The 288,358-nt window shown below is 49.6% G+C and overlaps 3 protein-coding genes and 1 non-coding gene across 8 annotated transcripts in view; 1 reads left to right on the top strand and 3 right to left on the bottom strand.

Moving 5' to 3' along the window:
* The window catches only part of GRIPAP1 (GRIP1 associated protein 1), a 127,174-nt gene extending 22,654 nt beyond the window's left edge, over positions 1–104,520 (bottom strand). The window contains exons 1-27 of one of the 2 annotated variants that reach the window (XM_063936083.1): positions 104,356–104,520; positions 101,827–101,893; positions 100,425–100,486; positions 97,996–98,022; positions 97,618–97,725; positions 97,392–97,536; positions 97,004–97,149; positions 95,132–95,180; positions 94,044–94,114; positions 90,470–90,505; positions 90,170–90,201; positions 89,542–89,589; positions 89,356–89,455; positions 82,364–82,441; positions 82,109–82,201; positions 80,127–80,261; positions 79,175–79,270; positions 78,885–79,097; positions 64,183–64,296; positions 64,017–64,094; positions 63,842–63,937; positions 63,566–63,622; positions 62,062–62,161; positions 34,754–34,881; positions 31,002–31,124; positions 30,516–30,609; positions 17,952–18,106 (exon numbers count right to left, since the gene is read on the bottom strand). In XM_063936083.1, coding sequence (XP_063792153.1) covers positions 17,952–18,106; positions 30,516–30,609; positions 31,002–31,124; positions 34,754–34,881; positions 62,062–62,161; positions 63,566–63,622; positions 63,842–63,937; positions 64,017–64,094; positions 64,183–64,296; positions 78,885–79,097; positions 79,175–79,270; positions 80,127–80,261; positions 82,109–82,201; positions 82,364–82,441; positions 89,356–89,455; positions 89,542–89,589; positions 90,170–90,201; positions 90,470–90,505; positions 94,044–94,114; positions 95,132–95,180; positions 97,004–97,149; positions 97,392–97,536; positions 97,618–97,725; positions 97,996–98,022; positions 100,425–100,486; positions 101,827–101,893; positions 104,356–104,397 — 2,493 coding nt within the window. In that variant the 5' untranslated portion in view covers positions 104,398–104,520. The remainder of the gene's footprint in view (positions 1–17,951; positions 18,107–30,515; positions 30,610–31,001; positions 31,125–34,753; positions 34,882–62,061; positions 62,162–63,565; positions 63,623–63,841; positions 63,938–64,016; positions 64,095–64,182; positions 64,297–78,884; positions 79,098–79,174; positions 79,271–80,126; positions 80,262–82,108; positions 82,202–82,363; positions 82,442–89,355; positions 89,456–89,541; positions 89,590–90,169; positions 90,202–90,469; positions 90,506–94,043; positions 94,115–95,131; positions 95,181–97,003; positions 97,150–97,391; positions 97,537–97,617; positions 97,726–97,995; positions 98,023–100,424; positions 100,487–101,826; positions 101,894–104,355) is intronic. The other variant, XM_063936084.1, reaches the window with a different exon arrangement.
* LOC134953873 (small nucleolar RNA snoR83) lies at positions 94,857–94,994 on the bottom strand. Its single transcript, XR_010185837.1, has one exon. It is a non-coding gene; the product is annotated as a small nucleolar RNA snoR83 (small nucleolar RNA).
* Positions 104,521–127,444: 22,924 nt separating the features above from the next.
* Positions 127,445–160,811, bottom strand: TFE3 (transcription factor binding to IGHM enhancer 3). The gene is made up of 10 exons (XM_063936082.1): positions 160,428–160,811; positions 148,926–149,039; positions 145,716–145,950; positions 144,521–144,769; positions 142,680–142,772; positions 139,327–139,444; positions 139,158–139,214; positions 136,902–136,977; positions 133,371–133,518; positions 127,445–129,178 (listed from the first exon to the last, which is right to left on the bottom strand). Exons 1-10 carry the CDS (start codon positions 160,532–160,534, stop codon positions 128,810–128,812), a joined length of 1,566 nt encoding a protein of 521 aa, XP_063792152.1. The 5' UTR covers positions 160,535–160,811; the 3' UTR covers positions 127,445–128,809.
* Positions 157,054–261,593, top strand: CCDC120 (coiled-coil domain containing 120). 4 transcript variants are annotated; one of them, XM_063936079.1, is made up of 11 exons: positions 157,054–157,140; positions 230,109–230,160; positions 234,605–234,677; positions 246,672–246,805; positions 247,869–247,985; positions 250,877–251,117; positions 251,912–251,962; positions 252,088–252,250; positions 258,516–258,617; positions 258,731–259,609; positions 260,565–261,593. In XM_063936079.1, exons 3-11 carry the CDS (start codon positions 234,641–234,643, stop codon positions 260,671–260,673), a joined length of 1,833 nt encoding a protein of 610 aa, XP_063792149.1. In that variant the 5' UTR covers positions 157,054–157,140; positions 230,109–230,160; positions 234,605–234,640; the 3' UTR covers positions 260,674–261,593. The 4 variants fall into 4 exon arrangements, with proteins under 4 accessions (XP_063792149.1, XP_063792151.1, XP_063792148.1 ...); XM_063936081.1 differs by lacking the exon at positions 157,054–157,140 and adding an exon at positions 203,115–203,138; XM_063936078.1 differs by lacking the exon at positions 157,054–157,140 and adding an exon at positions 208,250–208,334.
* Positions 261,594–288,358: the final 26,765 nt, after the last annotated feature.

Genomic DNA, 288,358 nt, shown 5'->3' with positions numbered 1-288,358 from the left:
CTCTCCCATCTCCCCCAGCACATGCGTACTCTCCTCATCTCCCCCAGCACACTGGTACTCTCCCATCTTCCCCAGCACATGAGTACTCTCCCATCTCCCCCAGCACATGCGTACTCTCCCATCTCCCCCAGCATGAGTACTCTCCTCATCTCCCCCAGCACATGCGTACTCTCCCATCTCCCCCAGCACATGAGTACTCTCCTCATCTCCCCCAGCACATGCGTACTCTCCCATCTCCCCCAGCACATGCGTACTCTCCCATCTCCCCCAGCACATGCGTACTCTCCTATCTCCCCCAGCACATGCGTACTCTCCCATCTCCCCCAGCATACTGGTACTCTCCCATCTCCCCCAGCACACTGGTACTCTCCCATCTCCCCCAGCACATGAGTACTCTCCCATCTCCCCCAGCACATGCATACTCTCCCATCTCCCCCAGCACATGAGTACTCTCCTCATCTCCTCCAGCACATGCGTACTCTCCCATCTCCCCCAGCACACTGGTACTCTCCCATCTCCCCCAGCACACTGATACTCTCCCATCTCCCCCAGCATACTGGTACTCTCCCATCTCCCCCAGCACATGCATTCTCTCCTCATCTCCCCCAGCGCATGCGTACTCTCATCATCTCCCCCAGCACATGAGTACTCTCCTCATCTCCCCCAGCACATGCGTACTCTCCTCATTTCCCCCAGCACATGCGTACTCTCCTCATTTCCCCCAGCACATGCTTACTCTCCTCATTTCCCCCAGCACATGTGTACTCTCCCATCTCCCCCAGCACACTGGTACTCTCCCATCTCCCCCAGCACGAGTACTCTCCTCATCTCCCCCAGCACATGCGTACTCTCCCATCTTCCCCAGCACATGAGTACTCTCCCATCTCCCCCAGCACATGAGTACTCTCCTCATCTCCCCCCAGCACATGCGTACTCTCCCATCTCCCCCATCACACTGGTACTCTCCCATCTCCCCCATCGCAGTACTCTCCCATCTCCCCAGCACACTGGTACTCTCCCATCTCCCCCAGCACATGCATACTCTCCCATCTCCCCCAGCACATGCGTACTCTCCCATCTCCCCCAGCACATGCGTACTCTCCCATCTCCCCCAGCACATGCGTACTCTCCCATCTCCCCCAGTACACTGGAACTCTCCTCATATCCCCCAGCACATGAGTACACTCCTCATCTCCCCCAGCACATGCGTACTCTCCCATCTCCCCCAGCACATGCGTACTCTCCCATCTCCCCAGCACATGCGCACTCTCCCCCAGCACATGCGTACTCTCCCCATCTCCCCCAGCACATGAGTACTCTCCCCATATCCCCCAGCACATGCGTACTATCCCATCTCCCCCCGCACATGCGTACTCTCCTCATCTCCCCCAGCACATGAGTACTCTCCTCATCTCCCCCAGCACATGCGTACTCTCCTCATCTCCCCCAGCACATGAGTATTCTCCTCATCTCCCCCAGCACAGAGAATACTCATCTCCCCCAGCACATCCGTACTCTCATCATCTCCCCCAGCCAGAACATGCGTACTCTCCCATTTCCCCCAGCATATGCGTACTCTCCTCATCTCCCCCAGCACATGCATACTCTCCCATCTTCCCCAGCACATGCATACTCTCCTCATCTCCCCCAGCACATGCGTACTCTCATCATCTCCCCCAGCACGAGTACTCTCATCTCCCCCAGCACATGCGTACTCTCCTCATTTCCCCCAGCACATGCGTACTCTCCTAATTTCCCCAAGCACATGCTTACTCTCCTCATTTCCCCCAGCACATGCGTACTCTCCCATCTCCCCCAGCACATGCGTACTCTCCTCATCTCCCCCAGCACATGCGTACTCTCCCATCTCCCCCAGCACATGCGTACTGTCCTCATCTCCCCCAGCACATGCGTACTCTCCTCATCTCCCCCAGCACATGCGTACTCTCCCCATCTCCCCCAGCACATGCGTACTCTCCCATCTCCCCCAGCACATGTGTACTCTCCCATCTCCCCCACCAGCACATGTGTACTCTCCCATCTCCCCCAGCACACTGGTACTCTCCCATCTCCCCCAGCACGAGTACTCTCCTCATCTCCCCCAGCACATGCGTACTCTCCCATCTCCCCCAGCACATGCGTACTCTCCTCATCTCCCCAAGCACGAGTACTCTCCTCATCTCCCCCAGCACATGCGTACTCTCCCATCTCCCCCAGCACATGAGTACTCTCCCATCTCCCCCAGCACATGAGTACTCTCCTCATCTCCCCCAGCACATGCGTATTCTCCTCATCTCCCCCCAGTACATGCGTACTCTCCCATCTCCCCCATCACACTGGTACTCTCCCATCTCCCCCATCACATGAGTACTCTCCCATCTCCCCCAGCACATGAGTACTCTCCCATCTCCCCCAGCACGAGTACTCTCCCATCTCCCCCAGCACATGCGTACGCTCCCATCTCCCCCAGCACATGAGTACTCTCCTCATCTCCCCCAGCACATGCGTACTCTCCCATCTCCCCCAGCGCATGCATACTCTCATCATCTCCCCCAGCACATGCGTACTCGCCTCATCTCCCCCAGCACATGCGTACTCTCCCATCTCCCCCAGCACATGCGTACTCTCCTCATCTCCCCCAGCACATGCGTACTCTCCTCATCTCCCCCAGCACATGCGTACTCTCCTCATCTCCCCCAGCACATGCGTACTCTCCCCATCTCTCCCAGCACATGCGTACTCTCCCATCTCCCCCAGCACATGTGTACTCTCCCATCTCCCCCAGCACACTGGTACTCTCCCATCTCCCCCAGCACGAGTACTCTCCTCATCTCCCCCAGCACATGCGTACTCTCCCATCTTCCCCAGCACATGAGTACTCTCCCATCTCCCCCATCACACTGGTACTCTCCCATCTCCCCCATCACATGAGTACTCTCCCATCTCCCCAGCACACTGGTACTCTCCCATCTCCCCCAGCACATGCATACTCTCCCATCTCCCCCAGCACATGCATACTCTCCCATCTCCCCCAGCACATGAGTACTCTCATCTCCCCCAGCACATGCGTACTCTCCTCATCTCCCCCAGCACATGCGTACTCTCCTCATCTCCCCCAGCATATGCATACTCTCCTCATCTCCCCCAGCACACTGGTACTCTCCCATCTTCCCCAGCACATGAGTACTCTCCCATCTCCCCCAGCACATGCGTACTCTCCCATCTCCCCCAGCATGAGTACTCTCCTCATCTCCCCCAGCACATGCATACTCTCCCATCTCCCCCAGCACATGCGTACTCTCCTCATCTCCCCCAGCACACTGGTACTCTCCCATCTTCCCCAGCACATGAGTACTCTCCCATCTCCCCCAGCACATGCGTACTCTCCTCATCTCCCCCAGCACACTGGTACTCTCCCATCTTCCCCAGCACATGAGTACTCTCCCATCTCCCCCAGCACATGCGTACTCTCCCATCTCCCCCAGCATGAGTACTCTCCTCATCTCCCCCAGCACATGCGTACTCTCCCATCTCCCCCAGCACATGAGTACTCTCCTCATCTCCCCCAGCACATGCGTACTCTCCCATCTCCCCCAGCACATGCGTACTCTCCCATCTCCCCCAGCACATGCGTACTCTCCTATCTCCCCCAGCACATGCGTACTCTCCCATCTCCCCCAGCATACTGGTACTCTCCCATCTCCCCCAGCACACTGGTACTCTCCCATCTCCCCCAGCACATGAGTACTCTCCCATCTCCCCCAGCACATGCATACTCTCCCATCTCCCCCAGCACATGAGTACTCTCCTCATCTCCTCCAGCACATGCGTACTCTCCCATCTCCCCCAGCACACTGGTACTCTCCCATCTCCCCCAGCACACTGATACTCTCCCATCTCCCCCAGCATACTGGTACTCTCCCATCTCCCCCAGCACATGCATTCTCTCCTCATCTCCCCCAGCGCATGCGTACTCTCATCATCTCCCCCAGCACATGAGTACTCTCCTCATCTCCCCCAGCACATGCGTACTCTCCTCATTTCCCCCAGCACATGCGTACTCTCCTCATTTCCCCCAGCACATGCTTACTCTCCTCATTTCCCCCAGCACATGTGTACTCTCCCATCTCCCCCAGCACACTGGTACTCTCCCATCTCCCCCAGCACGAGTACTCTCCTCATCTCCCCCAGCACATGCGTACTCTCCCATCTTCCCCAGCACATGAGTACTCTCCCATCTCCCCCAGCACATGAGTACTCTCCTCATCTCCCCCCAGCACATGCGTACTCTCCCATCTCCCCCATCACACTGGTACTCTCCCATCTCCCCCATCGCAGTACTCTCCCATCTCCCCAGCACACTGGTACTCTCCCATCTCCCCCAGCACATGCATACTCTCCCATCTCCCCCAGCACATGCGTACTCTCCCATCTCCCCCAGCACATGCGTACTCTCCCATCTCCCCCAGCACATGCGTACTCTCCCATCTCCCCCAGTACACTGGAACTCTCCTCATATCCCCCAGCACATGAGTACACTCCTCATCTCCCCCAGCACATGCGTACTCTCCCATCTCCCCCAGCACATGCGTACTCTCCCATCTCCCCAGCACATGCGCACTCTCCCCCAGCACATGCGTACTCTCCCCATCTCCCCCAGCACATGAGTACTCTCCCCATATCCCCCAGCACATGCGTACTATCCCATCTCCCCCCGCACATGCGTACTCTCCTCATCTCCCCCAGCACATGAGTACTCTCCTCATCTCCCCCAGCACATGCGTACTCTCCTCATCTCCCCCAGCACATGAGTATTCTCCTCATCTCCCCCAGCACAGAGAATACTCATCTCCCCCAGCACATCCGTACTCTCATCATCTCCCCCAGCCAGAACATGCGTACTCTCCCATTTCCCCCAGCATATGCGTACTCTCCTCATCTCCCCCAGCACATGCATACTCTCCCATCTTCCCCAGCACATGCATACTCTCCTCATCTCCCCCAGCACATGCGTACTCTCATCATCTCCCCCAGCACGAGTACTCTCATCTCCCCCAGCACATGCGTACTCTCCTCATTTCCCCCAGCACATGCGTACTCTCCTAATTTCCCCAAGCACATGCTTACTCTCCTCATTTCCCCCAGCACATGCGTACTCTCCCATCTCCCCCAGCACATGCGTACTCTCCTCATCTCCCCCAGCACATGCGTACTCTCCCATCTCCCCCAGCACATGCGTACTCTCCCCATCTCCCCCAGCACATGCGTACTCTCCTCATCTCCCCCAGCACATGCGTACTCTCCCCATCTCCCCCAGCACATGCGTACTCTCCCATCTCCCCCAGCACATGTGTACTCTCCCATCTCCCCCACCAGCACATGTGTACTCTCCCATCTCCCCCAGCACACTGGTACTCTCCCATCTCCCCCAGCACGAGTACTCTCCTCATCTCCCCCAGCACATGCGTACTCTCCCATCTTCCCCAGCACATGAGTACTCTCCCATCTCCCCCAGCACATGAGTACTCTCCTCATCTCCCCCAGCACATGCGTACTCTCTATCTCCTCCAGCACATGCGTACTCTCTATCTCCCCCAGCACATGCGTACTCTCCCCATCTCCCCCAGCACATGCGTACTCTAACATCTCCCCCCGCACATGAGTACTCTCCTCATCTCCCCCAGCACATGCATACTCTCCCATCTCCCCCAGCACACTGGTACTCTCCCATCTCCCCCAGCACATGCGTACTCTCCTCATCTCCCCCAGCACATGCGTACTCTCCTCATCTCCCCCAGCACATGCGTACTCTCCTCATCTCCCCCAGCACATGCGTACTCTCCTCATCTCCCCCAGCACATGCATACTCTCCTCATATCCCCCAGCACATGCGTACTCTCCTCATCTCCCCCAGCACATGCGTACTCTCCCCATCTCCCCCAGCACATGCGTACTCTCCCAACTCCCCCACCACATTGGTACTCTCCTCATCTCCACCAGCACATGCGTACTCTCCCTGCTTCCCGCAGCACATTGGTACTCTCCCATCTCCCCCAGCACATGCGTACTCTCCCATCTCCCCCATCACATGCGTACTCTCCCATCTCCCCCAGCACATGCGTACTCTCCCATCTCCCCCAGCACATGCGTACTCTCCCCATCTCCCCCAGCACATGATTACTCCCCCATCTCCCCCAGCACATGCGTGCTCACCCATCTTGGTAGTCTCCCTGTATCACCCAGCACATTGGTAGTCTCCCTGTATGATCCAGCATATTGGTAGTCTCCCTGTATCACCCAGCACATTGGTAGTCTACACCAGCACATTGGTGGCCTCCACCAGCACATTGGTAGTCTCCCATCTCCCCCAGCACATTGGTAGTCTCCCTGTATCACCCAGCATATTGGTAGTCTCCCTGTATCACCCAGCATATTGGTAGTCTCCCTGTATCACCCAGCATATTGGTAGTCTCCCTGTATCACCCAGCATATTTGTAGTCTCCCTGTATCACCCAGCATATTGGTAGTCTCCCAGTCTCCACCAGCACATTGGTAGCCTCCACCAGCATATTGGTAGTCTCCACCAGCATACTGGTAGTCTCCCAGTCTCCACCAGCATATTGGTAGTCCACCCATCTCCCCAAGCACATTAGTAGTCTCCCTGTATCACCTAGCATATTGGTGGTCTCCCTGTATCACCCAGCACATTGGTAGTTTCCGAGTCTCCAGCAGCACATTGGTAGTCTCCACCAGCATACTGATAGTCCACCCATCACCCCAAGCACATTGGTAGTCTCCTTGTATCACCCAGCATATTGGTAGTCTCCCTGTATCACCCAGCACATTGGTAGTCTCCACCAGCACATTGGTAGCCTCTCCACCAGCACATTGGTAGTCTCCCATCTCCCCCAGCATATTGGTAGTCTCCCTGTATCACCCAGCATATTGGTAGTCTCCCTGTATCACCCATCATATTGGTAGTCTCCCTGTATCACCCAGCATATTTGTAGTCTCCCTGTATCACCCAGCACATTGGTAGTCTCCCAGTCTCCACCAGCACATTGGTAGCCTCCACCAGCATATTGGTAGTCTCCACCAGCATACTTGTAGTCTCTCAGTCTCCACCAGAACATTGGTAGTCTCCACCAGCATATTGGTAGTCTCCCAGTCTCCACCAGCACATTGGTAGTCTCCACCAGCATATTGGTAGTCCACCCATCTCCCCAAGCATATTGGTAGTCTTCCTGTATCACACAGCATATTGGTAGTCTCCCAGTGTCCAACAGCACATTTGTAGTCTCCACCAGCATATTGGTAGTCTCCCTATATCACCCAGCACATTGGTAGTCTCCACCAGCATATTGGTAGTCTCCCAGTCTTCATCCAACATATTGGTAGTCTCCCTGTATCACCCAGCGTATTTGTAGTCTCCCTGTATCACCCAGCACATTGGTAGTCTCCCAGTCTCCACCAGCACATTGGTAGCCTCCACCAGCATATTGGTAGTCTCCCAGTCTCCACCAGCACATTGGTAGTCTCCACCAGCATATTGGTAGTCTCCACCAGCATATTGGTTGTCCACCCATCTCCCCAAGCACATTAGAAGTCTTCCTGTATTACCTAGCATATTGGTAGTCTCCCTGTATCATCCAGCACATTGGTAGTTTCCGAGTCTCCACCAGCACACGGGTAGTCTCCAGCAGCACATTGGTAGTCTCCACCAGCATATTGATAGTCCACCCATCATCCCAAGCACATTGGTAGTCTCCTTGTATCACCCGGCATATTGGTAATCTCCCTGTATCAGCCAGCACATTGGTATTCTCCATCAGCATATTGGTAGTCTCCCAGTCTCCACCAGCACATTGGTAGTCTCCACCAGCATATTGGTAGTCTCCACCAGCACATTGGTAGTCTCCACCAGCACATTGGTAGTCTCCACCAGCACATTGGTAGTCTCCCAGTATCCACCAGCACATTGGTAGTCTCCACCAGCATATTGGTAGTCCACCCATCTCCCCAAGCACATTAGTAGTCTCCCTGTATCACCTAGCATATTGGTAGTCTCCGTGTATCACCCAGCATATTGGTAGTCTCCCTGTATCACCTAGCATATTGGTAGTCTCCCAGTCTCCACCAGCACATTGGTAGTCTCCCAGTGTCCAAAAGCACATTTGTAAGTCTCCAGCAGCACATTGGTAGTCTCCACCTGGTAGTCCACCCATCTCCCCAAGCATATTGGTAGTCTCCCTATATCACCCAGCACATTGGTAGTCTCCACCAGCATATTGGTAGTCTCTCATTATCCACCAGCACATTGGTAGTCTCCACCAGCACATTGGTAGTCTCCACCAGCACATTGGTAGCCTCCCAGTCTCCACCAGCACATTGGTAGTCTCCCAGTCTCCACCAGCACATTGGTAGTCTCCCAGTCTCCACCAGCACATTGGTAGTCTCCCAGTCTCCACCAGCACATTGGTAGTCTCCCAGTCTCCACCAGCACATTGGTAGTCTCCCAGACTCCACCAGCACATTGGTAGTCTCCCTGTATCACCCAGCACAGTGGTAGTCTCCCTGTATCACCCAGCACAATGGTAGTCTCCCTGTATCACCCAGCACAGTGGTAGTCTCCCTGTATCACCCAGCACAGTGGTAGTCTCCCTGTATCACCCATCATATTGGTAGTCTCTCTGTATCACCCAGCACATTGGTAGTCTCCCTGTATCACCCAGCACATTGGTAGTCTCCCTGTATCACCCAGCACATTGGTAGTCTCCCTGTATCACCCAGCACATTGGTAGTCTCCCTGTATCACCCAGCACATTGGTAGTCTCCCTGTATCAACAAGCATATTTGAAGTCTCCCTGTATCACCCAGCACAGTGGTAGGCTCCCTGTATCACCCAGCATATTGGTAGTCTCCCATTATCCACCAGCACATTGGTAGTCTCCACCAGCATATTGGTAGTCTCCCTGTATCACCCAGCACAGTGGTAGTCTCCCTGTATCACCCAGCACATTGGTAGTCTCCCTGTATCACCCAGCATATTGGAAGTCTCCCTGTATCACCCAGCACAGTGGTAGGCTCCCTGTATCACCCAGCATATTGGTAGTCTCCCTGTATCACCCAGCACAGTGGTAGTCTCCCTGTATCACCCAGCATATTGGTAGTCTCCCATTATCCACCAGCACATTGGTAGTCTCCACCAGCATATTGGTAGTCTCCACCAGCACATTGGTAGCCTCCCAGTCTCCACCAGCACATTGGTAGTCTCCCAGTCTCCACCAGCACATTGGTAGTCTCCCAGTCTCCACCAGCACATTGGTAGTCTCCCTCTATCACCCAGCACATTGGTAGTCTCTCAGTCTCCACCAGCACATTGGTAGTCTCCCTGTATCACCCAGCACAATGGTAGTCTCCCAGTCTCCACCAGCACATTGGTAGTCTCCCAGTCTCCACCAGCACATTGGAAGTCTCCCAGTCTCCACCAGCACATTGGTAGTCTCCCAGTCTCCACCAGCACATTGGTAGTCTCCCTGTATCACCCAGCACAGTGGTAGTCTCCCTGTATCACCCAGCACAATGGTAGTCTCCCTGTATCACCCAGCACAGTGGTAGTCTCCCTGTATCACCCAGCACAGTGGTAGTCTCCCTGTATCACCCAGCACATTGGTAGTCTCCCTGTATCACCCAGCACATTGGTAGTCTCCCTGTATCACCCAGCACATTGGTAGTCTCCCTGTATCACCCAGCACATTGGTAGTCTCCCTGTATCAACAAGCATATTGGAAGTCTCCCTGTATCACCCAGCACAGTGGTAGGCTCCCTGTATCACCCATCATATTAGTAATCTCTCTGTATCACCCAGCACATTGGTAGTCTCCCTGTATCACCCAGCACATTGGTAGACTACCTGTATCACCCAGCACATTGGTAGTCTCCCTGTATCACCCAGCATATTGGAAGTCTCCCTGTATCACCCAGCACAGTGGTAGTCTCCCTGTATCACCCAGCATATTGGTAGTCTCCCTGTATCACCCAGCACAGTGGTAGGCTCCCTGTATCACGCAGCATATTGGTAGTCTCCCATTATCCACCAGCACATTGGTAGTCTCCACCAGCATATTGGTAGTCTCCACCAGCACATTGGTAGCCTCCCAGTCTCCACCAGCACATTGGTAGTCTCCCAGTCTCCACCAGCACATTGGTAGTCTCCCAGTCTCCACCAGCATATTGGTAGTCTCCCTGTATCACCCAGCACAATGGTAGTCTCCCAGTCTCCACCAGCACATTGGTATTCTCCCAGTCTCCACCAGCACATTGGTAGTCTCCCAGTCTCCACCAGCACATTGGTAGTCTACCTGTATCACCCATCGTATTGGTAGTCTCCCTTTATCACCCAGCACATTGGTAGTCTCCCTGTATCACCCAGCACATTGGTAGTCTCCCTTTATCACCCAGCCATTGGTAGTCTTCCTGTATCACCCAGCACAGTGGTAGTCTCCCTGTATCACCCAGCATATTGGTTAAATAAATAAAGAAAATGTTGAGAAAAGTTGCTATTTATAATGTTAGGACCTGGTAAGGACTAGATGATATTAATCAGGTCAGGAAATGTAAAAATATACATGTGAAATAGGATGTACTCTGGGTCATCTCACATTATAGAAAATTTGGAACCCACTTATAGTACATTTCTGTATGTTTCAACACTAGCACTCTAACTTTTTTATTTTTAAAGAAATATTTTCTCTTAATACATAACTTGTAAACGTGGAAGCTCTAAGTCCCGGGGTTTAATCAGGACATGCGAGACCTTGGGGCTCCTTTCACCCAGAGACGCACCAACGATACAATCACCAGGCAGGGCAGTTCTGAGCCCACACCCATTAATAATTCAGTGGCCCTGTATCGTTCCGTCCCAGCAGATTGTCCCGGCTTCACCTGCCTGGAAAATCAGTTTCCTGCTCGGAGAATAGCTAAAAGAGCACGAGGCACGAGTGACCAGCTACAGACACTGATTCCTATATAGCTGCAGGAAAATGCGCTGTGACCAGCAGTAATCAGTCATCGACTTCCATCAGCTACAATGCAATTTACTGCAACAGAGTCTGTGAGGCTGCAATGGGTTACACTTCTGTTTCTGCAGTAATCTGTAGAACGGTTTTCAGAAATATCCTTTTTATGCACTCAAGCAATGGGCAGATGCTTGTGCACACAATTACCATACAAATGGTGTTATACCTTGTCTTCTCAATGCGCAATGTACTACCTGGCGGCCACAGATCTTGTACGGGCGGTACCTGGTACCCACTCGTCTTCTGGTAATATCCCTAGCATCCTATAATTACTGCTAGAGAGAATGCCGACAGGATGACACCCTGTTCTGTAGTAGGTGGAACTTCACTAAGATAATGGGCCTGGGTGGTCATTCCGAGTTGTTCGCTAGCTGCATTCGTCGCTGTGCAGAGTTGAGGCAAAAAAAGTCACTTATGCGTATGCGGCTCAATGCGCACACGCGGCGTACTATTACAACGAGCAATGTTGTTTTAAACAGGGTCTAGCGATGCTTTTCAGTCGCACAGGCAGCCGCAGAGTGATTGACAGGAAGAGGGCGTTTCTGGGTGTCAACTGGCCGTTTTCAGTGAGTGTTCGGAAAAACGCAGGCGTGCCAGGAAAAACGCAGGGCGTGTTTGTGACGTCAAATCAGGAACTGAATGGTCTAAAGTGATCGCAAGCACTGAGTAGGTCTGAAACTACACAAAATTATTTTGTAGCCGCTCTGCGATCCTTTCGTTCGCACTTCTGCTAAGCTAAAATACACTCCCAGTGGGCGGCGGCCTAGCGTTTGCACGGCTGCTAAAAACTGCTAGCGAGCGAACAACTCGGAATGACCCCCATAATTCAGACCTGTTCGCTAGGGTGCGTTTTTTGCATCCCTGCGATCAGGTAGTCGTCGCCTACAGGGGGAGGGGGAAATCGCTGTGCAGGTGTGCGATCGCATGTGCAGGAGAGCTGCACAAACAGAAGATTGTGTAGTCTCTGCACAGCCCAGGACTCTTCCAGTGCGATGCTCGGGGCCGGAGCTGACGTCAGAAACCTTCCCTCAAAAACTCCTGGTCCCTCCTGCGTTTCTCCGGACACTCCTCAAAAACGGTCAGTTGCCACCCACAAACGCCCTCTTCCTGTCAGTCACCTTGTGATCGCCCGTGAGATCGCTTTTCTCGCACCATCCGGTCGCTGCGGGTCGACGAGCCTGCGCATTGCGGTGCAGTTCAGATCTGATCGCAGGCTGTACGAAAACTCAGCCTAGCGATAAGGTCTGAATTAGGCCCAATGTACATTACCTTGCTCACTCTATAACAGGCATTCATCTCCCCGCCTGCCCATATTATGCATTACTCCCACACACTATCCCCGAGATACCAAAGAGCACTGAAAAACCCATAAGACCAAGGGTTCTATCTATGTACTAAGACTTGTGGGTAAATTTACTAAGATGGGAGTTCGAATTAAGATGGGATGTTGCCCATAGCAACCAATCAGATTCTACTTCTCATTTATCTAGCACCTTCTAAAATACAATACCTGAAATCTGATTGGTTGCTATGGGCAACATCACTTCTTAAACAGAACTCCCATCTTAGTAAATTTACCCCTCGGAGAGAGATAAAGTGTGTGGAGATAAAGTACCAGCCAATCAGCTCCTAACTGCCATGTTACAGGCTGGAGTTTGAAGAATGACAGTTAGGAGATGGTTGGCTACTTTATCTCCATCCACTTTACCTCTCTCCAAATCTTAGTACATTGGCCCTCATTCCGAGTTGATCGCTCGCTAGCTACTTTTTGCAGCCGTGCAAACGTCTAGTCGCCACCCACGGGGGAGTGTATTTTTTCGCTTTGCAAGTGTGCCATCACATGTGCAGCCGAGCGGGACGTAAAAGTTTTTGTGCAGTTTCTGAGTAGCCCAGAACTTTACTCAGCCGCTGCGATCACTTCAGCCTGTCCCGGAATTGACGTCAGACACCCGCCCTGCAAATGCCTGGACACGCCTGCGTTTTCCCTACCACTCCCAGAAAACGGTCAGTTGACACCCATAAACGCCCTCTTCCTGTCATTCTCCTTGCGATCGGTTGTGCGAATGGATTTGTCGCTAGAAGCATTGCACAGCAACAATGCTGTTTGTACCCGTACGACGCTCGTGCGCATTGCGGTGCATGCGCAGTAGTAACCTGATCGCTACGCTGTGAAAATCGGCAGCGTGCGATCAACTCGGAATGACCCCCATAGACCTCAAGTTTGCTGCATCCAGATAAAGGAGTATTTGATCTACTCACAACAGTCGCCGATAAACCCTGGGACACAACGAGGGAGGGATGTATCAAATCTTGGAGAGTGATAAAGAGGAGAAAGATAAAGTACCAACCAATCAGCTCCTAATTGTCATTTTTCATGGAAGTTAGGAGCTGATTGGCTGGTTCTTAATCTCTCGTCAAAGTTTGATTCATCTACTCCATACTGTGATTTCTCCACGGCGGTTCCACAGTACTGGACGTCCTGGACCGAAAACAATTAGATGAGACCTATGTAGAAGCATCAGCTCGGACGTCCTTCTTTCTATCCATCCCTCTCCTCTGCAGGGCACTCACGTAGACCGTGGCTTGTTCAAGCACGGTGAACACCGGAAAGATTGCTAATACAAGTCTCATCTCAGTACGAACATTGATAAACGTCACCTGCATATAAAATGGGGGCTAAAACAACAAGTACGCCAAACCCCTCCCCTCCCCCTATTTTCTTTATGTAACCCCTCTATCCCTAGAATAAAACAGAGATCTATCTATGCAATATTTATAAAAAATAAAACGCTGCTTCTACTGCGCTCCGTCCACTTCAGTTTCACGCCTGGCGCCGAGGGTCGGTATCCATGCGCCTCCGCTTGCAGTGATCACTGCTGCCCGCCCCTGCAGAACCTTTCCTGCACCCCCAGAGTGGCACAGCCTGCAGAGCGGTATATGTTTCCAGCCTGCCCTGCGGTAGAGTGATGATGATAATGACAGACTGTAATTAGAGCAGAACAGCGTGCAGGGCGGAATGCCTCGCTTGCTCCTGCGGAGGGAGAACCCCTGAGTGCTTCTGTATCAGCACATTGCTACAACGGTTATTTCCTACTATTGATTTCCAGTGTTGCATAATGATAAGACTATTATTGCTGTGTGGCTTATCTGCCACTGAGCCCAGAGATTCCCCAAGCGATTCGCTGCTGCTGCTGGTCTTTCACCTGAGCTGCGGGAGCATAGCGGAGGAAGAAGACAAGACACCATATGCTACAGGGACAGTAGGTAGGGGACAGCCAAGGAGGCAATGCACCAGAACGGGGCAGTGAGTACAGAGACCGTGCCAGGGACAGAAGGAGAAAGGTAGAGAGAACATCAAGCACACAATTACCAAAATATAATGCTCCACCAGTGTGGCCGGAGAGCCCCAGCCACGAGGCAAATGGCCGCCCTGGCACTGAAGGGGTTAATCCCTAGTGCCCGGCGCCATTTGCAAGGACAAAGGGGCTCTTGGCGCCAAATTTGAATTATATTGTGGGCGCTAGGCGCCGTGTTTTATTAATGTATGAAAATGTATTTTCCTATGCGCCGTGGTCCCGGACCCCTCCGGAGACCACGGCAGGGAGGACAGCTCCCCGGCGCGCTCAGCAGAGTGTGCGCGCCGGGGGAGAGGAGGCAGCCGCTGACCGCCGGAGTCCGGGAGCTCCGCTCCCGGCAGCGGTCAGTGTAGCCCCGGGCGCCCTGGAGTGTGCGCGCCGGGGAGAAGGGTGAGCGCTGCGGCTGGGAGCTCGGCTCCCGCTGCAGTGCTCTATGTGAGAGCCGCCGCTGGGGGCCGGGAGCTCTGCTCCCAGCGCCTCAGCACAGCACGGGTGGCCAGCCGCAGCAGCCGGGACGGACGTCCCGGGCTGCTAGGCGGCGAGGGGGGTGCGCTGCAGCCCGGCTCCCCGCCGGACGCTGCAGCGAGGCCAACAGACAGGCGCCGCTCATGGGGGACCGGGCTAGCCGGCTCCCTAGCGGCGTGGGCACATTAGGCGGGCCAGCAGGATGGTGAGCGCTGGGGTCCGGGAGCTACGCTCCCGGCGCCTCAGCGCTGAAACAAGCCAGGGTCACGGCGGCCGGGACAAGTGTCCCGGTCCGCCGGGCTTATGGTACAGGGGGGTGCGCCGCTGCGTGCGGCGAGGCCACTGATTAGTGCCACCCTGGGGGGACAGGGAGAGCCAGCTCCCTGGAACCCCAGAGGCAGAAAAGCAGGCTGGAGGATGGGGGAAGCCAGCCCCATACCTCCAGCACACAGAGAGCCCTCGCAGCCAGGCTGCAGGGCTAGGGAAGGCACTGCAGTGCCTGAGTATGTAGAGCCTGTGCAGGGCACAGGCTCAGTGTATATTTAACAAAGGGAAATGTACAGTGTGATTCAAAAATGTAATGTATTTAAAGATAAAATGCACTTACTTGATTGTGTGTCCCAGGAGGGGGGAATCCATAGCTGTGCAGGCTGATGGATTCTCCCAGACCTTTTCCCTAAAAACGGAATGCATTCCCATCCAGCCTCACAGTTCCAATAGGGACAGGGAGAAAGAGAAGCAGCTCAGCTATAGAACAAGCTGAGGGGTTTCTTGGAGCTCCATGGAGATCAGCCGTAGTGAACCAGAGACCTGGACCGGGGAGCCAGGCTGCCCAGCTCTGGAGCCCAAATCCAGGCTGCAGGCAGTGAGAGGGGTCCCGGGCAGGTTTCTGGAAGTCAGTTTAGGAGGGAAAAACTTCCCCCCAGCCAGACTGAACGGCACCGTGGGAGTAGCCTGCTCTCCCAGATGGGAGAGACAAAGGAGACCGGCCACTCCCCACTGTCCATTGGGGACAATGTTAGGTGTGCATGAGTCCAGAGCATGCACAGCTCATGGGTAAACATTGATTGGTTGTACACCACAGGGCGGGCTTACCCCCTGTGGTAGAGGGTCTTGGAGAGGGATAAAAGGAGGGCAGTTGGCCCATAGGATTGTGTATTGTAACATCTTCTTCTGCTGAAACATCTTAATTGTATGCTGTTGCCCCTAGCAATAGGGAGGAGCCTTTTTAAAGGTTTTTGAGCAATAAAACACCTTTGCCTCAAGAAGACTGCTTCATCTTGTGACCAACAGGGTTAGGCCAAACCTAGCCCCGTTCTCCGGCTGTCCAGGGAAGCACCTGACGTCTCCAAGCTCCGCCTTCCGCCAGCTACCGGTAGAGGCCTAGCAAGTGGCTAGTGGGGATTCGTCGACACCACACAGGTGTGGTAAAGCAGTGCGTCGGCACATACAGAGCAGAACCGTGGTTCCAAACGCCACGGCAGGTTAGGAGTTTGGTGGTGGCAGCGAGAACCCGCCCACAGCGCAGTGGGTGGAGTCAGTAACAGGCGGTTACTGACGGTAAGCAGGGAATCCCCTATGTGGTCAGGCCTCGTGCGGCTTGACCTTCCAATCTGTGCGCAGGCCACGGGACGCGGCAAGCGGTGAGTGCTTCCGTACGGTACCGTCCTGTCACAACCAGGTATACACATCAGCCGGCCGGGGTAGTATCCCTGCCTCTATCAGCAGGCCGGGGTAGTCTCCCTGCCTCTATCAGCAGGCCGGGGTAGTCTCCCTGTCTCTATCAGCAGGCCGATAGTCTCCCTGCTTCTATCAGCAGGCCGGGGTAGTCTCCCTGCCTCTATCAGCAGGCCGAGGTAGTCTCCCTGCCTCTATCAGCAGGCCGGGGTAGTCTCCCTGTCTCTATCAGCAGGCCGGGGTAGTCTCCCTGCCTCTATCAGCAGGCCGGGGTAGTCTCCCTGCCTCTATCAGCAGGCCGGGGTAGTCTCCCTGCCTCTATCAGCAGGCCGGGGTAGTCTCCCTGCCTCTATCAGCCGGCCGGGGTAGTCTCCCTGCCTCTATCAGCAGGCCGGGGTAGTCTCCCTGCCTCTATCAGCAGGCCGGGGTAGTCTCCCTGCCTCTATCAGAAGGCCGGGGTAGTCTCCCTGCCTCTATCAGCAGGCCGGGGTAGTCTCCCTGCCTCTATCAGCAGGCCGGGGTAGTCTCCCTGCCTCTATCAGCAGACCAGGGTAGTCTCCCTGCCTCTATCAGCAGGCCGGGGTAGTCTCCCTGCCTCTATCAGCAGGCCGGGGTAGTCTCCCTGTCTCTATCAGCAGGCCGATAGTCTCCCTGCCTCTATCAGCAGGCCGATAGTCTCCATGCTTCTATCAGCAGGCTGGTAGTCTCCCTGCTTCTATCAGCAGGCCGGGGTAGTCTCCCTGCCTCTATCAGCAGGCCGATAGTCTCCCTGCCTCTATCAGCAGGCCGGGGTAGTCTCCCTGCCTCTATCAGCAGGCCGGTAGTCTCCCTGCTTCTATCAGCAGGCCGGGGTAGTCTCCCTGCCACTATCAGCAGGCCGGGGAAGTCTCCCTGCCTCTATCAGCAGGCAAGGGTAGTCTCCCTGCCTCTATCAGCAGGCCGAGGTAGTCTCCCTGTCTCTATCAGCAGGCCGATAATCTCCCTGCCTCTATCAGCAGGCCGATAATCTCCCTGCCTCTATCAGCAGGCCGGGGTAGTCTCCCTGCCTCTATCAGCAGGCCGGGGTAGTCTCCCTGCCTCTATCAGCAGGCCGGGGTAGTCTCCCTGCCTCTATCAGCAGGCCGGGGTAGTCCCCCTGCCTCTATCAGCAGGCCGGGGTAGACTCCCTGCCTCTCTCAGCAGGCCGGGGTAGTCTCCGTGCCTCTATCAGCAGGCCGAGGTAGACTCCCTGCCTCTATCAGCAGGCTGGTAGTCTCCCTACCTCTATCAGCAGGCCGGGGTAGTCTCCCTGCCTCTATCAGCAGGCTGTCATCTTCCCCGCTCCTGCCGTCACATTATGAGCATTGCGGTATCCCCTTCCCCCCGAGGCACTCACCTTCTGGAGGTGCATGTTTTTGGTCAGCTGTTCCTCCAACATGTTCTGTAGTTTTTTGTTCATCTCCCTCAGGTTTTCATCACCAGGTTTCACCAGGTCCCTGAGAACACTACCAAGGCTGCTGCGGTCTACTTGCCCGTGGGTGGCGGACACATCTGAAGGGGAGAGAAAGCCATTGGTTAATCCACAAGACAGAATCAATGCTATCATTTAGCAAAGTTTTAGAAAGAAATAGACAAAGCATCAGAATCAAAGAGAAGACGACGCAATCTCTACCACAAGCGAAAACATTCATATTATATAATGATAAAATCAGGATTATTTCGTCGTCTTTCAAAAGAATAATCTGTAAAGCGATGAACACGAGTTCAGAGAATTTTTGGGTGCATGAGAGGGGTCCAGGGCATGTGAGGCGTTCGTATAGTATAACCTGGGAGGAGTCAGAATAATGTGATACGATGAGTGGAAGTGTTGCGAATAGCAACCAATGAGATTTTAGCATTTTCTAGAAAGCAATAGAAAAATGACAGCTAGAACATGACGGGTCGCTAGGGGCAACACCACCAATTTTTCATGGTGGCAATTTGCACCGTGCCACCTGATAAAGGTGCTGCCAGGCCCCCAGCACCAAGCGTGCCCCCCTCAGCCTCATGCCCGTTAGATAGAATTAAGCAATGGTCTATTGATCGAGGTGTAAATAATTCAGGTTTTTATAAACCAAATCTCTTTTCTCAGACCATTCAGCACTCAGCAGATTGAGAATCCAGCAGAACTCCCCCACACGGCTCAGCCCGCTCCGTCCTGCTCGCGACACCCCCCCCTCACCTCTCCATTTTATGCCTTAGTAAATAAAACATAGGCCAATCTTCCTGCAGCTAAATTATTCACACCTTACAGCCCCCCACTTGCTGACAGCCTCAAAATCCACAGTGCGTGTCAGGTCCTGTTAGTCTCAGATCAGGCTGACGGGGTCGGGGCCGGGCATTATTGTGTGATATATGATTGGAGGGGAAAAGCGAACAGCATTAGGGTAAAGCGGCGTCCCCAGGCAGGCTGGTGTAGTTACAGGGGGATCAGGAGGCCTGCCAGCCATGTGCAGACTATAGGGCAGACACAGAGACACCAGGGGGGCAGCGGCGGCAAATCAGGCGCTTCCCCCTGGCACATATTAATGGCACTGAGAACACCGAAGTGACAGAGGCAGCCGCAATACACAGAATGTGAAACCTGCAGCAGACGGTCACACAGTGTCACTGAGGATGGAATCTCTTGTATCATGGACTGCCCGGGACTACCAGCATGGGAGCAGATAGAGAGATTACTAACATGTGCGGCGATAGGGTAGAGATTACTAACATGGGCAGGGATAAGGAAGAGATTACTAACATGGGCAGCGATAGGATAGAGATTACTAACATGAGCAGGGATAGGGTAGAGGTTACTAACATGGGCAGGGATAAGGAAGAGATTACTAACATGGGCAGTGACAGGGTAGAGATTACTAACATGGGCAGGGATAAGGAAGAGATTACTAACCTGTGCGGCGATAGGGTAGAGGTTACTAACATGGGCGGCGATAGGGTAGAGATTACTAACATGGGCAGCGATAGGGTAGAGGTTACTAACATGGGCGGCGATAGGGTAGAGATTACTAACATGGGCAGGGATAAGGAAGAGATTACTAACATGGGCAGGGATAGGATAGAGATTACTAACATGAGCAGGGATAGGGTAGAGATTACTAACATGGGCAGTGATATGGTAGAGATGACTAACATGGGCAGTGATAGGGAAGATATTACTAACATGGGAAGGGATAGGGAAGAGATTACTAACATGGGCAACGATAGGGTAGAGATTACGAACATGGGCAGCAATAAAGAAGAGATTACGAACATGGGCAGCAATAGGGGAGAGATTACTAACATGGGCAGCGATAGGGGAGAGATTACTAACATGGGCAGCGATAGGGGAGAGATTACTAACATGGGCAGGGATAGGGTAGAGATTACTAACATGGGCAGTGATATGGTAGAGATGACTAACATGGGCAGTGATAGGGAAGATATTACTAACATGGGAAGGGATAGGGAAGAGATTACTAACATGGGCAGCAATAGGGGAGAGATTACTAACATGGGCAGCGATAGGGGAGAGATTACTAACATGGGCAGCGATAGGGGAGAGATTACTAACATGGGCAGGGATAGGGTAGAGATTACTAACATGGGCAGCAACAGGGTAGAGATTACTAACATGGGCAGCGATAGGGGAGAGATTACTAACATGGAGGCGAAAGGGTAGAGGTTACTAACATGGGCAGCGATAGGGTCGAGATTACTATCATGGGCAGCAATAAAGAAGAGATTACTAACATGGGCGGCAAACAGCGATAGGGTAGAGATTACTAACATGGGCGGCGATAGGGTAGAGATTACTAACATGGGCAGGGATAGGGTAGAGATTACTAACATGGGCAGGGATAGGGTAGAGATTACTAACATGGGCAGGGATAGGGTAGAGATTACTAACATGGGCAGCGATAGGGTAGAGATTACTAACATGGGCAGCGATAGGGGAGAGATTACTAACATGGGCAGGGATAGGGTAGAGATTACTAACATGGGCGGCGATAGGGTAGAGATTACTAACATGGGCAGGGATAGGGTAGAGATTACTAACATGGGCAGGGATAGGGTAGAGATTACTAACATGGGCAGGGATAGTGTAGAGATTACTAACATGGGCAGGGATATGGTAGAGATTACTAACATGGGCAGCGATAGGGAAGAGATTACTAACATGGGCGGCGATAGGGAAGAGATTACTAACATGGCCAGCGATAGGTAAGAGATTACTAACATGGGCAGTGATAGGGAAGAGATTACTAACATGGGCAGGGATAAGGAAGAGATTACTAATATGGGCAGCGATAGGGAAGAGATTACTAACATGTGCGGCGATAGGGTAGAGGTTACTAACATGGGCGGCGATAGGGTAGAGGTTACTAACATAAGCAGGGATAGGGAAGAGATTACTCACATGGGCAGCGATAGGGTAGAGATTACTAACATGGGCAGCCATAGGGGAGAGAATACTAACATGGGCAGCGATAGGGTAGAGATTACTAACATGGGCAGCAATAAAGAAGAGATTACGAACATGGGCAGCAATAAGGTAGAGATTACTAACATGGGCAGTGATAGGGAAGAGATTACTAACATGGGCAGCGATGGGGAGAGATTACTAACATGGGCAGTGATAGGGTAGAGATTACTAACATGGGCAGCGATAGGGTAGAGGTTACTAACATGGGCGGCGATAGGGTAGAGATTACTAACATGAGCAGGGATAGGGTAGAGGTTACTAACATGGGTGGCGATAGGGTAGAGATTACTAACATAAGCAGGGATAGGGTAGAGGTTACTAACATGGGTGGCGATAGGGTAGAGATTACTAACATGGGCAGCGATAGGGTAGCGATTACTAACATGGGCAGCGATAGGGAAGAGATTACTAACATGGGCAGTGATAGGGTAGAGATTACTAACATGGGCGGCGATAGGGTAGAGATTACTAACATGCGCAGGGATAGGGTAGAGATCACTAACATGGGCAGCAATAGGGTAGAGATTACTAACATGAGCAGCGATAAAGTAGAGGTTACTAACATGGGCGGCGATAGGGTAGAGATTACTAACATGCGCAGGGATAGGTTACGGATTACTAACATGGGCAGCGATAGGGTAGAGATTACTAACATGGGCAGCAATAGGGTAGAGATTACTAACATGGGCAGCGATAGGGGAGAGATTACTAACATGGGCAGCAATAAAGAAGAGATTACGAACATGGGCAGCGATAGGGTAGAGATTACTATCATGGGCAGCGATAGGGTAGAGATTACTAACATGGGCAGAGATAGGGTAGAGATTACTAACATGGGCAGCGATAGGGGAGAGATTACTAACATGGGCAGCGATAGGGGAGATTACTAACATGGGCAGCAATAGGGTAGAGATTACTAACATGGGCAGCGATAGGGGAGAGATTACTAACATGGGCAGCAATAAAGAAGAGATTACGAACATGGGCAGCGATAGGGTAGAGATTACTAACATGGGCAGCGATAGGGTAGAGATTACTAACATGGGCAGCGATAGGGGAGAGAATACTAACATGGGCAGCGATAGGGTAGAGATTACTAACATGGGCAGTGATAGGGAAGAGATTACTAACATGGGCAGTGATAGGGAAGAGATTACTAACATGGGCAGCGATAGGGAAGAGATTACTAACATGGGCAGTGATAGGGAAGAGATTACTAACATGGGCAGCGATAGGGAAGAGATTACTAACACGGGCAGCGACAGGGTAGAGATTACTAACATGGGCAGTGATAGGGAAGATATTACTAACATGGGAAGGGATAGGGAAGAAGATGACTAACACGGGCAGTGATATAGAAGAGATTACTAACATGGGAAGGGATAGGGAAGAGATGACTAACACGGGCAATGATATAGAAGAGACTACTAACATGGGAAGGGATAGGGAAGAGATGACTAACACGGGCAGTGATATAGAAGAATCTAGTACATAGACCGGAGTACGGAGACCAATAACTTGGCACCGTTAGGATGTAAGAACTGGAGTAATCTAGATCAAGACTAATCAACACCGCTGGCTCAACAGAAACAGCAGGATTCACATTGAGCTGCGGAGCTGGCATATGTCAGACTGGCAGGGAAAGAATAAGTCTTACACTAACAGAGCAGGCAGCACAATCAGCATGATCCAGACACATTATAAAAGAACTGTGTTACCTAATCTGCGCTAGACTGTATTAAATCCCTGGTGACAATCACCTACCACACAAATTATTGGCAGACAGCCGTGCTGCAATATTTAACTCTTCTCCTGCCACAGCCTGCGCAGCATCCCCCTCTCCTGCCACAGCCTGCGCAGCATCCCCCTCTCCTGCCACAGCCTGCGCAGCATCCCCCTCTCCCGCCACAGCCTGCGCAGCATCCCCCTCTCCTGCCACAGCCTGCGCAGCATCCCCCTCTCCCGCCACAGCCTGCTGCGCAGCATCTCCCTCTCCCGCCACAGCCTGCGCAGCATCCCCCTCTCCCGCCACAGCCTGCGCAGCATCCCCCTCTCCCGCCACAGCCTGCGCAGCATCCCCCTCTCCCGCCACAGCCTGCGCAGCATCCCCCTCTCCCGCCACAGCCTGCGCAGCATCCCCCTCTCCTACCACAGCCTGCGCAGCATCCCCCTCTCCTGCCACAGCCTGCGCAGCATCCCCCTCTACTGCCACAGCCTGCGCAACATCCCCTTCTCCTGCCACAGTCTGCGCAGCATCCCCCTCTCCTGCCACAGCCTGCGCAACATCCCCTTCTCCTGCCACAGCCTGCGCAGCATCCCCCTCTCCTGCCACAGCCTGCGCAGCACCCCCCTCTCCCGCCACAGCCTGCGCAGCATCCCCCTCTCCCGCCACAGCCTGCGCAGCATCCCCCTCTCCTGCCACAGCCTGCGCAGCACCCCCCTCTCCCGCCACAGCCTGCGCAGCATCCCCCTCTCCCGCCACAGCCTGCGCAGCATCCCCCTCTCCTGCCACAGCCTGCGCAGCATCCCCCTCTCCCGCCACAGCCTGCGCAGCATCCCCCTCTCCCGCCACAGCCTGCGCAGCATCCCCCTCTCCCGCCACAGCCTGCGCAGCATCCCCCTCTCCCGCCACAGCCTGCGCAGCATCCCCCTCTCCCGCCACAGCCTGCGCAGCATCCCCCTATCCTGCCACAGCCTGTGCAGCATCCCCCTCTCCTGCCACAGCCTGCGCAGCATCCCCTTCTCCTGCCACAGCCTGCGCAGCATCACCCTTCTCCTGCCACAGCCTGTGCAGCATCCCCCTCTCCTGCCACAGCCTGCGCAGCATCCCCTTCTCCTGCCACAGCCTGCGCAGCATCACCCTTCTCCTGCCACAGCCTGCGCAGCATCCCCCTCTCCCGCCACAGCCTGCGCAGCATCCCCCTCTCCCGCCACAGCCTGCGCAGCATCCCCCTTTCCTACCACAGCCTGCGCAGCATCCCCCTCTCCTGCCACAGCCTGCGCAGCATCCCCCTCTCCTGCCACAGCCTGCGCAGCATCCCCCTCTCCTGCCACAGCCTGCGCAGCATCCCCCTCTCCTGCCACAGCCTGCGCAGCATCCCCCTATCCTGCCACAGCCTGCGCAGCATCCCCCTCTCCTACCACAGCCTGCGCAGCATCCCCCTCTCCTGCCACAGCCTGCGCAGCATCCCCCTCTCCTACCACAGCCTGCGCAGCATCCCCCTTCTCCCGCCACAGCCTGCGCAGCATCCCCCTCTCCTACCACAGCCTGCGCAGCATCCCCCTCTCCCGCCACAGCCTGCGCAGCATCCCCCTCTCCCGCCACAGCCTGCGCAGCATCCCCCTCTCCCGCCACAGCCTGCGCAGCATCCCCCTCTCCCGCCACAGCCTGCGCAGCATCCCCCTCTCCTACCACAGCCTGCGCAGCATCCCCCTCTCCCGCCACAGCCTGCGCAGCATCCCCCTCTCCTACCACAGCCTGCGCAGCATCCCCCTCTCTTGCCACAGCCTGCGCAGCATCCCCCTCTACCGCCACAGCCTGCGCAACATCCCCTTCTCCTGCCACAGTCTGCGCAGCATCCCCCTCTCCTGCCACAGCCTGCGCAACATCCCCTTCTCCTGCCACAGCCTGCGCAGCATCCCCCTCTCCTGCCACAGCCTGCGCAGCACCCCCCTCTCCCGCCACAGCCTGCGCAGCATCCCCCTCTCCCGCCACAGCCTGCGCAGCATCCCCCTCTCCTGCCACAGCCTGCGCAGCACCCCCCTCTCCCACCACAGCCTGCGCAGCATCCCCCTCTCCCGCCACAGCCTGCGCAGCATCCCCCTCTCCTGCCACAGCCTGCGCAGCATCCCCCTCTCCCGCCACAGCCTGCGCAGCATCCCCCTCTCCCGCCACAACCTGCGCAGCATCCCCCTCTCCCGCCACAGCCTGCGCAGCATCCCCCTCTCCCGCCACAGCCTGCGCAGCATCCCCCTCTCCCGCCACAGCCTGCGCAGCATCCCCCTCTCCCGCCACAGCCTGCGCAGCATCCCCCTCTCCTGCCACAGCCTGCGCAGCATCCCCCTCTCCTGCCACAGCCTGCGCAGCATCCCCTTCTCCTGCCACAGCCTGCGCAGCATCACCCTTCTCCTGCCACAGCCTGCGCAGCATCCCCCTCTCCCGCCACAGCCTGCGCAGCATCCCCCTCTCCCGCCACAGCCTGCGCAGCATCCCCCTCTCCCGCCACAGCCTGCGCAGCATCCCCCTTTCCTACCACAGCCTGCGCAGCATCCCCCTCTCCTGCCACAGCCTGCGCAGCATCCCCCTCTCCTGCCACAGCCTGCGCAGCATCCCCCTCTCCTGCCACAGCCTGCGCAGCATCCCCCTTTCCTGCCACAGCCTGCGCAGCATCCCCCTATCCTGCCACAGCCTGTACCACATTATTTAACCCCTCTCCTGCCACAGCCTATACAGGGTTATTTAACCCCTCTCCTGCCACAGTCTCCTGATCCTGTACAGCATCCTTCCCTGACACAGACACAGAGCACCGATGCAGGGCGAGTCCCTCCCATATTACACCACCAGCGTATACCACAAGCACACAAGCTAGCACACCGCAGTAGGGCAGGCAGAGCATTATTAGATGGCTTCACGGGACATTTAAATAGCTAATTTAGGCAAACTCCAGTTATTCTCTAAATAGCCTATAAACTGGGTGTAGGGGCATAAGTTAATGACAATTAGAGTCACTGTGGCTTAGAAAATAAATATATTATGATGAATGGATAGAAGTGTAGAGGATTAATTGATATAGCACAAATCACAATCCGCTCATCATTTCTCTGTCCATTAATTCTCTAATATTGCACGGCATTGCTATGCTTGTAACGGGGATGGTACAACGGTCATTTCATGCAACACATACGATAAAGGGGATTTGTGTATCCGGCTCCTAGATTACTGCTCTAACCTATGCTCCAGTAATTCCAGGACTAATTCCAAAAATGCGCGGATTATCCATCAAATACACAGTTTGGTGACAACATCCATTCTGCCTCAGTCCTGCAAATATCAATTATCCCCTGCATGACCCCCTCACGCCACCACCGAGCACCCCTCTGCCTGCACAGTGCAGAAATGCATTCTCCACGCTGCATCATATCTAATTTCATCTGTGCAAGTAGCAAACCGCTTTACCCTGCCAAGTGCAACTCCAAATTTCCCCAGATATTAATTAGGTCTGGAAAACGTCAGCTGTAGTTCCTGTACTGACTGCAGGTGTAGGCGTTTGTCGTTCCACCACACTATATGGGTCATTTACTGCAGGAATAATTATTGCAATCCTATCGCAGTAATTCCGGCTAGAGTAACGGAGGGCACCGTTTATTTTCTAGTTACCCCCAACACCCGGGAGGGAAGAGAAGGAAAGAGTAAGAGGTGAAAATGGCACATTGGGTGTTTAATCCCAGCACAGATATAGGGGCTCATTTATCAACGAGTGATAAAACTTGCCGTGAATGATTAAACTCGTTGCATATGATAAATGGTTCTCCAGCCAATCAGCTCCTAGATGCCATGTGCATGAAAAATGACAGTTGGGAACGGATTGGCTGGAGCACCATTTATCATACACAGCGAGTTTTATCACTTGTTGATAAATTGGCCCTATAGTCTTCTCTTGTCTATGGGGCTAATTCAGACCTGATCGCTGCTGTGTGTTTTCACTCAGCGGGCGATCAGGTCTGAACTGCGCGTGCGTAGGCGCCGCAGTGTGCCGGCACATGCCAAAGATGCGATCGACATCTCAGCTCAGCGATCGCCTCTGTCTGATTGACAGGCAGAGGCTTTCGCTGGGCGGGAGGGCAGCGTTGGGCCGCCGTTTTGGGGGTGCGGTCCGGCGCAATGCAGGCGTGCCCGGACCATGCCACGGCGGCTGCGTGATGTCACACGCAGCCGCCGCGACCCGGAGGGCGACGGGTAGCTCCCTGCCAGCACGTAGGGGCTGCGCTGGTAGGGAGATACACTACAGGTACAAAAGCACTGCCGCCGTGCGATGCTTTTGTATCTGTGCGGGGGGGGGGGGACAGTGCCAGACATGCGGTGCGGACTAGCTCTGTGCTAGGCGTCCCCCCGCATGTCTGTGAAAGTGTGCTTGATATGCTAAATTTATCACATCTACGATCAAGTGTAAATTACCCCCTATGTCACAAGATGTAAACCTGCAGCAGATTCTTAAGTGCCCCATACACTAGAACGATAATGTCCGATTTCATACAATTTCGGGCACTCGGGCCGATATATCGGGTGAAATCGGGCATTTTGGATGTGTTTCTGATCCGATGCGTGTTCCCGTGAGGGTCGGATCGGCTCCCCTAGATTGTTAGTGCTGCACTCGTGATATATCGCATGCAATATGTACCAAATCGTATGGAATCGTATGGAACCAGTCCCGGGAAGCTCCCGGGAAAGTTCAAGGGAAATCACCTCCGACTTCAGCCTCAGACATATCGCTGTAGTGTATGGGGTTCTTTACATATGAACTATGACTGCACAACACAGTGTTAAGCTGACATCCACCTTAAAAAGTTAAATAATGTACGATCCCCTGCCCTATTTACTATTATTCCCTACCCTATTACAGATAGCTGGAGCTACTATAAGATCTATAATATAGTGTCTTGATAAGATCTGACGCAGGAAGCACACTGGGATTAGGTGGTATATTTACTAAAGTGCGGGTTTATAGAAGTGGAGTTGTTGCCTGTAGCAACCAATCGGATTCTACTTCTAATTTATCTAGCGCTTTATAAAATATAGCAGCTAGAATCTGATTGGTTGCTATGGGAAACAGCTGCACTTCTTTAAACCCACACTTTAGTAAACATACCCTTAGTATATGAACTACAACGTAAGTGGTCCTCTCTCTCTCTGTCTAACACTCCGTTAACTATATAGGGGGTCATTCCGAGTTGTTCGCTCGCTAGCAGTTTTTAGCAGCCGTGCAAACGCTATGCCGCCGCCCACTGGGAGTGTATGTTAGCTTGGCAGAAGTGCGAACGAAAGGATCGCAAAGCGGCGGCAAAGTTTTTTGTGTGCAGTTTTAGAGTAGCTCAATACCTACTCAGCGCTTGCGATCACTCCAGACTATTCAGATCCTGTTTTGACGTCACGAATACGCCCTGCGTTCGCCCAGCCACGCCTGCGTTTTTCCTGGCACGCCTGCGATTTTCGAACACTCCCTGAAAACGGTCAGTTGACACCCAGAAACGCCCACTTCATGTCAATCACTCTGCGGCTGCCATGTGCGACTGAAAAGCATTGCTAGACCCTGTGTAAAACTACATCGTTCGTTGTTAAAGTACGCCACACGTGCGCACTGCGCCGCATGCGCAGAAGTGACGATTTTTTGCATCATGGCTGCACAGCGAACGAATGCAGCTAGCGATCAACTCGGAATGACCCCCCCCTGTATCCCCAGAAGCAATCCTATTTCTCACACCGACACATTCGTGAAGCCCATAGACCATAATTCTATTGTAGCCAGAACATTCTATATACAGTACATAGCTGTGTGCGCGTACTGCACATACCCACACGGGAGGAATGGAAGTAAGGAACATGAATGACTTTGCTAAGTCTTCAGGTGGAGGAGAGGAGGGCACAGGAGTGGAGAGAAGAGGTAACAAGATCCACACACAGCCGAAGGACAGAGAGAGAGAGAGAAAGGGCAGCCAACGTGAGAGAGCTGGGGAGGGAGGGAGAAGGCGGACCATGCCAACACAGACTGGCAAACAGGTGGTGAGAGGAACGCCAAGGCCTGGCAATCTCACCCGCATCCGCTCAAGCACCCACAATGCTTGGCAATAGCCGAATATAAAGCGCGAACTGTTAAAATCTCAGCAAGAAAATGTTTATTATAGCAATCAAACCTGATCACTTATACGTGTAAATAACGGTGCGAAAATCCTTTCCGTTTAGTAAAAATACTTTTACGTCCATGTTACTGTATATTCTATAGAACGGACGTCACTTAGCCTATGCTTGGCGCTATAGCAGTCCATTGGAGATTTACTAAGCCTTGGAGAGAGAGAACATTGAGAGAAAGTATCAGAGAGACCACCATCCCGGGGCAGAAATCCTGACCACTGGGATCCCGAAAGAGCGTGGTGGGAGGGTTAGGATTAGGCTGCGGGGAAGGGAGGATTAGGGTTAGACTGTGAGGGGGGGGTTAGGCACCACCGGGGAGGATTGCGGTTAGGCTGCAGGAGGAGGGTTAGGGTTAGACTGCAGGGAGCATGGCCAGATCTAGGGGGGGGGCGAAGGGGGCGACCGCCCCCCCCCCCCCCCCCCCCTAACAGTCATAGCCACGCCCACTTTTGAGCAGAAGAGAGCTCTCCGGTGAGAGCCTAAGGCAGAACGATGTGCTGCAGCTTATACCACAGCAGCACAGAGGAGCCAGGACAGCAAGGGTTATAGAGCATGTGCCCCTCACTTGCTGGTGTGTGGGTACTAGGGCTAATAAATACATTTACCCCATAGCACAGTCACATGTACATAGAACAATCACAAAGCTCCATCTCAGTCTCACTCAAAAAGTTCAGTCAGAATTGAGAGAGGAGGAGTTAGGATTGCAGATGGGAGGAGTTGAGACTGTAGAGGGAGGAGTCAAGATTAAACAGTAAACCGCCACACCTAAAGAAAAGTCTAGATCTGTCCCTGGCTGGGAGGGGGGTAGGTTTAGGCACCACCGGGGAGGGTTGGGGTTAGGCTGAAGGAGGAGGGTTAGGGTTAGACTGCGGGGAAGGGGGTAGGTTTATGCACCACCGGGCAGGGTTGGGGTTGGGCTGCGGGGGAGGAAGGGTTAGAACATGATTTACACAGGTACACATGCGCAAATGACGAACAACGGAACCTGCCCCGAGGAAAAGCCGCGCCCGCTACCCTGATGCCCATTCTACGAAGATTTAGACTCAGTCGTACACAGATGTATAAATGTCGCACACCCCGGTGGTAGTGCAGGCTAGCAATGCAGTTATGTTGCTTCTAATTATTTTAATTATGCAAATAAGACGCACATTTTGAGGGAAAAAGACATTCGGCGTCGCTGTGTGGCACGGGGCCTGGTGTGCGTAGAGGGGCGATTTGGTGCGACTGAAGCAACAGTAAAAAAAGTGTGTCGACCATTATCACATCGACCTTCTGTAGCTGTCGATCTTAAGCGCTGTCTACCTTTTACCTGTCGACCGTTTGAACCTGCCGACCATATACTGTCAACTTATATACTACCTACGTAAACACCGTCTAGCTATGCACTGGAACCCATACAATGTACATAATACACATCTAGGAGAGGTGATCTATCTACACAAGAATAATAAATACAATGACTCGACAGCCAATGTGCCACCACAAGCCCCAGCATGCCTTGCAAGCCTCAGCCAGACTTAAGCAACAAATATGGTATGAGCCTCACGCACCTATCCTGCTGTCCATGACATAGGTCTCGATAATGGCGCTCTTACTACGCAGATCCTCCGCCATGGAAGCGCTGCTCACTTCTAAGTGTTTCACCTGCAGAAGAGAAGACGAGACATTAAACCGTCATTTACAGCCGCTGCAGAATTACATTAAGCATGAAATGAATGGGCTCTGCGGCAAGCACATGTCCATATATATTATAATACACGCTGTATAAACATTATGTGCATTAGAAGCCTTCATATAACAGGAGGCATCCATGTGTAATAATGTTATATAGAGCAATCACCTGTACCAAACTCACCCAGAGAGTGAGGGATTCAAACCTCCCCCATGGAATTGTGGGTAGAGATATGCAGATTGCTCCGAATGATATACAGGAGCTGTGTGCAGGCAGGACGCCATACTAACAGCAGCGATACAGAGAGCCATAGTGAGAGCTCAGCAGTGCAGTTTAGGGACAAGGTAGAACGAGGATGTGTTACCTTCTCTTCTAGCAGCCATTTTTCCTGCTGAATTTCGGCAAGTCTCTGGAACAATTCAGACACCTCCTCATCAGACAGCTCCACCGGTCTCTGTGGCTGGGACTGGGGGCTTCCACTATTAGACTAGAATGCAGAGATATAAATGTCCATCCCATAATATCTCCCCATGTCCCCTCTTCTCACCCAGCGATATGAATGTCCATCCCATCATATCTACCAAAGTCCCCCTTCCCACCCAGTGATATAAAGGTCCATCTCATCATATCTCTCTATGTCCCTTCTTTACTCCCAGTGGTATAAAGGTCCATCTCATCATATCTCTCTATGTCCCTTCTTTACTCCCAGTGGTATAAAGGTCGATCTCATTATATATTCCCATCCAGTGATATAAAGGTCTATCCCATCATATCTCCCAATGTCCCATCTTCCCTCCCAGTGATATAAAGGTCTATCCCATCATATCTACCAATGTCCCATCTTCCCTCCCAGTGATATAAAGGTCCATCCCATCATATCTCCCAATGTCCCATCTTCCCTCCCAGTGGTATAAAGGTCCATCCCATCATATCTCCCCATGTCCCCTCTTCCCATACAGTGGTATAAAGGTCCATCCCATCATATCTCCCCATGTCCCCTCTTCCCATACAGTGGTATAAAGGTCCATTCCTTCATATCTCCCCATGTCCCCTCTACCCTCCCAGTGATATAAAGGTCCATCCCATCAAATCTCCCAATGTCCCATCTTCCCTCCCAGTGGTATAAAGGTCTATCCCATCATATCTCCCCATGACCCCTCTTCCCATACAGTGGTATAAAGGTCCATCCCATCTCCCCATGTCCCCTCTTCCCTCCCAGTGGTATAAAGGTCCATCCCATTATATATTCCAATCCAGTGATACAAAGGTCCATCCCATCATATCTACCAATGGTGGTCATTCCGAGTTGTTCGCTCGTTGCCAATTTTCTCTATATTGCGATTAGTCGCTTACTGCGCATGCGCTTAGTTATTTTACTCAAAAGTTAGGTATTTTACTCACGGCATAACGAGGATTTTTCATCGTTCTGGTGATCGGAGTGTGATTGACAGGAAGTGGGTGTTTCTGGGCGGAAACTGGCCGTTTTATGGGAGTGTGCGAAAAAACGCTGCCGTTTCTGGGAAAAACGCGGGAGTGTCTGAAGAAACGGGGGAGTGTCTGGGCGAACGCTGGGTGTGTTTGTGACGTCAAACCAGGAACGAAACTGACTGAACTGATCGCAGTGGCAGAGTAAGTCTGGAGCTACTCAGAAACTGCAAAGAAATTTCTATTCGCAATTATGCAAATCTTTCGTTCGCAATTCTGCAAAGCTAAGATTCACTCCCAGTAGGCGGCGGCTTAGCGCGTGCAAAGCTGCTAAAAGCATCTAGCGAGCGAACAACTCGGAATGAGGGCCAATGTCCCATCTTCCCTCCCAGTATATAAAGGTCTATCCCATCATATCTCCCCATGTCACCTCTTCCCATCCAGTGATATAAAGGTCCATTCAACCATATCTCCCCATGTCCCCTCTTCTCACCCAGTGGTATAAAGGTATATCCCATCATATTTCCCCCTGTCCCCTCTTCCCTCCCTGTGGTATAAAGGTCCATCCCATCATATCCCCCCATGGGATGGTTGGAATCCCAGTGGTCGGAATCCCGACGGTCAAAATACAGACGCCGGAATCCCGACCACCAGAATGCAGGCAGCGCTGCCACAGCTATTCCCACACCTGGGTGCCCACGACACCCATGGAGTAGGAATAGAACCTGTGGCGAGTGAAGCGAGCCACTGAGCCCGCAAGGGGCTTCGTTCTGCTCTCCCCCCTGCCGGCAATATGACGATCGGGATTCCAGTGTTGGGATTTTGACCGCCGGGATTCCGTCCGCCAGGAACCCGTACCCAACCCCTTCCCATGTCCACTCTTCCCTCCCAGTGGTATAAAGGTCCATCCCATCATACAGTATCTCCCCATGTCCTCTCTTCCCACCCAGTGAAATAAAGGGTCATCCCATCCTATCTCCCCACTTCCCCCCCAGTGGTATAAAGGTCCATCCCATCACATCTCCCTATGTCCCCTCTTCCCATCCAGTGGTATAAAGGTCCATCCCCATCTCCCCATGTCCCCTCTTCCCACCCACTGTTATAAAGGTCCATCCCATCATATGTCCCCATGTCCTCTCTTCCCACCCAGTGAAATAAAGGTTCATCCCATCACATCTCCCCATGTCCCCTCTTCCCATCCAGTGGTATAAAGGTCCATCCCATCTCCCCATGTCCCCTCTTCCCACCCAGTGATATAAAGGTCCATCCCATCATATCTCCCCATGTCCCCTCTTCCCATCCAGTGATATAAAGGTCTATCCCATCATATCTCCCCATGTCCCCTCTTCCCATCCAGTGATATAAAGGTCTATCCCATCATATCTCCCCATGTCCCCTCTTCCCATCCAGTGATATAAAGGTCCATCCCATCATATCTCCCCATGTCCCCTCTTCCCATCTAGTGATATAAAGGTCTATCCCATCATATCTCCCCATGTCCCCTCTTCCCACCCAGTGATATAAAGGTCCATCCCATCATATCTCCCCATGTCCCCTCTTCCCACCCAGTGATATAAAGGTCCATCCCATCATATCTCCCCATGTCCCCTCTTCCCATCCAGTGATATAAAGGTCCATCCCATCATATCTCCCCATGTCCCCTCTTCCCATCCAGTGATATAAAGGTCCATCCCATCATATCTCCCCATGTCCCCTCTTCCCATCTAGTGATATAGAGGTCCATCCCATCATATCTCCCCATGTCCCCTCTTCCCATCCAGTGATATAAAGGTCCATCCCATCATATCTCCCCATGTCCCCTCTTCCCACCCAGTGATATAAAGGTCCATCCCATCATATCTCCCCATGTCCCCTCTTCCCATCTAGTGATATAAAGGTCTATCCCATCATATCTCCCCATGTCCCCTCTTCCCACCCAGTGATATAAAGGTCCATCCCATCATATCTCCCCATGTCCCCTCTTCCCACCCAGTGATATAAAGGTCCATCCCATCATATCTCCCCATGTCCCCTCTTCCCATCCAGTGATATAAAGGTCCATCCCATCATATCTCCCCATGTCCCCTCTTCCCATCTAGTGATATAAAGGTCTATCCCATCATATCTCCCCATGTCCCCTCTTCCCACCCAGTGATATAAAGGTCCATCCCATCATATCTCCCCATGTCCCCTCTTCCCACCCAGTGATATAAAGGTCCATCCCATCATATCTCCCCATGTCCCCTCTTCCCATCCAGTGATATAAAGGTCCATCCCATCATATCTCCCCATGTCCCCTCTTCCCACCCAGTGATATAAAGATCCATCCCATCATATCTCCCCATGTCCCCTCTTCCCATCCAGTGATATAAAGGTCCATCCCATCATATCTCCCCATGTCCCCTCTTCCCATCTAGTGATATAAAGGTCTATCCCATCATATCTCCCCATGTCCCCTCTTCCCACCCAGTGATATAAAGGTCCATCCCATCATATCTCCCCATGTCCCCTCTTCCCATCCAGTGATATAAAAGGTCCATCCCATGATATCTCCCCATGTCCCCTCTTAACATTTCTGTATCTCATTACATAGGTCTCCTAACTCAAAACTTCGCCAAAGTCTTCCTTCATCATAAAACTGTTGAGTCCAAAGCTATGGGAAGACTTATAACACCCACATCATGTCCTTACCTTATTGCTGCTGGGAGTTGCGTTCTCCTTCATTATTTCCCTGTAGCTGAAGGAGGAGACACTGCTGCTATCTCCAGTCTGTGTCCGGCTGGGAGAACTAATCTCAGCCAACACCAAATCCTCCAAGCCTAGAGAAGAGACTGTGAATGAGTGACCAGCAACACAGCATTGTTTCAGCGCCAGGGCTGTCAGCTATTAGCCCTTAGAAGCGCGCCTGCTATTTTAGAAAATAACTATAATTAACAGCATAATGAAACCACATTTGCTAATTGTTGACATTACTAGAGAAAAAAAAGCTTATTTAAAGGGTAATGCCATTCAAACTCAATGTAACCTAATTCAAATAATTATGATTCGTACTATAATTTACTGGAGTTTCTGCTGATGCTTGTGATAGAAAATTTACCTGAAATCACCAGGTGAAGACTCAGAAACACACCTTTACTGTTCTCTAACATACAGGTTTATAAATAAGTGACTTACTTTACCAACATCTGTAACTACTGAAATAACAATGGTAGTGGCCAAACTGTTTACACGTGTTGCTATGTCAATCACTGTCTGTCTGTCACATGGCAGTAGCAGTGTGTCTGAGTTTACAACAGAAAATTTCGGGTATAAGTTAGAGCTTAAAGATCAGAAGTTATTCATGTAAACTGTAGTACCCATAGCAACTGTGGTGCAATGTATGGGAACCAAAAGCAACCAATCAGCTTCTAAGTGAAATTTTTCTACAGAAAAAAAGAAAAGAAAAAGTGAAAGCAAGCAGCCGTTCGCTTATTCATGACGTTAGCCGTGAGTGCTCCTCCGAGGTCTCTTCTACATCCTTATTGTACATTAAATATAGACTTACAGTTTGTTTGTTAGGATGAAATGGAAATTTATTATCCTAACAAAGCACTACTGATAAGGAAGGAGTACAGTGTTAATGTGCAGCTTGTATGTGAGTTATCCAGGAGAAGTTCATGCTTTCCAATATTATGTTGTTTCAATGACTGAGTGTATGTATCCTATATAATAAAAGGCTTACGCTGCTCCTCTCCTCTATGGGGGAGAAAACAAGTGTTTTCTGTGCTGGTGGCCACTAGATAGTGCCTGAGAGAGCAATTCACAGTGTGTACTATACACAGTGTCACATGACTCTAATCACAGCCTGCACCATACACAGAGCCACAGGATTCCAGTTACAGCCTGCACCATACAGAGAGCCACAGGATTCCAGTCACAGCCTGTACCATACACAGTGTCATATGACTCTAATCACAGCCTGTACCATACACAGTGTCACAGAACCCCAGTCACAGCCTGTATTGTACACAGTGTCACAGGACCCCAGTCACAGCCTGTACCATACACAGAGCCACAGGATTCCAGTCACAGCCTGTACCATACACAGTGTCACAGGACCCCAGTCACAGCCTGTACCATACACAGTGTCACAGGACCCCAGTCACAGCCTGTACCATGCACAGTGTCATATGACTCTAATCACAGCCTGTACCATACACAGTGTCACAGAAACCCAGTCACAGCCTGTATTGTACACAGTGTCACAGGACCACAGTCACAGCCTGTACCATACACAGAGCCACAGGACCCCAGTCACAGCCTGTACCATACACAGTGTCACAGGACCCCAGTCACAGCCTGTACCGTACACAGTGTCACAGGACCCCAGTCACAGCCTGTATTGTACACAGTGTCACAGGACCACAGTCACAGCCTGTACCATACACAGAGCCACAGGATTCCAGTCACAGCCTGTACCATACACAGAGCCACAGGACCCCAGTCACAGCCTGTACCATACACAGTGTCACAGGACCCCAGTCACAGCCTGTACCGTACACAGTGTCACAGGACCCCAGTCACAGCCTGTACCGTACACAGTGTCACAGGACCCCAGTCACAGCTGTATTGTACACAGTGTCACAGGACCACAGTCACAGCCTGTACCATACACAGAGCCACAGGATTCCAGTTACAGCCTGCACCATACAGAGAGCCACAGGATTCCAGTTACAGCCTGCACCATACAGAGAGTCACAGGACCCCAGTCACAGCCTGTACCGTACACAGTGTCACCGGACCCCAGTCACAGCCTGTACCATACACAGTGGCACAGGACTCCAGTCACAGCCTGTATTGTACAGTCTCACAGGACCCCAGTCACAGCCAGCATTGTACACAGTGTCACAGGACCCCAGTCACAGCCTGTATTGTACACAGTGTCACAGGACCCCAGTCACAGCCTGCATTGTACACAGTGTCACAGGACCCCAGTCACAGCCTGTATTGTACACAGTGTCACAGAACACCAGTCACAGCCTGTACCATACACAGTGGCACAGGACTCCAGTCACAGCCTGTATTGTACAGTCTCACAGGACCCCAGTCACAGCCAGCATTGTACACAGTGTCACAGGACCCCAGTCACAGCCTGTATTGTACACAGTGTCACAGGACCCCAGTCACAGCCTGCATTGTACACAGTGTCACAGGACCCCAGTCACAGCCTGTATTGTACACAGTCTCACAGGACCCCAGTCACAGCCAGCATTGTACACAGTGTCACAGGACCCCAGTCACAGCCTGTATTGTACACAGTGTCACAGGACCCCAGTCACAGCCTGTATTGTACAGTGTCACAGGACCCCAGTCACAGCCAGCATTGTACACAGTGTCACAGGACCCCAGTCACAGCCTGTATTGTACAGTCTCACAGGACCCCAGTCACAGCCAGCATTGTACACAGTGTCACAGGACCCCAGTCACAGCCTGTATTGTACAGTGTCACAGGACCCCAGTCACAGCCAGCATTGTACACAGTGTCACAGGACCCCAGTCACAGCCTGTATTGTACAGTCTCACAGGACCCCAGTCACAGCCAGCATTGTACACAGTGTCACAGGACCCCAGTCACAGCCTGTATTGTACACAGTGTCACAGGACCCCAGTCACAGCCAGCATTGTACACAGTGTCACAGGACCCCAGTCACAGCCTGTATTGTACACAGTGTCACAGGACCCCAGTCACAGCCTGTATTGTACACAGTCTCACAGGACACCAGTCACAGCCTGTATTGTAGACAGTCTCACAGGACTCCAGCTGTCAGAAGAATCCACAGAGCATTTATTATCCTTGATGTGACACTTAGCTGCATGCACACTTATCTCCTCTGTGTCAGGCAGAGGTGACAGCAGCCCACCCATCCTTGCAGGAGAGTGAAGTAAGCACAGGACGTCATTACCTCAGCTCAGCACTTTCCACCCTTAGTTTTGAGGTAGGGTTTGGCTGTTCCTGCCTCCCACCTCCTGACTCATCACAGCCATAAAATATTAATGCCCTGCTGAAAGTCTTAATGCTTCCAGTGGGATCTAGAGGAAGGAGGGAGTGGGTGTACAGCCCAAGCAGCCAGCACTCATCTCAAGGAAAGGAGAACAAGTGGAATAGGGGGCGGTGTGTGAGGAGCTGAAATCCCCCCTACACAAACCCTGAATAAAGGCTGGCTGGTTACAGCGGCACGCAGCCCATCCATATACAGAGACAGAGCATTGATTCCGGGCTCTGATAACACATTCATGCAATTTGTGCCACCAGATTAATCAGAGTACAGAAATAGCAACACCACGTTCCTTATACATAGGAGATTAGAAAGTGATGGTCCGTCTGGAACCCGCATGCGTATAGGGGCTCATTTACGGATTGCAAAATAGGTGGATGTGCGGAGTATTTATATAGGCGTAAATGCGTCAGTCGACGTAGCGCACACATGAAAATAAACGGTTACAAGCGCGGGTGAAACCGCATGACGTATGCCTGGCATCAGTTGGGCGCATAGGCTACTGGTGCCAACCTGCGGATATCCTTGCATGCATCTGAAATTGCGTCTTTTTTTAGCAAATGTAAAATGCGCCTGCATCTTGGGGCACATTTGCAGCAAACAGTGAGTGCAGTAGCCCACAAGCATGGCGGAATCCATTAAAACATAACTTGTGTTAAGGTGACCAATGAGCAGATACGGAGAAACCGCGAGTTTGCAGACAACATAAAATCTTCAAAGCTGGGTCCATGTTATATGGCACAGTGCGGTGAGCAATTCCCCAGGATGAAGCCACAGTGTCTACTTGCTACTGCGGGAATACAATCTGAGCAGTGCGCAGTGGATGTGCTATAGATCGTCACATAAAAAAGCATGGGAGATTACAGCAATGATTCTTTCAACTAAATCTGTAATAGAATATTATCTGCGTATAATAAAATCCTTTGGCCCACGGATCGGGTTTTCCCTGAATTGTACCATAAGTGAAAAATCCATCCTTTTTTTAATCTTTCATTAACCTCACACAGTCGCAGAATAGATGTTTTCAAAAGCAATTTAAGGCATTAGCTCTGCAGCCAAAAGGTACAGCTCCAAAGCCACCTTGAGAATTAGAACACGGTAAGAAATTGTATACGTGCTGTAACCGATAACCAGACACACCGTCCCACTGAGCTACCGTGCAACATCTGATTGGATACTTCGCACATGTTATTAAATAAGACAATACGGCTAGCCCCTTTCAGGTGACCCCTTAAAGCAGAGCTTTGGCCCTCCAGCTGTTGTTGAACTACACATCCCAGCATGCCCTGGCTCAGTTTTAGCATGCCGTAATTCCAAAACTGTGGCAGGGCATGCTGGGATGTGTAGTTCCACAGCAGCGGGAGGGCCGCAGGTTGAAGACCCACGCAGCATGTGACCTTTGCTCATTCAAAAGCTGCATTGTCACTGCCAGAACGAAAAGCTTTCTCCTCCCAGCTGTCAGGAGAGGGCTACAATCCGGTAACGGCCGAGGCACCCCGAGAACAGATTCAAGGGGTTGGTAGCCCCCAAACAGCAAATGTTGTTTAATGCAGACACAAAGGTGCGGATGTATTTATTAGGACCCAGGCGCCAAACCTCAGAATCTGTTTGCAATTTGGCAGGGCACGCTGCATCTTGCAGTTCCACAAAAGCCGGCGTGCTGCAAATTGCCCTAATTATTTATTTATTTTATGATTGGACAATGCTGTTTAGACGACACATTAGGGGTTAATGTTAAATCAATGGACAGAAGTCAGGGTACAGCTATTTCTACTATCGATTTACATTTACGTCTAGCGAGCAAAGGCCGGTCTCCTGCATTGTGTTTAAATGAAAGGAAATACACATTGTACTGTGAGCAACGTTTATATCTGACAGTTTCCAATACACATTAACTAAAATAAATGGGCATAAATGAATCTATTTATTTTCGGCGCTGACAGAAATACTCACTTGGGCGATTATATTGTTACTTCTTATGACAATAATTTCAGGGAACACTGAAGGATACTTTAGTTTAATGTTAAATAATGATTTCCGCACTAAGTATCTCTCCAACATGAAAAAAAAACGTTTCCGTCAGTATTGCGTCTCTCTTAAAATATTGCAGATTATACAACATCCGTTCAACTTTTTATTTTGTTGGTTTTACCCGACTGTTGCCCAGATGATTTGTGAACTTTTTAATTCTTTTACAACTTTTTCGGGGTTGAAAAACATTAGGTCTTGTGCGTACCGGATTTATTTTAATTACCCATGGGTATGTATCCGTAGACGCAAAACACTAGAGAGATTACTAATCCCCCTTTGGTCGACAAACCGCTCAGGCACTTACTAACCACGGGCACTTGTAACCAAGAGCTCAGACTTCCGTCTTTTCAAACTCACTTGATACGTGTCACCCAGGAACTGTACGGGAGAAGGGCATTCAAGTCAGTTCAAAGCGATTGGATTTCAGATTCCGGATAAGGTTGATCAAGACTTCTAAAGAGGACAAGCGTGGCCCATGGCAACCAATCAGAGTACAGCTATCATTTATCTAGTATATATTCTAAAATGATAGCTAGAATCTGACAAGTGTTTACCAAGGTATAAAACGGGTGGAGGGGCACCGATTGCTAACGAAATGGCTTGCTGGAAGGCGCTAACAGAGTTTGAAAAAGGCGATCATCGTAAGCTGCGCGATGTCATGTTTCCAGGGCGCCGCTGGACTGGTATACAGAAAATTTTGTAACCGGATGGACTGGCCGGCTCAGAGGGCCTAAATCAGACCTGACCGCTGCTGTGCGTTTTCGAACAGCAGCCGATCAGGTCTGAACTGCGCATGCGCCCGCCCCTCAGTGCGCCGGCGCAAGCCAGATAGCCGACGGCCATCTCAGCCCAGTGATCGCTGGGTGGGAGGGGGCGGTCCGGCGGCGTTTGGCCACCGATATTGGGGAGCTGTCCGGGCAACGCAGGCGTGCCCAGACTGTGCGGGGGGGAAGGGGCAGGACGCGGCGGCTGCATGGCGCCACACGCAGACGCTGCGACTCGGACAGCGACGGGTAGCTCGCTGCAAGCGCGCAGGAAGGGAGCTACTCCTCAGGTACAAAAGCATCACCGCTGTGCGATGCTTTTGTACTTGTGCGGCGGGGTCGGGCCTGACATGCGGGGTGGACTAGCCCTGTGCTGGGCGTCCTCCCGCATGTCTGAGTAACTGACCGTCATGTCTGAGTAACTGACCGTCATGTCTGAGTAACTGACCGTCATGTCTGAGTAACTGACCGTCATGTCTGAGTAACTGACCGTAGCTGTGCAAAATTTTGCATGGCTGCGATCAGGTCTGATCGTAACCCCATTGAGAGCCTCTGGGACGAATTGAAGTGACAGGTGCGTTCTAGGCCGACTCAACACAGTATATGTACTATGAATGATGCTGCGATACCCGGAGTAACACAGTATATGTACTATGAATGATCCTGCAGTACCTGGAGTAACACAGTATATGTACTATGAATGATCCTGCAGTACCTGGAGTAACACAGTATATGTACTATGAATGATCCTGCAGTACCTGGAGTAACACAGTATATGTACTATGAATGATCCTGCAGTACCTGGAGTAACACAGTATATGTACTATGAATGATCCTGCAGTACCTGGAGTAACACAGTATATGTACTATGAATGATGCTGCAGTACCTGGAGTAACGCAGTATATGTACTATGTATGATGCTGCAGTACCTGGAGTAACGCAGTATATGTACTATGAATGACGCTGCAGTAACATAGAGTAACACAGTATATGTGCTATGAATGATCCTGCAGTACCACAGAGTAACGCAGTATATGTACTATGAATGACGCTGCAGTAACATAGAGTAACACAGTATATGTACTACGAATGACGCTGCAGTAACATAGAGTAACACAGTATATGTGCTATGAATGATCCTGCAGTACCCAGAGTAACAGTATATGTACTATGTATGATGCTGCAGTACACGGAGTAACACAGTATATGTACTACGAATGATGCTGCAGTACCTGGAGTAACGCAGTATATGTACTATGAATGATGCTGCAGTACCTGGAGTAACACAGTATATGTACTATGAATGATCCTGCAGTACCCAGAGTAACACAGTATATGTACTATGAATGACGCTGCAGTACACGGAGTAACACAGTATATGTACTATGAATGACGCTGCAGTACACGGAGTAACACAGTATATGTACTACGAATGATCCTGCAGTACCCAGAGTAACACAGTATATGTACTATGAATGATGCTGCAGTACCTGGAGTAACACAGTATATGTACTATGAATGATCCTGCAGTACCCAGAGTAACACAGTATATGTACTATGAATGACGCTGCAGTACACGGAGTAACACAGTATATGTACTACGAATGATGCTGCAGTACCTGGAGTAACGCAGTATATGTACTATGAATGATCCTGCAGTACCTGGAGTTCTTCACAACTATGAAAAATAAAGCGCAACAGAGTATGCTGCCGCTATGTAAGAAATATTAATAAATCAATATATGCACTGGGGGTTTCCCTAGACAGTCTGAAGATAAAAGATCGTATTATAGGCAATGTAACGGAAAGGAAATGAGGAGAATTGCGTTGTCAGGTGTGTAGAAGGCACGCTGGACCATCAGAGTTCTCCGGGCATGGTCAATATACTAAGTCTACCACATTTTGTGTGTGCAAATCAATGGAAAAAATGAAAAGATCATTTGTAAAAAGAATTGATTTGAAGTCAATAGGACATTTGCATGTGTGTACCCTGTGGGAAATACACAACTGTAGCAACAAAACTATTTGTACGCGGCGGCAGTGCGACAATGGGGGTGATTCCGAGTTGTTCGCTCGCTAGCTACTTCTAAGCAGCATTGCACACGCTAAGCAGCCGCCCTCTGGGAGTGTATCTTAGCTTAGCAGAATTGCGAATAGAAATTTCTTAGCAGTTTCTGAGTAGCTCGAGACTTAAGGTCCATACACACTTGACGATGCACACATCGTTAACGACCGTCGTTAACGACTTCCCTTGAACTTCCCTTGAACAGCTGAGCAAACGACATGAGCATACACACTACCAACGACCAAAGACGAAAGACCAAAGACGAAAGACGAAAGACCAAAGACCATAGACCATTCATCGTTGAAGCATCCAAGCTGAACAGTTTATTAAAATAATGAGCTGGGAACAGGGCTGGTGAACAGTGGCTTGGTCGTTGGTCTTTCACACCATACACATTCAACGACGTCTCTGGTCGGTAACGACCATAGTGGAAATTGAGCATACATGCTCCACAGATAAGCGAGGGTCGTTAACGTCCCGCGGGGCCGCGCATCGGTGGTCGTCGGATGCATACACACTTGACGATATAATGAGCGACGTCGTTGATGAGGGCTGAAATGAACGACGTCGTTCATTTTATCGTCAAGTGTGTATGGGCCTTTACTCCTAACACTGCGATCAGTTCAGTCAGTTTCGTTCCTGGTTTGACGTCACACACACGCCCTGCATTCGCCCAGACACTCCCCCGTTTCTCCAGGCACTCCTGTGTTTTTCCCTGAAACGCCTGCGTTTTTACGCACACTCCCAGAAAACGGTCAGTTTCCGCCCAGAAACACCCACTTCCTGTAAATCACACTACGATCAGCAGAACGATGAAAAAACTTTGTTAGGCCGTGAGTAAAATACCAAACTTTTGAGCTAATTTACTTGGTGCAGTCGCACTGCGTAAATTGCGCATGCGCAGTTTGCGACTAATCGCTCCGTAGCGGGGAAAAAATAACGAGCGAACAACTCGGAATGACCCCCAATATGCAAAAGCCGCAGGAGATATTGTTATAAGCACTTAATGTGAATCTCTATTTTCTTGACTTTGTACTAGAAGAATCGTTGGTTCAGCCTATTGACCACCTACTTAAGGTGGTCCCGGTGAAGGGTTTTGCCCAGATTTAGGTTATTAGTTATTCATTTTCTCCACATCTCCTGAAAGATTCATTATAATTTCACGGCAAAGATGTGGATAATGTATTAGAAATAGGAAATGGATTTGTGTCCTGGGTAGTGTAATGATCTCATTAGCTGTTGTAATAATACATTCTGTGGTCCGGATAAACAGTTGTATGAAAAGCATCAGTAGCGCTTCGGAGTCTCTCTGAGTAAGTGTAGTCATTGTAGGCCTGAGTATTCGCATATGAGTGCAGCTGAACTGCTGCCTGTCCCCACACTCTCTAAGACGACAAAAATGACAGGGCTTCTATAGTGTAAGAACAGGACAGCATAATCATATGCAAGGAAAAATAATATGAGGGGGACTAGGCTGAGGGGGTGGGGAAACAAGAGGAAGGAAAGGGGTCAGAAACCTAGAGGATAGCAAGAAAGTTAAGAGGTAGAAGACCAGGAAGATGAAGAAGTAAAAGATAGTAGATGGCAAGCTGAGAAGAAGGAGACCCTGGGACTGGAGTGATATGAAGAAGACCCAGAGGATGGCATGGTAAAAGGAAGGAGATCTGGAGGAAGGCCAGATGAGGGAAAAAAGGACCCAAGATGATGGCCTCATGAGGGGAAGGAAACCAGTCGAATGATGGCCAAATGAGGGGTATGAGAATTGGAGGATGACTAGATGAGGAGATTTAAAGGATGACAAGATGAAAGGAGACCAGGAGAGAGGAAGGAACCAGGAGATATCCAGATAAGTTAAGATAGGCAGACCCAGAGGATCGCAGATGAGGACACCCAAAGGAAGGCCAGATGATGGGGAGGATGACCAGATGAGAAGACCCAGAGGATGGTCAGATGAGGGGACCCAGTGGGTGGCTAGATGAGGAGACCCAAAAGATGGCCAGGTGAAGGGAAGGAGACCTGAAGGATGGTCAGATGAGGGGAAGGTGACTTGAAGGATGGTCAGATGAGGAGAAGACCCGCCAGAGAATGGCACGATGAGGAGAAGGAGACCTGGATGATGGAAAGATGAGGGGAAGGAAACCTGGGGGATGGCCTGGTGAGGAGGTGGTAACCTGGAGGATAGTCGGATGAGGGGAAGGTGATCTGGAGGATGGCCAGATAAGGGGAAGGAGGCCTGGAGGAGGGCCAGGTGAGGGGAAGGAGATTTGCTGAAGGATGGCCAGATGAGGGGAAGGAGACCCAGAACATGGCAAAATGAGGTTAAAATGCATGAGTGTGGGAAGAGAAAAGAAAAATTAGACTAGGAAGATGAAGACATTGGGAAGAGGATAAAAGAAATTGCTGAAATAGTATCTGCAATACTCCTGTGGCTATCACTGTTTCATATTAAGGAGTCCTCTCTGATACTACTGATTTTTAAGTTTCTTGTCTATTACCACTGCTTCTCACACTTCTGCTCTTCTGGACTCAAACCCTGTAGCCACTTCTACTTATTACTCTGTGCCACACAACTACTTCGGCTTTATAAACTGTTGTCCCTCCTCTACTTCTGCCTCTCAAACTCCATGTCTTTGTACTATGCCTCAGGTAACCCGTCCCAAAGCACTCTGCTCCCCCCGGGTACACCTGTCGCACCGTGCTTCTCCCTTCAGGTACATCTGTCCCACACTGCACTGCTCCCCCCGGGTACACCTGTCGCACCGTGCTTCTCCCTTCAGGTACATCTGTCCCACACTGCACTGCGCCCCCCGGTACACCTGTCGCACCGTGCTTCTCCCTTCAGGTACATCTGTCCCACACTGCACTGCTCCCCCCGGGTACACCTGTCACACCGTGCTTCTCCCTTCAGGTACATCTGTCCCACACTGCACTGCTCACCCCGGGTACACCTGTCACACCGTGCTTCTCCCTTCAGGTACATCTGTCCCACACTGCACTGCGCCCCCCGGTACACCTGCCCCACACCGCTGTGCACCCCCCGGGTACACCTGCCCCACACCGCTCTGCTCCCCCCAGCGACACCTGTCCCACACCATGCTGCTCCCCCCCGGGTACACCTGTCCCACTCCACTCTGTTCCCCCCGGGTACACCTGTCCCACACCGCTCTGCTCCCCCAGGGTACACCTGTCCCACACAACTCTGCGCCCCCCATGGACACCTGTCCCACACCGCTCAGCTCCCTCCAGTGACACCTGTCCCGCACCACGCTGCTCCCCCCAGATACACCTGTCCCACACCGTGCTGCTTCCCCGGGTACACTTGTCCCACACCTCGCTGCTTCCCCGGGAACACGTGTCCCACACCACTCTGTTCTCCTGGGCACACCTGTCCCACACTGCGCTGCACCCCCTGGGTACACCTATCCCACACCGCTCTGCTCACCCCGGGTGCACCTTTCCCACAACACTCTGCCCCCCCCCCCCCATTCCCTGTCGTAAAACCGGCCCACACTGCTCTGCTCCCCCCCAGGAATACCCGTCCCACAACACTCTGCTCGCCCCGTGTACACCTGTCTCACGCCGCTCTGCTCCCTCCAGGTACACCTGTCCCACTCTGCGCTGCTCCCCCTGAGTACACCTGTCCCACACCATGCTGCTCCTTACACTGCAGTTGGCACTGGTGATACTGCTACACAGATTATCATCCACTGTTCTATACCTGCTTTGTATTCTGCAGAAACCTCCACCACTCCTATGCATTCCCTGGCTACACTCTACTGCTTCTACATCTCACACTACAGCTATATCCCCTGCTACTTCTCCTCTTGGACCACCTTCTCAGTATCACGGCTTCTACATCTCACACTACAGCTATATCTCCTGCTACTTCTCCTCCTGGACCACCTTCCCAGTATCACTGATTCAACATCTCACACTACAGCTATATCTCCTGCTACTTCTCCTCCTGGACCACCTTCCCAGTATTGCTGCTTCTACTTCACACACTACAGCTATATCTCCTGCTATTTCTCCTGGACCACCTTCCCAGTATCACTGCTTCTACATCTCACACTACAGCTATATCTCCTGCTACTTCTCCTCCTGGACCACCTTCCCAGTATTACTGCTTCTACATCTCACACTACAGCTCTATCTCCTGCTACTTCTCCTCCTGGACCACCTTCCCAGTATCACTGCTTCTACATCTCGCACTACAGCTATATCCCCTGCTACTTCTCCTCCTGGACCACCTTCCCAATATCACTGTTTCTACATCTCACACTACAGCTATATCTCCTGCTACTTCTCCTGGACCACCTTCCCAGTATCACTGTTTCTACATCTCACACTACAGCTATATCTCCTGCTACTTCTCCTCCTGGACCACCTTCCCAGTATCGCTGCTTCTACTTCACACACTACAGCTATATCTCCTGCTACTTCTCCTCCTGGACCACCTTCCCAGTATCACTGCTTCTACATTTCACACTACAGCTATATCTCCTGCTACTTCTCCTGGACCACCTTCCCAGTATCACTGCTTCTACATCTCACACTACAGCTATATCTCCAGCTACTTATCCTCCTGGACCACCTGCCCAGTATCACTGCTTCTACATCACACACTACAGCTATATCTCCTGCTACTTCTCCTCCTTGACCACCTTCCCAGTATCACTGCTTCTACATTTCACACTACAGCTATATCTCCAGCTACTTCTCCTCCTGGACCACCTTCCCAGTATCACTGCTTCTACATCTCACACTACAGCTATGTCTCCAGCTACTTCTCCTCCTGGACCACCTGCCCAGTATCACTGCTTCTACATCTCACACTACAGCTATATCTCCAGCTACTTCTCCTCCTGGACCACCTGCCCAGTATCACTGCTTCTACATCTCACACTACAGCTCTCCTGCTACTTCTCCTCCTGGACCACCTTCCCAGTATCACTGCTTCTACATCACACACTATAGCTATATCTCCTACTACTTCTCCTCCTGGACCACCTTCCCAGTATCACTGTTTCTACATCTCACACTACAGCTATATCTCCAGCTACTTCTCCTCCTGGACCACCTGCCCAGTATCACTGCTTCTACATCTCACACTACAGCTATATCTCCTGCTACTTCTCCTCCTGGACCACCTGCCCAGTATCACTGCTTCTACATCTCACACTACAGCTATATCTCCTGCTACTTCTCCTCCTGGACCACCTTCCCAGTATCACTGCTTCTACATCTCACACTACAGCTACATCTCCAGCTACTTCTCCTCCTGGACCACCTGCCCAGTATCACTGCTTCCACATCTCACACTACAGCTACATCTCCAGCTACTTCTCCTCCTGGACCACCTGCCCAGTATCACTGCTTCTACATCTCACACTACAGCTATATCTCCTGCTACTTCTCCTCCTGGACCACCTTCCCAGTATCACTGCTTCTACATCTCACACTACAGCTATATCCCCTGCTACTTCTCCTCCTGGACCACCTTCCCAGTATCACTGCTTCTACATCTCACACTACAGCTATATCCCCTGCTACTTCTCCTCCTGGACCACCTTCCCAGTATCACTGCTTCTACATCTCACACTACAGCTATATCTCCTGCTACTTCTCCTCCTGGACCACCTTCCCAGTATCACTGCTTCTACATCACACACTACAGCTATATCCCCTGCTACTTCTCCTCCTGGACCACCGTCCCAGTATCACTGCTTCTACATCTCACACTACAGCTATATCTCCAGCTACTTCTCCTCCTGGACCACCTTCCCAGTATCACTGCTTCTACATCTCACACTACAGCTATATCTCCTGCTACTTCTCCTCCTGGACCACCTTCCCAGTATCACTGCTTCTACATCACACACTACAGCTATATCTCCTGCTACTTCTCCTCCTGGACTTCCTTCCCAGTATCACTGCTTCTACATCTCACACTACAGCTATATCTCCTGCTACTTCTCCTCCTGGACCTCCTTCCCAGTATCACTGCTTCTACATCTCACACTGCAGCTATATCTCCTGCTACTTCTCCTCCTGGACCACCTTCCCAGTATCACTGCTTCTACATCTCACACTACAGCTATATCCCCTGCTACTTCTCCTCCTGGACCACCTTCCCAGTATCACTGCTTCTACATTTCACACTACAGCTATATCTCCTGCTACTTCTCCTCCTGGACCACCTTCCCAGTATCACTGCTTCTACATCTCACACTACAGCTATATCTCCTGCTACTTCTCCTGGACCACCTTCCCAGTATCACTGCTTCTACATCTCACACTACAGCTATATCTCCAGCTACTTCTCCTCCTGGACCACCTTCCCAGTATCACTGCTTCTACATCTCACACTACAGCTATATCTCCTGCTACTTCTCCTCCTGGACCACCTTCCCAGTATCACTGCTTCTACATCACACACTACAGCTATATCTCCTGCTACTTCTCCTCCTGGACCACCTTCCCAGTATCACTGCTTCTACATCTCACACTACAGCTATATCTCCTGCTACTTCTCCTCTTGGACCACCTTCCCAGTATCACTGATTCAACATCTCACACTACAGCTATATCTCCTGCTACTTCTCCTCCTGGACCACCTTCCCAGTATTGCTGCTTCTACTTCACACACTACAGCTATATCTCCTGCTACTTCTCCTCCTGGACCACCTTCCCAGTATCACTGCTTCTACATTTCACACTACAGCTATATCTCCTGCTACTTCTCCTCCTGGAACACCTTCCCAGTATCACTGTTTCTACATCTCACACTACAGCTATATCGCCTGCTACTTCTCCTCTTGGACCACCTTCCCAGTCTCACGGCTTCTACATCCCACACTACAGCTATATCTCCTGCTATTTCTCCTGGACCACCTTCCCAGTATCACTGCTTCTACATCTCACACTACAGCTATATCTCCTGCTACTTCTCCTCCTGGACCACCTTCCCAGTATTACTGCTTCTACATCTCACACTACAGCTCTATCTCCTGCTACTTCTCCTCCTGGACCACCTTCCCAGTATCACTGCTTCTACATCTCGCACTACAGCTATCTCCTACTACTTCTCCTCCTGGACCACCTTCCCAATATCACTGTTTCTACATCTCACACTACAGCTATATCTCCTGCTACTTCTCCTGGACCACCTTCCCAGTATCACTGTTTCTACATCTCACACTACAGCTATATCTCCTGCTACTTCTCCTCCTGGACCACCTTCCCAGTATCGCTGCTTCTACTTCACACACTACAGCTATATCTCCTGCTACTTCTCCTCCTGGACCACCTTCCCAGTATCACTGCTTCTACATTTCACACTACAGCTATATCTCCAGCTACTTCTCCTCCTGGACCACCTTCCCAGTATCACTGCTTCTACATCTCACACTACAGCTATGTCTCCAGCTACTTCTCCTCCTGGACCACCTGCCCAGTATCACTGCTTCTACATCTCACACTACAGCTATATCTCCTGCTACTTCTCCTCCTGGACCACCTTCCCAGTATCACTGCTTCTACATCACACACTATAGCTATATCTCCTACTACTTCTCCTCCTGGACCACCTTCCCAGTATCACTGTTTCTACATCTCACACTACAGCTATATCTCCAGCTACTTCTCCTCCTGGACCACCTGCCCAGTATCACTGCTTCCACATCTCACACTACAGCTATATCTCCTGCTACTTCTCCTCCTGGACTTCCTTCCCAGTATCACTGCTTCTACATCTCACACTACAGCTATATCTCCTGCTACTTCTCCTCCTGGACCACCTTCCCAGTATCACTGCTTCTACATCACACACTACAGCTATATCTCCTGCTACTTCTCCTCCTGGACCACCTTCCCAGTATCACTGCTTCTACATCTCACACTACAGCTATATCTCCTGCTACTTCTCCTCCTTGACCACCTTCCCAGTATCACTGCTTCTACATTTCACACTACAGCTATATCTCCAGCTACTTCTCCTCCTGGACCACCTTCCCAGTATCACTGCTTCTACATCTCACACTACAGCTATATCTCCAGCTACTTCTCCTCCTGGACCACCTGCCCAGTATCACTGCTTCTACATCTCACACTACAGCTATATCTCCAGCTACTTCTCCTCCTGGACCACCTGCCCAGTATCACTGCTTCTACATCTCACACTACAGCTATATCTCCTGCTACTTCTCCTCCTGGACCACCTTCCCAGTATCACTGCTTCTACATCACACACTATAGCTATATCTCCTACTACTTCTCCTCCTGGACCACCTTCCCAGTATCACTGTTTCTACATCTCACACTACAGCTATATCTCCAGCTACTTCTCCTCCTGGACCACCTTCCCAGTATCACTGCTTCTACATCTCACACTACAGCTATATCTCCTGCTACTTCTCCTCCTGGACCACCTTTCCAGTATCACTGCTTCTACATCTCACACTACAGCTATATCTCCTGCTACTTCTCCTCCTGGACCACCTTCCCAGTATCACTGCTTCTACATCACACACTACAGCTATATCTCCTGCTACTTCTCCTCCTGGACCTCCTTCCCAGTATCACTGCTTCTACATCTCACACTACAGCTATATCTCCTGCTACTTCTCCTCCTGGACCACCTTCCCAGTATCACTGCTTCTACATCGCACACACTACAGCTATATCTCCTGCTACTTCTCCTCCTGGACCACCTTCCCAGTATCACTGCTTCTACATTTCACACTACAGCTATATCTCCTGCTACTTCTCCTGGACCACCTTCCCAGTATCACTGCTTCTACATCTCACACTACAGCTATATCCCCTGCTACTTCTCCTCCTGGACCACCTTCCCAGTATCACTGCTTCTACATCTCACACTACAGCTATATCCCCTGCTACTTCTCCTCCTGGACCACCTTCCCAGTATCACTGCTTCTACATCTCACACTACATCTATATCTCCTGCTACTTCTCCTCCTGGACCACCTTCCCAGTATCACTGCTTCTACATCACACACTACAGCTATATCCCCTGCTACTTCTCCTCCTGGACCACCGTCCCAGTATCACTGCTTCTACATCTCACACTACAGCTATATCTCCAGCTACTTCTCCTCCTGGACCACCTTCCCAGTATCACTGCTTCTACATCTCACACTACAGCTATATCTCCTGCTACTTCTCCTCCTGGACCACCTTCCCAGTATCACTGCTTCTACATCACACACTACAGCTATATCTCCTGCTACTTCTCCTCCTGGACTTCCTTACCAGTATCACTGCTTCTACATCTCACACTACAGCTATATCTCCTGCTACTTCTCCTCCTGGACCTCCTTCCCAGTATCACTGCTTCTACATCTCACACTGCAGCTATATCTCCTGCTACTTCTCCTCCTGGACCACCTTCCCAGTATCACTGCTTCTACATCTCACACTACAGCTATATCCCCTGCTACTTCTCCTCCTGGACCACCTTCCCTGTATCACTGCTTCTACATTTCACACTACAGCTATATCTCCTGCTACTTCTCCTCCTGGACCACCTTCCCAGTATCACTGCTTCTACATCTCACACTACAGCTAAATCTCCTGCTACTTCTCCTGGACCACCTTCCCAGTATCACTGCTTCTACATCTCACACTACAGCTATATCTCCAGCTACTTCTCCTCCTGGACCACCTTCCCAGTATCACTGCTTCTACATCTCACACTACAGCTATATCTCCTGCTACTTCTCCTCCTGGACCACCTTCCCAGTATCACTGCTTCTACATCACACACTACAGCTATATCTCCTGCTACTTCTCCTCCTGGACCACCTTCCCAGTATCACTGCTTCTACATCTCACACTACAGCTATATCTCCTGCTACTTCTCCTCCTGGACCACATTCCCAGTATCACTGCTTCTACATTTCACACTACAGCTATATCTCCTGCTACTTCTCCTCCTGGACCACCTTCCCAGTATCACTGCTTCTACATCACACACTACAGCTATATCCCCTGCTACTTCTCCTCCTGGACCACCTTCCCAGTATCACTGCTTCTACATCTCACACTACAGCTATATCTCCTGCTACTTCTCCTCCTGGACCACCTTCCCAGTATTACTGCTTCTACATCTCACACACTACAGCTATATCTCCTGCTACTTCTCCTCCTGGACCACCTTCCCAGTATCACTACTTCTACATCACACACTACAGCTATCTCCTGCTACTTCTCCTCCTGGACCACCTTCCCAGTATCACTGCTTCTACATTTCACACTACAGCTATATCTCCTGCTACTTCTCCTCCTGGACCACCTTCCCAGTATCACTGCTTCTACATCTCACACTACAGCTATATCCCCTGCTACGTCTCCTCCTGGACCACCTTCCCAGTATCACTGCTTCTACATCTCACACTACAGCTATATCTCCTGGAGCACCTTCCCAGTATCACTGCTTCTACATCTCACACTACAGCTATATCTCCTGCTACTTCTCCTCCTGGACCACCTTCCCAGTATCACTGCTTCTACATCTCACACACTACAGCTATATCTCCTGCTACTTCTCCTCCTGGACCACCTTCCCAGTATCACTGTTTCTACATCTCACACTACAGCTATATCTCCTGCTACTTCTCCTCCTGGACCACCTTCCCAGTATCACTGCTTCTGTGAATTCTTACGGCTGCCCACTTTGCCATCCCTGCTTCTCAAACAATTAGTTTCAGTCTGATGCCATTCTGCTTCCTCCTCCTTCCCACACTGTTGCTTTCTCAGCTATTCATTAACCCTTTCACTGCTACTTCTATATTCCAGTCATTCTTCCTCCTCCTTCCTCGCTCCATTCTTCAACACCTCTTACTGTGCTACCCATCCACTATGACTGATGTCACCTGCTGATCATTCTTACTGCCACATCCATTGCTGCAGCTACCTCTGCTCACACAAATGTATTTATCCCCCATTTTCGCCTCCTACATTGTCTATTGTCTTCAACCCTAGTAGAGCAGCGCGTCTGCATCATCTCTGCTATTCCAACATCCCCCCTATTATTCCTCTTCTACTACAGCTGCTCGCATTTCCACCTGTGTAGGAGTTAATGTATCTGGAATTGTCTAATGAGATGTCCAGAGTTAATTATTCTAGCGTTTAGAGTTTAATTTGCCAGGAATCCAGCAAATCAATCAGGAATGACTTCGAAAAATAGATTAAAGCAAATAAAATGATTTCTGTAGCTAATGGAGCTCAAAAAAAGAGAGGTAGAGACTAGAGAGGGGGATAAAAAGATAGAGCGGGGGGAGAGAGGGAGAAGGGGGAGAAGGAGAGAGGGAGACAGCGAGAAAAAGGGAGACGGGTGGAGATTGGGAGAGGAGGAAGAGAGTGGGGGGTGAGGGAGGGAGAAGTGCTGGAGGAAGAGAAGAAGACAGAGGGAAACAGAAAGGGAGAAAGAGGGGGAGCAAGAGAGGGGTGACAGAGGGAGCAAGAGAGAGGGGATAGAGGAAGGGAGAGAGGGATGAAGGGAGTCAGGAGAGAAAGGAAGAGAAACGGAGAGAGGAGAGAGAGAGAGAGAAATATTGGGGGGGGGGGGGAGAGGGAGGGAGGAAAGAGGAGGGAAAGGGATGGAGAGTGGGAGAGGAGGAAGAGAGTACAGGAGTAAGAAGACAGAGGGGGGAAAAAGAGAGGGAGATAGAGGGGGAGTGAGAGGGGGGGGGGATACAAAGGAGTGTGAGAGGGATGATGGGAGTAGAAGAAGGAAGCGAGAGAGGTGGAGAAGGAGAATAATACTGGGGGAGAGAGAGAGGGGTAGGGAAATGGTAGAGGGGTGTAGTTCTAACACTAATCTAACAGACAAAAGCCTCTGCATTTTAAGAAGGGTGAGGCTATAAAAGACTGACAGAGAATAACGGTTATCTTTTAAAGCACATATCTTACAATAGATCACGCTAAAGGACTCGTTAGGGGGTATTTATTTCAGATTGACACTAAATAGCCTGGTCTTTTAATTTTTTAGGTTACACCTGGTGGTGGAAAAAAAAAAAAAGGAGCAATGCGTGGAAGAAGCAGTGTAATTATATGAATTAAGAAGCCGAGGAACAGCGCCAAACGAGGAATTGGTGGAGAAGAAGAGAAGCACCTTAGATTACATTGTGGCAGGTGTGTATCAGGTGTCTCCACCATCATTGACGGCCATACATTTTCCCAGTCCTCGGCAACCGGGCAGAATAACCAGGCCCAACGCGGCACAACTACGCTTCCGTGCCCTGATTGTGTCATCACTGTCCTGACTTGCATCCTATCAGTTTGACTGGACACAGCGTAAATAGACATTAGGCTGACCATTAATGCTTAATTAGGACTAAATGATCAGATACTGCCAGTGAGATGCGGGCCAGGGTAAAATATTGAATGTAATGCGGCAGATCAGTGTTAAGCAGACTTTATCAGCGCCAGCATTCAATATACAGTAACCTACGGATTGCTCCGAAGTAATCAATGTCAAATAAGCAACGACTGAAAGCATACTGACCACAGCGGCACAGCCCTCATTACTCGCCCATTACATACTCTGCCAACAACCGTCTCACGTTCCCAGCTTTCTTCTGTCATTATGCAGCTACTGGCGATGCGTCCATAGCGTGTAACAGCAGAAACTAAACGACACATCGCCATGGCGACAGAAAACTCTTTAAACTCAGCCGTGAGTATTGGCAGCAACAGATTAGGATGTGTTATGACGTAACAGAGTATTTTTAGTAATTAACAGTTATTGATATAGCGCACGCATATTCCACGCCGCTGTACAGAGGAATATCGCGGTCACTCACATCAGTCCCTGCCCCAGTGGAGCTTACACTCTAAGGGCTCGGATTCAGATTTACGCAATGTCCACATGGGACGTAGTGGAGCGATTGTTGTGCTGCTGCACGTGTGCCAAAGCTGCACTGCACACGCGCGATGACGGAGTCAGAAAATCGCAGCTGAATCAGGCCCTATATTCCCTACCATATGAGTATACACTAGGGTTAGTTCTGTACAGTTACCTACCAGTATGTTCTTGGAGTGTGGGAGGAAACCAGAGTACCTGGAGAAAGGTCACACAAATGGGAAGAACATACAAACTCCACACATATAGACAGGAATTTAATGTGTGACCTCAGTGATGTGAGACAGTACATCTAACCACTACGCCATCCGTGCAGTCCATATAGGACATCACCAAAATAAAGGACTGACCAAGGGGAAGATATAATTAGCTGCCCAGCTCCTTCCATACGGACACACATTTAGCTGCACGCTCTTCCAGGTATCACTACATAAATAGGAAATATATGACAACTCCTTAGAAAGAGCTCACAAAGAAATCACTCAAAAGAAGAATAGAATTCTGGGTAATTCCATTTAAAGGACTACTCACTGAGATAATGGGTTTGGCGTATTCCCATATTGGTACCCCAACTTGATGCTCAAGGCACCCTAACCGTCCAGGTTTTACGGATATCCTATATGAGCACGAAGTGGTTTAATTAGCACCAGCCATCTGTGCTCAAGCATGGATTCTACTTCAAACCTGGAGTACTAGGGTGCCTTAAGGACTGAGGCCTACATTATTATTATTACCAGTTATTTATATAGCGCACACATATTCCGCAGCGCTTTACAGAGAATATTTGCTCATTCACATCAGTCCCTGCCCCAGTGGAGCTTACACTCTATATTCCCCATCACATGTACACACACATTCACGCTAGGGTTAATTTTTTGTTAGGAGACAATTAACCTACCAGTATATTTTTGGTTTGTGGGAGGAAACCGGAGTACCCGGAGGAAACCCACGCAAGTACGGGGAGAATATACAAACTCCACACAGTTAGGGCAATGTATTAAGCCTTAAAAAGTGATAAAGTGGAGAATGATAAAGAATACTAAAAGTACCAACCAACCAGCTCCTGTCATTTTTCAAACACAGCCTGTCACATGGCAGTTAGGAGCTGATTGGCTGGTACTTTATCACCGTGCAATTTATCTCCATCCACGGCTTAATAAATAGACCCCATTATCACTCTCCACTTTTTAAGGCTTAATACATTGTTTGAGTGAGTTTTGGAATCACTGATTTAGGGAAAACCACAACTGTTCCTAATGTATTAAGGAAACCACTACTAGGCAAATCTCCAACCAAATCATAATACTGTACTACACAAAGATAAACTAAGGGTAAACAAAGAAACAAAGGGGGTCATTCCGAGTTGATCGCTAGCTGCAGTCGTTCGCTGTGCAGCGATGAGGCAAAATAACGGCACTTCTGCGCATGTGTATGCGGTGCAATGCGCACGCGCGACGTACTATTACAACGAACGATGTAGTTTCACACAGGGTCTAGCAAAGCTTTTCAGTCGCACTGCTGGTCGCAGAGTGATTGACAGGAAGTGGGCGTTTCTGGGTGTCAGCTGCCCGTTTTCAGGGTGTGTACGAAAAAACGCTGGCGTGCCAGGAAAAACGCAGGCGTGGCTGGGCGAATGCAGGGCGTGTTCGTGACGTCAGAACAGGAACTGAACAGTCTGAAGTCATCGCAAGCGCTGAGTAGGTATTGAGCTACTCTAAAACTTCACAAAAAAAAATTGCCACCGCTCCGTGATCCTTTCGTTCGCACTTCTGCTAAGCTAAAATACACTCCCAGTGGGAGGCGCCATAGCGTTTGCACGGCTGCTAAAAACTGCTAGCGAGCGAACAACTCGGAATGACCCCCAAAGTTATTATCGTCGCCAAAACAAAGTTATTATCGTCGTCACTTATCTGAAACTTTGGAGAGTCCCGCTGGTTAATGAGGTATAAAAAAGCACACAGAAGGGTTAAACACAATACAGATTTCTGCCTTCACCGGTAATGAGTAACTCGGACGGCCTGTTTTTAATTTCCCATTCAAATGGAATTATAATGCTAGTGTTTCTTCAACTGTATTATTCCGCCATTTTGTCCATTTCTAAACGAATAGGAATTATCTAAATGTGGCCATTAGGGTAATTGGATTTTTATGCGCATTTATAAGCCGTTCACTTTACTGCCGGCTGTTTATGTGGATCCTGGCTCCGCATTCTGTGAAGTAGGTAATTTGTCTCTCCCGTTTGTCCGCGTGGGGTTTGACACTTCCCATATTCCCAGAGAAGCAATTTTCCCTCCCCGCAGTAGTTGGTTAGATTTGTTTTAGAGATTGTTACCATTCCAGAACGCCTTGCATTTATCACAGTCATTTCAGTATTGTATCTTACACGGTGTACGCTGTTTTACCGTTACAGCCGATGTTAAAGTGACCCCCATCACATCAATATTAATGAGAGTGCAGCCAATCAATAAACTGGGAGCTTTTTACTCGGTGATGTCACCAGCTCTTGGTGGATGGATATTATATTGGCTGCATTCAAGTATTGGGTCAGACGACAAAATGGCTGCTCCCACCGTGTGTCTGGTGATAGGTCTCAGGGATTCCGAGTAAACACTTGGCCTATTGGCTGGTTCCTCAGACCAAGATAAAATGAATGCCATAAGCCTCAGTACTCCACCAGCAATCTGTCATTTTCCCGCTAAGGTACGGTGCAGCCACTTTAAAGGATTGTGGTCGGTCACCACAATAACAGTGCTTAAAAAACTGGGGCTGACTTTTCTTCACAGCCCACCACTCTCAGAACGCTCTTAGGCCTCTCCTGGTCAAATACTGCTCCAAGCCCAGACGTGGGCATGTTAGTCTGTACAATAAAAGTATTTATTATAGTTTGGTGCTCCTAGTATTGAAACACTCCCCAGAACTCTTTGCAATGACGGGAATGCCAAAACACTTGCAGGTGTCCACAATTTAGGGAGTCTCCTCCCAATACTGTACGCCAATGCTACTAAGGGGAGTGTATGTACTGGTTGCCCAAAGCACTTAAAGATTTAAAACTTAGAGACACTGTAGGGAGCAAATATTTTCTGTGTGACTCTGCAGATTAACAGGGATTTCATGGGCAACTGGTAAGAGTGGAACCACCCATTGTATATGCTCCAGGAGTAGCACCTTCCGTGCGTTACACTAACCACTACTGGAGCTGGCTCCTCTCTGATCAATTCAACAATATTGAGCTAAATGCAAACATAATTTTCCAAGCTATAGAGGTCGTCTCTCCAAGGGCGTGGTATCTTTTTCTGGTTGTCCTTCTATAGGACTTTATCCGGGCTTCACGCACTCTGTGGAATGCCCTCCCACGCACAATAAGACTCGCCTCTAGTCTCCAAACCTTTAAACGTTCCCTCAAAACTCACCTCTTCAGACAAGCCTATCAAATTCCAGACCCACGCACATAACCTTCAGTGATTACCTATCTAATTACATCTTCTCTGTACAGTACACATAACATCACATATCTTGTATTTCTTTACTCTCACACTCTCCTGACACTTGGCCAACATTACGGGGTGATCATATCATACAACCCATTAAGAACCTAGCAATCTGGTGGACCATTATGCAATAGGTAGCATCTATCCTTGTGTATCTATGCCTCTTTCCCTATAGATTGTAAGCTTGCGAGCAGGGCCTTCCTACCTCTATGTCTGTCTGTTTTTACCCAGTTTTGTTCTATTACTGTTGTTCTAATTGTAAAGCGCAACGGAATATGCTTCGCTATATAAGAAACTTAAATAAATAAAGCCTGAAGTCTGGAACTGGACTCCTGGTTACGGGAAGTAAACCAACACAGTCCCTTGTCTAAATTCATCTCAGGACTACATCTACAAGGATGTTGCCCAAGACTGCCACATTCTGACATTCTGGACATCTAAGGCAAGAAATACTGTAGCCTATGCCATATGTCTTAGTCATGTTCCACGCAAAGGTCTAGGCAACCCCACATACTTTGCGGCAGTCACTCTCCTACACGCTCTTCATTAGGCTGTACCTCAGGATGCCAGAATTTGGTTAGTAGCAGTGGGAACAGCTCGATGACAGGACGTAGCTCCCTTCCCTTCCGTCATATGTCCAAAGCCACCTGCTGCGGGTATATGCCACTTTCTGTTTTCTTCGCCGCTCACTAGCTCCGTCCTCTCCTCATATTTCCTTATTAAATAGGAAGGAGCCTGAGGCCTTTTTTCCTGGCACACGGAGCAGCGTACGACTCCCTGTGCTGCAGGTACTCCTATGCTCAGCTGTGGCCTTCAGGCAGCCACCTGGATTTATCCCACTTCTGCCACCAGCTAAAGCGGTGATGGGGATAAGTCTACGCTGGAGGTTGTAGTGAAGAGTCGGCTTTAATCTGCAGGTCGCAGGACGAAAGCAGTGCCAGGACAGGAGAACAAGCAGCGTCCATGATAATGTAGCCATTTACTGGCCCTGCTTTAATCCTGTCTGACACCCCGTTCTGGGGGTAGGAGGTCAGCCACTAAACACACGGGTGTAATAAATGCAAAAACTGAAAAATACATGCAAGTTCCCTGACTCAAACACTCTACTGGAGACTTGCTGCTGGTATCAGACAAAGGTCATTCTAAGACAGGGAGTAATCAGCGCTTCCTTCACAATGACGCGAGACAATTCAATCAGAACACAGAGGTAATGTAATGTAGTTTCACAATTATTCAAAATGATCAACATTAAACATAATAAATATTAAAACATTCCGGATAATATTCAAACATTGCTATAAACAATTCATAAACTGAATCAACTCCGATACATTTAGGTTTAAATGGCAGTCATTAATGGAGGTAATATAACATCTATGAAATCCTGCTGTCTTTCTTCTAACAGGTAGGTGCATTTATCATGTACAAAGATCTACACAGAAGGTGCAATAAAGTAAACTCTGACGGGACCTTTGCTGGCATGAAAAAATATAGTCCAGCACAATATGCATTATCGTCCCCCCAGCAGCTGGTGCATGCAATAATCACAGGAAGGCTCCGCTTATTGTAATGAAACAACTGGCGGGCTTACAGGACTCCTGCTGGCACGAAGAGAGGAAATCAGCCCAATGGACCTAATTCAGACCTGATCGTAGCAGCAAATTTGTTAGCAGTTGGGCAAAACCATGTGCGCTGCAGGTGGGGGCAGATGTAACATGTGCAGAGAGAGTTAGATTTGGGTGGGTTATATTGTTTCTGTGCAGGGTAAATACTGCCTGCTTTATTTTTACACTGCAATTTAGATTTCAGTTTGAACACACCCCACCCAAATCTAAGCCACTCTGCACGTTACATCTGCCCCCCCCTTTCCCCCCCTGCAGAGCACATGGTTTTACCCAACTGCTCACAAATTTGCTCCTATGATCAGGTCTGAATTACCCCCAATATGCATTAACATCCCTCCGGTAAGTATGTAGCACCGACCAGACTACAGTATATTTGCTGCCAACGCTCCAAGACTTTCCAGGATTTGCCGAGTCCCCTCTAGGTTGCAGTACTGGCTGATGGCCGTCATATGCGTGCCTTAGTCAGCAGCCCATAGCGGCCAGCATTAGGCCGCCGGCAACTCAGCAGAGAATGCTGCGGAGGATGGGGGACACCACTGAACCTTGCCGGACAGATAAGTTATGGTAAATATCAGTGGAAAATTCGTTAGTATCACCATGGTACTAAACAAATTATGCGGCAGGAATAAAGTGCCAGTATTAACACCAGGAGATGTGTATATGGATGAATATAGATATTAAAAACTTATGTTCCGCTTTACCCCTTCGACTCTTCTTCTTTTCCTCTTTTTCTATTCCCCTTTCTCTTTCTCTCCTGCTACTCCCTCAGGGGCAGATTTATTAAGCTCGGTGAGTGATAAATTGGAAGGTGATAAAGTACCGCATCAACCATTGTAATCAGGTTGGTGTACGTGAGACCTAACGTACACATCGCTTGCCCGTCTGCTTGCTAACCAGTATTGTGCCCGTTTGGTTGATAAATGTAAGTTTTATCACCACTTCGCTTTATTATATACATTTGTATTCTGAAGCAACGGATATACAAAGTTACCTAGGAAAGACTCTACTAAGAGGCCCCGTAAGCTCTTACAGGAAGACACAGCAGAGCCATAGAATCACACGCATGTAACGGACATGTCAGAGCACGGGAACTCCTACACTCACCTGTCCGTGTTTTACTGTTGGTGAGAATCTCTTGCAGACGTTCCTGTAACTTATCCGCCCTCTTCCTCTCCAGATGCAGTTGTCTTTTCAGGTCTTTTAGCTGCGGGTGATAGGGAAACAATGCTGTATATTAGTATTAGTATGTGTCCTGATGTCTGTGTATTAGGAGGAGGGGAGAGGTCAGCGTGTCCTGATGTCTGTGTATTAGGAGGAGGAGAGAGGTCAGTGTGTCCTGATGTCTGTGTATTAGGAGGTGGGGAGAGGTCAGTGCGTCCTAATGTCTGTGTATTAGGAGGAGGGGAGAGGTCAGCGTGTCCTGATGTCTGTGTATTAGGAGGAGGAGAGAGGTCAGTGTGTCCTGATGTCTGTGTATTAGGAGGTGGGGAGAGGTCAGTGCGTCCTGATGTCTGTGTATTAGGAGGAGGGGAGAGGTCAGTGTGTCCTGATGTCTGTGTATTAGGAGGAGGGGAGAGGTCAGTGTCCTGATGTCTGTGTATTAGGAGGAGGGGAGAGGTCAGTGTGTCCTGATGTCTGTGTATTAGGAGGAGGGGAGAGGTCAGTGTGTCCTGATGTCTGTGTATTAGGAGGAGGGGAGAGGTCAGTGTGTCCTGATGTCTGTGTATTAGGAGGAGAGGAGAGGTCAGTGTGTCCTGATGTCTGTGTATTAGGAGGAGGGGAGAGGTCAGTGTGTCCTGATGTCTGTGTATTAGGAGGAGGAGGAGGAGGAGAGGTCAGTATCCTGATGTCTGTGTATTAGGAGGAGGGGAGAGGTCAGTGTCCTGATGTCTGTGTATTAGGAGGAGTGGAGAGGTCAGTGTCCCCTGGTGTCTGTGTATTAGGAGGAGAGGAGAGGTCAGTGTGCCCTGATGTCTGTGTATTAGGAGGAGAGGAGAGGTCAGTGTGTCCTGATGTCTGTGTATTAGGAGGAGGGGAGAGGTCAGTGTGTCCTGATGTCTGTGTATTAGGAGGAGGGGAGAGGTCAGTGCCCCCTGATGTCTGTGTATTAGGAGGAGAGGAGAGGTCAGTGTGTCCTGATGTCTGTGTATTAGGAGGAGGGGAGAGGTCAGTGTGTCCCGATGTCTGTGTATTAGGAGGAGGGGAGAGGTCCGTGTCCCCTGATGTCTGTGTATTAGGAGGGGAGAGGTCAGTGTGTCCTGATGTCTGTGTATTAGGAGGAGGGGAGAGGTCAGCGTGTCCTGATGTCTGTGTATTAGGAGGAGGGGAGAGGTCAGTGTGTCCTGATGTCTGTGTATTAGGAGGAGGGGAGAGGTCAGTGTGTCCTGATGTCTGTGAATTAGGAGGAGAGGAGAGGTCAGTGTGTCCTGATGTCTGTGTATTAGGAGGAGGGGAGAGGTCAGTGCCCCCTGATGTCTGTGTATTAGGAGGAGCGGAGAGGTCAGTGTGTCCTGATATCTGTGTATTAGGAGGAGGGGAGATGTGGGATGTCCTGATACCAGTGTATAAGGAGGAGGGATCTGTGTATTAGGATAGGCTATATACTCACAGCTGCACTCCCTCTCTTCTCCAAGATTCTCTGTCCATCCGCTGTATCTTTTACCTCCTGGTAAGTAAAACAAATCTATATTACTAATCACCACCGCTGACAGCCACGTGTGACATCCCCCATCCCCAGACAGGAGATCCCTGTATAATAGTACATTTAGTAAGGTTACCAGTAAGAGACATAGTAGTTATGAACACCACAAGCCCCGGGCTGGGCACAGAGAAGGTAACGTGGGCGGAGAACGTAGGAGAGTTGGGTGCATGGCGGAGGTCTCACCTGTCTCAGCTGCTCTATTGTCTCATTAAAACTCTCTCTCTCTTTCTCAAAAGCCTTTATTTGCCCCATGAGTGTCTCCAGCTCGTGTTGTTTCACCTGCAGGAGATAACATGAATGGCATAAACCAACTGTATGACTGTCACATGAACCCCGCCATATCAAGTCCCAAACTTACCTGCAGCTCCGCAGAATGTTCATCCCGCCGTTTGGCCAAGTCCTCCAGGTGCTGCAGCTGGTTCCGCTCAACTGTCTCCTGCAACAAGTACAACAGATTGATAAACAGGACACATACTGTACATAGAGACCTAGATACTAAAACTCAGACCATTTCCCCCACTCACCTCCGCATCCTTCAACCGTCGCTCAAACCACCCTTTGGTTCCCTCTAGTGACTGAATCTGTAAGCGCAGCTCCTCTGTAGTTTGCTGCAATCCTTCCAGTTCTCTGCAGCGGGCCTAAAAACAAAACCAAGATTATATATACACACACACTGTACTGACCACCCATTGTTCTTAAAGCTAAGTTTGAATTCCTATCCTATCACGTTAGTTTTATATGAAAAAACTTTTTCTCGTATTTTTAAAAAATTATCTTTCTTGAAACTGTTTTTACTCTCGTATATATTAAAAACTTATTTTTATAATTTTATAACATCTTTTTGGCCTTCTTAAAGCATATAAAAACATTGTTTTTAGCCACACTTGTCGCCGGTACCCCTATCCCCCCATTTCTTATATTATATTATATATATATATATATATATATATATATATCGTGGGTGCGGCACTCACGGAGATAACAAGGATACACCATGCGGTTTATCAACGTTTCGGTTGTACTACCGTTTTCAAGATATAAAAACACACACATAAACATATATATATATATATATATATATATATATATATATATGTTTAAGACAGCACTCGGTGAAACATATAACAAACAAAACAAATGGTGGTGCAAGATCAAAAAAGGGTTAAAACGGACACTCACTTTTTCCAGGGAATGAATAAAGAAAAACCAGCACTCACTTTTACAGATAAAAAAAAACCCTGATTATTTATTCTTCATAAAGATTCCATTGCATATAGTCAGCAGCTGTCGGTCTACATGCAATGGAATATTTATGAAGAATAAATAATTGTTTTTTTTTTATCTCTCTAAAAGTGAGTGCTGGTTTTTCTTTCATCATTCCCTGGGAAAGGCAAGTGTCAAAAATGTTGTAAGAAATATTATATATACAGTGTATGTAACTGATCCACAACATTAGTCTTTAAACTCACAGTACAGTACACAAAAGCTACGGGGGATACAGCTTCAAGAGCCCCATGTAAACGGCACGGCCTTGAGTCTAAGAGCTTTACTCATTAGTTCACCTTGTTTATGAGAATACCTCCTCAACCAGAGCTGGACTGAAAGCTCCATGCTGGTAACTGGAGGAAGCTATATGGATTCCTATGAGCTCATACCAAGGAGGAAGCCTTCAGAACTGAGGGAGGATTATCAGATCTGAAAGCCCCTACCTCCAAGGCCACGCTGGAGCCATGAGAACTGTCTGAACACATTCTCGATGGATATTCATGACGACACCAGGTAATACCAGAAGGGAAGATAAGATACACGTATACTGAAAGAGCAAGGGATCAGCAGAGCTTCCATAAATGCAGCTTATAGGTTGGAGGACTCTTGACCTTTATAGACTATAAAGGTTTGTGACTGGAAGCCATCAGACTTAGGGCCTAATTCAGACCTGAAAGCTGTTGTGCGAAATCAAACAACGGCTGATTAGCGAATGACTGCGCATGTGTACAGATCATAATGCGCAGACGTGAGGCCAAACTGCAAAAAAATCCTGCGTCTTTTTGATCGCTAGGTGAACGCAGGCTGAGTGACAGGAAGCGGACGTTTGGGGGTGGTAACTGCTCGTTTTCTGGGAGTGTCAGGAAAAAATAAGAATTTACTTACCGATAATTCTATTTCTCGTAGTCCGTAGTGGATGCTGGGGACTCCGTAAGGACCATGGGGATTAGCGGCTCTGCAGGAGACTGGGCACAAAAGTAAAAGCTTTAAGAGTACCTGGTGTGCACTGGCTCCTCCCCCCATGACCCTCCTCCAAGCCTCAGTTAGGATACTGTGCCCGGACGAGCGTACACAATAAGGAAGGATTTTGAATCCCGGGTAAGACTCATACCAGCCACACCAATCACACCATATAACTTGTGATCTAAACCCAGTTAACAGCATGATAACAGAGGAGCCTCTAGAAAAGATGGCTCACTACAGCAATAACCCGATTTTTTGGTAACAATAACTATGTACCAGTATTGCAGACAATCCGCACTTGGGATGGGCGCCCAGCATCCACTACGGACTACGAGAAATAGAATTATCGGTAAGTAAATTCTTATTTTCTCTGACGTCCTAGTGGATGCTGGGGACTCCGTAAGGACCATGGGGATTATACCAAAGCTCCCAAACGGGCGGGAGAGTGCGGATGACTCTGCAGCACCAAATGAGAGAACTCCAGGTCCTCCTCAGCCAGGGTATCAAATTTGTAGAATTTTACAAACGTATTTGCTCCTGACCAAGTAGCTGCTCGGCAAAGTTGTAAAGCCGAGACCCCTCGGGCAGCCGCCCAAGATGAGCCCACCTTCCTTGTGGAATGGGCTTTTACAGATTTTGGCTGTGGCAGGCCTGCCACAGAATGTGCAAGCTGAATTGTACTACAAATCCAACGAGCAATAGTCTGCTTAGAAGCAGGAGCACCCAGCTTGTTGGGTGCATACAGAATAAACGAGTCAGATTTTCTGACTCCAGCCGTCCTGGAAACCTATATTTCCAGGGCCCTGACAACGTCTAGCAACTTGGAGTCCTCCAAGTCCCTAGTAGCCGCAGGCACCACAATAGGTTGATTCAGGTGAAACGCTGAAAACCACCTTAGGGAGAAACTGAGGACGAGTCCTCAATTCCGCCCTGTCCGAATGGAAAATCAGATGAGGGCTTTTACAGGATAAAGCCGCCAATTCTGACACGCACCTGGCCCAGGCCAGGGCCAACAGCATGACCACTTTCCATGTGAGATATTTTAACTCCACATATTTAAGTGGTTCAAACCAATGTGACTTTTGGAACCCAAAAACTACATTGAGATCCCAAGGTGCCACTGGAGGCACAAAAGGAGGCTGTATATACAGTACCCCTTTTCTTTTTGGAAGAAAATTGACAGGGCCGAAATTTGAACCTTAATGGACCCCAATTTCAGGCCCATAGACACTCCTGTTTGCAGGAAATGTAGGAATCGACCTAGTTGAAAATTCCTCCGTCGGGGCCTTACTGGCCTCGCACCACGCAACGTATTTTCACCAAATGCGGAGATAATGTTTTGCGGTTATATCCTTCCTGGCTTTGATCAGGATAGGAATGACTTCATCCGGAATGCCTTTCTCCTTCAGGATCCGGCGTTCAACCGCCATGCCGTCAAACGCAGCCGCGGTAAGTCTTGGAACAGACAGGGTCCTTGCTGGAGCAGGTCCCTTCTTAGAGGTAGAGGCCACGGATCCTCCGTGAGCATCTCTTGAAGTTCCGGTTACCAAGTCCTTCTTGGCCAATCCGGAGCCACGAATATAGTGCTTACTCCTCTCCATCTTATGATTCTCAGTACCTTGGGTATGAGAGGCAGAGGAGGGAACACATACACTGACTGGTACACCCACTGTGTTACCAGAGCGTCTACAGCTATTGCCTGAGGGTCCCTTGACCTGGCGCAATGCTTGTCGAGTTTTATAAACATGTGGAAGACTTCTGGGTGAAGTCCCCACTCTCCCGGGTGGAGGTCGTGTCTGCTGAGGAAGTCTGCTTCCCAGTTGTCCACTCCCGGAATGAATACTGCTGACAGTGCTATCACATGATTTTCCGCCCAGCGAAGAATCCTTGCAGCTTCTGCCATTGCCCTCCTGCTTCTTGTGTCACCCTGTCTGTTTACGTGGGTGACTGCCGTGATGTTGTCCGAATGGATCAACTCCGGGTGACCTTGAAGCAGAGGTCTTGCTGAGCTTAGAGCATTGTAAATGGCCCTTAGCTTCAGGATATTTATGTGAAGTGATGTCTCCAGGCTTGACCATAAGCCCTGGAAATCCCTTCCCTGTGTGACTGCTCCCCAGCCTCGCAGGCAGGCATCCGTGGTCACCAGGACCCAGTCCTGAAAGTCGAATCTACGGCCCTCTAGAAGATGAGCACTCTGCAACCACCACAGGAGAGACACCCTTGTGCTTGGTGACAGGGTTATCCGCTGATGCATCTGAAGATGCGACCCGGACCATTTGTCCAGCAGGTCCCACTGGAAAGTTCTTGCGTGGAATCTGCCGAATGGGATTGCTTCGTAGGAAGCCACCATTTTTCCCAGAACCCTTTCATTGATGTACTGAGACTTGGCTCGGTTATAGGAGGTTCCCGACTAGCTCGGATAACTCCCTGACTTTCTCCTCCGGGAGAAACACCTTTTTCTGGACTGTGTCCAGGATCATCCCTAGGAACAGAAGACGAGTCGTCGGAATCAGCTGCGATTTTGGAATATTGAGAATCCAATCGTGCTGCCGCAACACTACCTGAGATAGTGCTACACCAACCTCCAACTGTTCCCTGGATCTTACCCTTATCAGGGAATCGTCCAAGTAAGGGATAACTAAAATTCCCTTCCTTCGAAGGAGTATCATCATTTCGGCCATTACCTTGGTAAAGACCCGGGGTGCCGTGGACCATCCATACGGCAGCGTCTGAAACTGATAGTGACAGTTCTGTACCACAAACCTGAGGTACCCTTGGTGAGAAGGGTAAATTGGGACATGAAGGTAAGCATCCTTGATGTCCCGAGACATCATGTAGTCCCCTTCTTCCAGGTTCGCAATCACTGCTCTGAGTGACTCAATCTTGAATTTGAACCTCCGTATGTAAGTGTTCAAGATTTTAGATTTAGAATCGGTCTCACCGAGCCGTCCGGCTTCGGTACCACAACAGTGTGGAATAATACCCCGTTCCCTGTTGCAGGAGGGGTACCTTGATTATCACCTGCTGGGAATACAGCTTGTGAATGGCTTCCAAAACTGCCTCCCTGTCAGAGGGAGACATCGGTAAAGCCGACTTTAGGAAACGGCGAGGGGGAGACGTCTCGAATTCCAATTTGTACCCCTGAGATATCACCTGAAGGATCCAGGGGTCTACTTGCGAGTGAGCCCACTGCGCGCTGAAATTCATTGAGACGGGCCCCCACCGTGCCTGATTCTGCTTGTAAAGCCCCAGCGTCATACTGAGGGCTTGGCAGAGGCGGGAAAGGGCTTCTGTTCCTGGGAACTGGCTGATTTCTGCAGCCTTTTTCCTCTCCCTCTGTCACAGGGCAGAAATGAGGAACCTTTTGTCCGCTTGCCCACGAAAGGACTGCGCCTGATAATACGGCGTCTTCTTATGTTGAGAGGCGACCTGGGGTACAAACGTGGATTTCCCAGCTGTTGCCGTGGCCACCAGGTCTGAAAGACCGACCCCAAATAACTCCTCCCCTTAATAAGGTAATACTTCCAAATGCCGTTTGGAATCCGCATCACCTGACCACTGTCGTGTCCATAACCCTCTACTGGCAGAAAAGGACAACGCACTTAGACTTGATGCCAGTCGGCAAATATTCCGCTGTGCATCACGCATACATAGAAATGCATCTTTTAAATGCTCTATAGGCAATAATATACTGTCCCTATCTAGGGTATCAATATTTTCAGTCAGGGAATCCGACCACGCCAACCCAGCACTGCACATCCAGGCTGAGGCGATTGCTGGTCGCAGTATAACACCAGTATGTGTGTAAATACATTTTAGGATACCCTCCTGCTTTCTATCAGCAGGATCCTTAAGGGCGGCCATCTCAGGAGAGGGTAGAGCCCTTGTTCTTACAAGCGTGTGAGCGCTTTATCCACCCTAGGGGGTGTTTCCCAACGCACCCTAACCTCTGGCGGGAAAGGATATAATGCCAATAACATTTTAGAAATTATCAGTTGTTATCGGGGGAAACCCACGCATCATCACACACCTCATTTAATTTCTCAGATTCAGGAAAACTACAGGTAGTTTTTCCTCACCGAACATAATACCCCTTTTTGGTGGTACTCGTATTATCAGAAATGTGTAAAACATTTTTCATTGCCTCAATCATGTAACGTGTGGCCCTACTGGAAGTCACATTTGTCTCTTCACCGTCGACACTGGAGTCAGTATCCGTGTCGGCGTCTATATCTGCCATCTGAGGTAACGGGCGCTTTAGAGCCCCTGACGGCCTATGAGACGTCTGGACAGGCACAAGCTGAGTAGCCGGCTGTCTCATGTCAACCACTGTCTTTTATACAGAGCTGACACTGTCACGTAATTCCTTCCAACAGTTCATCCACTCAGGTGTCGACCCCCTAGGGGGTGACATCACTATTACAGGCAATCTGCTCTGTCTCCACATCATTTTTCTCCTCATACATGTCGACACAAACGTACCGACACACAGCACACACACAGGGAATGCTCTGATAGAGGACAGGACCCCACTAGCCCTTTGGGGAGACAGAGGGAGAGTTTGCCAGCACACACCAGAGCGCTATATATATATATACAGGGATAACCTTATATAAGTGTTTTTCCCCTTATAGCTGCTGTATTATTTAATACTGCGCGTAATTAGTGCCCCCCTCTCTTTTTTAACCCTTTCTGTAGTGTAGTGACTGCAGGGGAGAGCCAGGGAGCTTCCCTCCAACGGAGCTGTGAGGGAAAATGGCGCCAGTGTGCTGAGGAGATAGGCTCCGCCCCCTTCTCGGCGGCCTTATCTCCCGTTTTTCTGTGTATTCTGGCAGGGGTTAAATTCATCCATATAGCCCAGGAGCTATATGTGATGCATTTTTTTTGCCATCCAAGGTGTTTTTATTGCGTCTCAGGGCGCCCCCCCCCCAGCGCCCTGCACCCTCAGTGACCGGAGTGTGAAGTGTGCTGAGAGGAATGGCGCACAGCTGCAGTGCTGTGCGCTACCTTGTTGAAGACAGGACGTCTTCTGCCGCCGATTTTCCGGACCTCTTCTGTCTTCGGGCTCTGTAAGGGGGCCGGCGGCGCGGCTCTGGGACCTATCCATGGCTGGGCCTGTGATCGGTCCCTCTGGAGCTAATGTCCAGTAGCCTAAGAAGCCCAATCCACTCTGCACGCAGGTGAGATCGTTTCTTCTCCCCTTAGTCCCTCGATGCAGTGAGCCTGTTGCCAGCAGGACTCACTGAAAATAAAAAACCTAAACTTAAACTTTTCACTAAGCAGCTCAGGAGAGCCACCTAGTGTGCACCCTTCTCGTTCGGGCACAAAAATCTAACGGAGGCTTGGAGGAGTGTCATGGGGGGAGGAGCCAGTGCACACCAGGTAGTCTTAAAGCTTTTACTTTTGTGCCCAGTCTCCTGCGGAGCCGCTAATCCCCATGGTCCTTACGGAGTCCCCAGCATCCACTAGGACGTCAGAGAAACACAGGCGTTCCCAAGCGTTATCAGGGCGGGTGTGTGACGTCAGCTCCGGCCCGATCAGCCTGTTTGTTTCGCACTGTAGGTGTAAGTCCTGGGCTGCGCACAGACTGGAAAAATCATTCCATGGTGAGTTGCGAACGGATTTGCAGATGTTCGCTGTCTGGCGAGGTTTTCGCGCGGCGTACACATGCATTCGCACACTTGCACGGGGCGGGTTTTCACTCTCTATGGGCAGCGGCTATCTGATCGCAACCCTCTGCAAAATCGCACCGCAGCGATCAGGTCTGAATTAGGCCCTTATTTCTAGAGTAACCCAGCAGCTTATTGACAGGCATCTAGAGGAGGAGACCATTGAGCGGGGGTTTGTTCTGGAGAATGGAGATTTCTGACCACACGGGCAATGTCAGCACAGAGGTTCCTGGAACGGGTTTGGTACGGAACGTCTACAGTCACAATGCAGACAGTGACTCTGTAGATACCAGAAACCCCTGTGACGGCATCACGCCATGGTTTAAACGCTACTTACAGCACTGTAACCATGCGGACATTAGCCATGCTCCTACAGCGGCATGAATAACGTTATAATGTCCACTCAGCTAAAATGCAATAAGTAGCATTTCTACCTTGTCGGGATGCTGGCGCGCATGCCGGTGTCAGCAGTCGGCATTCAGACTGCACTCCTCTGGAAGGAACAGAACTCCGGGAGTCATTCGGACCCGGTCGCTCGCTGCTTTTTGTCGCAGCCGAGCGAACGGGTCCCTACTGCGCATGCGCCGGCTCCGTAGTGCGCCGGAGCATGCTAGACAGCCGAAGACCGTAGCAGGGCTGTGATTGCCTCTGCCTGATTGACAGGCAAAGGGGATCACTGGGCGGGAGGGGACAAAACGGCGGCGTTTGGCCGCCATTTCGTGGGAGCGGTCCGGCCAACGCAGGCGTGGCCAGACCAAACGGGGGGTGGACCGCAGCGGCCGGGCCGGGGAGCGATAAGTAGCTCCCGGCCAGCACGCTAAAGCTGCACTGGCCGGGAGCTACTCTTGAAGTGCAAAGGCATCGCCGCTGTGCGCTGCCTATGCACTTCTGCGAGGGGGGGGGGGCGGCACTGACATGTGGGCGGACTAGCCCCGTGCTGGGCGTCCCCCCGCATGTCAGTGTGAATGATCGTAGCTGTGCTAAATTTAGCACAGCTACAATCAACTCTAAAACAGCAAATACTTATTATTCTAATCCGAAGACCGAGGCAAGTCACAGATTTACCAGCTATCCCAGGAGACATCTTTAGATGTCTTCCGTGACTTTTTGTGATAGGTAGAAGCTTTATTCGGGTACTGCCTGGATACAGTGGCGTTGCACTGTTCTCTCGCTGCGTTGCACTGTTCTCTCGCTGCGTTGCACTGTTCTCTCGCTGCGTTGCACTGTTCTCTCGCTGCGTTGCACTGTTCTCCTCGCTAATTTTATAATTAGCGAGGAGATTGGGATAGAAACTGAGAATGATGTGTTCCCTTTAAACTGGGCATGTGGAGGAGGCCTCTCCAGATTAATCACTGGCATGAACATTCAGTAGGTTTCCCCAATTGTAACCCATTGAACGTTTACGTATTACAGTTACAGGTTGAGTCTCCGATATCCAAACTTCCAAAACACGGAAAATATTCCGAAATACAGAATTTTTTGAGTGAGACTGATAGAGTGACACCTTTGTTGTTTCATGGTTCAATGTACACAAACTTTGTTTAATGCACAAAAGTATTAAAAATATTATATTAAATGACCTTCAGGCTGTGTGTATAAGGTGTATATGTAACATAAATGCATTCTGTGCTTAGACTTAGGTCCCATCACCATGATATCTCATTATGGTATGCAGATATTCCAAACTACGGACGATGGGCCTAATTCAGACCTGATCGCAGCAGCAAAGTTCTTCTCTAATGGGCAAAACCATGTGCAGTGCAGGTGGGGCAGATGTAACATGTGCAGAGAGAGTTAGATTTGGGTGGGGTGTGTACAAACTGAAATCTCAATTGAAGTGTAAAAATAAAGCAGCCAGTATTTACCCTGCACAGAAACAATATAACCCACCCAAATCTAACTCTCTCTGCACATGTTACCTCTGCCCCACCTGCACTGCACATGGTTTTGCCCATTAGAGAACAATTTTGCGGCTGCCATCAGGTCTGAATGAGGCCCAATATGATATCCAAACACTTCTGGTCCCAAGCATTTCGGATATGGGAGACCAAAACCTGGGTACATAACTTTATGCTTATAAGGTGAAGGAAGTCCCTCTTATTTATGTCCCCCTGCAATAACCGTGTCACAATCTGGGCTGCGCAGATGTCTGCCTGTAGGCGGAGCCTGACCTTGGACGCTGCATCGCACAACCACTGCCCAGTCATAACACAGAGTAACAGTAGATTCATCTAATAGACTTCACGGAAACAGCACTCAAGTAGGATAAAGGTAAAGACAGTCTTCACACCTGATACAATGTGATCCACTGATGTAATCGTGTCAAAACCTTGGGCCTAATTCAGACCTGATCGCACCTCTGCAAATTTGCAGACGTTTGCGAACGGATAGTCGCCGCCCAGAGTGAATAACCGTCCCGTGCACGTCTGCGTACGCCGTGCAAAAAGCTTTGCAAACGTCGTTCAGCTGCAAATCCGTTCACAACTCACCATCGAATGATTTTTCCAATCTGTGCAGTATGTGCGTAGCCCAGGACCTACTCCTACAGTGCGATACAAACAGACTGATCACTGCCTGGTCCACTTGCTCCCCCGCCTATATGCAACGACTGAGATCCGCAAAGCCAGTGAGGAGGTCCAGTGGTCAAGTCTGTGAGGAGGAGGTCCAGTGGTCAAGTCTGTGAGGAGGAGGTCCAGTGGTCAAGTCTGTGAGGAGGAGGTCCAGTGGTCAAGTCTGTGAGGAGGAGGTCCAGTGGTCAAGTCTGTGAGGAGGAGGTCCAGTGGTCAAGTCTGTGAGGAGGAGGTCCAGTGGTCAAGTCTGTGAGGAAGAGGTCCAGTGGTCAAGTCTGTGAGGAGGAGGTCCAGTGGTCAAGTCTGTGAGGAGGAGGTCCAGTGGTCAAGTCTGTGAGGAGGAGGTCCAGTGATCAAGATTGTGAGGAGGAGGTTCTGTGGTCAAGTCTGTGAGGAGGTGGTCCAGCGAACCTGAACTGAAACTACAGGCATGCTTTGAATGCACTGACTGGAACGTTTTTGAGACTGCTGCAAATTACTTTAATGATCTTGCCAACACGGTCACGTCGTATGTTAATTTCTGTGAGGACTTATGTGTGCTGTCAAGATCTGTCTGCATCTATGCAAACAACAAGCCTTGGTTTTCCGCTAGCCTAAGGTAGCTACGCCTTGCCGAGGAGTAGGCACACAGGAGTGGGGACAAAATCAGGTATAGACAGGCTAGGAACACCCTATCTAGGGAGATCAGGGCAGCGGAAAAACGGTATGCGGACAAGCTTGTGTCCAATTTCGATGCGAATGACCCTCGGTCGGTGTGGAAGGGCCTGAAGGCTGCCACCAACTACAGGAGCTCCACCCCCTGCGCTGGCTCTAGCCAACAGCTGGCAGAGGACCTGAATCGTTTCTACTGTAGGTTTGAGAAGCTCCTACGACGCAAGCGATACCTCGCCTCATTCTGCTGAAGTGCCGGCTGCTACGGCGGGAATTCTTCTCGCTCCCAGGGCACCATGTCTACTCTTCATGCGGAGGTTGTGGAGGTAACTAAGCTATTCAGGAGACTGAAGCCAAGGAAGGCTCCAGGGCCAGACGGCGTATCTCCATCCGCCGTAAAAACATGTACTGAACAGCTGGCAACAGCCTTCACTGCCATCTTCAACAAGTCGCTCGGAACTGGTGTGGTCCCAGCTTGCTTCAAGCGCTCGCTTATCATTCCAGTGCCGAAGAAACCCTCCTCCTCCGGTAACCTGAACAACTACAGGCCAGAAGCACTAACATCGGTGGTGATGAAGACGATGGAGCGTCTAGTACTGACTCATTTAAAGTCCACGGTAGGTCCCCTACTTGACCCTCTGCAGTTCACATACAGGGCTAATAGATCGGCGGAGGACGCGGTGAATCTGGGTCTGCACTTCATCTTGCACACATGGATTGGCCAGGAGGCTATGCGAGGGTCCTGTTCGTGGACTTCAGCTCTGCATTCAATACCATCATCCCTGGCCTGCTGCAATCGAAAATGCACGGCTTAGATGTCACCTAAAACGTTATGCTCCTGGGTGGTGAACTTCTTATTGGATATCGAGCAGTGAGTCAGGATGTGGAAATTCATGTCTGGGGTTAGGACAACTAGTACGGGTGCACCCCAGGGGTGTGTTCGTTCTCTCTTCCTCTTCTCTCTTTACACCACCGACTGCTCTTCTGAAGACACATCCGTGAAACCCCTTAAATTTGCGGACGACACCACGCTAATTGGTCACCTGGTGCGGCACAAACAGTCTACAGCTAAATTCATCAAAAACGGTTGCGATGATTGTTGACTTCAGGAAGCACACCCTAACACCCCCCCACCCCTCTCCCCACTAATAATGGTGGACAATACAATAACAGGGGTAGAATCCTTCAGATTTCTAGGCTCCACGATCGCCAACGGAATTGTGGGAAAAGTGAGGCTGTACTTCTTACGCTAACTTAGGAAGTTCAAACTGCCGCAGGAACTTCTGATCCTCTTTTACTCTGCAATCATTCAATCTGTTCTCTGCACCTCGATGATAGTGTGGTTTGGCTCGGCCTCAACTCATGATAGGAACACACTACAGCGAATCGTAAGGGTAGCGGAAAAAAATCATAGGGACAAATCTCCCGGCAATTGAGGCTATCTATCGGGCAAGGGTCATGAAGCGGGTGGAAAGGATCATTGACGACCACTCCCACCCTGCTCACGTCCTGTTTCGACGGCTGCCGTCTGGCAGACAGTACAGCTTGCAGCTGGTGAGAACTGCTAGACACAGGAACAGTTTCTTTCCCCAAGCAACTATCTCGGTTAATTCGACAATCGCCTAGCCCATTTCATGTTCATATACCCTTTTAGATTGTAAGCTCGCAAGAGCAGGGACTTCTTTCCTCATGTGCCTTTCCTTTTCTTACTTACACTGTCTTATACTTCATACTCCCTTTGATGGCACCTAAGCCCGGGATTTCTATACCTGTCTTATATTGTCTTGTACTGTAAGTGCTGTTTTCTTGTTTGCTCATTTTATTATGTACTGTTTAATGGGCGCTGCAGATCCCTTGTGGCACCATATTGTCAGCGTCCGGAGTCTTACCGGTACGCTGGGGCCGCGGAACTGGCTTCCTTGGCATTATGCGGGCAGCGGCGGAGGTGGGCTGCTGCGCCAGATCCGTGGGCAGCAGTAGCGGCGGTGAGGTGGTCCGCTTGTGGCGGCGGGACGCCGCTACAGCGGGTCGCTCTTGCTGAACCGTTGCTTGGAGACCAGGGGCAGTGAGCAATGTGGCTTTGCAAAAAGGTCTGCATTACTGGGCGCCGCCATGTTGGAGACCAAGTTTTAAGCATAGTTCCTGTTTCCTGTTTCTTCCAGCCACTTCAGGGGAAGCTCTCCCTATAAAAGGGGGCTGGTTTAGGACAGGGATGCCAGTGCTTCAAGATACAACCCTGTTGTAGGTGCTTTAGCCTGTGCTTCCAGGATTCCTGCTGTATCTTGGTTCCTCCTGATCCTGCTTGGTCGGTTCTCTGTTGCTGCTGAAACCGCCGTTTCTTGCCTGCTACTGCCTGTGGAAGCGCTCCTGGAAAACCTGGTCCAGTAAGACTCTTTGGGCACAGTCGGCCCTGGGTCTTCTGCCTCGTCTTTCAAGCCACACTCCACAGATCTCCTTCACCAGCCACGCCTTTGTACCACTGACCACAGCCTGCAGATTATTATCTTCAAGCCTCGTTTTCCAAACCACAGTCCACAGTCCTTGTCTCCAGCCACGTTTTCAACTACCAGCCACAGTTCCACAGTTCATCATCTACAGTCTCGTCTTTCGAATCACAGTCCGCAGTTCTTCACCTCCAGCCACGTCTTTAACCATTGTGCTTCAGCCTCGGTTCTCTACCTCAGCCCTGTACATAATAAATACTTTCCATTGACTCTCAAACCTCGCCTACGTTCTTCATTGCTCCGTGTCCCATGCGAAGGAACTATATCCAGCCCCCTCATCTGGTTCATTCACAGCCTGCTACCTCCTTGGGCAAATCTCAGCTGCCGGATCCTCAAACCCTGCCAGACGTGACACATATAAATAAAGGATAATAATAATAATACACGTAACATGTACTCAAGTATGCGTCATGCGTCTCTTCTCTATGTTATGTTATGTGCTGTATTTTGTCTGAGAGCTGTGGTTATTGGAAACAAATACCTTGTGTATTATGTACGGATATACAGATGGGTCCATGTTTATCAGTGACCTTTAATAGGATTAACTGAGACTGGGCAGTCGGACTTAATCCCCTGCTGTATTGTTCTCTGTATTGTATTGCAGCTGAGAACAATAGATGAAGGGTTTATGATAATAAACCATGTTGTGCCTAGGTGCAGCAAACTAGCCAAGATAACAGTGGACCCATCTGTACTCGGCAATAAACCCATTCTGATCGGGGCCGGAGCCGACGTCACACACCTGCCCTGAAAACGCTTGGGACCGCCTGCATTTTTCTTGACACTCCCAGAAAACGCCCAGTTACCACCCACAAACGTCCACTTCCTGTCAATCAGCCTGCGTTCGCCTAGCGATCAAAAAAGCTCCCAGATTTTTTGCAGTTTGGCCTAGCGCCTGCGCATCACCATCCATACGCATGCGCAGTAATTGATAATTGGCAATCAGGTCTGAATTAGGCCATTTGTTCACTACCATCATCACTGGTTCACATCACAGTACAGTGAAGGTAAGTGAACCTGCCGGCAGGAATGGAGGGATCGGAGCAGGTATTGGAGATACCTCCTACGTACATTGGCTGTATGACTTTTCAGCAACTTAGACACATGCGCAGTTGATAAACATCAACCATCTGCAGAAATACCAGCATTGCGTGCGGCTGAGAATCAGTTTCCTGGCTATAATCCGCACGTCCCCTTCAGATACCTTCTCTTCTATCCTCTATCCGTTTAGTTTACTATACGTTATAATTGTTGCAATTGACAACGGATACGGCGAATCATTATAAGCTCCTCTGAGGGGAGTTGGTCCAAGGATTTCGTCATCTTTCTTTCTTAACTAAACAGTATAAGACTAGATTCAAAGTCGGACGCGCTTCACGAGCAATACAGGTTTTCAGGATCTACCAGACAAAGCCTTGTAACGGAAATACAGACTGAGCCACATAGGAACATTTAAAGCTATCTTGAAAACATGCCCTGCTCGCTTATAGAACCAACGATCAGAATGCAGGAGGAGCTTGGCGGCTACAAACACTTGTGAGCAGGGCATGTTTTCTGTGTGATCCTGTGTGTGTGTTTATAGGTCATTCTCTGCCAGGTATACCTTCTCGTCCCTCAGCTGGACCCGCAGGTCTTCCTCCCCGCGGTTCTTCCCTTCGTGAAGCTCCCTCAGCTCCTTCTCATATTTGGCGCGGATGCTCAGCACCTCTTTCTCGTGCTGGAGCTTAATGTTGCCCACCTCCTCCTTGTGCCGTGCCTTCTCCTGCTGCATCTCGATGGCCATCTCGTCCAGCATGACTTTTCTCTTGTCTGCGCTCTGCGGGGAACGGGAGCAGGTGTCACCAACCGGGCAGGAGCAGGTCAGAGTATGGACAACACGAGGGGAGACTCTACCTTGCGGGCCTCGTCCAGGTCCTGCTGTAACTGCTGCATCTCCTGCTTCTGCTCCAGCAGTTGCTCCGCCAGGCGGCTATTCGCACGGCTGGACTCCTATCGGGAGAGAGAGGAAACATATCAGATGCTTCTGCAGCTCATAAGGGGTTTCCGCTTCGTCCACTAGGGGGCACAAGGACACTGGGTATAGCCTGGAGTGGCGAGATACTTACCTGTCTGTACATTCATTTTGTGTACAGTAACTTTCCATTCCTAGTTAGGCTATGTTACTATATATTGGGGGCAGAGACAGTGTGCAAGGGAGGACCAATCACAAACCAGAGCCACAGAGACTGCAGCTTCTGATTGGTTCCTCCCTCTGCAGCCAATGGTTAGATGGTAAAACCCCTCCCTTCCATTACAAACATATGAAGCTCCTCACTCATCTTTTAAACAGTATCATGATTGGATCCCATACAGGTCAAAAAGCAGATACAGCAGTCATCTGATCTACTTAGACATCGCTGGCTCTAGACAAGACCTCACTGTGTGTGCCGTATTAGAGAAGCTCCTCCCCCTCCCTGATACGGTGGTGCTGAAATAGAGAAGCTCCTCCCCCTCCCTGATACGGTGGTGCTGAAATAGAGAAGCTCCTCCCCCGAACATGGTGGTGCTGTATTACAGAAGCCCTTCCTCCACTCCCCTCCCACATGGCGGCATGCGGCAGCGGAGTGACAGAGAGCATGAGGGTCTTATGTGATTTACTCCATCGGACGCACCATTCATATTTATTAAATTTAAAGAATAATAATAACACTCCATAATCTGTACCTCCACCACTGGGCCTGATGATAGGCTGACATTTCAGGACACATTGCAAAGGCCTTTAATAAGTAAAAATGTGTGGATAAACTATTAAACACACACATACCCCCGTGCCCTGCCTACCTCCGACTCCCCAACCCTGCCCCACCTGGAGTTGAGTCTTCAGGTCCTCTCTGAGCGCCAGGAGCCCCTCCCTCTCAGTCTGCTGCTGCTGCAGTTCCGCCGTCAGCGCTGAAGTTTGGTCCCGCAGTAAACTGAGCTCCTGGGTTCTAGAGGTTTGAATCTGCAGGTAAAGAATAATGGTCTCCAGTAACCACAAACGAACACATGGCAAAGCGGCAGAGAACCGTGGGGCACAGATGTGAGAGCATGACAGGGCCACGTATCTGCAGATCTGGGGACTGGACGGTACAAGGACTGGGAAATAGAAACAGAACGAGCCTCTGTAATGGATCAGGGAGGCTGCGCACTGTTCTATAGGAGAGATCCAGGCAGCGCACCGCTTACTGCGCCATGTTATCGCCGCTCGCTACGGCTGCAGGCAACACCGGGAAAAGACGGAGAAGTGGGTGCTGTTCAAAAGGGCTTTAAAACTGCAACACTAAGATCACCAACTCTCAGTGGTGTTTCTGGGGAATAGAAAGCATATATAAATGGCACACCAAGAAAATCTGCCATGGCAAAAGCGGGTGATGGCTCATACAGCCGTACAATATTGGGGTGTGATGAGATGGATGCTGGATGACCCTAAATACACGGTTCCTAATTCAGAGCTTAAAGTGCCGATACTCGCCAATATATAGCACTTGGTTATATGTGTACTGTCACCAGTCTCCCAGTGTAACGCATGAACCTGGGAGACCTCCTACTGACACTAGTAACATGAACCTCAGAGCCGGCCCTAGGCATAGGCAAACTAGGCAAATGCCTAGGGCACAAGCAGCATCTGCTGATTAAAATGATATGCGGCATGACTATATTCTGTGTGTGACTGCGGCTGTATCTGCATACAAAATGATTACTAATGTGCGGCATTATGTGTATAAGGTGTACTACAGTAGTTGGTGGTGAAACGTACAGAAAGGGCACTACTGTGTGGTCTAATGTGAATAAAGAGCAATATGGTGTGATGTAATGTGTATAAGGGGCACTACTGTGAGGAGTAACGTGGTACTACTGTGTGATGTAACACGAATAAGAGACAACTATTGCATGATATAATGTGAATAAAGTTGGAGTACTGGGTGGCGTAATTTCAACTGGGGGTATTATTGTGTGGCCATGCCCCTTCCCAGCAAGAACGCGCCCCGTTTTGGGCTGCGCACTGAATGTGCGCACTGTTCCTATTTAAAATATAGGGGGTAGGAGCACCAAAATGAGGTCTGCTATGGGTGAGGGGTGATGGTGCTGGGAAAGTGGTGCAGGGTCAGAGGCGGAACTAGCGTCTGTGCAAGGGGGCACCAGCCAAAATCTTGCCTAGGGCATCATGTTGGTTAGAGCCTTCTCTGCTGAACCTCACCTGTGTAGTGGGAACCTTCCCTTTAATAAGGATATTACAAATGTCATATTTGATACTGTTCATATAACATAAGCAAGGTGTCAGTAAAAATTGGTGGCCATCAGTAAAATGTTTCTAAATTATTGCCCTGGTAGAACACTGGGGCATGAGGCACTTCCTGACTCTTGCTCCTGCCCACAAAATGGGAGACTCCACTGTGCTAAGGTGAGGGGTGTGGTATGAGCAGTCAACATTCAGAATGCCGACAGGTTCTGATTGACATCAACATGGATGCGGTCAGCATGTAAAATGTCAAAATTAGGAAAATGTCGACATGTTCATAATGTTGACACCAGACTGTTGATCTACAGTTTTTTGCTTATTTTAGGCTAAACCCTAAAAAATCTAACACAAAAACGTGATGCCGACATTCTGGCGTCGACGTGTTAAATGTCGTCCTTTTGACGCTCTTGACATGTGAACGATGATTATTTTACACGTCGACCTCATGACCGCACACTGTTTATATTCAGAATCTGTTGACATTCTGATGTCGGCATTCTGACTGGAACGTTAGTTGATAAGCGGCCATTAAAAAGCCAGAATTTTGAGGAATGGGATTGGCGGCGTACCTGCTCCAAGGCCGCTAGATTGGTGCGCAAGGCATCGTTCTCTGACAGAATGTTGTCAACCTGCTCCTGGCTCTCCGCACTCTGCCAGGCTACCTGCACTCAGGGAGGAAGGCGGCACACAGAGCAGGGGCGAGCAGAAGGCAAGCAGCAGGAGGAAAGGAGGAGGAGGAGAGAGGACAGTTTAGTGATAGAAACAACAGCCAGAGAGTAAGCACACAGCACAGCGGGCACACGGGCCACCGGCGGATTCCATACCTGCTCCTGCAGACCATGAAGAGCCTTATCGTGGTCCTGCTTCAGGTTCTGAATCTGCTCCTTCAGCTCGGCACAATTCTGCAGACAGATAACGTCACATAAACCACAAGCAGTGACTTCACGACCTCCAAACCTTCCTGACTGACCGCACTCAGCTTATTATTTATCCAGGTTTACGGCAAGGTGCTCTAGAACCTTGCAGGGAAGTCCATACAATATTGGGTAAAAGTACTAGATCCCCAGCAAAGAGTGTATGGGTTCTAGAGTCCTACTGTAAGTGTATACAGTATTTGAGCGATTTTATTTCTGCGCCTGTCTATGGCGCGCTGCGCATACATCCAGGGAGCGTACGCACACAATCGGAGGTGCGGCTTAGGCTCCCGGTAGACGCATGGTCTCAGAAATGTGGGAACAGGGGGGAGGCTTGGCACATGCACAGGGATGGTACGTCTTATGGGCATATTATAGTAACACTGCGGGTGTGCAAATTTGTGGGGTAGGGGTACAGGGAGGACCGGAGCACTGGTGTCTTAGACAAATCAGTGGTCATTTAATTAAAAAAAGTAAAGTAGGTATATCCACTCATAAGGTGTATGTAGATACCTGGTAAGCGTATAGTGTGTAGTTATTAGTTATGGAGGTACGCCCTAGAGAGTGTAGGAGTCTAAATGACTGAAACACCAGGAAGAAAAAAGTACTCTCTTGGCGGGGGATTCACCTACCTGATTTCCGAATTCATTGCTATTAAAATGTAACGTTTATTGGTAATTGTTAAAATGATTTAGAAATGAAGGACAAGACAGACACAAGACAACCAACATATAAATGGGAATAGGGGCTAATTCAGACCTGATCGGTGCTGTGCGTTTTCGGTGCATGCCAGAGATGCGATCGGCATCTCAGCCCTGATGGACAGGCAGAGGCGGTCGCTGGGCGGTAGAGAGCTGACCGGCGGCGCTGGCGGCTGTGTGCGCGACGGGTACCTCCCTGCCAGTGCGCAGGAGCTGCGCTGGTAGGGAGCTAGTCTTCAGGTACAAAAGCTTCGCCGCTGTGCGATGCTTTTGTACCTGTGCGGGGGTAGGGGGAGCAGAGCCAGACATGTGGGGCAGACTAGCCCTGTGCTTGGCGTCCCCCCGCATGTCAGGGTAGCTGATCGTAGGCTACGATCAGGTCTAAATTAGCCCCATAATTCTTAGGTAGTCCGTGTGAGTTCACAAAGTGCCCCGTTTCACACTTCCTATGACATTTATACAGTTGGCGAGTGAATACATAGGATTCTGAATTCCACGTGATCTTATGAAATATTTGACATGTTCCATAGGCAACTGGACAGTTGTATTATCTGTGTGATAGAGTGAAAAGCAGTTTATCTAATCGCCTTGCCTGCTGCCTGTAAAGTGTAATGACTGACTGCGGTTTTCAGATTGCAGCACTGGTACTGTTCGGGTTTGTCAGATAGCACAGGTGTACGGTCAGTGGTAACCGTGTATTCTGCAATAGTTACTGGCCGGCGGACGCTGCCTAATACGTAACAAGTTACCAAGTAAGATTACATTCTGCCACGTTTGTAACAAACCCTCAAGTAAAGGCAGTTTTGCCTACATATTTCTTATACTGGCCATACATTAGTACGACTTGCACTAGATGCGAGTCGTGCTACGATCCCCCCGCCAGCTGCCGGGCATGCGATAGATTGTACGGTGCTTTAGCACCATATGATCTATCGTACCTCGGCAATTGCCGGCGGCTGGGATCGACTGATCATATGTGCAGCACATATGATCAGTTGATGCGATGTATGACCCGCAGGGGACGCGCATCGCATGGTATTCGCACCCAAAGCATGTACGATGTGCATGAGATGGGTCGTATGACAGGTCGATAACGTGTATTCGTACACGATATCGACGTAGTGTATGGCCAGCATAAGAACGCTTATTTCGCAATGGTATAGTTGCTACAACCGTATTAATAGAGTTCAAACAGATCCATCAGAATCTTGCTGTATTGGCAGGATGTACCTAGAACGTCTCATGGTATAGGATGTAGCAGTGTTGCCTGAGGGTCTGTGAAAGGTAATCACGATTTTTACAGAATACATTGTGACTACATAACCTGCTGTTATAACAACTGTACTATCCGTGAAATAACTCTCTCTCTCACAGACCCTCAGGCAGAAGTGCTACATGCTATATACCATGAGACGAATCCAGGTATATCCTGCCAATACAGTAAGATTCTGATGTGGCCCAATTTGTGAACTCACACGAAGAATTATGCCCATTCATATGTGGTTTGTCCTGTCCCTGCTTTGTCCTTCATTTCTAAATCAGGATTTTGGTACTTACCGATAAATCCCTTTCTCCGACTCCACAGGGGACACTGGAGAGCAGTCACAATGGGGATATAGTAGGTAGTAACTGGGAGCTGGCACTTTAAAACTCTTAACACTGTGACTAGCTCCTCCCCATCTAAGTGAAAAACTAAAGCCAGGCTAAGTGAAAAACTGAAGGAGAAAACTCTTGACGTTCACACCAGGCCACATAAGCCTTCCAAATGCGGTAGCAGTGAGACGATGTGACTGACTTTCGAGCCTGGAGCATAGTAGGTATAACCGTATGAGGAATCCCCTTCCTTTTCAAGATGGCCTTCTCAAAAGCCACGCCGTCAAACGTAGCCTGCGTAAGTTTGGATAAAAAAAAGGACCCTGTTATACCAGATCGTCTCGCAGTGGCTGGGGCCAAGGTTCCGCTACTGACAACAGGTGTAGGGCGGAGTACCAAGTCCTGCGCGGCCAATCTGGAGCCACCAGGAGGACCAGCGCGTCTTCTCTCTTGATGCGTTGCAGAACCCGAGGCAACAACGGGAAAGGAGGAAAGAGGTAAACGAACCGGAAATTCCAAGGAGCAGTGAGGGCATCCACGGCCGCCGCCGGGTCCCGCGTCTGAGAGTAATAAAGAGGTAGTTGACGGTTCAGGCGGGACGCCATGAGGTCGATCTGTGGTCTTCCCCACCAGCGGACCAGCTGACAAAACACCTGGGGATGGAGTGACCACTCCCCCGGGTGCATGTCTTGGCAGCTGAGATAATCGGCTTCCCAATTGTCCACTCCTGGAATGAATATTGCCGACAAGGACAGAGCATGTTCCTCCCAGAGGAGGATGTTGGTGACCTCCCTCATTGCCGCACGGCTGCGAGTGCCGCCCTGACGGTTGATGTACGCTACCGTCGTGGCATTGTCGGACTGAACTCTGACTGCTCAACCGCGCAGTAGGTGATGTGCCTGAAGTAGGGCGTTGTACACTGCCCGTACCTCGAGAATGTTTATGGGGAGAGCGGATTCGTGAATCGACCAGCGCCCCTGAAACTAATGTTCGAGGGTAGCCGCCCCCCAGCCTCGCAGACTTGCGTCTGTGGTGAGGAGAGTCCAATCCCAAACGCCGAACCGCCTTCCTTCCAACAGATGTGTCGAATTAAGCCACCAGAGGAGAGACGACTGTGCTTTTGGAGACAGCGTCACCCGCTGATGAAGAAATAGATGAGACCCTGACCACTGATGTAGAAGACACAATTGGAAAGGTCGAGAGTGGAAGCGTCCGTATGGAAGAGCTTTGAACACCGCTACCATCTTCCCCAGAAGGCGAATGCACAGATACACTGATAACCGACGGTGTCCAAGTACCGACCTCACCAACGTCTGAAGAGAGAGGATCTTGTCCCGAGGAAGAAAAACCTTCTGACGGACCGTGTTGAGAATCATTCCCAAGAACAGCAACCGTTGTGAGGGCTATAAGTGAGACTTCGGGAAGTTCAGGATCCACTCGTGCCGAATCAGAAGGTCCTGGGTTATCCGGATATTCTGAAGTAATGGGTCTGCAGAGTGCACCTTCAGCAGCAGATCGTCCAGATAGGGGACAATCGTCACACCCTGCTTCTGAAGTAGGGCCATCATGACTGCCATAATCTTTGTGAACACTCTGGGAGCAGAAGAGAGAGACGGAACGGAAGGGCCTGGAACTGGAAATAAGCGTCCTGTATCGCGAACTGGCGAAAAGCCTGATGAGGAGGCCAAATGGGAACATGTAAGTATGCATCTTTGATGTCTAAGGACGCCAGAAACTCGTTTTGCTCCAACCCAGCAATAACAGACTGAAGGGACTCCATCTTGAACCTGAATATCCTCAAAAACGGATTGAGATCCTTCAAGTTCAGGATTGGCCTGACCGAGCCGTCCGGCTTCGGTACGAGAAACAGGCTTGAGTAATAGCCCTGTTTCCGATGGTGAGAGGGAACAGGGATCAGTACCTTTACGGAAAGAAGCTTCTGGACTGCTGCCTGCAAGGCAACTCTTCTGTCGTCGGAAACTGGCAAACCCGTGGTGAAGAAACGCTGAGGCGGTCAGGTTTGAAAATCGAGCTTGTTTGCGCAAATGATGAGATCCATGACCCAAGTATCTGGACAGGATTGTACCCAGGCTTCCCTGAAATCCCACAGATGAGCTCCCACCCTGTGGTCCCCCAGGTGGGAGGGAAGCCCGTCATGCGGTGGGAGTGGTGGAGGACTTAACATCTGGCTGGGCGGAGGCTGTGGAACCTCTGCCTCTGCCCCTACCTCTATGGCCAGAGACGGAAGCTCCGCCCCTGGCTTGGCCTCGAAACCTGGAAGGGGCACGAAAGGACCGAAAGGAAGGACCCGTATAGGGCCTCCGAGAGGATGGAGCAGCAGAGGAAAGATAAGTGGACTTACCTCCAGTGGCCTGAGAAATCCAAGCATCCACATCCTTTCCAAATAGGACCTCTCCCGTAAAGGGGAACGCTTCTACTGCCCTCTTGGTTTCAGCATCCGCCTGCCACTGTCGCAGCCAGAGAGCTCTGCAGGCCGAAATTACCAAAGCGGAAATCCTAGCTCCGAGGATACAGACGTCCTTGGAAGTCCTCCAAAGATAAAGAGCTGATTTGCGAATGTGTTCCGCCAACGGTATCAGCTGATCCGGAGGCAAATCGTCACGTAGTCCTGAGGACAATTGTTCCGCCCAAGCTTCCATAGCTTTATTGACCCAACAACCGACCTGCGCCGGGCGATGTAAAACCCCCGCCGCCGAGTAAATAGTCTTCAAGGTGGTTTCCAACTTCCTATCAGACGCTTCCTTCAGCGAAGTCGCTCCAGGAACCGGCAGAACCGTCTTCTTGGACAGACGAGACACCGAAGGATCCACAATCGGAGAGGTCTCATAACGTTTCCTGCTATCTGCGGGAAAAGGATAGGAAGACAACATTTTCTTTGATACTTGAAATTTTGCATCCGGATGTTTCCAAGCTGCCGTCATGAGCGCATCCAGGAAAGGTCACCGGCAGTGTTTGGTTGGTGCCAAACCTTGAAGGACGCAAGGTATCCTGTTCCATCTCCTCCACCTGTAATACTGAGCGAATAGCTGTAATAAGCGCCTCGATACCCTGAGCTACTGGTTCAGAGTCCTCATAAACCTGATTGTCATCAGTATCCTGTACATCTACCACTGCCTCATCTAATAGAGGCAAATCATCGTCAAATTTGTGTAACACTGAGGCTAGCAATCTCTTTTTTGAAATCTGGGGAGGGGAAGTTAAGGACGGGGCCTGGGAAGGGAGCACTGCCTTAGAGAGCCCTTCCACTGACTTTGCCACGGACCGAGCCCATGCCGGTTCCAGCTCAGGCATCGGGACAATACGATACTTATCGCTGCCTTGCTGCCGGATTCTTCTGCTGATGGAGTGGCCCCGACACGCACCGCAGGCATCGGTGTCCAGCCGGTCTCCAGAGAGTCAGCGTCTCCTTCAGCCGGGGATCCATCCCAAGCCGCACGCAGCTGCGATGGGACCCCGCCGGCAGCTCCCGCGGTGCAGACTGGCAGAGGCAGAGCTGCCAGTCTGTGAAGAAAGAAGAATGAAAAGAAAAAAAAATATTAAATTAAATCTTCAGGAGCAATCAAAAGAGTGACCAGCTTCCTTGGGCACAAAATAAAGACTGGCTTGGGGGAGGGGGGGGGGGACATAGTAGGGGAGGAGCTAGCCACAGTGTTAGAGTTTTAAAGTGCCAGCTCACAGTTACTGCCTACTATATCCCCATTGTGACTGCTCTCCAGTGTCCCCTAGTGGATGAAGGAGAAATCATTTTAACAATTACAATAAACGTTAAACTTTAATTGCAATTCATTTAGAAATCAGGTAGGTGAATGCCTAGCTAAGACAGTACTTTTTTCTTCCTGGTGTTTCAGTAATACTGCGTCTGTGTCAGCGACAGTGGCTGCATATACAGATGCTCAGCCACTCACATAGGAGGTAGTGTTCATTCTAGCACCCTGCACCTTTCAAAATACATGCAGTTCCTCGTTCCTGCCTGGGGTGTCACTCTCTGCTATGGTGCTTCTCAGCATACTCTGATCTGTTACTCAGTGCTGTGATACAGACCTGTGTGTGTTGAGAAGCACCAGAGCAGAGAGCGACACCTCAGGCAGGAAAGAGAAACTGCACATGATTTAAAAGGTGCAGGGTGCTAGAATGAACACTAGGAGGTCATGCTGGGACGGAGAAACTGCACCTGCCAGAGGGCTGGCACTAGTGCCCATGGTGCGACCAGTGGTGGTGTCTAAAGACGCACCAATCGGTATTACAGCATGTACGGACGCCGACAGTGGGCGTATCAGTCCTTGAACATTCAGCTGCACTGATGCAAGGTAAAAGTTTTACAGCGGCATCTGCATAAACAGTCGCAGACGGGCGAACACCAACAGACACTGGCGCTACTGCTTTCCGACTAAGACTCAGCACCACAGAGAGGTACTGAGAATGTCACTGCAGCGTTTATACAATGGGAAACTCTGCAAGTGTGTTCTAGAACTTCTTATTGCACACCGGCATGAAACAAGGAATCCCACAACAGAGGAATCCCACAACAGAGGGCCACAGACACTCAGGACAGGTGCGCTGAGGGAGCCGATTGTGGACCTCACTTACCTGCTGAGCCGCTTGCAACTCCTGCTGCATCTTCTGGTTGCGTGAGGTCAGAGCCTTCAGCTCCTCCTCTTTCCTCTGCTGGATCTCCTCGATCTTCGTCCTTGTATGGAGAGAATAGAGTCAGAAGAGGAGAGAGGCGGTGAGTAAGCGCCCCCAGCGGGGTACGAGGCGGGATTACAGACTCACCTGCTGTCATTGTACAGAGCTTCCTTGTCCGTTTGGAGACGCAAATAACTGTCAGGGTGAGAGGGAATAATGTCATGTAAGCAATAGAGTAGATGTGTCTATACAAGTCCATACTCCAATCAGAATTGGTGGGTGACTGCTGTGTGGCTAGTAGTGCCGGTCTTCTTTCCTGGCCGTCAATCTTTCTTCACCTACTATATGTGCATTTTTCCATAGAGATCAGTATACGAGTCCCTGCTTCCTTAGTATCCAGCCTTTAGGACTGGAACTGGGCACAACCCCCTCCCATGTGAACAAAACCCAAGTAAGACAGCAAACGTCGCATTAGAGACGTTCCCAGGGCTACTGGATAATGTCAATGTTGTATAGTCAATACCCTGACAATACCTCTGAGGTCTCCTGAGATAAGCAGTAAAGTCACAATTTTAGGACTGTCCTGCCAAAAGTTGCTAGGTACGGCCCGTGCAGCTCTGCACACCTGTGATTGGTGCATATGGAAATGGATGGTGTTTTGAGAGTAGTAGCGGGGTGATAAGAGGCAGCCTAGCGCTCCACTGCCCTGGAGACTACAATATTGGGAGGTCTGCTCTCATGCACGGACCTACCCCTACATTCAGCGCTCACTTACCTGTCATGCTTCTTCTTTAATTTTTCAGATATCTGTCAGTGGAAGAATAGGGAGTCAGGATTTGGGGGGAATGGTCAAAAAGTGTATATACCCTTAAGGCAAGAGATACAAAATATGTAATTCAAAAATAATATGTCTGCGTTTCACTTTTAGAGAGGGGTAAATTATCCCCTGCTCCTTTTCAGACTAAGTTGTTGGAATCCCTCCCCTGGGACCGCACTGTTGGGGGCCGTAAGTGCTGCAGGATAGTTCTAGGAGGCCTGTATTAGAGCCACCACATTGTAATAGGTCACCTCTCACCTTTGTGTTCTCCTCTTGTACCTTGGAGATCTCCCCCTGCACAGAAACACATGTAGTTAGACACAGAGTACAGATAATGATCTCTGACCACCGCCGTACAGCAGTGATACCTCCCCCCATCACCGCCGTACAGCAGTGCCACCTCCCCCATCACCACCATACAGCAGTGCCACCTCCCCCATCACCACCATACAGCAGTGCCACCTCCCCCATCACCACCGTACAGCAGTGACACCTCCCCCATCACCACCATACAGCAGTGCCACCTCCCCCATCACCACCGTACAGCAGTGACACCTCCCCCACCACCGTACAGCAGTGACACCCCCCCCACCGTACAGCAGTGACACCTCCCCCATCACCGCCGTACAGCAGAGACACCTCCCCCATCATCGCCGTACAGCAGCGACACCTCCCCCATCACCACCATACAGCAGTGCCACCTCCCCCATCACCACCGTACAGCAGTGACACCTCCCCCACCACCGTACAGCAGTGACACCCCCCCCACCGTACAGCAGTGACACCTCCCCCATCACCGCCGTACAGCAGAGACACCTCCTCCATCATCGCCGTACAGCAGCGACACCTCCCCCATCACCACCGTACAGCAGCGACAACTCCCCCATCACCGCCGTACAGCAGCGACACCTTCCTCATCACCACCGTACAGCAGCGACACCTCCCCCATCACCCCCGTACAGCAGCGACACCTCCCCCATCACCACCATACAGCAGTGCCACCTCCCCCATCACCACCATACAGCAGTGCCACCTCCCCCATCACCACCGTACAGCAGTGACACCTCCCCCATCACCACCATACAGCAGTGCCACCTCCCCCATCACCACCGTACAGCAGTACCACCTCCCCCACCACCGTACAGCAGTGACACCCCCCCCCACCGTACAACAGTGACACCTCCCCCATCACCACCGTACAGCAGCGACACCTCCCCCATCATCGCCGTACAGCAGCGACACCTCCCCCATCACCACCGTACAGCAGCGACACCTCCCCCATCACCGCCGTACAGCAGCGACACCTTCCTCATCACCGCCGTACAGCAGCGACACCTCCCCCATCACCCCCGTACAGCAGCGACACCTCCCCCATCACCGCCGTACAGCAGCGACACCTCCCCCATCACCGCCGTACAGCAGCGACACCTCCCCCATCACCGTACAGCAGTGACACCCCCCCCACCGTACAGCAGCGACACCTCCCCCATCACCACCGTACAGCAGTGACACCTCCCCCACCACCGTACAGCAGTGACACCCCCCCCACCGTACAGCAGTGACACCTCCCCCATCACCGCCGTACAGCAGAGACACCTCCCCCATCACCGCCGTACAGCAGAGACACCTCCCCCATCACCGCCGTACAGCAGAGACACCTCCCCCATCACCACCGTACAGCAGTGCCACCTCCCCCATCACCACCGTACAGCAGTGACACCTCCCCCATCACCACCGTACAGCAGTGCCACCTCCCCCATCACCACCGTACAGCAGTACCACCTCCCCCACCACCGTACAGCAGTGACACCCCCCCCCACCGTACAACAGTGACACCTCCCCCATCACCGCCGTACAGCAGCGACACCTTCCTCATCACCGCCGTACAGCAGCGACACCTCCCCCATCACCCCCGTACAGCAGCGACACCTCCCCCATCACCACCGTACAGCAGCGACACCTCCCCCATCACCACCGTACAGCAGCGACACCTCCCCCATCACCACCGTACAGCAGCGACACCTCCCCCATCACCACCGTACAGCAGCGACACCTCCCCCATCACCACCGTACAGCAGCGACACCTCCCCCTTCACCACCGTACAGCAATGACAGCTCCCCCATCATCGCCGCACAGCAGAGACACCTCCCCCATCATCGCCGTACAGCAGCGACACCTCCCCCATCACCGCCGTACAGCAGCGACACCTCCCCCATCACCACCGTACAGCAGTGACACCTCCCCCATCACCACCGTACAGCAGTGACACCTCCCCCATCACCACCGTACAGCAGTGACACCTCCCCCATCACCACCGTACAGCAGCGACACTTCCCCTATCACCACCATACAGCAGTGACACTTCCCCCATCACCACCGTACAGCAGTGACACTTCCCCCATCACCACCGCACAGCAGTGACACCTCCCCCATCACCACTGTACAGCAGTGACACCTCCCCCATCACCACCGTACAGCAGTGACACCTCCCCCATCACCACTGTACAGCAGTGACACCTCCCCCATCACCACCGTACAGCAGCGACACTTCCCCTATCACCACCGTACAGCAGCGACACTTCCCCTATCACCACCGTACAGCAGTGACACCTCCCCCATCACCACCGTACAGCAGTGACACCTCCCCCATCACCACCGTACAGCAGTGACACCTCCCCCATCACCACCGTACAGCAGTGACACCTCCCCCATCACCACCGTACAGCAGTGACACCTTCCCCACCCAGTCACTGGCTGGTTCATAGTCACTGCGCCTCCGATGCTTTGCATTAAGTTACTGACTACAGAAATTATACATAAACACATGACACACTCACAGCAATGGTGCAGTGGGTAAGAGCTCATAATCAGGACATCTGCCAGTGGCTGTAGAGGCCAGCTGAGAAGTAGACTACATGGAGCTCTTTATTCCTTACTTTTCTCCAACCACTGCACCCACTAAGCCCTCCCTCTTCACCCAGTGCATCTCTGCGTCACAGTGTTTCTCCAACCACAGCTCCCCCTCCCCAAGCCCTCTCTCTTCCCTCAGTACATCTCTGCATCACGGTGATCTGTCTCCCAATTTCTCGATAATTTCTACGCCTGGCTCCCCCACTTTCTCCACAACCTCAACGTGGGATGATCTCGCTGAAGCTGCTTTTTCCACACTCCTGCCGCCTCTCCTTGGCCTGGTCTTTTCCCACTGCTGTAATATCCATCACTTCACCAGCTCCCCATTCCCTTACTCTGACCATCATCTGCTCTCCTTCTGCCTTTTCCTATCCTTGTCTCCTTGATTCCTAGGCTCCTTTACCAATGGTAATCTGGACACCCTAGACCACGATACTTTCTCCTCCTCACTTGAGCCACCGCTCTCAGACTGTGTCCCTTTTACAACATTCCCCTCATCTCCCATCTCCACCATGGAATCCACAATCCCGGCTGTCACTCTTAGCCTTCACTTTCCTTCACAACCCTGGCATTCCAAACACAGACTCTCATGGGCTCACTTGTCTCCCTCCGGGACTACTGCAACCTCTCTCTGTCTGTCTTTCCTCTCACCTGCCTCTCCCTCTCATCACTGGCCTCCCCAACATGGAAGACCCATATAGTATGTACTAATCAAGAAGGCTGACATCACGCGCCGGATGTAATGGCTTGCGAGACGGCCGGAGCTCCGAGACTCTGACCGTACGTACTCGTACGTTTTTTTAAAGCAGCAAACGTTTACAAGGCTAAACCAACCAGGAGCATTACATCCGGCTCCACGTATGAGAAGCACTGATCTGAAGAGCTGACACCCAAAAGCCTCTGTCACTCCCCATCACTGACCTGTAGAGTCTCTATCTGGTCTCTCAGCAGCTTGTTCTCTTCTGTCTGTGTTGCTAACTTGAGTGTTATACCTATGAAGATAAAGAAAGATATTTTGTCCTTATATTGAATAAATAATAAACATACAGAGGAACAATAATGCATACTATCTTTGCAGACAAGTTGCTGCAGCTAGCAACCACTCAGATTCCAGCAGGCATTTTTCTTCTGCCCTTCAGAAAATAGAAGCACGTGTCTGATTGGCTATTACAGGAAACGCCATCTCTCCTACATGTACCTGTACAGCACCTGAGAGGACTCATCCACCAATGTATTTAACGAGAGACTGTAGCTTTCTGTGCAATAGGTGGTAACCAGTGGAAAAATTGGGGCACTTGCCTGTGATAGGGGTACATGAAAAATTTCTATAATGGAGAGGCTAGAGGCTTGGGGGTGGCGAAACGCGTGTTTGGGTGCACTAGGGAATTTAGGCATTGAGTTTCAATGAGGCAAGGACTGACATGAATTCTCTCTACAGCGTTATGCAAATCGGTAGCGCTATATAAATACATTTTTCCGATGTTCGTGCGTCTGGGACCCACGTCTCCCTGGCTAAGCTATTCTCTACAAAGTTTCAGCATGGTAATGTATTCTCTCTCTCCATAGCACTGGCTGTCTCTAGCAGCCACAGAAAGCAGAACGTGACAGAGTGGTTACATCTACCCACCAGGAACTGGAATCTGAATACTAGATGAAGAAAAGTGTGATGCGGAATTTTGAACACATAAAAGAAAGAAAAAAAAAAGTTATCACACAGCGCTATGGGGGGTATTCAATTGTTTGAAAAGTCAGTTGGGTGTCTGTTTTTTCCTATCTAATAGACAGGAAAAAACAGACACCCAACCGACTTTTCAAACATTTGAATTCCCCCCCTATGAATCCAATAAGCCGACCATTAAAGTTATTTAGAAGCAGGAATATTTCTCTATATACACCAGCAACCCATCACTGCAGCGGGGTCTCAACAGCAGCGCTGACCCATTTGGGTAACTTCTCCGTACTGCAGGGAGAGTAAAGAGAAAGGAATTCAGCACTCGCTGCATACTCACCTTGGAGGTTGTTCTCTCTCGGTTCCCAGGTATTGGATTGTTCTCCATCCTGCAAAATAAGACAATTAGTAACCTCCACTGGTCACCAGGAACCACCCCGATAGATTACTGTATGGCCTTTCACTAACATCAATAAATGATTAAGTTGTAATCAAATAAAATGTACACTAGTTAAAAACATTTTGTAGACTACCTATCCACAGCAACAAACAGGGAGTGGCTGTAAACTGGCACGTTTCAGCTGTCGTAATAGCTTTCTTCAGGGACACTCTCTCAGCCAATCAAACTCTACTACCTAATTTTGGGTACCAGCGACTCTTGCCTTAGCTGCAGATCTTAAGTACTCTACAGCTAATATACAACAATCAGCAACTTATATTATTAAGAGGACACTGCAGTCATTATGTTATGAAGAGATACATTGTGTATGATATTAAATACATGTTAAGGACTAGTGGGACTTATGTAACACGTGTTGTTTCCTCTTTTTGATGTAAAACCAGTGCACTGTTTTCACCTTGATGAATACAAATCACACAGTTTCTGCTAAACACATCCTTTTTGACCTATTGCTATTTTCAGACAAGCGCCAAAGCAGAGGGCTGAGAAATCTCATGTCTACTGGTTTCTACTAGCTACAGCACTTATCTGTAGAGGCCAGGCATTACTGTCAGAGCAGCTTGTCCGTCCCAGGTCGCAAATTTCCAACCATTTAATTATTAAATGACCTCTATGAATATTGCTAAGCAAATTACATGTGATTGATAAAGTTGACAATTTGTGGATTTTAATTTCTCAATAGATTATCTTATATTAATATAAATCTTATATTAATATTTCATGTTGTTTTGCAGAAATTGATATCGCTCTCCTATGGTCTATATTGGTTACCATACGGACCCTAGCACGATTCGTTGCACGGATATTTCCTGTTCAGGACAGATCACGGAAACCTGATTGGGTAAATCCCAATGACGCAGCTATCTTTGCATAATAGAAGTTTCTATACAATGCACACAGCCATAAGTGAGCAGTAGGGATGGCCATCGGTGGGTTATCCATCGATAGTCACCATCGATGGATAACCTCGATGGTGTAAAACCATCTGGAAGGGATCCCATCGATGGTCACCCCTGCATTACAGTACAATGAAATGCGGGTCAATCAGAGCCCATGGGCGTGGCTTCACGGGTGTCAGGGGGTGGGGCTAACCTGAGTGCCCTGACACTGTGTGATAAAAAAAAAATTTGGTTGCACTGAACCCTCGATGGGGGGAAACCATCTGGTTCTCCTCCATTGATGGTAAAATTATTCGACATCAGTCATAGACCATCGATGAATTTGAATCATCAGTGGTCGATGGCCATCCCTAGTGGGCAGCCACTTCTCCTCTACATCCTGCCAGGCTCCCCTCTAAACAAATGCCATGTAAGAAATGAAAGTGCTTGACCCTGCACGATAGGAAGGTAAGTGCCAAGGTAGGTGGTTGGGAAGTTTTGCATATATACATCGTCATCTGAGAACACAACAAGAATAATGGAAGTGTTGGAGGATTATGGGCCTAATTCAGACCTGATTGCAGCAGCAAATTTGTTCTCTAATGGGCAAAACCTTGTGCACTGCAGGTGGGGCAGATGTAACACGTGCAGAGAGAGTTAGATTTGGGCGGGGTGTGTTCAAACTGAAATCTGAATTGCAGTGTAAAAATAAAGCAGCCAGTACTTACCCTGCACAGAACAATATGACCCACCCAAATCTAACTCGCTCTGCACATGTTACATCTGCCCCCCCTGCAGTGCACATGGTTTTGCCCATTAGAGAACAAATGTGCTGCTGCGATCAGGTCTGAATTAGGCCCAGTGAGTAAATCACCTGCCCCTGCGGAGCCTGTCCATCAGCTTGTGTATCCGAGGTCTCGCTCTCCCCCCCAGGACCTGTGTGTGAGGTGCGGAGCCCGTTGGCCTGAGGTTCCTGGCTCCTGAGTGCTGCGATCTCCTTCTCGTGCTGGTCCTGAAGTGCTGGAAGGATTAAAGCCCAAAACACGGAGGTTATTATAGGAATAAACAGAAGAAGCTGGGTAATAAGAGACGGGGCTGGCGGCACACAGGGCATAACGAGGCAAACACGAGGAGCCCAAATAATACTAAGAGGCACTAAACCATTACACAAGCAGCAACAACTGGGTGCCCAGTTTACAGACGGTGCCATAGTGGGGAACACTGCACAAACTACAACATTCATAGAGGAAAAAGTGTTATACAGCCAATTGTCCTCTGCAGCGCGGTGTTCTCAGCCTGGAGGCGCCTCATCTCGCCCTCCGTCGCCCCGGGGACGCCGTCCGGAGGTGAGCCGCCCCGCTTCAGCTGCTGGTTTTCTGCTTCCAGCTGTTCAATTTGGGAACACAGCTGTGGACGAGAGGTGGGGGTGAGTGACAGCACGCAGGATGAGGCCCACAGCCCCGCCCCCTCCGGCCACTGTCTGGTTACCTTGGACAGCTCCTGCATCAACGTGCTGTTCTGCAGCCGGAAATCGTCCTCCTGACTGTGCAGCTTTCCCTGCAGCATCTCATTCTCCCCCAGCAACGCGTCCACCTCCTGCAGGGACAGCAAACATCTACCGCCACCTTCTCAATCAACTACCCCACAGCCATCTCCCAGAGCCCAATCTGCACGCAATATGTACTAATCCACAGCCGTGCAGAGGGGATGTGTGACACATAGAGGAGCTGGAATTCCCACCTCCACCCAACAAGGCAGCGGAGCTGGGAGAATCTAAGGCCTGATCACAACAGAGCTTTACAATGGGGTATAGATAGAGCACAGAATACTCAGCGCTGAACGGGAGGTCCCACATCTCCGTCTTACCTGGGCCTTCTTGCTTTTACTGAGTGCCTGTGAAAAAAATCAATGACATCAGTCAAGAGTTGTATATACACTGCTTCAATGCCACGTAGAGAGGAGACAGACACCACAACATGACAGAAACACAGCATCCTGACACATGAGGAGGAGAAACGCAGCATCCTGACAGCGCATGAGAAGGTGAAACGCAGCATCCTGACACCGTATAAGGAGGAGAAACACAGCATCCTGACACCGTATAAGGAGGAGAAACACAGCATCCTGACACCGCATGAGAAGGTGAAACGCAGCATCCTGACACCGCATAAAGAGGTGAAACGCAGCATCCTGACACCGCATAAAGAGGTGAAACGCAGCACCCTGATACCGCATGAGAAGGTGAAACGCAGCACCCTGACACCGCATAAAGAGGTGAAACGCAGCACCCTGATACCGCATGAGGAGGTGAAAGGCAGCATCCTGACACCGCAATGAGGAGGTGAAAGGCAGCATCCTGACACCGCAATGAGGAGGTGAAAGGCAGCATCCTGACACCGCAATGAGGAGGTGAAAGGCAGCATCCTGACACCGCAATGAGGAGGTGAAACGCATCATCCTGACAGCGCATGAGGAGGTGAAACGCATCATCCTGACAGCGCATGAGGAGGTGAAACGCATCATCCTGACAGCGCATGAGGAGGAGAAACGCAGCATCCCGACAGCGCATGAGGAGGTGAAACGCAGCATCCCGACAGCGCATGAGGAGGTGAAACGCAGCATCCCGACAGCGCATGAGGAGGTGAAACGCAGCATCCCGACAGCGCATGAGGAGGTGAAACGCAGCATCCCGACAGCGCATGAGGAGGTGAAACGCAGCATCCCGACAGCGCATGAGGAGGTGAAACGCAGCATCCTGACAGCGCATGAGGAGGTGAAACGCAGCATCCCGACAGCGCATGAGGAGGTGAAACGCAGCATCCTGACAGCGCATGAGGAGTTGAAACGCAGCATCCTGACAGCGCATGAGGAGGTGAAACGCAGCATCCTGACAGCGCATGAGGAGGTGAAACGCAGCATCCTGACAGCGCATGAGGAGGTGAAACGCAGCATCCTGACAGCGCATGAGGAGGTGAAACGCAGCATCCTGACAGCGCATGAGGAGGTGAAACGCAGCATCCTGACAGAGCATGAGGAGGTGAAACGCAGCATCCTGACAGCGCATGAGGAGGTGAAACGCAGCATCCTGACAGCGCATGAGGAGGTGAAACGCAGCATCCTGACAGCGCATGAGGAGTTGAAACGCAGCATCCTGACACCGCATGAGGTGAAACGCAGCATCCTGACAGCGCATGAGGTGAAATGCAGCATCGTGACAGCGCATGAGGTGAAACGCAGCATCGTGACAGCGCATGAGGTGAAACGCAGCATCGTGACAGCGCATGAGGAGGTGAAACGCAGCATCCAGACAACGCATGAGGAGGTGAAACGCAGCATCCAGACAACGCATGAGGAGGTGAAACGCAGCATCCAGACAACGCATGAGGAGGTGAAACGTAGCGTCCCGACACCGCATAAGGAGGTGAAACGCAGCATCCTGACACCGCATGTGGAGGTGAAACGTAGCGTCCTGACACCGCATGAAGTGAAACGCAGCATCCAGACACCGCATGAGGAGGTGAAACGCAGCATCCTGACACCGCATAAGGAGGTGAAACGCAGCATCCTGACACCGCATGAGGTGAAACGCAGCATCCTGACACCGCATGAGGTGAAACGCAGCATCCTGACACCGCATGAGGAGGTGAAATACAGCATCCTGACAGCGCATGAGGAGGTGAAACGCAGCATCCTGACACCGCATGAGGAGGTGAAACGTAGCATCCTGACACCGCATTAGGAGATGCACAGCATCCTGACACTACATGAGGAAGCAAAAAGCTGCATCCTGACACTGCATGGAGACGAAATGCAGTATCTTGACACCTCATGAGGAGGCGAAATGCAGAATCTTTACAACAGGAGGCACAGGCAAACACGGACACTCGGGTGGGTGGTACAACAATTTGCAAAGCTGTGGATTGGCCCAGGGGTGTTGCACAATTTCTCCACGCAAACAAATTGGACTGAAGGCAGTTCAGTGGTCAGTGGATTCGGCTGGATCCCAGCCAACCGTCTGCCCAGGAAATCCTCTATCCTGCTGGGTGGGTTTTGTTCTAGCTGTGAAAGCTGCTCCCCCCGAGCTTCTCAGGAGCTTTGACATCCCTGAACAAGGAGGATCTCCTGCACGGATTGCCATTGCGCGCTGGGACACTTAAAGAAACGTTCTAATTCCCCAAGCCCAGTGACTAAGTACTTTATGTTAGGACACCTAATTCAACACAAAACGGTCTGGTTTTGCCTTTAATGATTAGTCTGTTCTAGCATTACAGATCTACAACAAGCACATACTGTACCTTCTGAGCTTTGAAAAACTCTTTCTCCAGAGACGCCTGTTTCTGACGAAGAGACGTGAGTTCTGACAATTAAATGGAAGAAAAACAATTATCATTCAAGCACAGATCCTGTGACGGACCACTAGATGGAGCCATTCAGGGCATTCTGGTAGGTTAACTGGTCTGACTGAAACCCCCCCCCCCCCCCGTACCACATTCCCAGCACGGGAGATGTGTCTATCCTGCTGGGGCAGTGTGTGCCTGGCATGTTTTGGATTGCTGCTCTTTGACTGCCCAATTGGAGACCTGAGCATCAGCAAAACTCAGAGCCGGACGGGATCTACTACAGCTGAATTCAGCTTGGGGGTTGTCACCAGACACCAGGGGTAAAGTGCTGGAAGCCAGTTTAATCAGAAGTAAAATCTCCCTGCCTAGCTTTAGTGGAGCCAGGGCTGTAGGGTCTGAGCCGCCTGGTTCTGGTTCCATGCGGACATGCCACTCTATTAAACGTAAAATCAGATTGCATGATCTAGGTTGAGTACAGATAAGAGAACCAACCTGGACTGGCTAAGGTAGATCTATTCCTGGTCTAATCCCATACCAGCACTGGGAGTCTGTATTTCATACATGCAGTCCATATAAAAGTGTATAAGAGCCGTACAATTTTATACTAGGACTCTGCTGGGTTCCTGCGTCCTACAGACTGGCGTGCCCCCTTTAATCTATCCCCTGGCTGATCTGCGATCATGAGCCATATTCTGCCAGCACCCCGGACCTGCAGTAAGAGATAAGGAGGATTTAGTCAGCAAAGAGGTGCTGCAGCAGCTACAAGCTATCCAGAAGCAGTCAAGAAGTCTGGCAGCGATACCCTCCTATAACTGTAGGTACCACATTGCTGACATTTGCTGGTGTGGAGAACTGGCGCCAGAAGGAGAGGTCAGTAACGGAAACTTCGTAACCCGCGCCGGGCGGGCAACACCGTGACAGATGTCACTTTTCACGTCTGCAGTACAGTTTTTGTCTGCGCCCGCCATGGGGAAATTATACTGTGAGCTAAATGTGCTTAAAAACGACTTCTCACTGTACAGCGCTACAGACTATGTCAGCACCACACAACTAAACAGATGCTGACAATACATACTGTATATTCAGAATAGATTGTCTGTCCTACATGCCATGACCATATTCCAAATTCCAATAAAGACTTGTTGTTGTTTTTTTTAACATTTTGTTATAATGACAATACTTAATTCGCTGCCAAGCGAGAACTTATCCCTCTGTTGTGTTTTTGCCTGTATGAAAGATAACCAGTCGGGAGAAGTCACACAACATACTGCACAGAGGAGGGTTAGGTATGACGATGGGGGGAGGATAGGGCATCGGTCAGGGGGCGCCAGGAAGGAATAATGAGGGTTGCGCTCACCCTGGTTGTTTTTCCGCAAGCTGTCTGATAGTTGGTAGTTTTGGGTTCGGAGCTCCAGCAGCTGGGCCTAGAACAAAAGTAACAGAGTAACTATGGGGTAAATGTACTAAGCAGTGGTAAGAGTGGAGAAGTTGCCCATGGCAACCAATCAGCTGCTCTGTATAACTTTATAGCTTGCAAATTATAAATGTTACTTCAATGCTGATTGGTTGCCATGGACAACTTCTCCACAGGCTCACTTCTCCACACATTGACCCCTATATATCATATATAAACTATATATGCAGAGAACACTCCCTCCCTGACCTCACACAGAGAGCTACACCAGTCACACTCCGCTTCTTCCCCATCGGCTGCTGTTACACTAACAACCCTGAGTTACAGAGATGGGGGCGCGAGGGGGCAGTGGGTATATGATAACTGCTATAACCCGGAGCAATCGATTGATTTCATTTCATAAATGCGACTACGGAAGTTGCAGAATCTGATTGGTTGCTAAGGGTTACCACGCATATTTCCTCTGCTCCGGATTTCAGAGATATCGCAATTACACCTTAACAAGGAAAGAGGACATTATATTGTCTACACTCCACAACCTCAATCTCTATACAAACCACTAACATAATACAGTATAACCAATAGGTATCACACGTGACCTAAAACAGACCCATGTCCTGGGTCTGTCACAGGGTCACATGATAGCTCCGATACCCAGCAGAGCAACCTCCCATGGTACTCAGCGGAGCAACCTGCCATGGTACCCAGCAGAGCAACATGCCATGGTACCCAGCAGAGCAACCTGCCATGGTACCCAGCAGAGCAACCTCCCATGGTACCCAGCAGAGCAACCTGCCATGGTACCCAGCAGAGCAACCTGCCATGGTACCCAGCGGAGCAACCTGCCATGGTACCCAGCGGAGCAACCTGCCATGGTACCCAGCGGAGCAACCTCCCATGGTACCCAGCAGAGCAACCTCCCATGGTACCCACCAGCAGAGCAACCTCCCATGGTACCCAGCTGAGCAATGGTACCCAGCAGAGCAACCTCCCACGGTATCCAGCGGAGCAACCTCCCACAGTACCCAGCGGAGCAACCTCCCACGGTACCCAGCGGAGCAACCTCCCACGGTACCCAGCGGAGCAACCTCCCACGGTACCCAGCGGAGCAACCTCCCACGGTACCCAGCAGGGCAACCTCCCACGGTACCCAGCAGGGCAACCTCCCATGGTACCCAGCAGAGCAACCTACCATGGTACACAGCAGAGCAACCTCCCATGGTACACAGCAGAGCAACCTCCCATGCTACACAGCAGAGCCACCTCCCATGGTACCCAGAGTAAACAGAAAATAGGGATATACCAGCGCTGGCTGTATAAGGTAATGCAAGACCATGAGAGCAACCTCCCATGGTACCCAGCAGAGCAACATTCCTGGTACCACACAAAGCGACCAGAGAAATCCCTGTCACACAACTTAGCAACCAGTTACATCCCTGGCACAAAACACAGTGACTGGAGTCCTCTCCAGCACCCAGCGCAGCCACCAGATAAAATCCGGTACTCAGCAGAGCAACGGGTGGCATCTACGGTACACAGTAGAGACATCTATGGTACACAGGAGAATGATATGTTTAATTTTTTTAATGTAGAACCTGGACATTACAGGATCTGGTGTGAGCACATGATAACCCAAGGATATGGTATGACATCAGAAGTACCTGCCAGGGACATGGTATGACATCACAGGGACCTGACAGGGACAAAGTATGACATCATAGGGACCCTTACAGGGCAACATTACATCACAGATTTATGGTACGAAAACACAGGGATATGGTATGACATCACATGGTCCTGACAGGAAAACATGACATCACAGGGACCTGGCATGGGGCATATGACATCACAGGGACATGGTATGACATAACAGGGCCCTAGCAGGCACATAACATCATATGGACATGGTATGACATCACAGGGACCTTGTAGGTACACATGACATCACATGAACATGGTATGACATCATGGAGACAGAATATGACATCACTGGTACCTGGCATGGTCACATGACATCACAGGGACATAGCTAGACATAATAGGGACCTTACAGGGGTACATGACATTACACGGATATGGTATGACATCACGGTTTCCTGACAGGAGCACATGACATCATAGGGACCTGATTGGGGCATATAACAACATAGAGACCTGATAGGGGCATTACACAGCACAGGGACCTGTCAGGGTCACATGACATCACATGGAGTCACATGACATCACGGGGACATGGTATGACATCACAGGGACCGGGCAGGAGCATATGAAGTCACAGGGACCGGACAGTGGGGTATCTGCCACACACAGACATGAGAATACCCCCGTTAGAGAACACTTGGGCAACAGCAGCTCCCATCAGCCATGCATGGCAGGCAGGTGACTGCTGACACTGGGGGCTGCAGGTATGACATGACGTCACCGCTGCAGCGTAGAATGATGTCACCGGAGCCGGCCCCGGGACCCTGTTACCTGCATCCGCTGGAACTCATCCTCTGACAGAGCCTGCGCCATCTTCCTGTCACAGCCCCGGCACCGGCACTGCACCCCCGCCGCTCAGCTCAATGGTACAGTCCAGCTGCCACCATAGAGACCCGCCGCGACCAGACGGGCGCTCCACTCTACCAACGACTACAGCTGCGGGGATAGAAAGGCGGACGAACGAGCGCTCGCCACCTGCTGGCCACACACATTATTACACTGGCTAATTATTTCACTACAGTAAGGGGGCGCTCAAAGGCCCTCATTCCGAGTCGTTCGCTCGGTAATTTTCATCGCATCGCAGTGAAATTCCGCTTAGTACGCATGCGCAATAATCGCACTGCGACTGCGCCAAGTAATTTTACAATGAAGATAGTATTTTTACTCACGGCTTTTTCCTCGCTCCGGCGATCGTAGTGTGATTGACAGGAAATGGGTGTTACTGGGCGGAAACACGGCGTTTTCGGGGCGTGTGGATAAAAACGCTACCGTTTCCGGAAAAAAACGCAGGAGTGGCCGGAGAAACGGGGGAGTGTCTGGGCGAACGCAGGGTGTGTTTATGACGTCAAACCAGGAACGACAAGCACTGAACTGATCGCAGATGCCGAGTAAGTCTGAACCTACTCTGAAACTGCTAAGTAGTTTGTAATCGCAATATTGCGAATACATCGGTCGCAATTTTAAGAAGCTAAGATACACTCCCAGTAGGCGTAGGCTTAGCCTGAGCAACTCTGCTAAATTCGCCTTGTGAGCGATCAACTCGGAATGAGGGCCAAAGTCTTTATTTCAGTGACAGATTAAGGAAAATAACTTTGGGGCTGATTCAGAGAGTGGAAGCTGCTTCAATTTTCACACAGTGTTGCGATGGTCAAAGCACTGCGCAGTGCGTATGTGCCTCCATGCAGCTGCGACATCGATCCCTACCCGTAAGCTGCAGCATGATTGACGTGTTGCAGTGCTGCCATTTGTGAGCAGCGACCGGGAGCATTGCAGAAAATGCGGGCACGTTTGCCCCATTTTCTGGGCGTGCCGAAGCCAGTGGCGCAGTTTGGCTCCGACTGCGCAGTTTTGGTGGGGAATCCTGAGTAACCTGAGGGTTACTCGGGTATTGGAGGTCATTCCGAGTTGTTCGCTCGTTGCCGTTTTTTCGCAACGGAGCGATTAATGCGAAAATGCGCATGGTACGCAGCGCGCATGCCCTAAGTGTTTTAGCTCAAAACTTAGTAGATTTACTCACGGCAGAACGAAGAATTTTCATTGTTGAAGTGATCGGAGTGTGATTGACAGGAAGTGGGTGTTTCTGGGCGGAAACTGACCATTTTCTGGGATGTGCGGAAAAATGCAGGCGTGCCAGGATAAAACGCAGGAGTGGCTGGAGAAACGGGGGAGTGGCTGTCCGAACGCAGGGCGTGTTTGTGACGTCAAACCAGGAACGAAACGGCCTGAGCTGATCGCAGTGTAGGAGTAAGTCTCGAGCTACTCAGAAACTGCTAAGAATTTTCTATTCGCAATTCTGCTAATCTTTCGTTCGCAATTCTGCAAAGCGAAGATACACTCCCAGAGAGCGGCGGCCTAGCGTGTGCAATGCTGCTAAAAGCAGCTAGCGAGCGAACAACTCGGAATCACCCCATTATGTTTACGATGTGGATCCAATGCTGCATCCTCGGACGCAGGCAGCGGATCTGAGAAGCCGGTAGTGGGCGTCTTTGTACATAAGAGGCCTCCTGTGGCTTTTTCGCATATTTTCACACAGCTGCTGCATACAAAGATGCAGACGCGGTAACATTTGCGCTATCCTCTGGATCCGCCCCTTTGAATGGAGGACCACAGTCTCTCACACATAGGGCTCATTTAGTATCGCTGTGATACGTACGAATATGCCGCCAGCATTCAACATGACCTACCTGTCCGGCGGTGTCTCCCGCCACAACATCATGTGCTGAGTCGCTGGCGGCCTACGATTGGGTTGCTGACTAAGGTGCATGGACGACATTTATCTGCGCAAGGACTGAGAGGGACATTTACTAAGCAGTGATAAGAGCGTAGAAGTGAGCCAGTGGAGAAGTTGCCCATGGAAAGCAATCAGCACTGAAGTAACATCTAAAATTTGAATACTATAAAATGATACAGAGCTGCTGATTGGTTGATGGGGCAACTTCTCCACTGGCTCACTTCTCCACTCTTATCACTGCTTAGCAGTGTCGGATTGGGGCATGATGGGCCCACCGGGGAAATGCAGTGATAGGGGCCCATTCTTAGGGGTGTGGCCAGCCTACAAAGGGGGTGTGGCCAGCCTCCACTGAGGCTTGAAATACACAATAGTTTAGTGCAGTGTAATGCAACATATCTACCATGTATAATACAAGTGCACAGTCTGGAACCTGATCCCTAGAGGAAGAAGTGGACCCTCAGGCAGTGGGGCCTACCGGTGGTTCCCCTGGTACCCCTGTGGGCCAGTCCGACCCTGCTGCTTAGTAACTGTCCCCCATAGTGCTTAAAACCCAGCAGGGACTCAGCAAAGCCTGGATGGCTTCACTGAGGTCGGAAAGGCTTTGCTTGGCCCCATTGCCTGTACTGATAACACATCTACGGATGGTGTAAGCGGTACAGTCATTGCAAAGTACTGAATGGATGTTACAACCCATTATAGCATAAAAGCAAGTGCTACAGGGCTTATAACTCGTTCTTAAATGGAGTCATTAACCGCCCAGCAATTAGATACGGTCCTTTGCTGAGTAAATCTTATTCCACAAAACACTAAAACAGTTAAAAACATCTTTAAATAAATTGGACACACATAGAGCAGGGGCATTTTAACATAAGAGGGGGCCCCTGTACAGACTCCAGGTGGGCCCCATCCCATCCCATGCGCCGTGCAGTAGTCTCCGGCATTGACATCTACTGCACATGCGCATATCTCCGGAAACATGGGGCCCACCATGCTCTGGAGACCAATTTCAGTACTGCACATGTGTGGCGGCCATTTTGGAAGATATTTTCGCCACGGCTGCAGCTCCTGACGTGGGACTCCAGAAAGGTAGGTATTAAAATATGGGCGCAATGTGTGCGGTATGGGCTCCTCCCCTGGACCCAGAGGCCCATGTGCACAACTCACATTGCACCCATTATAAAAACGCCAATGACACAGAGCAGGCTTTTTCAATCAGTGTGCCGTGGCCCACTAGTGTGCCGCGACCAGTTGCAAGGTGTGCCGCAGAGCCAGAGCAGCTTCCTGTACCTTCAGAGTGAACTGTTGGCCCGGGCTCTTCTTAGAGGATCAGTCATGCTCCGGCCGTGACCTATGCCTTGATGACGCGGCAGTGTGATATCATAGGTCACGGCCGCCGCGTCTCACCACCCAGCGAGCCCACCCTCCTGTATACACATCTTCCAGTTCCCGCCTGCATCCACAGCTTTCCTTGCCCACCCACATCCACACCTGCCCGACTGCCCGCTGCTCAGTAGTAGCAGCACTCCACTATGAACAACCCCCGCCACTGAGGGACAGGGAGGAGGACAGCTGACCAGTAGGGGCTAATATTTGTTATGTTATTTCTCCTGTGGGCAGCAATAGGATTTATGGATTTATGGGGGGAACAATGTGAATAATTCATGTGGGGAGCAATAGGATTTATGTGGGGAGAAATGTGATTCATTTATGTGTGAGCAACATGATTTATGTGGGGAGCAATGTCATTGTTTTTCCTGTGTAGGCCAATGTATGTGTGGATTTTTTTTTTACCGTGAGGGCCAATGTGTGGGTTTTTGTTTTCCTGTTGGGAACTGATGTTGTGCATTGGCAATTTTAAATATTGTTTGGTGTGCCGCGAGTAAAAAAAGGTTGAAAATCACTGTCATAGAGGATGATTCCATACCTGAATGATATTACTAAAGATGATAATTTTTCCCAGTTCTCCGATATCCAGACAAATACACCAATTTCCTCTAAAAAAGTTTCCAATTTTTGCAATGAAGACATTATCATTCCATAGTGAAACCTTTTCTATTGCATAGACCTCTTACAACCTTTGAAGTTGTGTGACTGAGACGCTCCTCCACCAAAGGTTTAATCTCTCTTATTATATTCACTCTGTAACGAAGATCCCTTTTCACCACGGGATTCTCATGAAATTGTTTGGGAGGCTGACCAGAGGCGTCACTCACCTCTGCAACACCCGGTGCAGCAGCGAGGGGAAAGGGGTGGGGCTTCACGGGAATGGGTGGGGCTTGAATAGAGGGGAGGGGCTTCACGGGCGGCACCCGTGTTTAGTCCATTGAAGGCATGAAAAGGGGTGGGGCTTTGCAGAGGGGGCGGGGCTTCGCATCCCGACACCCTTTTTTTTGTCACTGGGGGGGGTGTGGGAGGTGAGGGCTGACTCCCAGGGGTGCTGTCCCTGCAGTGCTGGCTGCTACACAGTGACAGGAGCTGAGTGCGGCACATAATATAACAGTGCAGCACTTGGCTCCTGTCACTGTGCAGGAGCCGGCATTTTGGCGTCACCCCTCGGCGGGTGACACCCGGGAGTGGGTCACACACCCCTTGTGACGCCACTGAGACTGACCTAGGTGATACTTTTGATAACGAAGACTGGTCTAATATTTGAGGCAATGCAGCATCTAGCTCTATTTCTGTCAAAATGAAAGAAAATGTAGAGCTTGTACTACGTGCCCTCCCGACTTAGGGCCTAATTCATATCTGAGCGCTGCTGTGCGAAATGGCACAGTGAGCAATTATCGATCGACTGCGCATGCGTATGGATCGTAATTCGCAGGTACAAGGCCAAACAGCAAAAAAATCCTATGTTTTCTTTTATCGAGGGGGCAAACGCAGGTTGAGTGACAGGAAGCGGACTTTTGGGGGTGGTATCTGATCATTTTCTGGGAGTGCCCAAGTGTTTTTCAGGGAGGGTGTGTGACGCAGCTCCGGCCCCGCCCCGATCAGCCTGTTTCTTGCGCACTGTAGGAGTAAGTTTTGGGCTGCGCACAAACTGGAAAATCATTGGTGAGTGAGTTGCGAATGGATTTGCAGCTATCCGGTGTTTGCAAAGCTTTTCACACGGCGTACGCAGACTTGCCGGGGCGGATTTTCACTCTGTCTGGGCGGCGACTATCCGATCGCAGACCTCTGCAAATTTGCAGAGGTGCGATCATGTCTGAATTAGGTTCTTAGCAAAATGTTTCCCAATACACCAAACAGTTGATGGAGAGTTTACGCCTCTGAAGGCACTTTCCTCCATATATGGTGGTTGTGCCCAAAACTCTCGAACCTTTGGCAGCAGGTCATTAACCTCAATTCCCAGATGCTTCAGGTACCTACCCTACATGACCCTAAATATCTCCTCTTATCTTTGGACTTCCCTACATTATCTAGACATCAAAATAAATTATTACGCCATATAGCTACTGCTACCACTTGTCAAATAGCCACCGATTGGTATATATATCGTATAGAGTATCTTGATTAGTCTTATCAACCACATGTCAGATGAGAGTCCCTGGTTTATATTCTCACATACACTGTCTGGTCCTTTTTATGTTATCATCCTAGTTCCTGTTCTGCTCAAATAATGACTGTGGCTTGTATTATGCCAGGTTATGGTCCTGGCAACGTTCCTCCTCAGATATTGCCCTTGCTTCATATTTTCCTCAGATAATGAAACTGGTCCCTGTTTTCCCTCAAAGAATGGTCCTGGTCCCTATCCTCTTCAGATGACAATGGTCCCTATTTTCATCAAAGAATGGTCCTGGTCCCTATCCTCTTCAGTAGACAGTAGCCTGGTCCCTATTCTCATATGATGACTCTGGTCCCTATTTTCCTCTGATAACAGTCCTGGTCCCTATTCTCCGCAGATAATGACCATGGTGCCTATTGTCCTCAGATAATGGCACTGGTCCTTATTCTACTCATATAATGTCCTGTTTACTATTCTCCTAAAATAATGGGCTGGTCCATTTTCTCCTCAGATAATGACCCTGGTGCCTATTCTCCTCAGATTATGCCCCTGGTCCCTATTCTCCTCTTTACTGACCTTGGTCCCTATTTTTCTCAGATAATGGCCCTGGTCCCTATTCTCCTCAATAATCTCTCGAATCAGATGAAGACTTTGGTCTCTATGCTTCTTACTTTATAGTCCAGAGCCATATCCTTCTCAGATAATGAGCCTGGTCCCTATTCTCCTCATATAATGACTCTGAGCCTTATCTTCCCAAAAGTATTGGCTTGACATCTATCCTTAGATAGATAATGGCCCTGGGTCTTTATTCTCCACAGAAAACTGCCCTTCCCTTATTCTCTCCTCCTTAGATTATGCCTTCAGACACCATCCTCCAGAATTCCTCCTCATATACAGTCTCAATGCCTATTCTCCCTTAGATAATGTCCCCAATCACTAATCCCAACAAACTCTACCCTCGGTCCCTATCCCGTCAGTCACTGCCATGGTGTCTATTCTCCTCAAATTTTGCCTTCGGTTGATCGTTCAATGGGGGTAATTCCAAGTTGATCGCAGCAGGACATTTTTTAGCAGTTGGGCAAAACCATGTGCACTGCAGGGGGGGCAGATATAACATTTGCAGAGAGAGTTAGATTTGGGTGGGTTATTTTATTTCTGTGCAGGGTAAATACTGGCTGCTTTATTTTTACACTGCAATTTAGATTGCAGATTGAACTCACCACACCCAAATATCTCTCTCTCTGCACGTTATATCTGCCTACCCTGCAGTGCACATGGTTTTGCCCAACTGCTAACAAAATTCCTGCTGCGATCAACTCAGAATTACCCCTAATGTCTCAGACGCATAGATCGTATGGCTTACGATGATGTCATTGTGGACGTTTGGTTCAAGTTCACAAAGGAATGATGCATATACTGATGTGCAGGACTCTCAGACAAGTCAAAAAAAGGAACATGCTTGTACCTCGCTCAATCTAGCATCATGTTCCACGTGACTGTGGTTGCCATGCATACTCCTCAACTATACAGATTTCAGAGGGATAGTCCCACTTTTTTAGGCACTGTTCCAAACACGGACTGCAGTGTCCCGCCGACAGGGGGTGAGGCATAGCAGAGCAGTGGTGTCTCGATTTGGGATTTTCACATGTCTGGAGCTATGGCCATGACACTGCAAAAATATCAATTATTCACCGTAGCCTGGAGAAACAAAGCAAGGAAATATAGGAAGGACCAAACGTATTCTTATAATCACAGTGGGGGTCATTCAGACCTGATCACACGCTAGTTTTTTTTCGCAGTGCTGCGATCAGGTCAGAACTGCACATGCGTATGCACCGCAATGCGCAGGCGCGTCGCACGGGAACAAAGCGGATCGTTGCTGAGCGATGGATTTAACGAAGAATCCATTCGCACAGCCGATCGCTAGGAGATTGACAGGAAGAGGGCGTTTGTGGGTGGCAACTGACCGTTTTCTGGGAGTGTTTGGAAAAATGCAGGCGTGTCCAAGCGTTTGCAGGGCGGGTGTCTGACGTCAATTCTGGACCCGAACAGGCTGAAGTGATCACAGCGGCTGAGTAAGTTCTAGGCAACTCAAAAACTGCACAAAACTTTTTTGTACCGCTCGACTGCGCGAGCGTTCGCACACTTGCAAAGCAAAAATACACTCCCCTATGGGCGGCGACTATCTGATCGCAGCGCTGCAAAAAGTAGCTAGCGAGCGATCAGGTCTGAATTAGGCCCCGTGAGTGACAGGTCAAGACTAAGCCACTTTGGCCTTGTCACTTCATAAAGAGTAAAACCCTATCCTCAGTTTTGTGGCAGAGGCTCCTTTCACTGGCAGCCAAGTCTATGACTTCTCCAGTAAGGACAGGAACAGGTGAGCCTGGAAGGTCAGACAACAGCCTGTTATTTGGAGGACAGATAAGGTAATCTGGAGTCAGGAACATGATTGCTGAACAGGTAACCTGGTGCTCAGGTTCAGCATATTGCAGATAAGGTAGACCGGCTGCTGGGCGGGGCTGGGTAGGTAGGGCCAGGTAAGTCTGTGTACTAACTGTGCCCACTGCAGTACCTGGAAGGCAGCTGGTGCTTAGGCAGATTGATTAGTGTCTCAGCAGTTGATGTGGGAAGAAAGATTTGGGGAGGCGATGCAAATTGTGGAGATGGGTGTATATAAATTAAATAATTTGCTGAGAAATGTGTCATCATGTGTGTGGGATGCGGACGGGAGTGACCTTCAACCCCTGAGAGTCTGCGGGAACTCTCCAGACATTCAAAGAGTCTCTCAGATATTATGCAAGAGCAGGAAAGAATAATAACACATAACGGGGGGAGGGATGTGGGTTCATGGCTGTAGCATATGGGATGTAGAGTCAATAACTGGAACTGCAGCGCCATAAGGGCTAAGTCCCTGGCAAAATTTGGGGATCAGTCACCCCCTCTCCATGGCCCACGCTATGATCTCCTGAACATCAGTGAAGTCCAAAACACTGGGCACATGGCAGCTCCATTTGGGTGGTCCAACGTCGCCAGACCCCTCTCTGCACAGTGATGGGATTCAAATAAATTAACAACAGGTTCTATTACAGGCATACAGCTCCTGTACATTAGGTATTGACTTCCGATGTACTGTTCCTGGGCCCTCTTTGGACATCTCCTTGACCAGCCTAACATTCCATCTCAAGACAAAAAACTAGTGACGCTTCTCTCGGCCGTGGGACGGAAATCCATACTTCAGCAATGGATACATGACCCCCCCCCCCCTTACACATGGCGACCTCTAGATTACTTTTCCTCCTTACAATGGACTGGTTAGAGACTTCTCTTGATAAGGAAACTTTGACTCCCGCATTATTCCAATGCTGGGGAAAGTTTATCCACACTTCCCACGTCCACAAAACTTGCTATTCAACAAAGCTTCCACTGCGCCACATGGTACTGTCACCAACTCCTAGATCATAGACCTCCTGTTTCCCTCACGTAAATTTCCACTCTCTCTAATCTCCTCCTCCTCCCCTTTTCTTCCTTCTCCTCTTCTTCTTCTCCATTCCCACCCTACACCTTCTTAGAACTCCATCTTTAGTATTTTTTCTTGCTTTGATGGTCCCCTGGCTCTGGCGGATACTATTTTTTTTTTGTTTATTGTTTATGTTACGCGTCCCTCACGTAGATGGACGCCATCGTATGTTTAGATTCCTATGGTTGTGATAATAAGATTTTACTCACCGGTAAATCTGTTTCTCGTAGTCCGTAGTGGATGCTGGGACTCCGTAAGGGGAATAGCGGCTCCGCAGGAGACTGGGCACAACTAAAGAAAGCTTTAGGACTACCTGGTGTGCACTGGCTCCTCCCTCTATGACCCTCCTCCAGACCCCAGTTAGGATACTGTGCCCGGAACAGCTGACACAATAAGGAAGGATTTTGAATCCCGGGTAAGACTCATACCAGCCACACCAATCACACCGTATAACTCGTGATACTATACCCAGTTAACAGTATGAAATATAACTGAGCCTCTCAACAGATGGCTCAACAATAACCCTTTAGTTAAACAATAACTATATACAAGTATTGCAGACAATCCGCACTTGGGATGGGCGCCCAGCATCCACTACGGACTATGAGAAATAGATTTACCGGTGAGTAAAATCTTATTTTCTCTGACGTCCTAAGTGGATGCTGGGACTCCGTAAGGACCATGGGGATTATACCAAAGCTCCCAAACGGGCGGGAGAGTGCGGATGACTCTGCAGCACCGAATGGGCAAACTCTAGGTCCTCCTCAGCCAGGGTGTCAAACTTGTAGAAATTAGCAAATGTGTTTGACCCCGACCAAGTAGCTGCTCGGCAAAGTTGTAGAGCCGAGACCCCTCGGGCAGCCGCCCAAGAAGAGCCCACCTTCCTCGTGGAATGGGCTTTCACTGATTTAGGATGCGACAGTCCAGCCGCAGAATGTGCAAGCTGAATCGTACTACAGATCCAGCGAGCAATAGTCTGCTTTGAAGCAGGAGCACCCAGCTTGTTGGGTGCATACAGGATAAACAACGAGTCAGTTCTCCTGACACTAGCTGTCCTGGAAACATAAATTCTCAGGGCCCTGACTACGTCCAACAACTTGGAAGCCTCCAAGTCTTTAGTAGCCGCAGGCACCACGATAGGTTGGTTCAAATGAAAAGCTGATTCCACCTTAGGGAGAAACTGGGGACAAGTCCTCAATTCTGCCCTATCCATATGAAAATCAGATAAGGGCTTTTACATGACAAAGCCGCCAATTCTGACACACGCCTGGCCGAAGCCAAGGCCAACAGCATGACCACTTTCCACGTGAGATATTTTAATTCCACGGTTTTAAGTGGCTCAAACCAATGTGACTTTAGGAAATCCAACACCACGTTGAGATCCCAAGGTGCCACTGGAGGCACAAAAGGGGGCTGAATATGCAGCACTCCCTTAACAAAAGTCTGAACTTCAGGTAGTGAAGCCAGTTCTCTCTGGAAGAAAATCGATAGAGCCGAAATCTGGACCTTAATGGAACCCAATTTTAGGCCCATAGTCACCCCTGACTGTAGGAAGTGCAGAAAACGGCCCAGCTGAAATTCCTCCGTTGGGGCCTTCCTGGCCTCACACCACGCAACATATTTTCGCCAAATGCGGTGATAATGGTTTGCGGTCACTTCTTTCCTAGCTTTAATCAGCGTAGGAATGACTTCCTCCGGAATGCCCTTTTTCTTCAGGATCCGGTGTTCAACCGCCATGCCGTCAACGCAGCCGCAGTAAGTCTTGGAACAGACAGGGCCCCTGCTGCAGCAGGTCCTGTCTGAGCGGCAGAGGCCATGGGTCCTCTGAGATCATTTCTTGAAGTTCCGGGTACCAAGCTCTTCTTGGCCAATCCGGAACAATGAGTATAGTTCTTACTCCTCTTTTTCTTATTATCCTTAGTACCTTGGGTATGAGAGGAAGAGGAGGGAACACATAAACCGACTGGTACACCCACGGTGTCACCAGAGCGTCCACAGCTATCGCCTGAGGGTCCCTTGACCTGGCGCAATATCTTTTTAGCTTTTTGTTGAGGCGGGACGCCATCATGTCCACCTGTGGCCTTTCCCAATGGTGTACAATCATTTGGAAGACTTCTGGATGAAATCCCCACTCTCCCGGGTGGAAGTTGTGCCAGCTGAGAAAGTCTGCTTCCCAGTTGTCCACTCCGGGAATGAACACTGCTGACAGTGCTAACACATGATTTTCCGCCCATCGGAAAATCCTTGTGGCTTCTGCCATCACCATCCTGCTTCTTGTGCCGCCCTGCTGGTTTACATGGGCGAACGCCGTGATGTTGTCTGACTGGATCAGCACCGGCTGGTGTTGAAGCAGGGTCTAGCCTGACTTAGGGCATTGTGAATGGCCCTTAGTCCCAGAATATCTATGTGTAGGGAAGTCTCCTGACTTGACCACAGTCCCTGGAAGTTTCTTCCCTGTGTGACTGCCCCCCAGCCTCGAAGGCTGGCATCCGTGGTCACCAGGACCCAGTCCTGTATGCCGAATCTGCGGCCCTCTAGAAGATGAGCACTCTGCAGCCACCACAACAGCGACACCCTGGCCCTTGGAGACAGGGTTATTAGCCGATGCATCTGAAGATGCGACCCGGACCACTTGTCCAACAGATCCCACTGGAAGATCCTTGCATGGAACCTGCCGAATGGAATTTCTTCGTAAGAAGCTACCATCTTTCCCAGGACTCGCGTGCATTGATTCACCGACACCTGTATTTGTATTAGAAGGTCTCTGACTAGAGATGACAACTCCTTGGCCTTCTCCTCCGAGAGAAACCCTTTTTCCTGTTCTGTGTCCAGAACCATACCCAGGAACAGTAGACGCGTCGTAGGAACCAGCTGCGACTTTGTATTATTCAGAATCCAGCCGTGCTGTTGTAGCACTTCCCGAGATAGTGCTACTCCGACGAACAACTGCTCCCTGGACCTCGTTTTATAAGGAGATCGTCCAAGTACGGTATAATTATAACTCCCTTTTTTCGAAGGAGTATCATCATTTCGGCCATTACCTTGGTAAATACCCTCGGTGCCGGGGACAGACCAACGGCAACGGCTGGAAATGGTAATGACAGTCCTGTACCACAATTTTGAGGTACTCCTGGTGAGGAGGGTAAATGGGGACATGCAGGTAAGCATCCTTGATGTCCAGTGATACCATGTAATCCCCTTCGTCCAGGCTTGCAATAACCGCCCTGAGCGATTCCATTTTGAACTTGAACCTTTGTATATAAGTGTTCAATTTTAGAATGGGTCTCACCGAACCGTCTGGTTTCGGTACCACAAACATTGTGGAATAGTAACCCCGGTTGAAGGAGGGGTACCTTGATTATCACCTGCTGGAAGTACAGCTTGTGAATTGCCGCCAGTACTACCTCTCCTTGAGGGCAGCAGGCAAGGCTGATTTGAGGTAACGGCGAGGGGGAGTCGCCTCGAACTCCAGCTTGTATCCCTGTGATACTACTTGCAGAACCCAGGGATCCACCTGTGAGCGAGCCCACTGGTCGCTGAAGTTCCAGAGACGTGCCCCCACCGCACCGGGCTCCACCTGTGGAGCCCCAGCGTCATGCGGTGGACTCAGAGGAAGCGGAGGAAGATTTTTGATCCTGGGAACTGGCTGTCTGGTGCAGCTTTTTCCCTCTTCCCTTGTCTCTGTGCAGAAAGGAAGCGCCTTTGACCCGCTTGCTTTTCTGAAGCCGAAAGGACTGTACCTTATAATACGGTGCTTTCTTAGGCTGTGAGGAAACTTGAGGTAAATTTTTTCCTTCCCAGCAGTTGCTGTGGATACGAGGTCCCAGAGACCATCCCCAAACAATTCCTCACCCTTATAAGGCAGAATCTTCATGTGCCTTCTAAAGTCAGCATCGCCTGTCCACTGCCGGGTCCCTAATACCCTCCTGGCAGAATGGACATTGCATTAATTCTGGATGCCAGCCGGTAAATATCCCTCTGTGCATCCCTCATATATAAGACGACGTCTTTAATATGCTGTATGGTTAGCAAATAGTATCCCTGTCCTGACAGGGTAATAGACCACGCTGCAGCAGCACTATTCATGCTGAGGCAATTGCAGGTCTCAGTATAGTACCTGAGTGTGTATATACAGACTTCAGGATAGCCTCCTGCTTTTTATCAGCAGGCTCCTTCAAAGTGGCCGTATTCTAAGACGGCAGTGCCACCTTTTTTGACAAACGTGTGAGCGCCTTATCCACCCTAGGGGATATCTCCCAACGTGACCTATCCTCTGGCGGGAAAGGGTACGCCATCAGTAACTTTTTAGAAATTAACAGTTTCTTATCGGAGGAACCCACGCTTCTTCACACACTTCATTCACTCATCTGATGGGTGAACAAAACACTGTCTGCTTTTTCTCCCCAAACATAAAACCCTTTTATTGTGGTACCTGGGTTAATGTCAGAAATGTGTAACACATTTTTCATTGCCGAGATCATGCAACGGATGTTCCTAGTGGATTGTGTATATGTCTCAACCTCGTCGACACTGGAGCCATACTCCGTGTCGACATCCGTGCCTGCCATCTGAGGTAGCGGGCGTTTTTGAGCCCCTGATGGCCTTTGAGACGCCTGGGCAGGCGCGGGCTGAGAAGCCGGCTGTCCCACAGCTGTTACGTTATCCAGCCTTTTATGTAAGGAGTTGACACTGTCGGTTAATACCTTCCACCTATCCATCCACTCTGGTGTCGGCCCCCCAGGGGGCGACATCACATTTATCGGCATCTGCTCCGCCTCCACATAACCTTCCTCCTCAAACATGTCGACACAGCCGTACCGACACACCGCACACACACAGGGAATGCTCTGACTGAGGACAGGACCCCACAAAGTCCTTTGGGGAGACAGAGAGAGAGAGAGAGAGTATGCCAGCACACACCAGAGCTATATATAATGCAGGGATTAACACTATAACTGAGTGATTTTTTCCCAATAGCTGCTTGTATACACAATATTGCGCCTAAATTTAGTGCCCCCCTCTCTTTTTAACCCTTTGAGCCTGAAAACTACAGGGGAGAGCCTGGGGAGCTGTCATCCAGCTGCACTGTGAAGAAAAAATGGCGCCAGTGTGCTGAGGGAGATAGCCCCGCCCCTGTTTCGGCGGACTTCTCCCGCTTTTTTATGGATCTCTGGCAGGGGTATTTTACACATATAAAGCCTATATGACTATATATTGTGTAGATTTGCCAGCCAAGGTGTTTAATATTGCTGCTCAGGGCGCCCCCCCCCAGCGCCCTGCACCCATCAGTGACCGGAGTGTGAGGTGTGCATGAGGAGCAATGGCGCACAGCTGCAGTGCTGTGCGCTACCTTGTTGAAGACCGAAGTCTTCTGCCGCCGATTTTCAGGACCATCTTCATGCTTCTGGCTCTGTAAGGGGGACGGCGGCGCGGCTCCGGGACCGAACGATCAAGGTCGGGTCCTGTGTTCGATCCCTCTGGAGCTAATGGTGTCCAGTAGCCTAAGAAGCCCAAACTATCTCCAGTCAGGTAGGTTCGCTTCTTCTCCCCTTAGTCCCTCGTAGCAGTGAGTCTGTTGCCAGCAGATCTCACTGAAAATAAAAAAAAACTAAAATATACTTTCTTTTCTAGGAGCTCAGGAGAGCCCCTAGTGTGCATCCAGCTCAGCCGGGCACAAGATTCTAACTGAGGTCTGGAGGAGGGTCATAGAGGGAGGAGCCAGTGTACACCAGGTAGTCCTAAAGCTTTCTTTAGTTGTGCCCAGTCTCCTGCGGAGCCGCTATTCCCCATGGTCCTTACGGAGTCCCAGCATCTACTTAGGACGTCAGAGAAAGACCTGTTATTATGACTTTTTAGAATTTTTTTCTTATTATTTTTTTAATTTTACTGTGCTCTACAATGGTCAACTCTTTAATTTTTATGTTTTTTATGTTAGAAAATGGCAAAATAAGATTTTAAACCTACCGGTAAATCTTTTTCTCCTAGTCCGTAGAGGATGCTGGGGACTCCGTAAGGACCATGGGGTATAGACGGGCTCCGCAGGAGACATGGGCACTACAAAGAACTAGGTGTGCACTGGCTCCTCCCTCTATGTCCCTCCTCCAGACCTCAGTTAGAGAACTGTGCCCAGAGGAGATGGACAATACGAGGAAAGGATTTTGTTAATCTAAGGGCAAGATTCATACCAGCCCACACCAAGCATACCATATAACCTGGAAATATGCAACCAGTTAACAGTATGAACAAAAAACAGTATCAGTCAAAGACCGATTCCCACTGTAACATAACCCTTATGTAAGCAACAACTATATACAAGTCTTGCAGAGTAAGTCCGCACTGGGACGGGCGCCCAGCATCCTCTACGGACTAGGAGAAAAAGATTTACCGGTAGGTTTAAAATCTTAATTTTCTCTTACGTCCTAGAGGATGCTGGGGACTCCGTAAGGGCCATGGGGTTCATACCAAAGCTCCAAACCGGGCGGGAGAGTGCGGATGACTCTGTAGCACCGATTGAGCAAACATGAGGTCCTCATCAGCCAGGGTATCAAACTTGTGGAATTTTGCAAACTTGTTTGAACCCGACCAAGTAACCGCTCGGCATAACTGCAAAGCCGAGACGCCTCGGGCAGCCGCCCAAGAAGAGCCCACCTTCCTAGTGGAATGGGCCTTTACCGAATTTGGTAACGGCAATCCAGCCGTAGAATAAGCCTGCTGAATCGTGTTACAGATCCAGCAAGCAATAGTCTGCTTCGACGCAGGCGCGCCAATCTTGTTGGCCGCATACAGGACAAACAGGGCCTCTGTTTTCCTAACCCTAGCCGTCCTGGCTACATAAATCTTTAAAGCCCTGACTACATCCAGGGACTTGGAGTCCTCCAAGTCACTTGTAGCTACAGGCACCACGATAGGTTGGTTCATATGAAATGAAGACACCACCTTAGGTAAAAATTGAGGACGAGTCCTCAATTCTGCTCTATCCACATGAAAAATCAAGTAGGGGCTCTTGTTAGACAAGGCCGCCAATTCCGACACCCGCCTTGCCGAAGCCAAGGCCAATAACATGACCACCTTCCAGGTGAGAAATTTCTATTCAACCGTTTGAAGGGGTTCAAACCAGTGTGATTTAAGGAACTGTAACACCACGTTCAGGTCCCATGGTGCCACTGGGGGCACAAAAGGAGGCTGGATGTGCAGCACTCCCTTCACAAAAGTTTGGACTTCTGGGGGAGAAGCCAATTCCTTCTGAAAGAATATAGACAGGGCTGAAATCTGTACCTTAATGGAGCCTAACTTCAGGCCCATATCCACTCCTGTCTGTAGGAAGTGGAGAAAACGGCCCAGATGGAAATCTTCCGTAGAAGCATTCTTGGTTTCACACCAAGAGACATATTTCCGCCAGATACGGTGATAATGTTTCGCCGCCACCTCCTTCCTAGCCTTTATTAGAGTAGATATGACCCTCCTCCGGAATACCTTTCCCAGCTAGGATCCGGCGTTCAACCGCCATGCCGTCAAACGTAACTGCGGTAAGTCTTGGAACACGCAGGGCCCCTGCTGCAACAGGTCCTCCCTGAGAGGAAGAGGCCAAGGATCTTCTGTGAGCATTTCCCGAAGATCTGAGTACCAGGCCCTTCGAGGCCAATCTGGAACAATGAGTATTGTCTGTACTCTTTTTCGTCTTACGATCCTCAAAATTTTTCGATGAGAGGAAGAGGAGGAAACACATAGACCAACTGAAACACCCATGGTGTTACCAGGGCATCTACTGCTATTGCCTGAGGGTCCCAGGACCTGGCATAATACCTACGAAGCTTCTTGTTGAGGCGTGACGCCATCATGTCTATTTGAGGAATTCCCCAGAGACCCGTTATCTCTGCAAAGACTTCTTGATGAAGTCCCCACTCTCCTGGATGGAGATCGTGCCTGCTGAGGATGTCCGCTTCCCAGTTGTCCACTCCCGGAATGAAGACAGCTGACAGAGCGCTTACGTGATTTTCCGCCCAGCGAAGAATCCTGGTGGCTTCCGCCATCGCGACTCTGCTCCTTGTCCCGCCTTGGCGGTTCACATGAGCCATGGCTGTGACATTGTCTGATTGAATCAGAACCGGTAGGTTGCGAAGAAGACTCTGTTTGTCGAAGGCCGTTGTATATGGCCCTTAATTCTAGCACGTTGATCTGCAGACAAGACTCCTGGCTTGACCATAGTCCCTGAAAATTTCTTCCTTGGGTGACTGCTCCCCATCCTCGGAGGCTCGAGTCCGTGGTCACCAGAACCTAGTCCTGAATGCCGAACCTGCGACCCTCTAGAAGGGGAGCACTTTGCAGCCACCATTGAAGAGACACCCTGGCCCTGGGGGACAGTGTTATTTTCTGATGTATTTGTAGGTGGGACCCGGACCACTTGTCCAGAAGGCCCCACTGAAACGTCAACGTCCTTCCATGAAACCTGCTGAAGGGAATGGCCTCGTAGGAGGCCACCATTTTTCCCAGAACTCGAGTGCATTGATGAACTGACACCCTATTTGGCTTTAGCAGGTCTCTGACCATGTTCTGGAGGTCCTGGGCTTTTTCCAACGGGAGAAAAACCCTCTTTCGTTCCGTGTCCAGTATCATGCCTAGGAACGATAGTCGAGTTGTCGGAACCAATTGCGACTTTGGCAGATTGAGAATCCAACCGTGCTGTTGGAGCACTCTCAGGGAGAGCGACACGTTCTGCAGCAATCGATCCCTTGATCTCGCCTTTATCAGGAGATCGTCCAAGAATGGGATAATTGTGACTCCTTGTTTGCGCAGGATCACCATCATTTCTGCCATTACCTTGGTGAAAATCCTCGGGGCTGTGGAGCGATTGCATCTTGAATTTGAACCGTCTCAAGTACAGGTTTAGGGATTTTAGATTTAAAATGGGTCTGACCGAACCATCCGGCTTCGGGACCACAAACAGGGTCGAATAATATCCTTTTCCCTGTTGGAGCAGGGGAACCCTGACAATCACTTGCTGTTGACACAGCGTTTGAATTGCAGATAACACTACTTCCCTCTCTGGGGAAGAAGCTGGTAAGGCCGACTTGAAAAACCGGCGCGGGGGCACCTCCTCGAATTCCAGCTTGTAGCCCTGGGAAACAATTTCTATCGCCCAAGGATCCACATCTGACCGAACCCAGACTTGGCTGAAGAGTCGAAGGCGTGCCCCCACCGGTGCGGACTCCCGTAGGGGAGCCCCAGCGTCATGCGGTGGACTTAGTAGAAGCCGGTGAGGACTTCTGCTCCTGGGAACCAGCCGAAGCAGGTGTTCTTTTCCCTCTACCCTTACCTCTGGCAAGGAAGGAGGAGCCCCAACCTCTTCTGGACTTATGCGACCAAAAGGACTGCATCTGATACTGTGGAGTTTTCTTTTGCTGTTGGGGAACTGTCACAATCCTGACTGTAGGTTTCATATTTGGTGACTTACCCCTGCCATCTGTCCCGGATCCTGTGTCTTTTTACTCACTGAGTTAAACAGCTTGTCAGCACTATGAGTTTTGCTGAGTTCTCTGCCTGAAAGGTAATAGTTAATTAGCTCCACCTGTGGCGATCTCCTGTGTGAGGCTGAATTCAGTAATCTGAAGTTTAGGCCTAAAAGCCAGCATCCTATGTTTTGCAGAAGTTCAGGCTTCAGTGTTCTCTCGGCCTGCTAGGCCTCATTCTACATCACAGCCTAGTCTAGAGTAGTCACATGAAAGTGACTGTTCACCTGACCCAGAGTTGTCCAATCCTCTGCCAGCCTGAGACTCTCTGCATCACCTAATCCTGCTCACCAATCACCAAGGACCAGGAAGTATAAGTCGGGAGGCTGAGTTAGAAACTGGGCCAGTTCCTCGTGTCACACTCAGCTCTGTGTGAGCCTTAAAGCTGAGCTCCCTAAAGGTAACCTTTGTACTTAAGTTCCTGTGGAAACTCTGTTCCCTTGTTACCCTGTTTGGTTTACTTTTGTGTTGCCACTGATATTCACTATTTCCAGGAGTCTCAATGTAAAAGGCACAGCTGCAGTGGTTCATCTTAAAGGCACAGTACTGTATTCCATAGTCTCAACTGAAACCACAGCTGCCGTGTTTCATCTTTACTGCTGTTGTAGTTGTGATCTCCAGAGCTCCCGTATCCCTGTGGCTTCCGTGCCTCCAAGAACCTCCGTGCCTCAGCACTTCCGTGCCTCAGCACCTCCGTGCCTCAGCACCACCGTGCCTCAGCACCACCGTGCCTCAGCACCTCCGTGCCTCAGCACCTCCGAGCCTCCAAGCACCTCCGAGCCTCCAAGCACCTCCGAGCCTCCAAGCACCTCCGCACCTCCAAGCACCTCAGTGCCTCCAGGCACTTCTGCACCTCAGTGCCTCCAAACACCTCAGTGCCTCCAAGCACTTCTGCACCTCAGTGCCTCCAAGCACCTCAGCGCCTCCAAGCACCTCAGCGCCTCCAAGCATCTCAGTGCCTCCAGGCACTTCTGCACCTCAGTGCCTCCAAGCACCTCAGTGCCTCCAAGCACCTCAGTGCCTCCTAGCACCTCAGTGCCTCCAAACACCCAGTGCTCACAAGCGTAGCTGGTGTCTCCAGCATCCGGTACTCCTTAATTCTTTCCTCAGCACCTTTTCAAGTTCTGTCTTTCAGGAGACCTCCAGCATCCATACCTGCTTCCTGTCTGCCGACCAAATCCTGCATGAGGAAAACCTAGATTCGGTCATCTCTGCTGCGGTTCCTCTTCCCGATCACCGGAAGAAACCCCAAGCCCACAACACTCCCAAACCAGGTCAGTGAAAGTATTCACATAGTCCTCCAGTCGCCCGCACAGACTTCACTAACACCGGGTTCACAAAACCACAGTCATGACAGGAACAAAAGGTAAAAAGGTAGATTTACCCGCTGTAGCTGTGGAAACCAGGTCCGCGAGACCGTCCCCAAACAACACGTCACCCTTGTAAGGTAAAACCTCCATATGCTTTTTTGAGTCCGCATCACCCGTCCATTGGCAGGTCCATAAGGATCTTCTCGCAGAAATAGCCATGGCATTGGCTCTGGAACCCAGCAATCCAATGTCTCTTTGAGTGTCTCTCATATATAAGACTGCGTCTTTAATATGGGCTAAAGTTAACAAAATGGTATCCCTATCTAGGGTATCAAGGTCAGCTGACAGGGTATCTGTCCAAGCTGCAACTGCGCTACATACCCATGCCGACGCAATTGCCGGTCTGAGCAAAGTACCAGTATGTGTATAAATAGACTTTAATGTAGTCTCCTGCCTACGGTCCGCAGGATCCTTGAGGGCCGCCGTGTCAGGAGACGACAGCGCCACCTTCTTGGACAGGCGTGTTAAAGCCTTGTCCACGCTGGGAGAGGATTCCCAACGTACCCTGTCCTGCATAGGGAAAGGTTACGCCATAAGAACCCTTTTGGGAATCTGCAGTTTCTTATCTGGAGTTTCCCAAGCTTTTTCAAATAACTCGTTAAGTTCATGAGATGGGGGAAAGTTTACTACTTGCTTCTTTCCCTTAAACATGTGTACCCTCGTGTCGGGAACAGGGGGTTCATCAGTGATATGCAAAACATCCTTTATTGCAATAATCCTACACTGAATACTTTTTGTTACCCTAGGGTGCAATCTTGCTTCCTCATAGTCGACACTGGAGTCAGAGTCCGTGTCGGTATCCGTGTCTACTATTTGTGACAATGGACGTTTCTGAGACCTCGAAGGGCCCTGTGAGTCGGTCCAATCCGTGGATTGACCCCCTGTTGTCTCCCTGGACTCTGCTTTGTCCAGTCTCTTATGTAAGGACGCTACACTTGCATTTAACATATGCCACATATCCATCCATTCCTGAGTCGGCACTACCGACGGGGACTCAGTACTCATTTGCTCCACCTCCTCCTTGGACGAGCCTTCCGCTTCAAACATGCCGACACGCACGTACCGACACCCCACACACACCAGGATATAACTATAAGGGGACAATTCCCCAACCAGGCCCTTTGGAGAGACAGAGAGAGAGAGTATGCCCACACACACCCAGCGCCAAACTGACACTGGACTAACCCAGATAGCGCTTTTATATTATAACAATAATTTTCCCACTCACTGCGCCAATATTGTGCCCCCCTCTTCTTTTTTCAGCCCTCTGATCCGTGTTCAGCAGGGGAGAGTCCGGGGAGCCAGCGTTTCTGCAGCTTCTGTGAAGAAAATGGCGCTGGTTAGTGCTGAGGGATCAAGCTCCGCCCCCTCCAGCGGCGGGCTTCGGTCCCGCTCTGATTTTCAAAATATGGTGGGGGTTTATCTATTTACTGCCTCCGCAGCCTAACAGACCCTATTATGCCAGCCTTGAGGTTTATTGCTGCCCAGGGCGCCCCCCCTGCGCCCTGCACCCATCTGTGCCTGCTCTGTGTGTGTTGTGTGGGAGCAATGGCGCGCAGCGTTATTGCCGCGCGCTTACCTCTGAAGATCTGAAGTCTTCTGCCGCCTTGAAGTCTTCTTTTCTTCTCATACTCACCCGGCTTCTATCTTCCCACGATGCAGGGAGCCTGTTGCCAGCAGTGCTCCCTGAAAATAAAAAACCTAACAAAATTCTTTAAACAGAGAAACTCAGGAGAGCTCCTCTGCAATGCACCCAGTCTCCTCTGGGCACAAGATCTAACTGAGGTCTGGAGGAGGGGCATAGAGGGAGGAGCCAGTGCACACCCATACTAAAAGTTCTTTGTAGTGCCCATGTCTCCTGCGGAGCCCGTCTATACCCCATGGTCCTTACGGAGTCCCCAGCATCCTCTAGGACGTAAGAGAAATTTGAGGTATAATTTAAGACTATGACGTTGTCGCTTTATATTAGTCTAGCAATATGTTTTATCTCATCTGTATGCGGCTCGGTTTTTCTTCTTTATGTTACATACTGTTTGTTCAAATCCTCAATAAAATATATTAACCATTTTAAGTATACCAAAAGATCGTTTAATAACTCATGCATTTAATACTCAAATAAGAACAATAAAAGAGGTACACAAAACTAGATGAAAAGAGGGGCTACATATATACCCACAGCCAGTCCGCCTGCCCCAGGACAGGGCCTGCACTTGACCCCTTGATGCAGCTGCACGCTGGTGGTGGGTGAGTGACCGCTCCGCTGCGGTCTGCTCCCGAAAATGGCGCCTGATAAGAATGTGCGTTCCGGAACCAGTGGCGAAGCCCTCTGTCACCCCTGCAGGGGTACACAAACAGAGATACTCGGCCCTGTTGCGGTCACCGGTCTGTGCTGGTGGGCGGGTGGCAGCTCAGGCTATGACAGAGGCCTCCGCCACTGGTTCCGGAACGCCGTTCAGGCGCACATACAGCCCTGGCGGCGCTCATTAGCAAACGGTTCGCAGAACCATACCTAACATTAGGTATCGGTTCTGCGGAACCGGTGCGAAGCGGCTGAATCCCACCACTGCCCTCGCACCTCTGGCCCTTGCTGCCGCCGCACCTCGTCAGTGGTGGTATTTCCGCCACTGAATATTGGAATATATTTACACGGCTGGATAACTGGCTCAGTGATGGGAAGCACAATGGATTCTGACTGGAATTTATTCAGATGAGTTCAGGTTATTAGCGGTATCAGTAGTGGACCCCATTTGCATTGTTTTATGTGGCCCACCTCTGCAGTATCGCCTGTGAGTACGGCTGAGGTATATCAGTTGGTACGCGGCACCATGTTAGTCCCAAACAGAATCTGCCAGGGTTACAGCTAATGGGCCATCCCAGCTCACCTATGGCCCCAGTGCGCCTGAGATCTGTAGATGTTCCTGCATTGGAACCCCCTTGTCCCCCTGTTCCAGCACCTATGGTTGTGCCTGGTCCATCATATTCACACAGGAATCCCGGGACCCTTTTTGCCTGATCCATGCAATATAAGGGGGAAGATTTATCAGACCTTCTACAGAGGAAAAGTAGGAGGTGTTGGCAATAGCGACCAATCAGGCTGAAGCTCTCATTCATCTGGTACCTTCTGTAAAATGACAGCTACAATGTCATTGGTCGCTATGACCAACCAGCTTCCTTGAGAAGGTCTGAAACGTCCAGAATGTTCCGCCGTCCCCTCAGAACAGACTCCCGCACAGCTTGTAGAGTGTAAAATATTTTAATGAAAGTACATAGTTATGCTTAGTAGTTTGTATGATATAAAACACATGAGATAATATCTATGTAAAAACACATTCTCAGTGAGGAAATAGGGCGAGACCTGCACCCCCTAATACCCTCACCGCCCGTTACCTGTACCCTTTTGTCCCCTGCCTTGAAACCCCAGTACATTCATTCACCCATGCGATGCATAGTCTGTCCGGAATATACACAGCGAACTCGCGGCCCGTCCCACTCTCTAACCAACAATCATACTGTACAACAGTCTCACCGCGAGCCTCCGCTCAGACACAAACTACCACCTGTGTTCCTGTATACACAGAGCCATAAGTACTGCTTTCGTCTCACACCCCTAGTATATCCATAGCAACATCCACATATGCCGTCACCGTAGCCTCTTATCAATCTCCTTTTCCCACCCGTCTTTTAATGCATTACACCGTGCAGACTCATTAAATGCTGGCTCGGGCCTACTGAAGCGTGGATAAGAGCACAGAGCTGTTAGTGTGACGGGACTATATACAACCGTCCAGACTCACCGACTAGCAGCAGGTCTACAAACCCTACATGAACTCGCCTGTGGACATCTATATCATGCAAGGGTCTGAGATTGTACTACAATCCTTATATATTATAGTTTGGAGTATTATCATGAAAAGTCCAATAAGTCCTGTCAGCTTTTTTGGACTACCTCATCCACCCTTGTCTCCTGTTCTACCTGGCCCTCATTCAATTCGTCACTTCACACAGCCAGACACAATCTTGCCCTTCGTTCACTTTCAGATACCATCCTGTGTATGTCTTCACTTCGCTTGCTACCAGGTGCCATCTTGTTTTTCCACACAACACTTGATACCAGATGCCATTTTGCATTTCCTGTCCTCAGCTACCAAGTGCCATTTTGAATTTCATGCAATCTGTTTGCTACCAGGCGCCATTTTTAGCGTATCATTCCCTCTGACCGTTACCTGACACAGTCACGTATTTCGCGCTCCCACCTCACTCTCCGACATGCTTAATGATCCACAGATGATATTCTGCTCATAGGCCTATCCTGGGGGTTGACATAAACTGGCTTTCCTCAGTATGAAAGACTTAAGAAATGGTGTTCGCAATCGATTAAAAGCTCTACTACAGGTCTAAGAGAGAAACGAAACTCTGCCCATCTGTAGGTGATGTTGGGAAATGAGAAGGAATCGATCAGGCACTCAGTCCAATTCTGCGAGCAAACCTTCATCATCGGGATTCTCTTGGGCACACGGAATACGTCAGAGAATACAAAGTCAGATTTCTCAGTATGCTTTGAAGGAGTTGCTCTCAGAAGTCCATTTTGTTGCGGTCGAATCAGGAGTCTTCCTCCATACTGAAGCTACTGTGGCGACTGCTGGTCTTGGATGCTCCGGGAGAGACGGAAGAAAGTAGAGGGTCAGCTTCCCCTAGCGGAGACAGTGTATCATCCATGAGAATGTCTGCGATGGCTGAGTCCCCAGTCAGGCTCAGGTCAAAACTCAGGCCGTGATCCACTAAGTCACTCAGGTGGTCTGAGAAATGGAGAGTGCCAAGGTCTAAGGTGGACGGGTCCAGGGACTGCAGAGCTTGAATACCAAAATCTGAAACCACTCCCGATAATGGCTCTGCCTTGGGGATTCCCAACAGCATCGATGGTGGTGGATTGGCTGTATTTCCATGCATCTGAGATTGCATCTCCAACTCCTGGAAGACAACATAAAGTAGTAAGAACAGAGATCAATTAACCCAGCGATGGAGGTTGGCGTTATAATCTTTATAACACCATATCATAATATATGTTCTTCACAGGTCTCTAAGGGGACTCTATAAAGATGCGCTAAATGTATAATTATATTCCTGTTGCAGCAGTATTTTCCAGACATCTATAATCATGTTATTAAGTTGGCCTTCTGCTGAGTGCAGATCCCCAACAGAGAGCCATTATCTACGTCCGTGTCCCATAATCCCTCTATCTCCGCCCAAAGCTTTCTTTATGCTTGTTTGATAATTCTCTCACAAAGCAGCTTGGGGGCAAAGTCAGATATCAAGGAGGGCCTTGCCTGACCTCACTGGGTGCATGACCGAAAGCGTTTCAGAATGATTAAGAACTAGTATTATGGCCCTGTCATGCATGAAAAGGTGAAATGCGTGAGTACCTGTAACTGGAAAAGTAATTACAGAAGTGTTTGCTGAAGACGAATGAAGTGTCCACCAGTCAGAAGCTGGCCCACCGGGCCAATCCGCGGTGGGCCCTACTGCCTGAAGGCCCATCCCCTCCTCTGAGGGTCAGGATCCAGGCCAATTATACATTGATCCTCTATTAGAGGGACAGTTACCTGGTGGAGGAGGACCACCGATAAATATGGGTGCTTGGTTCACTTCTATAAAAACTACACCAAGATGGTTATATCTGTGGTGGGTGGCCACAACCCCTCTGGTGGGTGTTCACACCTCCTTAAGAATGGACCCCTACCACTGCATTCCCCTGGTGGGCCCTTCATGTCCCAGTCCGACACTGGTGTCCACCCTCGGCAGGGCGTGTATAACCCCTTCCGTGTGTTGCCCAACAGTGTTTGTTAACCAAAGCAAGCCCGGTAAATTCGCTAAAGCCACCGATGTTTGGAGATGTTGAGTTACTGAGTAAAGATATATTAGACATTTTTAGTAATTACTCATCTGTGTTCATCAGTTGGTAAAACTTTAACTTGCTGGAAGGATTTTGCTCAGGAGTAAGGAACATAGAGTTGTCCATAACTAAATCCCGGAGATGGAAAATAAAGTCTAAAGTTTGACCTTGGCTTCTATTTTTGGCCATTGCAAAAAAAACAAGTCTGATGGGAAACTGTTTCTGTTTTATGTAAAGGGTAAGTCGTTGGTGCCAGGGCAATTCTAGGTGCAAATACCCTTTTACCCTATAAAGATAATATAATGACTTCAAAGACAAACAATGTTGGCATAATTTCCCTGACAACCAATCGAGTGCCATTACACAGGACTTGGCCAAGATTTCGGAGTAGAAGGACTATTGTTCCAACTTTTAAATGAAGTTTATGAAGTGGCATCCGTCCAAGGGTATGGGGCCTATTTATTAATCAATTCTGGCCTTAGAATACGCGGAAACATGTTTAAGGGCAGATTTAGGTGTCGCTGGTATGTACAAACATGTCGGATATATCTACTGCTTTATGGGGGGAATTCAGACCTGATCGCTAGGCTGCGTTTTCGCACAGCGGGTGATCAGATCTAAACTGCGCATGCACCGCAATGTGCAGGCCCATCGCACGGGTACAAAGCGGATCGCCGCTCAGCAATGGGTTTGTGTGGAGAATCCATTCGCACGAGCGAAAGCAAGGAGATTGACAGGAAGAGGGCGTTTGTGGGTGGCAACTGACCGTTTTCAGGGAGTGGTTGGAAAAACGCAGGCGTGTCCAAGCGTTTGCAGGGCGGGTGTCTGACGTCAATTCCGGTCCCGGACAGGCTGAAGTGTTCGTAGCGGCTGAGTAAGTCCTGGGCTGCGCAGAGACTGCACAAAATCTGTTTGTACAGCTCTGCTACACATGCGTTCGCACACTCGCACAGCGAAAACACACTCCCCTATGGGCGGCGACTATCTGATCGCAGCAGTGCAAAAAAACCCTAGCGAGCGATCAGATCTGAATTAGGCCCTATGTCCGTCATCTCCCGCAACAGCTGCCCCCGGACGGTACTTAACAAGATCTTGCCTGGGTGGGATAACTTCATTTTCAGATGCTATTAACCCATTAACTGCAATGTGATCCCTCTCCGGTGGGCTGTGGGAGATCCCGTTGTGCATCGTGGTCTCATCCGCAGTGTAAACACACATCTGGAACACCAGGCATGCAGAGTAGCCGCCCATTGGGGGTCATTCCGAGTTGATCGCTCGCTTTAGCAGCCGTGCAAACGCTATGCCGCCGCCCACTGGGAGTGTATTTTAGATTAGCAGAAGTGCGAACGAAAGAATCGCAGAGCGACTACAAAACATTTTTGTGCAGTTTCAGAGCAGCTTCAAACCTACTCAGCGCTTGCGATCACTTAAAACCATTCGGTTCCTGATTTGACGTCACGAACACGCCCTGCGTTCGCCCAGCCATGCCTGCGTTTTTTTCCTGGCACGCCTGCGTTTTTCGATCACTCCCTGAAAACGGTCAGTTGACACACCCAGAAACACCCACTTCATTTCAATCACTCTGCGGCCAGCAGTGCGACTGAAAAGCTTCGCTAGACCTTGTGTGAAACTACATCGGCAGTTGTAATAGTACGCCGCGCGCGCGCATTGCGCCGCATGCGCAGAAGTGCCTTTTTTTGCCTCATCGCTGCACAGCGAACAAATGCAGCTAGCGAACAACTCGGAATGACCACCATTGTCTGTAGGTAGAAGAAAAGTGATTATATATGCGATCACTTTATTTCTTCCTTATCACCAGGGTGGACTCTTTACCAGAGCCTGTGTCCCAATGGTTTTAACTGAATACAGTGAAGCTGAATTTTTATTTTATTGCTGCGACATGAGACGAGAAGAGTTCTTACTATTTGGGGGCCGGATGCACATTATAATAAATACGCCGTTAAGACTGTTCAAAACTAAAGTGGGTAGTTGTTACTTTCCCCAGCATTTGCTCTGTCCTTCAGTTAATACGCTGTTTTCTGTCTGTTACAATGAAAGTAGTTATTCCTTTACTATCTCTCGATGTTTTTATTCTCTCTCTTTTAGTTCCAGTCTGGTTCTCCTGGTCAGGTTGCCTTAATGTTTTTCTTCATTTGTCAGAACGGCCACAACGCGTTTCGTTACACAGACGCTATTTTATAAACCCAGTGACAATAAGAATAACTCTACACCACAATAGGGGCCCAATTCAGCGGGTCATTCCGAGTTGATCGCTCGCGTCCGTTTTTCGCAGCGCAGCGATCAGGTTACTACTGCGTATGCACCGCAATGCGCAGGCGCGTCGTACGGGTACACAGTGGATCATTGCTGAGCGACGGATTCAACGAAGAATCCATTCGTACAGCCGATCGCAAGGAGATTGACAGGAAGAAGGCGTTTGCGGGTGGCAACTGAACGTTTTCTGGGAGTGTTTGGAAAAACGCAGGTGTGCCCAAGCGTTTGCAGGGCGGGTGTCTGACGTCAATTCCGGGACCGGACAGGCTGAAGTGATCGCAGCGGCTGAGTAACTCCAGAGCTACTCAGAAACTGCACAAAACTGTTTCATACTGCTCAGCTGCAAAAGCGTTCGCACATTTGCACAGCGAAAATACACTCCCCTCTAGGCGGCGACTATCTGATCGCAGCGCTGCAAAAAATAGCTAGCGAGCGATCAACTCGGAATGAGGGCCTCAGACCTGATCGCTCCTCTGTGTTTTTGCAGCGGTCTGTGATAAGACAGCCGCTGCCCATAGAGAGTGAAAACCCGTCCCGTGCAAGTGTGTGAATGCATGCGTACGCCGTGCGAAAACTTCGCCAGACAGCGGACATCTGTAAATCCATTCACAACTCACTCACCATCGAATGATGTTTCCAGTCTGTGCGCAGCCCAGGACTTACTCCTACAGTGCGATACAGACAGGCTGATCGGGGCCGGAGCTGACGTCACACACCCTCCCTGATAACACTTGGGAACGCCTGCGTTTTTCCCGACACTCCCAGAAAATGGTCAGTTGACACCCATAAACGTCCTTCCTGTCAAACACCTTGCGAACGCCTTGCAATTGAAAATTTTCGCGCCATCCTGTCGCTGTTTGGCGAAGAATTGCGGTGCATACGCAGTCATTCGATAATCGCCCGCTGAGCGATGTCGCACAACAGCGATTAGGTCTGAATTGGGCCCTAGATATACTGTAAGTACAATCAATGTGCATTATGCAGCGCACGCATTACCTGGACACGCAGCAGAAGACTCTGGTTCATGTGCTCCAGTTTCCGCTGTCTGCCCTCCAGATCTCGCACCCTCTGCTGCTCTTTCTGCAGTTTCCGGATGTACTCTACAGAGGCCTTCAAGATGGTGCCTTTATTCCAACGCAGCTCCCTGTTAGCGGGAACCATACAGAACACATGATGCAGAACAGTGCAATAAGGGAACACCGTGATCAGCACAGAAGACATTAGTGAACTCATAAGAGGTAACAGAGAGGAAGTATGGGGAGGTGGGGGTATAGTGTAGAGTAATAAGGAGGAGGTATGGAGAGCTGACGGTATGGTGTAGAGCAGAGGTTCTCAAACTCGGTCCTCAGGACCCCACACGGTGCATGTTTTGCAGGTAACCCAGCAGGTGCACAGGTGTATTAATTACTCACTGACACATTGTAAAAGGTCCACAGGTGGAGCTAATTATTTCACTTGTGATTCTGTGAGGAGACCTGCAAAACATGCACTGTGTGGGGTCCTGAGGACCGAGTTTGAGAACCTGTGGTGTAGGGTAATGAGGAGGTATGGAGAGCTGGCGGTATGGTAGAGAGCACTAGAGATGGTGGTTTGGTATAGAGCAGGAGAGGTGGCGGTATGGTAGAGAGCAGGAAAGGTGGCGGTATGTTAGAGAGTAGGAGAGGTAGCGGTATGGTAGAGAATAGGAGAGGTAGCGGTATGATAGACAGCTGTAGAGATGGCGGTATGGTATAGAGTAGGAGAGATGGCGGCATTGGTATAGAGTAGGAGAGATGGCGGCATGGTATAGGGTAGGAGGTAGGGCAGTACAGTAAAGAGTAGGAGAGCTGGCGGTATGGTATGATGAAGAAGTGATGTCGGTGCGGTAGAGAGTAGGCGAGGTGGCGGTATGGTAGTACGCAGTAGAGATGGCGGTATGGTAGAGAGTAGGAGAGATGGTGGTACGGTAGAGAGTAGGATAGGTAACAGTATGGTAGAGATCAAGAGAGGTGGCGATGGTGGTATGGTAGAGAGTAGGAGATATGGCGGCATGGTAGAGAGCAGGAGAGGTGGCGGTATGGTAGAGAGCAGTAGAGGTGGCGGTATGGTAGAGAATAGGAGAGATGATGGTATGGTAGAGAGTAGGAGAGATGATGGTATGGAATAGAGTAGGAGAGATGATGGTATAGTAGAGAGTAGGAGAGGTGGCGGCATGGAATAGAGTAGGAGAGATGATGGTATAGTAGAGAGTAGGAGAGGTGGCGGTATGGAATAGAGTAGGAGAGAGGACGGTGTGGTAGAGAGTAGGAGAGGTGGCGGTATGGTAGAGAGCAGGAGAAGTGGCGGTATGGTAGAGACCAGTAAAGATGGCAGTATGGAATAGAGTAGGAGAGATAACGGTATGGTAGAGAGTAGGAGAGATAACGGTATGGAATAGAGTAGGAGAGATGACGGTATGGTAGAGAGTAGGAGAGATGGCGGTATGGAATAGAGTAGGAGAGATGACAGTGTGGTAGAGAGTAGGAGAGGTGGCGGTATGGTAGAGAGCAGTAGTGGTGGCGGTATGGTATAGAGTAGGAGAGGTGGCAGTATGGTAGAGAGCAGTAAAGATGGCGGTATGGAATAGAGTAGGAGAGATGATGGTATGGTAGAGAGTAGGAGAGATGACGGTATGGTAGAGAGTAGGAGATGTGGCGGTATGGTAGAGATGGCAGTATGGTAGAGAGTAGGAGAGATGGCTGTATGGTAGAGATTAGGAGAGATAGCTGTATGGTAGAGAGTAGGAGAGATGGCAGTATGGTAGAGAGCAGTAGAGATGGCGGTATGGTAGAGAGCAGTAGAGATGGCGGTATGGTAGAGAGCAGTAGAGATGGCGGTATGGTAGAGAGCAGTAGAGATGGCGGTATGGTAGAGAGCAGTAGAGATGGCGGTATGGTATAGAGTAGAAGAGATGGTGGTTTGGTAGAGAGTAGGAGAAATGGCGTATGGTAGAGAGTAGGAGAGATGGCATATGGTAGAGAGTAGGAGAGGTGGCGGTATGGTAGAAAGCAGGAGAGATGGCGGTATGGTAGAGAGTAGGAGAGATGGCGGTATGGTATAGAGTAGAAGAGATGGTGGTATGGTAGAAAGCAGGAGAGATGGCGGTATGGTAGAGAGCAGTAGAGATGGCGGTATGGTAGAGAGTAGAAGAGATGGTGGTATGGTAGAGAGTAGGAGAAATGGCGTATGGTAGAGAGTAGGAGAGATGGCATATGGTAGAGAGTAGGAGAGGTGGCGGTATGGTAGAAAGCAGGAGAGATGGCGGTATGGTAGAGAGTAGGAGAGATGGCGGTATGGTAGAGAGTAGGAGAGATGGCGGTATGGTAGAGAGTAGGAGAGATGGCGGTTTGGTAGAGAGCAGTAGAGATGGCGGTATGGTAGAGAGTAGAAGAGATGGCGGTATGGTATAGAGTAGAAGAGATGGCGGTATGGTAGAGAGTAGGAGAAATGGCGTATGGTAGAGAGTAGGAGAGATGGCATATGGTAGAGAGTAGGAGAGGTGGCGGTATGGTAGAAAGCAGGAGAGATGGCGGTATGGTAGAGAGTAGGAGAGATGGCGGTATGGTAGAGAGCAGTAGAGATGGTGGTATGGTATAGAGAAGGAGAGATGGCGGTACAGTATAGAGTAGGAGAGTTGGCGGTATGGTATAGGGTAGGAGCTATGGTGGCACAGTACAGAGTAGAGATGTGGTATGGTATAGGGTAGGAGAGATGGCAGTACAGTATAGAGTAGGAGAGACGGCGGTATGGTATAGGGTAGGAGCTATGGTGGTACAGTACAGAGTAGGAGAGATGGCAGTATGGTATAGGGTAGGAGAGATGGCAGTACAGTACAGAGTAGGAGAGACGGCGGTATGGTATAGGGTAGGAGCTATGGTGGTACAGTACAGAGTAGGAGAGATGGTGGTACAGTATAGGGTAGGAGCTATGGTGGTACGGTACAGGGGAGAGATGGCGGTATGGTATAGGGTAGGAGCTATGGTGGTACAGTACAGAGTAGGAGAGAGGGTGGTACAGTATAGGGTAGGAGCTATGGTGGTACGGTACAGGGGAGAGATGGCGGTATGGTATAGGGTAGGAGCTATGGTGGTACAGTACAGAGTAGGAGAGATGGCGGTATGGTATAGGGTAGGAGAGATGGCAGTACAGTACAGAGTAGGAGAGACGGCGGTATGGTATAGGGTAGGAGCTATGGTGGTACAGTACAGAGTAGGAGAGATGGTGGTACAGTATAGGGTAGGAGCTATGGTGGTACAGTACAGGGGAGAGATGGCGTTATGGTATAGGGTAGGCGCTATGGTGGTACAGTACAGAGTAGGGAAGGTGGCGGTATAAGGAAGTGAGGAAAGGTGGTTGATTGTCACAATAAAAGACAAGAAAGGGAAGACATGAAAGCTGGAGACGGAGGAATACCCCTCTCTGCATATCCCCACAGGACTGGCACCACATGTACATGAAATAAGTGAGGCTGGAGGGGGGATATATAAAGACGTATGGTAACACACTTACGGGTCGCTGGACTTCGGGATGAGAGACCCCAGCTCTTTAATTCTATCATTAATGTTGAATCTTCGCCGGCGTTCAACTGCAGAGAGAAGAGGCACGGTAAGAGGTATACTATGGCGGCAAAGGAGAAACAAATGCTATATATGCAACACTGGGGCCTTACAATCTGACATGGCTGCTATCTGTGTAGAGTTTATATGTTCTCCACATGTACGTGTACGTTTCCTCTGCATGCTCTGATTTCATAACATGATCCAAAAACAAACTGCTTAGTGAACTGTCCTCTATCTGAATCTGAGATCGGGGCGGACTTAAATTGTTGGTGCTGTAATAACAACATCCAAGACCTGTCTCATCTTGTAATCAGTATGTGAGTGAGCCACGGAGGTTATATACCTGGGAGGAAAGCAGCCTTGGAAGTGAGCCTTGCACTACAACATAGCAGGGCCCCTGCAGACAAAGGGTTACCTAACACTGAACATGTACGGGCAGCGAGTCTGCGCCGCGGGGTGACGTCACAGGAAGGCCGGCAGATCCAGTCAGGCAAGTTTTTTTGTTATGTTTTTGAACAATCTGTTTATTGAGATTTTTGTCCAATTCACATTACACACAGGACCTAATTCAGACCGGATCGCTGCTGTGCAAAATCGCACCGCGGCCGATTATCGAATGACTGCGCATGCGTACAGATCGTAATGCGCAGGCCAAACTGCGAAAAAATCCTGCGTCTTTTTTGACGGCTAGGCGAACGCAGGCTGATTGACAGGAAGCGGGCGTTTGGGGGTGGTATCTGGCCGTTTTCTAGGAGTGTCAGGAAAAATGCGGGCGTTGCTAAGCGTTTTCAGGGCGGGTGTGTGACGTCAGCTCTGGCCCCGATCAGCCTGTGTGTATCGCACTGTAGGAGTAAGTTCTGGGCTGCGCACAGACTGGAAAAATCATTAGATGGTGAGTGAGTTGAGAACGGATTTGCAGCTGACCGGCATTTGCAAAGTTTTTCGCACGGCGTACGCAGACTTGCACGGGGCGGGTTTTCACTCTGTCTGGGCGGCGACTATCTGATCGCAGACCTCTGCAAATTCACAGACATGCGTTCAGGTCTAAATTAGGCCCATAATCCGGAAGAGAATGCAGCACAGAGAAAACGGAGGCCAATAAGGCCCTCGCTGCGATTCCTTACTTATTTCTCGGGAAAAGTAGCGGAATGGCGATACAAAAGATCAGGAGAAAAGGGGAAAAGGCGTAACGGAGGCAAAGTGTAACGGATGCAAAAGGCAAAAGCCAAATACAAAGAGTCAACTGTATCTAGTAACATTAAGTAAATGAAACAGTGCACAGTGATACAGTAAATACGCTCAGAGGTAGATGCCGGGAACAATGGAAAAGATTCTCCTCAAATGAACAGATGAATGTACTAAGGCCTGAGTATTCTAGACAGAGGACACAGGTCTAGCAGTGTTCTAACGTGTGACATTATCCTGTGTTACGTCCGTGTGACATTATCCTGTGTTACGTCCGTGTGACATTATCCTGGGTTATGTGTGACATAATCCTGTGTTACGTGTGACATTATCCTGTGTTACGTGTGACATTATCCTGTGTTACGTGTGACATTATCCTGTGTTACGTGTGACATTATCCTGTGTTATGTGTCCTGTGTTACGTGTGACATTATCCTGTGTTACGTCTGACATTATCCTGTGTTACGTCTGACATCATCCTGTGTTATGTGTGACATTATCCTGTGTTATGTGTGACATTATCCTGTGTTATGTGTGACATTATCCTGTGTTATGTGCGTGCGACTGATGGTACTACCCAGTGTGCAGGGGCTAGGAGTGGTACCGTTGCTGTCTCGTGGCATCTGGGTTTGTCTTGTAGAGTGCCCGGACCTGCACCCTGTAGCCTAGAACAGTCCTTCCCATACCCAGTCCTCAGGACACACTAGCAGGGCATGTTTTCCAGATCTCCCCATAGAATCGCAAGTTAAATAATCACTGCCACCTGTAGATCTTTTAAAGTGCGTCAGTGGGTAATGAGTACACTCCCAGCATGGAGATATGGAAAACATGTCCTGTTAGTGTGTCCCGAGGATTATTTGTGCCCCAAATAGGTGCAAACTTTTCTCTTTACTTTTTCCTTTGGTTTAACAGCATATCCCGGGCCAATATATTACAGATTCCTGTTCTGAGATCTCTAGTACCCGTCGCCGTACCCTTTGTATCATGGTAAATATCCCCCACCACACACACAGACACTTACTCAGGTTGTGGTTGTCTTTCTTCTGACGTTCCTTGATCATTGCTTTGGCCTCGTGTTCTGGGGAGAGAAAGAGTGGAACGGGGAGAGTTAGATGATTCCGTCCACACGTTACACAGTGACTGAGAGCGAGTATAACCGTGGAGGCTGAGCTGTGTACTCCATAACTCACCAAAGTACTCCTTCTTGACGTTGGGCAGCTCAGCCGGGCAGGAGTTGCTGGCAGTGATGGCCGGAGCGGAGATTCCGGGGGCACAGTACATGTCCAGGAGGTTACCAGAGACCGGCAGCTGTGCGTACGAGAATATTACACTTATTAGTGAAAGCACCAGAGCGACAGAACCGACTTAAAAAGCACGTTTTAAGCACGTGTCCAATGTCATCTTTCTTAGCTACAAATCTTATCGTCCACACACACACACACACGAGGAGCGGTAAGATTTTATAGTACAAGGAGCAGATAGAGCTTAGAGGGATGCCCAACGCCTCTCTGCTCACTACATCACGTGCCGTGTGACTGTAGTTACCATGGTAATTGCATGTTACCATGCAGAATTATAAATCCCTAGTAGCAGCCTGAAGAAACAAACAAAGGAAACAATGTAAATACTGAGGGGTATATTTATTGAAGTCCAGTTTACATGTTGCTCATAGTAGCCAATCAGATTCTACTTATCATTTATCTAGCACCTTCTAGAACAGCGGTCGCCAACCCGTCGCTCGCAGCCGCAATCCGGGTCGCTCGATCCGTGCTGGCTGTTACCGCTGGCCAACCTCGGGGGGGGGGGAGGGGGGGGTCCGCAATTGACTCCCCCCGGCCGATCCCTAGCACTCCTCCGCAGCGGAGGAGACAGGCGCTAGAGGTCATACTTGACCTCTAGTGTCTGTCAGGCAGCACAGCGCTGTAGCTACCGGGAAGTGCCGGGAGCGCTCAGCGCTGGCGGCAACCGGAGAGAGTGATGTCCTGTCCTGCTGCAGAGCCTGCCATCCGGCCCAGCTTGCCTGAGATGCATCTCCCAGAGATTCCTCTGCACTTCCTGCGGACGTACACCGGTCTGAGCGGCTTGCTGCTGCTGCGCCTCAGCCTCCTGTCTATCAGAGCCTGAGCGAGGAGCTGGGGGGAGACAGAAGTAGGCGGCCTGGCAGATGCAGAAGAAGGCTGGGCGCAGGAGACGCCGGGGAGGTGGCGGCTGAGCTAGGACAATTTCTGGTGTCAGACAGTCTGGGAGTGTGAGTGAGTGCAGGGGCTGGGGGAGAGCTGCTGTATACCATGCTGTCTTTTGCCATCATGTGTGCACCTTGTACAGTATGCCCCTCCCTGGTAACGAGTGTTACACAACCAGCAACTAGACCCCTGACAACGAGCATGGCACGCATAGCATTACACCCCTGGCAACAAGACCCCTTTCAACGAGCATGAAACGCAGAGCATTACACCCCTGGCAACAAGACCCCTGGCAACGAGCATGAAACGCAGAGCATTACACCCCTGGCAACAAGACCCCTGGCAACGAGCATGAAACGCAGAGCATTACACCCCTGGCAACAAGACCCCTGGCAACGAGCATGAAACGCAGAGCATTACACCCCTGGCAACAAGACCCCTGGCAACGAGCATGAAACGCAGAGCATTACACCCCTGGCAACGAGCATGATACGCAGAGTATTACACCCATGGCAACAAGACCAAGGGCAAAGAGCATGACACGCAGAGCATTACACCCCTGTCATCAAGACCCCTGGCAACGAGCATGAAACGCAGAGCATTACACCCCTGGCAACAAGCATGGTACCCAGAGCATGAAACCCCTGGCAACGACCATTAACCTCCTGGCAACAAGCATTACACCCCTGGCAACAAGCAGGACACCCAGAGCATGAAACCCCTAGCAACAAATATGAAACCCCTGGCAATGAGCAGGTAATTTAAAATTAATTAGAATTACTGTGGGGGTATAATGTGTAAGTGGCATTACGGTGTGGGGCATAATGTATCACGGGCATTGCGGTGTGTGGCATAATGTGTCAGGGGCATTACTGTGTGTGGTATAATGTCTCATGGGCATTATGGTGTGTGGTATAATGTGTAATGGGCATTGCGGTGTGTGGTATAATGTGTAATGGGCATTGCGGTGTGTGGTATAATGTGTTTTGGGCATTGCGGTGTGTGGTATAATGTGTTTTGGGCATTGCGGTGTGTGGTATAATGTGTAATGGGCATTACGGTGTGTGGCATAATGTGTAATGGGCATTACGGTGTGTGGCATAATGTGCAATGGGCATTACGGTGTGTGGCATAATGTGTAATGGGCATTGCGGTGTATGGTATAATGTGTAAGGGGCATTGCAGTATGTGGTATAATGTGTAATGGGCATTACTATAAGGAGGAAAAACGTCAAATAATGTAAGGAGCATGAATCAGGATAATTTTTTTCCTGTGGTGGCCAACGTCTGGGCGTGCAGGTTGCAAAACTGGGGTATAAGGTAGTCTTTTCCTGCAATACCACGCCCCTTGCAGTGTGGCCACACCCTCTTTTTGGAGCACGCGTGCTAATTCTTTGCTTTTAATATAGCAATGGGAGGGGCGCCAGAATTTTTTTGGGCAGGAGGGTGCAAAATGTATAGCTACGCCGCTGCCCACGAGTTCAGTCTTAACACTGAGAGCGCGCCAGCAACCATTCAAGTACAGCATTTTTTTTTAAAAACACTTTAGTAGCTCCTCAGGAGATTTAATTTTTCTCGAGTAGCTCACACCCCATTTAAGGTTGGAGACCATTGTTCTAGAAGATAGCAGCTAAAATCTGATTGGTTGCTATGGGCAACATCTTCACTTCTGTAAACCCGCACTTTAGTGAATATACCCCTAAGTGTCTGATTTTGAGCAACGCATATTGCAAACGCAAATTGCTAGATGCGGCCACAAACGGATCCTCTTATAGCCTGCAACAGCGATGTATTATTTTTCACGGGATTGCCGCTTTATAACGATAAACTCTGCACATATTGGGCCTAATTCAGACCTGACCGTAGATGTGCTAAATTTAGCACATCTACGATCAGTCACACTGACATGAGGGGGGGGGGGGGGGGGGACGCCCAGCACAGGGCTAGTCCGCCCCGCATGTCAGGCCCGACCCCGTCGCACAAGTAAAAAAGCATCGCACAGCAGCGATGCTTTTGTACTTTAGGAGTAGCTCTCCACCTGCGCAGCTCCTGCTACTCGTCGCCCCCCGTCACGGTACGGGAACGCCTGCTTTGCCCGGACGGCAACCAAACGCTGCTAGCCCGCCCCCTCCCGCCCAGCGACCGCCTCTGCCTGTCAATCAGGCAGAGGCAATCGCAGGGCTGAGACGGCCGTCGTTTGTCTGGCATGCGCCGGTGCACTGCGGCGGCGGCACATGCGCAGTTCAGACCTGATCGGCTGCTGTGCGAAAACGCACAGCACCGATCAGGTCTGAATTAGGCTCATTGTTGTACACGACGTAAATGTCATTTTGAAAAAGAAAAGTGTGCATGTAACTTACTGTGCTAGGTAGGTTTTCCCTTTCCACATATCCCATGATTTCATCATTGAAGCTGGACTCTAGGCTTATGATCTCATCGATGACGTCATCAATCTAAAACGGTTGGAAAAAAAAGTCTAAGAACAAATCTATAAAATGCAACCCTCCTTAGTGCGCCCCAGGGACTGCCGTGATAGACGGCTAATAGGAACTCTTCTACAGGCGTATTATAACATCACAGCTCTGCACACGGCAGTGGGAGGGAAGCAACATGAAAGGATTTATCAGGGGGTTCATATAAATGACAAACGGTTTCCGAAATGCTGCATTGCATTTAATATTACATTAATTAGTGAAAGTAACTTTCCACCTGGAACAAACCAAGGGGAGCAAATACATGAATTATTTTGCATGCAGGGTAAATAGTGTCTGGTTTTGCATGTAGCCCACACATACTGAGCGACTATATTTTTACACTGCAATTTAGATTTTAGGTTGGATGCACAGCCCTCCGAAATCTTAATCTCGCTGGCTACACATTGTACATCTGCCCCACCTGCAGCGCAGCATGGTTTTACCAAGGTGCAACGTTATTTGCCCCAATTTTCCTTTGCACCTAATTCAGTATAGCCCCTGTGTGTCTCTTGGCTTAGGGCCTAATTCAGACCTGATCACGCCTCTGTGAATTTGCTATTGGATAGTCGCCGCACAGACAGAGTGAATATCCGTCCCGTGCAAGTCTGCGCACGCCGTGTGAAAAGCTTTGTAAACCGGGTCAGCTGCAAATCCGTGCCCAACTCACTCACCATCTAATGATTTCTCCAGTGTGTGCGCAGCCCAGGACTTACTCCTACAGTGCGATACAAACAGGATGATCGGGGGCCGGAGCTGACGTCAAGCACCCGCCCTGAAAACGCTTAGGAACGCCTGCGTTTTTCCTGACACTCCCAGAAAACGGGCAGTTACCACCCCCAAATGCCCGCTTCCTGTCAATCAACTTGCATTAGCCTAGCGATCAAAAAATAAGCTGATTTATTTTGCAGTTTGGCCTCGTGCCTGCGCACTACGATCCGTGTGCATGCACAGTCATTCGATAATCGGACGCCTTGCGATGAGGTCTGAATTAGGCTCTTAGATCTGTACTCTCCTTATACTGAGGGACACAGAAGAGGAAGTACTGTCAGAGCAGCAGTAAGACATCCGGAGAAGATTACCATAAACCTGTGCTTCTCAGGACATGTTATCCAGCATCTGTTCCCCAGAACTACTCTCTTGGTAATATTATCTAGTGTCCATGGAAGGTCCCCTGCCTTCAGAATCCTTTATATTTTCTGGCTTATATACGCCAACCTGCACCTTATACTAAATATATTACTTTTGCTATCTGGATTTTACCACTCTTTTTAGCCAAGTTTCCATATCATCAGGCAGATTGATCATTTTTGTTGGTCCTTGGATGACTGAACACAAATCTGCATTGTTGGGGGATGATTTCATCCCGGGCAGAGGCTACTTTGAATCTATAGGGCGCAACAACAAATGGCTCTAATTATATAAATACATGACTGGAAAGCACAGAATAAAGCTATATAGGTTAATAAATACATTTAATAAGTATTGAAAGGGGATAACCCCTATAAACCAACTGAAAAGCACATTGGGATATGCTGGCGCTATATTAGCAGTTGTTAATAGGTTAATACAAATTAAAAAAACATATATAAATTACTTAAGTGTTGTTCCCCTTCAGACTGAAGGATATTCCAGGCAGGTTATTGGGCTTATGAGTGACGTAACCCCACAATCTATGTTGGCAGGTCACAACCAGTGGTTACTTTCCCTCTGCTGTATTTACCACCTACCTCTTTTTCTGGATTCGAGCCAATTTTCAGCATTGCCAGGGGACTGTTGGGGGCACTGCTGGCCGAGGGGAGCAGCGACTGCTCAGGCTGAGGAGAGGCTCCGGCGGCGGGCGCTAGTGCGGTGGAGCTTGGGGCAGAGGCATGAATGGGCATCTTCGTTCCGAGCGTGGTGGAGAGGTACTGTTTGACCTGCTGCCTCTGCGACTGCTGGATGTGGTACTTTGTAGGGTTCTCCAAGTGGGTCTGGACCTGGTAAAAAAAGAACACGTATGAGGGAATGGCCCGCCATAAGGTGCGGAATGTACTCTAGCTATGCACTCTACGGCCTAACCCTTCAGTTCTGTTGCTGAACCTGCGTTGTAGAAGGTCCATGTGTAATCCGCAACCCTGAAGCTTGGCAGAAACAACAACCACTTAGGCTCTGCGTAGCGAACTCTGCCACGCTCAGTGTGTTCCAACCAATCAGAGCGAAGCCAGTGTAGTTGTAGCCTATACAATGACCGGGTTTAACCCAATCAGTCGCCGTGTGAACTCCTCACGGGATCAGTCATGCAGAACCTAAGTGGTTGCCTTTTGTCGCCAAGCTTCAGCATTGTGGATTCTACAAAGACCTTGGGAATATAGGTGAGCAACAAATTGGTAAACAAGAAATGTTACTTCAATAAAATACTTTTTCAACAGGTTTTGTGTTATGTGTTTTCTACAGGTGGACTGCAGGTGCCTGCAGACCTGGGCCTAAGAGCAGCTGGCAGCCTAGGACACTTGCTTTTCAGAAAATAACTCTGGAACAGTTGATTAAATGGACTCATATGACTCAGCCGGGTGGTATTCATGTGCCCTGTGACCTATATCAAGTCCCGTATGTGGGAGGAACTGTAGCTGTGTGGAACGTATTTAGAAGGTAAATACGTTAAAACGTTTATGTTAAATAAAGTTTATTTTACATTTCTTTCTAGCTCTTTTATCGCCTAGAGCTCCAGAGAGTGAGACCCGGCGGTCCGTTCCATGCAGCCATTCTTCCCCTGTTTCGCTAGTTCGCCTCAAAACCTCAAACTCTAGGAGTGTGTGACATCGCTGAGGTCGTGTGGACCAATCAGAAGCCTCCATCACAGACACTGCGACTCCTGGTTGGCCCTCCTGAGACATAATAAAGCTAGGTTGCTTTCTATCAGTACTGGAAATACATAGGCCTTACCTTCAGGATCTCCAGGGGCACCTGTGCCGGGGTGGGGCGGCTAGCAGGGTTCACGCTAATTGCGGGGGTCATGGCGTTGCTGCGTTCTGCTAAGACCTGAGCCGCCTGCTGCTCCTGCTCCCGCCGTTCCTGCTCCTGTGCCTGTGCCCTCATCAGCTGCTGCCGGAGCAGAATCCGTGATGACATTGTGCTGGGCGTCTGAAGGGGAGTCTGGGGAGACTGCGCTGGAGTCTGGCTGCAAGGGGAGAAGAGGTGAAGTTAAACAAGAATTCAATATCTTTTTTGGGGTAGATGTACTAGGCTACATCTAGATAGAGATAGAGTACCAGCCAATCAGCTCCTGACGTTTTCCAAACACAGCCTGTAACGTGACAGTTAGGAGCTGATTGGCTGGTACTTTGGGTCTATTCATGAAGCAGTGATAAGTGTGGAGAAGTGAGCCTGTGGAGAAGTTGCCCATGACAACCAATCAGCTGCTCCGTACAATTGTATAGTATGCAAATTATAAATGTTACTTCAATGCTGATTGGTTGCCATGGGCAACTTCTCCACACTTTCCACTGCTTCATGAATAGACCCCTTAATCTCTCTCCACGGCTTAGTAAATAGACCGCTTACTGCCAGGTTGCAGGCTGTGTTTGAAATATGACAGATAGGAGCTGAATGGCTGGTACTTTATCTATCTCCAATGTTTAGTACATCTAGTCTTACGGACCTCCACAGAGCTTCATAGGTGATCCAGTGATTATACAACCTGTACACCTTGCTGCTGTGACGTAATGACGTTGGGTATCATTGGGGATCCCGGTGGTCAGTATACAGACCTGGGATCTCGACCACCCAAATGCTGGAAGGGGGTGAGCATAACAAAAGCCCCTTGCGGGCCTCGGAAGGCTCACTGCGCTTGCTGCAGGTTCTATTTCCACTCTATGGGTGGAAAATAAACACCTGCCGGCATTCTGGCGTCGGGATTCTAACTGCCGGGATCCGAACCGCCGGGATAGTAACTACACCCCCTGTAATGATGGCAGTAGCGATTCTGGGGTTAGTGACAGCCCAGTTACACCCTGGCTGTCCAGTGTTTACCCATTAAACAAGCTGGTTGGTTTCTAGGTGGTTAACCCTTGTGGTCACATGATCTCCAAGCGTTGCCCATACACACACAGTGAACGGGAAACAGGTCGCATCGAGCCAGCTCCCCTTCACACCGCACAGCGAGCCGCGTTGAACACAAGTTCTACCCTGCTCGCTACCAGGGTTGAAATGCCGGGTATTTTTCCCCTGGCACCGTTCAGACGGCACATGGACACGGAACATGCGCGCTCATGTGCCAATAACCCGTGTTCATAGCTGGCGGTCTGAAAGGGGTATTACTCAATGCCATCTGGGCGTGATATTAGTTCCAAGAATGGGAAGTGATTATTCCACAGGAATGTAACACTGAATACCCGCAGGGGCTCCGAACGCCGGAACTTGGTAAATCTGACAGCATAGACACCTATGGGGGCTGCAGATGCTGTCAGGAGAGGAGATACTGGATCTGCTGTGATCCCTCTGTTGTACATTGGGGTGATACTACGTATTTGCGGTTACCCTCCAAAATGTATGTTTTTGGGGGAATAAGCTGAAAATATTATGTTGTTAATGGACCCCTTAGGAGTATATTTATCAAGCGGAGATAAGTATTTTTTCCCCCAGAAACAGGGCTCCCTACTGCTTCCCTAACTTTAGGCCCAATTCAGGACTAATGGGCAAAACCATGTGCAGTGCAGGTGGGGGCAGATGTAACATGTGCAGAGAGAGATTTGGGTGGGTTATATTGTTTCTGTGCAGGGTACATACTGGCTGTTCAATTTCTACACTGCAATTTAGATTTCAGTTTGAACACACCCCACCCAAATCTAACTCTCTCTGCACATGTTACATCTGCCCCACCTGCAGTGCACATGGTTTTGCCCATTGTGTGCTTTTTTGGTTTGCTAACAAACCTGACTAACCCCCTTTACCCAGAGTCATACCATGGGGACCGCTCGGACTTCACCGATGCCTCTGTTTTCATTCTGCTTTCCGTCGCTAGTCTGGAAAATGTAGCGCCATTGTTATGCGGTTTTATCTACTGCCGGAGAGGAGAGTCATCAGGAAAAGCCATTTTTCCTCATCCCTACCCCGTAGCCTGCAGGTCTGGCTCCGTCCCACTCCCCTTGGCGTTACCGTCATGCTCAGCGACAATATGGCCAAAGGGGAGATTGCGTCAGTATAACACAACGCCAACGATGGTTTAGCGCAACACCACGACATCATTCACAAACATATTGGGGGTACACACCCGGCCATGGGATCGCGATATATTGACCATTACATTGAACGCCCGATATATCGCTCACTGTGTACCCAACGCTCTTCCCCACTTGTGACATGAAAACACTGTTCGTAGTATCTGTTCTAGACTAATAATACGGTCAATTATTGCACAGCGCCCAGAATCGGGACCCAATTACATGCACGGAATACTTCAGCGATGTTTATTTTGCACAAAGTGGAATGTCCGGAATTCATTTTCTACAATACACGCCGGATGTTTGCTTGAGCAGCCGGAGAAATCTATTTTCTATATTTTCTATTTTTGGAACAGCTGAGTGTGGGTCAGAGACGTATCTGGAGGCATGGGTCAGCGACGTATCTGGAGGCAGGGGTCAGCGACGTATCTGGAGGCAGGGGTCAGAGACGTATCTGGAGGCAGGGGTCAGAGACGTATCTGGAGGCAGGGGTCAGAGACGTATCTGGAGGCAGGGGTCAGAGACGTATCTGGAGGCAGGGGTCAGAGACGTATCTGGAGGCAGGGGTCAGAGACGTATCTGGAGGCAGGGGTCAGAGACGTATCTGGAGGCAGGGGTCAGAGACGTATCTGGAGGCAGGGGTCAGAGACGTATCTGGAGGCAGGGGTCAGAGACGTATCTGGAGGCAGGGGTCAGAGACGTATCTGGAGGCAGTGGTCAGAGACGTATCTGGAGGCAGGGGTCAGAGACATATCTGGAGGCAGTGGTCAGCAGTATTGCAGTTTTTCTGCTGGGTGTTGGAACCTTATCTGAGTTTCCTGTTGACTACTGTTCCCTGTATCCTCCATATCTCTGAATGTCTGCGTCACGCATTCCTCCTGCCTGTGTGTCCTTGTGTGTCCCGGCGGGAGTCTGCTCCTGTCTGATAAATTACCTGGCAGGTATCGGCTGGCTCTTCAACTGGTAAAACTGATCCTCGTTCGGTTCTAGAGCTGACTCAACGTCAATGTCAGCGACAATCCCCGATTCGGGCAACAGCGGGCTCAGACTGCCAGGTGATAAGACAAAGAGTAGTGTCATTAGTGACAGGCATCACATTACTCCTAATACACAGAGATCAGGGGACGCTGACCTCTCCCCTCCTCCTAATACACAGACATCAGGGCACAGACCTCTCCCCTCCTCCTAATACACAGACATCAGGACACACTGACCTCTCCCCTCCTCCTAATACACAGACAATGGACACTGACCTCTCCCCTCCTCCTAATACACAGACATCAGGGGACGCTGACCTCTCCCCTCCTCCTAATACACAGACATCAGGGCACAGACCTCTCCCCTCCTCCTAATACACAGACATCAGGACACACTGACCTCTCCCCTCCTCCTAATACACAGACATCAGGGCACAGACCTCTCCCCTCCTCCTAATACACAGACATCAGGGGACACTGACCTCTCCCCTCCTCCTAATACACAGAGATCAGGGGACGCTGACCTCTCCCCTCCTCCTAATACACAGACATCAGGGCACAGACCTCTCCCCTCCTCCTAATACACAGACATCAGGACACACTGACCTCTCCCCTCCTCCTAATACACAGACATCAGGGCACAGACCTCTCCCCTCCTCCTAATACACAGACATCAGGGGACACTGACCTCTCCCCTCCTCCTAATACACAGACATCAGGGGACACTGACCTCTCCCCTCCTCCTAATACACAGACATCAGGACACACTGACCTCTCCCCTCCTCCTAATACACAGACATCAGGGGGCACTGACCTCTCCCCTCCTCCTAATACACAGACATCAGGACGCTGACCTCTCCCCTCCTAATACACAGACATTAGGACACACTGACCTCTCCCCTCCTCCTAATACACAGACATCAGAATACACTGACCTCTCTCCTCCTCCTAATACACAGACATCAGGACACTGACCTCTCCCCTCCTCCTAATACACAGACATCAGGATACTGACCTCTCCTCTCCTCCTAATACACAGACATCAGGACACACTGACCTCTCCCATCCTCCTAATACACAGACATCAGGACACACTGACCTCTCCCCTCCTCCTAATACACAAACATCAGGACACACTGACCTCTCCCCTCCTCCTACTACACAGACACCAGGACACACTGACCTCTCCCCTCCTCCTAATACACAAACATCAGGACACACTGACCTCTCCCCTCCTCCTACTACACAGACATCAGGACAATGACCTCTCCCATCCTCCTAATACACAGACATCAGGACACACTGACCTCTCCCCTCCTCCTAATACACAGACATCAGGACACACTGACCTCTCCCCTCCTCCTAATACACAGACATCAGGGGGCACAGACCTCTCCCCTCCTCCTAATACACAGACATCAGTTAGCCAGAGAGGGCTGAGCCAGGACCTGGCAGGCACACAGTAAGTATACATCGCTGGAGCAAAGAAATTATAATTTCATATTTACGTCCCATGAAACCTAGCACAGTGATTATAATTGGGGCCGCCACCAGTGGGGTACAGGCAATACACCTCAAAGGGGCCCAGGCTAAATGGGGCTTCTGCCCTCTCCCCAAATGTGCATCTGCTCCCTGCCCAAATGACCTCTTGTCCTAACAATGGGCCTGATTCTTATTGTCAGACACTACAGTGACAGGTGGCAGCGGTGTGCAATGGTCTATTCATGAAGCAGTGAAAAGTGTGGAGAAGTGAGCCAGTGGAGAAGTTGCCCATGGCAACCAATCAGCATTGAAGTAACATTTATAATTTGCATACTATACAATTGTACGGAGCAGCTGACCCCTGCCTCCAGATACGTCTCTGACCCCTGCCTCCAGATACGTCTCTCCACAGGCTCACTTCTCCACACTTATCACTGCTTCATGAATAGACCCCTTAACCAAGTAGAAAGAGCAAATGGTCAGCACAGGGTTAACAGCAGGTACAGGTTATGAGGGCGCTGTGGTGCGCTGAGTATTGCACACTCACAGTATGGAGTATATATGGACAGCGGTGACCGCGGATATACAGTATGCCGTGGTGATATAGTGGTATGGGGTCACACTAGGTAGGCACAGGTCTCCATTATGAAGATCATTCTTAGGGGCACGGCGTAAAAAGACTGCGGCGGGGAGCCACAGATGGGCAGCTGGTGTAGGTCAGAGGTCATGCCTCTGGCAGAGTGTTACTCCGGGTCCTAGTGCCCGCCAGCTGGCTCAGATTACAGGGTCAGCGCAGAACGCACCTCTCCAACCATTGTGCACGCAGTGCCGATGTTCACGTAATTATCTGCAGCTACGTACGAACAAAAATTTCTATAAACCCTACGATGCTTGCGTTACACAAAGGTGCGGTTGTGATCCGGTCAGACAGTATCAGAAAGGCGACGGAGGAATGATGGACACTCCTTGGCGGCGAATGGCCGGTGCTTAGGAATGCGCGCAAACCTGGCCCGTTCAGTGGGCGTGTTATGGGAGTGTCTATGCAAACGGCTGCGTTCCCGGGCGCACAGCGGCAGGCATAGGAGGCCATAGTCATGTCCTCATACACCCTTGCCATGCCACCTGGTACTGCAGCCCGAAAAATCTCCCATCCACCCTGACTGCATGTGGGTGATAGATTCAGGGAGTCAGAGCCATCTAATAATTGTCAATTGCCCCTTAGCTTCCAGGAACGGTGCTAGGTTGCGCCATGTTTTACTATCTCGGAGCGCCTGGAAGACTCACAAATTACGGGCAACTCTAAACTCCTAAGATTACGCCACCCTCATGGGTTCCCGGCCCTTTCCTCAGCAAAGCGGGCGAGACGGGGGCTTGTTGACACGATCCACCGCCCGAGGCAGCGGGAGATGTTTATTTCTTGGGACTCTTGTCACATGGAATGGAAACCGAGAGGGATTTAGTCATAGGGATCAAATTCAATGCAGACTGCAACAGCATGTGGAGAGCTCTCCGCCCATAGAAATATTTATACTGCTCCGCGCTTCCTTATAGCGCTGTATGAACAATAGCAAAATGGCAGAGGAAGTACCTGAGCCTGGTGTCCGGCCCCGCTTATCCCCTCACCCTGAGAGACGGGACAGTCCCGCTGCATCCTCACTCCACTCTCTTTCCTGTCACTGAGCCTTCTTCCTTCCTAAAGGGACAAGTCTAGGACAAAAGGCGTATCGAAAAGAGATCCCCTTTCCCTGAAAAGCTAGTGTCACACGAGCAGTACTGCGCCACATTTCCCTGCACACATCAGGCAGAGCTATTGTCACACGAGCAGTACTGCGCCACATTTCCCTGCACACATCAGGCAGAGCTATTGTCACACGAGCAGTACTGCGCCACATTTCCCTGCACACATCAGGCAGAGCTAGTGTCACACGAGCAGTACTGCGCCACATTTCCCTGCACACATCAGGCAGAGCTATTGTCACACGAGCAGTACTGCGCCACATTTCCCTGCACACATCAGGCAGAGCTATTGTCACACGAGCAGTACTGCGCCACATTTCCCTGCACACATCAGGCAGAGCTAGTGTCACACGAGCAGTACTGCGCCACATTTCCCTGCACACATCAGGCAGAGCTATTGTCACACGAGCAGTACTGCGCCACATTTCCCTGCACACATCAGGCAGAGCTATTGTCACACGAGCAGTACTGCGCCACATTTCCCTGCACACATCAGGCAGAGCTAGTGTCACACGAGCAGTACTGCGCCACATTTCCCTGCACACATCAGGCAGAGCTATTGTCACACGAGCAGTACTGCGCCACATTTCCCTGCACACATCAGGCAGAGCTATTGTCACACGAGCAGTACTGCGCCACATGTCCCTGCACACATCAGGCAGAGCTAGTGTCACACGAGCAGTACTGCGCCACATTTCCCTGCACACATCAGGCAGAGCTATTGTCACACGAGCAGTACTGCGCCACATTTCCCTGCACACATCAGGCAGAGCTATTGTCACACGAGCAGTACTGCGCCACATTTCCCTGCACACATCAGGCAGAGCTATTGTCACACGAGCAGTACTGCGCCACATTTCCCTGCACACATCAGGCAGAGCTATTGTCACACGAGCAGTACTGCGCCACATTTCCCTGCACACATCAGGCAGAGCTATTGTCACACGAGCAGTACTGCGCCACATGTCCCTGCACACATCAGGCAGAGCTAGTGTCACACGAGCAGTACTGTGCCACATTTCCCTGCACACATCAGGCAGAGCTATTGTCACACGAGCAGTACTGTGCCACATTTCCCTGCACACATCAGGCAGAGCTATTGTCACACGAGCAGTACTGCGCCACATTTCCCTGCACACATCAGGCAGAGCTGTTGTCACACGAGCGCTGAAACACTCAATGATTGTCTGGTACTTTATCTCCGTCTACTTTATCGCCTTCCAAGGCTTAGTAAATAGACCCCTTTGGGATCCGGTCTGAAGATCGACAGTGTCTAGGTCGACAATGTTTAGGTCGACCACTATAGGTCGACAGTCACTAGGTAGACATGGATGGAAGGTCGACAGTGTTTCTAGGTCGACATGTGCTAGGTCGACAGGTCTAAAGGTCGACATGAGTTTTTCACATTTTTTTTTCTTTTTTTTTAATTTTTTCATACTTAACGATCCACGTGGACTACGATTGGAACGGTAAAGTGTGCCGAGCGAAGCGGTAGCGGAGCGAAGGCACCATGCCCGAAGCATGGCGAGCGAAGCGAGCCATGCGAGGGGACGCGGTGCACTAATTTGGGATCCCGGTCACTCTACGAAGAAAACGACACCAAAAAAAATAAATAAATCCTCATGTCGACCTTTAGACCTGTCAACCTAGCACATGTCGACCTAGAAACCCTGTCGACCTTCCATCCATGTCGACCTAGTGACTGTCGACCTATAGTGGTCGACCTAAACATTGTCGACCTAGACACTGTCGATTTGATGAACCACACCCGACCCCTTTATCTTGGTGGACACTGAAGTGATGACATCATAGCTCATCCATTGCAACCGATTACATCACCGTATACAGACCTAAGGGGGACATTTACTAAGCAGTGATAAGAGCGGAGAAGTGAGCCAGTGGAGAAGTTGCCCATGGGAACCAATCAGCACTGAAGTAACACCTATAATTTGCATACTATAAAATGATACAGAGCTGCTGATTGGTTGATGGGGAAATATCTCCACTGGCTCACTTCTCCATTCTTATCACTGCTTAGTAAATGTACTGCTTAGTTCCAGTTGAGACACATTGCTCGTGCATTATAATGGTCCGGATTAAGGTTTGTGGGGGGGAGGGACTAATTTGTGGGGATCCCTACCAATAAAATTGTCAATAAGATATACTTGAGATACACAGTATAATGTGTACAGTATATACTTCCCAGCACGACAATGTGTTACACAGTGCCCCCAGTTCACAGTATGCCGCACAGGACCCCCAGTTCACATATGGCCCTCCCCTGTCGCCCTGTTGTTAATCCGGCACGGATGTAATGAGCCACGCTAAACAAAAAATGATCACTATATCACGTCAAACCGTATATATCTATCTGAGCTGAGTGGCCATAATAATACTGCATACATAAGAGAGACATGTGCTACCACTGATAATTGCACACTTCCCGAGACATTTTATAACCCGAGCAGTAATGTCATTCATTATATCGCAAGACACATTGTATAATTTGTTATCTAAAATACATTCCATATTCCAGGGCGATTGCCAGGTGGACTTTCCCCAGGACAAGATTTGACCTTACACTGGGGTAATGGGATCCGGTCTGAAGATCGACAGTGTCTAGGTCGACAATGTTTAGGTCGACCACTATAGGTCGACAGTCACTAGGTCGACATGGATGGAAGGTCGACAGGGTTTCTAGGACGACATGTGCTAGGTCGACAGGTCTAAAGGTCGACATGAGTTTTTCACAATTTTTTACTTTTTTTTAAATTTTTTCATACTTAACGATCCACGTGGACTACGATTGGAATGGTAAAGTGTGCCGAGCGAAGCGAAGGCACCATGCCCGAAGCATGGCGAGCGAAGCGAGCCATGCGAGGGGACGCGGTGCACTAATTTGGGATCCCGGTCACTCTACGAAGAAAACGACACAAAAAAAAAAAAAATCCTCATGTCGACCTTTAGACCTGTCGACCTAGCACATGTCGACATAGAAACCCTGTCGACCTTCCATCCATGTCGACCTAGTGACTGTCGACCTATAGTTGTCGACCTAAACATTGTCGACCTAGACACTGTCGATTTGATAAACCACACCCGGGGTAATAGGGCACATACGTTGTTGGGACATACTGCCCTGCGAGGGTGGGTGGCCCCTGGGAGCCCACGTACCAAATGATCTAAACTTTGTCAGGTAATTGCTATTGAGCTTGAGGACAACAATGGGCACTGCATGAGATGCTCAACGCAAAATTTCTTCTTGCCGCAGTGCACCCTTACAGGCATGCCCAGTACACTCCAATCTTGGAAGACGGCAATGCATACCAGGTGCCACCAGGTAAGCAGAGGGCTAGAAAGAGATGCTCTGTGGAACGTCAAAATGTGCTGCACTGCTCTGCAAAGCACGGCACGCCAAAGCCTCTACTACTCCATGCTTAGGAAAGATAGCCCTTAAATTCTCCCAAAACTCTCCCGGAATGTCCAGGAGGCCCAAAAATTGTAAAGGAACTCTCTGGACCTAACCTCTGCCTTTTGTGAATCGGACTGTCCAAAGGGTTCACAAAGAAGTGCCAGCTGCTGCAAAATGCTGTGACTCGCGGGGGTTGGGCAACGGTGATGATCACCCACCTTTGCTGTCCTGTATTGAGTTTATTAGGTCGCTGGCTCTTCAAAGTGTAACTACCCTCAGTGGAAGCATCATAAAATTCATTTAATTTCAGTTTATCTCAGTGGGTGAGCCCTAGGGATGGACATTGACCAAATCATCGATGATCACATCCGATGGCGATGGTTTAAGCATTTTGAAGGTGGAAGTTACAGTCTTCTATACTTTGCGCACTGCTCTGGCTTTCTGCGCCGTCCCCAACCATCGATGGTTAACCAAAGATAGTTTCATTGTTGATGGACATCCCTTATTATAATGTATCCATCACCTACGCACCGTGGAGGCAGCCACGTTGAGCCGCCCCTGTGACATCACTGGTTCCTAAAGAATTGATAGGCTGTTTGAAACCGAATATTGGCGGAGCCTGCACTATGCCTGCCTCTGCGCTGCATGCAGGTCAAGGGGTTTCTTTAAAAGGGCCCTATTATCTCCCAGAGTTATTGGGGGTAATTCCAAGTTGATCGCAGCAGGATTTTTGATAGCAACTGGGCAAAACCATGTGCACTGCAGGGGAGGCAGATATAACATGTGCAGAAAGAGTTAGATTTGGGTGGGTTATATTGTTTCTGTGCAGGGTAAATACTGGCTGCTTTATTTTTACACTGCAAATTAGATTGCAGATTGAACACACCACACCCAAATCTAACTCTCTCTGCATATGTAATATCTGCCTCCCCTGCAGTGCACATGGTTTTGCCCAGGTGCTATCAAAAATCCTCCTGCGATCAACTTGGAATTACCCCCCATTGTCTGGGACCTAAATAATTCTGGACCCATTGGTAATGACAGCTTGTGTGATCAGGCCTGTATTGATTTTGCATCTCCCATTGCAGAGCTGCATAATTTGATAATAAAGGCGCCCTTTTACACAGTACGGGGGCGCACATTGGGGGTAATTCAGACCTGATCGCAGCAGCAAATTTGTTAGCAGTTGGGCAAAACCATGTGCACTGCAGGTGGGGCAGATGTAACATGTGCAGAGAGAGTTAGATTTCGGTGGGTTATATTGTTTCTGTGCAGGGTAAATACTGGCTGCTTTATTTTTACACTGCAATTGAGATTTCAGTTTGAACACACCCCACCCAAGTCTAACTCTCTCTGCACATGTTACATCTGCCCACCCCCTTCCCTGCAGTGCACATGGTTTTGCCCAAATTACCCCCACATTGGTAGGACAGGGAGTGTGTTAAGAGTTTACTGATTGCACAACTACAGTCTGGGTAAAGAGAAGGGGGAGAGCCAGCATTGCTGATGTCAGCTTGTTCTGGAGACTGGAGAGGGGGCAGGTACAAAGATTAACCCTATGTTAATATTAACAATGAAGGAACTCTAGGTTACTCTTAAATCCTTTGACTGTCAATAGAACTCTATGGGGGGTATTCAATTGTTTGAAAAGTCAGTTAGGTGTCTGTTTTTCCCCCATGTAATAGACAGGAGGAAAAAAAAAAAAGACACCCAACCGACTTTTCAAACATTTGAATTCTCCCCTATGAGTATCACAGTCTGGACTGTGAGGACGGTGCTTTGATTAACCCTCTCATGCCAGATATCCAATGTAACTAAAAGGATCCACGTCAGCCTATTAATAGGTGCAAATATTTATGTGATGTGGCCGCAGTGTTCTCCTGTGCAGCTACAGATTTCTCTCCTTGTTTTCATCGGCTGCGCGCCTCTGAATGACTAAGCAAAAGGATAGTATTGCTTCACTCTGCTCCTTCCCCCACCATACACCCACAGTGCTTCGCCTGTGCTCAATGCAAAACAATCTGTCCCCAAGAGCTTGCACTCTAACCATCCCCCCACCTACAGCCATCTCCTACACTTTATTCACACAGTACCGCTAATACTTACACCTCATTCACATAATCCCGCCAATACTTACACCCATTGACGCACAATCCCCCTACACCTCACTCACACACAATCCCCCTACACCTCACTCACACACAATCCCCCCAATACCTACACCTCACTCACACACAATCCCCCCAATACCTACACCTCACTCACAATCCCCCCAATACCTACACATCACTCACACACAGCCCCCCCAATACCTACACCTCACTCACAATCCCCCCAATACCTACACATCACTCACACACAATCCCCCCAATACCTACACCTCACTCACACACAATCCCCCCAATACCTACACCTCACTCACAATCCCCCCAATACCTACACATCACTCACACACAGCCCCCCCAATACCTACACCTCACTCACAATCCCCCCAATACCTACACCTCACTCACACACAATCCCCCCAATACCTACACCTCACTCACAATCCCCCCAATACCTACACATCACTCACACACAGCCCCCCCAATACCTACACCTCACACATAATTCCCCAAATACCTACACCTCACTCACACACAATCCCCCCAATACCTACACCTCACTCACAATCCCCCCAATACCTACACATCACTCACACACAGCCCCCCCAATACCTACACCTCACACATAATTCCCCAAATACCTACACCTCACTCACACACAATCCCCCCAATACCTACACCTCACTCACAATCCCCCCAATACCTACACCTCACTCACAGCCCCCCCAATACCTACACCTCACTCACAATTCCCCCAATACCTACACCTCACTCACAATCCCCCTACACCTCACTCACACACAATCCCCCCAATACCTACACCTCACTCACACACAGCCCCCCCAATACCTACACCTCACACACAGCCCCCTACACCTCACTCACACACAGCCCCCCCAATACCTACACCTCACTCACACAGCCCCCCCAATACCTACACCTCACACACAGCCCCCTACACCTCACTCACAATCCCCCCAATACCTACACCCCACTCACACACAATCCCCCCAATACCTACACCTCACTCACACACATTCCCACTACACCTCACTCAAACACAGTCCCCCCAATACCTACACCTCATTCACACACTATCCCCCCAATACTTACACCTCACTCACAGCCCCCCCCAATACATACACCCCACTCACACTGTCCCCCCAATACCTACACCTCACTCACACACTGTCCCCCCAATACCTCTCACACACAGCCCCCCAATACCTACACCTCACTCACACACTATCCCCCCAATACCTACACCTCACTCACAGCCCCCCCCAATACCTACACCTCACTCACACACTGTCCCCCCAATACCTCACTCACACAGTTCCCCAAATACCTACACCTCACACACAATCCCCTCAACACCTATAACCATCTCCTGCACCTCAATCGCACAATCCCAATACATACCCCTCACTCGCACACATTACCCCCAACATCATCCTCCCACACAATCCCCCCAATACCTACAGCCACAATACCCCCAATACTTACACCTCACTCACACACAGTCCCCCCAATACCTACAGCCATCTCCTGCCCCTCACTCACACACAACACCCCCCAGCACCTACAGCCATCTCCTGCCCCTCACTCACACACAACACCCCCCAGCACCTACAGCCATCTCCTGCCCCTCACTCACACACAACACCCCCCAGCACCTACAGCCATCTCCTGCCCCTCACTCACACACAACACCCCCCAGCACCTACAGCCATCTCCTGCCCCTCACTCACACACAACACCCCCCAGCACCTACAGCCATCTCCTGCCCCTCACTCACACACAACACCCCCCAGCACCTACAGCCATCTCCTGCCCCTCACTCACACACAACACCCCCCAGCACCTACAGCCATCTCCTGCCCCTCACTCACACACAACACCCCCCAGCACCTACAGCCATCTCCTGCCCCTCACTCACACACAACACCCCCCAGCACCTACAGCCATCTCCTGCCCCTCACTCACACACAATCCCCCCAATACCTACACCTCACTCACACACAACACACCCCAGCACCTACAGCCATCTCCTGCCCCTCACTCACACACAACACCCCCCAGCACCTACAGCCATCTCCTGCCCCTCACTCACACACAATCCCCCCAATACCTACAGCCATCTCCTGCCCCTCACTCACACACAACACCCCCCAGCACCTACAGCCATCTCCTGCCCCTCACTCACACACAACACCCCCCAGCACCTACAGCCATCTCCTGCCCCTCACTCACACACAACACCCCCCAGCACCTACAGCCATCTCCTGCCCCTCACTCACACACAACACCCCCCAGCACCTACAGCCATCTCCTGCCCCTCACTCACACACAACACCCCCCAGCACCTACAGCCATCTCCTGCCCCTCACTCACACACAATCCCCCCAATACCTACACCTCACTCACACACAACACCCCCCAGCACCTACAGCCATCTCCTGCCCCTCACTCACACACAACACCCCCCAGCACCTACAGCCATCTCCTGCCCCTCACTCACACACAATCCCCCCAATACCTACACCTCACTCACACACAACACCCCCCAGCACCTACAGCCATCTCCTGACCCTCACTCACACACAACACCCCCCAGCACCTACAGCCATCTCCTACGCACTCTGCAGCAGGAGCAGCAATGCTGGGGTAGGGAACACCACACACACATCATCAGCAGTACTGAGTATTGTAGAGCTTGTTACCTGAGCAGCTGGATGCTGTCAGCTCTGGAGGAGCCCACCAGGACATAGACTGTGTGCTGAGGGGAGCTGTACACTGTAGGGGTCTCACAGCCTATATCATGAGACATTGCTGGGGACTTCCAGAGAGTAGGGGGTCTGTCACTCCACCTTGCACTGGTTCAGGGTCCCTCTTGATTCACTTGCCACTTAGTCTGGGGGCTTTTCCAAATATGTTGCCGCCTCCTTTTTGCGGTGACACCACAACACTCTTTAAATATTTTGGATTTTACCTGTTGCCCCTATTCTGTCCCTCTCACAGCCTCAGCCTTCTTCTCCCTGTCTGTTGACTCTCCCTGTATCTGTTCATACTGTACTTCTCATAACTAGGACAGAGCAAAACAAGCCCCCCCCCCCTCCTTCCTCACTGTGGCTGCCTCCCCCTCCGTCACCCCCCCTCTTCCTCCCTGGGCAGGCACAAAGACTTTCACCCTTGCAGTCCTGGATATGGCCTATGTCTGTCATGCAGATCTTACAATGGACTGGCTGTGGCCTGTGGGATGGCAGGGGTTAATGGATGACTCATGGACTAGGGAAATTCCACAGCAGGCATGGGCTGACATAGGGACAATGGGACAGCCAATCAAAGTCGGCCCAGGTGGCAACGTCAACCGTTAACCCCTAGCTGCCTGCAGGTGGACGGTGTGTACAGATGACATTCGCTGGAGCATAGTGTTGCATAAATACACCTGTGTGTACCTGACTATATATAATACAGAGATTTTTGATTATTTTTGGACTGTTTGGGGTTGCCGGTCACTTTACAAAGAAAACGACAACCCAAAAAAAAAGAAATAAATAATTTTCCATGTCGACTTAATGACAGTGTCGACCTATTTCAGGTGTCGACCTAGTTACTGTCGACCAATATTGGTCGACCTAATGACTGTCGACCCAATGATCTACACCCAGGAAGGCTCCTGCACATGTTTAATGACGGTCTTAGGAGTGGGGATGACACAGGCGTCATTGTCGATACAAAACACAGATGTTAGAAGAATGGACGGACAGTCCCCTTAGGGCGGCAGTTTTGCCGTCAATTCAAAACCGATGGAATTCAAAATACAGTATTTATTAAGCATTGGTTTTGAATGTCATTTGAAAACCGCCATCGGTGCCCAACGGTGTCTTAGGGGTCTATTCATGAAGCAGTGAAAAGTGTGGAGAAGTGAGCCAGTGGAGAAGTTGCCCATGGCAACCAATCAGCATTGAAGTAAAATTTATAATTTGCATACTATACAGTTGTACGGAGCTGCTGATTGGTTGCCATGGGCAACTTCTCCACAGGTTCACTTCTCCACTCTTTTTACTGCTTTATGAATAGACCCCTCATGAGTCTATTTACTATGCCTTACAGAGAGATAAAGTGGAGAAAGATAAAGTACCAGCCAATCAGCTCCTAACTGCTATGTTACAGGCTGGGTTTGAAAAATGACAGGATCTGGTTGGATGGTACTTTGGGGGTCATTCCGAGTTGATCGCTAGATAAAAATGTTCGCAGCGCAGAGATTAAGTGAAAAAGCGGCACTTCTGCGCATGCGGCGCAGTGCGCACGCGCGACGTACTTTCACAACAGCCGATGTAGTTTTACACAAGATCTAGCGAGGATTTTCATTCGCAATGTCTGCCGCAGAGTGATTGACAGGAAGAGGGCGTTTCTGGGTGTGAACTGACCGTTTTCAGGGAGTGTTCTGAAAAACGCAGGCGTGGCTGGGCGAACGCAGGTGTTTGTGACGTCAAATCCGGAACTGAACAGTCTGAAGTGATAGCAAGCGCTGAGTAGGTCTGAAACTGCACCATTTATTTTTGTAGCCACTCTGCGATCCTTTCATTCGCACTTCTGTTAAGCTAAAATACACTCCCCAGTGGGAGGCGGCATAGCGTTTGCACGGCTGCTAAAAACTGCTAGCGAACGTTCAACTCGGAATGACCCCCTTTATCTCTTTCCGTTTTATCTCTCTCCGATGCTTAGTAAATAGACCTCTAAGTACCACCTACTCCGACACAAATCTGCCACCGTTTGCAAGTTCTGCAGAGATCCCTATGATCTGTGCTGCCTCCTGTAGCTAAAACAGTGTGAAAAATGCAGAAATCACTTGCGGTCCCTCCCAAAGGAATTAATGGGGGTCATTCCGAGTTGATCGCTCGCTAGCAGTAGCCCTGCGTTCGCCAAGCCACGCCTGCGTTTTTCCTGGCACGCCTGCGTTTTTTCGAACACTCCCTGAAAACGGACAGTTGACACCCAGAAACGCCCACTTCCTGTCAATCACTCTGCGGCCAGCAGTGCGACTGAAAAGCTTCGCTAGACCCTGTGTGAAACTACATCGTTTGTTGTACTAGTACGACGCGCATGCGCAAAAGTGCAGTTTTTTTGCCTTATCGCTGCGCAGCGTCCGAAAGCAGCTAGCGATCAACTCGGAATGACCCCCAATGGGTCTGCTCAGTTTGGGCAGTCAACCTCCCCCCCCACACACACACATACACACTCTGTCCAATTGGGGAAGCACGTGTGTTTTTTTATTTTTTTTATTCACATTGCTATTTTTCACCAATATTTACACAAGAACAATGCTTTCTACAAAGTCACCTGAGGAACAGGTCATGTATTTGGGCAGGTTTTTTGCCAGTTTCATACGCTGCAGCTTAGTAAATACTGTTTTCTATACTTCTGATGTTAAAAACATTCATGGTGAACCGATGACCAGTTGTGTTCTAACGTCTGGCTTCTCTGTATTTTTCTGGCGGTTTGACTGTTGGTAAATCAGCGGCATGCAATCCTGCCGGAAAACTGCCTAAAAGTCATTTCCGACACTAGGTGAATATGATCACTAATTGCAATGAATGAAGTTGATGGTGGTTGATGTAAAGTGGTCTGTATACAGATCACCACAGGACTCTGGAGAGCTGCAGAAGTGTGCTTTTACTGACTGCAGTCATGCTTGCTGAATAATGGCTGCTGAGGCACTTCCTGTATAACAAACACTTCCTGTATGCAGGGCTGTTTCTAGACCATTTGGCTCCCATTAAAAGGATGCAACACCCCCCACCCCTAATAGACATTAAACCCCCCGCCCCCGACATACAAAACATGTTTCGTGCACACCAAAGGCACGTGCGCTCCCGACGAGGGCCGTGGTCTCACTAAATGGGTGTGGCCTTACAGGAAAATACAACTTTACACCCCAGTTTTTGACCCTGCAACACCAGACCTCGTCCACCACAGGAAAAAAACATTCCACCATATTAAGCCCCACACAGTAACGCCTCTTGCACCATATAATGCCCCCTGCACCATATAATGCAATACACCGCAATGCCCATGATACACTATGCCCTACAGTAAAGCTTCTAATTATTTTAAAATCATCGTTGCCAGGGGTTTCATGCGCTGGATGTCATGTTCGTTGCCAGGGGTTTCATGTGCTGGGTTTCATACTCGTTGCCAGGGGTTTCATTTCATGCACTATTCACCCTGGCAGAGCAGCGAGTGACAGGTGCCTCCCAACTGCCGCCCCCCACCGCGGGACACTGTGGTCCACGGTTGGGACAGCGGGACAGTGCCCCAAAACATGGGACTGTCCCGCAAAAAACAGGACAGCTGGGGAAGTATGCATATAACATATATCTACTTCCTTTTAAACATTAAGAACAATAAGCAGGTGTGTGGGTGTATGGCAGCGTGACAGGTGTGGGATGTGGGGACGGTGTGTAACAAAGAACAAACGTAAACTGGAGAAAAAAAAAGGGAGGTTCAGTTCCATAGTCCTGGAAATTTGGATTAGGCCTGGAAATTCTTTTAGACAAAGAAAGGGGCTAGTGGTGTGGCCGGTGTCTGAGTAGTCTGACTACTGGGCAGGGGCATGGGTTTCTCCAACACCCCAATAGGTGCTGGGACCACTGGGCAAGACTGGTGGAGGCTATAGTGAACAATGGGGGTCATTCCGACCTGATCGCAGGCTAGGTTTTTTTTCGCTGCGCTGCGATCAGCTCAGAACTGCGCATGCGTATGCACCGCAATGCGCAGGCGCGTCGTACGGGTGCAAAGCGTATTGTTGCTGAGTGATGGATTTAACGAAGAATCCATTCGCACAGCCGATCGCAAGGAGATTGACAGGAAGAAGGCGTTTGTGGGTGGCAACTGACCGTTTTCTGGGAGTGTTTGGAAAAACGCAGGCGTGTCCAAGCGTTTGCAGGGCGGGTGTCTGACGTCAATTCCGGACATGAACAGGCTGAAGTGATCGCAGCGGCTGAGTAAGTTCAGAGCTACTCAGAAACTGCACAAACTGTTTTTGTGCTGCTCGGCTGCACAAGCATTTGCACAATTGCAAAGTGAAAATACACTCCCCTATAGGTGGCGACTATCTGCTCGCTGCGCTGCAAAAAATAGCTAGCGAGCGATGAACTTGGAATGACCTCCAAAGTTAGTTGGTCTTCTTATGATGCTCTTCCTCTTTCAGTAATATCACAAGAGCTAGACTTGAGTGTATCAGTATTGAACAGGAATGGAAGTCTGGATGAAGCACTAAGCTGAGAGTACCTGATATCCTGCCCTGCAATGGAAGCAGGCGCTTGCTAGAGGACCTTGCAATCAGATGTACAGGGGTGGGCTCTGCTGGTGAAGTACCTGGGCACACTAGTGAGAGTAGGCACCCTTCACCCTGCTAGTGATGGAAGGTGTTCACACATTGGGGGTAATTCAGACCTGATCGATAGGGTGCGTTTTTTGCATCCCTGCGATCAGGTAGTCGCCGCCTTCAGGGGGAGAGTATTGGATGTGTGCAGGGGTGCGTTTGCTTTTGCTGCAGAGCTGCGCAAACATTAATTTGTGCAGTCTCTTCTCAGCCCAGGACTTGCTCAGCCGCTGTGATGATCGGGCTGGAGCTGACTTTAGGAATCCTGCCTCCAAACGCCTGGTCCCGTCTGCGCTTTCCCGGACACTCCTTGAAAGCGGTAAGTTGCTACCCACAAACGCTCTCTTCCTGTCAATCTCCTTGCGATCGCACCGTCCCGTTGCTGACCGGCGCTCCCCATTGTTATAGGTTGTAGGTGTAGGTTAAGAGTAGGGATGGCCATCGATGTACCTACCGTCTACGGGGGGTCATTCCGAGTTGATTGCTAGCTGCCGTTGTTCCATACTTACCGATATTCTGGCTGCTCTCTGCGGGAGAGAGCAGCCAGGTCGGCTCAGCGGGCGGGCAGGGGAGGCTGTGCTGTAAAGGAGGGGGTGGCCGTAGGCGGAGCAAGGGAGGGATGGGGGCGGAGCAAGGGTGGGGTCACAGTGACACCTTTAAGCCACGCCCCCGCTCTGTAATGCCGTGATCACCGGTATTACACTGCAGGGGGCGTGACTATGATGAAGCGATTCAGCAATCGCGTCATCGACTGCCTGGACCGCCCACTTTACACACTAAGTGGGCGAACGGGCAGGGGGGACCCCGCAAATCGGGAGACTTGCCTGCTCTTCCGGGGGGCCGGGAGGGTCTCCCGATTTTCGGGAGCCTCCCGGCCATTCCGGGAGAGTAGGCAAGTATGCGTTGTTCGCTGCGTAGCGATCAGTGAAAAGAACGGCTAATCTGTGTATGCACCGCAATGCGCACGCGCGACGTACGGGTGCAAAGAGCATTGTGGTTTTGCACAGGTTCTAGCGACGCTTTCAGTCGCACAGCCGATCGCAAGGAGATTGACAGGAAGAGGGCGTTTCTGGGTGGCAACTGACCGTTTTCTGGGAGTGTTTGAAAAAACGCAGGTGTGGTCGGGCGGGTATCTGACGTCATTACCGTGTCACTCGTCGCAGAAATCATCGCACAGGATAAGTAACTACAGGGCTAGTCTTGTTCTGCACAAAATGTTTTTGCAGGTGCTCTGCTGCACAGGTGTTCGCACTCCTGCAAAGCGAAAATACACTCCCCCGTGGGCGGCGACTATGCATTTGCACGGCTGCTAAAAACTGCTAGCGAGCGATCCATTTGGAATGACCCCCTTGGTTACCATTGATGATGAAACTGAAAGTGACCATTGATGGTAGCAAACTATGCAATGGGTGACCATTGATGGTTTCACCCACTGATGGCCATTCATGCTCTTTCACTCGCTGGCCCATGGGTCAATCAGAACCTGGGGGTTGGGCTTCACAGATGAGGGGCAAGGGCTTTGATGGTGAAGAACTATCGGTGGTTGCCCACCGTCTATGGCAAAACTATCAGATACTGTCATTTAACCACCGATGATTTGTAACCATCGATGGTCGATGGCCAACCCTAGATAGGAGTGGTAATGCATACAGGTAATTTATGTGCACTCTGCAAATCAATAAAAATGCAGTCAGTATCCCGACGCCGGCATCCCGATTGCGTTAATGTCGATAGGGGTGCGCTAGGTACCGTAACCTCCCTCCCCTACGCCCTAACCCTCCCTGTCCGCAGCCTAATCCTAACCCCCCTGGAGTGTGCCTAACCCCCCCCCCAAGCCTAAACCTAAGGCAGCCGTTAATACTTACCCTCGGGATCCTGACTGTCGGCATTCCGTTGTCGGGATCCCGATCCTTTTCGGGATTCCGTCGTCTGTTTTCTGACGGCTGTCGGGAGTCCAGTGTCGGTATTACGGCTGTCGTAATCCCGACAGCTGGGATCCTGAACGTGTACCTATAAAGCGTGCCGAGCCCAGGGTCTGCATTGTCGGATGCAGACTTCTTGGACCTAGCTGGCCAGTTCTGACGGCCAGTCTGAGTAAGAATTACGATACCTGCAATGCAGGCATCTTTAAGAGAGGAGGAGGCCCGTGTTCAGCCTCCTCCGTTCGGGCCCCCTCCTCTCTGCCGGTAGCGCTGAGAGTCTGAGCACTAGAGCGCTCAGAGTCTACTGCGCATGCGCAGATCTCCGCGAAAATGGTGCGGCGGCCTTTTTCCCTGCGATTTCTCTACTGTGCATGTGCAGAACTCCGTGAAAATGGCCACTGAGTCATGTTCACTGTGTTTTAACAGCGCTGCGGATGCCGACTCCGGCCGCTGAGTCATGATCACTGTGTTTTAACAGCGTTGCGGATGCCGACTTCCCTACAGACTCCTCCTGCTGCATTTGCATTTTAGTTGCGCGGTATTGGATACCTCTCAACTGTCCCGATTTTCGTGGGACAGTCCTGTTGTTTTTTTGGGGACTGTCCCGCTGTCCCACCCACGGGCCGCAGTGTCCCGCGGTGGGGGTGGGGGGGCATTGGGAGGCTCCTGTCACTGCTGCTCTGCTGCGGAGAGTAGACGCTGTGCGCATGCGCACAGCATCTATTCAGTGGAGACAGGAGGAGAGGGGGCATGCCAGCGGCTCACAGAGTGCTGGGCATGCCCCCTCAGTGATGAAAACAGGGGCGAGGTTCGCGATCGCGGGTCCTCCCACAAAGCCACGCCCCTTTTCCAGAGGCCACACCCCTTTCAGTCGGCCGGCTGCAGATGTCCCTCCTTCCGTGGGACCAAAGTTGGGAGATATGGTATTACTAAGCCGCTTCCCTTTGGCTGTGCAATACCATACAAATCGTAATCAAGCCCAAAGCACGCAGGTACTGGCTGTGAGAATGACTGTCGGACTGGAACTGCACAGAACAGCACTGGTTAATTGCGCAGTCTCTGCAAGCTGGAGATGATTAGCAGTGTGGGGACTGCGCGGGATTGCAGGCAGAAACAGGAATAGGAGAGACTGGAGCAGAGAGCAGGAATTGATGAACTCAAAGTTTTAGCGTGCACCAGACAGCGGATTCAGCAATCCACACAGGAACCAGGAAGCGGCGCTGCTGATCCTGGAAACAGGAACTTGTCATATACAAGGGGGGAGATGTATTAGGGACCTCCTTCAGGTTGGATGGCATGTTATGTGATCTGATACCGGTGCTCCCCCCATGTAAGACAGCAGTGATGACCGGTAAATGACAAGGGCGCATTATCGGCTCTGCTATCTTTAAGATACCACACCAATATATGCGGGGGCAGTGTATATATAAACGGTTCCCGTTCCGACACCTGCAGCTATTGATTTTGACAGCTGAAGGTGTTGTCCGTTCACCATAGCACGGACAGCTCTGGCTGCGGTAGCTGACGACACATGAGATCTGGTGAGATAGTAGCAAGAACTTGCACATTCCCCCACTGAGCTGGCTGGGCAGTGAGACACTAGGTTGATGCGCTATGCAGTTTAGCAGGATTGCTGGGGGGGAGTTTTCACACCTCCGCTCAGGAAAATAAGATGTTTATACATCTTGCAGCTAGTACTTCCTGCTTTGCCTCGGAACAGAAATCCGTATTTGCCATGAGCAGTGAGGGGTTTAAATAGGGTACTCTGATCAGCCATTGGTGCCTCTGGTCAGGTGGAAACTAAGGGCCTAATTCAGACCTGATCGCAGCAGCAAAATTGTTTTCTAATGGGCAAAACCATATGCACTGCAGGGGGGGCAGATGTAACATGTGTAGAGAGAGTTAGATTTGGGTGGGTTATATTGTTTCTGTGCAGGGTAAATACTGGCTGCTTTATTTTTACACTGCAATTTAGATTTCCGTTTGCACACACCCCACCCAAATCTAACTCTCTCTGCACATGTTACATCTGCCTCCCCTGCACCCCGTGCACATGGTTTTGCCCATTAGAGAACAGTTTTGCTGCTGCGATCAGGTCTGAATTAGGCCCTTAGCCCTCTTTGATTGGGAGAAACTGGAGTCAGCTGAGTCAGCACAAGGTAGCATCCGTGCAGTGCTGAAGCCAGCACAGGAATAACCAACAAATCACCAGTAGCTAACTGGGGGCCTAATTCAGGCTGGAACTCTGCAGCGGCGGCGTTGGCCGTCGGAAGCCCTGTGCTGTGTGCGCATGTGAAGGCATCTCACTGGTGCGATTGCTTCTGCCTAATTGACAGGCAGAGGCGGTCGCGGAGCGTGTCGGCGGCGTTGGGGGCCGTGTCGACAGCATTAGGGGGACGCGGTCCAGACAACGCAGGCATGTCCGGACCATTTGCAGGATGGGCCGCGGCAGCTGCGTGACATCACACACAGCCGCGGCGGCCCAAAACATGGCGGGTAGCTGAAAGTCTGCTGGCAATCTGCGTCTGACTTCACAGACCTGTACTGCATATGTGCGGGTCTGGCGCATGTGCAATGTTCCAAACATCGGTACTTTGTGGCATAAGTCGCACATCCATCGGGATCTGAATGAAGCCCAGTGTACTGACCTTTCTGCTAGTTTGTAGAACTGTGGACAACTAGGACAACTGTGACATGTTCGATGTCTCATCCATTGGTAAAAGTCTGGTGAAAGCTTGGAACTTAAAACTCATGAACTGCATGGTAGTAAGTAAGTAACTTCCGTGGTATGTTATGTGCAGAAAAGTGTCTTTTTATTATGTTGATGACTGTGGCACATACCAGTCTCGTCAGATAATCTATCTCAAACCAACTGGTCTATGGGGGTAATTCAAAGCTGATCGCTAGGCTGCGTTTTCGCACAGCGGGCGATCAGATCCGAGCTGCGCATGCGTATGCACCGCAATGCACATGCGCGACGGAAGGCTGCAAAGTGGATCGCCGGTCAGCGATGGGTTTGAGTGAAGGATCCATTCGCACGGCGTTCGCAAGGAGATTGACAGGAAGAGGGCGTTTGTCGGTGGCAACTGACCGTTTTCAGGGAGTGTTTGGAAAAACGCAGGCGTGTCCATGCGTTTGCAGGGAGGGTATCTGACGTCAAATCTGGTCCCGGACAGGCTGAAGTGATCGCAGCGGCTGAGTAAGTCTTGGGCTGCGCAAAAACTGCACAAAAATAGTTTGTGCAGCTCTGCTACACATGCGATCGCACACTTGCACAGTGAAAATACACTCCCCCTGTAGGCGGCAACTATCCGATCGCAGCGCTGCAAAAATCGCTGCCCAGCGATCAGGTCTGAATTACCCCCTATGAATCCACTATCACAAGATGTTCTTACCCCCTCCAGATTTTCTGGACCCTCCTGATTTCCCTCCTGTGTCTGCTTTGTCAGCATCCTCCGCCCCAGCTTGGCTGAGCAGGTATATGCCTGTTCCTCTTTTTATTTGTCTCAGAGCCCGGCACAGCAGTAGATACAGTATAGGACTGGCCCACAGGGGTACAGGAATAATCCCCTGTGGGCCCTACCAACCGAGGGCTCAACCTTCCTCTAGGGATCAGGTTCCAGACTGGGCACTTTACATCTGTTACATTATACTGCACAGGACTGTGGTGTATTCACTACAGTGCATTGTTGTTATTAAATTGGTACATTTTCATGCATGCACTATCAGTATTTACTATACAGTCAGGGCCGGCTCTAGCCCTTGTGGCGCCCCGGCCGAAAATAGGGGCATGGCTTCATAAAGGGGCGTGCTCAGGTATGCCCCCTGTAGAGTTGTGCCCCCGTTTGTGCCCCCTGTAGAGTTGTGCCCCCTTTTGTGCCGCTTACAAAAAATTTATAATAATAATAATTAATTAATACTCACCATCCCCGCTCCTGATTCCCGACCGCTGCTTACCTCCATCTCCGGCCGCCGGCGCCGCTCCTCTGATCTATGGGAGAGACGTCATGATGTCTCTCCCATAGCACAGCATAGATACTAGAGGTCAGTTATGACCCCTAGTGTCTATGTGCCGCTCCCACAATGCCGTGCGGTGCATCGCGCACTGCACAGCTGTGACAGCACAGCACCGGGGGCACCACCGGTAGCGGATCTTGCTACGGCAGCGGCGCCCTCCGGAAGGTGGCGCCCCGGGCAAAAATCCTGTGTGCCCGTAGCAAGAGACGCTACTGTATACAGTATGTACTGCATATTTATAAAGGGGCACAGACCATGAACACTCTAATGGTTAACAAACCCTCTGTGGAGGCTGGCCACACCACTAAGTATGGGCCCCTATCACTGCAACCCCCAGTGGGCTCTTCATGCACATGACGCTGAGTATATGTGCCATTCCTTCTTGACCTTGAGCCATGCATCCGAAATGGTGTTGTCGAAAACCAGCGGATCTACTATATGAGTTGGGGACCTTGTACCTTCGGATATATAGTGGTCTGTGTGCAAATCATCACAGGACTCTGGAGAGCTGCAGAAGTATGTCTTTACTAGCTGCAGCCATGCTTAGCAATGGCTGCAGAGACACTTCCTGTATAACAAACACTTCTGTATAACAAGGGGATGACAATGATGCAATTTCCACCATCCACATACAGCATACATCTACAGGGGCTATTATTAATGTACTCATGCTGGAGAAATCACCGGTATCTCTAACATTTACATAATGAATGGCCCATTTTATCAATCTACAAAAAAACGATATCTATTTTGTTTTCCAGAGCTTGCCCCCTGGTAAAAAGATGTTTTCTAATAACAATGTTGAGAGAACCAGTTTGGGGAAACTGTTTCTCTGATCTTCTATTGCTAAAAGTCAGTGTGCAATTAAACGCGAGACAGCCATGTGATGAGATATTTGCTCAGATGACAAAATCCATATTGTACTATTCAGTTTTGCTAATACCGTCATTTTGGTGCATCAGGAGACTGACTTCTAAGAAGCAAAATAGAAAAATAAATATTGATTTCAGGTGGGTAAGAAAGGAGATGAGTCTGAGAAAACCTGAAGTCAAGGGTGTGCAATGTCGGACTGCGTGTGAAGGAAGTGAGGCCCACCGGAAATTTCCCTATGGGTGTGCCTTCGAGGACCCGTCATGGCAGGTGGGGTGGGGCGGATGGGGCTACAGCCCCGGGGCACCACATAAAAATAAGCCTATCACCATGACAGCTGCCACACGTTTAGCCATAAATCATAAGTATTAACTATTTTCCACAGAAAATGATGCAATTTTATTATACTTTTACGTATCTAGGGAGACATTTGGGGCTGATAGTGTATTGGTTGCACTGCACATGATTACAGCAGTTGCCCCACCGACACAGCACTGGCCACACCCACAGAGAACTGTCCACACCCACATAGCATGCTTACCTACTTTTAGTGGCTCCTCTCCAGGAGAAGCCTGGAGAGGAGACGCTACTAGCCACTTCAGGGGGCGGGGCCAGGCATCATTAGACCCCACCCCATCACAGGAAAATGCTGTGCTTCCTGGATCCGTAGGAAAGGGTTGAACCAAATTATCCGATAGTCCGCAGTCATGTGACCATCACTTCCGGATCAGACCTCTGATACTCCAGCATTCCATTAAGTATGACTCTGTTAACACCAATCCCTACTCCTAACCCTCCCTCTAACGCCTAACCCTAGGAAAGTATTTGGGACCTAGGGCCCACCGGGTTGGTGTGGCTGGGCTACTTTGGGGCATAATTATTGCTTATGTAACACTTGAGTATTTAAACTGTCTTAATTAATGTAACACTTTTCTTAAAACTTCTGTTGCTACCTCCCACCTATGTAACACTAATGGGCCAATGGCACCTATGCCTCCTATTAATACAACACTTATTAACATTTGCACTGCTACTTCTCTCTTGTGTGATGCCCTGAGGCGGTTGGGCTGAGCTGCCCCCCCCCCCCCCCCCCCAACAGGCAAAATAGGGGCGGCAAAATAGGGGCATGGCCGCAGAATAGTACCAATTCACATTACACCGCACAGCAGTGTCCGCCAGTCACATTATACCACACAGTAGTGTCCTTCAGTCACATTACACCACCAGGTGTGCCCCCAGTAGTTGTGCCCCCAGTAGATATGCCCCCAGTAGTTGTGCCCCCAGTATATGTGCCCCCTGTAGATTTGCCCACAGTAGATGGGCCACCTGTAGATTTGCCCCATGTATATTGGCCCCCTGTAGATGTGCCCCCCCTGGAGTTGTGCCCCCAGTAGATTTGTCCCCTGTAGATTTGCCCCAGTAGATGTGCCCTCGGTAGATGTGCCCCTGTAGATGTTTCCCCAGTGTCACGCTCAGCGTAAGTTGGGGTTCCGACAACCGAGTTTTGGCTGAAGGGACAGCTACCTGCGAGGAGAGTAAACGAGGTGGCTGAATGTAATTCCTCCTCATGGGGTGGAAGCCAAACTAAGTGTTAACGTTGGCCGGAGGGCGTAAAGAAAAGGAGGACTTCGTAGGAAGATAACTGTAGTTTTAATGAATAATCAGGCTGTACACGAATATTGGAGAAATAGAAGAAACTGGAGGAATTAGAGTCTATGGTTAAATGACTTGAAGAGTGAAGCTGAAGAACTCCGGTAAAGAAGAACTGAAGACTGTGGTTTGTGATTAAAAGACGAGGCTGTAGTACTTGGACTTTGAAGAAATTAAGACGTGGTTTGAGATTGAAAGACGAGGCTGAAGAACTTGGACTTTGAAGAAATGAAGACCGTGGTCCATGATTGAAAGACGAGGCCGAAGAACTTGGACTTTGAAGAAATGAAGACTGTGGTTTGTGATTGAAAGACGAGGCTGAAGAACTTGGACTATGAAGAAATGAAGACGTGGTTTGTGATTGAAAGACGAGGCTGAAGAACTTGGACTTTGAAGAAATGAAGACGTCTGCGGGAACCGCCGTTAGCACGTGGAGCTCCTCTACGACCTGGGACCCTGTGAGCGCTTCCACTAGTGGCAACGGACTTAGACAGCAGGACTGCAGCAGCGTTTAGGTAACCGATGGATGAGAGCAACCAGGACCAGGGAGCCAGAAGTAACCTGGGAGCACAGAGCTGGAGAACCTTTCACAATGAGGTAACTTGAAGCGGGATCAGTACGTAATCCCGCTGGACGGGATCCCGGCGGTCGAAATACCGACGCCGGAATCCCGACCACACAATCCCGACAGGGGTGGCGAGCGGAACGCAGCCCCTTGCGGGCTCGCTTCGCTCGCCACGCTGCGGGCACGGTGCCTCGCTACGCTCTGCACACTATTATATTCTCCCTCTATGGGTGTCGTGGACACCCACGGAGGGAAAATATGTCGGGATTGCGGCGGTCGGGATTCCGGCGGCGGTATTTCGACCGCCGGGATCCCGTCCAGCGGGATGTTGACCGCATCCCCTTGAAGCACTGGCACTCTCCCTCTGAGCCAACCCCCTTTTGTAAGGGGAAAACACGCAGGATTGGCTGGACACAGATTGGGAACTTCATTGGTAATACCCTGCTCTCCAACATGGCTGCCCCCAGCACAGGAGACATACTTAGCTGTTAGCACACAGCTTCAGCCAGCTTCTGTCTCTTGACACACTATACTGTGTCACCACTAGAGGACCTTACCGCAGCAATCCCCGCCGCAGCGCCCGGCTCTCCAGACCCTCGGCCCTTGGCAGGCGCACATCCGTCCAGGAGGACCCGCCGCCAGCAGCTCCCTGCCGCCGCAGCCGCGCCAACCAGCAGGTAACCCGCGGGAGCACCCGCCGGAGGTAACGCCCTGGAGCCTGACACCCAGTAGATTTGCCCCCTGTAGATTTCCCCCCTGTAGATTGTCCCCCTGTAGATGTGCCCCCTGTAGTAGTTGTGCCCCCCTGTAGATTTTCCCCTGTAGATTTTCCCCAGTAGATGTGTCCTCAGTAGATGTGCCCCCAGTAGATGTGCCCCCAGTAGATTTGCCCCCTGTAGATTTGCCCCCTGTAGATTGGCCCCCTGTAGATTTGCCCCCTGTAGATTTGCCTCATGTAGCCTGGCCCCCTGTAGATGTGCACCCTGTAGTTGTGCCCCCCCCCCCCTGTAGATTTGCCCCAGTAGATGTGCCCCCAGCAGATGTGCCCCCAGTAGATTTGCCCCCTGTAGATGTTCCCCCTGTAGATTTGCCCCCTGTAGATTTGCCCCCAGTAGATGTGCCCCTTGTAGATGTGCCTCCTGTAGATTGTACCCTGTAGATGTGCCCCCTGTAGTTGTGCCCCCCTGTAGATTTGCCCCAGTAGATGTGCCCCCAGTAGATTTGCCCCCTGTAGATGTTCCCCCTGTATATTTGCCCACAGTAGATGTGCCCCTTGTAGATGTGCCTCCTGTAGTTATGTCCCCTAGTAGCGCCGCTTACACACACAAAAAACAAACAAAAAAAACACACAATACTCACCAGCCCTGCTCCTGCTTCCCGACCGCTGCAGCCCTCCGTCTCTGGCCCCCCGCTCCTTGGATCTATGGGAGAGACGTCATGACGTGTCTCCCATAGCGCTGCACAGACACTAGGGGTCAGTTAGGGCCTCTAGCGTCTGACAATGGTGCCGGCTGCAGCCGGGGACTGCAATATGCGGGATGTGGGGTACGGGTGGGCGGTGGGCGGCGGGTGCCTGCGGGGTGACTGTGGTCATGCCCACAGGCCGCAGTTTCCCCCGGGCACAGGCCCGGCTTGCCTGCACCTAGAACCGCTCCTGACTACAAGTCTCAGCATGATAGCACTTCTTATTATATTTAGAATTAGGGTGTGCAGTCCAGTCCCCCCTTGTCTCTATTTTGTGCAAGCTGCTCTGATTGGCTGACCCATACATTAATACTCATGGTTTGTTTTTGTTTTTTAATTATTTTTTTATAACTATTAAATTACGTTCTTAAGGGGCCTGAGATGGCGTGGGTCTGCTGGACACATTGTCCCCAGCCTTTAGCAGTAAACTGTGCAGGCTATTCATTATAGTTATTATAGGAGGGGTGCGACACTGTATTAATGTGATCCTGGACAATCAGTGGCGCTAGGAGCTGTCATCAGACCAGGCCTTGGGGACCCACGGGTGATACAGCACCTAAGCGGCACATCTGGAACATTGCACATCCGATCTAACTAGGACGTATCCCCAGGGGCGTGCCACAGTTACCTATGGAACTCTTTCTAACACACTCTATAATTAGTTCCCAATTCTTAATAAGGGGGGGTCGGGTCTACTCAAAACACATTTTTTGCTTGAGCCAATATGTACGTAAAGGGCACTGACTTGTGCAGGATTTCACATTCAGCTTCTAGGAACCAGACTGCCATGTGGGTTCATACGTTGGATTGCTATATGTTGGGTTGCTATGCAGGGGTGTGGGGCACACTGTGATACCCCATCGATTCATGATTTGCCCCATATTCCTTTAAAATACAATTGTCTTGTATAATTACAATCTAATTGGATCTGTAAATCTGACGCTTCGTGTGTGGGGGTTGCTTACTGACAGACCTGATTGCAATGACGCAGTCTGATCTGATTTATTAATTATAACCAGTTATTTATATAGAGTGTGCACATATGATGCAGCGCCGTACAGAGAATATTCAGCCATTCACATCAGTCCCTGCCCCAATGGAGCTTACACTCTGTGGGTCTAATTCATCCCCGGACGCAGTCCTGATTCAGTCGCAGGTGACCGATAGTTTCGGGACTGTGTATGCTTGGGCCATCGCAGATTCTCTGGCCTTGGCACCTTGGTTGCAGTGGACCTCCTAAGTAACCTCAGATGTTTGATTGCCCATCCGATGTTGCCGATGGTACCTCTTCAGCCCTTCAGGTCTGGTCGCTGCTGCATCTCATGCAGCAAAGAACCGATTATCGCTACTTTGTGCACGCGCAAGACCCATTCTGTGCATGCACCAACGGGCCCTGCGATGAAGGTAGGCGTGTCGCCGCGGTTTAGGGGGAGGGAAGAGGGTAGAGATCTCCCTTGTAGGTTGGAGATTTTCTGGCCTCTGCAATGAGCGGCTTGTGCGTCCCCATGGGTTCCGCAAGCCGCCAGATGGTGGTTGAGAGATCTGATGCTGCGTCCTAATACAGGTCGAATCAGGCGTCTGCATGATGTAATAGATGCCACCTGCTGCGTCACCGTACAACGCTATCACTGCTGCTTCCATGAAAGTGATCACACCTCCCGCCGCATCTGAATCACCCCCTATGTTCCCTACCACATGTACACACACTTACACACTAGGGTTAATTAATTTATTTCTTGTGAGCCAATTAACTTACCAGTATATGTGTGTGGGAAGAAACTAGATGGGTTGGTATCGATATACCAACAGTCACTATCCCCGTGGGCCAAAAAGATCCCCTCCCCCGTGGCTGAAAAGGGGTTGTGACCTCGCGGGAAGGGTACATGGTCTTGTGGCCCGACCCTATTTTCATCACTCGGGTGGTCAGTTTGGGGGGCCGTAACCTAACCCCTGTTAGGGATATGTTAGGATTCTGGCTGTCGGGATCCCGCCGTCGGTAAAGTGACTGGGATCCACCCCAGTTGGAGCACCCGGTGGGCTGGAAACCCTTGCTTTCACCATCCGTGCTCTGATCTGATTAGTTGGCCTGAATAATTTCCATAGGCGTGCGCAGAACATTTTATTAGGGGGTGCACCATCGGAGGGGTGTGTTTGGCACGACCTACTGGGCGTGTCTAGCACCGCCTATTGGCACTCAAAGCAATATAAACATATGCCCGCAGCGGTGTCAGATACGTATGCCTCCAGCGGTGCCAGATATATAAATGCCCCCAGCGGTGCCAGATACATATGCCCCCCGTGGTGCCAGATACATAAATGCCCCGAGTGGTGCCAGATATGTATGCCCCCATTTGTGCTCACCCTCCTCTGTTGCCAGTGCCGCCGATTTCCATCTCCTCCGCTGAGGGGAGGAGAGCGCAGCGCGCGTCTCTCCTGTGCCTCACTTCACTGAGTCCCTGGCTATCTCCGGTGGCCATTTGAAATATGGCACCGGCTTGTGAGCCAATCAAAGCTCACGGGCTGGCAGCCAATCAAGAGCCAGTCCGCGAGCTCTGATTGGCTGACAGCCGAGAGACATTGTAAATGACTGCCGGAGACGGGGACACACAGTGAGCGGCAGGAGAGATGCGCACAGCGCTCTCCTCCCTTCAAGTTCAGCGTCAGACTGAGACGGGAATCGGCGGCGGCGGCAGCAGCAGCAACAGGCGTGCGCGTGTGCGCTGGGGGTGCCAGATATTAGGGGGTGCCTGTGCGCACCAGCCACCCCCCGTGTGCTCGCCTATGATAATTCCTCCGATTCTGCCGCCTTTTAACGCCATCGATAAATATTCACTTCTTCAACCTCTCTCTTCTTCTAGGATCCAGTAAATTGTACTCTCATGTATCTCTCAAATCTCCATTACTGTCTCTCACTATCTCCGCCGTTCTGTCCGTCCTTGGACTTCTCCTCTCCTTGATCTGTATATCTTTCCATGGACATCTGATTAATGGAGTATATACACACACTTTGCACTACTGCTGGGCTGTAGCCAGGATGCTGGTTATTAGTAAAGATGCCTAGAATCCGTCTCCCAAAAAACACACACAAAGAAGGCTTGTTAAATGTATTTTGTAATAATATTAATGACACAACTCTGGCCTGCCGCCCTCAACATCCAGCCGCAGTGTTCCCGCCTCGTCTTGGCCCCAATAATGAGCGTACATTTTGGCGATATATTACAGCGGTTACATAGTTACATAGTCGATGAGGCTGATAAAAGGCAAAATGTCCATCGAGTGCAACCTGTATTATAAAATGTAATAGTTGTTTATTTAAATAAAATTTTACATAATTTAAATACTGTATCCTTGGATATTTCTATCAGTTAGGAATTTATCTAATCCGTTTTTAAACTTATTTAGTGAGTCCACCATTACTACCTCCTCTGGTAGAGAATTCCAAATCCTGACTGCTCTTACTGTGAAGAACCCTTTCCTCTGTTGTGTATGATATTTTTTTTTTCTTCCAACCTCAGGGGGTGTCCTCGTGTCCTGTGTAGCGTTTTTTTATTTTTTTTTATTTATCTAATCCATTTTTAAACTTATTTAGTGAGTCCACCATTACTACCTCCTCTGGTAGTGAATTCCAAATCCTTACTGCTCTTACTGTGAAGAACCCTTTCCTCTGTTGTGTATGATTTTCTTTTCTTCCAACCTCAAGGGATGGCCTAATGTCCTGTGTAGCGTTTTTTTGGTAAACAGATCGTCTGATAAATCCTTGTATTGTCCCTTCATGTATTTATAAATATTAATAATGTCCCCTCTCAGCCGCCTCTTTTCCAGTGTAAAAATATCTAACCTTGTAAGTCTTTCCTCATAATCCAGTGCCTCTAACCCCTAACCGCCTCTGAACCTTTTCTAGTTCCAAGATATCTTTTTTTATAGTGCGGTGCCCAGAACTGTAGACAATATTCCAGGTGTGGTCGCACCAATGATTTATACAGTGGCAGGATTACACTCTCATCCCTTGTCTCCATTCCCCGTTTTATGCATGCTGGCACCTTATTTGCTTTTGTTACTGCATTTTGACATTGCGTACTGCTACTAAGTTTGCATCATTGAGGTCCCACATTAGCTATACAAATCTGCGTTGTATCATTGGCCACCCAGACCACTCACTTCACTTGGGAAGTAAGTGGTGCCGGGCGGCCACAGACGGCCTTCAGGAGACTTGACTACTCTTCCGGCCGTGCAAGAGATCAACTCGAGATTTTGAGAGCCTCCCAGACATTCTGGGAGAATGGGCACCTATGCTAACGGTAGACATGGTCGGCGGCTGCCAGAGACGAATTTAGAAGAGGGACAGTATGCTCTGGGATCACGCTGTCCCACAAACACGCAGGTAGGTGGGAGGACCATGTGGCAAGTGCAGGGAATGGCTAACGCGTTTCGCACCATTCACAACCCAGACATTCTACGAGACTAGGCAAATATGTATGCAGGTAGGCTGAGTAATCGCGGCACAGTTCTGGATGAGGTGCACACGTGGGACCGTAAAGATGGACGTAAACACAATTTGCAGCTATTTTTGTCGGAAATTTTCTCCATATTTCTATGCGAATAATTAACATCGACTGCTGACCGCATCCAATTCACAGACTGCGGCTAAGACACGCCCAATTACGCAAACGTGGTAAAATTGCTGCAATCGTATATCAGGATTACAGTGTGATCAATTTATCTCTTAAAATAAAAAAAGTTTTTATTACTCGTTTATTGCTCTGTAATCCACTTGGGACAGGATTCCAGAATGCATCTGGGCAGGTCCATACACTCCTGAAGATATTTGGTGCAGTTCTCATTTCTCACCACCTGATGTCAGTATTGTTAAGGGTTAGATATTTCCTTTCATTTTGCTTCATTACAGCCTTAGGTTTCGGTTTGTGTGCGGCCCGTCATGCTTACCGGCCTTTGGGTATCGCCTAGCGGTAAAGCCACATAGCCAGTGTGTGCTGGAGGTATCACTTCCGCTTCAGCGGTGACAAACAGGAACTCATTCACAGGCCCTCATTCCGAGTTGTTCGCTCGCAAGCTGCTTTTAGCAGCATTGCACACGCTAAGCCGCCGCCTACTGGGAGTGAATCTTAGCTTATCAAAATTGCGAACGAAAGATTCTCAATATTGCGAAAAGACTTCTCTGTGCAGTTTCTGAGTAGCTCCAGACTTACTCGGCATCTGCGATCAGTTCAGTCAGTGTCGTTCCTGGTTTGACGTCACAAACACACCCAGCGTTCGCCCAGACACTCCCCCGTTTCTCCAGCCACTCCCGCGTTTTTCCCAGAAACGGTAGCGTTTTTTCGCACACACCCATAAAACGGCCAGTTTCCGCCCAGAAACACCCACTTCCTGTCAATCACATTACGATCACCAGAACGAAGAAAAAACCTTGTAATGCCGTGAGTAAAATACCTAACTGCATAGCAAATTTACTTGGCGCAGTCGCACTGCGGACATTGCGCATGCGCATTAGCGACTACAAAAAAATAACGAGCGAACAACTCGGAATGACCCCCACAGTCACAAAAAAAAGATGCTAGATATTAAGCAAACTATTCAATGGAGACTTTCACAGCTCAGACTAGTCATATAGGGGGTCTTTCCGAGTTGTTCGCTTGTTGACGATTTTCGCTATGCTGCGATTTGTTGCTAAATGCGCATGCGCATGGTACGCAGAGCGCATGCGCTAAGTTATTTAACACAAAAAAAATTTGTAGATTTGCTGGTGTTCGTGCGACGCTTTTCAGTCGCACTGCTGATCGGTGAATGATTGACAGGAAAGGGGTGTTTCTGGGTGGTAACTGAGCGTTTTCCGGGAGTGTGCTAAAAAACGCAGGCGTGTCAGGGAAAAATGCGGGAGTGGCTGGGGAAACGGGGGAGTGGCTGGCCGAACGCAGGGCGTGTCTGTGACGTCAAACCAGGAACTAAACGGACCGAGCTGATCGCAGTCTAGGAGTAGGTCTGGAGCTACTCAGAAACTGCAAGAAAATATTTAGTAGCAGATCTGCTAATCTTTCGTTCGCTATTCTGCTAAGCTAAGATACACTCCCAGAGGGCGGCGGCCTAGCGTGTGCAATGCTGCTAAAAGCAGCTAGCGAGCGAACAACTCGGAATGACCACCATAGTAATTTGTGATGGAGAAGTGCAAACCGTCTATGTAATAAGCCTTGGAGAGAGATAAAGTACCGGCCAATCATCTCCTATCTGCCATGTTACAGGCTGGGTTTGAAAAATGACAGGAGCTGATTGGCTGGTGCTTTATCTCCATCCACTTTATCTCTCTCCAAGGCTCAGTAAATAGTAGTGATGAGCGCGTTCGGTTCCTCGGAATCCGAACTCCCCCGAACTTCAGGTTTTTTTTACACGGGTCCGAGGCAGACACGGATCTTCCCGCCTTGCTCGGCTAACCCGAGCGCGCCCGAACGTCATCATCACGCTGTCGGATTCTCGCGAGGCTCGTATTCTATCGCAAGACTCGGATTCTATATAAGGAGCCGCGCGTCGCCGCCATTTTCACACGTGCATTGAGATTGATAGGGAGAGGACGTGGCTGGCGTCCTCTCCATTTAGATTAGAAGAGAGAGAGTGAGAGTGAGACACTTGATTTACTGGAGCTTAGGAGTACTCAGAGAGTGCAGAGTTTACTAGTGACTGACCAGTGACCACCAGTGCAGTTTTATTATATTATTATTTAATATAATCCGTTCTCTGCCTGAAAAAAAACGATACACAGTGACACAGTAACAGTATACCATATCTGTGCTCAGCCTCAGTGTGCTGCATCATCTATGTATATCTGACTGTGCTGAGTGCTCAGTGCTCACACAGCTTAATTGTGGGGGAGACTGGGGAGCCGTAGCAGGAGTACATATTATTTAACAGTGCACACTTTTGCTGCCAGAGTGCCACTGCCAGTGTGACTGACCAGTGACAACTGTCTGACCACCAGTATATTGTGATTGTCTGCCTGAAAAAGTTAAACACTCGTCGTGTGGTGTTTTTATTCTATAAACGCATTCTGCTGACAGTGTCCAGCAGGTCCGTCATTAATTATATAATATATACCTGTCCGGCTGCAGTAGTGATATATATATATATATTTTATATCATTATCATCCAGTCTATATTAGCAGCAGACGCAGTACGGTAGTCCACGGCTGTAGCTACCTCTGTGTCGGCAGTCGCTCGTCCATCCATAATTGTATACCACCTACCTGTGGTGTTTTTTTTTTTCTATCTTCTTGATACTAGTAGCTTACTTTAGGAGTCTGCAGTGCTGACAGTGTCCAGCAGGTCCGTCATTATATAATATATACCTGTCCGGCTGCAGTAGTGATATATATATTTTTTTTATATCATTATCATCCAGTCTATATTAGCAGCAGACGCAGTACGGTAGTCCACGGCTGTAGCTACCTCTGTGTCGGCAGTCGCTCGTCCATCCATAATTGTATACCACCTACCTGTGGTGTTTTTTTTTTTCTATCTTCTTGATACTAGTAGCTTACTTTAGGAGTCTGCAGTGCTGACAGTGTCCAGCAGGTCCGTCATTATATAATATATACCTGTCCGGCTGCAGTAGTGATATATATATATTTTTTATATCATTATCATCCAGTCTATATTAGCAGCAGACGCAGTACGGTAGTCCACGGCTGTAGCTACCTCTGTGTCGGCAGTCGCTCATCCATCCATAATTGTATACCACCTACCTGTGGTGTTTTTTTTTTTTCTATCTTCTTGATACTACTAGTAGCTTACTACAGGAGTCTGCAGTGCTGCTGACAGTGTCCAGCAGGTCCGTCATTATATAATATATACCTGTCCGGCTGCAGTACTGATATATATATATTTTTTATATCATTATCATCCAGTCTATATTAGCAGCAGACGCAGTACGGTAGTCCACGGCTGTAGCTACCTCTGTGTCGGCAGTCGCTCGCCCATCCATAATTGTATACCACCTACCTGTGGTGTTTTTTTTTTTTTTTATCTTCTTGATACTAGTAGCTTACTTTAGGAGTCTGCAGTGCTGACAGTGTCCAGCAGGTCCGTCATTATATAATATATACCTGTCCGGCTGCAGTAGTGATATATATATATTTTTTATATCATTATCATCCAGTCTATATTAGCAGCAGACGCAGTACGGTAGTCCACGGCTGTAGCTACCTCTGTGTCGGCAGTCGCTCGTCCATCCATAATTGTATACCACCTACCTGTTGTGTTTTTTTTTCTTTCTATCTTCTTGATACTAGTAGCTTACTGTCAGGAATCGACCCACCAAGCTGACATCCGTCCGCCGTTGCGGTCTCCGACCTGGCTCCCTGCGGTCGCCTGTCGTCCGTGTCCCTGCCTCTGGACGCCATCGCGGGCCTGGGGGTGCTCCTGGGGCAGCGGGCGTGTAGCACGCCGCGTTCCCGCTAGGCCGCGGCATGGGCGCCGCCATGACAGTTCACAACAACCAGCATACAGCGGCCAATCCGGTGCTTGGCCGCACCCACTTTCCCTCACTCATCCAATGCCTGTGCACCAAGGGGTACATAAGAGACTGCAGGATCAGTCTGCAGGCATCCTGGACTTTGTGTCACTCCTGCGACCCATGTGAAAGGATCTGTTCCTGTTCCTTCCGTGTTCCTGGCTCTCTGCTTAAAGACTTGTACTCCTGGTTACTCTGCACAGCTCCGTGGAACTTCAAGGCCCAGCAATACCTGCAATCTTCAAACAGGCTTCACACTCATCACCACCTTGTGTGCTTCAGCCTTGCAGTTGAGACTGACTCCAGGTGTGTTCCATTCCTCCACCTGTGATACAGCTTGCTGCTGTCAGTGCTTCACCACCTGCACTGTGGATAGTCAGACTCCTGCCTCTGCTACCAGGTTTGCCATTCAACTTCTCACTGCCAAGTTTCATGTTTAAAACCTGCACTGGTTTCCAAACCAGAATCATCTCTGCAAGCACCTGTTCTTCTGTTTATCATATTACCGGTTATTATTTCTCCAGTCATCTGTCATCCTGTTGCCATAGACTTTCAGCTATTACGCTGTGTGATTGACATTTCCATTTGTTATTATTATTTCTGCTGCCATTCTGTTTATATCATCTGCTAATAAATATCATTGCGCTCATGCGCAGGAACGTTATCCAGCCTCCTCGTTTTCTCCCAGCTACCTCCACTGACCCACTAGCGCCCCCTCCGGGGACACAGCCAAAACACAATCTGACAGTAAGTCCAGGAACGATGGACTCGGATGGTGGACGGAGTGTGGGGTCAGAGGCCTTGCAAAATCTGGTCTCCCGTCTGGATGGTCAAGAGGCTGCGCAGCAGCAGATGTTTCAATTCCTGCAAGGGATGTCCTCCCGGATAGATACACTACAGCAATCCCTGCCTAGTGTACTCACTCCTACTGTTCCTGTTACTCCAGCACCTGCCAGTGCTGTGAGTTCCTCTATGCCGGCTGCATCAGCTCCAGTGTCACGTCTGCACCTGCCCGTGCCAAGCAAGTATGATGGCAGTCCAAAGTTATGTCGCGGGTTTCTCAACCAATGTGAAATCCAGTTTGAGTTGTTGCCACATAATTTCCCCACGCCAAGGTCCAAGGTTGCCTACATCATCTCCTTACTTTCTGGATCTGCTCTGAGCTGGGTGTCTCCTCTGTGGGAACGTGCTGACCCTCTGATTAACAACTACACAGACTTCGCGTCAACCTTCAGACGGATCTTTGACGAGCCTGGTCGTGCAACATCAGCTTCCGCTGACCTGATTCAACTTCGTCAAGGTACCCGTAGCATGGGACAATATGTCATTCAGTTCCAGACGTTGGCCGCAGAGATTCAGTGGAATAATCAGGCCCTGGTAGCAGCTTTCTGGCATGGACTTTCTGACCGGATCAAAGATGAACTGGCGACCCGCGACCTTCCTGTACAATTGTCTGAATTGATTTCCTTGTGCATTAAGTTGGACTCTCGCATCCGCGAACGCAATAATGAACGCGCTCGGAGTGAGCCACGCAGATCAAGGATGATACCTTCAGTACAGTTCCAGTCTCCTTCTTCTGACGAGCCTATGCAGGTAAATAGGTCCCGCCTAACTCCTGAAGAGCGGGCAAGAAGAATGCGTGAGAGACTCTGTCTGTACTGTGCGGCTGCGGGCCATCAGATTAACTCCTGCACAGTGCGTTCGGGAAACGCCAGATCCTGACTTGTAAAGGAGGAGTCAAGTTGGGATCTTTTAGTCAAGCTCCTTCTAATCAAGACCTTATCCTTCCTGTGACGTTAGAGACTTCAGTTGGGCTCCAGTCCGCATCAGCATTAGTGGACTGTGGAGCTGCAGGTAACTTCATCACCCAAGCTGCGGTAAATAAATTTTGCTTACCTATATGTGAACTTTCCTGTCCAGTTTATATTACCGCTGTGGATGGTAGTCGAATCTCCAAGGGGAATATTTCTCATCAAACTGCCCCAGTGGTTCTGGGAGTTGGATTCCTACACTCTGAACTGATTAAGTTCTTAGTCATCCCTCAAGCCACCCAGGAGATCGTCTTGGGCATGCCCTGGCTCCAGCTACATAATCCACAGTTTGACTGGTCAACGTTGCAGCTTACCTCATGGGGTTCACATTGCCATCAGTCCTGTTTAGCTCAAGTGTGTCCCATAAAGTCTACCGAAGTTAAGACACAGTCAAGTCTCCCAGCAGTTTATCAAGATTTCTCAGATGTCTTCAGTGAGAAGGCCGCTGATGTCCTACCGCCCCATAGGGAATGGGATTGTCCCATCGATCTCCTTCCTGGCAAGAAGCCACCTAGGGGGCGCACCTACCCGTTGTCTGTTCCTGAAACCGAGGCGATGAGTGAATATATCAGGGAGAATCTGCAAAAGGGATTCATCCGCCCTTCATCATCACCCGCTGGTGCAGGTTTCTTCTTTGTTAAGAAGAAGGATGGAGGACTGCGTCCATGCATTGACTACCGGGGTCTCAATGACATTACCATTAAAAATAGTTATCCATTACCACTCATTACCGAATTATTTGACAGAGTTAAAGGAGCCCGCATTTTCACCAAGTTAGATCTCCGCGGTGCCTACAATCTCATCAGAATCCGGAGTGGTGACGAGTGGAAGACAGCTTTTAACACTCGAGATGGCCATTACGAATACCTGGTAATGCCGTTTGGGTTGAGTAATGCTCCAGCAGTATTCCAACACTTTGTGAACGAAATCTTTCGTGATGTCCTGTATAAGTACCTCGTTGTTTACTTGGATGATATCCTCATCTTCTCCCAAGACCTTCCATCTCATCGTCTACAAGTCCGTGAAGTCCTCCGACGTCTTCGTGAGAACCGGCTCTACGGTAAACTTTCTAAATGCACCTTTGAAGTTCCCTCTATACCCTTCCTGGGTTATATAATTTCCGGATCGGATCTTCAGATGGACCCGACAAAATTGGAAGCTATTGCCAATTGGTCCATTCCAAATTCTCTCAAGTCTATCCAGCGGTTCCTGGGTTTTGCCAACTACTATAGGAAATTTATTCGGGGATTCTCCACTCTCATCGCTCCTATTACCAACCTGACTCGGAAAGGGGCAAACCATTCCAACTGGTCAGAAGAAGCCTTAGCAGCCTTCCAGAAGATCAAACTGGCCTTTATGTCTGCCCCAGTTCTGTCTCAGCCAGATGTAAACAGACCGTTCGAGTTGGAGGTGGACGCCTCTACAGTTGGGGTTGGAGCTGTTCTCTCCCAGAAGGGAACCGATGGGAAAGTCCACCCTTGTGGATTTTATTCTCGCAAATTCCTTCCTGCAGAAGCTAACTACTCCGTTGGAGATCAAGAACTATTGGCGATCAAGCTGGCTCTCGAGGAATGGAGATACCTCCTAGAAGGGGCCAAACATCCGTTCAACATCTACACGGATCATAAAAACCTGCTATACTTAAAGGCAGCTCAGTGCCTTAATCCTCGCCAGTCCAGGTGGGCTATGTTTTTCTCACGTTTTAATTTTAAGCTTCATTTCCGCCCAGGTTCGCAGAATGTTAAAGCTGACGCTTTATCCCGATCTATGGAATCCGAAGAGGAAACGCCTGACTCAGTGCCTCATTCCATCCTGAGTCCAGTGGTGTTCGCTGCATCTCAAGTCTCCCCAGCTCCTCCTCCTGGTAAGACTTTTGTTTCCCCAGAACTCCGTCCCAAGTTGCTATCTTGGGCTCATCAATCCAAGTTCACCGGTCATCCTGGTGTCCTGAAGACCTTCAAGTTTCTCTCTGAGACGTACTGGTGGCCTAAGATGAAGGCTGACATCAAGGATTTCGTGGCATCCTGTCCTAAGTGTGTGCAGCATAAGACTCCTCGTCAGTCTCCAGCAGGTCAGTTACAACCATTGTCTGTTCCTAGTCGTCCCTGGTCACACCTGTCCATGGATTTTATCACCGACCTTCCTCCTTCTCAGGGATACAATACCATCTGGGTTGTAGTGGACAGATTCACCAAGATGGCTCATTTTGTTCCTCTCCAGGGTCTCCCTTCTGCCCCGAAACTTGCCCAAATCTTCCTACGGGAGATTTTCCGCTTACATGGTTTACCCTCGGAAATAATATCCGACCGGGGGGTACAGTTTGTAGCGAGGTTTTGGAGGGCCCTCTGTTCTGCCATGCAAGTCAAGCTGAAGTTTTCATCATCGTACCATCCTCAGACGAATGGGCAGACAGAGAGGGTTAATCAAGAACTTGAGACGTTTTTAAGATTGTATGTTTCATCTTCCCAGGATGACTGGTTCGATCTGCTCCCATGGGCCGAGTTTGCCCACAACTTCCGCTATCATACTGCTACTGAAACAACACCATTCTTCGCAGTATATGGGCAACATCCCCGTGTTCCAGACTTCCAAGAACTCCCTCATATGGATGTTCCTGCTGCCACTACTGCTCTGACTCAGTTCTCATTAATTTGGAGAAAGATTCACGTGTCTCTCAAAAAGGCCTCCAGCCGGTACAAGTACTTTGCCGACCGCAAGAGACGTGCGGTTCCTAACCTGAAACCTGGGGACAAGGTTTGGCTGTCAACCCGTAACCTCCGTCTTAGGGTTCCGTCCATGAAGTTTGCACCCCGTTTCATTGGTCCTTTCCCTGTCGAAAGAGTCATCAACCCTGTGGCCTATAAACTGAAGTTACCACCTTCTCTTCGAATACCTAACGCTTTTCATGTTTCTCTCCTCAGACCTCTAGTCCTGAACCGTTTTCAGAGTGCTCTTCCAGTTGGCCCCAAAATTCGAACTCAGCGGGGCGTGGAATTCGAGATTGGCAAAATTCTGGACTCTCGTTGCCGGTATGGACGTCTCCAGTACCTGGTCGATTGGTCCGGTTATGGCCCAGAGGAAAGAAGTTGGGTAAATTCATCGGATGTCCATGCTCCAAGGTTGGTCCGTGTCTTCCACAGCACTCATCCATCCAAGCCACGTGGGTGTTCGGTGTCCACCCTTAAAGGGGGGGGTACTGTCAGGAATCGACCCACCAAGCTGACATCCGTCCGCCGTTGCGGTCTCCGACCTGGCTCCCTGCGGTCGCCTGTCGTCCGTGTCCCTGCCTCTGGACGCCATCGCGGGCCTGGGGGCGCTCCTGGGGCAGCGGGCGTGTAGCACGCCGCGTTCCCGCTAGGCCGCGGCATGGGCGCCGCCATGACAGTTCACAACAACCAGCATACAGCGGCCAATCCGGTGCTTGGCCGCACCCACTTTCCCTCACTCATCCAATGCCTGTGCACCAAGGGGTACATAAGAGACTGCAGGATCAGTCTGCAGGCATCCTGGACTTTGTGTCACTCCTGCGACCCATGTGAAAGGATCTGTTCCTGTTCCTTCCGTGTTCCTGGCTCTCTGCTTAAAGACTTGTACTCCTGGTTACTCTGCACAGCTCCGTGGAACTTCAAGGCCCAGCAATACCTGCAATCTTCAAACAGGCTTCACACTCATCACCACCTTGTGTGCTTCAGCCTTGCAGTTGAGACTGACTCCAGGTGTGTTCCATTCCTCCACCTGTGATACAGCTTGCTGCTGTCAGTGCTTCACCACCTGCACTGTGGATAGTCAGACTCCTGCCTCTGCTACCAGGTTTGCCATTCAACTTCTCACTGACAAGTTTCATGTTTAAAACCTGCACTGGTTTCCAAACCAGAATCATCTCTGCAAGCACCTGTTCTTCTGTTTATCATATTACCGGTTATTATTTCTCCAGTCATCTGTCATCCTGTTGCCATAGACTTTCAGCTATTACGCTGTGTGATTGACATTTCCATTTGTTATTATTATTTCTGCTGCCATTCTGTTTATATCATCTGCTAATAAATATCATTGCGCTCATGCGCAGGAACGTTATCCAGCCTCCTCGTTTTCTCCCAGCTACCTCCACTGACCCACTAGCGCCCCCTCCGGGGACACAGCCAAAACACAATCTGACACTTACTTTAGGAGTCTGCAGTGCTGACAGTGTCCAGCAGGTCCGTCATTATATAATATATACCTGTCCGGCTGCAGTAGTGATATATATATATTTTTTATATCATTATCATCCAGTCTATATTAGCAGCAGACGCAGTACGGTAGTCCACGGCTGTAGCTACCTCTGTGTCGGCAGTCGCTCGTCCATCCATAAGTATACTAGTATCCATCCATCTCCATTGTTTACCTGAGGTGCCTTTTAGTTGTGCCTATTAAAATATGGAGAACAAAAATGTTGAGGTTCCAAAAATAGGGAAAGATCAAGATCGACTTCCACCTCGTGCTGAAGCTGCTGCCACTAGTCATGGCCGAGACGATGAAATGCCATCAACGTCGTCTGCCAAGGCCGATGCCCAATGTCATAGTACAGAGCATGTAAAATCCAAAACACCAAATATCAGTAAAAAAATGACTCAAAAATCTAAAATAAAATTGTCGTCGGAGAAGCGTAAACTTGCCAATATGCCATTTACCACACGGAGTGGCAAGGAACGGCTGAGGCCCTGGCCTATGTTCATGGCTAGTGGTTCAGCTTCACATGAGGATGGAAGCACTCAGCCTCTCGCTAGAAAAATGAAAAGACTCAAGCTGGCAAAAGCACAGCAAAGAACTGTGCGTTCTTCGAAATCACAAATCCACAAGGAGAGTCCAATTGTGTCGTTTGCGATGCCTGACCTTCCCAACACTGGACGTGAAGAGCATGCGCCTCCCACCATTTGCACGCCCCCTGCAAGTGCTGGAAGGAGCACCCGCAGTCCAGTTCCTGATAGTCAGATTGAAGATGTCAGTGTTGAAGTACACCAGGATGAGGAGGATATGGGTGTTGCTGGCGCTGGGGAGGAAATTGACCAGGAGGATTCTGATGGTGAGGTGGTTTGTTTAAGTCAGGCACCCGGGGAGACACCTGTTGTCCGTGGGAGGAATAGGGCCATTGACATGCCTGGTGAAAATACCAAAAAAATCAGCTCTTCGGTGTGGAAGTATTTCAACAGAAATGCGGACAACATTTGTCAAGCCATGTGTTGCCTTTGTCAAGCTGTAATAAGTAGGGGTAAGGACGTTAACCACCTCGGAACATCCTCCCTTATACGTCACCTGCAGCGCATTCATCATAAGTCAGTGACAAGTTCAAAAACTTTGGGCGACAGCGGAAGCAGTCCACTGACCAGTAAATCCCTTCCTCTTGTAACCAAGCTCACGCAAACCACCCCACCAACTCCCTCAGTGTCAATTTCCTCCTTACCCAGGAATGCCAATAGTCCTGCAGGCCATGTCACTGGCAATTCTGACGAGTCCTCTCCTGCCTGGGATTCCTCCGATGCATCCTTGCGTGTAACGCCTACTGCTGCTGGCGCTGCTGTTGTTACTGCTGGGAGTCGATGGTCATCCCAGAGGGGAAGTCGTAAGACCACTTTTACTACTTCCACCAAGCAATTGACTGTCCAACAGTCCTTTGCGAGGAAGATGAAATATCACAGCAGTCATCCTGCTGCAAAGCGGATAACTGAGGCCTTGGCATCCTGGGCGGTGAGAAACGTGGTTCCGGTATCCATCATTACTGCAGAGCCAACTAGAGACTTGTTGGAGGTACTGTGTCCCCGGTACCAAATACCATTTAGGTTCCATTTCTCTAGGCAGGCAATACCGAAAATGTACACAGACCTCAGAAAAAGACTCACCAGTGTCCTAAAAAATGCAGTTGTACCCAATGTCCACTTAACCACGGACATGTGGACAAGTGGAGCAGGGCAGGGTCAGGACTATATGACTGTGACAGCCCACTGGGTAGATGTATGGACTCCCGCCGCAAGAACAGCAGCGGCGGCACCAGTAGCAGCATCTCGCAAACGCCAACTCTTTCCTAGGCAGGCTACGCTTTGTATCACCGCTTTCCAGAATACGCACACAGCTGAAAACCTCTTACGGCAACTGAGGAAGATCATCGCGGAATGGCTTACCCCAATTGGACTCTCCTGTGGATTTGTGGCATCGGACAACGCCAGCAATATTGTGTGTGCATTACATCTGGGCAAATTCCAGCACGTCCCATGTTTTGCACATACCTTGAATTTGGTGGTGCAGAATTATTTAAAAAACGAGAGGGGCGTGCAAGAGATGCTGTCGGTGGCCAGAAGAATTGCGGGACACTTTCGGCGTACAGGCACCACGTACAGAAGACTGGAGCACCACCAAAAACGCCTGAACCTGCCCTGCCATCATCTGAAGCAAGAAGTGGTAACGAGGTGGAATTCAACCCTCTATATGCTTCAGAGGTTGGAGGAGCAGCAAAAGGCCATTCAAGCCTATACAACTGAGCACGATATAGGAGGTGGAATGCACCTGTCTCAAGCGCAGTGGAGAATGATTTCAACGTTGTGCAAGGTTCTGCAACCTTTTGAACTTGCCACACGTGAAGTCAGTTCAGACACTGCCAGCCTGAGTCAGGTCATTCCCCTCATCAGGCTTTTGCAGAAGAAGCTGGAGACATTGAAGGAGGAGCTAACACAGAGCGATTCCGCTAGGCATGTGGGACTTGTGGATGGAGCCCTTAATTCGCTTAACAAGGATTCACGGGTGGTCAATCTGTTGAAATCAGAGCACTACATTTTGGCCACCGTGCTCGATCCTAGATTTAAAACCTACCTTGGATCTCTCTTTCCGGCAGACACAAGTCTGCTGGGGTTCAAAGAACTGCTGGTGACAAAATTGTCAAGTCAAGCGGAATGCGACCTGTCAACATCTCCTCCTTCACATTCTCCCGCAACTGGGGGTGCGAGGAAAAGGCTCAGAATTCCGAGCCCACCCGCTGGCGGTGATGCAGGGCAGTCTGGAGCGACTGCTGATGCTGACATCTGGTCCGGACTGAAGGACCTGACAATGATTACGGACATGTCGTCTACTGTCACTGCATATGATTCTCTCCCCATTGAAAGAATGGTGGAGGATTATATGAGTGACCGCATCCAAGTAGGCACGTCAGACAGTCCGTACTTATACTGGCAGGAAAAAGAGGCAATTTGGAGGCCCTTGCACAAACTGGCTTTATTCTACCTAAGTTGCCCTCCCACAAGTGTGTACTCCGAAAGAGTGTTTAGTGCCGCCGCTCACCTTGTCAGCAATCGGCGTACGAGGTTACATCCAGAAAATGTGGAGAAGATGATGTTCATTAAAATGAATTATAATCAATTCCTCCGTGGAGACATTCACCAGCAGCAATTGCCTCCACAAAGTACACAGGGAGCTGAGATGGTGGATTCCAGTGGGGACGAATTGATAATCTGTGAGGAGGGGTGATATATCGGAGGATGATGATGAGGTGGACATCTTGCCTCTGTAGAGCCAGTTTGTGCAAGGAGAGATTAATTGCTTCTTTTTTGGTGGGGGTCCAAACCAACCCGTCATTTCAGTCACAGTCGTGTGGCAGACCCTGTCACTGAAATGATGGGTTGGTTAAAGTGTGCATGTCCTGTTTATACAACATAAGGGTGGGTGGGAGGGCCCAAGGACAATTCCATCTTGCACCTCTTTTTTCTTTCATTTTTCTTTGCGTCATGTGCTGTTTGGGGAGTAGTTTTTGGAAGGGCCATCCTGCGTGACACTGCAGTGCCACTCCTAGATGGGCCAGGTGTTTGTGTCGGCCACTTGGGTCGCTTATCTTAGTCACACAGCTACCTCATTGCGCATCTTTTTTTTCTTCTTTGCGTCATGTGCTGTTTGGGGAGTGTTTTTTGAAGGGCCATCCTGCGTGACACTGCAGTGCCACTCCTAGATGGGCCAGGTGTTTGTGTCGGCCACTAGGGTCGCTTAGCTTAGTCACACAGCTACCTCATTGCGCCTCTTTTTTTCTTTGCGTCATGTGCTGTTTGGGGGGTGTTTTTTGGAAGGGCCATCCTGCGTGACACTGCAGTGCCACTCCTAGATGGGCCAGGTGTTTGTGTCGACCACTAGGGTCGCTTAGCTTACTCACACAGCTACCTCATTGCGCCTCTTTTTTTTCTTCTTTGCGTCATGTGCTGTTTGGGGAGTAGTTTTTGGAAGGGCCATCCTGCGTGACACTGCAGTGCCACTCCTAGATGGGCCAGGTGTTTGTGTCGGCCACTTGGGTCGCTTATCTTAGTCACACAGCTACCTCATTGCGCCTCTTTTTTTCTTTGCGTCATGTGCTGTTTGGGGGGTGTTTTTTGGAAGGGCCATCCTGCGTGACACTGCAGTGCCACTCCTAGATGGGCCAGGTGTTTGTGTCGGCCACTTGGGTCGCTTATCTTAGTCACACAGCTACCTCATTGCGCCTCTTTTTTTCTTTGCGTCATGTGCTGTTTGGGGGGTGTTTTTTGGAAGGGCCATCCTGCGTGACACTGCAGTGCCACTCCTAGATGGGCCAGGTGTTTGTGTCGGCCACTAGGGTCGCTTATCTTAGTCACACAGCTACCTCATTGCGCATCTTTTTTTTCTTCTTTGCGTCATGTGCTATTTGGGGAGTAGTTTTTTGAAGGGCCATCCTGCGTGACACTGCAGTGCTACTCCTAGATGGGCCAGGTGTTTGTGTCGGCCACTAGGGTCGCTTAGCTTAGTCACACAGCTACCTCATTGCGCCTATTTTTTTCTTTGCGTCATGTGCTGTTTGGGGGGTGTTTTTTGGAAGGGCCATCCTGCGTGACACTGCAGTGCCACTCCTAGATGGGCCAGGTGTTTGTGTCGGCCACTAGGGTCGCTTAGCTTACTCACACAGCTACCTCATTGCGCCTCTGTTTTTTCTTCTTTGCGTCATGTGCTGTTTGGGGAGTAGTTTTTTGAAGGGCCATCTTGCGTGACACTGCAGTGCCACTCCTAGATGGGCCAGGTGTTTGTGTCGGCCACTTGGGTCGCTGAGCTTAGTCATCCAGCGACCTCGGTGCAAATTTTAGGACTAAAAATAATATTGTGAGGTGTGAGGTGTTCAGAATAGACTGAAAATGAGTGGAAATTATGGTTATTGAGGTTAATAATACTTTGGGATCAAAATGACCCCCAAATTCTATGATTTAAGCCAGTGGTTCCCAAACTGTGTGCCTAGGCACCCTGGGGTGCCTTGGGACACTTGCAGGGGTGCCATGATTTGGTGGTCCAGGACCAATTAAAATTATTTATGGTCAATGTAATAAGCAAAACCAGTTCTTGTGGCTGCCAATCATAAAATATGTGGCCAAACAGAAGCAATTCCTGTCCCTCACCACACAATTTAATTTATGGATGACACAAAAACACAATTTACTTTATTTAATATTTCTTTCTAAATGTTCCAATAAGAAGCTTTTGTGCTGGAAGTGCCGTGAAAAAAAATCTGATGCTGTAGGGCGCCGTGATTCCAAAAAGTTTGGGAACCACTGATTTAAGCTGTTTTTTAGGGTTTTTTGAAAAAAACACCCGAATCCAAAACACACCCGAATCCGACAAAAAAAATTCGGTGAGGTTTTGCCAAAACGCGTTCGAACCCAAAACACGGCCGCGGAACCGAACCCAAAACCAAAACACAAAACCCGAAAAATTTCCGGTGCTCATCACTAGTAAATAGGCCCCTAATGTATGGAAACACTTTCTATGACAAGGGCCAGAAAGCAGGTCATTCTGTCAGGAGCGTCTGAAACCTCCTGTAGAGTGGGCCAGTCAGCAGTGGCATCAAGAAAGGGGGGTGGGGGGGGAGGGTACAAATTACCTGGGCCCACGTCTGATGGAGGGGCCCAGTGGGGGCCCAGGTCCGCGCCTTCTGTGATTAGGCCTTGCCCCATGAAAAGTACCTGGGCCAAGTCAGGCGCTCTACTGCCCTGGCTGGGAGGCATGTCATGATGCTCCTGTTAGTGAATGCTTCTCATGTGCTAGACACGCCCCCAAAGAGGTGTCGCTATGCCCCCAGCATGCTGTGGTCACACCCACTCCAGGGGGGGGCAAGGGGGGCCCAGGTAGTTGTTGTACTGGGGCCCATGATTTCTCTTGGCAGACGGCCAGTCAGTGCAGGGGGTGTGGTGCACACGGGTTAATTGGCCGAGAGGGGCAATAAGACACTATTTCACCGTGCTATACAGCGTGCTGATAACCGCCAACTCTTGCTGTTAGAAGAGCCATCCTTCCGGCAATGTCTTCAGAAGGATGGCGCCTTGAGAAAGCCATGACAGCGGAATGCGCAATTTTGTTTATGTTGCGACATCTTAATCTTCACTCCGATACGTGGTTTAAAGGACCGCCGGTATGGCTAAGCTCTATGCCCCCGTAACCAAGAAAAAAAGCGTAAAACAAAAAAACATCACCACCTCACAGCCATCGATGGCAAAACTATAAACCATCATGGCAAACCATATATGGTTGTTAAGCATCGATGGTCGATGGCCATCCCTAGGCCTCTGTGTCTGCTGGACTTCTGCAGGGGAGCATTTCGTTTTTCTATATGATTATATCCCCACTGTACAGTCCGCACATATCTTCCACATATTTTCTCTTTATTCACTTTCCCTTCTTTCTGACCAGGGTTCATCATTGCTGTTATGTGATATCATGCAACCCACCTAGAACCTTTGCAATACAGTGGACAAATATGCAATAGATAATCCCTTTCCTTGTGTATCAATGCCTATTTCCCTATAGATTGCAAGCCTTCGAGCAGTGCCGGAATAAGAGGGGGGCCCAGGGGGTAAGTACCCCGGGCCCCTCTTTCGAAGGCGGCCCCCCCGGCCGGAGCTGCTGTCCACAGATGATTCTACTTCTCTAGGCTCCACCGCCAGCAGCAGCACTTCCAGCGGCAGCTGCTGGGTGAGCTGCTTCCCGTGGCGGAGCCTAGAGAGAAATAGAATCATCCCCAACTGTGGCAGCTGCGCTGCAATAGAATCTGTGCCGCGCCAGTGTGTGAGTATAAGACAGCGCTGCGTCTGCGCAGCTGACACTGGGGTATGAGACATCATGACGTCTCATACCCCAAGAAGGAAACGAGGAGCGGGACTGGGAGACTGCTGGGCGGAGACGTGGGCCCAGGGAATTATGGGAAAGGTCCTGTAGATGAACTGAAACTACTAGACGCTACTGCTGCTTGACAGGCTCTGAAGCTGCCCGACTGTCACCGCCTCAGGGATCAGTGAGTAATTATCTGAGGAGGGGAGGGGAGCTGGGGGGGAGAATCATTAAATATATTTTATTAGGGGTGTTAAATATATTATTAAATATGTGATGGAGGGGTCATTAAATATTTAAGGGATGGCTAAACATTCAATATTTACGAGGTGGGGAAACATTGAGCATAGGGGTGAGCGTATGTCATTATTAGAATAATAGAATAAATATATATATATATATATATATATATATATGCAGCAAGAAATATCCGGCACTCAAGAATCAATGTGTAAATGCCAGGGTGCTCTCCTAGTAGTAATGCAGAGGAGGTATCCTTCCCCACCTGTGGCTCAGGTGTTTGCAGCGAAGGAAATGAGGCGGCACTCCATGGACTTATGCTTATGCTTTTGTTTTGATTGACACGATGCTATTTTGATGTCACTATGTTTTAAATACAAATAACCTTTTTGCATAAGTCCATGGAGTGCCGCCTCATTTCCTTCGCTGCAAACACCTGAGCCACAGGTGGGGAAGGATACCTCCTCTATATATATATATATATATATATATATATAGTACCTGCCACAGGGGGAGTAGGCACAGCTAAGGGAGTGCGGTGCTGACATGAGGGGGAGGGGCCCTCCTGTCTTAAATGCTCCGGGCCCCCTGGAGGCTTAATCCAGCCCTGCTTGCGAGCAGGGCCTTCCTACCTCTATGACTGTTTGTTTAGTACCTAGTTTCGTTTTATCATTGTGTCCAATTGTAAAGTGCAATGGAATTTGCTGCGCTATAAAAGAAACTGTTAATAAATAATAATAATAATAATAAATTTAGTCCTGTGGTTTAGTCCCCTGCTGCTTTATTGGTGGCTGGGTCTGTTGTTGCGGCACCCCAGCCTATTCCAAACATACAGGGCAAAGGTGGTATGGGCTACATAGAAATCCTATCACTGCTGCACCAGCATTGGGAAGTATGGCACTGCCCAGAGCGTCCTGTACAGCCTGCAGGGTGCACACCCGCAGCATCCAAAGATTCTCGAGGCAGTACTGCAACAGCGATACTGGCTTCAACGTACCATTCCAGGCACACTGTCGACCAGATAGCAGCGTCAACAGAGCCCTGTGCGAGTCTGCACCCTGTGCAAGGGTGAGAATCTAGACGCTACCCCTGTGCAAGCCTGCTCCCCCCCTAGTTACGGCCCTGAATCCTATGTCAATTAGTTGAACGGGATGTATGTGCTTTAAGCAGGTTACCTTAAAACGGGTATGTTTGAATCACAGGTAGGGGCACTATCTGGGGTACGTGTGCTGAGTTTAGGAGGAGACAGGAAGGCGTAGACATTATGGATTTTGTGTGTAAGGACGTTGAGGTGCTCCTGCGATACTGCACTCTCCGTAGCAAGGGCGGCCCTCCGAGTCTAGTTTATCATATTGTAGGTGCTTCTTTTATTACAACAGGCACTGGGACCTACCCAGCTAAAGAGTGTGCCTGTGCAGTTGGTAGTGTGCCTGCCGGGAGGGCCAGGGGGCAGGGCCGGCGACAGGGGGGGTCAAAGGGGACACCTGTACCGGGCCCCAAGGATCAGAGGGGCCCCACTGTTACAGGCAGTTACGGGACATCGCAGCAGCACCGCTGGCCAGGATTCCTGTTCCCTGTGCCAGCCTCTTCTGGTGGGGTGTGAGTGAGTCTCTCCCCAGGGTAAGAGTATATTGGTGAGGGCTTTGGGATGAAGTGAGGGAGCTGGGAGACACAGACTGTGAGGGAGGAAGGAGAGGTATACATATTTATATATGTGTATAAATATATTTATATAGAAAAAAACTGTTTCTTATATAGCGCAGCAAACTCTGTTGCACTTTAATATATATATACTTTATTGTTGCATATTGAAGCTGCACAATGTAACTATGGTGATGGGTGCAACTTTGCACCTTGGTGATGTCATCAGGAGGCGCTAAAATGGTGAGGGAGAACACTTTAAATATGGTGAGTTATTGTTTGTTCTTTGTCCTTACGAAAATGAGCTGATCATTGAAATGTTGACCAGGAGACCTGCCTTACTGTCCTTTTCTCCTGAGTGCCGCAGAAGTGTGGATGTATGTAAGTAACACTGTCTCTGTTTAGTGTGATACTGAGGGCACCAGAGCAAGTTTATATATATATATATATATATATAATCTGAGGGGGCCCCAGAGATATCACTGTACCGGGCCCCAAGATTTCTGTTGCCAGCCCTGCCAGGGGGCAGTGGTTCTGAGTAACGCGCCAGCTCCCATAAAGCTGGAAGTGTGGCTGGGGTGCATGATTGAGCTTTTTACCTTGCCTTCGCTGGTGGATTTGCTGTAGTCCCCCCAAAAAAGGCGCTCGGGTCATTGTACCTGACTCAGCATTCCCTCTGCAGTCATGATTCCAGCGGGATTGTGCCACTTAGGGTACCAATGTTTTGATGACGCATTGACCATTGTGAAGGAGTCGGGGCCCTGATGGGTAAGAGCAACGTTGAATCCAACTTTCGCCTCCTGCCTCTGTATCCTGATTTCTTTAGGTTCATGGGATTTTGTACAGATTGGGGCCAGTTACAATGGTGTCTGAAGTGCGGTTCCGTGGCCTGTAGAGAGGGTGCAGTAGGGTTTAACCAGGAATCTCCTTTTGTTTGAGCTCTTCCCTATTATTGTCCCTCATTCCGAGTGTATCGCTCGCTAGCTGATTTTAGCAGCCGTGCAAACGCTAGGCCACCGCCCTCTGGGAGTGTATCTTAGCATAGCAGAAGTGCGAACGAAAGGTTAGCAGAATTGCTACTAAATAATTATTTGCAGTTTCTGAGTAGCTCCAGACCTACTCACAGATTGCGATCACCTCGGTCTGTTTAGTTCCTGGTTTGATGTCACAAACACGCCCTGCGTTCGGCCAGCCACTCCCCCGTTTCTCCAGCCACTCCTGCGTTTTTTTCCTGGCACGCCTGCGTTTTTTAGTACACTCCCTGAAAACGCTGAGTTGCCGCCCAGAAACACCCACTCCCTGTCAATCAAACAACGAACACTCGAGCGACTGAAAAGCGTCGCTCGAGCTTGTGTAAATCTACTAAGTTTTGTGTGAAAATACTTAGCGCATGCGCGCAGCGTACCATGAGCATGTGCAGAAATGCCGATTTTTAGCCTGATCGCTACGCTGCGAAAATCGGCAGCGAGCGATCAACTCGGAATGAGGGCCATTGTCGTGCCGGATACTCTATCATTGATGCGCAGTCCATATTTATTCAGAGTTGGTTTAGGACCTGGGGCCTAATTCAGATCTGATCGCTGGGCTGCATTTTTTTTTCCTGCGATCAGATAGTCGCCGCCTCCAGGGGGAGGGCAAAATCGCCGTGCAAGTGTGCGACCGCATGTGTTGCAGAGCTGCTCAAAAATCAGTTTGTGCAGTCTCTGCGCAGCCCAGGACTTACTCTACCAGTGTGAATGAATCCTGCTGATCGGGGCCGGAGCTGACGTCAGACACCCTCCCTGAAAACGCTTGAGCTCTCCTGCGTTTTTCCTGACACTCCAAGTAAACGGTCAGTTGCCACCCACAAACGGCCTCTTCCTGTCACGGGAATCGGGATTGAAAAATTATCAATCCCGGGGATTCCCGGGACACTTGGGATTGGTTCCTTTTCAATGTGTGTCCTCCGTGAAGTCAGCGTGACCTCTGACTTCATGTCACGCTGCGCAGTGCGCACAGCCAGGGGCAGGTGGAGGTGAGAAGGGGGAGCCGGGCAGCGTCTGACCCTCCCAAAGACACGCAACGCTGCCCGGCATTGAAAAAACGAATGGGGTTCCTAATCCCGAAATCCCCGGTATTGGAAGCCCCAATCCCAGGATTGAATCCAACGCCAATTTTTGGCCAAAATCCCAATCCCAGGATTGGCCACCATACTAACCAGTCTGATATTACCAAGAGTTTTTGAATGGCAAAGGCTCTTAAAGTCTGGGTAATGGCGTTACGTGCCCCTGAGGACAAGCCACGGGCCGTAGATATCAAATTGCTGCCTGTCTGCATTGCAGGGGTCTTCTCTTCTGTTCCAACTAGCGTTTGCCAGTGCTTTAAACGGGGCACTGGGCGCGGCGGTCTGTGAGCTAGTGGCGTAGGCTGTGCCTTTCCGTTATGTTTTTGTAAGCGAGGGTTCCATACCCTGCAAGATCCCAGCACTCTGAGTCTCACCAGTTAGATACTGGTCGCTGGGTTACATTGGAGGCCTGTAGTGACACTTGGGCCTGCCTGGTGCTTTTCTTGACTGTTTATTTGGCATTAAGAACGCAGGTGCTTGGCTGGTACATAAAAAAGACAGTCTTTTGACTAAATGCCAATTTGGTTGGGCGCCTAAGCGCTGTATTGCTGCCGCTGCCTAGCGTACAAGAAAGTTGGTACACATTCCTCCCGAGTTGGCACTGCAACATCTGCTGCTTCATTGGGCTTCTCGGTGAAGGACATCAAAGTGTTCGGCGGCTGGAAGTTTGATTGCTGCAAGCGTTATGCTTGGCTAGGGAAATAAGGAAGGAGATAGCTCCCTGCGGTTTCGGCTACTTGGTATTGTTGATTGTTAGGACCAGTAGGTATTTTACTGTTGGTATCCCAGCAGGCATTTACAAGCCTTCCGTCAGGTTCTTTGTCATAAAAAAAATGATGCAGAACCACTCACACAGGAAGTGCAGTACACACATGCTTATGACGGTGTCAATGATCAACTCACCTTCAAACGTGACATTTCATAACAGACTAACGGGCATTAATTGTGTTTGCATGATTAGCAAAACCATTTTGGGCAAATCTACTTTAAAATGAGCCCTTCAGACAATAGTGAGGTGGCCCCACCTCCAGCTGTGGGATTCTGTAGCTCATCGGTCAATGGGGGTGATTCCGAGTTGTTCGCTCGCTAGCAGATTTTAGCAGCATTGCACACGCTAGGCCGCCGCCCTCTGGGAGTGTATCTTTGCTTAGCAGAATTGCGAACGAAAGATTAGCAGAATTGCGAATAAATAATTCTTAGCAGTTTCTGAGTAGCTCCGGACCTACTCACGATTAGCGATCAGTTCAGTCAGTTTCGTTCCTGGTTTGACGTCACAAACACGCCCTGCGTTCGGCCAGCCACTCCCCCGTTTCTCCAGACACTCCCGCGGTTTTCCCTGACACGCTTGCGTTTTTCCGCAAACGCCGTGAAAACGCTGAGTTTCCGCCCAGAAACACCCACTTCCTGTCAATCACACTCCGATCACTTCAACGATGGAAATTCTTTGTTCTGCCGTGAGTAAATCTACTAAGTTTTGAGCTGAAATACTTAGCGCATGCGCACTGCGTACCATGCGCATGCGCATTTTCGCATTAACCGCTCCGTTGCGAAAATCGGCAACGAGCGAACAACTCGGAATGACCCCCTATGGTGGGCTATGCCATGATAATACAACTCACCACAAATCAAGTCATCGGATCCCTGAAAGTGTGAAAATGGGCGTGATGGCATAGGTTGGCCATCCACGACTGTCGTTCTGCCGATTTAATTCAGTGTAATTAGCATCCTACCCATACATCGTATAATGCAGGCCTGGCCAACCTGTGGCTCTCCAGCTGTTGTAAAACTACAAGTTCCATAATGCTTTGCGACAGTTTTGCTATCAGGGAATGCTAACACTGTGGCAGGGTATGCTGGGATGTGTAGTTTCACAACGTCCGGAGAGCCACAGGTTGGCCAGGCCTGGTATAGTGTATGGACGCTCCCATTGCATACCTCCCAACATGACCCCCTCCAGGAGGGACAGAATGCTCTGCTTCTGGACTTTCCTCTTAATGCATGATTGCTGGCACCTGTGTGGAACAGGTTACTGGATAAGAAAGGTGTTTCACCACAGGTGATGGCAAGCATAGATTAAGAGGGAAGTCCGGAAGCAGAGCATTCTGTCCCTCCTGGAGATGGTCATGTTGGGAGGTATGCCATTGTTCCGACACCCATGTGGGGGAACCCACCCATGGCTACATCACCAGCTTGGGGGGCACTGTGGCATAATTTGAAATGGGTATCTGTGTGGCATAATGTGAACAGGGGGGCAGTAGAATGTGTGTAACACACTTGTGGCCCTGGGAGTATTTACACCACACTTACGGACATTTTACTACAGGAGAAGCCCAGAGAGGAGAAGCTGCTGAGGACTTCTATTATTTAGGTGGATTGGTTGCTATGGGTAACGTCCCCACTTTATCGCTCACAAAGCTTTGACACATCTCCCCCTGTGCATCCTGTACAGTGAACACTACAACCCATCATTTCTTTAGTACATAAGAATCTCACAGCTGCAAGTCATAACTAGAAATCGTTGACTTAAGACCAGGCTGGATGTGATCTGTGCCTTGCTGGTAGAAGTGGTGTCGCTTGGAGAACCCGGGGCACACGTTGCCGAAACGCAGGCAGAATGACGATTACCTACATTAACCTTTTAGTGAATCATGTTTCAGCTTTAATGGACTTCTCCATCCATTCAGAGCCCCCACCTGCTCCTCCGCCAGCCCCATATCCCTTCCTGTTCCCCCCCTCCCCTCGCCTGTCCATGACACTACAGAACTGTTCAGTATCATAATAAGGGGATGTCACCGCATCCCTGAGACAGGATATCAGCTCCCCAGTGTCATCTCCAGCCAAAAGCCCCTCGCGCGTTAACACTCTCAGTACCAGCGTTCTAAAAAATATATACGTTTTGGAAATGAGTTTGGTGGGAAAGTTCTTTGAGATTTGGGTTGGGTATATTGATTATTTGAGGCAATTTTACTAAAGGTTCTAAAAATGAAAAGTGGTGATGTTGCCTATAGCAACCCAATTCTGTCTATAATTTCTCTATTGCATCCTAGAAAATGATAGACAGAATTTGATTGGTTGCTATGGGCAACCTCACCACTTTTCATTTTTAGAACCTTAGTAAATTTACCCCCTTGACGGCAGTTACACGAGTGGTTCTACCCAACGGTACTAGACAGCTATTGGGAGATGTTTTCCGATTAATACTGTCCAATGTTACGCAGATGTGTAATCTTCTGATTGACCAGGCGTTACTTCCTTTTTGATAACTTGCTATATTTCTAGGATCTGTTAGACGTATGGATCCCTGTGTTGCTGACTGATGTGTATTATCATGCATACCTATGTTTGGGCTTTGGGGGTCATTCCGAGTTGATCGCTCGCTAGCAACTTTTTGCAGCGCTGCGATCAGATAGTCGCCGCCTATGGGGGAGTGTATTTTCGCTTTGCAAATTTGCGAACGCTTTTGCAGCCGACGGCACAAAAAAGTTTGTTGCTGTTTCTGAGTAGCTCTGGACTTACTCAGCCGCTGCGATTACTTCAGACTTTTTGGTCCCGGAATTGACGTCAGACACCCGCCCTGCAAACGCTTGGACACGCCTGCGTTATTTCAACCACTGCCAGAAAACGGTCAGTTGACACCCATAAATGCCTTCTTCCTGTCAATTACCTTGCGATCGGCTGTGCGAATGGATTCTTCGTTAAATCCATCGCCCAGCACTGATCCACTTTGCACCCGTATAGATGCGCCTACGCATTGCGGCTCATACGCATGGGCAGTTTTGCCGAGTTTTAACCTGATCGCAGCGCTGCAAAAAGTTTCTAACGAGTGATTAACTCGGAATGACCCCTTTGTTATTTGTATTTCTTGTGCGCTCTACCAGTGCCGTTTCTTGCGGCGGGTGAGCCGTGCAACCGCACGGGGTGCCCGCCGCGGCACTTCTTGAGGACTTTGAATCCCCCCTCCCCTCTCCCCCGAGTGCCCAGCTCGGGGGGCGGGGTTTCGTGGAATGACGCGATTGCGTCATGACGTCACGACGAAATCGCGTCATTCCATGAAACCCCGCCCCCGAGCTGGGCACTCGGGAGGAGGGAGAAGGGGGAGCCAAGCCAGCCGGCAGCGACGCCGCGCAGACGAGGGAGAGGCGGCTGAAGAGCGGGAAGAACCGCTTCAAATGTAAGTCAGCCCCTCTCTCTCTCTCTCTCTCTCCCTCTCCCCCCCCCCCCCCCCCCCCACCTACCTGCCGTACTGTGTAAAATGGGGACGCAGCCTGCCGGAATGTGTAAAATGGGGGCACGTGCCTGCCTTAATGTGTAAAATAGGGACACTTGCCTGCCGGAATGTGTAAAATGGGGACACTTGCCTGCCGGAATGTGTAAAATGGGGACGCAGTCTGCCGTAATGTGTAAAATGGGGGCACGTGCCTGCCGTACTGGGTAAAATGGGGGCACGTGCCTGCTGCAATGTGTAAAATGGGGACTCTTGCCTGCCGTACTGTGTAAAATGGGGACGCAGTTTGCCGGAATGTGTAAAATGGGGACTCTTGCCTGCCTTAATGTGTAAAATAGGGACACCTGTCTGCCGGAATGTGTAAAATGGGGGCACGTGCCTGCCGGAATGTGTAAAATGGGGACTCTTGCCTGCCTTAATGTGTAAAATAGGGACACCTGTCTGCCGGAATGTGTAAAATGGGGACACTTACCTGCCGGAATGTGTAAAATGGGGACACTTGCCTGCCGCAATGTGTAAAATGGGGACACTTGCCTGCCGTACTGTGTAAAATGGGGACTTTTTTTTTTTTTTTTAATCCTGTGGTGGCCGTGATGATGAGATCAGACGAGGCCACGCCCACATCAACAAAGCCACGCCCATTTTAAGGAGCCCACGCCCCGTTGCTTTTACTCTTTATATCTATGGGGGGCGGTTTTTTTTTATGTGGGGGGGGGCGCATTTTTAAATCTCGCATTTTTAAATCTCGCACTGGGAGCCAAATTGGCTAGAAACGGCCCTGCGCTCTACTAATAAAAACTTTGTTTAAAAAAATAAATTGAGTTAGGTGCAGTGTCGGACTGGGGCATGTAGGGCCTACCGGCGGAATTGCAGTGGTAGGGGCCCATAATTAGGGGTGTGTCCAGTCTCCAGAGGGGGTGTGGCCAGCTGCCACCGAGGCTTGACTAACCATAAGAAAGTGCATCATCTGGGCCCCTTGATACTGTTGTGGGGTATATCAATGGGTATATTGTGGGGTATATCAATAGGTGGGATAAGTACCTGTGTTTCCGGTGAATAGGTTAAGTATCTGTACCTATGGCAATAAATGGGCAAAGTGTATCTGGGCCTCTGGCAGTGAATGGTTTAGGTACCAGTTGATTTGGGATCTAGCATTGAATGGGTTGAGCACCTTTGGGCATGGGCTCTGGCAGTGAATGAGTTAATCACCTTTTGTCTATGGGCTCTGGCAGTGAGTGAGTTAATCACCTTTTGTCTATGGGCTCTGGCAGTGAGTGAGTTAAGCACGTGTGCTCATGGGCTCAGAAAGTGAATGGGCTAGATACCTGGGCTCATGAGCTCTGCCTGGCAGTGAATGGGTTGAGCACCTTTGGGCATGGGCTCTGGCAGTGAATGAGTTAATCACCTTTTGTCTATGGGCTCTGGCAGTGAGTGAGTTAATCACCTTTTGTCTATGGGCTCTGGCAGTGAGTGAGTTAAGCACGTGTGCTCATGGGCTCAGAAAGTGAATGGGCTAGATACCTGGGCTCATGAGCTCTGCCTGGCAGTGAATGGGTTAAGCACCTGTGTTATGGGCTCTGGCAGTGAATGGGCTAAGCACCTGTGCCCATGGGCTGTGTCTGTCAGTGCATGGGTTAAGCACCTGTGCCCATGGGCTGTGTCTGGCAGTGAATGAGTTAAGCACTTGTGCCCATGGGCTGTGTCTGTCAGTGCATGGGTTAAGCACCTGTGCCCATGGGCTGTGTCTGGCAGTGAATGAGTTAAGCACTTGTGCCCACGGGCTGTGTCTGGCAGTGCATGGGTTAAGCACCTGTGCCCATGGGCTGTCTGGCAGTGAATGAGTTAAGCACCTGTGCCCATGGGCTGTGTCTGGCAGTGAATGGGTTAAGGACCTGTACCCATGGGCTATGTCTGGCAGTGAATGAGTTAAGCACCTGTGCCCACGGGCTGTGTCTGGCAGTGCATGGGTTAAGCACCTGTGCCCATGGGCTATGCCTGGCAGTGAATGGGTTAAGCACCTGTGCCCATGGTCTGTGTCTGGCAGTGCATGGGTTAAGCACCTGTGCCCATGGGCTGTGTCTGGCAGTGCATGGGTTAAGCACCTGTGCCCATGGTCTGTGTCTGGCAGTGAATGGGTTAAGAACTTGTGCCCATGGGCTGTGTCTGGCAGTGCATGGGTTAAGCACCTGTGCCCATGGGCTGTGTCTGGCAGTGAATGGGTTAAGCACCTGTGCCCATGGGCTGTGTCTGGCAGTGCATGAGTTAAGCACCTGTGCCCATGGTCTGTGTCTGGCAGTGCATGAGTTAAGCACCTATGCCCATGGGCTGTGTCTGGCAGTGAATGGGTTAAGCATTTGTACCCATGGGCTGTGTCTGGCAGTGCATGAGTTAAGCACCTGTGCCCATGGGCTGTGTCTGGCAGTGCATGAGTTAAGCACCTGTGCCCATGGTCTGTGTCTGGCAGTGCATGAGTTAAGCACCTGTGCCCATGGGCTGTGTCTGGCAGTGCATGAGTTAAGCACCTGTGCCCATGGGCTGTGTCTGGCAGTGAATGGGTTAAGCGCCTGTGCCCATGGGCTGTGTCTGGCAGTGCATGAGTTAAGCACCTGTGCCCATGGGCTGTGTCTGGCAGTGAATGGGTTAAGCTCCTGTGCCCATGGGCTGTGTCTGGCAGTGCATGAGTTAAGCACCTGTGCCCATGGGCTGTGTCTGGCAGTGAATGGGTTAAGCACCTGTGCCCATGGGCTGTGTCTGGCAGTGCATGAGTTAAGCACCTGTGCCCATGGGCTGTGTCTGGCAGTGAATGGGTTAAGCACCTGTGCCCATGGGCTGTGTCTGGCAGTGCATCCCCAGGGTGTCTGTCTGGCTCTGGCACTGAAGGGGTCAGTTCCCTGTTTCTGGAATTTTTGGAATTCAGAACCTTGAGGTCGGACTGTACCATCACACAGACAGGTCTGCTGGGGGAGGGGGATCCAGCACAACCTCTCCAGCGAATGGTTTGATCTCGCAGCCGAGGCTCCCCCCGGGTGGAGGAGCAGTTGGTATGATCCGCTGGAAGCTCCTGTGTGAGCAGAGAGTGCAGGTTGGTACCTGCGGCCGGAGAGGTGAGGTCAGTGGCAGCTCTGCTGCTGTGTATGTCCAGCCTGTGTGTGACAGCTGCCTGCTGTGTGCTGCTGTGTGTGTCCAGCCTGTGTGTGACAGCTGTGTGCTGCTGTGTATGTCCAGCCTGTGTGTGACAGCTGCCTGCTGTGCTGTGTCTCATACACTGTGTGTTATATGCCTGTTACCATGTATCTGTGTCTGATACACTGTGTGTTATATGCCTGTTACCATGTATCTGTGTCTGATACACTGTGTGCTATATGCCTGTTACCATGTATCTGTGTCTGATACACTGTGTGCTATATGCCTGTTACCATGTATCTGTGTCTGATACACTGTGTGTTATATGCCTGTTACCTTGTATCTGTGTCTGATACACTGTGTGTTATATGCCTGTTACCATGTATCTGTGTCTGATACACTGTGTGTTATATGCCTGTTACCATGTATCTGTGTCTGATACACTGTGTGCTATATGCCTGTTACCATGTGATACACTGTGTGTTATATGCCTGTTACCATGTATCTGTGTCTGATACACTGTGTGCTATATGCCTGTTACCATGTATCTGTGTCTGATACACTGTGTGTTATATGCCTGTTACCATGTATCTGTGTCTGATACACTGTGTGTTATATGCCTGTTACCATGTATCTGTGTCTGATACACTGTGTGCTATATGCCTGTTACCATGTATCTGTGTCTGATACACTGTGTGCTATATGGCTGTTACACTGTGTGTTATATGCCTGTTACCATGTATCTGTGTCTGATACACTGTGTGCTATATGCCTGTTACCATGTATCTGTGTCTGATACACTGTGTGTTATATGCCTGTTACCATGTATCTGTGTCTGATACACTGTGTGCTATATGGCTGTTACACTGTGTGTTATATGCCTGTTACCATGTATCTGTGTCTGATACACTGTGTGCTATATGCCTGTTACCATGTATCTGTGTCTGATACACTGTGTGTTATATGCCTGTTACCATGTATCTGTGTCTGATACACTGTGTGTTATATGCCTGTTACCATGTATCTGTGTCTGATACACTGTGTGTTATATGCCTGTTACCATGTATCTGTGTCTGATACACTGTGTGTTATATGCCTGTTACCATGTATCTGTGTCTGATACACTGTGTGTTATATGCCTGTTACCATGTATCTGTGTCTGATACACTGTGTGCTATATGCCTGTTACCATGTATCTGTGTCTGATACACTGTGTGTTATATGCCTGTTACCATGTATCTGTGTCTGATACACTGTGTGTTATATGCCTGTTACCATGTATCTGTGTCTGATACACTGTGTGTTATATGCCTGTTACCATGTATCTGTGTCTGATACACTGTGTGCTATATGCCTGTTACCATGTATCTGTGTCTGATACACTGTGTGCTATATGCCTGTTACCATGTATCTGTGTCTGATACACTGTGTGTTATATGCCTGTTACCATGTATCTGTGTCTGATACACTGTGTGTTATATGCCTGTTACCATGTATCTGTGTCTGATACACTGTGTGTTATATGCCTGTTACCATGTATCTGTGTCTGATACACTGTGTGCTATATGCCTGTTACCATGCATCTATGTCTGATACACTGTGTGCTATATGCCTGTTACCATGTATCTGTGTCTGATACAATGTGTGCTATATGCCTGTTACACTGTGTTATATGCCTGTTACCATGTATCTGTGTCTGATACACTGTGTGTTATATGCCTGTTACCATGTATCTGTGTCTGATACACTGTGTGTTATATGCCTGTTACCATGTATCTGTGTCTGATACACTGTGTGTTATATGCCTGTTATCATGTATCTCATACACTGTGTGTTATATGCCTGTTACCATGTATCTGTGTCTGATACACTGTGTGTTATATGCCTGTTACCATGTATCTGTGTCTGATACACTGTGTGCTATATGCCTGTTACACTGTGTGCTATATGCCTGTTACCATGTATCTGTGTCTGATACAATGTGTGCTATATGCCTGTTACACTGTGTTATATGCCTGTTACCATGTATCTGTGTCTGATACACTGTGTTATATGCCTGTTACCATGTATCTGTGTCTGATACACTGTGTGTTATATGCCTGTTACCATGTATCTGTGTCTGATACAATGTGTGCTATATGCCTGTTACACTGTGTTATATGCCTGTTACCATGTATCTGTGTCTGATACACTGTGTTATATGCCTGTTACCATGTATCTGTCTGATACACTGTGTGTTATATGCCTGTTACCATGTATCTGTGTCTGATACACTGTGTGTTATATGCCTGTTACCCTGTATCTGTGTCTCATACACTGTGTTATATGCCTGTTACACTGTGTGTTATATGCCTGTTACCATGTATCTGTGTCTGATACACTGTGTGCTATATGCCTGTTACCATGTATCTGTGTGTGATACACTGTGTTATATGCCTGTTACACTGTGTGTTATATGCCTGTTACCATGTATCTGTGTCTGATACACTGTGTGCTATATGCCTGTTACCATGTATCTGTGTCTGATACACTGTGTGCTATATGCCTGTTACCATGTATCTGTGTCTGATACACTGTGTGTTATATGCCTGTTACCATGTATCTGTGTCTGATACACTGTGTGTTATATGCCTGTTACCATGTATCTGTGTCTGATACACTGTGTGCTATATGCCTGTTACCATGCATCTATGTCTGATACACTGTGTGCTATATGCCTGTTACCATGTATCTGTGTCTGATACACTGTGTGTTATATGCCTGTTACCATGTATCAGACACAGATACATGGTAACAGGCATATAACACACAGTGTATCTGTGTCTGATACACTGTGTGTTATATGCCTGTTACCATGTATCTGTGTCTGATACACTGTGTGTTATATGCCTGTTACCATGTATCTGTGTCTGATACACTGTGTGCTATATGCCTGTTACACTGTGTGCTATATGCCTGTTACCATGTATCTGTGTCTGATACACTGTGTTATATGCCTGTTACCATGTATCTGTGTCTGATACACTGTGTGTTATATGCCTGTTACCATGTATCTGTGTCTGATACAATGTGTGCTATATGCCTGTAACACTGTGTTATATGCCTGTTACCATGTATCTGTGTCTGATACACTGTGTTATATGCCTGTTACCATGTATCTGTGTCTGATACACTGTGTGTTATATGCCTGTTACCATGTATCTGTGTCTGATACACTGTGTGTTATATGCCTGTTACCCTGTATCTGTGTCTCATACACTGTGTTATATGCCTGTTACACTGTGTGTTATATGCCTGTTACCATGTATCTGTGTCTGATACACTGTGTGCTATATGCCTGTTACCATGTATCTGTGTCTGATACACTGTGTGTTATATGCCTGTTACCATGTATCTGTGTCTGATACACTGTGTGTTATATGGCTGTTACCATGTATCTGTGTCTGATACACTGTGTGTTATATGCCTGTTACCATGTATCTGTGTCTGATACACTGTGTGCTATATGCCTGTTACCATGCATCTATGTCTGATACACTGTGTGCTATATGCCTGTTACCATGTATCTGTGTCTGATACACTGTGTGTTATATGCCTGTTACCATGTATCAGACACAGATACATGGTAACAGGCATATAACACACAGTGTATCTGTGTCTGATACACTGTGTGTTATATGCCTGTTACCATGTATCTGTGTCTGATACACTGTGTGTTATATGCCTGTTACCATGTATCTGTGTCTGATACACTGTGTGCTATATGCCTGTTACACTGTGTGCTATATGCCTGTTACCATGTATCTGTGTCTGATACACTGTGTTATATGCCTGTTACCATGTATCTGTGTCTGATACACTGTGTGTTATATGCCTGTTACCATGTATCTGTGTCTGATACAATGTGTGCTATATGCCTGTAACACTGTGTTATATGCCTGTTACCATGTATCTGTGTCTGATACACTGTGTTATATGCCTGTTACCATGTATCTGTGTCTGATACACTGTGTGTTATATGCCTGTTACCATGTATCTGTGTCTGATACACTGTGTGTTATATGCCTGTTACCCTGTATCTGTGTCTCATACACTGTGTTATATGCCTGTTACACTGTGTGTTATATGCCTGTTACCATGTATCTGTGTCTGATACACTGTGTGCTATATGCCTGTTACCATGTATCTGTGTCTGATACACTGTGTGTTATATGCCTGTTACCATGTATCTGTGTCTGATACAATGTGTGTAATGTGGCTGTTACCATGTGTCTGTGTGATACACTGTGTGTTATATGGCTGGGTTACCCTGTATCTGTGTGATACACTGTATGTTATATGGCTGGGTTACCCTGTATCTGTGTGATACACTGTATGTTACATGGCTGGGTTACCCTGTATCTGTGTGATACACTGTATGTTATATGGCTGGGTTACCCTGTATCTGTGTGATACACTCTGTGTTATATGACTGGGTTACCCTGTATCTGTGTGATACACTGTATGTTATATGGCTGGGTTACCCTGTATCTGTGTGATACACTGTGTGTTATATGGCTGGGTTACCCTGTGTCTGTGTGATACACTCTGTGTTATATGACTGGATTACCCTGTATCTGTGTGATACAGGGTAACCCAGTCATATAACACAGAGTGTATCACACAGATACAGGGTAACCCAGTCATATAACACAGAGTGTATCTGTGTGATACACTCTGTGTTATATGACTGGGTTACCCTGTATCTGTGTGATACACTGTATGTTACATGGCTGGGTTACCCTGTATCTGTGTGATACACTGTATGTTATATGGCTGGGTTACCCTGTATCTGTGTGATACACTCTGTGTTATATGACTGGGTTACCCTGTATCTGTGTGATACACTGTATGTTATATGGCTGGGTTACCCTGTATCTGTGTGATACACTGTGTGTTATATGGCTGGGTTACCCTGTGTCTGTGTGATACACTGTGTGTTACATGGCTGGGTTACCCTGTATCTGTGTGATACACTGTATGTTACATGGCTGGGTTACCCTGTATCTGTGTGATACACTGTGTGTTATATGGCTGGGTTACCCTGTATCTGTGTGGTACACTGTTACATGGCGGGGTTACCCTGTATCTGTGTGATACACTGAATACAGTGCCTGTATTATTAATGTATCTGTTCGATAGCTATAATATGTCTGTGTTACCATACACCTCTCTGATACGCTATATATAGTATGGGGATGTACTCCCGGGATTCCTTACCCAACCCATAGTATGCCTGTGTTTACATAATTTTCCCTGTGTGCTGTGTACATACCCTTGTGGTTATCTTTATATCTCTCTGATAGACTGTATATGTGTGTCTGATACACTGTGTAACTGTAACAGGTCTATACATAATACCTAATGTTTATCTTGTATTACTGGCCCATGTTGTGCGTCTGTGTGCTGCGGATGTGCAATCTATGTGACACTGTCATATACAGTGTGTGTCAGGCAGCTGGTTCCCTGCATTTACCTGATCAGCGTATGATAATTATATAGCTGATAGATTACATGTTACTGTACGTCTCTGTGTGTATATATAGCATAAATGGGATAATGAACACTTTACTGTAAATTATACAGCTATTATAAGTGACAGAAGAAGACATCCTATAAAACCACAAGGCTGCCGGCCGAGCACCTTTTTATACAGGCCGCACAAATCTGTGCTGGGTACAATTATCTGCAATAAGTTACAGCAGGTGGTGCACTAGTCCTAACAGTACACCAGTTCTCCTGCTACATGACTGCTTAGTACATTGGTGAATACAGGTCTCTGTACGTCAGGCAGAATGTTTATACCGTGGATGTGGAGACATATGGGATGTGTCAGTCTGCAGTCGGTTACAAATGTTTCCTCATATGGTGGATGTCAGTGTAGTCTCTCATCTATTTACGGTCATGCTAACAGGCTGTGAGTCTCATATCTTGGTGTCTGGGCAGCTTCCAGGATGCTTGGCGCTGTACACTGTAGCTGCAAGGCCCTGTAGCTTCCCTGTCTCCGCACACCGGGGCTAGTTACTACAAGTTATTGTCTGCCTGACTTTGGCCTCCCCTGAGCTTTTGAAGCTGGTGGCGTTATATAATCTGGATATAATATATAATATTTTGCAGGCAAGTCTTTTTTTCTGATTGTGTGGTCTATTTATGAAGCAGTGAAAAGTGTGGAGAAGTGAGCCAGTGGAGAAGTTGCCCATGGCAACCAATCAGCATCGACGTAACATTTATAATTTGCATACTACACAGTTGTACGGAGCAGCTGATTGGTTGCCATGGGCAACTTCTCCACAGACTCACTTCTCCGCTCTTTTCACTGCTTCATGAATAGACCCCTGTCTCTTTAAATGCTTTTGCACTGCGCACAACCCAGGGCAGAGGATACGCAACTGCGGGGCGAAACGGAGGCGTATCCATATAAGGTGTATCTCCGCTTACTACTGAATCTAGGATGCAACCAGGGCCGGATTACGGGGCTGCGAATGATCAAGAGCCTGTTGCAATAGACATAGGAGGTGTGGCCAGTGCCATAAGGGTGTGGCCACCGCACTATAAGCCCCAATGTGTATTTAAATATGTATAAATAGAAAAATTGCATCATTTGGCAAATTTTAATACTGGCCACCATCATGCTGTTATAATGATGGGCCTGTTTTTATGTGGAGGCCTGGAGCTTGTAGCCCCATCCGCCCCAGTGTTAATCTGACCCTGTTAATTTGTAACGAAGTTCAATTATGCATCAGCCTGTTTGACATCATAGGTCTTGTGAAATCCTTTGCATTACTTACTGTGTCTCTGTAGGCAGTGTTGCTATTACTGTTTGTGGCAAGACTTTTTTTTTTTTTTTTTTAAATCCATAACGTGAGAGTTGAGGTGTTAGAGCAGTGATCTCCAACCCGTAGCTCGCGAGCTACCGGTAGCTCGCCGTAGTATTTTCGGTAGCTCACAGAGCGCATGGGCTTGGGCAGTCGCTGGCACTCCTCCTCCCTTCATTTTTAATATGGTGCCGGCAGTCGGCCAATCAGAGCTCGTGGACTGGCAGTGGCGGCACCTGATTGGCTGCCGTACCGCGAGTTTTGATTGGCTCACTTAGCGGCACCATATTTTAAATGCCTGCCGCCGCCGGAGACTCTGTCACCCTCACCGCAGCCGCACTCCGGACTTCACAGGAGAGGCACGCGCTGCGCTCTCCTCCCCTTCCGTCCCTCAAACAGGAGGAGCAGCACCGGCGGCAGTAGAAGAAGCCAGCAAGGGTTAGCACTGTGTGGGGCACTGTATTGGACACTGCGGGGGGGCATTTTATCTGGCGCTGCAGGGGGGCATTTTAAATGGCACTGCGGGGGGAATTGTATCTGGCACTGGTGGGGCATTGTATCTGGCACTGCTGGGGGGCATTATTTGTGTATCTGGCACTGCTGGGGGCATTATTTGTGTATCTGGCACTGCTGGGGGCATTATTTTAATAACTGGCACTGCTAGGAGGCATTATTTGTGTATCTGGCAATATGCAGGGGGGGTGCATTACTTGTAGTTGTGAAGCCACACCCACTTGTGTGAGGCCACACCCACTTTCGCGGGAACACACGTGCATTGGGGGGAGGTGGTAGCTCCTTCAGAGGTGTTATTTTCCGAAAGTAGCTCACACCCCAATTAAGGTTGGAGACCACTGTGTTAGAGTTTGCAGAGGGTGGCGGCTGAGCTGTATTCGTAAGTGTAGAGTCTGCAGAGAGAGGGAGACATGATGTGACAAGGAGCAGGCCCTGGATGGTGGAGTGTGTGGAGCTATTATATACCGAGCGTGGGAAGTGCAGCAGGTCCTGAGGTGCGGCCTGCGTTCCGCGCTGCCGCTGTATCCTGGTGTGGAGGGATTATTTGATGAGAAGCCACGTTGCTGAGCTCTGTGTAGGCCAGGTGTGGGAATGAGATCATTCATGTATGTCCTCACCTACAGAGAAAGGCGAGTGTTGCACATTTTTCTGCAATGAGAGGTAGAGGTGCAGAACCCAAATGTCTGATATTACACATTCAAGACCGCATACAATAGGGGATATTCTGTTGTGGTATTCTTATTACTAATGTTGAATGTTAGCTCTGACGAGCAGGGCCCTCCCTTCCCCTATTTCATCCCTCCAGTATGGCTCATGTAACTGTGCTATTATGTATATGTGTGTCATTATTAGTCCGCTTCTGATTAGGGCTGTGTATATAATATATTTATATTATAAATACTATACACTAATCCTGAAAAAGTAATTACTCCCAGATCGCTAAAGTGGCCCTCCAGGATTCTTGTATACAGATAATTCAGTGCGCCACAGTGGCTTAATCCAACATCGTAGTCTAGTACCTAAACTGAAGCGTGTGTATTTTTAGACGTTATGATAAATTACAATAATTGTCGGTTATGTATAAAGCACCAACGTGTCACACAGAGTTCTGTACAGTGAAGGAATCATTATACAAATAGTCTAAAAATGGTAACTTGATAATGGCTCTCCCCAAGGGGCATATTTATAAAATTTTGTGTATTAGATCCGATATTTGTAATTTATTACCGCCGTATTCACGTTCATAGCCAGATTAAGGGGGGGGGGGGGGGGGAGAGATACAGGGCATACTGTGCCCCACCTTTGTCAGGGGCCCCCCAGCCAGAGCACACTGACGTCACTAGCTTTCCCTCTTAAGCAGCAGCAGAACCAGCAGCCAGAATGCCAGTAGACAGTATGCAGTGCAGGCAGAGACACAGGAATATCATGTTTCATGAGCTACAGATGGAGCTTTCTGACCAGATTAGAGATAGGAGGGTGGAGAGAGCTGTAAGTGACACAGGGATATCGGCTTCTCCTCCTCCCCGCCTGGGTGTCTGAGTCCTGTGTAAACTTTTATGCAACTAAACCATTTGGGTCTAGAGAGAGACACCCACAGAGAGTCCTCCTGAGTCCTGTCCCAGTGTGTAAGTAGTACAGAGGCTGCTGCTATTCTTGCATGTGACAAAATAAATTATTTTATTTTTCTATGTGTATTTTATGGTTAAGTTGTCTGTGTTCCACTACAAGAAACTTTATAAAATAGTTGTCTTTCAATTAGATGGAGCTATAAACAGTACCCAGACTTTATTAAACTATTAGTTATAACTAATATACCATACCTCCCAAGTTTAGCCTGGAGGCAGTCGGGACTACCGTGTGGCGAAGCCGCGCGCCGACCCGAAAAGTCATGAGGGGTGTGGCCTCGTAAAACGGACCATTATCCAGCCTTTTGGGGGCGTGCCCAGCGCTCCCCGAGCAGCTGGGCAGCCCCCTGCTCCCCTCCTAGCACTGAATACATGCCGTGCGCACAGCATGTATTCAGTGATCACCGGCTGCCTTGCAGAGCAGCGGTTGATCAAAGCCTCCCCAAACTGCTGGAATCGGGACAATTTGGGAGGTATGATATACACCATTGGTTTAAATGTAATATACATAATCTATACCTCCCACCATGACCCATTCCAGGAAGGACAACATGCTCTCTACCTGGACTTCCTTCTTAATGTGTGATTACAATCACCTGTGTTGTAACACCGTTCTTATCAATTCTATAGTTCAACACAGGTGACGCCAATCATATATTAAGTGGGAAGTCCTGGTAGAGAGCGTTCTGTCCCTCCTGGAATGGGACATGTTTGGAGGTTGCACAATCTAATATACATCCCCCACCTTCCATCAGGGCCCCCTGTCTTAAGTGCCCCGGGCCACCCCAAGGCTTAATCCGGCCATATTCACATTGAGTGTCGCCCAGATGTATTGATTTACACCCGCAGGGACAGGGATAGGCTTCTGTCCCTGTGAGAATAATAATAATAATAATATTATTATTATTATTATTAAGTTCTTTATATAGCACTTTTCTCCCAATAGGACTCAAAGGGGCAGATGTACTTAGGGGATGCGGTCAAGATCCCGCCGGACGAAATCCCGGCGGTCGAAATACCAACACCGGGATCCCAACCGGCACAATCCCGACATATTCTCCCTCTGTGGGTGTCCACGACACCCATAGAGGGAGAATAAATGAGTGTGCGAGGCACCGTGCCTGCAGCGTGGCGAGCCCGCAAGGGGCTGCGTTGCGCAACACCCCCCTGTTGGGATTGTGCCAGTCGGGATCCCGGTGTCGTCGGTATTCCGACCGCCGGGATCCCGTCCAGCGGGATTTCGTACTGATCCCGTACTAAGCCGTGAAGAGAGAGAAACTGGGATATTCAATTTGGCCCGAAGAGACATTGGGAGTAAAAACATCCAATGTTTCATCGGGTGCTGCGGTTGGGCTATTCAATTAGCTCGGCCGGTAACGAGTACAGTTACACCCGTAAACACACAGGTTCAGTGAAACCTGTGTGTTTTCGGGTGAAATAGCATCCGAAAACGGGGCTGTTGTCCAGCATTTTGCTTCGCCTGCCGAAGGCACGCGCCGGCTTATCGGGGCTAATTAGATAGCCTCGGCGGCGACACTTTACACCTGCAATTGAATATCCCTAAAAGTACCAGTCAATCCGCTCCTAACTGCCATGTTACAGGCTGTGTTTGAACAATGACAGTAAGGGATGATTGGTTGGTATTTTTCTATCTCCACTTTTTCTCTCTCCAAGGTGTTAGTACATCTGCCCCACAGTGCTTTACATTTGCCTTTACAACACAAAATACAAAACAAGCTTAACAAGGGACACTAGTGAAACGCGTGAGTAACCAGGAAGTCTTGAGTCTGTGTGTGAAGGTTTCTATAGTTGGGGTCTCTCGCACTGTGCAGGGAAGTGAGTTCCATAGAGTCAGAGCCACATGGCTAAAAGCTCGACCCCCAGATTAATTACAGGAGATTCTAGGTGCTGCTAAAAGTCCTTCATCTACAGATCGCAGTAATCGAGTGGGGCAGTAAGGATTTAGAAGCTGCGTCAGGTACCTTGGGCCCTGGTCATGTAGGGCTGTGAAAGTCAGTAAGCCAATCTGGACGATGATTCGCCATCTTACAGGTAGCCAGTGAAGGGAGTAGAGGATGGGTGTTATGTGGCTAGAACAGGGCTGGTTGGGTGACAGCCTGGCGGGTGTGGTTCATCAAATCGACAGTGTCTAGGTCGACAATGTTTAGGTCGACCACTATAGGTCGACAGTCACTAGGTCGACATGGATGGAAGGTCGACAGGGTTTCTAGGTCGACATGTGCTGTGTCGACAGGTCTAAAGGTTGACATGAGGATTTTTTTTTTTTTTGGTGTCGTTTTCTTCGTAGAGTGACCGGGATCCCAAATTAGTGCACCGCGTCCCCTCGCATGGCTCGCTTCGCTCGCCATGCTTCGGGCATGGTGCATTCGCTCCGCTACCGCTTCGCTCGGCACACTTTACCATTCCAATCGTAGTCCACGTGGATCGTTAAGTATGAAAAAATTCAAAAAAAAAGAAAAAAAAAATGTGAAAAACTCATGTCGACCTTTAGACCTGTCGACCTAGCACATGTCGACCTAGAAACCCTGTCGACCTTCCATCCATGTCGACCTATAGTGGTCGACCTAAACATTGTTGACCTAGACACTGTCGATCTTCAGACCGGATCCCCAGCCTGGCAGCTGCATTATGTACCAGCTGTAAGCGGTGCAATTCTTTTGCTGGGAGACCCAGGTAGAGGGCATTGCAGTTGTCGGGGCGTGATGGTACAAATGCATGGATGACTTTAGGCAGATCTACGTGGTGATTCAAAAGACGCAGTACACGCTTTTTGTTTCAAAAACTGTGCAGGAAATGGGAAAACTGAATACTCCAGTAAGGTATGGGTGAGGTGGGCTATCTTTCAGGGTATGTACCGAACATGGGTGCCATCTTGAAATCGGACATCTTGAATCTAAGTCAGTTTTCACATTTCCAGCACAGTTTTTGAAACAAAAGGGTGTACTGCGACTTTTGATTCACCCTGTACAGAGGGAATTAAGTGCTGGATTTTGGCTACTGAGGGGATTAAGTGCTGGATTCTGGCTATGTTCCCCACATGAAAGAATGAGGATTTGATTGTTGCTGGTACCTGATGTATAAATGTCACATGCCACCGTCTAGGACAACGTCAAGATTCCCCACATGTTCAATGAAGTGACCCCATCAGCAGAATGTAACCCATAGCCTATGGGGGCTGCTGCTGCAGTCACAAATGGAGAAACTGCATCAGATTTGGACATATTTTCTGCGGTCCCTCCTTCATGTATTTGGGGGATACTTAATATCTGCGGATATCTCCCTGAAAATGGGTGTTTATGTGTTTTAATATTCAATTATAAATAAGCCCAAAAGTGAGCTTACAATCTCAGAGGAACATGTCGCGTGAGGTAACGGAATACCAGCTGTTGCTGGCGTATGCAAAAGTGCGCGTGGATACTGTAGGATAGATGTGAGAGCCGCCATTGGTGGCTGGCGTATCTGTGCAGCTACCGGTGCCGCGGTACGGTTGGAGTGAGGGGAGACAGTGGAAGGTGGTGACATGAAACATTTCATTAATGTTTTTGAAGCGGGCGCAAGATTTTAAAGCGAAGACCACATTGTCTGTCACGGTGACTGCCACCTATTTTCCTTAGCAGTCGTTTTCATGAATGTCGCACAGTATGTCTCGCTGCCTGTGGTATTTGCTTGCTGTTGGTTACTTACAGGTACCACTAAAATCACCATGCCGGCGACTATATGACAAACTGAAATACTGCTTTATAGCTGAAATAAGACTTTTGCCTGAAATTGCTTGTTAAAAACCGAGAAACATACTCTTTCTGCCATTGGAAAATAACCTGGCTTCCTTAGGAACATCTTCAACTACAGAAATAAGTGGTAGCCCGCACTTATTGTTTCCATGATTCCAAATGCTGCTATGGAAGGTCGGCTAGTGGCAGCTTATCTGTAAAATGTTAGTCTCCTTTTTCAGCAGGTGATTTCAGGCAAAAATGTTTACAGTAAAAGTGGAGTTGTTAAATGTTGTACGTCGTAGAACACAAGTGAAAGTGACTCCCAAGTGCAAATTAAATAGTTTGGGAGTTAAAACGACTCCTATAATTTTTTTTTTTCTTCAAAACTGCTGCTTGTTCTTTGGTGGTTTCAGTCCCTCACGTGCAACCAAAATCAAGACTGCAGTGTGTCTGGTGGTGTCTACTACGTTGGTGGTTTACCCCACGGTTTTGGATGTTGTAAATACGACAAATCCACTGGGAAAAAAGACAAAAAACTCCTGTTTTCACAAATCGTCATTTTGTAAACTATTCTCATTGCTCCGATGATGAACAACAGCCGTAATACTTGCAGGGATTTTGTCTTTAATACTGGTATTGCGCCCAACGACCCCACTTAAAAATGTCAACTGGTTTAGATGGGTTTAGCCTTTAAGCTATTTGGGGCTTATCTGATAACATGGTATGAAGAACCCAAATGTGCGGTAATCCTAACTAACCAATCAGCATTCAGTTTTTTTTAATTGTTGCTGCTTTGACCTAAAGTAATTGGTTTCTATGGGTTACAGTCACGGGTCACAAAATCTTCTGTTTCATTGTAATATGCAAATAAGGGTTCAGATACCATCTCGGTAGTGGAGCCAAATTGAAAATTAATTCCGCTCATCCAGGAGTAAAGGGACATGGTCACGCTCCATCGTTCGGGGTGTTCTGTGTCCACTTTATGGTTCACTTACTGTTTGGAAGACCCCTAGCCCCCTTCCCCTATAAAGACCCTTATATTGTCACATGCTTGACATCGGCACATCATGGTTACTTGGCGTTACCATCTAACATTCCCAGCACTCGGGCCATATTTCCGTAAATTGGGGCTGTCTCCTGTCTAAATTGATACAGTTGGGACCTAAAATGTGTTGGGTACATTTACTAAGGTGGGAGTTTTTTTTTTTTTTAATTTAGAACTGCTGTTGCCCATAGCAACCTATTAGATCCTATCACTTATCTTCAAGATAAATGTTAAGTAGATTCTGATTGGTTGCTATGAGCAACCTCACCAGTTCCAAAAAAACCTCCCACCTTAGTAAATGTACCCCTGTGTGTCTACGTCCTCTTATTACCTAAAGGTCCTTCAAAGCCCACTGGATGACCTATAGACTTCAGGAAGTCGTGTGATTACAATACTAAGGGGGGCATTTACTAAGCAGTGATAAGAGCGGTGAAGTGAGCCAATCAGCACTGAAGTAACATCTATAATTTGCATACTATAAAATGATACAGAGCAGCTGATTGGTTGATGGGGCAATTTCTCCACTGGCTCACTTCTCCGCTCTTATCACTGCTTAGTAAATGTCCCCCTAAGGGCCTGATTCAGACCTGATCACTGCTGTGCGTTTTCTTACAGTGGGCGATCAGCTCATAACTGCGCATGCACCACAATTCGCACGCGCTTCGGACAACAACGGGCATCACCAGTCAGCGACAGGACGATGTGAAAATTTAATTTGCACGGTGATTGACAGGAGGAAGCCATTTGTGGGTGGTAACTGACCGTTTTTTGGGGCGTGTCAGGAAAAACGCAGGCGTGCCCAAGCGCTTTCATGGAGGGTGTCTGACGTCAGCTCCAGCCCCGATCAGCCTGATGTGACCGTACTGTAGGAGTAAGTCCTGGGCTCCGCAGAGAATGCACACACTGGATATTTGCAGCTTGACGTACACATGCGCTCGCACACTTGCACGGCGAATATACACTCCCCGTGGGGCGGCGACTATCTGATCGCAGTACAGCAAAGTTAGCAGCCCAGCGATCAGGTCTGAGTCGCCCCCTAAGCTGCCCGGTTAATATTCTAATCCTAAACTAGTTGATCCTCCGATATCCATCCCCCCTACAGCAAGGACATAGTAGCCCTAACCCAAGAACCTTGGAGTGTGTACAAAAATTATCTCTTGGTGCCTGAACCTGGGAGCCTCCTCTCCCTGCCGCCAAAAATGGGGCGAGCTGGGTCTATTTAAATGACTCAGGCCCTATAAAATGTATCACAACTTCAGTAGGAAACTCTGGCTGCAGCCGTCGTCATGGATGTGGCAATAGATGTAATTTACAATTGATTAGCCTGTGATACAATGAAAGCATTCTTCTCCGAGCCAGAGAGATAATCTGAGTCTCGGCGGTTGTGTCACAGAGTACATGCTAAGCAGCGGCATCGATGGTTGTGGGCCTGAACGAATGCTTCTAAGCGAAGGCTGAATGAATGTTGGAATAGTTTGTATGTTCTCCCTGCGTTTGTGAGAGGTTTCCTTCGGGAGGCCTGAGTTTCCACAGTCCAAAAACAGCGGTAGGTTAACTGACTGGTAACAAATATGGACCTTCGTGTATGTGTAGGGTAGGGAATGTGTCCAAAGAGGCAATGTGAAAAATAATCGCTATACAACGCTGCATTATATGTTGGTGCTATGTAATTATGCGATAATAGTTTGTATAATTTAGTCTGCAGACTTTCTGAGTGAACTCCGCACCAGTCTACCAGGCGAGACCTGACTGCTGTGCAGGACTCTTGTAGAGACCCAGGGCGAGATGTTTTAAAGCTTCTTAAGAGTGGAAATGTGGACAAGTTGCTCATAGCTTCTGATGAATACTATCTAGAGCTTGATCTGGGTGACTTCTCCACTCTTTGGAAGCTCTGATACATTTTGTTTTAAATTGACGGGATTTCTTAACCGACTTAAAGATGTACAACAGTTTGCGCTTACAGTTGCATTATGGAAAGATGGCATTTTTATTCCCATAGAAGGGTTATTAGGTGACGGATATCGGTTCCTCTCCTTGTGCTTATTAATGAGACGCGTTTCGCACTCCTATAAGTGTATTTTAGGCGCACGTCCCGCAGTGCAGTAGGAAAGTGGCTGTAGGTGGACTCTGCTGTGACCTGTTCCCTTTTGTCCATCAAACACATGGACCAAATCAGGGGCATCCAGGTTTTACAGGGGTACCTATATGTAAAGGCTGAGTGCGCACGGTGGAGTGTTGACTCTTGGCGGCCCTGTGTACATAAGGAAGCAGTGTGGGACCAGACTACTTGTGGTTCGTTAATGAGACTGTAATTTCCACATCAATACAACAGAGAGGACAACAATAACCTGACTTCTATTTTTGTACCACTGGTTAGAACACGCAGCCCTATATTTAAAAGCGTAAATACAATATTTAAAGAAAAATAAATTGTTATGAACTTTAGAAAAGGGCCCTCATATTGGGACTGTCCCTCCTAAATCAGGACAGCTGGGAGATAATACCTCAAGTACCAAACGTAGCCCACCGACATTTCATTTTTTACATATTGGGCAGATGTATTAAGCCTGGAGAAGTGATAAAACGGTGATAAGTGGAAGGTGACGACGCACCAGCCAATCGGCTCCAATATGTAAATTTACAGTTTACAGTGATTGGCTGGTGCATTATCACCTTGCACTTATCACCGCTTTATCACTTCTCCAGACTTAACACATCTGCCCCAGAATTACTAGCATATTGGACCCGCAATTTGCTGGGTTGATGGGTCCCCCCCCCCCCTCCTTAACCCTGGCTGCAGCCGCAACCTATGTGAATTCTGACGCTGGACAGACTCGCACGGTTATTATGATATTATTAGGTATCTGTATTTTCATTTGAATTTAGCAGACAGACTTTTGCAGGCCTCTAACAGTCCATGTAAAATAAGCCGACCTTTCCTAATTTATTATTCCTTGCGTGGTCGGAGTGTCTTACGTATGCGGCGAGCCCACTGATAGGGATCAGTACAAAGCAACACCCCTCGCTGTCGGTGTAGAGTTACAAGTGACCCATATACCATAGGAAATGTCTGTTTTTATTAGATTAACACTGGTGTTGGGGATACAGAACAGCTGCGGTGCATCAGCTTCTGTGTACATGGTGACGTGAGCTGGGGCCCTGTATTAGAGCTCTGAGTCCTGGCCACTGGTGTCTCTGCACATCCTACGTAACCGGTTCCTGGGTCGGCCGGTCCCTAGATTGACACTATATTAAATAGAAGGCCAAAAGTGAATATGGAAGATGTGGAATCTGGAGTTTAGCGAGGGCTTCAGAACTGATGTTATTTGCATAGTCACTGGAGGAAACCTGTACAGGAAGACTGAAGAAGAGCACTCTGCAGCTGCTGGATGAGTCAGAAAGCCGAGCCCGGCGTGTCCTCGCTTGCTGGCTGTTTACATGTGTCTGTGTGCACATGTCTGTGTTGAGTAAGACCTGTGTAGATTACTGACACTTCTTGCTGATATTGGATACACGCCAGATATTAACCAGTGCTGGGGAACCATCCACTACAGGTCTGTCAGGCAGTGATGAGTGCAGTCCTCCTAGTAATGGAGGCAGGCAATGACAGCATTCCGGGAGCTGATAGTGACATTGTGATGTCAGCGGAGGGTGATGTCACTCAGACCCAAAGAGCTGACACTCGCTTGATTGCTGGCATGATTTCCTGCTGAGAAGTGACAGATTACTGCATGAGGTCAGCCCAGGGTGATGTCCCTTTGACCCAAAGAGCTGACAGTCACTTAGTTGCTGGAATGATTTCCTGCTGAGAAGTGACCAATTACTGCATGATGTCAGCTCAGGGTGATGTCCCTTTGACCCAAAGAGCTGACAGTCACTTGGTTGCTGGGATGACATCATGCAGAGAGCTGATGGAAGAGATTATGATATGAGCTGAGGTGACATCACTGTGACCCAAAGAGCTGACATTGACACAGTTCGTGGGATCAGGCTATCCTGTAGACATACCAATGACATCACGCCAAGTGCATGAAGTTGTTATCAGAGCTGATGATGAAATCCTGCTTACCCAGAGTGCTCACGCATTAGTGACCCAAGGAGCTGACGGTCACACGGTTACTGGGATGACCTCATGCTACAGTTTACATGTTAGAGGGAGGGGGGGTTTGCAGTTACCATTTAGGCTAACTAGGCACATGCCTGGGGCATTATGAAAGTGCTACACCACCAGCACATCCCTGCCCACTGGGCACGTCCTGTGTTGGTGACTTTCTCCTGCAAGGGGTATAAAAGTGTAATATCCACTAAAATGCATCACGCATGTATCTTCTCCCACACTTTACAAGGTGGAGCAAGTAATGGCATGATAAAAAAAAAATATATCAACACGCTTTTTATTGAACAGTCCTTTAACCTGGTCCTACCATTAAGCTGCATGCAACCTGCAAATGTGAACCCTATGTTCAAGTTCTAAAGATACTGATGGAGTGAAGTTTATTGCAGTGAACAGTGGACCGCTGCTAAAGATTAAGTGGATCGTCAGTGCTGCTTTTATGACTGATGTCTGATTAGTCCAGAAATTAATAACTGAATATCCTGCGTGACCTTTGCTACAGTAAACTCTACCCCATCTGCAGGCAGAGTATAAATAGGGGTGCAGGGAATGTAAGCTTGCAAGCAGCGCCGTCCTACCACCTTGTGTGTCTGGTAATCGCCAATCTTGTATGTGACTAAAGGGGTGTTAGTGTTTGGGGGGGTTATGTATGAAGGGGAAGGAGCAGCGAGTTTATCGAGGCCCTGTACTGTAGATGTGTGATGGAACCTTGCTAGGTGTGTTCAGAGAGCTGCATTAACAGGCAGGGAGTGTAGAGATTATAATTGTGTAATTATACTGCTGACATCATTACGGTGAACACTGCCAGCAATAGTCTGTTATTTGTACTTGGAAACTATTTGTCCCCCCCCAGCAAAGACCTGCCCTCGTGAATCACCGGTGCTTTATCAGAACCGGTCTTCCGTATAACGTTACCTCATGATACATCATACACTGGGCAGAGCACGGAGAGGTACGTGTGACCGGTCAGCCTGTACGTCGGAGCATGACAAGGAGGACACAGGAGCTGGAAGTGTTGCAATGACAGCTCTCTCATCTAGGCAGCTGTATTTTACTTTTCAATAGTGTCCCCTCCCCCGAATGATATTGATTCATTTTTAGTATACAATACAATACAATATACAGAGCATGAAACCGGTAAAGAAAAAAACATAAACAGGGAAAGCGGGGGCAGATTCTGTGATGGTAATAGATGTCAGCGGTGTGCGATGGAAGTTAGTCTACGTAGGCATATCATTTTAACCAGGAATTGGTTTGTTTGTTCAAAGTGGACCGCACTACTGTGCAGTCTCCATGTTACTCCTCTAGAGAGGTTTCATTCCCTGTGCTACTACTGAGCATGTGCGGAGCCATCCTAGGACTCTGAGTGACACAGTGAAACCTGAGGCTTTGGTGTCACTAGCCCTGGTGACACCCGTGGGCTAATTCGGATGTGGTTGGAGTTGCTGCTGCTTAGAAGAAGCGGTGATGGCACTACTATGGTAATGCAGCAGGGGGCGTCGCACCCTCTGCTGCATTACTGATCCGAGCTGCAGCATAGGACGCAGTATCGGATCTTCCCATGGAGTCGCACGAGCCAGGCCACCGCAGCTGCTACCTAGGAGCCAGGAAATCTCCGTCCTCTGACGGAGATCCTGGCTTGGTCCCTTCCCTGCAATGGCGCTGACTCGCCTCCGTTTGGAGAAGCATCGCCATTCCCTCCCCGCCCCCTGAATGGCGTCAGGCTATCAATCAGTGACAGTCCGATGCCGATCTGTGTCCGTCCTGCACATGCGCGAAGAACCAATCGCTACTCCAACCACATCTGAATCCTCCCCACCCCAGGTGCGGAGTGAAGGCTCCATTCTCCTAGGGGCGTGGCCTTGAAGCCCAATCTGGCAGCTTCCCAAACCCCAAATAGCGACACCACTGACCTGAGGTATAAACGCATCCTGCACCAGTACCTGCATACACTCACCAGCTGGTGAACTTTATGACCCCCCTGCTTCACTCCATCTACCAGTGTATATAACAGTGAGTACGGCTGTACCTATATAGTGGTAGCACAGTGGGATGCATATATTATATAGCGGTGGTGACACGGTGGTGTTTGGGATCCCTATCTGTGGCACTTGGCAGGATGGAGAGGAGAAAGACGCAGTAGCGCACACGTCAGGTTGGAGGTTGTGTCCGGAGAATAGAGGAGAGACCGTGTGCACTCCAACAGAAGGGAGGCCGGGGTAATTCACCATGGGCAAGAGAGTACAACACATGGGATAGAGGTACTACAGCTTCTAATAATGAGCAGTGATGGTAGTTGCCCACAGCAACCGGATTCTACAATTTGTCAATTTCTCTATTGCAGGCATGTCCAAACTGCGGCCCTTCAGCTGTTGAGAAACTACACATCCCAGCATCCCCTGACACAGCTTTAGCATTCTCTGACAGCAAAACTGTGTCAGGGCATGCTGGGATATGTAGTTTATCAACAGCTGGAGGGCTGCAGTTTGGACATGCCTGCACTATTGCATCCGAGAAGATGATAGACATCATCTGATTAGTTGCTGTGGGTAACGGCACCATTTGTCATTTTGCAGACATTTTAGAACATAGGGGGTCATTCCGAGTTGTTCGCTCGCAAGCTGCTTTTAGCAGCATTGCACACGCTAAGCCGCCGCCTACTGGGAGTGAATCTTAGCTTATCAAAATTGCGAACGAAAGTTTCGCAATATTGCGAAAAGACTTCTCTGTGCAGTTTCTGAGTAGCTCGAGACTTACTCTGCCAGTGCGATCAGTTCAGTGCTTGTCGTTCCTGGTTTGACGTCACAAACACACCCAGCGTTCGCCCAGACACTCCTCCGTTTCTCCAGCCACTCCCGCGTTTTTCCCAGAAACGGTAGCGGTTTTTCGCACACACCCATAAAACGGCCAGTTTCCGCCCAGAAACACCCATTTCCTGTCAATCACATTATGATCACCAGAACGAAGAAAAAACCGTGAGTAAAATTCCTAACTGCATAGCAAATTTACTTCGGCGCAGTCGCAGTGCGGACATTGCGCGTGCGCACTAAGCAGAAAATCGCTGCGATGCGAAGAAATTTTCCGAGCGAACAACTCGGAATGACCCCCATAGACCCCATGGTGTGGTGATCAGCACATGATAATAAGGAAAACAATACAAATATGGAGGAGACTTGTATGTATGAAACGCGTGAACATCACATGCTGTGAAATGAAAGCGAGACGGCTGTGGCGGGGGAAGGGGTCCTGCGTAGTAGGAGTCATTGGAGAGGGGGAGGATACGGGAACTGGTGGAGTCCATCTCATCACTTCTGTGCATTAATAAAGTTTTGAAACCACTATAAAGTATACAATATCTGTCCACTGATTAATATATATATATATATATATATATATATATATCTATATCTCTAAGTTGTGGACATCCACACAAAACTGTACAAGTAGAATCCAATGCGATGGTGCTCAACTCCAAGGAATTGTAGGTTCCAAATAATAGTCTATTGTAAAAGAGGGCACTCACCAATTTTTTAAAAGGAAGTCAGAAGGTCATTTATCGGTACATCATCAGGTCGACAGGGCACCTGGTGCCCTGTCACCAACAACACTGTTTTGATGTCTTGACAAAGATCATTTGGATATGATCGAAACGTCGACCTGATGATGTTTCAATAAATGACCTTCTGACTTCCTTTTAAAAAATTGGTGAGTGCCCCCTTTTACAATAGACTATATATATATATATATATATATATATATATATATATATATATATATATATATATAATATATACATATACATGCACACACAGTCACTATTTTTACCTAGATCATATAACATTCATATTGTGTTTTCCCTCCTGTCTGCAGGTACGGGGAAGTGCTGAGAAGTGAATGGCTGTTTGCCGAATCACACACGACGGTGAGAAATCTTACAGTACATAATATATCGCTTTGTGATGCATAAACAGCTATTTTTTTTTATTTCTTTTTTTAACAAAACATTTATTTTAATACACATAGATGCAATTTTTCCAATTATTTACATTTTTTTTTTTTTTTTTTTCTATGAAGCCCCTTAGGTGTTTCTGATTTCTAACACCTATGGATTAAGTGTATATAAAGTGTCCATGCTAAAATAGTGTTGTACTTTATATACCGGAAGTCGCTTTCCGGTGTGTGACATCCTCTTCCACACACAGTGACAGCACCAGTGACAACAAAAAAAAAAAAATAGACAAATTTAGTTTTCGAAAAAGATAATTTCACCCTCCTGTGTGGGTCCCGTGCCCCAAACAGCCATGATTTGGTCGATTCTTAATCCCTGCCAGCATTACAACACCCATGTTTGCTCCTTACACACGTTACACCAGGTAGAGCCTTTTATACACATTGCGCCAGGTAGAGCCTTTTATACACATTGCGCCAGGTAGAGCCCCTCACACACGTTACGCCAGGTAGAGCCTTTTATACACATTGCGCCAGGTAGAGCCCCTCACACACGTTACGCCAGGTAGAGCCTTTTATACACATTGCGCCAGGTAGAGCCCCTCACACACGTTACACCAGGTAGAGCCATTTATACACATTGCGCCAGGTAGAGCCCCTCACACACGTTACGCCAGGTAGAGCCTTTTATACACATTGCGCCAGGTAGAGGCCCTCACACACGTTACGCCAGGTAGAGCCTTTTATACACATTGCGCCAGGTAGAGCCCCTCACACACGTTATGCCAGGTAGAGACCCTCTATAGAGAGAGAGAGTGTGCCATCTACCCCGCTGCCTGTGTCCCCGTCACTCACCAGCTCTCTGGGTCCGGCCGCAGCTGTAGGCCCGCGTGACTCCTGATCATCTCTCCTACTTCCGGCTGCGGCCAGTTCATACCTCACTTTGGCCCAGTGTGAGACTGGGTGGAAGCGAGAGGCGGGCAGTGGGAGGGGGCCAGCCTGGTGTGGGCAGTAGGCCCAACGTGAAGATGGGTGGAAGCGAGGGGCGGCAGCGGGAGGTGGCCAGCGTGCTGTAGGCAGTTGGGAGTACACACACAAATCAGATGGCGCTGGCGGAGTGACTGCAGCCGCGCCCTCAGCACGCAGCACCCCGTTCAGCTGCCCTGTTAGCCCGCACCTAAAACCGCCACAGGCCCTAGGCAACAAACTGGTTTGGGCCCACTTGCCAAAAAGCCCCACCAACCTATAAATGGGTTAAGGCAATCCGCCCCTCTGAGGCCACCTGACATAAGCCTAGGTTGTCTGATGGAAGGTCCGGCTGGGTCCAGATGACAGTGGGCCTGATACGGACTGTTGATGTCAGACGTAGCGGGGAGATGTCTCAGTCGTACCATGCGCGCATGTTCCAATTGCGTCTGTATGGAGGCGTAGTTATTATTTCAGGTGCGCACACTGGGAGAAATGTTTTGAAAATGTTGCAGGCGGTGGCTTGGCGCACACATAGAGATGCATTCGCATACAGGGGGTCTATTCATGAAGCAGTGAAACATGTGGAGAAGTGAGCCTGTGGAGAAGTTGCCCATGGCAACCAATCAGCCTTGAAGTAACATTTGTAATTTGCATACTATACAATTTGTATGGAGCAGCTGATTGGTTGCTATGGGCAACTTCTCCAATGGCTCACTTCGCCACACTTTTTTCACTGCTTCATGAATAGACCCCAAAGTATCAGACGGGTGACCGCCAGTGGATGCAGGCGCCTCCTCAGAATTGGGCCCAGTATAACCGGTAGGAAAGAATGAGGATATGTGGTGACGCTGCTGGTGGAACGTGAGGCAGGAACAGTGTAGACATAGCTGAGGGAAACTGTAAGGCGTGGGTCACCTCCATAAACAATGGAATGTATTGTGTTAATGACTGACAGAGACGCTTTAACGAGGAGGTGCGCTCAGACTTTTGCTATTTTGGATTAGGCTTTAACCTCCCAGTATCAGAATGGGGTTAGACCGATCCGAGGCTTCGTTTCACCAACAATGCACTTTCTGTTACGTGGCTGCTGGGTAAGGGACACCGGTAACCTGATCTGGCGACGATTCGGGTGTAAGCTTCAGATCGGAGACGGGTTGTCTGGTGAGACTGGCAGAGAGGCACGTGACGTTCTTACAGCTTGTGTGTGCTGGTTGGGCACAGTTTGCCACAGATTATCCTCATTTGACAGCTCTATCTATCTATCCTATCTAAGTATTTCCTCCCTTAATAATGAAGTGTTGACTGGTAAAAAAATGAATGTTTAACCCTGCGGTAACAAATCCGAATACAGTATCTAACTACGGCATTTGTTACCTAGGAGACTGCAAGAAAATGACTCAGACTCTAGTTTCCACATTGGAGCAATGAATGTTTGATACGCTTCATAACCAGCTATTTCACCTGTGACCAGCATCGGGCTAGGTAGATTATTGTGTAGGTTTATGCAGATCAGCGATACGCAAGGACATGTGCAAAGTGTACTGTAAGGCACCGTGGTTTTACATGTGTGCGCCTCGATGGTGCGCTCCATGCACGTCTGGTTGCACGCCTGCTACCTGCGCTCTTGGGAGCCGCCTCTGCAAAGTGCCTGGAAGCACAGAAAATCTATAGGTGCAACGCAATGTAAATGCCTCTTGAAATTCCACCTCCCTATCGTCAGAATACTCTCACTTTCAGTAAAATAAAGACCTCTTATGGGAGGTTTAGGGGTATATAACTTAAGTGCGGGGTTGTAGAAGCAACCAATCAGATTCTACTTATTTATCTAGCACCATTCTAGAAGATAATAGCTAAAATCTGATTGGTTGCTATGGGCAACATCACTTCTACAAACCTGCACTATAGTAAATATACCCCGTGGCGTCCTGTGTGCAGACTCTTCCCTCCCCGCTGTTCTCTGTGATTAATAGTCCCACTGCCCACTTCCTCCCACATGTGGTCCAGGAAATTGGATGTATAATCCCAATTATGGACACTTGGTCACGTGGCCAGATTGGTGGTGGCGGAGGGAGTGGACACGGGGCCTGTTTCAGCTACGGACGCACTGTACATGCATATAAGTCGCGCCGCACATGTGCCGTGATGGCCTCGGTGAGGAATTAGGGGTCTATTTACTAAGCTGTGGATGGAGATAAAGGGGGACATTTACTAAGCAGTGATAAGTACCAGCCAATCAGCTCCTAACTGTCATTTTTCAAACCCAGCCTGTGGCATGGCAGTTAGGAGCTGATTGGCTGGTACTTTATCTCAAGCGACTTTATCTCCATCCAAGGCTTAGTAAATAGACCTCTTAGTCACAAAGTGAGTGACCGGCAGGGAGCGTTTGTGTGTAGTAACGAGGGGATGGCGCTGAAACGCAGGCTTGTTACGGCTGTTTCAGGGGCGTGTCGCAGCTTCCAACTGCGATCCCGTATGTAGTTAAAATGACTCTCAGCGCCACACTGCGCAACCATAGATTAAATCGGACGGTCGATGGTCGGCCGATGTGCGTCCGATGTCTACGTACACAAGCTGCGGATCTAAGATGTCTCCAGCGCGCGTCTCGGTACACATACCGGAAGCTGTGACATCTGCATATGTCCGCACGGCGCACTGACTCGCAGCTGCATTTGATACCGTCTCTGAACTGAATCGGGCCCACAGGTGACCCTGGCGCGATCAGCAGACGCCCTGAATTGTGGTCATCCCTCAACTAGAATACTGGGCCGCGCACATGACCGTAATGGGCCAATGCGCCTAAGTGACTTGCTGCAATCTCCGCTTGTGGATCCCACTGGTGTGTGACAGACTCCCACACTGCTGTGTTGTTGTTGTGTACCGTTGTGTTTGTGCTGTTGTGCCACTTTGCATGAGAAAGGCCTGCCGAGAGGTGTGCATCTGAGCACAACCAAAGCCGCATCTCTTTACCACTTTGTGTCTCCCGGAAAATGGTTGCAATACACAAAGAATAAGTGCCTCTGGGTATCGGGGACTTTTGGCCTTTTATTGTTTTTTGACTACAAATCGGAAGTCCTTGCCTCTGCAGCAGGTTTCTCCTCAGACAGGACATTTGGTGCCAGCTACAGGACGAGACGAGGGTTGGACTTTGTGCAGAGCTTAACTTTCCCGACCCTTCCCCCCGACTCCTTGTTTTATCCCATTATTTCCTTGCTCCTCTCTTTTCAATTCCAATAAGCTTTATTGGCAGAGCACAATGCAACTGTGTATTAGCATAACATACAGGGGACGGCTGTATGGGTCTGAGGGTCTGTAGCCAGGTATAGAGGTATAATAACGGGGTCTGCATCCTGCCTCCCCCACTCCTTGCTTTCCCTTATCTTCCCCCATATACTGTAGTGTGCTGCTTCTCCCTCGGTTCCTATTCTGACCCCCCCTCCTCTCATTTATAGGCTTCCTACAGCACTGACTGAAGCTGGACCATCAATATGGAGGTGAAAAGTCCCTGCGGTATCACTACAGCAGGTAAGTGGAATATTACATGTTTTCTCTGACGTCCCAGTGGATGCTGGGAACTCCGTAAGGACCATGGGGAATAGACGGGCTCCGCAGGAGACTGGGCACTCTAAAAGAAAGATTAGGTACTATCTGGTGTGCACTGGCTCCTCCCTCTATGCCCCTCCTCCAGACCTCAGTTAGAATCTGTGCCCGGCCAGAGCTGGGTGCTCCTAGTGGGCTCTCCTGAGCTTGCTAGTAAAGAAAGTATTTGTTAGGTTTTTTATTTTCAGTGAGATCTGCTGGCAACAGACTCACTGCTACGTGGGACTGAGGGGAGAGAAGCAAACCTACCTGCTTGCAGCTAGCTTGTGCTTCTTAGGCTACTGGACACCATTAGCTCCAGAGGGTTCGGACACAGGGCCTGACCTCGATCGTCCGTTCCCGGAGCCGCGCCGCCGTCCCCCTTGCAGAGCCAGAAGATAGAAGAGAAGCGATGAAATCGGCGGCAGAAGACTCCTGTCTTCATTAAGGTAGCGCACAGCACCGCAGCTGTGCGCCATTGCTCCCACAGCACACCACACACTCCGGTCACTGTAGGGTGCAGGGCGCTGGGGGGGGGGGCGCCCTGGGCAGCAATAAAAATACCTTTGGCATAAAAATACACATAATACAGTCTGTGACTGTATATGTGTAAAACCCCCGCCATTTTTAGTCAGAAACAGGACAGAAGCCCGCCGCTGAGGGGGCGGGGCCGCCTTCCTCAGCACACCAGCGCCATTTTCTCTTCACAGCTCCGCTGGAAGGAAGCTCTCCCCTGCAGTATCCTGGTACACAAAGGGTGAAAAGAGAGGGGGGGGGGCACATAAATTTAGGCGCAAAAATTGTATATAGCAGCTACTGGGTAAACACTGAGTTGTAGTGTAATCCCTGGGTTATATAGCGCTGGGGTGTGTGCTGGCATACTCTCTCTCTGTCTCTCCAAAGGGCCTTGTGGGGGACTGTCTTCAAATAGAGCATCCCCTGTGTGTGTGGTGTGTCGGTACGCGTGTGTCGACATGTCTGAGGTAAAAGGCTCCTCTAAGGAGGTGATAGAGTGGATATGTATGTGAGAGGGTGTCTCCGTCTACAACGCCGACACCTGTTTGGATATGTGTAAGTGCTAAGGTGAATTTATTGCACAAATGGTTAGGGAACAGACAGGAAATCTACCCATGTCTGTCCCTATGTCACAGAGACCTTCAGAGTCTCACAATGCTCACTATCCAAAATAACAAACACTGGTATCGACACGGAGTTTAACTCCACTGTCGACTACGATAATGCAAAGTTACAGCCAAGATGGCTAGAAGGTATTCAATATATGATATTGAAAATAAGAATTTACTTACCGATAATTCTATTTCTTGTAGTCCGTAGTGGATGCTGGGGACTCCGTAAGGACCATGGGGAATAGCGGCTCCGCAGGAGACTGGGCACAAAAGTAAAAGCTTTAGGACTACCTGGTGTGCACTGGCTCCTCCCCCTATGACCCTCCTCCAAGCCTCAGTTAGGATACTGTGCCCGGACGAGCGTACACAATAAGGAAGGATTTTGAATCCCGGGTAAGACTCATACCAGCCACACCAATCATACCGTACAACCTGTGATCTGAACCCAGTTAACAGCATGATAACAGAGGAGCCTCTGAAAAGATGGCTCACAACAATAATAACCCGATTTTTTTGGTAACAATAACTATGTACCAGTATTGCAGACAATCCGCACTTGGGATGGGCGCCCAGCATCCACTACGGACTACGAGAAATAGAATTATCGGTAAGTAAATTCTTATTTTCTCTAACGTCCTAAGTGGATGCTGGGGACTCCGTAAGGACCATGGGGATTATACCAAAGCTCCCAAACGGGCGGGAGAGTGCGGATGACTCTGCAGCACCAAATGAGAGAACTCCAGGTCCTCCTCAGCCAGGGTATCAAATTTGTAGAATTTTACAAACGTATTTGCTCCTGACCAAGTAGCTGCTCGGCAAAGTTGTAAAGCCGAGACCCCTCGGGCAGCCGCCCAAGATGAGCCCACCTTCCTTGTGGAATGGGCTTTTACAGATTTTGGCTGTGGCAGGCCTGCCACAGAATGTGCAAGCTGAATTGTACTACAAATCCAACGAGCAATAGTCTGCTTAGAAGCAGGAGCACCCAGCTTGTTGGGTGCATACAGAATAAACAACGAGTCAGATTTTCTGACTCCAGCCGTCCTGGAAACCTATATTTCCAGGGCTCTGACAACGTCCAGCAACTTGGAGTCCTCCAAGTCCCTAGTAGCCGCAGGCACCACAATAGGTTGATTCAGGTGAAACGCTGAAAACCACCTTAGGGAGAAACTGAGGACAAGTCCTCAATTCCGCCCTGTCCGAGTGGAAAATCAGATGAGGGCTTTTACAGGATAAAGCCGCCAATTCTGACACGCACCTGGCCCAGGCCAGGGCCAACAGCATGACCACTTTCCATGTGAGATATTTTAACTCCACATATTTAAGTGGTTCAAACCAATGTGACTTTTGGAACCCAAAAACTACATTTAGATCCCAAGGTTCCACTGGAGGCACAAAAGGAGGCTGTATATACAGTACCCCTTTCACAAACGTCTGAACTTCAGGGACTGAAGCTAGTTCTTTTTGGAAGAAAATTGACAGGGCCGAAATTTGAACCTTAATGGACCTCCATTTCAGGCCCATAGACACTCCTGTTTGCAGGAAATGTAGGAATCGACCTAGTTGAAAATTCCTCCGTCGGGGCCTTACTGGCCTCGCACCACGCAACATATTTTCGCCAAATGCGGTGATGATGTTTTGCGGTTATATCTTTCCTGGCTTTGATCAGGATAGGGATGACTTCATCCGGAATGCCTTTTTCCTTCAGGATCCGGCGTTCAACCGCCCTGCCGTTAAACGCAGCCGCGGTAAGTCTTGGAACAGACAGGGTCCTTGCTGGAGCAGGTCCCTTCTTAGAGGTAGAGGCCACGGATCCTCCGTGAGCATCTCTTGAAGTTCCGGTTACCAAGTCCTTCTTGGCCAATCCGGAGCCACGAATATAGTGCTTACTCCTTCCATCTTATAATTCTCAGTACCTTGGTTATGAGAGGAAGAGGAGGGAACACATACACTGACTGGTACACCCACTGTGTTACCAGAGCGTCTACAGCTATTGCCTGAGGGTCCCTTGACCTGGCGCAATACTTGTCGAGTTTTATAAACATGTGGAAGACTTCTGGGTGAAGTCCCCACTCTCCCGGGTGGAGGTCGTCCACTCCCGGAATGAATACTGCTGACAGTGCTATCACATGATTTTCCGCCCAGCGAAGAATCCTTGCAGCTTCTGCCATTGCCCTTCTGCTTCTTGTGTCACCCTGTCTGTTTACGTGGGTGACTGCCGTGATGTTGTCCGAATGGATCAACTCCGGGTGACCTTGAAGCAGAGGTCTTGCTGAGCTTAGAGCATCGTACATGGCCCTTAGCTTCAGGATATTTATGTGAAGTGATGTCTCCAGGCTTGACCATAAGCTCTGGAAATTCCTTCCCTGTGTGACTGCTCCCCAGCCTCGCAGGCTGGCATCCGTGGTCACCAGGACCCAGTCCTGAATGTGCGGCCCTCTAGAAGATGAGCACTCTGCAACCACCACAGGAGAGACACCCTTGTGCTTGGTGACAGGGTTATCCGCTGATGCATCTGAAGATGCGACCCGGACCATTTGTCCAGCAGGTCCCACTGGAAAGTTCTTGCGTGGAATCTGCCGCATGGGATTGCTTCATAGGAAGCCACCATTTTTCCCAGAACCATCTCATTGATGTACTGAGACTTGGCTCGGTTATAGGAGGTTCCCGACTAGCTCGGATAACTCCCTGACTTTCTCCTCCGGGAGAAACACCTTTTTCTGGACTGTGTCCAGGATCATCCCTAAGAACAGAAGACGAGTCGTCGGAATCAGCTGCGATTTTGGAATATTGAGAATTCAATCGTGCTGCCGCAACACTACCTGAGATAGTGCTACACCGACCTCCAACTGTTCCCTGGATCTTACCCTTATCAGGGAATCGTCCAAGTAAGGGATAACTAGAATTCCCTTCCTTCGAAGGAGTATCATCATTTCGGCCATTACCTTGGTAAAGACCCGGGGTGCCGTGGACCATCCATACGGCAGCGTCTGAAACTCATAGTGACAGTTCTGTACCATAAACCTGAGGTACTCTTGGTGAGAAGGGTAAATTTGGACATGAAGGTAAGCATCCTTGATGTCCCGAGACATCATGTAGTCCTCTTCTTCCAGGTTCGCAATCACTGCTCTGAGTGACTCAATCTTGAATTTGAACCTCTGTATGTAAGTGTTCAAAGATTTTAGATTTAGAATCGGTCTCACCGAGCCGTCCGGCTTCGGTACCACAACAGTGTGGAATAATACCCCGTTCCCTGTTGCAGGAGGGGTACCTATGATTATCACCTGCTGGGAATACAGCTTGTGAATGGCTTCCAAAACTGTCTCCCTGTCAGAAGGAGACATCGTAAAGCCGACTTTAGGAAACGGCGAGGGGGAGACGTCTCGAATTCCAATTTGTACCCCTGAGATATCACCTGAAGGATCCAGGGGTCTACTTGCGAGTGAGCCCACTGCGCGCTGAAATTCATTGAGACGGGCCCCCACCGTGCCTGATTCTGCTTGTAAAGCCCCAGCGTCATACTGAGGGCTTGGCAGAGGCGGGAGAGGGTTTCTGTTCCTGGGAACTGGCTGATTTCTGCAGCCTTTTTCCTCTCCCTCTGTCACGGGGCAGAAATGAGTAACCTTTTGCCCGCTTGCCCACGAAAAGACTGCGCCTGATAATACGGCGTCTTCTCATGTTGAGAGGCTACCTGGGGTACAAACGTGGATTTCCCAGCTGTTGCCGTGGCCACCAGGTCTGAAAGACCGACCCCAAATAACTCCTCCCCTTAATAAGGCAATACTTCCAAATGCCGTTTGGAATCCGCATCACCTGACCACTGTCGTGTCCATAACCCTCTACTGTTAGAAATGGACAACGCACTTAGACTTGATGCCAGTCGGCAAATATTCCGCTGTGCATCACGCATATATAGAAATGCATCTTTTAAATGCTCTATAGGCAATAATATACTGTCCCTATCTAGGGTATCAATATTTTCAGTCAGGGAATCCGACCACGCCAACCCAGCACTGCACATCCAGGCTGAGGCGATTGCTGGTCGCAGTATAACACCAGTATGTGTGTAAATACCTTTTAGGATGCCCTCCTGCTTTCTATCAGCAGGATCCTTAAGGGCGGCCATCTCAGGAGAGGGTAGAGCCCTTGTTCTTACAAGCGTGTGAGCGCTTTATCCACCCTAGGGGGTGTTTCCCAACGCACCCTAACCTCTGGCGGGAAAGGATATAATGCCAATAACATTTTAGAAATTATCAGTTGTTATCGGGGGAAAACCACGCATCATCACACACCTCATTTAATTTCTCAGATTCAGGAAAACTACAGGTAGTTTTTCCTCACCGAACATAATACCCCTTTTTGGTGGTACTCGTATTATCAGAAATGTGTAAAACATTTTTCATTGCCTCAATCATGTAACGTGTGGCCCTACTGGAAGTCACATTTGTCTCTTCACCGTCGACACTGGAGTCAGTATCCTTGTCGGCGTCTATAACTGCCATCTGAGGTAACGGGCGCTTTAGAGCCCCTGACGGCCTATGAGACGTCTGGACAGGCACAAGCTGAGTAGCCGGCTGTCTCATGTCAACCACTGTCTTTTATACAGAGCTGACACTGTTACGTAATTCCTTCCAACAGTTCATCCACTCAGGTGTCGACCCCCTAGGGGGTGACATCACTATTACAGGCAATCTGCTCCGTCTCCACATCATTTTTCTCCTCATACATGTCGACACAAACGTACCGACATACAGCACACACACAGGGAATGCTCTGATAGAGGACAGGACCCCACTAGCCCTTTGGGGAGACAGAGGGAGAGTTTGCCAGCACACACCAGAGCGCTATATATATATATATATATATATATATACAGGGATAACCTTATATAAGTGTTTTTCCCTTTATAGCTGCTGTATCTTTAATACTGCGCGTAATTAGTGCCCCCCCTCTCTTTTTTAACCCTTTCTGTAGTGTAGTGACTGTAGGGGAGAGCCAGGGAGCTTCCCTCCAACGGAGCTGTGAGGGAAAATGGCGCCAGTGTGCTGAGGAGATAGGCTCCGCCCCCTTATCGGCGGCCTTATCTCCCGTTTTTCTATGTATTTTGGCAGGGGTTAAATTCATCCATATAGCCCAGGAGCTATATGTGATGCATTTTTTGCCATCCAAGGTGTTTTATTGCGTCTCAGGGCGCCCCCCCCCCCAGCGCCCTGCACCCTCAGTGACCGGAGTGTGAAGTGTGCTGAGAGCAATGGCGCACAGCTGCAGTGCTGTGCGCTACCTTGTTGAAGACAGGACGTCTTCTGCCGCCGATTTTCCGGACCTCTTCTGTCTTCTGGCTCTGTAAGGGGGCCGGCGGCGCGGCTCTGGGACCCATCCATGGCTGGGCCTGTGATCGTCCCTCTGGAGCTAATGTCCAGTAGCCTAAGAAGCCCAATCCACTCTGCACGCAGGTGAGTTCGCTTCGTCTCCCCTTAGTCCCTCGATGCAGTGAGCCTGTTGCCAGCAGGTCTCACTGAAAATAAAAAACCTAAAACTAAACTTTTCACTAAGCAGCTCAGGAGAGCCACCCAGTGTGCACCCTTCTCGTTCGGGCACAAAAATCTAACTGAGGCTTGGAGGTGGGTCATAGGGGGAGGAGCCAGTGCACACCAGGTAGTCCTAAAGCTTTTACTTTTGTGCCCAGTCTCCTGCGGAGCCGCTATTCCCCATGGTCCTTACGGAGTCCCCAGCATCCACTTAGGACGTTAGAGAAATAAAAGATGATTTGCATATCACTGATGACTCATCTGTCCCTGACACGAGAGTACACATGTTTAAGGGGAAGAATGCTGAGGTAAATTTCCCTCCTCTCATGAGGAAAAAGAGCGGGAATCTCCAGACAAGAGACGGCAGCTTCTCACACAAGAGAATTCTCAGGCTGTATCCTTTCCCCACTAGGGCCAGGATGTGTTGAGAATCTTCCCCTAGGGTGTCCTGTTTGCACAGACGGTAGCACTTGCTATTCTCAGGGATCCTGCATATAGCGTGCACATTCTAGTATACTACCCAGACCGGCGATTGTGTCGGCATGGGTTTATAGCGCTGTGGCAGCGTGGACAGGTACCTTATCAGAAGAGATTGAGACCCTAGTAAATATATTAAAGATGCTGTCTTAAGTGATAGATATATAGTTATAAAGCATGCCCAAAGAGACATGAGTATACTGGGTCCTAGAGTCAAAGCTATGTCGATCTCTGCTTGACGTGTCCTGTAAAATATGCATTGGACAGATGATGCCGACTTAAGAGGCATATGGAAGGCTGAGGATTGTGTGGAGAAGGGTTCTCGGGCCTGGTCTCCACAGCTATAGCTGGTAATTCTGCTAGTTTGCCTTATATTCCTGCACAGCCTAAGAAAGCACGACATTATTAAATGCAGCCTTTCGAATAAAGAAACAAGAAAGTCTGAGGTGCGTCCTTTCTTGTCAGAGCCGGGATCAACACAGCTAGTTCCCAGGAACAGAAGTCCTCCCCGGCCCCTACAAAAATCCACCTATGCCGCTGGGGCTCCACAGGCGGAGCTAGGCCCGGTGGGGACACGACTTCGTAAGTTCAGCCACAAGTGAGTTCACTCCCTATTAGGTCCCTGGGCAATAGATATTGTGTCTCAGGGATACAAGCTGGACTGTGAGAAGATGCCCCCTCACCGACGTCCCTGCGGGCTTCCCCCCAAGAGGGGGAGCCAGTGTTAACTGCAATTCACAAATTGTATCTTTAACAGGTGGTGGTCAAGGGTCCCCTCCTTCAACAAGAGGGTGTTATTATTCGACCATGTTGTAATCCCAAAACCAGACGGTTCGGTCAGACCCATATTGAATTAAAAATCCCTGAACATATACCTGAGAAGGTTCAAGTTCAAGATGGAATCGCTAAGAGCGGTCAGGGCAAGCCTAAAAAGAGGGAGACTTTATCGTGAATTAGGTCATAAGGGATGCATACCTTCATGTCCCCATTTATCCACCTCATTAGGCGTACCTCAGAATTGCGGTACGGGATTGTCATAACCAAGGTAATGGCGGATATGATTGTGCTGCTGCGGAAGCAAGGTGTCACTATTATCACGTACTTGGACGATCTCCTCATACAAGCGAGATCAAGAGAGCAGTTGCTGAACAGCGTATCACTTTCTCTGGAAGTGTAACGGCAACACAGCTGGATTCTATATATTCCAAAGTCGCAGTTGGTTCCTACAGCTCATCTGCCTCGCCTAGGCATGATCCTAGACACAGACCGGAAAAGGGTTTATCTCCCGATAGAGAGAGCTCAGGAGCTCATGACACTGGTCAGGAATCTATTAAAACCAAAACAGGTGTCAGTGCATCACTGCACTCGAGTCCTGGGAAGGATGGTGGCATCATACGAGGCCATCCCCTTAGGCAGGTTCCATGCGAGGACCTTCCAATGGGACTTACTGGACAAGTGGTCCGGATCACCTCTTCAGATGCATCGGTTAATCACCCTATCCCCCAGGGCCAGGGTGTCTCTCCTGTGGTGGCTGCAGAGTGCTCACCTTCTCGAGGGCCGCAGATTCGGCATTCAGGACTGGATCCTGGTGACCACGGATGCAAGCCTCCGAGGGTGGGGGGCAGTTACACAGGGAAGAAATTTCCAAGGTCTGTGGTCAAGTCAACAGACTTGCCTTCACATCAATATCCTGGAACTAAGGGCCATATACAACTTCCTAAGTCAAGCGGAGATCCTGCTTCACGACCAACCGGTTCTGATCCAGTCAGACCGCAGGGGTTCATGTAAACCGCCAAGGCGGCACAAGGAGCAGGGTGGCGAGGGTAGAAGCCACCAGAATTCTTCGCTGGGCGGAGAATCAAGTAAGCGCACTGTCAGCAGTGTTCATTCCGGGAGTGGACAACTGGGAAGCAGACTTCCTCAGCAGGCACGACCTCCACCCGGGAAAGTGGGGACTTCATCAGGAAGTCTTCACGCAGTTTGCAAATTGATGGGAACTGCCTCAGGTGGACTAGATGGCGTCCCACCTCAATAAAAAGCTAAAAAAGGTTTTAAGCCGGGTCAAGGGACCCCTCGGGGGATAGCTGTGGTCGCACTAGTAACACCGTGGGTGTTCCAGTCTGTCTATGTATTCCCTCCTCTTCCTCTCATACCCAAGGGCTGAGAATTGTAATAAAAGGAGGAGTGAGAACAATATTCTTTGCTCCGAATGGGCCAAGAAGGACTCGGTACCCGGAGCTGCAAGAAATGCTCTCAGAGGACTCAGGGCTTCTGCCTCTCAGACAGGACATGTTGCAACAGGGGCCCTGTCTATTCCAATACTTACCGCGGCTGCATTTGACGGCATGGCGGTTGAACGCCGGATCATAGCGGAAAAGGGCATTCCGGATGCAGTTATTCCTACGCTGATAAAGGCTAGGAAAGACGTGACGGCAAGACTTTTTCACTGTATATAGCGAAAATAGGTTGCTTGGTGTGAGGCCGGGAAGGCCCTACAGAGGAATTCCAGCGGGGTCGATTCCTGCACTTCCTACAGTCAGGAGTGACTATGGGCCTAAAATTAGGATCCATAAAGGTCAAGATTTCGGCCCTATCCATTTTCTCTCAAAAAGAACTGGCTTCACTGCCTGAAGTTCAGACGTTGTTCCGGGGGTGCTGCATATTCAGCCTCCTTTTTGTGCCACCGGTGGCACCTTGGGATCTTAACGTTGTGTTGGGTTTCCTGAAATCCCACTGGTTTGAGCCACTTAAGACCGTGGAGCTAAAATATCTCACGTGGAAAGTGGTCATGCTATTGGCCTTAGCTTCGGCCAGGCGTGTGTCAGAATTGGCGGTTTTGTCATGTAAAAGCCCTTATCTGATCTTCCATATGGACAGGGCAGAATTGAGGACTCGTCCCCAATGTCTCCCTAGGGTGGTATCATCGTTTCATTTTGAACCAGCCTATTGTGGTGCCTGCGGCTACTAGGGACTTGGAGGATTCCAAGTTGCTGGACGTAGTCCGGGCTTTGAAAATGTATGTTTCCAGAACGGCGGGAGTCAGAAAGTCTGACTCGCTGTTTATTCTGTATGCAGCCAACAAGGTTGGCGCTCCTGCTTCGAAGCAGACTATTGCTCGCTGGATCTATAGCACGATTCAGCGGGTTCACTCTGCGACTGGATTGCCGCATCCAAAATCGGTGAAAGCCCATTCCACAAGGAAGGTGGGCTCTTCTTGGGCGGCTGCCCGAGGGGTCTCGGCTTTACAGCTTTGCGGAGCTGCTACTTGGTCGGGGTCAAACAAGTTTGCTAAGTTCTACAAGTTTGTTACCCTGGCTGAGGAGGACCTTGAGTTTGCTCATGCGGTGCTGCAGAGTCATCCGCACTCTCCCGCCCGTTTGGGAGCTTTGGTATAATCCCCATGGTCCTTACAAAATTCCCAGCATCCACTAGGACGTCAGAGAAAATAAGAATTTACTCACCGGTAATTCTATTTCTCGTAGTCCGTAGTGGATGCTGGGCGCCCGTCCCAAGTGCGGACTCTCTGCAATACATGTATATAGTTATTGCTTAACTAAAGGGTTATTGTTATGAGCCATCCGTTAAAAGAGGCTCAGTTGTTGTTCATACTGTTAACTGGGTATGGTTATCACAAGTTGTACAGTGTGATTGGTGGGGCTGGTATGAGTCTTACCCTGGATTCCAAATCCTTTCCTTGTTGTGTCAGCTCTTCCGGGCACAGTTTCCCTAACTGAGGTCTGGAGGAGGGGCATAGAGGGAGGAGCCAGTGCACACCAGATAGTACCTAATCTTTCTTTTAGAGTGCCCAGTCTCCTGCGGAGCCCGTCTATTCCCCATGGTCCTTACGGAGTTCCCAGCATCCACTACGGACTACGAGAAATAGAATTACCGGTGAGTAAATTCTTATTTTTTTTTTGGATACGTGCCCTTCCATAAACAGGCCGGGCCGGCGCAACCAAAAGGTCAACCTAGGGCGCTGAATGAGTCTTATAATGTCACTCAAGCAGTGACGGTCGCAGTGCACACTGTGCTTCTTCCTCTGACCCCGATAACCTATGCAGCTGTCATTACGCAGCCTGACGCCGCATTTGCTGCCTTGGGAGTACATTTGTGTCATTCATTCCCATGAAGAAATGGGAGACATGTATCAAACCTTGGAAAGTGATAAAGTGGAGAGAGAGAAAGCCAATCCGCTCCGAACTGTCATTTTTCAGGGTGTGGATTACGGTCGACACGCAGCTTGTCGTCTGCATGTACTTGAAAAGGTCGACATAGACAACATGGAAATGGTCGACACGTTACTGTTGTTTTTTGGGGGTAAATTTCAATGTTAAACCGCATGTAACCCCAATTATTCCCAATCGTAGTCCACATGGATGATATAGGATTAAGAAATTTAAAAGATTAAAGAACCCCACCCCCGAACAACTTGCGTCAACTATTGTCATGTCAACCATTTCAACCTGTCGACTTTTGTATCTGTCGACAGAATGCATATCGACCATATGGGGTCGCCCTATCATCCGGATTCACATTTTTCAAACACAGCCTGTATGGCATGGCAGTTAGGAACTGATTGGTTAGAACTTTATCTCTCTCCACGCTTTGATAAATCTACCCCTAAGATTATAGTAATGCCGTTGCTACCATAATTCCCCCCCTCCCCTTTTGTTGTCGCCCCCTTCGTATCTTGAGACCTCGTTGTACAGCCAAACCATTTCCCCAATGCTGTAACCCATTTCTACCTTCCTTTCGCCATTTGCTCCGTCCCATGGCCACTTTGCCTTATGTACTTCCCCCTCTCTTCCCAGGCGGTGCCCTGTTTGATGCCAGCTCCAAGCAGAGGGCTCAACTGATCTCCGAGCTGGCCGAGAAACAGCGAGATCTGCAGGAGTCTCTGCGACAGAAAGTGAATGAGCTGCGGAGGCTGTGCCTGCAGGAAGCCGTGAGTGTGACCAGTCCGGCGCCCAAGGGTGTGGGGGGCGTGTATCAATGGGGAAACAAAATCAAGCTTGTGTGTTTTTTTTTTTTTAAACAACTTTATTCAACTTTTACCAATTTTTCTAAAGGGGAAATAGTGTTTTTGAAGTGCAATAGGTTCTTTGCAAAAGACAGCAGCTCGGCCATTAGGCTGCACTAATAATAGTTCGTTTTGACCCCACCCTGAGTACTAGGAAGACCACAGGCCCCTTTGCTAGAATTATGGTACTGAGAAAGCCATATCAAATGAAAGAAAACTAATCCAAACCACAAACCAATGGTCTTAATCCCGCCGGTTACACAACCCTATAATTAGCCGGTATAATACATTCCACAAGCTTTATTCCTAGACATAGCATTAACTCTTGCCCTGACTGCGGCCCAGACCATAAATTTGCCCAAAGCCCTGAAGTTGTCGGAGTCTCAGCGCCGCGACAATCTTTTCTCCTAGTTTACGCTGTTTTTGGGATGAATTTGCAATTTACCCATTTACGTTGTTCATTACTAATCTCTCAAGACCCTGCTTCCGCTAGAGTGATTTATGATGGTGTAAAGAGAGTGACACTGTGATTGATGAATGTACAGGCCTATAGATTCCTACAAGCGGTATTGACTGACGCCATCAAACCAAGAGTAAAGGGCCCCATACACTACAACGATATGTCCGAGGCTGAAGTCGGAGGCGATTTCCCTTGAACTCTCCCGGGAGCGGTTCCATACGATTCCACACGATTTGGTACATTTTGCATGTGATATATCGTATGTGATCCCAGCCATGCCTACGGGAACCGATATATCGCCAGTGCAGCACTAACGTTCTAGGGGAGCCGATCCGATCCTCACGGGAACGCGCATCGGATCGGAAACGCATCCAAAATGCCCGATTTCACCCGATATATCATCCCGAATGCCAGAAATTGGATGGGCATTATTGTTCTAGTGTATGGGGCCCTTAACGTGCCAGCACAGCCCAGCTCGCTCTCACTCTATCCCCTTCATGAATATGACCTTCGCCTCCTACCCCGCAGGAGCTGACGGGACAGGTGCCCCCTGAGTACCCTCTGGAGTATGGGGAGAGGCCCCCGAACGTCGCAAGGAGACAGAGGGCGTTTAGAATGAGCGCTGCGGCTGTGAGCAGAGCAGAGGTGAGTTCATGACTATTATAGGGAGGAGACATCGGGGATGCGGTGGTAAGTGCATCACTGTCATACAGCTGATTTGTTCATTTCCTACAAAATGAAACCTCCCACTGATACCTGGGTGTCATTCTTGACTCTAAACTGCCCTTTGTTCCCCACATTCAATCTGTCTCACAATCATGTTACATACACCTAAGAAACATATCCAAAATACGACCATACCTTACACAGAGCCGGCCCTAACCAATATGATGCCCTAGGCAAGATTTTGGCTGGTGCCCCCTAGCACCACCGCTGGTTCTGCAGGAGATGCCTGGCATGAGTCAGCCGGCAGCTCTGCTAACATCGGGTGCCTTTTGTTTATGAAAATGCATCTTATTTGCATTTCTACGTGGTTAGGACGCACAAGCAGCTTCTGCTGATTAAAATGATATGCAGCATGCCTATATTCTGTGTGCCTGTGGCTTTATCTGCATTACAGTGATTTCCAGGAATACACTGCAATGTAGCATTTCGTATGCCAAGCCTCAGTCGCACACAGAATATAGGCATGCTGCATATCATTTTAATCAGCAGAAGCTGCTGGTGCCCCTATGCATACCAAATGCCCTAGGCTCTGACCTTACACAAGACACTGCTAAAACTCTAATCCACGCTCTCATTATCTTCCGCATTGATTATTGCAATAGTCTCCTAACTGGTCTTCCCAAAACGAGACTCTCACCACTACAATCCATTCTGAATGCAGCTGCGAGGCTAATCTTCCTCGCTAGACGTTCATCGTCTGCGGATCCGCTCTGTCAGTCCCTCCATTGGTTACCTGTATTCTACTGTATTCAATATAAAATACTTTTACTCACACACAAGGCCATTAACCAAACTGCACCAACGTACATCACTTCACTTATCTCTAAATATCTCCCAACCCGTCCTCTTCGCTCTTCTCAAGACCTGCGTATCTCAGCCACACTCATTACTCGCTCCCATGCACGATTACAGGACTTTCTTTGGGCTGCATCCACTCACGCACAATAAGACTTTCCTCTAGTCTCCAAACCTTCAAGCGTTCCCTGAAAACTCACCTCTTCAGGCAAGCTTATCAAATTCCAGATCCTCTCATTCAACCTTCATAAGCTTCACTATCCAATGATATACCCACTGTACAGTCCACACATAACGTCACATATCTTCTCTTTCTTCACTCTCTCTTCCTCCTGACCCCGGTTCATTATTACTGTGATGTCATATCCTGCAACTCGCTGAGAACCTTTTGCAGTCTGGTGGACCATTATGCAATAGATAGCACCTAGAGTTTCCTTGTGTATACATGCCTATTTCCCTATAGAGTGTAAGCGTGCGAGCAGGGCCTTCCTACCTCTGACTGTTTCTTATTACCCAATTTTGTTTTATCATTGTGTCCAATTGTAAAGCGCAAGGGAATTTGCTGCGCTATATAAGAAACTGTACATAAATAAAGAATGCCACCATCAAGATACAGCTTCATACTCTCCCTATAACGTGTGGGATGAATGATGCAATAAGTCTGCATTCCATTGTGGTGGTGTTATATTTGCATATGTTCCTGCGTAACTTGATGTTTCTTTCCAATTGCTTTTGTTGGAGGAATCAGGGAGCGGTAAAAGCAGTCCTATGCAACCTGCGTCATTCCAGGCCATGCTGGGACTTGCAGTGTAACCACAGCTGTACCTCCCATTACTGTAAGACAAATGTTTGCTTTACTTGCATCTTCACCAAATCCTCCCTGCAGACCTGTAGGTTAGTTGTGTAATGTCTGCTGCCTTGTGCTTACTGTTCCTATCCTGCACTTTATGTTCCTGCTATTCCTCTAGGCTCGCCCGCTCCTGGGTGGCGGCTCTTGGCGTATTCCAGTAACGTATAATCCCCATTATTCACGTGAGAGGGAAACAAAATCTTCTTTTGAACAAATGATCACAGAATATAAACCACAGAAAACATGGCTTATTCTTTCTGCATTCTAATAAAATCACTTCCCCCATGACTAACCCGCTCATGTAATGTTGATCATTGGGATATGAGGGAGTTGGCGTTCAGATATGAGTACAATTTTTGGGTGACTGGGCTGTGGCAGCAGGACAGGCCGTTTCTCCGAGGCGCAAATTTCCAGATATTGCCTGAGTTCTGCTTTTGGTTCTCCGATCCATGTTATGCCGCAATTGTCTAATCTGTGAATGAAGGTGATTTATTTCCGCTTGTGGTTGGTACATGACTGGAAATACTCAGGGGGAGATGTAAAGAGTGGAGCCGTTGCCCGTAGCAGTTTCTTCTGAGCATTTATCAAGTGCATTTTATAAAGTTGCTATGGGCAACCTTCCCACTTGCCCACCGTTTATAAGGTTTGATACATGTACCCCCGCATTACACGGGACAGGATTTTGTGGAACTGTTTTGAAAAAGCCTCTCTAGTCTTTTGCCAAGTGTGACTGCCACCTAGTGACTATTTATAGTATTACAAGCTGGATGTGTTGCGTATTGTTATTAGAATTTTATTTGCAGAGCACCAATAATTTACACACCCCTATACATAGACTATTTGTCATCATATCTGTCCTGCCCCACCGAGCTTACAGTCTATATTCCCTAACATACAAGGTCACATACACACTAGGGTTCATTTTGTTAGAATCCAGTGATCCTACTAATATGTTTTGGAGAGCAGGAAGAAACCCACGCAAATATGGTGAGAACATACAAACTCCACACACACACACACACACACTGGCCATGACTTGGAATTGAACTTGACCTCCGTGCCTTGAGACAGCAGTGCTAACCATTACACCACCACGCCGCCCCCAATAAAGTTGTGTTTGTTGACGCGCTGTACACTGTATTACACTACATTTTCCCTCCTGCAGGAAGTGCAGCTGGAGCGGCTGGAGAGGGACTTCGCTCTGCAGCTGCAGATGGCGGAGGCAGCCCGGAAGCTGAGTGTGGCAGCGGAGCAGAGTGCGGAGCTGACTGTGGAGCAGCGCAGGAAGCGGAGGCTCGTTTATCTGGATGCTCTGCGCAGGCTTCAGGAGTTAGAGGAGCAAAGTAACAACCTGCGCAGGAAACTGGGTCTGAGACCCACACACAGAGTCCCCCACAGCCTGCTGGGTGAGTAACTGTGCCGCAGTGTCACCCGCTTAGGCGAGTGGGCACCTGGTTTGTATATAAGATTAGGATATCGTTTGGTTAGGGGTGTGACTGCGCCAGTGTATTGCATTGTCAGTGTGTCACCTGGCCGGGTGAATGTGCATCCTGGTTTGGTGTGACACATCTGGGCATTGGGTGCACCAGTATGGCACATCCTCCAGGCAGTGTGTGTACCAGTATACAGCATCTGGTCTGGGCAGCGGGCGTGCTGTTATGGGACTTGGTGAGGGTAGCGGGTATATCTGTGTAACACCATGGAGGTAATTCAGACCTAATCGCTCACTAGCGTTTTTTGCACGGCTGCGATCAGATCAGAACTGCGCATACACGGGTACAAAGCGGATCGTTGCCCTGCGATGGGTTTGTGCGAAGAATCCATTCACACAGCCAATCGCAAGGTGTTTGACAGGAAGAAGGCATTTTTGGGTGGCAACTGACTGTTTTCTGGGAGAGTTTGGAAAAAACGCAGGCGTGTCCAGGCGTTTGCAGGGCGGGTGTCTGACGTCAATTCCGGTCCCGGGCAGGCTGAAGTGATCGCAGCGGCTGAGTAAGTCCTGGGCTACTCAGAGACTGCACAAGATCTGTTTGTACAGCTCTGCTACACATGCAAGGCACACTTGCACAGCTAAAATACACTCCCGGTGGGCGGCGACTATGCGAACGCAGGACGGCAAAAAACCCTAGCGAGCGATCAGGTGTGAATTAGACCCAATGTCCTGTGAACACTTGTTGGTCATTGTTTTTTCTCTTCACAGATGAAGCTTACCAGTCGGAGTGCAGCTCATTATCAGAGAGCGCTAGTTATGGTAAGTCGGTGTTACCGGCTACAGCTATGTTGATGACGGACTGTTAGCCATTCTGTAGTTGGTAGACAGGCGGACAATGAACGATATCCGTGACCCACGTGGTTTCACTTTTTACTGTTCTGCAGATGACGTTCTGGCTTCCAGTATAAGACCAGCCCAGGGTCGGATCGGTGAACACTCCCGTGCTATCTCCAGCAGTCCGGAGAGGAGGGTTGGCTGGAAGGCTTCACCTATGGAGATGTACTGTGAGATTCGCAACCGGAGAAATTCCATGGCCAGCGCGGCAAGGTGCGGTGAGGGTGCTGGGGCAGAACAGTAATGCTCAGGGCATACAGGGGATTAATCTATATGTGACCTAGAACTGTACTCCCAGAAGGTGGGCTGAAGCCGGTATTACGGTTTGTGAGGGTTGTATGGACTAGAATGGTTAAGCCGGGGGATGATTGGCCGGGTGCTGCATGGTCAGGTGCTGAATGAGTTACAGAGCCGGGTGCTGAATGAGTTACAGAGCCGGGTGCTGTATGGCCAGGTGCTGAATGAGGTACAGAGACGGGTGCCTTATGGCCGAGTACTGAATGAGTTACAGAGCCGGGTACTGAATGAGTTACAGAGCCGGGTGCTGTATGGCCGGGTGCTGAATGAGTTACAGAGCCGGGTGCTGAATGAGTTACAGAGCCGGGTGCTGTATGGCCGGGTGCTGAATGAGTTAAAGAGCCGGGTGCAGAATGAGTTACAGAGCCGGGTCCTGTATGGCTGGGTGCAGAATGAGTTACAGAGCCGGGTGCAGAATGAGTTACAGAGCCGGGTGATGTATGGCTGGGTGCTGAATGAGTTACAGAGCCGGGTGCTGAATGAGTTACAGAGCCGGGTGTTGAATGAGTTACAGAGCCGGGTGTTGAATGAGTTACAGAGCCGGGTGCGGAATGAGTTACAGAGCCGGGTGCGGAATGAGTTACAGAGCCGGGTGCGGAATGAGTTACAGAGCCGGGTGCGGAATGAGTTACAGAGCCGGGTGCGGAATGAGTTACAGAGCCGGGTGCGGAATGAGTTACAGAGCCGGGTGCGGAATGAGTTACAGAGCCGGGTGCGGTATGAGTTACAGAGCCGGGTGCGGAATGAGTTACAGAGCTGGGTGATGTATGGCTGGGTGCGGAATGAGTTACAGAGCCGGGTGCGGAATGAGTTACAGAGCCGGGTGCGGAATGAGTTACAGAGCCGGGTGCGGAATGAGTTACAGAGCCGGGTGCGGAATGAGTTACAGAGCCGGGTGCTGTGTGGCCGGGTGCTGAATGAGTTACAGAGCCGGCTGCTGTATTGTCAGGTGCTGAATGAGTTACAGAGCCCGGTGCTGTATGTCCAGGTGCTGAATGAGTTACAGAGCCCGGTGCTGTATGTCCGGGTGCTGAATGAGTTACAGAGCCGGGTGCTGAATGAGTTACAGAGCCGGGTGCTGAATGAGTTACAGAGCCGGGTGCTGAATGAGTTACAGAGCCGGGTGCTGAATGAGTTACAGAGCCGGGTGCTGAATGAGTTACAGAGCCGGGTGCTGAATGAGTTACAGAGCCGGGTGCTGAATGAGTTACAGAGCCGGGTGCTGAATGAGTTACAGAGCCGGGTGCGGAATGAGTTACAGAGCCGGGTGCTGAATGAGTTACAGAGCCGGGTGCTGAATGAGTTACAGAGCCGGGTGCTGAATGAGTTACAGAGCCGGGTGCTGAATGAGATACAGAGCCGGGTGCTGAATGAGTTACAGAGCCGGGTGCTGAATGAGTTATAGAGCCGGGTGCTCAGTGAGTTACAGAGCCGGGTGCTCAATGAGTTACAGAGCCGGGTGCTCAATGAGTTACAGAGCCGGGTGCTCAATGAGTTACAGAGCCGGGTCCTGTATGGCCGGGTGCAGAATGAGTTAGAGCCGGGTGATGTATGGCTGGGTGTTGAATGAGTTACAGAGCCGGGTGCGGAATGAGTTACAGAGCCGGGTGCGGAATGAGTTACAGAGCCGGGTGCGGAATGAGTTACAGAGCCGGGTGCGGTATGAGTTACAGAGCCGGGTGCGGAATGAGTTACAGAGCCGGGTGCTGTATGGCTGGGTGCAGAATGAGTTACAGAGCTGGGTGATGTATGGCTGGGTGCGGAATGAGTTACAGAGCCGGGTGCGGAATGAGTTACAGAGCCGGGTGCGGAATGAGTTACAGAGCCGGGTGCGGAATGAGTTACAGAGCCGGGTGCGGAATGAGTTACAGAGCCGGGTGCGGAATGAGTTACAGAGCCGGGTGCTGTGTGGCCGGGTGCTGAATGAGTTACAGAGCCGGCTGCTGTATTGTCAGGTGCTGAATGAGTTACAGAGCCCGGTGCTGTATGTCCAGGTGCTGAATGAGTTACAGAGCCCGGTGCTGTATGTCCGGGTGCTGAATGAGTTACAGAGCCGGGTGCTGAATGAGTTACAGAGCCGGGTGCTGAATGAGTTACAGAGCCGGGTGCTGAATGAGTTACAGAGCCGGGTGCTGAATGAGTTACAGAGCCGGGTGCTGAATGAGTTACAGAGCCGGGTGCTGAATGAGTTACAGAGCCGGGTGCTGAATGAGTTACAGAGCCGGGTGCTGAATGAGTTACAGAGCCGGGTGCTGAATGAGTTACAGAGCCGGGTGCTGAATGAGTTACAGAGCCGGGTGCTGAATGAGTTACAGAGCCGGGTGCTGAATGAGATACAGAGCCGGGTGCTGAATGAGTTACAGAGCCGGGTGCTGAATGAGTTACAGAGCCGGGTGCTGAATGAGTTACAGAGCCGGGTGCTGAATGAGTTACAGAGCCGGGTGCTGAATGAGTTACAGAGCCGGGTGCTGAATGAGTTACAGAGCCGGGTGCTCAATGAGTTACAGAGCCGGGTGCTCAATGAGTTACAGAGCCGGGTGCTCAATGAGTTACAGAGCCGGGTCCTGTATGGCTGGGTGCAGAATGAGTTACAGAGCCGGGTGATGTATGGCTAGGTGCTGAATGAGTTACAGAGCTGGGTGGTGAATGAGTTACAGAGCTGGGTGGTGAATGAGTTACAGAGCCGGGTGCTGAATGAGTTACAGAGCCGGGTGCTGAATGAGTTACAGAGCCGGGTGCTGAATGAGTTACAGAGCCGGGTGCTGAATGAGTTACAGAGCCGGGTCCTGTATGGCTGGGTGCAGAATGAGTTACAGAGCCGGGTGATGTATGGCTAGGTGGTGAATGAGTTACAGAGCCGGGTGCGGAATGAGTTACAGAGCCGGGTGCGGAATGAGTTACAGAGCCGGGTGCGGAATGAGTTACAGAGCCGGGTGCGGAATGAGTTACAGATCCCGGTGCTGAATGAGTTACAGAGCCGGGTCCTGTATGGCTGGGTGCAGAATGAGTTACAGAGCCGGGTCCTGTATGTCCGGGTGCTGAATGAGTTACAGAGCCCGGTGCTGTATTGTCCGGGTGCTGAATGAGTTACAGAGCCCGGTGCTGTATTGTCCGGGTGCTGAATGAGTTACAGAGCTCGGTGCTGTATTGTCCGGGTGCGGAATGAGTTACAGAGCCCGGTGCGGAATGAGTTACAGAGCCCGGTGCGGAATGAGTTACAGAGCCCGGTGCGGAATGAGTTACAGAGCCCGGTGCTGAATGAGTTACAGAGCCCGGTGCTGAATGAGTTACAGAGCCCGGTGCTGAATGAGTTACAGAGCCCGGTGCTGAATGAGTTACAGAGCCCGGTGCTGAATGAGTTACAGAGCCGGGTCCTGTATGGCTGGGTGCGGAATGAGTTACAGAGCCGGGTCCTGTATGTCCGGGTGCGGAATGAGTTACAGAGCCGGGTGCTGTATTGTCCGGGTGCTGAATGAGTTACAGAGCCCGGTGCTGTATTGTCCGGGTGCTGGATGAGTTACAGAGCCCGGTGCTGTATTGTCCGGGTGCTGAATGAGTTACAGAGCCCGGTGCTGTATTGTCCGGGTGCTGAATGAGTTACAGAGCCCGGTGCTGTATTGTCCGGGTGCTGAATGAGTTACAGAGCCCGGTGCTGTATGTCCGGGTGCTGAATGAGTTACAGAGCCAGGTGCTGTATTGTCAGGTGCTGAATGAGTTACAGAGCCCGGTGCTGTGTAGCTGGGTGCTGAATGAGTTACAGAGCCCGGTGCTGTATGGCCGGGTTCTGAATGAGTTACAGAGCCCGGTGCTGTATGGCCGGGTGATGAATAAGTTAGAGCCGGGTGCTGAATGAGTTACAGAGCCCGTTGCTGTATGGCCGGGTGCTGAATGCGTTACAGAGCCGGGTGCTGTATTGTCAGGTGCTGAATGAGTTACAGAGCCCGATGCTGTGTAGCTGGGTGCTGAATGAGTTACAGAGCCCAGTGCTATATGGCCGGGTTCTGAATGAGTTAGAGCCCGGTGCTGAATGAGTTACAGAGCCCGGTGCTGTATGGCCGGGTTCTGAATGAGTTACAGAGCCCGGTGCTGAATGAGTTACAGAGCCCGGTGCTGTATGGCCGGGTGATGAATAAGTTACAGAGCCGGGTGCTGAATGAGTTACAGAGCCCGTTGCTGTATGGCCGGGTGCTGAATGCGTTACAGAGCCGGGTGCTGTATGGTCAGGTGCTGTATGAGTTACAGGGCCGGGTGCTGTGTGGCTGGGTGCTGAATGAGTTACAGTGCCGGGTGCTGTGTGGCCGGGTACTGAATGAGTTACAGAGCCGGGTGCTGTGTGGCTGGGTGCTGAATGAAGTGATATGCTGGGAGTGATATGACCAGGTGCTGTATGAGGTACAGTGCCGGGTGCTGTGTGGCCGGGTACTGAATGAGTTACAGAGCCGGGTGCTGTATTGTCAGGTGCTGAATGAGTTACAGAGCCCGGTGCTGTGTAGCTGGGTGCTGAATGAGTTACAGAGCCCGGTGCTGTGTAGCTGGGTGCTGAATGAGTTACAGAGCCCGGTGCTGTATGGCTGGGTGATGAAGAAGTTACAGAGCCGGTTGCTGAATGAGTTACAGGGCCGGGTGCTGTGTGGCTGGGTGCTGAATGAGGTACAGTGCCGGGTGCTGTGTGGCCGGGTACTGAATGAGTTACAGAGCCGGGTGCTGTATGGCCGGGTGCTGAATGAGTTACAGAGCCCGTTGCTGTATGAGTTACAGAGCCCGTTGCTGTATGAGTTACAGGGCCGGGTGCTGTATGAGTTACAGGGCCGGGTGCTGTATGAGTTACAGGGCCGGGTGCTGTGTGGCTGGGTGCTGAATGAGGTACAGTGCCGGGTGCTGTGTGGCCGGGTACTGAATGCGTTACAGAGCCGGGTGCTGTGTGGCTGGGTGCTGAATAAAGTGATATGCTGGGAGTGATACGACCGGGTACTGAATGAGTTACAGAGCCCGGTGCTGAATGAGTTACAGAGCCCGGTGCTGTATGGCCGGGTGATGAATAAGTTACAGAGCCCGGTGCTGTATGGCCGGGTGATGAATAAGTTACAGAGCCGGGTGCTGAATGAGTTACAGAGCCCGGTGCTGTATGGCCGGGTGATGAATAAGTTACAGAGCCCGTTGCTGTATGGCCGGGTGCTGAATGAGTTACAGAGCCGGGTGCTGTATGGTCAGGTGCTGCATGAGTTACAGGGCCGGGTGCTGTGCGGCTGGGTGCTGAATGAGGTACAGTGCCGGGTGCTGTGTGGCCGGGTACTGAATGAGTTACAGAGCCGGGTGCTGTGTGGCTGGGTGCTGAATGAAGTGATATGCTGGGAGTGATACGACCGGGTACTGAATGAGTTACAGAGCCGGGTGCTGTGTGGCTGGGTGCTGAATGAAGTGATATGCTGGGAGTGATACGACCGGGTACTGAATGAGTTACAGAGCCGGGTGCTGTGTGGCTGGGTGCTGAATTAAGTGATACGACCGGGTACTGAATGAGTTACAGAGCCGGGTGCTGTGTGGCTGGGTGCTGAATGAAGTGATACGACCGGGTACTGAATGAGTTACAGAGCCGGGTGCTGTGTGGCTGGGTGCTGAATGAAGTGATACGACCGGGTACTGAATGAGTTACAGAGCCGGGTGCTGTGTGGCTGGGTGCTGAATGAAGTGATACGACCGGGTACTGAATGAGTTACAGAGCCGGGTGCTGTGTGGCTGGGTGCTGAATGAAGTGATACGACCGGGTACTGAATGAGTTACAGAGCCGGGTGCTGTGTGGCTGGGTGCTGAATGAAGTGATACGACCGGGTACTGAATGAGTTACAGAGCCGGGTGCTGTGTGGCTGGGTGCTGAATGAAGTGATATGCTGGGAGTGATACGACCAGGTGCTGTGTGGCTGGAGGGAGTTTGCACGTGTCCTGTTTGCAGTGTGACTGTATTGCTGTGAGCTGCATGGAGTAGATCGGAGGCAGTTTGGACTAGTGATGGATGGTATAAGGCAGAGTGGTCAGGGACGCTGGTAGCTGTACCTACAGGGGCTATGGATGCACACTGCTTTGAATATGTTCTGCCTCCCATTTGCTAAATCTACTCCATGCTTTATTCATCTAGCACTATACAATAACTATGTATTTTGATGGATCTTTTTCTTCCTCACAGTCCTACTCGTTCCTTTCCCCGGAGTCTGTCCAGCCTAGAAGGTCGGAGTGTCCCCGCCACGCCCATACTGAGTCGCAATGCCTGCAGCAGCTCTGCTCTGAGGTGGGTACTGCCACTCAATGTTACTGCTGCCCCATCAACAATCCCCCCCCAATGCTCAGGTAACTCGGATCACGGTTCTCTGCAACTTAAGTGACTTTTTTTTTTTTTTTCAGGTCGGAAGGTTCAGGGTTATCTCAGAAACAATGGTCTGGAAGTCAGGACTCTCAGGTGGGCTTCCCCAGTGACCGCACAATTGTCCAGACCTCGCGGAACAGGCGCAGTAACAGTTCGGAGGCTCTCATTGAAAGACCTCCTCCCACAGAGACCCAGGGAAAACCTTCCTTCAAAAGTTCCGAAGCTCTGAGCGAGTGGCCCCAGCCAGGAGGGGCGCCATCACACCACCAACAGAGGGGGGCAAGATCTCCCGATCCCAGGACCCCCAGTGGCAACTCTCGACTTCCTTATGAAGAGATATTACTGGATTACTATATGGAGCGCCAGCAACAACAGCAGACACGAGGGTGGGTGGAACCTGAAGGCCACTGGTGGGTGGAACCTGAAGCTCCTTGGTGGGCAGAGCCTGATGGCAGCAGCCATTACTCACGAAGAGATGGCTATTACGATGGGTACCCGGGAAGTCCGGCCCTCCGGAGCCGCGCAGAGACCCAGCAGCGCAGGACTGTTGCCCGCAATAAGTCATGTGGCCCCCAGTTGACGGACGGTACCCAGTTTCAGCAGCCTTGGCATTCCGATGGCTTCCAACAGCGCCCGTCTCCACAGGGCTCCCACCCAGGTCCGCGCTCTAGGAGTCAGCCTCGGGCTCCCCCACCTGAGACAATGGAGAGGAATGTGCACAAAGCTTTGGCGCTGGAAGGACTCCGGGACTGGTACCTGCGCAATTCCGCTGCACCTGCGGGGGTGCAAAGGGGCCCTATTCCCTCCCACATGCAGTATCCGCGATATTATAGCACTGGGTATCATGATGGGCACTACCAGGCCGGATCCCCTCTTCCGCATTCTGTCAGTTTTACTGGGGCCCCTCTGCATGCCAGGTATGAAATGCTGTACTAAAAACGTCCTCCATGAAAGTGCATGCTGCCTCGCCGGTCCGTCCGGCTCTGCAGAGTCTTATTACGTTACAGCCTGTAGTAGTATTATGAGCGACACCTTTGCTCCCACAGACAAAACACTCGACAGATATAATGCTATTCTAAGAAATAAATAATAATACAGCACGGTATCGTGATTGGCTGTACCACGTGATAGGCCAGCCAATCACAAGGGAGTAAAGAGGTGGGGGAACTGGAGCTGCGACTGATTATTTGTTGTTTTTTAATACCATTATATCTGGATTTTTTTTTGGGGGGGGGGAGGGTAAATGCTTGGTTAACATTTATTTATTGAAGGGGGGTTGTCAGTGCGTGTTGTAGGCATTCCCAAGTTTGGTGCTCAAGGTAAGCTAACAGTGCAGGTTTTAATGATATCCAGGCTTTAACACAGATCATTAAATTGAGATAGCTGAGGTACTAAATAAGTCACCTGTGCGCTAGAATGGGTATCCCTAAAACCTGGAATGTCAGTGTGCCTTGAGGACTGAGGGTGAGAATGCCTGGTGCGTTGGCTGCTTTGGTCATCTAATGTTTATTTCTGCTTCCCCCTTCTTATCTGTTCTTCCTGTACCATCCACTGTGCAACATGTTCCCCATTTTCACCCACGATCCAAACTCCACTTGTCCGGCCCTTCAATCCCTCCTGGTCCCTTCCCCCGATATGGACACTATGATTTATCTTATTCCACTGTGATTTCTCTCCTCTGTGTTCCTTGTCCTTTTATTTTACCCCCTCTCTCCACCTGTCTCCCATTGGCGCTTCTACCTCCCAATGCTACTAATTCACCCCCTCACCCTATACACATTATCCACTCCTGGTTTTATCACATTGCACTATCCACCGCACGTCTCATCTCTCTACACATTTCCCCCATCTGTCACCTGCCCGCCACAACAGACACTTCTCAGAATACCTAGACGAGGAGCAGTATAGCCAGGCGGGCATGGCGAACCGGCCGCAGGGTGAGCAGTCCAATGAGGGCACTCCGCCTGGCACATTAGTCTGACACTGGAGGAGGACCCAACACTTCGGAACCCCCACTTCACAGCACCAAATGAAGACGGATCTTCCAGCAGGAAAAACCCGGGCATCCGCACCTGATGGGATCTTCAGCAATAAGACGATCTGTGCGGGGGGGGGGGTTGGAAAAGGAGGACAGGAATAAGATACCGGTCAATGGGCTGTGACTGCTGTTATTGCCTCTTCAGTCCATAAGTGCAATAAGTACCCACCCTTTGTTTGCCCAAACTGGGCAGAACGATGGGCCGGTCTGCTGCAAGGGCATTCTTGCTTCCTCCCTAATGCCAAGTAACCTCCCTGGTGGGGGTGTGTTGTATAAATAATGTTTGTATGTTTAGATGAGTTGTGTGTTCTATTAGTTCGTACACTGGCGTGTCTCCTGCAGCGTTTAGGGGGTTAAAGCGAGAAAAATGCTATTTACGATGTACAGATACTAATGCTGCCTAGCCGAGTCTCCGTCTCCCCCCCTCGCTCTCTGTACTTGTCTGACGGGCGAGTCCTGGCCTTCAGGAAACTGACCTTTTATATATGTCACCGCTGGTGGAATCCTTACCAAGATCCCTTTTGCCAAACCCGATGACTCAATTGAATGGAAACTGCTCTGCAGCGGTCTTGGAGCCTCTCTCTCTACAAAGCACTGTATATTTTGATATCCTGTATTCACACTGAATGTTTGTAAGTAGGGACCACTGGAGACGGGACTTTAAAGCGGTCGCTGGAGATTGGGAGGTCAAGCTGGACTTGCCTGCTTTCCGTTGGTTGGGACGATCTTCGTAGAAGCAACCGACTTTGTAATCTCTCTTGTGATTCGTTAATATTGTTACTAACGCTAATCGTGACTGGATAACACTGTGCAATATGTACAAACTCAAATTTTATTGGGGGGGGGGGAGGGGCTTTCATTTGTTTATGGGGCTGGACAGTTTACCAATAAATTCTAAAAAAAATAAAAAATAAGTTGTGCTGGTTGGGTGGAACCAATGTTCTTTTTTGAAAACCACTTTTCTACATATATCTTCAGTCCCCACCCCCCCTTCCTAAAGCCACAATGCCTAGGGCATTCTCCTTTTTCCACTACACTACAGCAAGCTAGGTCTGCCTCTTTTGCCGAAGAACAATCTGCAAAGTGGTGGTAGAGGCCAATCTGAAAAGCAATGAAGAGGAAATATAAAAGCTATTATTGGGATGAATTGTTTTGGAGAAAATGATGACCCCTCCTCCGCAATTGGTGGTCAAACTATTGCCGAGCTGTGATCTAAAATCCAAATAGGAAAAACTGATGTTTCTGCTCCTACCTTGTGTTAGAAACGCCGAACTGTACGTTGTTACCTATGAGACTGCAAGCTTGTCACTGAGACTAAATGGCATAAATCCACAAAAGTGAACTATAAACAGTCCGTGTGGTATTAAAATGTATTAATTAGGATAGGAAACACTTGCTGTAACTTCAGATAAGACTACTACAAGGAAGAAATGAAAAGAAAACAATCCACAGCGCTGGTTTCAGCTTCCCAATCGCTGATATCTGCTTTTCCAAGAAATACTAAGAGACTGCTTTAATGAAACATGTCATTTTAACATACGTATGTAAAAGTAAATGAACACCTAAGCCACTAAGCAGGATTAATAACGTCATTTCACTCAAATCAGTGGCTGTGCTATAACGTACCTCCTTGTAATTAGTGTTGCCAGTTAACAAAGAAGCAGCCTTAATTGCAGTATATGTTCACCAGTATTGTATATTGGGGGTAATTCCAAGTTGATCGCAGCAGGAATTTTGTTAGCAGTTGGGCAAAACCATGTGCACTGCAGGGGAGGCAGATATAACATGTGCAGAAAGAGTTGGATTTGGGTGGGTTATTTTATTTCTGTGCAGGGTAAATACTGGCTGCTTTATTTTCTCTAACGTCCTAGTGGATGCTGGGGACTCCGTAAGGACCATGGGGAATAGACGGGCTCCGCAGGAGACAGGCCACTTTAAGAAAGAATTAGGACTACTGGTGTGCACTGGCTCCTCCCTCTATGCCCCTCCTCCAGACCTTAGTTAGAATCTGTGCCCGACCGAGCTGGGTGCACTTTAGTGAGCTCTCCTGAGCTTGCTAATAAGAAAGTATTTTGTTAGGATTTTTTATTTTCAGAGAGATCTGCTGGCAACAGACTCTCTGCTACGTGGGACTGAGGGGAGAGAAGCAGACCTACTAACTGCGGATAGGTCATGCTTCTTAGGCTACTGGACACCATTAGCTCCAGAGGGATCCAACACAGGAACGCACCCTTGGTCGTCCGATCCCGGAGCCGCGCTGCCGTCCCCCTCGCAGAGCCAGAAGCTAGAAGCCGGCGTGTGAAGCAAGAAGACGTCAAAAGCGGCGGCAGAAGACTCCAGTCTTCATATTAGGTAGCGCACAGCACTGCAGCTGTGCACCATTGCTCCCACATCAAACCCACACACTTCGGTCACTGCAGGGGGGGGCGCCCTGGGCAGCAATTAAGTACCTCTTGGCATAAAAGGGCATATATACAGTTGGGCACTGTATATATGCATGAGCCCCCGCCATTATTTTACACAAAATCGCGGGACAGAAGCCCGCCGCTGAGGGGGCGGGGCTTCTTCCTCAGCACTCACCAGCACCATTTTCTCTCCACAGCTCCGCTGAGAGGAAGCTCCCCAGGCTCTCCCCTGCATGATAGAGAGGGTGAAAAAGAGAGGGGGGGGGGGGGGGGACATAAATTTGGCGTAAAAACAATATATACAGCAGCTACTGGGTTCACACTAAGTTACTGTGTGATTCCTGAGTCATATAGCGCTGGGGTGTGTGCTGGCATACTCTCTCTCTGTCTCTCCAAAAGGCCTTGTGGGGGTTCTGTCCTCAAATAGAGCATCCCCTGTGTGTGTGGTGTGTCGGATACGCTTGTGTCGACATGTTTGACGAGGAAGGCTATGTGGAAGCAGAGCAGGTGCAGATGAATGTGGTGTCTCCGCCGACACCTGATTGGATGGATATGTGGAAGGTGTTAAATGATAATGTAAACTCCTTGCATAAAAGGTTGGATAAAGCTGATGCCTTGGGACAGTCAGGGTCCGAACCCATGCCTGATCCTACAGCGCAGAGGCCGTCAGGGTCTCAGAAGCGCCCACTATCCCAAATTGTTGACACGGATATCGACACGGATTCTGACTCCAGTGTCGATGGCGATGATGCAAAGTTGCAGCCTAAAATGGCTAAAGCCATCTGCTACATGATTATAGCAATGAAGGATGTATTGCACATCTCAGAGGAAAACCCTGTCCCTGACAAGAGGGTTTATATGTTTGGGGAGAAAAGGCAAGAAGTGACTTTTCCCCCTTCACATGAGTTAAATGAGTTATGTGAAAAAGCTTGGGATTCTCCTGATAGGAAAATGCAGATTTCCAAACTGTTACTTATGGCGTATCCTTTCCCGCCAACGGACAGGTTACGCTGAGAATCCTCCCCTAGGGTAGACAAAGCTTTGACACGCTTATCTAAGAAGGTAGCCCTGCCGTCACAGGATACGGCCGCCCTAAAAGATCCTGCGGATAGAAAGCAGGAAGGTATCCTGAAGTCCGTTTATACACATTCAGGTACCCTACTAAGGCCGGCAATTGCATCGGCCTGGATGTGTAGTGCTGTAGCAGCATGGACAGATACTCTGTCTGAGTAGCTTGATACCTTGGACAAGGATACTATATTGCTGACCCTGGGGCATAAAAAAGACGCTGTCCTATATATGAGGGATGCCCAGAGAGACATTTGCCTACTGGGCTCTAGAATAAATGCAATGTCAATTTCTGCCAGAAGGGTCCTGTGGACTCGGCAATGGACAGGTGATGCCGACTCAAAAAAGCACATGGAGGTTTTACCTTATAAGGGTGAGGAATTGTTTGGGGACGGTCTCTCGGACCTAGTTTCCACAGCTACGGCTGGGAAGTCAAATTTTTTGCCATATATTCCCTCACAACCTAAGAAAGCACCGTATTACCAAATGCAGTCCTTTCGATCACAAAGAGGCAAGAAAGTCAGAGGTGCGTCCTTTCTTGCCAGAGGCAGGGGTAGAGGAAAGAAGCTGCACAATACAGCTAGTTCCCAGGAACAGAAGTCCTCCCCTGCTTCCACTAAATCCACCGCATGACGCTGGGGCTCCACAGGTGGAGCCAGGAGCGGTGGGGGGCGCGTCTCCGAAATTTCAGCCACCAGTGGGTTCGCTCACAGGTGGATCCCTGGGCTATACAGATTGTGTCTCAGGGATACAAGCTGGAATTCGAAGTGATGCCCCCTCACCATTACCTCAAATCGTCCCTGCCAGCTTCCCCCATAGAAAGGGAAGTAGTGTTAGCGGCAATTCACAAATTATATCTCCAGCAGGTGGTGGTAAAGGTTCCCCTCCCTCAACAGGGAAGGGGTTACTATTCCACAATGTTTGTGGTTCCGAAACCGGACGGTTCGGTCAGACCCATATTGAATTTAAAATCCCTGAACATTTACCTGAAAAGGTTCAAGTTCAAGATGGAATCGCTCAGGGCGGTCATTGCAAGCCTGGAAGAGGGGGATTTTATGGTGTCTCTGGACATAAAGGATGCTTACCTGCATGTCCCCATTTATCCACCTCATCAGGAGTACCTCAGATTTGTGGTACAGGACTGTCATTACCAATTCCAGACGTTGCCGTTTGGTCTGTCCACGGCACCGAGAATATTTACCAAGGTAATGGCAGAAATGATGGTGCTTCTGCGAAAGCAAGGAGTTACAATTATCCCATACTTGGACGATCTCCTCATAAAGGCGAGGTCCAGAGAGCAGTTGCTGATCAGCGTAGCACACTCTCGGGAGGTGTTACAACAGCACGGCTGGATTCTGAATATTCCAAAGTCGCAGCTGATTCCTACGACGAGTCTGCCCTTCCTGGGCATGATTCTGGACACAGACCAGAAGAAGGTGTTTCTCCCGGAGGAGAAGGCCTAGGAGCTCGTGACTCTGGTCAGAGACCTCTTAAAACCAAAACAGGTGTCTGTGCATCTATGCACGCGAGTCCTGGGAAAGATGGTGGCCTCATACGAAGCCATTCCCTTCAGCAGGTTCCATGCGAGGACCTTTCAGTGGGATCTGTTGGACAAGTGGTCCGGATCGCATCTTCAGATGCATCGGCTGATCACCCTATCCCCCAGGGCCAGGGTGTCTCTTCTGTGGTGGCTGCAGAGTGCTCACCTTCTCGAGGGCCGCAGGTTCGGCATACAGGACTGGGTCCTGGTGACCACGGATGCAAGCCTCCGAGGGTGGGGGGCAGTCACTCAGGGAAGAAACTTCCAGGGGCTGTGGTCAAGTCAGGAGACTTGTCTGCACATCAATATCCTGGAACTAAGGGCCATATACAACGCCCTGAGTCAAGCGGAGCCTCTGCTTCGCAACCAACCGGTGCTGATTCAGTCAGACAACATCACTGCGGTGGCTCATGTAAACCGCCAGGGCGGCACAAGAAGCAGGGTGGCAATGGCAGAAGCCACCAGAATTCTTCGCTGGGCGGAGAATCACGTGCAAGCACTGTCAGCAGTGTTCATTCCGGGAGTGGACAACTGGGAAGCAGACTTCCTCAGCAGGCACGACCTCCACCCGGGAGAGTGGGGACTTCATCAAGAAGTCTTCACACAGATTACAAATCGATGGGAACTGCCACAGGTGGACATGATGGCATCCCGCCTCAACAAAAAGCTACAAAGGTATTGCGCCAGGTCAAGAGACCCTCAGGCGATAGCTGTGGACGCACTAGTGACACCGTGGGTGTTCCAGTCGGTTTATGTGTTTCCTCCTCTTCCTCTCATACACAAGGTGCTGAGAATCGTAAGAAAAAGAGGAGTGAGAACAATACTCATTTTCCGGATTGGCCAAGAAGGGCTTGGTATCCGAAACTGCTAGAAATGCTCACAGAGGACCCATGGCCTCTGCCTCTCAGACAGGATCTGTTGCAACAGGGGCCCTGTCTGTTCCAAGACTTACTGCGGCAGCGTTTGACGGCATGGCGGTTGAACGCCGGATCCTAGCGGAGAAAGGCATTCCGGATGAGGTTATTCCTACGCTGATAAAGGCTAGGAAGGACGTGACAGCAAAACATTATCACCGTATATGGCGAAAATATGTTGCTTGGTGTGAGGCCAGGAAGGCCCCTACAGAGGCATTCCAACGGGGCCGTATCCTTCACTTCCTACAGACGGGAGTGACTATGGGCTTAAAATTAGGGTCCATTAAGGTCCAGATTTCGGCCCTATCCATTTTCTTTCAAAAGGAACTGGCTTCTCTTCCTGAAGTTCAGACGTTTGTAAAGGGAGTGCTGCATATTCAGCCCCCTTTTATGCCACCAGTGGCACCTTGGGATCTTAACGTGGTGTTGAGTTTCCTTAAATCTCACTGGTTTGAGCCACTTAAGACTGTGGAGTTAAATATCTCACGTGGAAAGTGGTCATGCTATTGGCCTTAGCTTCGGCTAGGCGTGTGTCTGAATTGGCGGCTTTGTCATGTAAAAGCCCCTATCTGGTTTTCCATATGGACAGGGCAGAGTTACGGACTCGTCCGCAATTTCTGCCGAAGGTGGTGTCATCCTTTCATTTGAACCAACCTATTGTGGTGCCTGCGGCTACTCGTGACTTGGAGGATTCCAAGTTACTAGATGTAGTCAGGGCTTTGAAGATTTATGTAGCCAGAACGGCTGGAGTCAGGAAAACTGACTCGCTGTTTATCCTGTATGCATCCAACAAGCTGGGTGCTCCTGCTTCAAAGCAAACTATTGCTCGCTGGATCTGTAACACGATTCAGCAAGCTCATTCTGCGGCTGGATTGCCGCATCCAAAATCAGTAAAAGCCCATTCCACAAGGAAGGTGGGCTCTTCTTGGGCGGCTGCCCGAGGGGTCTCGGCATTACAGCTTTGCCAAGCAGCTACTTGGTCGGGTTCAAACACCTTTGCAAAGTTCTACAAGTTTGATACCCTGGCTGAGGAGGACCTTGAGTTTGCTCATTCGGTGCTGCAGAGTCATCCGCACTCTCCCGCCCGTTTGGGTGCTTTGGTATAATCCCCATGGTCCTTACAGAGTCCCCAGCATCCACTAGGACGTTAGAGAAAATAAGATTTTACTTACCGGTAAATCTATTTCTCGTAGTCCGTAGTGGATGCTGGGCGCCCGTCCCAAGTGCGGACTTCTTCTGCAATAGTTGTATATAGTTATTGCTTAAATAAGGGTTATGTTATGGTTGCATCAGGTTTGTCTGATGCTCTGTTGTTGTTCATACTGTTATCTGGGTAAGTTTATCACGAGTTATACGGTGTGATTGGAGTGGCTGGTATGAGTCTTACCCTGGATTCCAATATCCTTTCCCTGTACTGTCCGCTCTTGCGGGCACAGTTTCCTTAACTGAGGTATGGAGGAGGGGCATAGAGGGAGGAGCCAGTGCACACCAGTAGTCCTAATTCTTTCTTAAAGTGCCCTGTCTCCTGCGGAGCCCGTCTATTCCCCATGGTCCTTACGGAGTCCCCAGCATCCACTACGGACTACGAGAAATAGATTTACCGGTAAGTAAAATCTTATTTTTACACTGCAAATTAGATTGCAGATTGAACACACCACACCCAAATCTAACTCTTTCTGCACATGTTATATCTGCCTCCCCTGCAATGCACATGGTTTTGCCCAACTGCTAACAAAATTCCTGCTGCGATCAACTTGGAATTACCCCCATTGTAAAGTTAATAATTAAGGGGGTCATTCTGAGTTGATCGCTCGCGAGCAGTTTTTAGCAGCCGTGCAAACGCTATGCCGCTGCCCACTGGGAGTGTATTTTAGCTTAGCAGAAGTGCGAACGAAAGGATCGCAGAGCGGCTACAAAGTTTTTTTTGTGCAGTTTCAGAGTAGCTCAATACCTACTCAGCGCTTGCGATGACTTCAGACTGTTCAGTTCCTGTTTTGACGTCACAAATACGCCCTGCGTTCACCCGGCCACGCCTGCGTTTTTCCTGGCACGCCTGCGTTTTTCTGCACACTCCCTGAAAACGGTCAGTTGACACCCAGAAACGCCCACTTCCTGTCAATCACTCTGCGGCCACCAGTGTGACTGAAATGCATCACTAGACCTTGTGTGAAACTACATCGTTCGTTGTAATAGTACGTCGGCGCCCGCATACGCATGAGCAGAACTGCCATTTTTTGCCTTATCGCTGCACAGCGAACGATTGCAGCTAGCGAACAACTCAGAATGGCCACCTAAAGTCCTTAATGTATAGGAGAAAACTAAAGCTTCATACATCTCTGTGAATGGCTTGCAGGCTTATAGATCGTAATGTATTGTACAGATCAGTGGATTCAAACACAAGGTAGGAGTAGAGTTAAGTAATTAAAGTTGGAAACACGAGTTCGTATCACTTAGCGATATTCTCCAGTGTGTATTTATTTTACTGTTACCCGTAGCAGCCGCACAAAGTTTCTCACCACCCAAAATGTGCAGTTTTCTCGGTCAGAGAAACAAATAAAATGCGCCAAGGTTCCTGTTTGATGCTACTGACCTAAAGGTTCCGCCTGCTGATGAGAGCTGTGAATGTTTCTTCACCTCTGGCACTCACCAACGTTTCACTCTATAACCTGATCCTTTTCAAGACAAGAAGCAGCTACACAAAACCTAAGATACAGACTGTGGCAGTGAAGATTGTTAAATAGTACGCAAAATGACATACTGTCTTGTTACATGGCGCAGGTATTTATTAAGGAACAGTGTAGAGATATATAAAATTGGTAATATCACTGGTATTAGTTGGGGGGGGGGGGGGGGGGTGTGACTTTCAGGGGAAAGTATTACCATGGAGAGACGGCTGTGATAAAAACGGTGTGGTTTGATATAGCCAATGAATTTCTTAAAACTTGCTATGCCAGAGGTGTAATGAAATCCAACACCTACCAACCCTCTCTTATAATGCAGAGACTATTCTAGTGCCACCCGTACAATTATTATTACATTTTATTTATAAGGCGCCACAACTGTTTCGCAGCGCCGTACAAAGGACAGTACAGGGAGACAAAACTTAACATTACAGTAAATAAATAACAGAAATAGAGAACAGGTAACAGAGAGCAGCACAATTGTATACATAATACAGCTTAGATGTAAGTAGTGAGGGAGTAATTATCGTACTACTAGGGGCTGGCGGCCATAGATGGAGATGAGACTTTACCAGCAGGAGAAAAGCGGGTAAAGATGGTCGCTGAGTAGGAGAGAGCTGTGAGTGAAATGTGAGGAGAAGAGGGCTTAGACAACAAGAGGAAAGAGGGCCCTGCTCTGAAGAGCTAACAATCTAGTGGGGAGGGGTGACAGACAGATGACATAAGGTGCAAGCAAACGGGAGGTAGCCTGATGGCGGTATGCAAGCAAAGCAGAGATGGTCAAGGAATGAGGCAGGGGGATGGAGGAGCAGCCTCAGGACTGAATTATGCATTGGAAGGGTACGCTTTGATGAATAGGTGGGTTTTTAGTGTCCGTTTGAAGCTTTGCAAGGTCGGGGAGAGTCTAATGGAGCGGGGGAGCACGTTCCACTGAAGGGGTGCAGCACGGGCATAGTCTTGAACTCGTGCATGAGAAGCAGTGACCAGGGCAGAGGAGAGGCGATGGTCATTGGTCGACCGTAGGTGGCGGGAGGGAGTATGAAGGGAAAGGAGGTTGGAGATGTAGGGAGCAGTGGAATTAGAGATGGCCTTGTATGTGAGGGTGAGGAATTTGAAGAGGATTCTGTAGGGGAATGGGAGTCAGTGCAGGTATTGGGGAAGGGGAGTGGCAGATGTGGTGCGGCGGGAGAGGAAGATAAGCCTAGCTGCGGAGTACAATACATGGAGCATTCTAGTGACGTTTATGCAATACAGAGATTCAATCAAAGCCAAGGTTCAGAAACGTGGTGTGCGGCTGCGGGTAAATTTGTAACACCTGTACTTGTATTCTGTTTGCACCTCTATTAGGTGTGAGTTTCCTGCCCGTTTGCCCTGTATTATATTAGTGTGCAAGGTTCCAACGAAACCTTCCCGGCTATCCAAATCTCCCTCTAAGTATTATATTGACATCTATATAATATAGACCATATTCTAATGACCTCTTTACAATATGCAGAGCATTCTAGTGACCACTATAAGATACATGGATGTCCTAGTAACTTCGATTTCTCATACGTCCTAGAGGATGCTGGGGACGACATCAAGACCATGGGGTATAGACGGGATCCGCAGGAGACATGGGCACTCTAAAGACTTTTCATTGGGTGTGAACTGGCTCCTCCCTCTATACCCCTCCTCCGGACCTCAGTTTTAGAAATGTGCCCAGGCAGACTGGATGCACTCTGAGGAGCTCTACTGAGTTTCTCTGAAAAGACTTATGTTAGGTTTTTTATTTTCAGGGGGATCTGCTGGCATCAGACTCCCTGCTTCGTGGGACTGAGGGGGCAGAAGCAGAACCAACTTCCTAAAGAGTTTCATGGCTCTGCTTCTGGCTGACAGGACACCATTAGCTCCTGAAGGGAACTGAACGCTAGCCGTGCCTAGATGCTCACTCCCACAGCACGCTGTCACCCCCCTCACAGAGCCAGAAGTCAGAAGACAGGTGAGTATAAGAAGAATGATCTTCTATCAAGTAAGTGACGGCTGAGGTACGGCGCGGCTGGCGGGAGCGCAGCGCGCCATTGCTGCCCACACACACAGGCACTGCAGGGCGCGGGGGGGGCGCCCTGGGCAGCAAGAAAATACCTCAAACTGGCTAAAAGGGGGCATAAGTTGCCGCTGGCACAGCCCTGCCCCCGCCAGTATAAATATTACAGTGATTTTCTGAGTGTAAGGACGTGCCATTGCGGGGGCGGAGCTTCTTCCTCAGGCAGCCAGCACACTACTCAGCGCCGTTTTCTCTCCTCAGGCTGCAGAGAACACGCTGGTCCTCTCCTCCACTTCTGACAAGTGCAGGGTGCTATTAAGGGGGGGGGCACAAAGCGAGTGTGGTGCATTTGATAGTGTATATTACTATTGAAAAGCGCTGTTGGGCTGTGGAAATACTGTGTTCGCAGGCAATACTGGCGCTGGGATTGTGAACTGACTGCTCCTATCCTGTGTCCCTCTGACAGATTTTACTGTGGGTTTGTCCCCAAAATAAGTCCCAGTGTGTCTGTGAGTGTGCTGTACACGTGTGAGGCATGTCTGAGGCAGGGAGTTCCTCCCCGGACGAAGCCATTTTAGGGACACAGAGTTGTAATGTGGTGGCGCTACCGGCACACCAAGAGCCTGCATGGGTGAAAGATACGTGACAGTATGCATCTGATTAACCGAAGATTAGATAACTCTGAATCTAAGGCTGCATGCTGGAGAAAATCTGTGGAAGATGTGATTTTTCAAAATGCTGTTATTCCTTATACGGGCGGCCCTTCTGGGTCACAAAAGAGACCATTTGCAAATGTTACAAACACTGATACCGACACGGATTCTGATTCTTGTGTCGACGATAGTGAATCCAGAGAGATAGATCATAAATTGGCAAAAAGTATACAATATATGATTGTGGCTATAAGGGACGTGTTGGAGGTTACAGAAACCACTCCTGTACCTCAGGAGAAGACTTATTTATGTAAGGAAAAGAAGTCCAAAGTCACGTTCCCTCCTTCACACGACCTAAATGCTCTGTGTGAGGGGATGTGGGTGAATCCTGATAAAAAATTTCATATTCCCAAAAGGATTCACATAGCTTACCCCTTCCCGGCCGAGGACAGAAAAAAATGGGAGTCACCCCCTGTGTTAGACAGTGCACTTTCCAGGTTGACAAAGAAGGTAGTTCTCCCTGCTCCTGGCACGGCTTCTCTTAAAGAGCCGGCAGACCGCAAAATGGAAACGACATTGAAATCCATTTATGTTACCAATGGTACACTGCTCAGGCCCACTATTGGCTGCGCATGGGTGAGTCGCGCTATTGAAAAATGGTCAGAAAGCGTGTCATCAGAAATTGACACGATTCATAAAGATGAGATACTCCTTAAGTTAGGGAATATCAAGGACGCTGCCGCGTACATGCTGGAAGCAATGAAGGATATTGGACTCTTGAGTTCACAAGCCGCTACCATGGCAGTATCGGCTAGGCGGGCATTGTGGATTCGCCAGTGGTATGCGGACGCAAATTCCAAAAGAAACATGGAGGCTCTCCCATATAAAGGTGAGGCCTTATTTGGCGATGGCCTGGATGCGTTAGTCTCGGCGGTTACTGCAGGTAAGTCGACATTTTTGCCCTCTGCGCCTGCACCGGCAAAAAAGACCTATCACCTGCAAATGCAGTCCTTTCGGCCCAATAAATACAAAAAGACGAGAGGTTCCCCCTTCTTTGCAGGTAGGGGAAAGAAGCCCTCAGCGGCTCCAGGTTCCCAAGAGCAGAAGTCTACCCCTAATTCTGCCAAATCCCCAGCATGACGCTGGAGCTTCCTTGCGGGAGGCCGCTTGGGTGGGGTCACGTCTCAAACTCTTCAGCCAGGATTGGATTCTGTCTTGCCTGGATTCCTGGGTGTTGCAAATAGTATCCCAGGGATACAAACTGGAGTTTCAAGACGTTCCTCCATGCCGATTTTTCAAATCAACTTTGCCAGTTTTTCTGCCAGAAAGAGAAGCAGTAACAGCGGCAATCCAAAAATTATGTCAAGACCAGGTACCGTTGTCACAACAAGAGCGGGGTTTTTATTCAAGCCTCTTTGTTGTTCCGAAGCCGGACGGCTCGGTCAGACCGATCTTAAATCTAAAAGATCTGAATTGCTACCTGAAAAGGTTCAAGTTCAAGATGGAATCACTTCGGGCGGTGATTGCCAGTCTGGAGGAGAGGGACTACTTGGTGTCGGTGGACGTAAAGGATGCTTACCTGCATGTTCCCATTTATCCTCCTCACCAGGCTTACCTGAGATTCGCGGTTCAGGATTGCCATTACCAATTCCAGACGTTACCTTTCGGTCTCTCCACGGCGCCGAGAGTATTCACCAAGGTGATGGCAGAGATGATGGTCCTCCTTCGTCAGAAAGGAGTCAATATAATTCCTTATCTGGACGACCTCCTGATAAAGGCGAGATCCAGGGAGCAGTTGTTACAAAACATATCACTCTCTCTGTCAATACGGGTGGATCATAAATTACCCAAAGTCACAGTTGGAACCGACGAAAAGGTTGTCTTTCCTCGGGATGATTCTGGACACAGAAGTTCAGAGAGTATTTCTTCAGCTGGAAAAGGCTCTGGAAATCCAGAACATGGTAAAACAGATATTGAAACCATCAAGTGTGTCGATCCATCAGTGCATTCGGTTGTTGGGGAAGATGGTGGCGGCCTACGAGGCCATATAGTTTGGCAGGATCCATGCCAGAGTATTCCAGTGGGACCTGTTGGACAAGTGGTCGGGGTCACACCTACACATGCACAGAAAGATAATCCTGTCGTCAAAGACCAGGATTTCGCTCCTGTGGTGGTTGCACAGCTCTCACCTGCTAGAGGGACGCAGGTTCGGGATTCAGGACTGGGTCCTGGTAACCACGGATGCAAGTCTCCGAGGCTGGGGAGCAGTCTCTCAGGAAGAAAACTTCCAGGGACGTTGGTCACATCAGGAAGCCTGCCTTCACATAAACGTTCTGGAGCTAAGAGACATTTACAACGGCCTTCAACAAGCGGTACATCTTCTTCAAGACCGTCCCGTGCAGATCCAGGCGGACAATGTAACAGCAGTCGCATACATAAACAGGCAGGGCGGAACGAAAAGCAGAGCGGCAATGGCAGAGGCAACAAAAATCCTCCGCTGGGCAGAAAAACATCTACAAGCTCTGTCGGCAATATTCATTCCGGGAGTAGACAACTGGGAAGCAGACTTCCTCAGCAGACACGATCTCCATCCAGGAGAGTGGGGCCTCCACCAAGAAGTCTTCGCAGAGGTGACAAGTCTTTGGGGAGTTCCTCAAATAGACATGATGGCGTCTCATCTCAACAAGAAGCTTCAGAGATATTGTTCCAGGTCGAGACAGAGATATTGTTCCAGGTCGAGAGACCCTCAAGCAGTAGCAGTGGATGCACTGGTGACCCAGTGGGTTTTTCCGTCAGTGTATGTCTTCCCTCCACTTCCGCTGATCCCAAAAGTACTCAGGATCATAAGAAAAGCAAGGGTTCGAGCAATTTTCATTGCCCCAGACTGGCCAAGGAGGGCTTGGTACCCAGATCTTCAGGAGTTGCTCATAGAAGTTCCTCGGCCTCTTCCTCCTTGCAAGGGCCTGCTGCAGCAGGGGCCGTGCGTCTACCAAGACTTACCGCGGCTACGTTTGACGGCATGGCTGTTGAGCACCGTATCCCAGCCAGGAAGGGTATTCCCAAGGAAGTCATCCCCACCCTTATTCAGGGCAGAAAGGGAGTAACGTCGAAACATTACCACCATATTTGGAGAAAATATGTGTCTTGGTGTGAATCCAAGAAAGCTACTACAGAAGAGTTTCACTTAGGGCGTTTTCTCCATTTTTTTGCAGGATGGTGTGGAGGCGGGTCTCCGTTTGGGATCAATCAAGGTCCAGATTTCAGCCTTGTCAGTGTTCTTCCAAAAACAATTGGCCTCTCTTCCAGAGGTTCAGACCTTCGTGAAAGGGGTTCTGCACATCCAACCTCCATTCGTGCCTCCAGTGGCACCATGGGACCTTAACGTGGTATTGCAGTTCCTTCAATTGGATTGGTTTGAGCCTCTACAAAAGATAGAGTTGAAGTTTCTCACTTGGAAAGTGGTGATGCTTTTGGCTTTGGCATCTGCAAGGCGGGTGTCTGAATTGGGGGCCTTGTCTCACAAGAACCCTTACCTGATCTTCCATGAAGATAGGGCAGAGTTGAGGACTCAACAACATTTTCTTCCAAAGGTGGTTTCATCTTTCCACATAAACCAACCTATTGTAGTGCCAGTAGTTACTGACACATTCACTGATTCAAAAGCTCTAGATGTGGTTAGAGCTTTGAAAATCTATGTTGCTAGAACGGCTCGTATAAGGAAAACAGAGGCTCTGTTTGTCCTGTATGATCACAACAAGATTGGGTGTCCTGCTTCCAAGCAGACTATTGCACGTTGGATTAGAAATACGATTCAGCAAGCTCATACTACGGCTGGATTGCCGTTACCGACGTCGGTAAAGGCCCACTCCACTAGGAAGGTGAGCTCATCCTGGGCGGCTGCCCGGGGGGTCTCGGCATTACAACTTTGCCGAGCAGCTACTTGGTCAGGGTCAAACACATTTGCTAAATTCTACAAGTTTGACACCTTGGCCGATGAGGACCTAAAGTTTGGTCAATTGGTGCTGCAGGGTCATCCACACTCTCCCGCCCGTACTGGAGCTTTGGTATAGACCCCATGGTCTTGAGGTCGTCCCCAGCATCCTTTAGGACGTATGAGAAAATAGGATATTGATACCTACCGGTAAATCCTTTTCTCCTAGTCCGTAGAGCAGCGTTTTTCAACCGCTGTGCCGCGGCACACTAGTGTGCCGCCAACGGTTGTCAGGTGTGCCGCAGCCTGCTGCTCACTGGCCACCAGAGATGCCCTGCACGGTGCTCCACCCAGTGTCAGAACTACTAGCGGTACAGCCACACAGCCGGCAACAGTATCAGCAAGCTTCATTATTAATGAGACGCTGCCGGCGACCTCCGGGCCAAAAAGGAAGCAGTTCTGGAAGAATGTAAGTGGAGGGGGAAGCCCGCTCCCCGCTCCGTAGTCAGTTCTGTCCCCTGAGCAGTGTCGCACAGACGTCATGTCACGACGCTGCAGCCTAATGTTTGCCGCCGTGCTGTCACAGAAGAGAGGAGACCCACGCGTCTGGTGAGTGTAAGGAGGGTACAGGCTGTCAAGACAGAGCAGAACAGCAGAACAAGGTAAGTTAACTCGGGTAGCAGGGAGTTTGAAGGGCCGGAGCAGCACATTAATGACCATACATGGGGACGGGGGGGGGGGAACGCAGTATTGGGAAAACGGAGGGGGAGAAGGAGCATTCACTACTGTAAATACAACAGGGGGACCACACTATTCGAGTACAGTGGGGAGCTGGCACACCACTGCACCATATTAAGGGGCACATCACTAGCAATACAGAGGGAGGACACAGTACTGACAGAACAGTGGTTGGAGCACATTACTGGCAATAGAAGAGCGAGAGGGTCAGGCAATGATGGTGAGTGCGGGGTATGTCTGGGTAAGGTATGGGGTGGCGGTGTGGAATTACTGTGGGGGTCAGTGTGTTTGATTTATACCTGTGGGGGCCAATATGCTTTAACTGTTGGGGCCAATGTGTTCAATTACTGTGGGGGCCAATGTATTTGATATCTGTGGGGGCCAATGTGTTTTTTTTCCCCCCGTGGGTAACTGATAGCGTGCCTTGGGAATTTAAAGTCTTGTTAGGCGTGCCGCGAGTCGAGAAAGGTTGAAAATCACTGCCGTAGAGGATGCCCGGCGCCCGTCCCAGTGCGTACTTTACCTGCAGTTTAGTTATTAGAGTTACACAAGTTGTGTTAACTTAGTTTTCAGCATGTTGCTGCAATTGGTTCATGCCTGTTGGCGTGTGTTATGTTGAATGCCATGTGTGCGGCATGGTTGAGGGTGTGAGTTGGTAGATCTCTCACCACTAGTTAAGTAATTATTTTCCTCGAAATGTCAGTCTCCCTGGGCACAGTTCCTACAACTGAGGTCTGGAGGAGGGGCATAGAGGGAGGAGCCAGTTCACACCCAATGAAAAGTCTTTAGAGTGCCCATGTCTCCTGCGGATCCCGTCTATACCCCATGGTCTTCATGTCGTTCCCAGCATCCTCTATGGACTAGGAGAAAATAAGATTTTACTTACCGATAAATCTATTTCTCGCAGTCCGTAGTGGATGCTGGGAACTCCGTAAGGACCATGGGGAATAGCGGCTCCGCAGGAGACTGGGCACATCTAAAGAAAGCTTTAGGACTAGCTGGTGTGCACTGGCTCCTCCCCCTATGACCCTCCTCCAAGCCTCAGTTAGGATACTGTGCCCGGACGAGCGTACATAATAAGGAAGGATATTGAATCCCGGGTAAGACTCATACCAGCCACACCAATCACACCGTACAACTTGTGATCTGAACCCAGTTAACAGTATGATAACAATGAAGGAGCCTCTGAAAAGATGGCTCACAACAACAATAACCCGATTTAGTTAACAATAACTATGTACAAGTATTGCAGACAATCCGCACTTGGGATGGGCGCCCAGCATCCACTACGGACTACGAGAAATAGATTTATCGGTAAGTAAAATCTTATTTTCTCTGACGTCCTAGTGGATGCTGGGAACTCCGTAAGGACCATGGGGATTATACCAAAGCTCCCAAACGGGCGGGAGAGTGCGGATGACTCTGCAGCACCGAATGAGAGAACTCCAGGTCCTCCTCAGCCAGGGTATCAAATTTGTAGAATTTAGCAAACGTGTTTGCCCCTGACCAAGTAGCTGCTCGGCAAAGTTGTAAAGCCGAGACCCCTCGGGCAGCCGCCCAAGATGAGCCCACTTTCCTTGTGGAATGGGCTTTTACAGATTTTGGCTGTGGCAGGCCTGCCACAGAATGTGCAAGCTGAATTGTACTACAAATCCAACGAGCAATAGTCTGCTTAGAAGCAGGAGCACCCAGCTTGTTGGGTGCATACAGGATAAACAGCGAGTCAGATTTTCTGACTCCAGCCGTCCTGGAAACATATATTTTCAGGGCCCTGACAACGTCAAGTAACTTGGAGTCCTCCAAGTCCCTAGTAGCCGCAGGCACCACAACAGGTTGGTTCATGTGAAAAGCAGAAACCACCTTAGGGAGAAATTGAGGACGAGTCCTCAATTCTGCCCTGTCAGAATGAAAAATTAAGTAAGGGCTTTTATATGATAAAAGCCGCCAATTCTGACACACGCCTGGTTGAAGCCAGGGCTAACAGCATCGTCACCTTCCATGTGAGATGATATTTTAAGTCCACAGTGGTGAGTGGTTCAACCAATGTGACTTAAGGAACCTCAAAACAACATTGAGATCCCAAGGTGCCACTGGAGGCACAAAAGGAGGTTGTATATGCAGTACCCCTTTTACAAATGTCTGAACTTCAGGTACTGAAGCCAGTTCTTTCTGGAAGAAAATCGACAGGGCCGAAATTTGAACCTTAATGGACCCTAATTTTAGGCCCATAGACAGTCCTGTCTGCAGGAAATGGAGGAAACGACCTAGTTGAAATTCCTCTGTAGGGGCCTTCTTGGCCTCACATCACGCAACATATTTTCGCCAAATGCGGTGATAATGTTTTGCGCTTACATCCTTCCTGGCTTTGACCAGGGTAGGGATGACTTCATCTGGAATGCCTTTTTCCTTCAGGATCCGGCGTTCAACCGCCATGCCGTCAAACGCAGCCGCGGTAAGTCTTGGAACAGACAAGGCCCCTGCTGGAGCAGGTCCTTTCTTAGAGGTAGAGGCCACGGGTCTTCCGTGAGCATCTCTTGAAGTTCCGGGTACCAAGTCCTTCTTGGCCAATCCGGAACCACGAGTATCGTTCTTACTCCTCTCCTTCTTATGATTCTCAGTACTTTTGGTATGAGAGGCAGAGGAGGGAACACATACACTGACTGGTACACCCACGGTGTCACCAGAGCGTCCACCGCTATTGCCTGAGGGTCCCTTGACCTTGCGCAATATCTGTCCAGTTTCTTGTTAAGACGGGACGCCATCATGTCCACCTTTGGTTTTTCCCAACGGTTTACAATCAGTTGGAAGACTTCTGGGTGAAGTCCCCACTCCCCCGGGTGGAGGTCGTGTCTGCTGAGGAAGTCTGCTTCCCAGTTGTCCACTCCGGAATGAACACTGCTGACAGTGCTATCACATGTTTTTCCGCCCAGCAGAGAATCCTTGCAGCTTCTGCCATTGCCCTCCTGCTTCTTGTGCCGCCCTGTCTGTTTACGTGGGCGACAGCCGTGATGTTGTCCGACTGGATCAATACCGGTTGACCCTGAAGCAGAGGTTTTGCTTGACTTAGGGCATTGTAAATGGCATTGTAAATGGCCCTTAGTTCCAGGATATTTTTGTCTCCAGGCTTGACCATAAGCCCTGGATATTTCTTCCCTGTGTGACTGCTCCCCAGCCTCGCAGGCTGGCATCCGTGGTCACCAGGACCCAGTCCTGAATGCCGAATCTGCGGCCCTCTAGAAGATGAGCACTCTGCAACCACCACAGAAGGGACACCCTTGTCCTTGGTGACAGGGTTATCCGCTGATGCATCTGAAGATGCGACCCGGACCATTTGTCCAGTAGGTTCCACTGGAAAGTTCTTGTGTGGAATCTGCCGAATGGGATTGCTTCGTAGGAAGCCACCATTTTTACCCAGAACCCTTGTGCATTGATGCACTGAAACTTGGTTCGGTTTTAGGAGGTTCCTGACTAGCTCGGATAACTCCCTGGCTTTCTCCTCCGGGAGAAACACCTTCTTTCTGGACTGTGTCCAGGATCATCCCTAGGAACAGAAGACAAGTCGTCGGAACCAGCTGCGATTTTGGAATATTGAGAATCCACTCGTGCTGCCGCAACACTACCTGAGATAGTGCTACACCGACCTCCAACTGTTCTCTGGATCTTACCCTTATCAGGGAATCGTCCAAGTAAAGGATAACTAAAATTCCCTTCCTTCGAAGGAATATCATCATTTCGGTCATTACTTCAGTAAAGACCCGGGGTGCCGTGGACCATCCCTACGGCAGCGTCTGAACTGATAGTGACAGTTCTGTACCATAACCTGAGATACCTTTGGTGAGAAGGGTAAATTTTGACATGAAGGTAAGCATCCTTGATGTCCCGAGACATCATGTAGTCCCCTTCTTCCAGGTTTGCAATCACTGCTCTGAGTGACTCAATTTTGAATTTGAACCTCTGTATGTAAGTGTTCAAAGATTTTAGATTTTAAAATCGGTCTCACCGAACCGTCTGGCTTCGGTACCACAATAGTGTGGAATAATACCCCGTTCCCTGTTGCAGGAGGGGTACCTTAATTATCACCTGCTGGGAATACAGCTTGTGAATGGCTTCCAAAACTGCCTCCCTGACAGCGGGAGACGTCGGTAAAACAGACTTTTTGGAAACGGCGAGGGGAATACGTCTCGAATTCCAATTTGTACCCCTGAAATATTACCTGAAGGATCCAGGGGTCTACTTGCGAGTGAGCCCACTGCGCACTGAAATTCACTGAGAACGGGCCCCCACCGTGCCTGAACTTGTAAAGCCCTAGCGTCATACTGAGGGCTTGGCAGCGGCGGAAAAGGGTTTCTGTTCCTGGGAACTGGCTGATCTCTGCAGCCATTTTCCTCTCCCTCTGTCACGAGCAGAAAAGAGGAACCCTTTTGTCCGCTTGCCAACCAGGACTGCGCCTGATAATACGGCGTCTTATTTTGAGAGGCGACCTAGGGTACATCCCCTTTTTTAAGGCAATTCCAAATGCCGTTTGGAATCCCTGACCACTTTACTGGTAGATACAAAGCACTTATACTTGATGCCAGTCGGCAAATATTCCGCTGTGCATCATGCATATATAGAAAAGCATCTTTTAATTGCTCTATAGGCAATAATATACTGTCCTTATCTAGGATATCAATATTTCCAGTCAGGGAATCCGACCACGCCACCCAGCACTGCACATCCAGGCTGAGGCGATTGCTGGTCGCAGTATAACACCAGTATGTGTGTAAATACATTTTAGGATACCCTCCTGCTTTTTATCAGCAGGATCCTTAAGGGCGGCCATCTCAAGAGAGGGTAGAGCCCTTGTTCTTACAATCGTGTGAGCGCCTTATCCCCTGTAGGGGGTGTTTCCCAACGCACCCTAACCACTGGCGGGAAAAGGTATACTGCCAATAACTTTTTAGAATTATCAATTGTTATCGGAGGAAAACCCACGCATCATCACACACCTCATTTTATTTTTCAGATTCAGGAAAACTATAGGAAGTTTTTCCTCACCAAACATAATACCCCTTTTTTGGTGGTATTCATATTATCAGAAAAGTGTAAACATTTTCCATTGCCTCAATCATGCAATGTGTGGCCCTATTGGAAATCACGGTTGTCTCTTCACGTCGACACAGGAGCCAGTATCCGTGTCGGCGTCTGTATCTGAGGTAACGGGCGCTTTAGAGCCCCTGTATGAGACATCTGGACATGCACAAGCTGAGTAGCCGGCTGTCTCATGTCAACCACTGTCTTTTATACAAAGCTGACACTGTCACGCAATTTCAACAGTACATCCACTCAGGTGTCGACCCCCTAGGGGGTGACAACACTATTACAGACACTCTACTCCGTCTCCACATCATTTTTCTCCTCATACATGTCGACACAAAAGTACCGACACACAGCACACACACAGGGAATGCTCTGATAGAGGACAGGACCCACTAGCCCTTTGGGGAGACAGAGGGAGAGTTTGCCAGCACACACCAGAGCGCTATATATATACAGGGATAACCTTATATAAGTGTTTTTCCCTTTATAGCTGCTGTATTGTTTATACTGCGCCTAATTTGTGCCCCCCTCTCTTTTTTAACCCCTTTCTGTAGTGTAGTGACTGCAGGGGAGAGCCAGGGAGCTTCCCTCCAACTGAGCTGTGAGGGAAAATGGCGCCAGTGTGCTGAGGAGATAGGCTCCGCCCCTTTCTCGGCGTCCTTATCATCCGTTTTTCTATATGTTTTGGCAGGGGTTAAATGCATCCATATAGCCCAGGAGTTATATGTGATGCATTTATTTTAGCCATATAAGGTTTTATCGATTTATTGCGTCTCAGGGCGCTGCCCCCCCAGCGCCCTGCACCCTCAGTGACCGGAGTGTGAAGTGTGCTGAGAGCAATGGCGCACAGCTGCGGTGCTGTGCGCTACCTTATCTGAAGACAGGATCGTCTTCTGCCGCCGATTTCACCGGATCTCTTCGCTCTTCTGGCTCTGTAAGGGGGCCGGCGGCGCGGCTCCGGGACCCATCCAGGCTGAACCTGTGATCGTCCCTCTGGAGCTAATGTCCAGTAGCCTAAGAAACCCGATCCACTCTGCACGCAGGTGAGTCCGTTTCTTCTCCCCTTAGTCCCACGATGCAGTGAGCCTGTTGCCAGCAGGTCTCACTGAAAATAATAAACCTAAACTAAAACTTTCACAAAGAGCTCAGGAGAGCCCCTAGTGTGCACCCTTCTCGTCGGGCACAGAAATCTAACTGAGGCTTGGAGGAGGGTCATAGGGGGAGGAGCCAGTGCACACCAGCTAGTCCTAAAGCTTTCTTTAGATGTGCCCAGTCTCCTGCGGAGCCGCTATTCCCCATGGTCCTTACGGAGTTCCCAGCATCCACTAGGACGTCAGAGAAAAGGATTTACCGGAAGGTGTCAAAATCCTATTATAATACATGGAACGTTTTAGTGACAACTATAATAAACAAGGAGCATTTTAGTGACCTCTGTACTATATAATGAACATTCCATTGACCTTTACACAATTCATGAAGCATTCTTGCGACTGCTATACAATACACGGAGCATTCTAGTGACCAATATACAATACAGACCGCATATACAATGCAGTGAGTGCAATTTGAACCATTGCACCATACACAGAGCATTCTAGTGCTATCTATATTATGCAGTGGTATACAGTAAGGACGTAGAGAATAATACAAAGGCAAAGGGGAGTAGAAGACAAAATACAGGATCTTCAAGAAGCATAAATGCTTGAACAGCAAAGCATTGTGCCACAATAGGAAAATTGGAGTCATATAGAACAGACATGTGGCCTGACACAAGGATCACAGGTGGATAAGATAGGAGCAAACAGGACTGGAGGTGAGAGGGCCCTGCTGGTGAGAGCTTACATGCTAACCTCTATACAGTGAAGGAATTACTGTGAGCTCTGTAGCATACACAGAGCAGTCTTGTGACATCTATACAACAGAGAGCATAATAGTCTCTACAGAACAGAGACTGAGTGTGACCAATAGACAATGCAGAGATGAACATTCTAGTGATATCTATTAAGTACAGGGAGCATTCTAATGACATGTATGCAATGCAGGGAGCACAGATTCTATGGAATAGAGTCCCAGTGATCAATATACCATATACAATAGAGACAAAGAGGATAAAGTTGCTTTAAAACACTTCTGAATAAGTTTCTCTGGTTCCCATGATTTGTTGGTGTAGTCCCTATAGATCTACAAAAAATAGTCCAAAAAGTAAACACATAACAATCAATAGCACTTATAGGCCCTACACACTAGGCGATTGGCCGCTGAGGTGCCCAACGGCTGAACCGGCAGCGGCGGGGGAGGTGGGGGTGGCCTCTATACAATACAGGGAACATTCTAGTGGCCTCTATACAATACAGGGAATATTCTAGTGGCCTCTATACAATACAGGGAACATTCTAGTGCCCTCTATACAATACAGGGAATATTCTAGTGGCCTATATACAATACAGGGAATTTTCTAGTGGCCTCTATACAATACAGGGAACATTCTAGTGGCCTCTATACAATACAGGGAACATTCTAGTGGCCTCTATACAATACAGGGAACATTCTAGTGGCCTTTATACAATACAGGGAACATTCTAGTGCCCTCTATACAATACAGGGAATATTCTAGTGGCCTCTATACAATACAGGGAATATTCTAGTGGCCTCTATACAATACAGGGAATATTCTAGTGGCCTCTATACAATACAGGGAATATTCTAGTGGCCTCTATACAATACAGGGAACATTCTAGTGCCCTCTATACAATACAGGGAATATTCTAGTGGCCTCTATACAATACAGGGAATATTCTAGTGGCCTCTATACAATACAGGGAACATTCTAGTGGCCTCTATACAATACAGGGAACATTCTAGTGGCCTTTATACAATACAGGGAACATTCTAGTGCCCTCTATACAATACAGGGAATATTCTAGTGGCCTCTATACAATACAGGGAATATTCTAGTGGCCTCTATACAATACAGGGAATATTCTAGTGGCCTCTATACAATACAGGGAATATTCTAGTGGCCTCTATACAATACAGGGAATATTCTAGTGCCCTCTATACAATACAGGGAATATTCTAGTGGCCTCTATACAATACAGGGAATATTCTAGTGCCCTCTATACAATATCCATGGGAGAGAATAGAAGCCAAGGTCCCAGATGCGGCAAGTGTGAGCGGCATTGCAGGGGTGTTGGTATTAGGGGAGGGGGGATAACTTGCAGGTGTGAGCGGCATTGCAGGGGTGGTGGTATTAGGGGAGGGGGGATAACTGTCAGGTGTGAGCGGCATTGCAGGGGTGGTGGTATTAGGACAGGGGGGATAACTGCGGCAGGTTTGAGCGGCATTACAGGGTGGTATTAGGGGAGGGGGGATAACTGCAGCAGGTGTGAGTGGCACTGCAGGGGTGGTATTAGGGGACGGGGGATAACTGCGGCAGGTGTGAGTGGCACTGCAGGGGTGGTATTAGGGGTGCGGGGATAACTGCGGCAGATGTGGGCGGCATTGCAGGGGTGGTGGTATTAGGGGAGGGGGGATAATTGCGGCAGGTGTGGGCGGCATTGCAGAGGTGGTGGTATTAGGTGAGGGGGATAACTGCGGCAGGTGTGAGCGGCATTGCAGGGGTGGTGGTATTAGGGGAGGGGGGGTAACTGCGGCAGGTGTGGGCGGCATTGCAGGGGTGGTGGTATTAGGGGAGGGGGATAACTGCGGCAGGTGTGAGTGGCATTGCAGGGGTGGTGGTATTAGGGGAGGGGGGATAACTGCGGCAGGTGTGAGTGGCATTGCAGGGGTGGTGGTATTAGGGGAAGGGGGATAACTGTGGCAGGTGTGGGTGGCATTGCGGGGGTGGTGGTATTAGGGGAGGGGGGATAACTGCGGCAGGGGTGAGTGGCATTGCAGGGGTGGTGGTATTAGGGGAGGGGGATAACTGCGGCAGGTGTGGGCGGCATTGCAGGGGTGGTGGTATTAGGGGAGGGGGGGATAACTGCGGCAGGTGTGAGTGGCATTGCAGGGGTGGTGGTATTAGGGGAAGGGGGATAACTGCGGCAGGTGTGGGTGGCATTACAAGGGTGGTGGTATTAGGGGAGGGGGGATAACTGCGGCAGGGGTGAGTGGCATTGCAGGGGTGGTGGTATTAGGGGAGGGGGATAACTGCAGCAAGTATTCGTGACATTGGAGGGGTGCTGGTATTAGGGGAGGGGTTATAACTGCGGCAGGGGTGGTGGTATTAGGGGAGGGACATTGCAGGGGTGGTGGTAATAGGGGAGGGGGATAACTGCAGCAGGTATTCGTGACATTGCAGGGGGTTTTGCATTAGCAGAGGGGGATAACTGCGGTAGGGGTGAGTGGCATTGCAGGGGTGGTGGTATTAGGGGAGGGAGATAACTACGGCAGGTGTGGTGGTATTAGGGGAGGGGAATAACTGCGGCAGGTGTGAGGGGCATTGCAGGGGTGGTGGTATTAGGGAAGGGGGGGATAACTGTGGCAGGGGTGAGCAGCATTGCAGGGTTGATGGTATTAGGGGAGGGGGGATAACTGTGGCAGGGGTTAGCGGCATTGCCGGGGTGGTGGTATTAGGGAGGGGGATAACTGCGGCAGGGGTGAGCGGCATTGTAAGGGTGATGGTATTAGGGGAGGGGGGGATAACTGCGGCAAGTGTGGGCGGCATTGCAGGGGTGGTGGTATTAGTGGAGGTGGGATAACTGCGGCAGGTGTGAGTGGCATTGCAGGGGTGGTAGTATTAGGGGAGGGGGGATAACTGCGGCAGATGTGAGTGGCATTGCAGGGGTGGTGGTATTAGAGGAGGGGGCGTCCAGTTATTCTGAGGCATTACAGGCGGTGTTGGCCCTGAAAGTAAGGTGATATATGTGGGGTGCAGGTCAGGCTGGAGAGATGTCAATGGGATATGCTGCCTGTATATGAGTGTCTGTAGACCCCTGTGTACAGTAGGTCAGGCCGGAGAGATGTAAGTGGGACATGCTGCCTGTATATGAGTGTCTGTAGACCCCTGTGTAGAGTAGGTCAGGCTGGAGAGATGTCAGGGGGACATGCTGCCTGTATATGAGTGTCTGTAGACCCCTGTGTAGAGTAGGTCAGGCTGGAGAGATGTCAGGGGGACATGCTGGCTGTATATGAGTGCATGTAGACCCCAGTGTACAGTAGGTCAGGCTGGACAGATGTCAGGGGGACATGCTGCCTGTATATGAGTGCATGTAGACCCCTGTGTACAGTAGGTCAGGCTGGAGAAATTTCAGGGGGACATGCTGCCTGTATATGAGTGCATGTAGACCCCTGTGTACAGTAGGTCAGGCTGGAGAGATGTCAGGGGGACATGCCTGTATATGAGTGCATGTAGACCCCTGTGTACAGTAGGTCAGGCTGGAGAGATGTCAGGGGGACATGCTGCCTGTATATGAGTGTCTGTAGACCCCTGTGTAGAGTAGGTCAGACTGGAGAGATGTCAAGGGGACATGCTGCCTGCATATGGGTGTCTGTAGACCCCTGTGTACAGTAGGTCAGGCTGGAGAGATGTCAGGGGGACATGCTGCCTGTATATGAGTGTCTGTAGACCCCTGTGTACAGCAGGTCAGGCTGCTTGTATATAAGTGTATGTAGACCCCTGTGTAGAGTAGGTCAGGCTGGATGTCAGGAGGACATGCTGCCTGTATATGAGTGTCTGTAGACCCCTGTGTAGAGCAGGTCAGGCTGGAGAGAGGTCAGGGGGACATGCTGCCTGTATATGAGTGTAGACCCCTGTGTACAGTAGGTCAGGCTGGAGAGATGTCAGGGGGACATGCTGCCTGTATATGAGTGCATGTAGACCCCTGTGTACAGTAGGTCAGGCTGGAGAGATGTCAGGGGGACATGCTGCCTGTATATGAGTGTATGTAGACCCCTGTGTACAGTAGGTCAGGCTGGAGAGATGTCGGGGGGACATGATGCCTGTATATGAGTGGCTGTAGACCACTGTGTAGAGTAGGTCAGGGGGACATGCTGCCTGTATATGAGTGTATGTGGACCCCTGTGTACAGTAGGTCAGGCTGGAGAGATGTCGGGGGGACATGCTGCCTGTATGTGAGTGTCTGTAGACCCCTGTGTACAGCAGGTCAGGGGGACATGCTGCCTGTATATGAGTGTATGTGGACCCCTGTGTACAGGTCAGGCTGGAGAGATGTCAGGGGGACATGCTGCCTGTATGTGAGTGTCTGTAGACCCCTGTGTACAGCAGGTCAGGCTGGAGATGTCAGGGGGACATGCTGCTTGTATATGAGTGTATGTAGACACCCTGTGTAGAGTAGGTCAGGCTTGATGTCAGGGGGACATGCCTGTATATGAGTGCATGTAGACCCCTGTGTACAGTAGGTCAGGCTGGAGAGATGTCAGGGGGACATGCTGCCTGTATATGAGTGTCTGTAGACCCCTGTGTAGAGTAGGTCAGACTGGAGAGATGTCAAGGGGACATGCTGCCTGCATATGGGTGTCTGTAGACCCCTGTGTACAGTAGGTCAGGCTGGAGAGATGTCAGGGGGACATGCTGCCTGTATATGAGTGTCTGTAGACCCCTGTGTACAGCAGGTCAGGCTGCTTGTATATAA

Source organism: Pseudophryne corroboree, chromosome 8 (genome assembly GCF_028390025.1).
Source record: "Pseudophryne corroboree isolate aPseCor3 chromosome 8, aPseCor3.hap2, whole genome shotgun sequence".
In the NCBI taxonomy this organism is placed as follows: domain Eukaryota; kingdom Metazoa; phylum Chordata; class Amphibia; order Anura; family Myobatrachidae; genus Pseudophryne; species Pseudophryne corroboree.
Note: the sequence above shows the minus strand (reverse complement) of the source record. Positions and strands in the feature narration are given on the sequence as shown.

What these genes read in the sequence shown, in the direction of transcription:
- TFE3 (XM_063936082.1), bottom strand. Translation starts at nt 160,534, where the DNA reads ATGTCTCATGATATAGGCTGTGAGACCCCTACAGTGTACAGCTCCCCT. An exon ending in TGCCCCTGGAGATCCTGAAG is followed by an intron (nt 144,770 to 145,715) that starts GTAAGGCCTATG and finishes TTTTTTTACCAG; the next exon opens with GTCCAGACCCACTTGGAGAA. An exon ending in CGTCAAGAAGGAGTACTTTG is followed by an intron (nt 139,215 to 139,326) that starts GTGAGTTATGGA and finishes TTCTCTCCCCAG; the next exon opens with AACACGAGGCCAAAGCAATG.
- CCDC120 (XM_063936079.1), top strand. Translation starts at nt 234,641, where the DNA reads ATGGAGGTGAAAAGTCCCTGCGGTATCACTACAGCAG. An exon ending in CTGCGGTATCACTACAGCAG is followed by an intron (nt 234,678 to 246,671) that starts GTAAGTGGAATA and finishes CTCTCTTCCCAG; the next exon opens with GCGGTGCCCTGTTTGATGCC. An exon ending in ATCAGAGAGCGCTAGTTATG is followed by an intron (nt 251,963 to 252,087) that starts GTAAGTCGGTGT and finishes ACTGTTCTGCAG; the next exon opens with ATGACGTTCTGGCTTCCAGT.